Source organism: Gobius niger (assembly GCF_951799975.1).
Source record: "Gobius niger genome assembly, chromosome: 10".
Taxonomy (NCBI): Eukaryota; Metazoa; Chordata; class Actinopteri; order Gobiiformes; family Gobiidae; genus Gobius; species Gobius niger.
Genome location: NC_136861.1, coordinates 11,530,146 through 11,779,821, shown reverse-complemented (window position 1 = coordinate 11,779,821; position 249,676 = coordinate 11,530,146). Strand labels below are relative to the sequence as shown.

The following is a 249,676-nucleotide window of genomic DNA, read 5'->3' as shown; positions in this document are numbered from 1 at the left end:
ATAAACTGTAACAATCTTTGACCAAAAATCCAACCATACTCCTACAGACCCTGTTTCCTCTCTACACACATGAATGAGAGTTTGTATCTCTCTCCTTTTCGAGACGGCGTGTAAAAGGTGCCCGTGTAGCCTCACTCAAAGCGGGATGTAGGTTGAACAACAGGCAGGCAGATCGTGGCACTAGGATTTGCTTCTGTGCTTTTCAGGTTTCTAATCAGCTACTCTGTATTTGATGTAATTTGACCTCATATTCACAGAAAAAGATCAAAATTAGGAAATGGAAAAAAGCGGAGCTCTTTTGAAGCATATGATGCGAAGCGCGACATCGTAACGCGGAAATACTCAAAGTCATTGGCTTTTCTTTCACATGTGACAGTAACTGTAACAGATGCAACTTAAAACAGACTCTCAGATCCTCCAGAGGCTCCTGGTTAAAGTTCATGAACTTTGTGCAGCCTAGAGTGCGTTCTCTGCACAGTCCAGTCAGGACGAAGCTGCAGGCACTGAGCGCACAGCCCAGGGGCGAATCAGAGGAGGGGGCTGAGTGGGCAGGGCCCCCCATACAAACACACCCCAGCATTAAAAAAATAAAATAAATAATAATAATAATCTAATTCTGTCTCAGTCAGAGCAGAAAGCACAGAATTTCAGTTAATATACATGTATTTCAGTCCTGTTGAGAAGTAAAACCATTCAATCTAACACAATTATTTAAAAAAAAAAAGAAAAAGGCCAGGCATAAAGTTATAGTTTATTGTGATTAAATAAAATGGTCACATTCTATTTAATCACAATAAACTACCGCCCCGGAATCTCGCTAATGGTCGGTGCCTTTGTGGCTCTTCAGAGGATCAAGGTTGAAAATTTCGGCTCTTGGTCTCTGACTGGTTGGCCACCCCTGCTCTAAGCACTAACACTAGCAACTCAACCTTTCATGGGGTCAACTGTTAGATCTCTTTGCAGTTAGTGAACTGGAGCTTCAGCAGCATTTTGAACAATCCGTCCATCCTTATACAGTGCCTCTCGTAAGTATACACCTTGAGCTTTTGCACATTTTGTCATGTTTACAACCCTAAACATAAAGATTTTATTTTTATTTTTTTACTGAACGTTCACACACAAGTAACAGACAACTGTGAAGTGAAAGCGAAATGATACATGATTCTGTTATAAATTAAATATATATATATATATTAAATAGAAAAGTGAAAAGCGGGGCTTGCATAAGTATTCATACAGCATTTTCTGAGTGCATTAAATTGCCTTTATAACATTCCTCATGACTCCAGAATGTTCACACCTTGGCCTAACGGTTAAATAGAGGCACCTGTGTGTAATCTACTCTCAGTATAATTTCAGCTGTTCTTTTAGGCCCTCAGAGCTGTGGTCGGAGTGTGTTGGTCACTGAATAACATCATGAAGGTCAAGGAGCACCAGAGAGGTCAGGGATAAAGTTCTGGAGAAGTTTAAAGCAGCATTATGTTATACAAAGATTTCCCAAGATTTAAACATCTCCCAGAGCACTGTTCAATCCATCATTCGGAAACCACTGCAGACTTACCAAGACACGGCTGTTCACGTAAACTAACAAACCGAACAAGGAGAGCATTGGTGAGAAATATAACCAAGTGCCCCAAGATAACTCTGGAGGAGCTGTGAAGTGCTGCTGCTGAGCTGGGGGAAACTGTACATGGGACAACTATAAGTCGTATCTACACAAATCTGGCCTTCATGGACGAGTGGAAGAAGAAAGCCATTATTGAAAGGAGGCCATAAGAAATCCCGTTTGAAGTTTACGAGAAGTCATATGGAGGACACAGCTCCATGTGGAAGAAGGAGCTTTGGTCAGATGAGAGAAAAATTTAACTTTTTGGCCCAGATGCAAAACGTTATGTATGGAGCAAACCTGACACTGCTCATCGTCCTGAGTGCACCATCCCCAGTTTAAAATATACAGGGGGGGGCATCATGCTGTGGGGCTGCTATTCCTCAGCGGGGACTGGGGAGACTGTAAGAATAGTTGGGAAGATGGATGGAGCCAAATACAGAGACATTTTGGAGGAAAACCTGCTGCAGTCAGTAAGAGAACTGAGGCTGGGACGGAGATTCACCTTCAGCAGGACAACCCTAAACACAAAGATAAATCTTCAATGGAATGGTTAAAAAAAACATACATACAAACATATTAATGTGCTAGAATGGCCCAGTCAAAGTCCTGACCAAAATCCTATTGAAAATCTGTGGAATAATCTGAAAACTGCTGTTCACAAACACTCTCCTTCTAATGTGACAGAGCTTGAGTTGTTTTTTAAAGATGAATGGGCTAAAATGTCAGTCTCTACATGTGCAAATCTTGTAGAGTCAAACCCCAAAAGACTTGTGCTGTTACAGCAAAAGGGGGTTCCACAAAATATTCATGCATGCTGTATGAATACTTATGCACGCCCCACTTTTCGGTTTTCTATTTTTTGAAAAATAACAGAATCATGTATCATTTAGCTTTCACTTCACAGTTGTCTGTTACTTGTGTGTGAACGTTCAGTAAAAAAATCAAAATAAAATCTTGATGTTTAGGGTTGTAAACATGACAAAATGTGCAAAAGTTCAAGGTGTATGAATACTTTCGAGAGGCACTGTACAGGGGAAAAGGAAGTGACATCACCAACAGCTGATTTTCTTCTTCTTTAAAGTTATTGGCAGACTGCAGGCCAAACAAAAGTGCATGTCAACCCCCTACTGTATAGTGCCAAACAACATAGTGTCCAAACAAAGACATTTAAGGAGAAAAAAAAATCCAGTGGTTTATGGCGCAGTGGTTTATGGGATGGTACATAGCTCCTCATCACTGGTTCGTTAGCACCAGAGGTCCCTATGCTAAAGTGGCTATGATAGTTAGCATTGAGGCTCCTTTTCCTAACTACTTCCTAACTGACAGACCAATTCGGAGGCATCTTGTCATGGCGGACGCTGACGCAGAATCTGATGTCACGGGCACGTGGAGCACGGAAAGATCAAGCCGACTTGATCAGCCGCTGCATCTCTCCAAAGGCAACTGCAGCGGCTCCACGGCCCCGTGCATGACGGGAAAACGGCCACCTGTCCGCGGCACACGCTCAGGTGATTGGATACGAGTCTGCTGTGATCAGAAACGTGCTCCTCGCCCCCTCCTCTCTCCTCTTTAGATCTGAACAAATAAACTATGACTGAAACTATTAAAGTTAGGCTATGTATCGCCCCCTAAAATAGAGCTCATGTTTGATGCTCTTACAGAACAACTCATGATTTAAAAGGACGTATTTATCTCACAAACTTGAAAAAACAAACAAATGGGGAAGTTTTCTCTGATGAAGAATGATGTGACTGGAGTAAAGGAAACAGAGCGGGAGGTGAATTACTTTTATTTAGGATAAACTTTAAATGAACGTGATATCTGAATGAGACGCTGCGTGATCTGAGGCCACTCTCGCTGTATCTCTGGGAGTGTACAAGATCATCCCATCCCAGGTTTCTCCTACAGAGCTCTTGGAGTAGAAGCTTTACAGTAATTGTGAGCGGGGCAAGAAAACCCAGAAGATCATACAGTGAGCTCACCACTGACTGTATCCCTCTTCTTGTGTGTGACTGTTCTTGAAGTGAGGTTTTGAAGCCCCAGTGCTCGCTCCACTGGGAGCTTATCTCCATCCAAATCCATTTCCATTATTTCTTTTGATTTGTTGTCATCCGAAATTGTATGGAGCATTGCACAGCTGTTGCTGAGCCACGTTGACAGTGTATATCCACCTTTACAGCAGAGAGCTGTCAAATCATGCACCATCTTTATTACTCCTGCTCTCACCACGAAGTGGACCATTAATGACCCATCCAACTCTGGTCCGAACAGTGTAGGGCCCTTCATCCTGGCTGTTGATCAGCTCCCACGACTCCATTACTGTGGCTGCATCAGTGCCAATAAGTAATTCAACTTCAGCATCAATGTTGTGGAGTTTAACACTTTTCAAATATGGCCACTTTTCTATATCCTCTTGATGTGGAACATTACATTTGGAAACAGGCACAGTCTTTTGTGTCATGACATCTGGCAGCTCAATATAATCATCATTATCAAGTGCTGCAACTTCAAGTCCAGATATTATGTTTGTGTTCACAAAGTTTTTGTGTCCCATTGTTTGCTGCAGAACACTTTTGCCTTTAACGTTTAGTTTTCTTGACAGACTTTCTGTACAAAAGGTGCAGTGCTGCCAGGATCTAAAAATGCATATGTATTTACAGGTGAACTGCACTTTTGACTCTTGACTTGAACAGCTACAATAGACAGCACTGAATGATCTTCATCACCAGCCCCATTATGGTCACAGGTTTGGTGGATGTAGTTGAGGCGCTGGCTGGTTGTTGACTGTGCTTAGTGAACACTGTATTGCCATGTTCAATGAGTTGTCATGTACATGAAATGTGCCATACAAATAAACTTGCCTTGCCTTGCCTCCTAATCGCCGGTTAGTTAGCATCAGAGGTCTCTATGCTAAAGTGGCTATGATAGTTAGCCTGACAGACCAATTCGGAAGATTCTTAAAATGGCGGAGGCTAACGCACATCCGGTTTGGCGCAAGACCTCTTACCAATCTGCTCGTTTCGGAAGGGGCCACGGACACTACAGCGTAGATTTAGAACCTTATGGAATATAGGACTTTATGTTGTGGACAGAGTTTTATCATTAGCTTTTAGTAATCAGAAATCCCCCCCAAAATGAGTGAGCCTGCTGAGATTAACAAAAAGTAAGCAGTAGCCATTGCCTAATACAGCGGCATGAATGTGTAGTCCTGTATCAATGAGCTCAATCACTGTAGATCAACGACACAGTTTGGCTGGCCTAGGCTCTAGCATGTCACACACTGGCAGACTTAAGTGACTGGAGTGAACTGTTAGACTGGACTGTTCACACTGGATGAAACACTAAAATTGAAACAACGCAGAAGAGAACACAAGAGCTCAATAAAACGCCAGGACGAGGACAATATCTGGTAGTAGAGGCTGTCCTCAATCCTGACCGGACAAGAAGGTTTCTTAAAAATACAACTTTTTTCTCCTATATAAGCCTACATATGTTTTTTCAGTTTTCTAATTACCTTACAAAGATTGGGAGATTTTTTGTGATTGGACATTTTTTCCCCTGGTATTAAGGAGGCTACACATGTAAATCAGTTGCTATCTTGTTTGTGCTGATTATTAATCGCATGCTTAGATGATCTGCTCTTTTATTCCCAGATAAACTGCAAATTCATGTCTCCAAGTTTCTCCTCCAGAATTTGATCCACTCTTTCGCTTTGAGCCACAGTGAAGGTTTTCTTCCAGTCTCCAATGCGACCTGCCAGCAAAAAAAGGGGTTTTATTCATTTGTTACTAACCCCAAACCGGTCTTGTTTGGACCCCCCTTTGGGAGCGGACCGGTTCACTTTTGGCTGTCGAAACACCCTCAAACCACTCCGGTCCGTTCCGGTCTGGTCCTGTCGAAAAGCCCTATATCATCCACCCCACTCATTCTCACTGAGCTACTTTTTGATGAATTTGCTTCTAGGCCGAGGGCTACATGTTGTTACCTTTGCGCATGAAGTCTCCAATGAGCTTCTCTTCTGGTAAGAACTTATAGTTGGCTTTGGAGTCCTTTTTCATCGTCCCAAATGTTGATTTCTCTACAACTTTATCGATGTCTGCATCACTGAGATTTTTCCCTAAGAAACCACAGATTTTCACCACTGCTCCCCTCAGGTCCTGCAAAACAAAACTGTGATCATTACAAAAAAAGAATACTAGTACGCACACGGACTGAACTAACTTTGGAGTAACCGGGGCCCACAGCACTTCAAGGGCCCTTCGCAGGGACGGATTGGGCGCATTGTTCCGACTCAGTATGAAAATACTGCCGTCAGTCTACGAGCCTTAGCCGCTTTCCCGTGTAGAGGTTCGTTTTTCTGCGTGAAACCTAGCCTTTCCAGGCTATCCATGAGTTCTGAATAATGTGACTGATGATGCCTTATTATAGCTGTCAAGTGCCCCTCTTACCAGTCACTGTAGCCATGACATACAGTAGTGGCCATTTTCAAGGCCGAAAATGATAAAGACCAATGAGTGCCAGGAACAACTGAATGGATTGGACCAACTCTACAGTGAAAATAACTGAGGAAACTGGATTTCACCACAACAGTGAACAAGTTTGCTGAGCAGAAGAAACACAAAGTTCACTTGTGACGGGTGGGTGAAAGTTTTTTCTCCCCGCTTACTACCGCAGCTGATTGGCTTATCAAGTTGTGGCGACTGCTGTGCCATCATAGGCTATGTTTGCTTTTTGATGAGGCCATTGTTGTGCTGTAAGCTAACGTGGTGTGTTCAGTTGAATGGATTTATTTGCATTCTGTTTTTGATCGTAGGTTGTGTGCAGGTTACGCATATACCGTAGTCATTGTCCATGGCATTGCCTCTGTGGTCAAATTGATGTGTGTGTTGAGAGATGTAGGGATGATAACTGTCATTGTGCATGTGTCACTTGTTTTTGGCCCTAGGGCTGTAGAGGTAGGCTCAATGGGAAGTGGATGTATGCTTTTTGTCGCACACGGATGGGTCGAGATGCCGTGGGTTGGATGGAGAGGGGAGGGGGGGGGGGGCAGTGCCAGACTTGCACCGGGTCCTTGCACAACTACGCTACGCCACTGCCCTAGTCTTCATTTTGTGAAAGAGTCCTCACCAGAATCATGTCCTCATACGTCAGGTAGAGGATGTTGTACTGGTCACAGACTGAATGCCACGCTCTGATGTGGTCAAACCAGGATGAACCTCCCACTATGAAGGACATTGAAAAAAAAAATGAAAAAAAAACAATTATGCACCCGAGTAATTCAGGCGTAAGCTGTACAAGCCTGAGCATGCAAAAACTAACTACAGTTTCTTACCGTTTCCTGATAAATAGTTCTCCAGAAAATCTTCAAAACTATTAGGCTTCTCCAGGAAAGTGATAACTTTACTGAAGTGGTAATAAGACACAATGTTGTCCTTTGGATTCCGCATCACATAAACAATCTGGCAGGTCAGAAAAAATGCTGATTTATGAATTAGTTACACAATTGAAATCATGTATACGTCGGTCTGACCTTGGCTCTCTTGTCCTTGAGCCCCGCAGGCATGAGGGCAGGAGGAAGGTGGGTCGCGAACAGCCTTGGCGAGGGCCGCAGTGCGTAGTCCGGCCGCCCCTCCGTGTACTCCAGCCACGGCATCTGCTCCAGGTTGTTGGGATACTCATTTAACCCTCCGGCCAACTCACAGATGGAGATGAGGATTTGCTGCGTCCAGATAGTGCCTGGGTGGAGGGAAGCATTCATTTGAGGTCATTACCAAAAAGCAAAAGGTGTGGAAAATGAATGCCAAGTCTGAGGGGGGTTGAGAATAGTCAAAAGAGTAACATGAATAACAAATAATAGGCTTATGTTTAAGTAGTAGTGACAGAAAAATAAGTAATACCATGATGTGAAATTTTCCTCACAGTGGGATGGATAGTCAAATGTTTCACTGAAGAGTGTGATATTGACAAAAACCTTTATGAATACAGATAGTTCAAAGGTATATGACTCAAGAAGTAAAAAGTATCGTGTGATAAAACTACTCATAAAAGTTCAGGCACTCAGGGTCTGTACTCTACCTTACTTCCTTACCTTCCGTACCCAAATTCACAAACTAAAATTCTGTTAGGAATGCTCTTTTTTGCTGATACTGGTACTGGTATATGTTTAACCCTAGACTTCATTACAATAACTGAAATATGGAAGAATCATTGATGAATAAAGCATCTTTCACTAGCTACAATCAAACAAGTCTCTAACTTTATATGAAACACCAATACTTTTGCTGACCTTTCTTTTTACATAATCAGTATGAGCTTTCCAATTAAATTTTTCGTCTAAAACAACACCTAGGAACATAACTTCCTGGACCCCCCTTCCTGGACTATGTGTATAGTACACATTACTATACACATTACTGTAAAATGTAGTAATTTTACATTTTACAGCGTAAAATGACATACTGACACACTGTCAAGACAAACTGTATTTCAACTTCTCATCAAATGCTATTATATATTCAATGGATGAAATATTTTATTTGTACTCAAGGAAACGTTTAGTATTAACAGTGTAAAATCTTCTTTTCTAGATATTCCTGATGATGTGCCTCAAGGGTCAATACTTGGTCCGTTGTTATTCTCTTTGTATACCAGTTGTTTGTTTATGTTTGAATTTAAAATATTTGCTGATAACTCAATCATCTAGTACAAAGAGCATTCAAGAGGCTTCTATGATCCTGACCTCCACCCTGACCTCCCCATATATTAAATCTTGCCCGATTCTAAAATACCAAAAAACAACAACAACAACAGCGTTTGTATGATGTAAAGTGACGACAAACAATCTGGCATATTTTTAAGAGGAGAATTAGAAATTGCCTCGGAATTTAAGTGTGACCCTTAATGCTATAAGGGTAGAGTACAGGGATAACAGACTCACCTGATTTGGGGTAGGTGACCAGGAAGATATCACTGTCTCGAATCTGAAAACTGTGCAGTGAATCTAGATACTCTGGAGTCGCCCATCCAGTGGCAAAGGTATAGCCTTTGTATCGACATAATTGTTCCGAGATCTGCTCCATTTTCAAAGCAATGTGTTTTTCTGTCGTTCAAACATTATAGTAAGGGAAATGTCAACATCCCACAATGCACCGGGCAAGGTTGGACTTTGGATCTCATAACATCATGTTATATGGTTATTGCTGTTTCAAGTGACGTCAGTCAGTGATGTTAATGATCATTTTTGTAATTCATACATTTTCTTTTTATATACGACTCGTGAAAGTGTAATGCAGTTAATAGGAGCAACTTTTATACCTTTGCAAACAAACCATTTTCTTTAGTCTTTTGATTTTATTCCCCAAATCAAATAATTAATTCTGTAATGCTTTATATTAAGTGGTGCTGGTGATTTATTAATGTGGTATTAATAAGCGTTGGCTCCTTGTTCAAGAGGGAGGCCATGGATAATATGCTTGTAAAGATAGTAATGAGCTGCTTATTAGTTCTCTTTAACCAGAATCCTAATCCTAACTTCAACCATAATGCAGAAGATACTAATACCTAACAAGCACCTCCTCATATAAAGCAATAGCATTTAGAACAAAGAAGAAAATGTACGCCTGTACTTCTGACTATTCTTTTTCATTAAGGGGTTACATAAATCTTCCAGAGAATCATATATGCCCAAGTCCATCATCTAGATTTTCCAACTGTTGGGCAGCAGTAAACTCGCATTCATGCCATATTGGATTGGTTCCATTGTAACATTTGTACACAATGATGACCTCAACACAGTATGTAATCGCAAAAGGTATGACATAAAATAAGTCAGCAGTGCCCCCTACAGGATATGAATGGAGCCCTCCCAAATTGTCAATATTACAGATTCACTCAAAATCACAATCCAAAGCCAATGAGGAATACCCTCATCCATAACATGGCAATGATGTAAAGTTGCAATTGAAATTAATATGTTTTTAAGAGGGTATCGAGGGAAATGTGAGCCCTGGCGGGGAATAATAAAATAAAGTTCTGAAGAGAAGAAAGTGGTTATAAAATGTGGTCTGATCTTTATTAAAATCACAAGAATGAGTATACAGTGTCTGCTTATACTAATACCACCCAAACATTTACATGTTATCATATTTTTACTGGCCATAACATGTAAACATTCACAGGACAGGGAGGAATAAGTGAGTACACCTCCTGGCTAAGGATCCTCTAAGAGCTAATTAGACACATTTATACAGACATTTAGAGTCAGATGTGAGCCAATCTGAAGACCAATCACTGAGGTGTGGCTTAAAGTTGCCCTTGCCACTGAAAAACACAGACTAGTTAAGAATTGTCTCTTGTTGAGAAACATCGTCTGTCCTCACTCAAAAGAACTGTCTGAAGACCTATGATTAACATTAGTTGATTTGTGTACAGCTGGAAAAGTTAACAAAACCTGATGTTCATAAATCCACGGTGTACTCACTTTTTCCTCCCACTGTATGTTTAACCACAGACTGGACAGGAAGTTGCTTGAAAAGTCCACATACGACAAGGCTTACATATGTAATCATTCTTTAATGCATCTAACTTCGAAATCAAAAGCAGAATAAAAATCAAAAGCGAATATAAAATCAAAAGCATAGATCAGTATAAAGAAAATCAATATATATATATCAATATATAACGTCCTCATCTTCCTCATATTGTTTCATACGTTTGAGTTAAAATTAATCAATCAATGGTTTTGTTATACCCTAATATCACAATAGGAGTAGCCTCACAGGGCTAAATTGATTTGATTACATTTTTGAGTAATCTGTAAAACCTCTGATGGCAGCCATTTTAGGGATAGGTTTGCCTGAGTCCTCCTAGGAACGCCCCCACCTCCTGGAGACGCCTCCGAGCTTTCGTCACCAGCCGAGTAACCAACCATTAGGTGTGTTTAAGATGAAGTGCGCCTCGCCTCGATTCCAGACGAGACCAGGCGGTGGCGTCAAAGGGCGGAGAAAGGCGCCTCTAATCAAGGCAGACACATCTCAGCCCCGAGAACAGAGAGGAGCCTCAGATCACGCAGCGTCTCGCGTTTGTTAGAAAGAGTTTGGGAATAAAACTATTTTAAAAGTTTGTGAACACATTTCTGCTTCTCCCACACACCAGACAAATCGCCCCATCACTACAGCTAAAATAACAGACTCTCCTCTTACAGTTTAGGATTAGAATAATAAACCTATGCTTATTTAAATGAAGGCCACATGTTGAACACACGGGCACTTTCTGTCAAAAATGAAGACTCTGAAGCATTTCTGCAGATCAAAGTAGATCTCTGGTGAGAAAAATGAGGCAGGAGCTGCGGAGCGTCAGGGCAACACGTCTCCGATCTAAACACAACTCATATCCAATCATCTGTCAGTCCTCTGTCAGCGCACGTGTTTACGGCACTTCATTTCCCACAATCCCTTTGGCCTTTGTAGTTCAGCCAGCCAAGCGAGGCGGAGAAAAGCAACTTCGCTCGCCGACCCAAGGCGCTCCGGCCGCCTCGGTCTCACGAGAATACGGGCACCGTCGCACAGGTGGCGTCAGAGCGATTCTGACCGGCATGCACCGCTCGCCTGCAGCGCCTCGCTCATCTTAAACACACCTATTGCTCCTCAGCAGAAGCCCCTCCCCACTGATGCCACAGACAGCGTGTGGAGGGGCCGTGTCGGAAAGAGTCAGAGGTTCTTAAAGAGACAGAGGACTATTTCAAGACATTCACTACAGCCATTGCGAGAGAGCAATTTTATACAAGGCAGTTATTCTAATTTACTGCATTTACAGACCAACAGAAGGTTTGGTCATCATTGTAGTGTGCTATAGACTGGTGCTATGTGATTGAAAAAGGCATAATACCCCCTCTTTAAATCAAAAATATGAAGTGTGGCGTCTGTGCCTGTTTTTGTTGTCCTCTTACAGTGGTATTTTGTGTGTACAGATTTTTTGGTTTTAATTACTTTTCTGGAACAAGACGGGGGCCAAACGGATCCCTGTGGCACTGCAAAAACAATATAAAAAAAATGTTTAAACTGAACTTAAAGGAATAGGCCACCGTTTTTACATACTAAGATATGTTCTTAGCTCACTTTAGTCGAGTTAATATATCCCCGTCTGGTCTTTGTCCGTGCGCTCTGCCAGGCAAACGGAGCACATACGCAGCCTCTCCCACATGTCATATAGCTCCAAAAAAGCTCACGATAGAAGCTACCAAGCTCTTCCACGTGTTCCCTATTTAAATAAAGTTACGTGAAGTGTTTTCATGCGAAGTATATTTACACAGAAATGAAACATGTCGATTTTATAAGCGTAATGATACGAGGAGCACAACGTCCGCGCAGTAACTCCTAAAGACTTCCCCCGCTCACTTCCGTCAATAACCTTTAGGAGTTACTGCGCGGACGTTTTGCTCCTCGTATCATTACGCCTCACAATATAGTCCCCCTTTTTATTTGCTTATAAAATCGACATGTTACATTTCTGTGTAAATATACTTCGCATGAAAACACTTCACGTAACTTTATTTAAATAGGGAACACGTGGAAGAGCTTGGTAGCTTCTATCGTGAGCTTTTTCGGAGCTATGTGACATGTGGGAGAAGCTGCGTATGTGCTCCGTTTGCGTGACAGAGCGCACCGACAAAGACCAGACGGGGATATATTAACTCGACTAAAGTGAGGTAAGAACATATTTTAGTATGTAAAAACGGTGGCCTATTCCTTTAAAAGAGTTTGACAATACTGAGTGCTATTGCAAAACACATCTCTGTTCTTTCTGCGGTGGTTGGTCAGTCACTTCATCAGTCAGGCCTTCATTGTTCTCAGCCTCCGTCAGTGTCTCTTTTTCCCATATTATCTCCTTCTCTCTCGTGATTTCAATGTCTAGATAGAACTCGGTTTTGAGAATGGCTTGTTTTTCCAGGAAAGACACCTGCCCTTTCTCCAGAAGCTCGTAAATCTTCTTCCATGAGTCCATCTGCGAGCGCCACAGAGCAGATCGCGCCCGGAAGAACTTGGACACCTCGGTCTCGCTGCCTCGGGCCAAATTCATGCTGTCTTTGACGATGAAGTACACGTCCATTCCCAGGAAGAGGGCGTTTAAAGCGATGAATCCTCCCCTGGCTCCGCGGGACATGGCCAGAGGTCCTCGTGCCGCCGCCTGCCCCATGTCCGGCAGCTCGGAGGCCACTCGTGGTACGTTTCTCAAAGCTTTGCCTTCTTCAGCCACCACTTTACCAGCAGCAGAGGCAGCGTCAACAATTGAATCGATGCCTTTACTAACAACGCCTGAAATAAAAAATAAAAATCATATTGGGTCATGCTGCAAGATCATACCATCTCTTTTGTATAGGTATAACCATGGCTGTCAGAAAACTTATGTTTAGGCTCACAGATCAGTGTGACGTAAAATAGAGGTTACTTATCCCTCTTTATGTCGAAGAATAGTGAGACTTGAATGATGAGACAGTGGCTACGTTTACACGATCTCTGGACTTCTCTCCTTATTAAGAGTCATGTAAACAGCATGATCTGACATTAACTGATATTCATATCATTTGATTTCTTTCTGATCTTCCACAGGTGTGCCTAACTAACCAGGAAATTACAGCAAAAAGGCCAAAATCAAGTCAAAATGAAACAGATTAACCTCTTAACCCCCACCTTAAACGAGTGCATTTTCTCCAGTTTGGCTTTACCCAAATCTAAAAGCTTCTCAACTGGAGCCTACACCCACATTTGAGAGCTAAACCCTACAAAACTGATCTAAGCTTCTTCATTTCATCATTATGATTGTTGTTTTTGTTTTCATCAAGTTTTTGTTATTTCACATGTTTTGGTCACATTTTTGTGGCTTGATCACAGTTACATTACACTACAAAAAAGTGACAAAAGTGAGACAAAAATGTGTCAAAAAAGGTGACAAAAAAGCAATGAAAAGGCAACAAAAATGTGGCAAAAAGGCAATGAAAACGTCACAAAATCGCTACAAAAACATTATTCAAGTTATCCATTAAATAAAATCATGTTTGTAGGGTAAGTGTGCTGCTGACAGTCGAGTCCCTGCTCTGATTATTTACTGAATTGTCTCTCCATTCTCCTAACCCATACATTTTTAATAGAAGTTAAAGCACAGTTTGTGCTATTTGTGATTTATTTAATTACTTCAGAAAACAAAAAACAGAGAACCAGATTTGAACCTTAGATCTTTGTGTTACTAAACCTGTGCTGTATGTACCTGGTTACCGAGCACAAGAAGCTGCTGCTGCTGCCACATGGACAACAGTTTGACTCCAAGTCCAAATAGGGAGATGCACTCATTCTCCACCTGGTTACGCAGGTGGACCTGAAGAAATCTGCACTGGCTCATGGCTCACTGGCGCTGATTTTTCAGACCATGGAAACATAGCCAGTGTCTTCGTTCATGTCTCTGGGTCTTGCATTGGTAGTAATAAACTTCAGCAATCCTCTCTGTCTCTGACGTCTTTTTTGTCTTGAACAAGTACAAGAACAATTTTTTAAAAGGCTAGAGATTAGTGACCAGTGGCCTTCGTCAGGCAAAATCAGGTCGAAACGTTGCATTGGAACCGCCACCTTAAAGGAATAGGCCACCGTTTTTACATAAGAGATATGTTCTTACCTTAGCTTTGACGAGTTCTTTAGGACCTGTCTGGTCTTCACCCGTGCCTTCAGTCACGTAAACACAGCGCAGACGGCGTTAGCATTTAGCCTCTCCCCCTCTCCACTATAGCTCCAAAACAGGTCAAGATAGAATCTACCAAGCTCTTCCACGTTTTCCCTATTTAAATATGGTTACGTGAAGTGTTCCACTACAAAGTATAATTACACAAAATTAAACAATGTGGATTTTCTTGGTAGCTTCAATCTTGACCTGTTTTGCAGCTATAGAGGAGAGGGGGAGAGGCTAAATGCTAACGCCGTCTGCGCTGTGTTTACGTGACTGAAGGCACGGGTGAAGATCAGACAGGTCCTAAAAAACTCGTCAAAGCTAAGGTAAGAACATATCTCAGTATGTAAAAACGGTGGCCTATTCCTTTAACGTGGTGGAGGGGTTTGAGCACCCGAATGATCCTGGAGCTCTGTTGTCGGGGGCTTCGTGCCCCTGGTAGGGTCTCCCATGGCAAACAGGTCCAAGGTGACGGGTCAGACAAAGAGCGGTTCAGAAGCCCCTATGAGAGACCAACAGGCCCGGTTAGAACCACGAGGCCGTCCTTCCGTGGATCCACCACCTGCAGGAGGAGCCATAAGGGGCTGGTGCAATGTGATTTGGGCAGCTCCAACAGCTGCCCCCACGACCCAGCAACGGAAAAGTGGAAGAAAATGGATGGATGGAAGTACAAGAACACATTTTTAAAAGGCTAGAGATCTCTCGCACACTTTATTCAATGCAACGTTTCGGCCAGTGGCCTTCGTCAGGCAGAATCAGGCCGAAAAGTTGCATTGAATAAAGGAACACTGGTGTTGCAGGTAGTGTTGCAAGATATTTTCTGTTCTACATTTGGCCTATAAGTGCCTTCTCTTACACGCCTGTTCCAAATAAGAGTTGTGCGAAGTAAACCGTCTCTAAAAGACTAGAGATAAAATCTGTTATAGTTATAAAAGTTAAAAATAAAAACTATGCTCAACTAATGAATGATTCTTTGTGATCGCCTGAATGCAACCCGAACCTGACTGAATTTGTAGAAAGTACATCTCTCTTATTCAGTTGAGAACATTTCGGATCAAACGTACAAACATGTAAAAAGACTGAGCTGGGCTTTTTTGTGTGTGATTAGTTTTACTGCAGATGCCAAGATACGAATCTATGCTGGTGGTTGTTTACTTTTAGAGCTGTTTTGTTGGAAAACTGTACAGTTCAGTTTTATTTTAGGCAATGATACTAATGCAGCAGATTAGAACCTAATTTGTTGATCACATCAGGCTGATATGATTGTCTAGGAGCCTATTCACAAATCAACCTATAGATTCATCTCAAAATACAACTATGTACAATGTGCTTTACCTCCTTTGTGCAAGACCTTTGTGACGACCTCAGCGGCATTCACTTTGTCAGAGTTTTGTTGTGATGAAGTGATGTCTTCCAGGGAAACCTGGATGTTCTTCACGTCATCCATGAACTTCTGGAAGGTCTCGCTGGCCCTCTTCTGCTGAGAGCGGTTCACTCCTATCTCGGTGGCGGTGGTGACTGCACTGTTGACTCCGCTGGTGATTCCCAGGCCCACCCCCGTCATGGTGAGGACCAGAGAGGCTCCTGCGGTCACAGGGATCAGAGCTAAGCCGATGATGGACAGCACCCCTCCCACGGCCCCCACAGAGCTGCCCACCACACTGGAGATACGCGCCCCCATGTTCATCCGGTCCAGCTGAACTGCACTGTCCTCCAGCTCTGAAAGGAACTGCTGCATTCGGGGCTCGCTCTCACTGAAGTGCTCCATGAAGCTGCTGCAGTACTCCTCCTGGAACAGGAACGCCATCCTGAAGGCCTCGTCCTGCCTGAAAGAGCATCACAGACAATATCAGTGCTGCTTCTATGTAGTGATACATCAAGTCAAATGAATAATTAAGTCAAAATGATACAAAATTAGCTCACCGTAGTTCTTGAAGCAGATTAATGTTGTCCAGCATCTTTTGAACATCGTCCTCTGAGATTTGTTCATCAATGTCCACCAAAAGCTTGACAAAGGTGAACTCACTCACAGGCCTGTAAAATAAAAACATAAGTGCTGCTGACTCCATGAACACAACATATAGACTCTGTCCTTTTTTTCAAACAAACTTGCTCATTTTAAATTGTTAGTTGTACTTTTCCAATGATGACTTTTGTCAGCATCTTTTGTTGATTTCAGTCACCTTCTTTAGAAGCTGAAGGAGAAATGGCTGCAGTTCTGTTCCTGAAGTTCATCTGATAATCCACCAATCACATAACCTGGCTAACACCAGGCTGCTGTGTGCGCTCGAATTATTTCGAACTGCACAACAGCCTGGGGACCATGGCCAAATCTCCGGTGGATTTGGGAACCAATCACAGAGCGAGGAGGGACGATGACGCGCTATTCGATATATGGAAGCTTGTAGTTTATTTACGGATAATTTAAAAAAAAGTTTATTTACGGATCCAACATGACAGCAGCAGACACGATGGTATTTTTTGATCAAGCTTTAGACCTTGTTCTAAATAATTTAGCTCAAAAGTTTACAGCGGGTACGTCATACGTCATCTCATACGATGATATGATTGGCTGGGGCTACGTGCAGACGCACGAGACTTTTTTTTTTTTTTTTTCGTATCGCCCAATAAACGACTATGGACGATCGTGAACCACACCTCTCCTACGAGAAAATGAATTGGTGGCCCCCAGACTAAATATCACTTGTGATTTTAGTCTGGTGTTAGCCAGGCTACCAATCACACAGTCTCTCTTACATTCTTACAGGCTCCATGGCATGTGAAGAGCAACAACACTTTTAGTTTTTAGTTGTAAGTTTGTGGCATCTCTTTACCCTTTTCTCATGGTGCCACAGATCATCTGCACAGCCTTGATGTACTCGTCCAGCTGATAGGCCAGCACCTCCAAGTTCAGCAGTTTGGGGCTGAAGAACTCTGCGTTGTCTCGTTTGAACTCCACCAGATGGGTGCAGATGCCCTGAGCTGCAATGATGATGTCCTGCACTGTGTCCAGAGCGCCCTCTTCAGGCAGCAGCAGCACTGGGTTGTCCTCCTGAAACACGTGGACAGAGGTGACGGAAAGTCTCTCCACGGCGTCCAGGAACCGTCCCAGATCCTCCAGTCCCATCAGGGAGGTCTTCAAAGTGGCAGCCAGCTCCTCCTGTAGCTCCTCCCACTGACGCTCTACCACAGACGGGAAAAACTTACTCTTCATGTACTCCTTGAAGGCTTTTCTTTTTTCCTGCAAACAAATATAAAGTCTGAAGAAAAACTTGTTCATACATATTATTAGTATTATTTATATTTTTGGCAGACATTACTGACATTTCAATAAAACATTATTAACCTACATTGGCTAAAAAGGGTGAAATATAAAGAGCACCGACATTTTCACTAGCATGAAAAAGGTGAAGCATAACTATTGCTGTTTGTGTTGGAGTCGTTTAAAACATACCAAACTGCGTTCTGGGTTTGGCCCGTTTGAAATTCTAAAGCTCATTCCCAAATACACACAGTATATTTATAAAAGGCAGTCCCATCTTTACCTGGGACTGGGTCACGTGGCTCACACTCAGCTCGATACGGGCAGCTCTTTCTTTTATGTCGAGCAGGACGTTGAGCTCCGTCTCTCTCATCAGCATCCATTTGGAGAGTCCATCCAGGAAAACCTTCATCATTGTTATGTCAGAGAAAGTGTCCATGGCGTAGCTGGTCAATGCCTCCTTTAGCTCTGTCCTGCTCAACAGACATAAAACAAGACACAAATATCAGAAACTGGAGTGAGGGCAAATTAAGTGTCTTGCTCAATTACACAATGGCAGTGTTCACTGTCGCCTGACCAGAAGCATTAAAAATGTATCATTAACTCTAGGTCATCATTTGGTTGTGCTTGAATTTTGCTTTTAGTTTATCTTAATAGGCTATGGGGACTGAGGCCCCGCTTAGAACAAGGACGTCCCGTGGTGACCTCGAAAAGGCTTTTAACATGCTTATATCAGTGCAAGCATCGACTACTGGAACACACTCTATTTTGGTGTCAACCTCACTACATCGCCTTCAGCTGGGGCAAAATGCAGCTACCTGCCTTTTGACAAACAGATCCAGACATTTACACATAACCACAATGCTCTCCTCCCTCCACTGGCTCCCGGTACATTATCGAGTTGAGTCTCTTCATGGACACGTCCCCCATATCTGTCCGAGCTTTTGTCAATTCACCGCTAATGCAGAGCCCCTGCGTTCCTCCTCTCAGACGGTTTTGGGTGTGCCCAAGTGCCTCATTTATCAAACTGTGCACAAGACTCTGACTTTGAAAGTGCGTAGGAAAGTAACGCAAAATTCTGTACAAAGTTTATTTTCCAATTTATAAAACTCTGTGCCGGTGCGCACACCTGACCTCCATCTTTCCTTTCGCTGATGACACGTGGAGCAGATCACGACACGCCCTCAAAGACAACTAGAAATGCTGTGGAATTGCAGATGCAAATGCAGAAATCACTGAAACTGTCAAAATTGCATAAATTGGTTTATTTCCTTATAATAATGTGCATAAACCAATAAAATGCATAAACTGCTTTTTTTTTTACCTGTTCATGCAATCTTAAACATAAGATTGCACATTTTAAATTGTTTAAAATGTGTAAACTGGTTACATTTCATAAATTATTTATATTGCATAAACTTTTTAAATTCCATAAACTCTTCAAACTGTTGAAATCGCCTAAGTGCTGAAGCTGCAGAAGCTACACAAATGGCTGAAATTATATATTGAATTATTTTCCGAGTGGCGGAGCTATATGTGCCATTCGCCTCCGCCACTTGTGAGGGGGCGTCACGAGAGGAGGTGACTGCACTGATGGCACCTCTGACTTTCATTTGTTTACATTGCGCTGTCTTGCGTTCTTAAGCCTTCGGGTCTCACGCGTCAAAATAAAAACTTTATTTACCCCATCTGAGCTAAACAATATGTAGCAGAGTGAGGTTTTTTTTAACCTTAGCTTTAAGACACACAAAATGTTTTTCTTTCATTGCATTTCATAAGTATGCTTGATTTAAAACCTTTAGCACATATGTTTAGTCCATGAGATACAGATTTCACATTTAGGGTAAGAGTCCTCCAACAAGTCCCCACGACCGCTGGACAGGCCCAAATCAAGACATGAACATTTAGAGGGAAGACAAGACAGCGATGGGCAGTGCTGGTGCTATTGCCGGCGCCTATTAAAAAGGAATGCATATTATTAACAGTAACATATGTGTTGGCCTTTGGTACCCGCCGCTAGAGTTGAAAACATACCAGTTAGCGCAACCTTTTTTGCGCTGTACCAGGGAACATGCTCATCAACAGGACTATCGGGAACCGCACACCCAATCTACTGCGATGCTACAGCGTTGCGCCATGACGCGCTCCCGTGAAGGGACCCACAGCAACGCTAACACGAGGAAACACTAATCAGGGCGAGCGTAAAGGATGAATTTAAAATAAATGTTGCAGAGATATCTACCTGTCGGACAGAGCGTACCAGCGCCAGCACCGGGTACAACAGGCAGCAGGAGATACACAAGGTCAGAGGGCAAGCAACACTAACCCGAGGCCTTTTATAGTGCGCCTCTAGTGGCGCGCGCAGGAACACCACTACCACAAATTACTCACATCACCACAAATATATACGTGCACTGCTACTGAGCACAAAATGTCATGTCATCGTCTGCGTTCTGAGACACAATATTTCGGCCAATTGCGGAAAAACCATAAGAAGTCTAAAAAACGTAATAGAAGGATTCTCATTAATATGCGGAACGTTTTGATGCATAACTTGCAGAAAGCATGAAAGTGCTGAAAGCTGCTGAAAATCCGGAAAAAATACATAACAATTAAGAAACGGGATGCAATGATTGACTGCGGAAAGTTCCAATACAACTTTTCAAAACATGTTTAGAACATAAAGAAGAGCCTTAAAGGGACCAAAAGGAGTTTAAAAATGTTAAAATTAAGTATTTTCACCCCCCTACATGTTCCAGCCATGTCCTAATGTGTAGAATGAGCTCAGACCTGTTCACCACAACTGCCTCTAAAATCCTGTATGGTCACTCAAAAATGTGTCACTTCGGCCCGAATTGCCGTCATGCACGAGCTTAATATAGAAGGTGCAGTTACACATATGGCCTGAGGTGGCAGTAGTGAGTATAAAATGGCGAACTTGCTTCCAGCCCCTTTAAGTGTCGGCTGTATTTGCCAATAGCAAGGTTGGGGTTTGCCTATAAAAACATGACAATCTGTGGGGCATTTCATTCATCCAAACTCCAAATTGCACACTCTAGGCTACGTCAGGTCGGGTTCTGAAGGATAAAACAGCGGTTCTGTCCGGGGGGGTTGAGTGAGGAGAGGCCAGGGTGAGGAGCGGTCAGTATCCAAAGGAGGAGGGGTCAGTGTCCGGGCGGTGTCTGAAGAGGGAGCGGCCAGTGGAACATTTCTGCTTCCAGTTTAAAATGCGTCAGCGCCAGAGCGCATATGTCACAGGATGATAAATTTGCACGCAGCATTTTGCACATTTGGTTTTATTGTTTTTGTGTGCTTTTATTTTGAAGTGTTTTTATCGTGGTGCGTTGATGTGCTTTTTATTTCCTGCTTTTAATCACCTGGACCCTCACACCTGTGGCAGGCTGTTTTAACCTAGTTTTTATCCAATGAGCGTGGCGGCTGGTGCAGCAGCGGAGATCATCAGGCCCGTCATTTTCACGGAGGAGGGATTTATATGTATTTAATCAAGAGGGGGGTCCGGCCAAGATGGCGGTGCTTTAAGGCGGACTTTTGTCAAGCTCTCAGCACAACATTTAAAAATACTAGTTTTACCGTTCATGACTAAGTAAATTTTGAAGCTTACACCAGATACCATTTTCCTAAGCACACTTGGACAAGGTTTGTAACTTTACAACACTGAAGATGCCCAACAAGACGGAAAGAAGACGTTTCCCGGGCGAGGACGGTGCTAGCTCCTCCGCTAACGAACACGACTACAACAACGGCGCCTGCGGGATGGAGTGCTCGGTACCAGCAATGGCAAATGAGTTGGAATTCCCCCCACTGCCCGTTACACCGACTAAGCCTCCTCTTGCCAAGAAGCCTACCCTCACCAGATTCCATGATGCTAATGATAGCCTTTCTAACACTACTGCCCGCATGCTTGCCGATTTGATCAATTCAAGAAGTGATGCGCTTGAAGAAATGATTGGCGCCATTCGCACTGAGATGAAAGTAGTGAATGTAAAGATCGCCGCCATTGACACCCGTGTTGGCAAATGTGAGGATGCTACTCAGAAAAGCTGGGCCTGAGCAGCTGAGGTGGAGAGTTACGGGAGACGGTGGAACCTGAGGCTGCACGGGGTAACTGAAACCAGGGATGAAAATGTTCGTGAGAAGGTCATTGCTGTGTGTCAAGAAGTGCTTCCAACCATGAAGGACAAGATGCACGAGATAATTGATGTTGCTCATCGAGTGGGGAAAAAAGGCGCCGATGACCAGAGGCCTCGCAGTATCATCATAAAGTTCGTATGGAGACATCACAAGGAGGATCTGTGGAAGGCTGCCAAGACCTGCGCTTTTCTCCAAGCAAATGGCCTGCACTTCAGTCTGGATCTTTCAAAGGAGGACAAGGAAAACCGCGGGAAACTGTGGCCCAAAATCAAGAAGGCGCGAGAGGAGGGCAAGACGGCCTATTTCGTGGGTGGTAGAGGATTCGCCAATGGAGTTGAACTATTTCCATAAGCAGAATAAGCTCTTTGGCTATGGAAGCGTAGTTGGTGCTCAGTTTGCAGGTTCTTAAGCTCTAATAGTGTCAATGAATGTCTTTTTGTTGCACTAACTTGTGTTTACACATTTAAAAGACAAGGAAAAAATATATATAAAAAAAATAATAATCTGTTTTTGTTCAAGTGTAACCAGGTGGTTAAATATTGGTTTTACTGCTACGTGTTTACAAAGTTCCTATCTGCCCATGAACGCACCGCCACTCTCCGGCCGCACTGATTGCGCGATTACAAAAAGGTGCGCGCTTGAGTTGGTTAGTGTCGGGGCTGGTATGCTGGCGTGTGGGCGCCTTTCTCGTGAATAACGTTTCCAACTTGTGTTATTTTAAAGCTATTTGTTTGTGCACTGGTATAATTTGAACTGTTTGGTTAGGGTTTTTGTGGAGTTTGCTGGGCTGATGCTGCTCCTCAGAGGTGCCCTGAGCCCCCTGTTTGTGCTCCTCCTGTCTGCCTAAGGTAAATGTGTCCGTTATACAGCCTAGGTTCAGCTAATTGGCAGTGAACTTACGTTTTTCTATGTATTTCAGCTATGTCCACGCTGCTCAATTTAAGCTCCGAATTTGCCAAACAAACGAATTTTACCAACAAATAATCCTGTAACTTAAAGCACTACAGCACCTTAGCTGGTTTATGGGGGATTTGTTTGCGTTTGTTTCCTATTAACGTTTTTCTTTTGTTTGAGTTGGTTTATTAACATTTAGTTTGTTTTTGTGAATATTTTCTATTTGGTTTAAATTCCCCATTTACTTTAGCTATGTTTTAAGTGTTTGTTTTTGGTTATTCGAGGGTTATGTTTTAAGCAACTTTAATAACATTTAACTACAAATGTAAAATAAAAGAAATATATATTTTTACTACCTCTGCTTTGGTTCCTTTTGTTACCAGACTTACCTCGGGCATTGGGTTTGTTTAAATGGGGAACCCCTAGCCTAGCCCAGTGGTTACACAAGTAAAACAAATTTACATATTGTTGCTGATCTTGACAGCATGTGGTTTATCTAGTCTAAGGTTCTCTTAGAGGTTTATTGTCGTTTGCAATTGTTTGTTATTTTATTTTACTTTTGTTGAATCTGTCTTCTCTGTCTGTCTTATCTATTAATGCGCAAAGCTATATTTCTTTTTGCCAAACAATTTAAATCAGACTTTGTTTTTGTTCAAGAATCTCACTCTGTTGCTAATGACAACAATTTTTGGAAGTGTCAGTGGGGTAACACTATATGGTTGTCACATGGTACTGAACATTCAGCTGGAGTTGCTACATTAAAAGCCAAATTCAACGGAGAAGTGTTATCTACCAAATGTGATCCGGATGGTCACTATGTATTTCAAGTAATTAAAATTGTTGATAGGATATTCTTAACATGCAACATTTATGGATACAACGCAAAACAGGAGAATGATGATCTTATAATGTCTATTGAGAATATTTTTATTACCTGGTTAACAAAATTTCCCAATGCAACATTACTACTGGGAGGTGATTTCAACATAGCTATCGATAGTGCTATGGATAGATGGCCTCCTGGCATAACAAACAGAACAAATAGCAATTTTACAACATTTATGAATAAATTTAGTCTTCAAGATGTGTGGCGACTTAAAAACCCTGAAAGCAGGTCTTTTACCTGGAGCAATAAGACAGGGTCTTGCCAATCTAGAATTGATTTTTGGTTGGTGTCTAAGAGTTTTAAGGTAATATTGATGTCGACATATGCCCCACTCCCCTTACTGATCACAAGGCTATTAATATAAAGATTAATTTAGCAACCTCTCAAACAAATCTTCCTCGGCCTGTATACTGGAAGCTTAATAGCTCTCTGCTATCAAATGAAGCAGTTAAGAATAAGGTTACAGATCTGATAGCTCATTTTTGGTCTAAAGCCAAAGAAGAAACACAATTCTGCATCAATTGGGAACTTCTAAAGTTTGAGCTTGGGAAATTTTTTAGAAAATTTAGTAGTGACTTGGCCAAGTCAAAAAAAGTCAAAGAATTAAACATTGTGTCAAATATAACCCATCTATCCTCGAAAACACCTGATATGTTATCAGAAGAGGAGAAATTAGAGCTGATTAAACTGCAAATTGAATTAGATGACATATATAATCACAAAGCCAAAGGTGCCTTTATCAGATTTCGAGCCCGATGGCTTGAAGAAGGGGAGCAAAACTCTCACTACTTTTTTAATCTTGAAAAATATCACTCCTCTGTTAATATCAGTAAATTGAATATTGATGGGGTACTTACAGATGATTTTTCCCTAATATCTAACTACTAATTTTTATAAATTAATTTTTATACTAAACTGTACAGTTCGGGTTTTTGTCAAGCATCAGCTGAGACATTTTTGAACTCCTTAGTGGTTAAAACCATTACTGAAGATGAAATGTTGACGTGTGATTGTGCTGTTAGAATCGAAGAGGTTAAAGATGCCATCAATTCATTAAAAACTAACAAGTCACCTGGTACAGATGGTCTGAGCTCAGAATTTTACAAGTTATTCTCCACTGATCTTGCTCCATTCTTATATGAAGTCTTTGTAGAAAGTCTCTATAAGGAACAACTCTCAACTACTATGACTCAAGGTTTGACAACTTTGATCCCACAATCTAACAGACACCACTCTGATCGATAATTGGCGCCCGATATCCTTACTAAATAATGATTACAAGATTTTTGCCTCAATTGTTGCTAAAAGGCTGAAGAAGGTATTAAACTCAATCATTGAAGAAACTCAGTCAGGATTTATGACAAAAAGACATATAACAAATAATATTAGGCTGGTTAAGGATTTTCTTGATTATTCTGAAATGTTGGATGACAATGGTTTTATTTTGTTCCTTGACTTCTACAAGGCGTTCGACACAGTGGAGCATCAGTTTATTTTACAAGCGATGGGGAAATTTGGTTTTGGTAATTATTTTGTATCTGCCATAAAAAAAACCTGTACACAAATGGCAACAGTTCCATCAAACTCTCTGGTGGCACATCCCCAAGATTCAATCTAGCTCGTGGTACAAGGGTGCCCAACGAGCCCTTACCTCTTCTTAATTGTGGCACAGCTTTTGGCATATCACATCCGAGCCAAGGCTGTAGAGGGAATCTCTCTCATAGGTAAAGAAATACTCATAACACAATTAGCAGATGACACTACATTATTCTTGAAAAACGAGAGTCAAATTTCTGTAGCCATCAATGTAATTCAGGAGTTTTCAGAGGCGTCCGGTTTGTGCCTGAATTTAAAAAAATGTGAAATTATGGCAATTAAAGGATGCAAAAAATCTGAAATCTTTAACATCCCAGTTAAACGTGAAGTACAGTATTTGGGTATTTTAATCAGTAAGGACCAAAGCAAAAGAAGCACTTCTAATTTTAACCCAATCATACAAAAAACACAGAGAAAATTGAATCAGTGGCTCTTGAGGGATTTGTCGTTAAGAGGGAGAGTCCTCCTCACTAAGGCAGAGGGAATCTCGCGTCTAACATATGCAGCCTTGGCTCTTCATCTTAGTGACAAGACCCTCAAGGAAATTGATAAAATTCTATTTGACTTTGTATGGAAAGGTAAAACCCACTATATGAGAAAAGCAGTTGTTGTGAATCCTTATGAAAGTGGCGGGCTGAACTTCTTGGATTTTCAAACTCTAAATAACACATTTAAAATTAATTGGATAAAACAAATCTTTAAAAACCCAACTTCAGTATGGAATATTATTCCCTACCATTTATTATCCAAACTAGGTGGCATTAACTTTTTTCTTACTTGTAATTTCGATATTGATAAAATTCCTGTGAAGATGTCGGCTTTCCATCGTCAGGCTTTTCTTTCATGGTCTCTCATCTACAAACACAATTTTTCTCCTCACAACTACTTAATATGGAACAACAAAGACATTGTATACAAACGTAAATCTCTCTTTTTGGAATACTGGTTTCAAAACAACATCAACTGGGTTGATCAACTTTTTAATGTGGAGGGGTTATTGCTTACATATGATGAATTTCTTAGAAAATACACTATCCCTGTATCCCCAGGTGATTATGCAAAGGTTTTTGGAGCCATCCCTACCGGTGTATGCATGCTATTTAAGAGTCAGTACAGGATTGACTCTCAAAAACTATCTCTTCTATTACCTAAGGATACACTTGCAGGAAGGGTTTGCATAGCTAATAACCCTACCAATAACAATCATGCTATAAGATCCATGTTCCAAAGAGAAATAACAACAATACCCAGTGCCATTTCGCACTGGAATGTGTTTGTGGATGATATACCATGGAAGAAGGTCTGGCTTTTGTCCAATAGATATTTAGTAACAAACAAAGTAAAGGAAGTATCCTTCAAACTTATTCACAGGTTTTATCCTTCTAAATGTTACATTAAAAACAGATTTAAGAAAGAAATTGATATTGATTGTAGTTTTTGTAAAGTATATCCTGAAACCATTGTGCATCTTTTCTGGTACTGTCCAAGTGTTGTATTATTTTGGCAAAAATCCTGTGTCTTCATTCATGAAAACATTGAAAAGCATTTTGTTCTACATTGGAAGAGTGTATTTTTTGGTCTGTTTGAATCTAGCTTACAAAACAGTAACTCTATTTACTTAATTAATCTCTTATTATTGATGTCAAAGTATCATATTCACTCATGTAAATTTTCCGGGAAAAGGCCATGTTTCTCTGCCTTTTATAACGGCTTCAAACAATACATTCTCTCAATTAAATTTTCTGAAAAACAGAAGACAATTAAGACTGTTGAGTGCTGTACAGCTTTGAATGTCTTCATTTAAATACTGAAACCCCCTAGCGTTAGAATATGTTTTATTTTTTTTTCATTTATTTTTTTCATCATTATTTATTTATTTAACCTTTTTTTCCCTTTGCTTTCCTGTCCTCTCTTTCTTCTTACTGTTTGTTTTTTATGATCCTGCACTGGTCCAACAAAGCATTGTTTTAATCTCTAGAGATGATTTCCATGTGCAACTACTGTAAAATGTTGTGTATTATTGTTGTTTCAATGTTTTTACACTACTGTACTATACATTGCTTAATAAATGTTTATTACGGGAAAAAATAAAATATTTTTTTTTTTTTTTTTTTTATTTAATCAAGAAGGGTTGGGGGGTCTAAGCCGGGCTCAGACCAAGCGGCAAAAAAACGCTTTCCGTCGCTCAGTTTGCTCTACTTCCTTCGCCAGCCCCCTTTGTGCAGGAGCGCGTGGAGGTGGGTTTGAGACGCAGCTTTTGCGCATGAGCCAATTACGCACAGGTGTCTGTCAGATCTTGTTCTGTGGTTGGTGGCCGCCGCCGGAAATAGCTCTCTATTTGCATAGCGTTGAAATTTTTTCAACGCTAGTCTCTGCTCCGAACGCCCGTATCTCGCCGCTCTCCTGTGGATTTCCGGAGGCTTCTTTCCGGTTGCCAGGCAGCATAGGGAGTGAATGGAAGCTCGCCGCTCTCCTCTCTTCCACCGCTCTAGGTCTGAGCCCGGCGTAATGGGGGGTCAAGGCGTTTTTTGGGAGGGTCTTGAGACCCCCCAAGACCCCCCCTGGCGCCGCCGGTGCCTCGCTCCCGGTCGAGCTGCCACTGTTCAAGTCCAGACTAAAGACTCACTATTTAGACAGGCCTTCAGAAGACCCAACAGTGATTTATTTCTGTTTGTGTGCAGGTGTTTTTAGATTTAATGTCATTTCATACAGAATATTTTGTTCCATGTGTTTTTTTATGTAAAGCCCTTTGGTCTGCCAAGGGTTGTTGTGACGTGCTATAGAAATACACTTTTTAAATAAACGATTTTAAACATCAAATCACCTTTTACATCTTTCAAGGCTTAACAGGCAAAACCGAACAAACCGAAAGCAAATGAAAAGAGAAAGAGAAATTCAACAGCAGTTATTTTCGATTTGTTATGATTTTGCTTCATCCTTTGTTTAGCCACTACTTTGTGTCTATATATTATGGAGCTAATTTGAATCGTATTTTGCATTTCCTTTATTTGTTTTAAAGATTATACTAGAAAGTCAACTGGGAAAATACAGAAAGCGGTACTGATCCATAGAGGACAAGTAAATTACCAACATGTTATAACTTTACCTGATGTTCACGTCTTCCTCCTGCTGCGGTTCTGCGTGTGGTTTTGCTTCCTCTTCCATCGTGGGTCAGGTTAGGTCGTCTTGGTCGTTGTCTGGTTGATTGTGAAGAAAACTCTTGTCTGTGAAAAGAAATGTCCGGAAATGCTGAGGTAGCGGAATGAGACTGTTCCCTGAACAATGAGGTGCTTTCAGTTTCGTTTTCTCTTTATCAACAACAATTAAGTTTAACCACTCGAGCCGCACCCACAAGAACAACTTTGTCTGCAGGCGCGTTTCAAACGCCAAACACAGGGTATAAAAAAATAATAAAGAAACAATGAAGAAAGCTTTAGGCATAAAATAAACGTATGGTTTGCGTTGTACCAGCTGTACTTGGAGCAGTTTTATCACCCAGTACTATTTTATTGCATATGTTCATTTTAATATAGGCTTCTGTAGAACTCTTGAGTACTTTTTTGCAGCGGTGGGTATAGAGTAGTGTTACTTTCATAATAATAAAAAAAAAGTTAGAAAGAAGGAAATAACAAGTAGCCCAAATATTTACTTAAGTCGCCCATCCAGTGGCAAAAGTATAGCCTTTGTATCAACATATCAACATGCTCTGAGATCTGCTCCATTCTCAAAGCAGTATGTTTGTCTGTGATTCAAACATGGATACATTACATTAAGAGAAACATCAAGATCCCACAGTGCACAGGGCGGGCTTGGACTTTGGACATCATTACTTCATGTTATATAGCTATTACTTTTCTATATTTCCTAAGTTTTATACCTTTGCAAACTAACATTTTTTGAAGAAAAAAATGTAAAAAAGTGTAATTATTTATTTTTTGTATTTTACATTTTGTATTTTATTCCCCAAATCAAATAACTATTTTGGTAGGCTAATTCACTGTAACAAGTGAATTTCTCCTTTGTGAGATCAATAAAAGTTTATCTTATCTTATCTTATCTTATCTTATCTTATCTTATCTTATCTTATATTAAGTGGTGCTGGTGATTTATTAATATTGTATTAATAAGCGTTAGCTCCTCGTTCAAGAGGGAGGCCATGAATAATATGCTTGTAAAGATAGTAATAAGATGCTTATTAATATCTGTTGGAAAGACAGAAGGGTCTTGTTGCTCCCTTGTGGCAACTAGCGGTAAACGCACTTTCCAGGTGGGCCACGCCACAGCCTGAGTTTTACTTGTTCAGTTCAACACGAGGCTCAGATGCATCGGCAGCTCAAGTCGTGTGCGTTTTTAACCACAAGTAAGCCAACACAAGCCTTTGCTCGGTGGACAATTTACATGTGTTTTGTCAATTATGTTTATTTGTGTTCTTGGGTGCCGTGTTCTCTTAATTTGTGGAACTAAGTAGAATGCTAATGCTAGTGTCCTGCTAAGTTTACATTATTATTTAAAGACCCTTTGTTGTGTTATGTTTATTAGGGCAATTGTTGTAATTATTGTTTTATTATTATTTCTTTGTAGACCACACATTCACACCTGCTGCTGGATGTCAGAGCTTCATTAAATTCACCTGCATCCTATCCTTGTGTTCTGACCGACACCCCGAGGTGGATACAAATATCTGAGCTAACGCCTATGTATACAGTCCGAACACATTAAAACTATAGAGCTCTACAATATATCTTTTACCATACCAGTACTCCAATCCTAATCCTAACCTCAACCCAAACCCAGAAAATACTAATGCTTATTAATACTTTACAAGCACCTCCTCATATAAAGCAATACCATTTATACACCTATGCTGCAGACTGTTCTTTTTAATCTTTGTCACTAAGAGGCTCCAAACTCCGGTACATAAATCATGTTTGTTTGCCCAAATCCATCATCTAGATTTTCCAACTGTTGGGCAGCAGTAAACTCGCATATATGACATAATGGATTGGTCCCATTGTAACATGTGTACACAATGATGACCTCAACACACTATGTAATCGCAAAAGGTATGAGTCCTTATTACAATATTACAGATTCACTCAAAATCATAATCCAAAGCCAATGAGGAATACCCTTATCCATAACATGGCAATGATGCAAAGTTGCAATTGAAATTAATATGTTTTTAAGAGGGTATCGAGGGAAATGTAAGCTCTGGCGGGGAATAATAAAAGAAAGTTCTGAAGAGAAAGTGGTCATAAAATGTGGTCTGATCTTTATTAAAATCACAAGAATGAGTATACAGTGTCTGCTTATACTAATACCACCCAAACATTTACATGTTATCATATTTTTATTGGCCATAACATGTAAACATTCACAGGACAGGGAGGAATAAGTGAGTACACCTCCTGGCAAGGATTCTCTAAACCAGGGGTAGGCAACGTCAGGCCCGGCGGCCAAATTCGGCCCTCCAGCATAAAACCTTTGGCCCCCATGAGAATTTTTAAGAAACATGTATTCATAAATCAGAGACCAATTACGTGAAAAGGACTCAAAATGTGGAAAATACTGTCAATATTTTCACATTTCCCAGCAAAACACCCCATTAGGTCATATATTATGTGCAAAACTTATATTTGTTTTATACTTTGGGCTACAATAATGAGTTACGGCCCTTGGTGTTTTGGCATTAAAGAAAATCAGCCCTCCATGACACAAACTCGCCTACCCCTGCTCTAAGAGCTAATTAGACAAATTTATACAGACATATAGAGTCAGATGTGAGCCAATCTGAAGACCAATCACTGAGGTGTGGCTTAAAGCTGCCCTTGCCACTGGAAAAACACACTAAGAATTGTCTCTTGTTGAGAAACATTGTCTGTCCTCACTCAAAAGAACTGTCTGAAGACCTATGATTAACATTAGTTGATTTGTGTACAGCTGGAAAAGTCTTGATGTTCATAAACCCACGGTTTACTCACTTTTTCCTCCCACTGTATGTTTAACCACAGACAAGACAGGAAATGAGGTGAAAAGCCCCCATACAGCAAGACTTACATAATGTAATCATTCTTTAATGCATTTAACTTTATTAAAACTTTATTCATAAAATATTGTTTTAAATCAAATGCAGAATAAAAATCAAATGCGAATTTAAAATAAAAACTAGATCAGAATCAAGAAAATCAACATATTGCTACTCATATATCATAATAAACCTATAATAGACCCATAACTAGCATGCATGACCTTTCATGAGTCTACGGAGCAAATAACATTAAACATTAAAATACTGGCATATACAATATTGAAATACTGGTATAAAACACTGGTTATAGATACATGTAAAAGGGTGTATAAAAACATCAAAGGGTATAAAAATATGAAAGGGTGTATTGCTGGGTTGCAGGTTCTAGAATTTGATGATGTCATCGGACCCAGCGGGGGGCAAGAGCCCGTTTTTCCTATTAATAACATTACACTTTCACAAGTCGTAGCTAAAAAAAATACATATGAATTTAAAAAATGATCTTTAATATCAGTCACTAGGTCCAAGATCTCTCAGTACAAGACCAAAAATTTCCTCAAAAACAAAATAATTTTTCCTCTATATAATAGTATAGGCCTTTAGAATGCTGTGATGCCACCTGCAACCCAGCAATACAAATATGAAAGTGTATAAAAATATGAAAGAGTATATAAAAATATGAAATGGTGTATAAAATATGAAACGGTGTATAAAAATATTAAAGAGTATAAAAACATGCATATTTTTTTTTTTTTTACCAAAGGCAAATGTAACATCTGAAAATACAAAAGCACACTGTATTCATTTAAGCTTTAGCGAGCATAATAAGCCAAATGCCCGTCTCGTCGCCCGTTACATTATGGGTTATGGAATTTCTTTTGGCAACCAAAGAATATTGATAGTTCACCTAAAGCAACGAAGAAAGCTCTGATTTGGACCATTTTAAATGCTGGAAAGTTGATGATTTAAAGTGTTTTTGTCGTCGCCGTGGAGCTTGTTACAATGTTAGCATAAAGTCTATTTTTACAACCAGGGCTGCGTACGGAGATAGACAGAAACGGAAAGAACTGAACAACCGTTCATATGTAGAGATGCTTCAAAAGTGACGACCAGTCCTTGTTTACATAGTAACTAGTTCACATAGCATAACTATGTGAGAAAAACATTTCTGACCCTGAAACTGTGGCCTCATATCATCGATATTCAGAACATTTAAACTGGAATGAGAAATAAAAACATAGAATCCTTCTTTTTGTCAATAAGGAAGTGGAGTAAATGAAATATATTTTTTTAAATTGTGACCAGAAAGACCCCATACACATGTAGGCTATGCCATCTAAATTTACTTGTATTATTTTACGAGTGATCTAATGGTGAACAATATAGCTAATCGATCGCTAATGTGACGGAAATGTTCCCACTATGTTTAACATCAACACCATTTTGAAGCTTTTCCCTGTGATTCCAAGACAAATTTAAATGATTTAAAAAGTGGCAGTGTTTGTGTCGGGCTGATCCCAGGTCCTGTCGTCCCCCTGTTCACTATGATCCACTATGGTCCCCTTCTGCCCACGGAGCCGCCGTCCTGACTGTTCCCTCGCTTTCAAGATATTGACAACATAAATATTTATGAGAAATGTCGCTTGAGACTTATAGTCTTTAAATCAATGCCCGTAAGCCTCACAGTTCACGGTTATGGCTCAATACACTTCAGTGTTCACGCTCCGCTACTTGAACTCGCTCACACATTTCAATGGCGGAGTGGTTTGTTTGGTGATTGGCCTGATTGACCCACGCATGCGCAGTCGAGATGGGTACTAAGAGAAGATGGAACTTTATTGATTCCACAGTGGAGGAATTTACTTGGTATGGCAGCTCATAAAGAATAAAGGGCAGATTGCAAAAAAAAAAACACAACGGCATATGCAAACAAAGAATTGAGAAGCATAAAGGTATACGCAAGAAAAGAAAAAACGTCCTCATCTTCCTCATATTGTTTCATATCGTCTGAGTCAAAATTATTCAATCAATCAATGGTTTTGTATAGCAAATATCACAACAGGAGTTGGCTCACGGGGCTAAATTGAAATGCTATTGACATCATATCAGGAAGTGGTCTCAATTTAACTTAATCAGAGTCAGACTGATATTTTTCACAAATCAACAAGCTGCTGTGTCATTACTCAAACAACTTGCTGTAAGAGGTGATTCTTGGTGTGTGATTAATTCTGATAACTGGTTGGACAATAGGCCCTGAAAGCATTTTATTTTTAAATCAAAAATATGTAATGTGGCGTCTCCGCCTAGTTTTGTTGTCCTCTTACAGTGGTATTTTGTGTTTACAGATTTTTAGGTTTTAATTACTTTTCCGGAACAAGACGGGGGCCAAAATGGATCCCTGTGGCACTGCAACAATATTCTGAAAGAAAAAAAAAGCCTAATTAATGCATAATACGACCTTTAACAGAAATTGTACTTAAAAGAGTCTACAATACCGAGCGTTACTGCAACACTTCAACAGTCGGGCCTTCCTTGATCTCAGTCTCCGTCGGTGTCTCTTTTTCAGACATTATCTCCTCCTGTCCCGTGATTTCTATGTCTGGATTGAACTCGGTTTTGAGAATGGCTTGTTTTTTCTGGAAAGACACCTGCTCTTTCTCCAGAAGCTCGTAAATCTTCTTCCACGAGTCCATCTGCGAGCGCCACAGAGCAGATCGCGCCCGGATGAACTTGGACACCTCGGTCTCGCTGCCTTGGGCTAAATTCATGCTGTCTTTAACGATGAAGAACACGTCCATTCCCAGGAAGAGGGCGTTTAAAGCGATGAATCCTCCCCTGGCTCCGCGGGACATGGCCAGAGGTCCTCGTGCCACCGCCTGCCCCATGTCCGGCAGCTCAGAGGCCACTCTCGGTACGTTTCTCAAGGCTTTGCCTTCTTCAGCCACCACTTTACCAGCACTGGCCAGGACCTCCTCGCTCCGCAGCAGTTTGAAAGCAGAGACGCCATCAACAAGTGAGTCAATTCCTTTACCAACCGCACCTGAAATAAAAAATCATTTTGGGTCATGCTGCAAGATCCTACCATCTCTGTTGTATAGCTATAACTTTGGCTGTCAGACACCTTGGGCCCGATCTTGTGCATCAAAACGGAGACGATAGCGTGACATTTTGCGCTCAGTAGGAGCACTTTGTGATCTTGCCACTCCAGACTTAGCGCATTTACATGGGTGGAGACACAGACATTTTCCTCCAACCAGATCGACTCCGCGTCCAGGAGAGTGGTTGTGTGGGAGTGGGGGGTGAACATGTGCTTTTGTTTTGCTTCGCGTGCACGCTGAGCGCGGCCGATCCGCGCCACAGCGGACGCTGTAGCTCTTTTTCTCTGGGGACGTGAACATGGTTTAGCTCACGATGGGGTAAATAAAGTTTTTAGTTTGACCTGTGAGAGCCTGAGGCTTAAGAAAGAACGCAAGACAGCGCAATGTAAACAAGGAAGTGAATGTCAGCCGTGTTTCCATCAGTGCAGTCACCTCCTCTTGTGACGCCCCCTCACAGGTGGCGGAGGCGAATGGCACATATAGCGCCGCCACTCGGAAAATAATTCGCCAAGAGCCTGCGCCGCCCCGTGCGCCGCCACAAGATCTGGCCCCTGATGTTTAGGCTCACAGATCAGTGTGACGTATAATAGGGGTTACTTATCCCTCTTTTTGTCGTAGAATAGTGAGACTTGAATGATGACACAGTGGCTATGTTTACATGGAGACCAGAAATCTGATCATAATCTGATTTCTGGAGTTCTCAGATTATTAAGAGTCATGTAAACAGCATAATCTGATGTACATAACCTGGTATTCATATAATCTGATTTCACATGTGTGTACCTAAGCTAACCAGGAACATATAATGTCACAAAGACAAAGATTGAAAGATATAATAAAAATACTACAAGCCTTTTTTGTATAAAAAAAAAAACAAGCAAAATAAATCATCAGAAAAGTTATCCATGAAATGAATCTCAAATTAGTTCTTAAAGTAAGTGTGCTGCTGACTGTCAGGTGGTTTAGGCTGCACAGATGCAGGATGTTAGTAGTTCCAAACTGTTGTGAGTTCAAGTCCCCATTCTCATTATTTACTGAATTGTCTCTCTGTTCTTCTCACCACATATTTAATGGAAGTTAAAGCACAGTTTGTGCTATTTGTGTTTTAATTTCTTTAATTACTTCAGAAAACAAAAAACAGAGAACCAAATTTGAACCTTAGACCTTTGAGCTATTAAACCTGTGCTGTATCCACCTGGCTACCGAGTACAAGAAGCTGCTGCTGCTGCCACATGGACAACAGTTTGACTCCAAATCTAAATATGGAGACGCAATCATTCTCCACCTGGTTAAGCAGGTGGGCCGGAGACAAATCCAAATCTGCACTGGCTCATGGCTCACAGAATTTTTGGACCAATTAAACGTAGCCAGTGTCTTATGTCTCTGGGTCTCGCATTGGTAGTAATAAACTTCTCCTTCATACGATATCCAGACTCCTGCCTATTTTTCAGTAATCCTCTCGGACATCTTTTTTTTCTTGAACAAGTACAAGAACACATTTTAAAAGACTAGGGATAAAATCTGCTTAAGTTAGAACATTTAAAAACTATGCTCAACTAGGTCATGACACTTTGCCAGTGTTCGAAAGCTTTTGTTATTGATCTGAACTGAAAACTAAACATACTGTACATCTCTAGCTTTCTTGGCTTATTCTGTTGAGAAAATTTCAGATCAAACATGTAAACTTGTAAAAAGATTGGGCCAGCTGGGCTTTTTTTGTTTAATTTTAAAGCTGAAAATCTCTAAAGTACAGTTTTATCTAAGGCAATGATACTAATGCAGCAGATTAGAGCCTCAGTTGTTCGTCACATCAGCCTGATATGATTTCCAAGGAACCTATTCACAAATCAACCTGTAGATTTATCTCAAAATACTACTACAATATGTTCTACCTGCTTTGCCCATGACCTTTCCGACGGCCACAGCCACATCCAGAGAGTCAGAGTTTTGGGGTGGTGAACTGATGTTGTCCAGACAGTCCTGGATGTTCTTCACGTCCTCCATGAACATCTGGAAGGTCTCGCTGGCCCTCTTCTGCTGAGAGCGGTTCACTCCTATCTCGGTGGCGGTGGTGACTGCACTGTTGACTCCGCTGGTGATTCCCAGGCCCACCCCGGTCAGGGTGAGGGCCAGAGAGACTCCTGCGGTCACAGGGATCAGAGCCAAGCCGATGATGGACAGCACCCCTCCCACGGCCCCCACAGAGCTGCCCGCCACACTGGAGATACGCGCCCCCATGTTCATCCGGTCCAGCTGAACTGCACTGTCCTCCAGCTCTGAAAGGAACTGCTGCATTCGGGGCTCGCTCTCACTGAAGCGCTCCATGAAGCTGCTGCAGTACTCCTCCTGGAACAGGAACACCATCCTGAAGGCCTCGTCCTGCCTGAAAGAGCATTACAGACAATACTAGTACTTCTTTAATGCGGGATATTGACAGAGATCCTCATTAAAATCTGGGCCATATGATTTACTCGCAACTCAGACATTATTCAACAATGACATATCAACATCAAGTCCAAACAGAAACCTTGGATTACTGGTGAAGTCCTCAGGCTCTTGAGAGTCTGCCTTCAAATCTGGTGATAAAGAGGAACTACAGCTAGGGTCAACCTGTCCCGCGGCATCAAAAAAGCCAAGAAGCAGTACTCCAAAAAGATAACAGATCACTTCAGAGACACTCGGAGTCTGTGGGAGGGGATAAAGACCATCACAGACTATAGGGCTCCCCCACAAACCTGTGACAGTGACACTGCTCTGTTAAACACGCTGAATGAATTCTTTGCAGTAGCACTCACTCCAACTCTTATGAAGTGTTTCGAGCGGCTCGTCAAAGGACCACATCAAGTCTGTTCTCCCTCAATAATAGAAAGCTGCAGACCCGGAGCCAAGACAAATGTGAAAAGCGAATCCACCGTGATAGTGCGCCCTCTGCTGGTAAAGACAGATATACAACGGTATTTAGCTCATGTTTTACAGTTGTATCGTTGGATTATTTAGTGTAATTTAGAAAGTGTTGACATGTAACTTAGTTTAGGCTACATGTACTATCATTTGGGTTATTTTATGAAATTAAAACTGTATGTTTTACTCCTTTCATTGTATTTTGTAGGACAGAGCAAACAAAATCACATTTTTATTGTGGTAACGGCCATTGCTGTAATCAGTAAAGAAAGGAGAGAAATCAGGTTAATAATAACTTGCAGATGCAATAACATAGTAAAAAACATTTGTACCGTCAGGGTCTTCCCTGTTTTCTAAATTCAGCAGCATCTTTCTGTCAACTTCACTAAAAACAAAAGATCAACACTGACGTCATTAATGTGTAACAATCAAATGTTGTAATTCTGGGCTAATAATGATAATAATAATACTACGGTCAAAACTAGTCTGGAATGACATATACAGTGGGGAAAAGAAGTATTTGGCCAAAATCCATTAGAATGTCTATGTGAAACTGACCAATTAATTTTTTTCCCCACTGTACATGCAGCAATGCCATTAATAATGGTGCCATAACCTTTTTTTAAAAATTGTGTTTGTCCTTTATTTATCCAGGATAAAACTCGTTCCTCGAGTGTCCTGGCAAAGATTCTTTCAACTTAAAATATGCAATAATTTGCCACAAAAAGTAAAAAGCACCCGTAATACATAATTATGACTAAATTATAGCCTATATTTACTTTACAGCCTGCAAATGCATTTTTTGGGTATCATGTAATTGGGATTATTTATTGTTTTTACTCATTTACAACTAGGCAGAACATTAATGTGTCATCTTATCTTTATCAAACAACATTAATGTGTCATCTTATCTTTATCAAACAACAGAAGCATCTACGATTCCAAAATTGGTTCATAAGAAATCAAAAAATGAAATAACTCGGTTAAAGTCTCACGTTCGTTGAGTTAATCAAATCAATCTTCCCAAGACCTAATACCGTCGTGTATCCGTCTTTACCAGGAGAGGGCGCACTATGACTGTGGATTCGCTTCACGGTATTTCTGTCTCGGCTCCGGGTCTGCAGCTATCACCTACTCTTCTCCCTCCCACCCTGGACCCATACCAGCTTGCTTATCGGTCAAATCTCTCAACTGAAGATGCCATCTCCAGTGCGCTTCATACAGCCCTCACTTACCTTGAAACAAAGGATTCCTACGTTAGAATGCTGTTTTTAGACTTTAGCTCAGCATTCAAGAGACCACAGGCTGTACGTGTCGGCGGCAAGTCCTCCAGAACCATCACAATGAACACGGGGGCTCCCCAAGGCTGTGTGCTGAGCCCCCTCCTGTTCACTCTGCTGACCCACCATGACTGCACTCCAAAGTACGACTCAAACCTCTTCATCAAGTTTGCAGACGACACAACAGAGACGAGTCAAACTACAGGAGCGAGGTGAGCAGTCTGGCCATGTGGTGCACACAGAACAATCTCTCTCTAAATGTGGAGAAGACAAGAGAGATTGTTGTGGACTTTCGAAGAGCGCGGTTCCAGCATGCTCCTCTAACAATCAACGGTTCTGCAGTGGAGAGGTGACCAGCACTAAGTTCCTGGGTGTGCACATCACAGAGAAGCTCTCCTGGACCATGCACACTACATCACTGGTCAAGAAAAGTAATCAGCGTCTCTACTTTCCAAGTAGAGAAGAGCCAGAGTCCCAGCCTCCGTTATGTGCAACTTCTACAGAGGGGCGATAGAGCATCCTGACCAGCTCCATCACTGTGTGGCACGGCACCAGCACTGCCTCCTGCCGAAGGAGACTCCAGCACATCGTGAGAGCAGCTGGGAGGATCTGCGGAGCCGCTCTCCCCTCTAATAAGGACATGTACTCCACCCGTCTCACCCGCATCAAAATCGCCAGGGACCCTTCGCACCCATCCCATAGTCTCTTCAAGGTTTTGCCTTCAGGTCAATTCCAGTCGACTGAGGAACAGTTTCGTACACAGGGCCATCGGGAAGCTGAACTCCCTGCCCTCCTTCCCACCCCTCTTCCCCCTCCCCCCGCTCCCCAATCAAGGATGAGAGAAACATAATTTCAAACCATTCACATGGTTTGACAAATAAAAAAAGCTTGAATTTGCAAACATATAGAAAAAGTAATTTATGAGTAGGTCAAAATGTAACAAAATTAGCTCACCGTAGTTCTTGAAGCAGATTAATGCTACCCAGCATCTTCTGAACATTGTCCTCTGAGATTTGTTCATCAATTTCCACCCTAAGCTTAACAAAGTGGAACTCACTCACAGGCCTGTAAAATAAACACACAAGTTACATACATGTGCTACTGACTCCATGAACTCAAACTAGAGACATTGTCCTGTTTTCAAACAGACAAACTTGCTCATTTTAAACTGTTAGTTTTACTTAACTAACTATGGTAACTGTATCAGAATATTATATAAATATGTAAAATCCTGACTGAAAAAACAAGTACAGACAGGAAATGGACTTGACTTGACCATTCATTCACTCCTTTGTCAGGCTCTGGTTGTAGTGAGCCACTTCTTTAGAAGCTGAAGGAGAAATGGCTGCAGTTCTGTTCCTGAAGCTCATCTGATAATTCACCAATCACACAATGGGCTACATGACGTGCAACAAGCAATAACACTTTTCTTTTAGTTGGAGGTTTGTGGCATCTCTTTACCCTTTTTTCATGGTGCCACAGATCATCTGCACAGCCTTGATGTACTCGTCCAGCTGATAGGCCAGCACCTCCAAGTTCTGCAGTTTGGGGCTGAAGAACTCTGCGTTGTCTCGTTTGAACCCCACCAGATGGGGGCAGATGCCCTGAGCCGCAATGATGATGTCCTGCACTGTGTCCAGAGCGCCCTCTTCCGGCAGCAGCAGCACTGGGTTGTCCTCCTGAAACACGTGGATAGAGGTGACAGAAAGTCTCTCCACGGCGTCCAGGAACCGTCCCAGATCCTCCAGTCCCATCAGGGAGGTCTTCAGAGTGGCAGCCAGCTCCTTCTGTAGCTCCTCCCTCGGACCCTCTACCACAGACGGGACAAACATACTCTTCAGGTACTGCAGGAAGGCCGTTCCTTTATTCTGCAAACAGACAACATAAAGTCTGAACAAAAACTTGTTCATTATACATGTACATTATATTTTTGGCAGACATGACTGACATTTCAATAAAACATTAGTTTATTGTTCCACTCAATTGCCCCTGAATTGGATATAAAGGTGAAATACAAAGAGCACCAACATTTGCACTAGCATAAAAAAGGTAATGCATAACTATCGCTGTTTTGTTAGTTTTCAAAAGTGTTTAGGTGATGACAAACCTTTTTTTGAGGACTGGACTTTAAAACACCCTGGAACTTGGGTCGAAACGTTTGTCCGTATCTGGCCTAGATGGAAGATTTTTCTATGCGTGGTTTATATCACACCAGATCAACCGTAGGAAAACAAAAAAAAACATGCAAACTCCATGAAAAGGCCCAAACCAGGAATGGAACCTGAAGCCTTCTCTTCCTTGTTTGTAAGGCGCCAAACAGTCACCGTGTCACCCACTGTAGTGATACTGTATTGTATTTTCAGTTTATTATTTTTTATGAACATTTTGTGTGGCTCAGATTGTTGTAAATATGCTATAGAATCAAACCATTACCTGGATCATGTTTGAAATTCTAAAGTTACTTCCCAAATCCATCCATCCATCCATTTTCTTCCGCTTTATCCGGGGCCGGGTCGTGGGGACAGCAGTCTCAGCAGAGATGCCCAAACTTCCCGATCCACACACACCTCCTCCAGCTGTTCTGGGGGGACCCCGAGGCGACACCAGGCCAGCTCGGAGACATAGTCCCACCACCGTGTCCTGGGTCTTCCACGAGGCCTTGTCCCACTAGGACATGCCTGGAACACCTCCCGCGGGAGGCGACCAGGAGGCATCCGAAATAGATGCCCTAGCCACCTCAGCTGGCTCCTTTCGACGTGAAGGAGCAGCGACTCTACTCCGAGCTCCTCCCGGGTAACTGAGCTCCTCACCCGATCTTGGAGGGTGCGCCCAGCCACCCTGCGAAGGAAACTCATTTCGGCCGCCTGTATTCGCGATCTTGTCCTTTCGGTCATTACCCAAATCTCATGACCATAGGTGAGGGTGGGAACGTAGATCGATCGGTAAATCGAGAGCTTTGCCCCCCGACTCAGCTCCCTCTTCACCACGACAGACCGATACAGCGACCGCATCACTGCTGACACCGCACCGATCCGTCTATCGATCTCACGCTCCATCGGTCCCTCACTCGTGAACAAGACCCCGAGATACTTGAACTCCTCCACTTGAGGTAAGGACTCCCCACCGACCTGTAGAGGGGAAGCCACCTTTTTCCGGTGGAGAACCATGGCCTCGGATTTGGAGGTGCTGATCTTCATCCCGGCCGCTACACACTCGGCTGCAAACCGCCCCAGAGCGTGCTGGAGGTCCTGGTTCGTTGAAGCCATCAGAACAACATCATCTGCAAACAGCAGAGATGAGACTCTGAGGCTCCCAAACCGGACAACCTCCGGCCCCTGGCTGCGCCTAGAAATTCTGTCCATAAAAGTAATGAACAGAACCGGTGACAAAGGGCAGCCCTGGCGGAGACCAACACGCACCGGGAACAGGTCTGACTTACTACCGGCAATGCGAACCAAGCTCCTGCTGCGGTCATACAGGGAACGGACAGCCCTTAGCAGAGGGCCCCGGACCCCATACTCCCGGAGTACCCCCCACAGGGCACCACGAGGGACGCGGTCGAACGCTTTCTCCAGGCCACAAAACACATGTGGACTGGTTGGGCGAACTCCCATGAACTCTCAAGCACCCGACGGAGAGTATAGAGCTCGTCCAGTGTGCCACGACCAGGACGAAAACCGCATTGTTCCTCCTGGATCCGAGGTTCGACTATCGGCCGGATCCTCCTCTCCAGCACCCTGGAGTTGACCTTACCGGGGAGGCTAAGGAGGGTGATTCCTCTGTAATTGGAACACACCCTCCGATCCCCCTTCTTAAAGAGAGGGACCACCACCCCGGTCTGCCAATCCAGGGGCACTGTCCCCGACCGCCACGCGATGTTGCAGAGACGTGTCAGCCAAGACAGTCCTACAACATCCAGAGACTTAAGGTACTCAGGGCGAATCTCATCCACCCCCGGAGCCTTGCCACCGAGGAGCTTTCTCACCACCTCGGTGACTTCAGCCCCGGTGATGGGCGAGCCCACCTCCGAGTCCCCAGCCTCTGCTTCCTCATTGGAAGACGTGACGGTGGGATTGAGGAGGTCCTCGAAGTACTCCTTCCACCGCCCGACGACATCCCCAGTCGAGGTCAGCAGCCCCCCACCCGCACTGTAAACAGTGTTGGTGAAGCACCGCTTCCCCCTCCTGAGGCACCGGATGGTTTGCCAGAATCTCTTCGAGGCCGACCGAAAGTCCTCCTCCATGGCTTCTCCGAACTCCTCCCAGACCCGAGTTTTTGCCTCTGCGACCGCCCGAGCCGCAGCACGCTTGGCCTGCCGGTACCTCTCAGCTGCCTCAGGAGTCCCACAAGCCAACAAGGCCAGGTAGGACTCCTTCTTCAGCTTGACGGCATCCCTTATCACATCCCAAATACACACAGTATATTTATGAAAGGCTTTACCTGGGACTGAATCACACGGCTCATGCTCAGCTCGATACTGGCAGCTCTTTCTTTTATGTCGAGCAGGACGTTGAGCTCCGTCTCTCTCATCAGCATCCATTTGGAGAGTCCATCCAGGAAATCCTTCATCATTTCTATGAAGAGGAAAGTGCCCATGGCGTATCTGTAGAACGCCTCCTTTAGCTCTGTCCTGCTCAACAGACATAAAACAAGACATAAATATCAGAAACTGGAGTGAAGGCGAATGAAGTGTCTTGTCCACCCAACTAACTACTGTCGCTTAGATTAAGGACGTCCCGTGGTGACCTCGAAAAGGCTTTTAACATGCTTTTATCAGTGCAAGCATCGACTACTGGAACACACTCTATTTTGGTGTCAACCTCACTACATCGCCTTCAGCTGGGGCAAAATGCAGCTACCTGCCTTTTGACAAACAGATCCAGACATTTACACATAACCACAATGCTCTCCTCCCTCCACTGGCTCCCGGTACATTATCGAGTTGAGTCTCTTCATGGACACGTCCCCCATATCTGTCCGAGCTTTTGTCAATTCACCGCTAATGCAGAGCCCCTGCGTTCCTCCTCTCAGACGGTTTTGGGTGTGCCCAAGTGCCTCATTTATCAAACTGTGCGTGAGACTTTGACTTTAAAAGCGTGTAGGAAAGTAAAATTTTGTACATTGCAGACGCAAATGCAGAAATCACTGAAACCGTTACAATTGCAGAAACTGTCAAAATCGCACCAATGCGTTAATTTGCATAATCTAATTTGCATAGACCAATAAAATGCATACACTTAAAGGCACACTGCACAACATTTTGGATATTACTGTTGCGATCAAAACAAAACATGTTCATAATGAGCAGCTCGACACAGAAAAGTCTATTACTGCAGTGGGTAATCAAAGAATGGATTTGAACGAGAACCTAAACTATTTAAATCTCAAATTCTGCTGCCGTAATAATACCAGGAGTAGTTCGACATCCACGCAGTAATATCTCTAATATATCTCAGTAATATCTCTAATATCATTTTACTGTGCGGATGCCAAACTACTCCTGGTATTATTACGCCTTACAATATAGTAACACTTCACGTAATATTTAAATAGGGAAAACGCGGAAACGCTTGGTAGCTTCTATCTTGATCTGTTTTAGAGCTATAGTGGAGAGGGGGAGAGGCTAAATGCTAACGGCGACTGTGCTGTGTTTACGTGATTGAAGGCACGGGTGAAGAGCAGACAGGTACAAATGAACTCGTCTAAGCTAAGATAAGAACATATCTCAGTATGTAAAAATGGTGGTCTATTCCTTTAAGATTGCATAAACAGGTTAAATTGCATAAACTGGTAAAACGCGTTAATTGGTTATTTTGCATAATTGAATTTCCATAAACTGTCTAAACTGCATAAACTGGTAAAATGCATAAATTGGTTCATTTGATAAATTGTATAAATTGCAAAAACGGTTTAAAGTTCATAAATCCTAAATGGCATAAACTGTTGTGTTGCATAAACTGGTTAAATTCCATAAACTGCTCAAACTGTTCGCCAAAGTGCTGAAATTGCAGAAGCTGCACAAATGGCTGAAAGACCTGGAGTGCCTGAAATCCTATTAAAATGCATTGGCCGGATTCCACATACACACAAATGCAAACATGTCAAAATCCCCTAAGGAAAAACTGGAAAACTGCAGAAGGACGATTTTTTTCCTCAAAACCCACAAGTTGCAAAAGCTGAACATGAGCGAATTGCAGAAAATGCTGGGAAAAAATGCTGAAAGGCATGAATTAGCGGGAGCCCCATAAGTCATGGGAAAAATGTGCAATATTTCAGCCGATTGCGGAAAAACTGTAAGAAGTCTAAAAAGTAATAGCAGGATTCTCATTAACATGCAGAACGTTTTGATGCATAACTTGCGGAAATTGCAGAAATCGTGAAAGTGCTGAAAACTGCAGAAAAGCTGTAAAAAAAAAATTATATATATATATATATATATATATATATATATATATATATATATATATATATAATTTGAGCATACATTTTGCTCAAAAGGAGTGAGCCGAAGCAAGAAGCTTATGAGCAGAGTAGGCACTCTGCTTCTTTGATCACACGTATTGGCATCTTTCTATATATTCCATCAATACAACTTTTCAAAACACATGTTTAGAACATAAAGAAGAGCCTTTTTTGCTGTATTTGCCAATAGCAAGGTTGGGGTTTGCCTATAAAAACATGACAATCTGTGGGGCATTTCATTCATCCAAACTCCAAATTGCACACACTAGGCTACGTCAGGTCGGGTTCTGAAGGATAAAACAGCGGTTCTGTCCGGGAGTGTGAGTGAGGAGAGGCCAGGGTGAGGAGAGGAGAGTGTCCAAGCGAGGAGGGGCCAGTGTCCGGGTGGTGTCTGAGGAGGGAGCGGCCAGTGGAACATTCCTGCTTCCAACTTAAAATGCGTCAGCGCCAGTGCGCATACGTGCACGGGACGGGCACGAGCGTGCACGGGACGGGCACGAGCGTGCACGGGACGGGCACGAGCGTGCACGAGCGTCCACGTATATGCGCGCCAATGAAGACAACCACTAAGTACCTACACAAACAAGTCGTATATGTTTTTTCACAAATATCGTGATAAGTTGCTCTTTTCTCTTTGTCATTTCTGAAGAAAATGAAGTTCGAACTATTTCAAAAGTGACCAAACAGGATTTCCTCAAACTGACCTTCCCCCACCCTCGCAGCTTTCCTCGCCTCTCCTCGTCTCTCAGCAGTGTTTCTGAAAAGTGCGCACCTCTTGCGACAGCTATAAAGCGCAATGTTTCACATTCAGTTTCTTTTATAAATAAGCCTTCAAAGGCGTATTATTATTATTATTATTATTATTATTATTATTTTGGCAAAACCAAAATCAACCAAAACCAAATGAAAACAGAAAGAGAAATTCAACAGCAGTTATTTTGCTTCATCCTGTGTTTAGCCACTACTTTGTGTCTATATATTATGGAGCTAATTTGAATCGTATTTTGCATTTCCTTTGTTTTTTTTTAAAGATTATACTAGAAAGTCAACTGGGAAAATACAGAAAGCGGTACTGATCCATAGAGGACAAGTAAATTACCAACATGTTATAACTTTACCTGATGTTCACGTCTTCCTCCTGCTGCGGTTCTGCGTGTGGTTTTGCTTCCTCTTATCGTGGGTCAGGTTAGGTCGTCTTGGTCGTTGTCTGGTTGATTGTGAAGAAAACTCTTGTCCGTGAAAAGAAATGTCCGGAAAAGCTGTGGTAGCGGAATGAGACTGTTCCCTGAACAATGAGGTGAAGAAATGTGTGGCTGCTTTCAGTTTCGTTTTCTCTTTATCAACAACAATTAAGTTTAACCATAACAACAATTAAGTTTAACCACTCGAGCCGCACCCACAAGAACAACTTTGTCTGCAGGCGCGTTTCAAACGCCAAACACAGGGTATAAAAAATAATAAAGAAACAATGAAGAAAACTTTAGGCATAAAATAAACGTATGATTTGCGTTGTACCAGCTGTACTTGGAGCAGTTTTATCACCCAGTACTTTTTTATTGCATATGTTCATTTTGATAGGGGAGATGGACCTATATTGGACCCCCTAAGAACATATTCGTATATCCCCTTTCTAATTAAGTGCATCAAAAGCATTTGTGCCTCAGTGAATGAGTTACAATAAGTGCTTTATGCCTACAAGATATGAGCTTGTCAAATATTATATTATTGCAGTAAAATCCAAAAATCTTTTTTTTTAATTTGGTCCAATATGAGGACACATGGGGTCGTCCAATATCGGGCCGGCACCCACTTGAGTTCTCGGATATATATGTTAGCAACCGTGAACATATGACTCATCATTCCTAATTGTATTCATTAATTATATGTCAAACAACCCGCAGGCCATCCGAGCCAGTTCACCCAAAGTTTGCGGTCACACCACACTCCCAAAGATGATCTAAAATTTTTGTCACCATTTGCTCATTTTGATAATTTCCGCCGTCAATCATCTCAGGCAGACGTAATATGGAAAACGGAAAGGAGAACGAGTGGTGATCCAATTTCGGGACCGGTCCAATATCGGTCCATCTCCCCTATATCTGTAGGCTACTTTATTGCAGAGGTGGATAGAGTAGCGTTGCTCTCATAATAATAAAAAAACATATAACGGAAGGAAATAACAAGTAATGGAGTATAAGTAACTGTGCTATTAGGGGACCTTCCATCGTTTACAAAGACAAAACACATTTTATTCCATTTCAAAAAAAAAAAAAAAAGACCTTTTCAACAGGGGCGGATCTAGAGGGGTGGCACAGGGTGGCAGCTGCCTCCCCAAGTAAAGGTCTTGCCACCCCAGCTGCCATCCCATTGTCATGTGGTCATCTGCTCTAGAAGCTACTTGGGTGCTCTCAGTTAATACTTTTTTGACAGGACACAGAATTATAACAACTTTATAGCTAAATAAGAAGCAAGGTGCCAACTCCTGTTTATTTTTTTATTTTTTTTTTACAAAAGTTTAAATTTTACCTGAGTTAGAAACCCCCTACTTATATTATGTATAATGCTACTATTTGTCTATAATTTTGGGATTCTCTGCATCTAAACGGAAAAATTGCCTTGTGATCAAGCAAAACTTGCGTGCCCCCGCTATGAACATTGAACATTGTAAAATGTGTTGCCACCCCATAAAATAGCCCTGATCCTGCTTGCCACCCCGTGATTTTTTTTCTAGATCCGCCCCTGCTTTTAAATTGTTCAGGGGCGGAGTGGGACTAAAAGTGACCCTGGACTCTGACCAGCCCGGCCCAAGTTAGTGTAAACACACGCGTCCACAAAGACATATTTTGACATCAATTTATTCTAGGCCTGATTTTTGTTACGCGATTGCTGTGTCACCAATAAACAACAGAGCTGTTAAACAAATAGAATAGAGATTTTTGTTTTTTTTTGCTGCGTCACTGTGAAATTGCAAGGCCGGGTAGCAGCACCCCCTTGCAGGCTGGTGGCCCTCAAGCCAGCAGCCCTTCTGTGCTCCTCCAGAATGGACCTATGGCCTGTACGCCCCTGAAACTGTTCAATGGGGTAAAGGGGACGGGGATAATAGACTCACCTGATTTGGGGTAGGTGACCAGGAAGATATCACTGTCTGGAATCTGAAAACTGTGCAGTGAATCCAGATACTCTGGAGTCGCCCCTCCAGTGGCAAAAGTAAATCCTTTGTATCGACAGAATTGTTCCAAGATCGTCTCCATTTTCAAAGCAATAGGGCCTATGTATTTCTGGGATTCAAACATGGATCTATTATATTAAGCCTTTACTGAAGTAGGTCATTTTGATTCACTCGCCTGTAAAATTACGTCTCCAAATTAAAACCATTGCTGTTAATGTCCCTTATGAAATTTACATAAATATTTTGCATGTGAGTCTCAGTGGCGACTGGTCCCTTATGGGCGGTGGGGCGCCGCCCCTCCTATCTATTTTGCAAATAAAATAAAAAGTTTTAAGTTTAGCAAAATCATAACTTTCTTATGTACAGGTGTTTTACACACTGAGGGAGGGGGAGCGGAGGTGAAGGAAGTGTCATTTTGTCTGCCTGGTTCACCTTGTGCTGTAACCGCTGTAACAGCTTCATAAATGTGTAGTTTTGTGCTTGGGGCGGTGAGGAACAGCGCCCCAAACATCTAGCCAATGGCGCTCTGATATGGTATAAAAACGTCACTGTATATCGTTAATTCAACCAATCAAATGGATTGACACAATAATGCTACATTACATAAACTAGAATATGACTTTACACAGTTTAACCTCTTAACACCCGCCTGAACCGAGAGCATTTTATTCAGCTTTACCCAAATCCTGTAGGCCTCATTTGAACGCTAAGACTTGCATCTCATTTTCGGAACATTTTCATCGCTTTTTGTCACATTTTTATTACATTTTTGCTACACTTTTTTGTCATATTTTTTGTCACTTTTCTGTCACTGTTTTTGTCATGTTTTTCAAATTTTTTCGTCACTTTTTGGTAAAAATGTTGTCAATTTTTTCACTTTTTTGTCACATTTTCATCCTTGTTTTTGTCTCAGTTGTGTTGATATTTTCACTCAAACTTATGGATTGGGGTAAAGCCAAACGGGAGAAAATATGCTCTGTTCAGGTGGAAGTTAAGGGATTAAGTCAAATTATTAAGGTCAAGTCTCCTTTCCGCGCATAGATGTTACAAACGGCCATAATGGTCAAGGACAAAAGCTGCCACACGTACTTTACTGCACCACTACTTTAACAAACGCTGGATTACGGATGTATTTTCCACAAAATGGAGGTACAGAGACACAAACGGTGAGAAAGTGGTTCAAAAACCCTATGTTGACATGCTAAACGTAATGCTAACGTTAGCTTCCCGCCGCATGCTAACGGCTAGCTAGGCTCTTCACTTCTAATGGACACTCTGAGACCTGAAAACACCCATAAGGACCACATTTTTTGACTTTGCTTTATGACTGTGCGCTAAATATCCGTATACTCCGCCAGGAAATGTGTAAAAAGAGTTTGAAATGATTGAATGACAGAGTTACTTCCTTAGCTAGAACGGAATCCGCTTTTGGAACGGGTCGTCTCCCTGGCAACGGCAGGGGCGACCTCGTTGCTATGGCTCCTGCAGGTGAACGTTCTCCAGTGTTAGCTGAGGAGTTGTTTAACACACAGGCATTTTGTGGTTTGCAGAGAGAAAAGTCGTCGAAAGTCTTCTCAAATCCTCGTCAAAGATGTCCTTTTACACGTGGATCGAAAGCTTTTCAACGCGTAAGTATCGTCCTACAATGTATGTTCTTTTAATGTGTAAATGTGCCGAAAATCTGACAGTTCGGTCCTAAATGGTTTAGTTTTCGGTTCCAGTAGATGTTTTTTTAACGTCGTGTTCACTTATTTTGCTAGTAAAACAGAAATATAGTACACGGGTGTCTCAGAAAAAGCTGGGCCCTGTTTATAAACCCGTTTGGTGATGTTTGATCTGACTTTAAGCAGTGAACAAGGTTTCTTAGGGCTCCTTTCTGCTTGAAGCTCTGGGTAAACAGTCACATTTCCCTGTATATTGGTTTAAAATCACACTAGTTTGCTTTGAAAGGCACAAAATGTCAAGAATGTTGTTAGATTTGCTTAGCTGGTACAAAAGCAGTTTAAACGCTCTGTACAGTACAATAAAATCCCCAAATATCACTGAATACCTTCGACTAATGATTGCATTTTTCTGTTTGTCTTTTCCAGAGGTGCGTAGAAGCGTCCGCCTGCAGAAGATGGGCTATTACAGAGGCGAGGACTTCGACGAGTCCGAGCTCCAGCTGAGGAGTCGCTGTCTGCAAGAGCCGGTCATCTGCTACAAAGAGACCCCTTATAGGTAAGTTTCCACTTTAGACATGTTTTATATTCACAAATCGGCTTTGCGACACTGAACACGGCCACAACGTAACACAAACATCTCTGAATTCACATAAACGAACACGTGTGAGACCTTAAAATGTGCAAAAGCTCAGTTTTAGTTATGATAATCCTAGTTGTGACGTCCTAGCGTGCAGAAAGAGTGCGCTACGTCTGCTTGTAGTTCGCTAAACTCTGAGAATAATGTATCTCTGCGATAAAAAACAATAAAACTCAAGAGACACTAGAATATTTATGGATAGAAATGAGTCAGATGCGTTTTATTCCACACGGATTTCAGGAGAAGACACAATATCAATGCATTAGGCCCCTGTACGTGTGTGGACAGAAGTGCTCAGAGTTTCGTGGGTTGTGGGCAGGAGTGGACAGACACATCGCGGGATTGGGTGGTCAGAAATTCAGAGGGAGCAGGATGAAAAAAACAGTCCGGCGCAGTTCTCACAATGACTACATTAATCTTAGATGTGTGTTAACCTCTTAACTTCCGCCTGAACTGAGAGGATCTTTTTCCTCATGTCATCACATTTTTTTTCCCATCATTTTTTTGTTGGGTATTCAACTCATTTTGTAACTTTTTTTGTCATTTTTTTTGGCATTTTTCGTCAATTTTTGTATCAAATTTGTTTCCCACATTTTTGTCATTTTTTGTCACATTTTTGTAAATTTTTCGTCACTTTTTTGTCACATTTCCATCATTGTTTTCGTCTCAGTTTTGTTGCTATTTTCACAGCTTTTTTCCAGAAGCTTTTGGACTGGGGTAAAGCCAAACTGGAGAAAATGTGCTCAGTTCAGGTGGGAGTTAAGGGGTTAAACTGAAAGACATTTTCGGCCAAAGTCCAAAACTAAACTGCTCCTCACTTGCATTGACCGCATATGTTCCAGAAAGTGTGTGTTTTCTAAATATGACCGTTTCTTTCCCCTCTCTTGAAGGCCACGACGTCGCCAAAGACAGCAGCCTTTGCAGCCGGAGCCAATGAGGATGGATCGCGGGACTTCACCTCATCCATCGACCTTTCAGAGAGACTTTGGGACGTCACCAGATGTTTCTACGTCCAGGAGGGACCAAGCAACTTCACCAGATGTTTCTACGTCCAGGAGGGACCAAGCAACTTCACCAGATGTTTCTACGTCCAGGAGGGACCAAGCAACTTCACCAGATGTTTCTACGTCCAGGAGGGACCAAGCGACTTCATATGAGATGGATATCAATATCAAAGCAGATATTACATCCAGGAGAGTTCAAGGTAACTCTGCCCATGTCCGTCCAGTCCAGCCTAAGCGTCTGGAGGACAAGGGAACGCAAACCTATTGGCCTGAGGAAACGAGGTCAACCTGGAGCAGGATGATTCTGCGGATGCTTGCAGTTCTCCTGTGGACTATGGTCGTTTTCTACAGTAAGTATTTTCTTCCCTTAAGGCGAGACTGTTTAGCAGCTTGAAGCACGATTGTAACCAGTGTCTCTGTTTCTCTTAGTGTCTCAGCAGGCAGGAGTCCACAGGATCTTTGATGGAACCCAGAAGATCTTAAATGAAGACAAGACAGCCATAAATGGAGGCCAGATGTGGAGAAAAGACCAGAAGATCTTAAACGAAGACCAGAAAATCTTAAATGGAGATCAGACGTGGCTACAAGAAGACCAGAAGAGCTTGAATGAAGACGAGATCTTAAATGAGGACCAGACGATCTTGAAGGACGACCCAAAGATCTTGAATGAGGAAAAGAAGATCTTAAATGAGGACCAGACGATCTTGAAGGACGACCCAAAGATCTTGAATGAGGACAAGAAGATCTTAAATGAGGACCAGACGATCTTGAAGGACGACCCAAAGATCTTGAATGAGGAAAAGAAGATCTTAAATGAGGACCAGGCGATATTGCACGACACCATCAATGGCTGGAGGTTCTTTGTTGTGGGCAAGAAGGACAGCATCTACTTCAACCTCCCTCAGACTAAGGTCCCAACTCATCTGACGCTGGCACACATCGCAAAAGTGAAGGCGGCGAATGGAGCGCTGGCCACCGCGCCCCGGGATTTCTCTCTTTACGTAAGTACCTCCTGTTCCATGTCATTGTTCAACACACTTTAGGCTAACCATGTTTCATTGAAGAAAATCACAAACACAAAACAGTCTGTCTTTGTCCCGTACAGTGAACTAACAGCGGCTTTGTTTCTGTTTTTCCAGGGAATGAGAGACGGCGAGGAGCATCTCCTCGGACGCTTAACGTACAACGAGAACGGCGCGGCCGCCCAGACCTTCACTGTCCCGGGCCAGGAGGCCTACAGGACCCTGCGGCTGGCCATGGATTCCAACTGGGGCGACACAGCCTTCACCTGCTTCCACGTCTGGCTTCACGACGCCTGAGGCCCCCCTGGACCTCCGTATCCTTTAAACACACACACACACACACGCACGCACGCACGCACGCACGCACGCACGCACGCACGCACGCACGCACACACGCACACACACACACACACACACACACACACACACGGTTTTGTTTTCGCATCGTTTGGCTCGATAATCTCCCGCCCCTCATCCAGGAAAGCCTCCTCAGGTTCTGGTGCTGCGCAGACCAGAAAGCGAGAAGGTGTTTCCCGGCTGAGGGGAGGAGTCAGACGTGCAAAAAGCTCTCATCCGCCGTTCGCGATAAAAGCGGCGGAGGAGGGAAATGGCGGCGTGGTTTAGCGCTTCCTCCTGGGGCGTACTTAACGTTTTTCGTATCAGCGCGACTTCGGAATGTAGAGCTTTCTGGATTAGAGGTGGAAGATTAAGAATTTTCTCACTTTAAGTAGCTCCTACACTGCAAAAAGTATAATGGGTGGAGTCAGGTTTAAATGTATGGTTTTAGTTTGTTTTTATATTAGTTACAAAGGCTTGATCAAAGACTGGGATCTTCTTTAGTTTAGTCATTTTTTAGTGAAAAAATCTGTCAAAAAACTGCCTTGTTTTTTGAAATTCAAAGGTCAATAAACCAGGCAGGGAATTATATATTGAAAAATCCCTCTGAATTTGTTTTAAGAATATATTATATAAGATAATATATACTTATAATATAATAAATATAGCATATTATACAATATTATAATCAGGGTTTCCGTTTTGGCCGGTTTGCAAAGCAAATGGCCGGTAAAAATAATTTCCATCGGCCGGGTTTAGAGGCGCTTCCCTCAGTCAGTCTGCGCAGACGCCTCGGCTTAGTTACCGGTGTAGGAGCCGCTCAGAGAGTGGCTGGGTTTAGAGGCGCTTCCCTCGGTCGGCCTGCGCTGACGCCTCGGCTTAGTTACCGGTGTAGGAGCCGCTCAGAGAGTGGCCGGGTTTAGAGGCGCTTCCCTCGGTCGGCCTGCGCTGACGCCTCGGCTTAGTTACCGGTGTTAGAGCCGCTCAGAGAGTGGCCGGGTTTAGAGGCGCTTCCCTCAGTCAGTCTGCGCAGACGCCTCGGCTTAGTTACCGGTGTAGGAGCCGCTCAGAGAGTGGCCGGGTTTAGAGGCGCTTCCCTCGGTCAGTCTGCGCAGACGCCTCGGCTTAGTTACCGGTGTAGGAGCCGCTCAGAGAGTAGCCGGGTTTAGAGGCGCTTCCCTCGGTCGGCCTGCGCAGACGCCTCGGCTTAGTTACCGGTGTTGGAGCCGCTCAGAGAGTGGCCGGGTTTAGAGGCGCTTCCCTCGGTCAGTCTGCGCAGACGCCTTGGCTTAGTTACCGGTGTTGGAGCCGCTCAGAGAGTAGCCGGGTTTAGAGGCGCTTCCCTCGGTCGGTCTGCGCAGACGCCTTGGCTTAGTTACCGGTGTTGGAGCCGCTCAGAGAGTGGCCGGGTTTAGAGGCGCTTCCCTCATTTTACGACCCAGCCGGCCAGAGATGCCAACAAAAAAAAAAGTCTAGCGGAACCTCTGATTATAATATTAGTCCTAGACTGGAAAATTGGGTAACACTTTATAATAACTAGACCGTATAGCCTTAATAAATGATGCATTAACTCTTAATTCATCATGAACAATTCATTAGACTTAACTAATGAATTGTTCAAGATGAATTAAGAGTTTGCTCAATACTTCTCAAGGCAAAACAAGGTGTAGAAATTATAAGTCTAATTGAAAATGGTTATTGTGTAGGTGCTGCTAATGTGAAGATAGATAACAGTGTGAGAAAGATGATTTTTGAGAAAATGGCCCCTGAACGGACAATTTTCCAAACAAATCTATCTGGAAACATTAATCGTTGCAGTAATGAAGCATGTTATTGCAAAGATTAGGTGTTTTATTTGGTTTCCAGGTGAAGGTTTGTGTGTTCAGGGATTTTGTCTGTAGAGTCTCGCCTTAAACCAAAAATGCCCTGTGAGTTTTGAAAGCACTGGTGTAAAACCCTTGTGTGTGTGAGGGATAACGTGTCCCACCTCTGACCCGTCGTTTTCTGTTCCCAGAGAAAGAATCGCCTTCTGACCCAGGGATTGGTACCTGTATCGATACCACTACTTTAACGATACCTGCCTTCCGGTTTTCGCTTTGCGGCCAAACTGAAAACTCCAACTAATTCAGCAGCGTAAACAAACTCCACACTTCTAACATCACAGCACAACATCCCCTCACAACAATACACAAACATCTGCAAAAGAGACGCAAAAAATGTAATGTTTGAAGAATGTACGAAGCAGAAAACGAGCGGGGCCTGAAGAGCGCATTTATTAGTGCGATAGTTTTCCTTAAACTCTTCATCCCGTGTGCGTCCTGCTCCTCTCACAGCTCACGCGTGTTTTCGTTTTGCTCTTTAGACGAGTTAATCCTGGTCCTCTCTTGTAGTGTTGCGTGTGCCGTCCTGGGCTTCCTGTTTGTTTGGGCCGAGTGTTTGGCGGCACGGTGGCTCAGCGGTTAGTGCTCTCGCTTCACAGCTAGAAGGTCCTGGGTTCGATTCCCACCTGGACGGGGCCTTTCTGTGTGGAGTTTGCATGTTCTCCCCGTGTCTGTGTAGGTTTCCCCTACTACTAAAAACATGAACAATAGGCCAGGATGAATGATGTGTGAGTGAATGTATGGTGGTGTCAGAGGGTCCGTTGGCGCAGACGTGTGCAGTCGCGACAGCGCTTCTGTCAGTCTCCCCCAGGGGAAACTGAAGCTACAAACGTAGTTTACACCCCCGAGTATGGAGTGAATGTATAATTGTCTCATGTAAAGCGCTTTGTGACTATGTCTGTGAAAGGCGCTATATAAATAAAGATATTCTTCTTCTTCCCTGGGATTGACTTGACAGGTGCTGCAGGTGCTGCGCCGTCCATATGTTTTACCCAGACAGGACTGACCAATTCTCCTCGATTAAAACGCACCACGCGATTATCATGATCGACTTTTATTAAAATCACCATTAGATTAAAATTCGATTCATTGCCCAGCCCTACTCTACTGTACTTTTTCCAGTGCCTTTGTTACTCTTTGTCATTCAAAACGTGTATAAAATCGTTCAGAAAAAGACCTAAAACAGCGTAACAGAAGTGACACAGGCAACAGCGTCGCCTGGAACTTGTGACATGTTTTGAGCAGAATTTCCACTTAAAGGAACAGGCCACCGTTTATACTAGGGATGTCCCGATCACGTGATCGGAAATCGGGCCCGATCATAACACCTCCCGATCAGGACTCGGATATTTATGCGTGTCCATTCTCGTTACTTTTGATCAGATTTCGAGCTACCGCAAACCACTTTCTGTCCTCTCCCCCTGCCTAGGGTGTCCTGGTGCCACGTGCACTTGTGGACACCCTTGTGCTCGAACATGGTATTTGTTATGGACAAACTGTGACTAGCACAGAAGTCCAATAACAGAACACCACTCGGGTTCAGATCGGGGAGGCCGTTCCTCCCAATCACTCCCGTCCAGGTCTCACTGTCGTTACCCACGTGGGCGTTGAAGTCCCCCAGTAGAACAATGGAGTCCCCAGTCGGAGCACCATCTAGTACCCCTCCCAGGGACTCCAAGAAGGCCGGGTACTCTGCACCGATGTTGGGCCCGTAGGCCGAGACAACGGTGAGAGACCTGTCCCCGACCCGAAGGCGTCGGGACGCGACCCTCTCATTCACCGGGGTGAACTCCAACAGGTGACGGCTGAGCTGGGGGGCTATGAGCAAACCCGCCTCTCCCCGCAGGCAACTCCAGAAAAATGGAGAGTCCAGCCTCTCTCCAGGAGTTGGGATCCGGAACCCAAGCTGTGCGTGGAGGTGAGCCCGACTATATCCGGTATCTCTCAACCTCCCGCACAAGCTCAGGCTCCTTCCCCCCCAGCGAAGTGACGTTCCATGTCCCGAACGCCAGAAGCTGTGCATGTGGACCAGGTCGTCGAGGCACCCGGCCTCGACTGCCACCCAGTCCTCTCTGCACCCGACCCCTATGGATCCCTCTGAAAGTGGGGAGTCCACAGGAGGGCGGGCCCACGCCATCTCTTCGGGCTGTGCCCGGCCAGGCCCCGTGGGCAGAGGCCCGACCACCGGGCGATCGAGTTCGGGCCCCAACACCAGGCCTGGCTCCAGGGTGGGCCCCGGCTGCACCATGCCGGGCGACGTCACGGTCCTTGATATTTCACTGTCCATAGAAGTCTTGTGAGCTGCTCTTCGTCTGACCCGTCACCTCGGACCTGTTTGCCATGGGAGACCCTACCAGGGGCATAAAGCCCCAGACAACAGAGCTCCTCGGATCATTCGGGCACTCAAACAACCCCACCACGTTAAGGTAGCAGCTCACGGGGTTGAAGTTAAGATATGTTTTAGATAAGTTAAGATATTTGTTAGATAAGTAGTTGCAGTTAAGATAAGTTAAGATAAGTTAAGATATGTTTTAGATAAGTTAAGACATGTTTTAGATAAGTTAACTTAAGATAAGTTAAGATAAGTTAAGATATGCTTTAGATAAGTTAAGACATGTTTTAGATAAGTTAAGTTTTAGTTAAGATAAGTTAAGATATGTTTTAGATAAGTTAAGATAAGTTAAGTTGTAGTTGAGATAAGTTAAGATACGTTAAGTTGTAGTTAAGATATGTTTTAGATAAGTTAAGATAAGTTAAGTTGTAGTTGAGATAAGTTAAGATACGTTAAGTTGTAGTTAAGATATGTTTTAGATAAGTTAAGATATGTGTTAGAGAAGCAGTTGTAGTTAAGTTAAGATAAGTTAAGTTGTAGTTAAGATAAGTTAAGATATGTTTTAGATAAGTTAAGTTGCAGTTAAGATAAGTTAAAAGCATCACCTTCTGTCTGAAGAGGATGATTTTCTCTGCCTCTAAACCGTCCACTTTAGCGACACCTTGTGTCCACAAGAGGAATGGGGCTTTGACAGTAAAAGGTGCTGCCTTCAAGTGCTCTGGGAAAGATGTTCCAGTTGTGAAGTGGAAACTACAAGAGCGTTGTGTTCAAGTGCTTTTGTCAACGCAAAGTGATAAAATAAAACATTATCACATGAATGTATTTGTTTCTAGTGTATTAAGTCGTTTACAAACTACTGAACTACTATTACTTTGTATCTGCTTCGATCGAAAAGACAAAGTTTGTGGGTTTTTTGTTGAGAGTTTCATAAATACAACAAAAAACGATTTAATCTGAATTTCCTGCTGAAATAACAGCAGATAAACGGCCCGAAACTGTTTTACACCAAGTAATATATTTCTCCAGGAAAAATGTATTTGTTTTTATATTTAAAACAGGCCTTCATTGTGTATTTAAAAACACAATTTGATAATTAATGGCAGAAAAGCTTTACCAAAGAAAGTTAATGTAATATTTCTGTGTGATCAGATGTTTAAAAAGAGCCTTGTCGTCAGCTCTAGAGCCGACTAAAATCAGCAAAATCCTAATACAGTGAAAAGGGCTAAAGTTAAATAGGGGCTGCTCTGGTTTCTGGTCCTCATTGGGAACATGGGCTGTGATTGTGGAAAGTGCAGAGATGATGTTTCTCATATCAAGAGTTGATTCCAGAAAAAAGGATCATTTTACTTTTTGATTGGAGAATGGTCAAGAAAATCCACGACAATATAATTTAGCATAAATCAAAGTTTTATGTAAATGTGGTCGACTAAATCTCACATTAGTCAACAATACATATAGGGCAGGATTGTCCCATTCGCAGTGAATTTAAATGTTTAAATTAGTTCAAATAATTTTACAAATCATCCCTTTAATAAAATCCAGGGGAACATTTAAAGTTGCCATCAGGACTTTATTGGACTGAACAATTATCAAATAAAAAAATGAAACTATATACAGCATCCAAAAGGAGTCGTCTCACTTAGTCCATGTTTCCCCCCTTCTTAAAATAAACACATATCTGTAAAAGCAGTATTTGAATGAACAAAAGCGGGCTCACTCCGGTTTGTTCTGGTTCAGCAGCTCGGGGTCGTGGAAGTAACAGCATTTGTCTACGTACTGACACGAGCCCTGCAAGAAAGCAAGAAAACAGTTAAACACATTTTTATCCAGAATCACTGGTTTAAAGGCTGCCGGTTCACACGGCGCAGGAGTTAGTGAGCGTAACGCAGAGTTTTTCTAGAGGACGACTCGTCTGCCCCGTCTCACCTGCTCAGAGCAGCATCTACAGGGGCCAGGTTCACTGTAATCTGGCCAGGCCCAGGCAGTGGGCACTTATTTAGACAGGCCTTCCAGAAGACCTAAGTGATTTATTTCTGTTTGTGTGCAGGTGTTTTTAGATTTAATGTCATTTCATAAAGGATATATTTTCCCTGTGTTTTTTATGTAAAGCACTTTGGTCTGCCAAGTGTTGTTGTGAAGTGCTATGGAAATAAACTTTGATTGATTTTAAACATCAAATCACCTTTTACATCTTTCAAGGCTTAACAGGCAAAATCAAAACAAACCGAAAGCAAATGAGAATAGAAAGAGAAATTCAACAGCAGTTATTTTCGATTTGTTATGGTTTTGCTTCATCCTTTGTTTAGCCACTACTTTGTGTCTATGTTATGGAGCTAATTTGAATCGTATTTTGCATTTCCTTTATTTGTTTTCATGATTATAACTTGAAAACCTGATGTTCACGTCTTCCTCCTGCTGCGGTTCTGCGTGTGGTTTTGCTTCCTCTTCCATCGTGGGTCAGGTTAGGTCGTCTTGGTCGTTGTCTGGTTGATTGTGAAGAAACCTCTTGTCCGTGAAAAGAAATATCCGGAAAAGCTGTGGTAGCGGAATGAGACTGTTCCCTGAACAATGAGGTGAAGAAATGTGTGGCTGCTTTCAGTTTCGTTTTCTCTTTATCAACAACAAATAAGTTTAGCCACTCGAGCCGCACCCACAAGAACAACTTTGTCTGCAGGCGCGTGTCAAACGCCAAACACAAAAAATAATAAAGAAACAATGAAGAAAGCTTTAGGCATAATATAAACGTATGATTTGCATTGTACCAACTATGTTCATTTCTTGAGTACTTTATTGCAGCAGTGGGTAACTTTCATAATTAAAAAAAGTAAAAAGGAAGGAAATAACAAGTAGTGGCCCAAATATTTACTTAAAGCCACCTCGCGTAGAATTTTACCCAATAAATACAATTGTAACACAAGCATTTGTTTTATGAGAAATATTTTCATCATCAGAAAAATACCTCATAAATGTACTGCCTTTGCTGTGAGCAGCTCACCTCTCCTATAAGACATCAATCAATCAATCAATCAAAACTTTATTTATAAAGCGCTTTTCATACAAAGTTGTAACACAAAGTGCTTTACTGATTAAAAGCAGTTCCCGCCCACCCAACCACCCACTCTTCCAAACAGACAACACTGCTCTCCCCACCCCCCTCCCCATAGCCACATACACACACGCAGGCACACACACACACACAGCCACACGCACACACGCAGCCACACACATACACATACACGATGAGATAATGGACGTAATGCTGAGTCTGGGTACAGATGAACCAGGTAAGGAAATGCCATCAGAGGAGCCGTCTGCACCGGGAGCAGTACATCAGCCACAGCCACAGGGCACCACCACCGGACACCCAGCGGAGGTGCAGCAGAAGCACCACACCTCCATCCGGGCACCCAGAGGACAGCGCCCACACAGCCACAGCCGACCACCGCTCCCGGGGCAGAGGGCTCCCTCAGAGGAAACACTGGAAATTCTAAAAATGCAAAAATGCAATATACAAATATATACATAAAATAAATAAAAATAATAATAATAATAAATAAAATAAAATAAACATATATATAAAACTAACTAAAAACTAGTATAATAAGATAATTATAAACATAAATAATAATAAAAATAACTGAATAAATAAGTAAGTAGAAATCAGCTAAAAGCTAAGCTAAAAAGGTAGGTCTTGAGCCTGCTTTTAAAAACATGAACGTCTCTGCAGCCCTGAGCTCCTCCGGCAGGTGGTTCCAGAGGCGAGGGCCGTAATACTGGAAAGACGCCTCGCCATAAGTCTTTTTGTTGACTTTAGGAATAACAAGGAGACCTCTGGCAGAGGAGCGAAGGGGCCGTGAAGGTTCATAAGGTAAAAGCAGTTCTGAGAGATAAGAAGGACCAAGACCATTAAGACATTTAAAAAACATTAAAATAACTTTAAAATCAATCCTGAAATACACGGGGAGCCAATGCAGCGATTCTAAAACCGGTGTAATGTGGTCCCGCCTCCTGGTCTTCGTCAGGACACGAGCTGCTGAGTTTTGCAAAAGTTGCAAACCTGAGATCCTATTTTTGTGAAGACCAGAAAGCAGGGCATTACAGTAGTCGATACGACTGGTGATAAAAGCATGCATTAGCGTCTCCGTGTTGGCCCGAGAGAATGGGGCGGACTCTGGCTATGTTCTTTAGATGGTAAAAACCTATCTTTGTGATATTCTTAATGTGTGGAATAAAAGTCAGCTCAGAGTCAAAGATCACGCCCAGGTTTTTCACCTGTGAGGAAGGATTAAAAGACAATGACTGCAGTTTGGGTAAAAGTTTCTCTCTCTGGGCCTCAGGACCGATGACTAAAACTTCAGTCTTGACTGTAACTTTAGTGGGAGTGGGTACGTCTCCAGCTCGTCTCCATGGAGATGTGAGTAAAGTCAGTAGAATTTTAGATTTAAACAGGTTAGGTTCTCATCCAAATCCATTCTTTGGCTACCCATTTTCTGTGTTGAGCTGGTCAAAAGGAGCATGTTTTGTATTGATGGCAACAGTATAGTCCAAAATGTTACGCAGTGTGCCTTTAATTAAGAGTAAAAAGTACTTGGAGAAAACTTGAGTGCTGAGCAACTGCTATTAGGGGACCTTCCCTCGATTACAAAGACAAAACACATTTTATTCCACTTGTAGTAAAAAATCTAATGAAATACAGACCTTTTAAACTGTTTTAAACTCTGGAGTTGCCATCCAGTGGCAAAAGTAAAGCCTAACATAACTGTTCCGAGATCTGCTCCATTTTTAAAGCAATAAGGCCTATGTATTTCTGTGATTCAAACATGGATCTATGATAGTAAGGGAAACATCAAGATCCCACAGTGCTCAGGGCGAACTTGGACTTTGGACCTCATTACTTCATGTTATATAGTTATTGCTTTACTATATTTTCCAACTTTTATACCTTTGCAAACTAACAATTTTTGAAACAAATTTATTTGTATTTTGTATTTTATTATTATATTAAGTGGTGCTGGTTATTTATTAATATGGTATTAATATTTTTTCAAGAGGCCATAACTAATTTAATGTTTAATGGTTTTGTATAGCCCAACATCACAACAGAAGTTAGCTCACAGGGCTGAACCGAACATTAAGGCAATATAACAGAGCAATAAATATGACAATGTAAAGTTCAAACTAATATGTTAAGATGATTATCTTTTACCAACTCCCTAATCCTAAACTCAACCCTAACCCAGAAAATTGCTAATTCTTATTAATACAAGAAATCCCTACTATAAAGCAAAACCATTTAGAAGTAAGAAGAAAATGTACTACTACAGCCTATTTCAGACTATTCTTTTGAATCTTTTTCATTAAGAAGCTCCGACTGTCTTCCTAAGAATCATGTCACGCACATATGACTTATTGGGTTGCTCCCATTGTAACATGTGTACACAATGATGACCTCGACACAGAATGTAATCCCTGGTATGACATAAAATAAGTCAGCAGTGCCCCCTACAGGATATGAATGGAGTCCTCCCAAATTGTCACTATTACTGATTCACTCAAAAATAATAACACAAAGCCAAAGAGGAATCCCCTTATCCATAACATGGTAAGGATGCAAAGCTATAATTGAAAGGCGAGGTTATCGAGGGAAATGTAAGCCCTGGCGGGGAATTATATAAGAACATTTTGAAGGGAAATTGGTCATAAAATGTGGTCTGATCTTTTTTAAAATCACAAAAATGAGTGAACAGTGTCCGCTTATACTAATACCAAACATTTACATTTTATCATATTTCTATTGGCCATAACATGTAAACATTCACAGAACAGGGAGGAATAAGTGAGTACACCTCCTGGCTAAGGATCCTCTAAGAGCTAACTAGACAAATTTATAATATGACCTTTAACAGAAATTGAACTTAAAAGAGTTTGACAATACCGAGTGCTATTTTAAAACACATCTCTGTTCTTCTTTCTGCTGTGGTTGGTCATTCACTTTAACAGTCGGGCCTTCCTTGTTCTCAGTCTACGTCAGTGTCTCTTTTTCCCATATAATCTCCTCTCTCGTGATTTAAATGTCTGGATTGAACTTTGTTTTGAGAATGGCTTGTTTTTTCTGGAAAGCCACCTGCCCTTTATCCAGAAGCTCGTAAATCTTCTTCCACGAGTCAATCTGCGAGCGCCACAGAGCAGATCGTGCACGAATGAACTTGGACACCTCGGTCTCGCTGCCTCCGGCCAAATTCATGCTGTCTTTGACGATGAAGAACACGTCCATTCCCAGGAAGAGGGCGTTTAAAGCGATGAATCCCCCCCTGGCACCGCTGGACATGGCCAGAGGTCCTCGTGCCGCCGCCTGCCCCATGTCCGGCAGCTCGGAGGCCACTCGTGGTACGTTTCTCAAAGCTTTGCCTTCTTCAGCCACCACTTTACCAGAACTGGCCAGGACCTCCTCGCTCCGCAGCAGTTTGACAGCAGAGGCAAAGTCAACAAGCGAATCCATGCTTCTACTAAGAATGCCTGAAATAAATAAAAAAATAAATCTACTGGGTCATGTATCATCATCATCAGTATGACGCATAAAAGAGGTTTCTTATCCCTCTGTTTGTCGAAGAATAGTGAGACTTGAATGATGAGACAGTGGCTACGTTTACATGATATCTGGAGTTCTCTGCTTATTAAGAGTCATGTAAACAGCATGATCTGATATACATTAACTGATATTCATATCATTTGATTTCTTTCTGATCTTCCACAAGTGTGCCTAAACTAACCAGGCAAATACAGCAAAAAGGTCAAAATGAAAAAGATTAATCTCTTAACCCATACCTTAACCGAGTGCATTTTCTCCAGTTCGGCTTTACCCAAATCTAAAAGCTTCTCGACTGTAGCCTACAGCTACATTTGAGAGCTAAAACCTACAAAACTGATCTAAGCTTCTTCTTATGATTGTTGTTTTTGTTTTCATCACGTTTGTTACTTATTTGACATGTTTTGGTCACATTTTTGAGGCTTGATCACAGCTACATTGCACTACAAAAACGTGACGAAAAAGCCATGAAAAGGCAACAAAAATTTAGCATAAAGGCAATGAAAACACAAAAACATGACAAAAAAGCTACAAAAACATGATTAAAAACAAAACAAAAACAACCAAACTGTGACATAAAAGCTTAGCTCCGTTTTGTAGGTCTTAGCTTTCAAATAAGGCATTACACTGGCCTATAGGCTGTAAGCTCCACTGCAGAAGCTTTTATATTTGGGTAAAACTGCAGAAAATGTGCTTGGTTAAGGCAGGGCTTAAAGAGGTTAATAAAGATATAATAAAACTACTAAGTTATTATAACTAGTTATCTATGAAATATATCTCAAATTAGTTTGCAGAGTAACTGTGCTGCTGACAGTCAAGGGGTTTAGGCTGCTGCACATATGCAGAATGTTACCAACTCCGTCCTGCTGTGAGTTTGTTTGTATACTTTATTGTCCCCGTAGGGAAATTCGTCCTCTGCATTTAACCCATCCTTCGATGCCACTGGGGCGACCCGTAAGGAGCAGTGGTCGACGGCCGTGCCGCGCCCGGGGACCCATCTCCATGATGTGGAGCCAGAATCAGAATCACCTGGCTGGAGGATTCACCTATTGCACATGTTTTTAGTGGTAGGGGAAACCGGAGTACCCGGAGGAAACCTACGCAGACACGGGGAGAACATGCAAACTCCACACAGAAAGGCCCCGTCCTGGTGGGAATTGAACCCGGGACCTTCTAGCTGTGAAGCAGAGGCGCTAACCGCTGCGCTACCGTGCCGCCGAGTTCGAGTCCCTGCTCTGATTATTTACTGAATTGTCTCTCCATTCTCAAAAAAACAATAAACAGAGAACCAGATTTGAACCTTAAGCCTTTGAGTTACTAAACATGTGCTGAATGCACCCGGCAACCAAGCACAATCAATCAATCAATCAATCAATCAATCAATCAATCAATCAATCAATCAATCAATCAAACAAACAAACAAACTTTACTTATAAAGCTCTTTTCAAACCGAAAGGTATCACAAAGTGCTTTACAGATTACAACATTTAAAACAATACACCTGGCACAACCTTCCATACATATTATATATTAGGACTAAATAAATAGATTAGTCAGTTAAAAGCTAAGCCAAAAAGGTGGGTCTTGAGCTGCTCTTAAAAACATGAACGTTCTCTGCAGCCCTGAGCTCCTCCTCAGGTGGTTCCAGATATTGGAAAGACGCCTCACCATGAGTCTTTTTGTTGACTTTAGGAATAACTAGGAGACCCCTGCCGGAGGAGCGAAGGGGCCGTGAAGGTTCATAAGGTAAAAGCAGTTGTTAAAGATAAGAAGGACCAAGACCATTAAGACATTTAAAAACCATTAAAAGAACTTTAAAATCGATCCTGAAACACACGGGGAGCCAATGCAGCGATTCTAAAACCGGTGTAATGTGGTCCCGCCTCCTGGTCTTCGTCAGGACACGAGCTGCTGAATTTTGTAAAAGTTGTAAACCTGAGATACTATTTTTGTGAAGACCAGAAAGCAGGGCATTACAGTAGTCGACTGGTGATAAAGGCATGCATTAGTGTCTCGCGCCCGAGAGAGAATGGGGCGGACTCTGGCTATGTTCTTTAGATGGTAAAAACCTATCTTTATGATATTTTTAATGTATGGAATAAAAGTCAGCTCAGAGTCAAAAATCACACCCAGATTCTTTACCTGTTAGGAAGGATTAAAAGACCTGCTCACGAGAGCCCGAGGCTACACCACAATCACACCATGGCAAACAGACGGAAGAACAAGTGGTCAGAGGTCGAACACAGGTAGACTGCGCCTAGTAATACCAGGAGTAATTTGGCATCCGCACAGTAAAGTGAAGATTACTACGCGGTAAAGTGAAGATTACTGCGCGGATTTCGAACTACTCCTGGTATTATTATGCCTTACAATATAGTTCCCCCTTTTATCCGCTTATAAAATCCACATTGTTTAATTTTGTGTAATTATACTTTGTAGTGTGTAACCAGGTGGTTAAATATTGTTTTACTGTTACGAGTTTCAAAGTTCCTACCTGCCCATGAACGCACCGTCACTCCCCGGCTGCACTGATTGCGCGATTACAAAAAGGATGGCAGCTTGCGCCTCTGTGTGGACCATCGGCAACTAAATAAGAAAACCAGAAAAGATGCATTTCCACTGCCCCGAATTGAGGAGTCCCTGGACTCGTTGTCTGGAGCCCGGTGGTTTACCACCATGGACTTGGCCTGTGGCTACAATCAGGTACCAGTTGCAGAAGGCGACAAACAAAAGACTGCTTTCTGCACCCCCTTTGGGTTATTCGAATTCAACCGAATGCCCTTTGGGTTATGTAATGCGCCGGGAACTTTCCAGAGGCTCATGGAGCGACTGTTTGGTGCCCAGCACGGCCAGTCACTTTTACTTTATTTGGATGATATTGTTGTTTTCTCCTCAACTGTTGATGAACAGTTAATGCGTCTGGAGGTTGTGCTGAACCATCTGCAGCAAGAGGAACTCAAGGTGAAATTGGAGAAATGTGAGTTTTTCAAACAGGAGGTGCAATACTTGGGGCATCGCATTTCAGAAGAGGGAGTGTCCACTGATCCTGGGAAGGTTTCTGCCGTGTCCAACTGGCCCCGTCCTGAAACTGTCTCTGAGCTGCGGTCCTTCCTTGGCTTTTCCAGCTACTACCAAAGGTTCGTGGAGGGGTTTTCCAAGCTGGCCTCCCCCCTTCACCGGCTAGTTGCAGAGCTGTCTGGTCCCAACAACCGTAGAGGAAGAAGAACTCGCTTGCATGACGCCTGGTCGGAGGAATGTGAGGGGAGCTTCCAAGAGCTGAAGTCCCGCCTTGTGAGTGCGCCCACCTGCCATATTGGCTGTCGGCCATTTTGGATGAAAGCCCGCGAAGCGGGAATATGCCTCTATTTTTCACTTCGTACAAAATCTATCTCCTCCTAGACAGTTTATCGGAACAAGCTAATTTTGGGTGGAAAATCATCTTGAGAAGCAGAACTTTAAAAGTTATCCAAATTATTTTTCTAACTTTTACGGTTTTTATGCGGCAAAGTTTTTTGGTGTTAAAGTCACAGTCCTAAACACTCTCATTAGGCAAAATTCAAATGTGCCCTCTATAGGAATTATATGGTGAGTACAAATTTTAGTTTTACGAAAATTAAAATAATTTGGCGCAAAATTCTATTTGGTCGCTCCGATCAGAAAAGTCAATCACACCTATGTCATATTTTTCACGGTGTTGCCGTAGCGATGACCAGAATGTCCCATTTTATTCTGATGGAAAAATGTTAAACTCCATAATTCAGCAACATGTGCTTTTTCTATCTCCTCCGAGGAAAACCTGGTGAAGAAGATCTAGAGAAGTGAGGAACCAAAGGTTATCCAAAGTACTTGGATAAACTAAGTATTTTCAACCCTAAGTAAAATTTAAAAATATGCTTCAGTTTGCAGATATAGTGTGATACAAATTCATACACCACGCTCAAAATTATTATGCAAATTGTACTTCAGTATCAAAAAGGAAAAAAAAAAAAGTTTCAATGAAACTCATGGATGGTGACGTGTCTTGGGCTTTGAATCACTGACATTAATCTCAGAGACCTGGGATGACAGTGGCGCAGATGGTAGAGAGGGTGGTCTCATGATCGGAAGGTCGGGAGTTCGAATCCCACCTCCAGAAGGTGCACACTGTCGTTGTGTCCTTGGGCAAGACACTTCACCGACATTGCCCCCAGTGTCTGCGTACATTGGTGTATGAATGAGAGCATGAATGGGTGAGTGGATCCTTGCTGTAAAGCGCTTTGAGTGCCTAATGTAGGTGGAAAAGCGCTATATAAGTTGAGACCATTTACCATTTACCATGATTAGTTTTCAGGTTAAGGGAAAAACTACTGAAAAAGGACGTTCCACATTATTAAGCAGATCATCATTTTCAAGCAATATGGGAAAGGAAAAGGATCTCTTTGCTGATGAAAAGCGTGAAATAGTTGAATGTCTTGGTCTAGGAATGAAAACCTTTGATATTTCATGAAAGATGAAGCGTAATCATCGAACTGATCAGAGATTTGTGGATGATTCAGAGCACACTCCGTTTTGTGCAGATAAAGGCACAATGAGGACGGTTTCTGCCAGACAAATACATCAGATTAAGAGAACAGCTGCTACAAAGCGGCAGACAGGTATTTGAAGCTGCTGGTGCCTCTGGAGTCTCCTGAACATGAAGGTGTCGGACCATCCAGAGGCTACAGTTGTGCATAAACCTTCTCTCCGGCCTCCCCTAAACGGTTAATTGAAGCTGAAGCAGAAACGGCTGCAACGGGGTCAGAAATACATGAGGACTCATTTTCAAACAGTGTTGTTCACTGATGAGGCCGTGTGACCCTGGATGGTCAGATGGATGGAGTAGTGGATGGTTGGTGAATGGCCACCATGTCCCAACAAGGCTGTGACATCAGTAAGGAGGGGGCGGAGTCATGTTTTGGGCCAGAATCATGGGGAGAGAGCTGGTCGGGCCTTTTAGGATCCCTGAAGGTGTGAAAATGACCTCTTTCTGACTGACCACTGTCTTCTAAAAAAAGAAGAGCAGTGTTTTCCCGAACAAAATCATCGTCCTGCTGTAAAGAAAACCTCTGCATCACTGGCTGCTATGGGCAAAAAAGGAGAGAAACTCATGATGTGGACCCCCTCCTCCCCTGACCTCAGTCCTATTGAGAACCTTTGTAGCCTCAACAAGAAAAACTTCTATGAGGGCGGGAGGCAGTTTTCATCCAAACAGCAGCTCTGGGAGGTTGTCCCTTGTGTGGCCTTTGCGGGTCATTTGGACCCACTGTTACGTTCCAGGCATTTGGATGCAAGGTGACACAAGGGGGCGCCCTTCCAACCTTCTCAGTGTAAATGTGAGTTGACTTCCTTCAGAGTTAGACTTTAGGTCAGACACCATGAGTGACAGTGACATGACGCTAAATACAGTGAGGTCTTTGTTTCCAGTAAAAAAGCTGAGGCCTCATTGCTCTTCAGTCTCAGACTGAGAAGTGAAGAAGGAAGTCACGGAGCTTCTGCTTTAGACAGAACTTCAGACTTCTGCTGCATGTAAGAGTCATATCATATTCTGAAACTCAAATATGTAGTAAAAAGTTTTTTTCACATACAGCTGCCTGCAAAAATGATTCCTGCGTTCACGGAGAATGTGTGGAAACCATAAACAGCCATGAGTGTCAGTGCGATGAGGGCTTTTATGGAGAAAGGTGTGAGAATGGTAAGAAATTTCACTGGTATTTACTTGAACAAAATACATGTCAATAAATCTTCCTAATTGCCACTTTTGTCTGTCTGAGTGTATTCAGGTTGAAATAAACTTTATCCTATTATTATTTTTATTTGTGATTGACTTTCATGTTGTCATTTCTATTTGGCTCACAAGCTGTTTTTGTTTCGATATTCTAGCTGTCCAATGTAGTGCTCTACAAAACCCAGAACACGGCGTTATAGATTGTGGGGATAGTCCTGGGATGTTTAGTTATGAAACTACATGCAGCTTCACGTGTCTGCCTGGGTACGAGCTGGTGGGAGCATCAAAAGTCACTTGTACATCCGAGTCCAAGTAGAGTGACAGTCTGCCTCACTGTGCAGATATGAACACAGTCTCTCTTAACTCTCTTAACTGGTGGGTCGGGAGACAAAAGTAGGTTGCGGGACTCTTTTTAGTGGGTTGTGGATATATTGTCTTGATTGTTCTTGATAGTCCTACGTTTTATGATTCAACAGCGTACTGCATTGTTAGGAATAAAAATATACCAAACCGAGGTCAAACTGCATGGGTCCTGAAGCTACAGCAGTTGAGAAGCCCTAGTCTAGCATAACAACAAAACAAGATAGGCTTTCATGGAGAAAAACATTTCCAACATATTATTTCCCACGTCCTGGTCGCCTCCCGCGGGAGGTGTTCCAGGCATGTCCTAGTGGGACAAGGCCTCGTGGAAGGCCCAGGGTACGTTGGTGGGACTATGTCTCCGAGCTGGCCTGGTGTCGCTTCGGGGTCCCCCCAGAACAGCTGGAGGAGGTGTGTGTGGACCGGGAAGTTTGGGCATCTCTGCTGAGATGTAATGCCTTACATGCCTATAAGTTCTTCTCAAATGTTACAGAAATATGACTGTTCTCTTGTCTGTGTTGTTTTTCAGCTGTTCTTTGTCCATTTTTGGAGGCTCCGGAAAATGGCCACATCAACTGTTCATTCAAAGAGCCACTTTACGACTCCCAGTGCGCTTTCAGCTGTGATCAGGACTACACGCTCGACGGGCTCACCTTACTAACATGCGATCACTATGGCAGCTGGACAGGAGACATGCCTACCTGCCAACGTAAGATTTAGGGGAGATGGACCTGTATTGGACCCCCTAAGAACATATTCGTATATCCCCTTTCTAATTAAGTGCAACAAAAGCATTTGTGAATGAGTTACAATAAGTGCTTTATGCCTACAAGATATGAGCTTGTCAAATATTATATTATTGCAGTAAAATACAAAAAACTTTTTTTGGAAATTGGTCCAATTTGGGGACACGTGACCGATATTGGACCAGGTCGATCCCAATATTGGACCACATGTAAAACTGTGCATAACTAACTGTTTATGCCTTTTGTCTCCCTCAGTGTATGTGTTGTATGAATGCTTTGCTTCAAATGGCAATTACAATGAGTATGTACTTAATTTAATGATTTGTTTATCAATGAATCTATTTATTTATTAATTCATGCCATTATAGCCCTGAAATGTGATCAGATGTTTTAATCATGTTAATGTGTGGAGAGAGTCCATTGCATTACATTGGACCGAACTGGACCAATATGAGGACACATGGGGTGGTCCAATATGAGGACACATGGGGTGGTCCAATATGAGGACACGTGGGGTCGTCCAATATGAGGACACATGGGGTGGTCCAATATCGGGCCAGCACCCACTTGAGTTCTCGGATATATATGTTAGCAACCGTGAACATATGACTCATCATTCCTCATTGTATTCATTAATTATATGTCAAACAACCCGCACAGGCCATCCGAGCCAGTTCACCTAAAGTTTGCGGTCACACCACTTTCCCAAAGATGATCTAAAATTACAAAGAAATCAATCAATCATCTCAGGCAGACGTAATCTGGAAAACGGAAAAGAGAACGAGTGGTGATCCAATTTCGGGACCGGTCCAATATCGGTCCATCTCCCCTATATCTGTAGGCTACTTTATTGCAGAGGTGGATAGAGTAGCGTTACTCTCATAATAATAATAAAAACATATAACGGAAGGAAATAACAAGTAATGGAGTAGAGTAACTGTGCTATTAGGGGACCTTCCATCGTTTACAAAGACAAAACACATTTTATTCCACTTTAAAAAAAAAAAGACCTTTTCAACAGGCGCGGATCTAGAGGGGTGGCACAGGGTGGCAGCTGCCTCCCCAAATAAAGGTCTTGCCACCCCAGCTGCCATCCCATTGTCATGTGGTCATCTGCTCTAGAAGCTACTTGGGTGCTCTCAGTTAATACTTTTTTGACAGGACAAAGAATTATAACAACTTTATAGCTAAATAAGGAGCAAGGTGCCAACTCCTGTTTATTTTTTATTTTTTTACAAAAGTTTAAATTTTACCTGAGTTAGAAACCCCCTACTTATATTATGTATAATGCTACTATTTGTCTATAATTTTGGGATTCTCTGCATCTAAACGGAAAAATTGCCTTGTGATCAAGCAAAACCTGCGTGCCCCCGCTATGAACATTGAACATTGTAAAATGTGTTGCCACCCCATAAAATAGCCCTGATCCTGCTTGCCACCCCGTGATTTTTTTTCTAGATCCGCCCCTGCTTTTAAATTGTTCAGGGGCGGAGTGGGACTAAAAGTGACCCTGGACTCTGACCAGCCCGGCCCAAGTTAGTGTAAACACACGCATCCACAAAGACATATTTTGACATCAATTTATAATATGCCTGATTTTTGTTACGCGATTGCTGTGTCACCAATAAACAACAGAGCTGTTAAACAAATAGAATAGAGATTTTTTTTTTTTTTTGCTGCGTCACTGTGAAATTGCAAGGCCGGGTAGCAGCACCCCCTTGCAGGCTGGTGGCCCTCAAGCCAGCAGGCCTTCTGTGCTCCTCCAGAATGGACCTATGGCCTGTACGCCCCTGAAACTGTTCAATGGGGTAAAGGGGACGGGGATAATAGACTCACCTGATTTGGGGTAGGTGACCAGGAAGATATCACTGTCTGGAATCTGAAAACTGTGCAGTGAATCCAGATACTCTGGAGTCGCCCCTCCAGTGGCAAAAGTAAATCCTTTGTATCGACATAATTGTTCCGAGATCTGCTCCATTTTCAAAGCAATAGGGCCTATGTATTTCTGGGATTCAAACATGGATCTATTATATTAAGCTTTTACTGAAGTAGGTCATTTTGATTCACTCGCCTGTAAAATTACGTCTCCAAATTAAAACCATTGCTGTTAATGTCCCTTATGGAATTTACATAAATATTTTGCATGTGAGTCTCAGTGGCGACTGGTCCCTTATGGGCGGTGGGGCGCCGCCCCTCCTATCTATTTTGCAAATAAAATAAAAAGTTTTAAGTTTAGCAAAATCATAACTTTCTTATGTACAGGCGTTTTACACACTGAGGGAGGGGGAGCGGAGGTGAAGGAGCGTGTCATTTTGTCTGCCTGGTTCACCTTGTGCTGTAACTGCTGTAACAGCTTCATAAATGTGTAGTTTTGTGCTTGGGGCGGTGAGAAACAGCACCCCAAACATCTAGCCAATGGCGCTCTGATATGGTATAAAAACGTCACTGCATATTGTTAATTCAACCAATCAGATGGATTGACACAATAATGCTACATTACATAAACTAGAATATGACTTTACACAGTTTAACCTCTTAACACCCGCCTGAACCGAGAGCATTTTATTCAGCTTTACCCAAATCCTGTAGGCCTCATTTGAACGCTAAGATTTGCATCTCATTTTCGGCACATTTTCATCGCTTTTTGTCACATTTTTATCACATTTTTGCTACACTTTTTTGTCATATTTGTCACTTTTCTGTCACCGTTTTTGTCATGTTTTTTTAATTTTTTCGTTACTTTTTGGTCAAAATTTTGTCAATTCCTTTGTAACAATTTTTGTCACTTTTTTGTCAAATTTTTTCACTTTTTTGTCACATTTTCATCCTTGTTTTCGTCTCAGTTTTGTTGATATTTTCACTCAAACTTTTGAATTGGGGTAAAGCCAAACGGAAGAAAATATGCTCTGTTCAGGTGGAAGTTAAGGGATTAAGTCAAGTTGTTAAGGTCAAGTCTCCTTTCCGCGCATAGATGTTACAAACGGCCATAATGGTCACGGACAAAAGCTGCCACACGTACTTTACTGCACCACTACTTTAACAAACGCTGGATTACGGATGTATTTTCCACAAAATGGAGGTACAGAGACACAAAAGTGGTTCAAAAGCCCTGTGTTGACATGCTAAACGTAATGCTAACGTTAGCTTCCCGCCGCATGCTAACGGCTAGCTCGGCTCTTCACTTCTAATGGACACTCTGAGACCTGAAAACACCCATAAGGACCACATTTTTTGACTTTGCTTTATTACTGTGCGCTAAATATCCGTATACTCCGCCAGGAAATGTGTAAAAAGAGTTTGAAATGATTGAATGACAGAGTTACTTCCTTAGCTAGAACGGAATCCGCGTTTGGAACGGGACGTCTCCCTGGCAACGGCAGGGGCGACCTCGTTGCTATGGCTCCTGCAGGTGAACGTTCTCCAGTGTTAGCTGAGGAGTTGTTTAACACACAGGCATTTTGTGGTTTGCAGAGAGATAAGTCGTCGAAAGTCTTCTCAAATCCTCGTCAAAGATGTCTTTTTACACGTGGATCGAAAGCTTTGCAACGCGTAAGTATCGTCCTACAATGTATGTTCTTTTAATGTGTAAATGTGCCGAAAATCTGACAGTTCGGTCCTAAATGGTTTAGTTTTCGGTTCCAGTAGATGTTTTTTTTAACGTCGTGTTCATTTATTTTGCTAGTAAAACAGAAATATAGTACACGGGTGTCTCAGAAAAAGCTGGGCCCTGTTTATAAACCCGTTTGGTGATGTTTGATCTGAGTTTAAGCAGTGAACAAGGTTTCTTAGGGCTCCTTTCTGCTTGAAGCTCTGGGTAAACAGTCACATTTCCCTGTATATTGGTTTAAAATCACACTAGTTTGCTTTGAAAGGCACAAAATGTCAAGAATGTTGTTAGATTTGCTTGCTTAGCTGGTACAAAAGCAGTTTAAACGCTCTGTACAGTACAATAAAATCCCCAAATATCACTGAATACCTTCGACTAATGATTGCATTTTTCCGTTTGTCTTTTCCAGAGGTGCGTAGAAGCGTCCGCCTGCAGAAGATGGGCTATTACAGAGGCGAGGACTTCGACGAGTCCGAGCTCCAGCTGAGGAGTCGCTGTCTGCAAGAGCCGGTCATCAGCTACAAAGAGACCCCTTATAGGTAAGTTTCCACTTTAGACATGTTTTATATTCACAAATCGGCTTTGCGACACTGAACACGGCCACAACGTAACACAAACATCTCTGAATTCACATAAACGAACACGTGTGAGACCTTAAAATGTGCAAAAGCTCAGTTTTAGTTATGATAATCTTAGTTGTGACGTCCTAGCGTGCAGAAAGAGTGCACTACGTCTGCTTGTAGATAAGATAAGATGGTACTTTATTGATCTCACAGATGGAGAAATTGCATTCGATGAGAGAGCATCCGGCAGCAGCACCCATTCAGTGCGCACCACTCTTTTTTTTTTCTTTGGTGAAAGATCGTTGTGTCGCGGCCGCCATCTTCACTGTTTTGGTCACAGGAGGAGCACTGGTTGATGGGAAATCCGTAGATGATGACCACGGCGGTGGAGCTCTTGCGCTTGGCCACGATGTTCTTGGCCACGCAGGTGTAGTTGGCCGTGTCGGACAGACGTGCCTGCTTGATGATCAGGTTGTGGTCCACGGTGATGTAGAAGTTCCTGTCCTCGGCCGGGTCGATGATCTCGTTGTCCTTCAGCCACTCCACCCGCATGACCTTGGAGGATGGAGAAACTGTAGCTGCCCTCTGTCTCCTCTGATCATCTGAAACGGTGCACCGCCTCCTGGGCTTGTCCCCGTCTCAGAGCGTGGTGTCCTGCACTGGTCAGCTCCACCTCGTCCTTCCTCTTCCTCCTGCACAGCTCCCTCCACAGTCTATCACCATCTCCTCGTTGGTCCCTTTTGTTGTTTCCTGTAGCTCCTCTTGTGACGCCTCCTCCGTGCTGCAGGTGTGGGGGCTCTTGGTGCCTCTTCACTGTTCAGTGTCTCAGAAGAAGATGTTTGTAGAGCTCAAATGGGTTTAGCTGATAAGCTAGCAGTTTGTTTACCTTCAAAAAGCTGCTTTCTTCAGGACCATTTTGGACTCTCAAAGTAAACAAATCCACCAAACCTCCACAAAAACACGGTAAAGACGTACAAAAGTATCCAGAAAAACAACGTGGTTCGCTGAAAAAGGCAAACAATTCACTGAAAAAAGCAAACAATTCAGCTGCACCAGGAGAGAGGGAGGTCACTTCTTGTTTTCACGTCGCCATGGCGAGTATTGATATATGCATGATGTATGCATGAGTATTGAAGTATTGAATATGGGATCGGCGCATAAGCCAACTCCTTTTATTATTAACTCTTTTATTTTGAGCCATTTTTTGTATATTATATTAGCATATTTTGTAGTTCGCTAAACTCTGAGAATAATGTATCTCTGCGATAAAAAACAATAAAACTCAAGAGACACTAGAATATTTATGGATAGAAATGAGTCAGATGCGTTTTATTCCACACGGATTTCACATGGGAGAAGACACAATATCAATGCATTAGGCCCCTGCACGTGTGGACAGAAGTGCTCAGAGTTTCGTGGGTTGTGGGCAGGAGTGGACAGACACATCGCGGGATTGGGTGGTCAGAAATTCAGAGGGAGCAGGATGAAAAAAACAGTCCGGCGCAGTTCTCACAATGACTACATTAATCTTAGATATGTGTTAACCTCTTAACTCCCGCCTGAACTGAGAGGATCTTTTTCCTCATGTCATCACATTTTTTTTCCCATCATTTTTTTGTTGAGTATTCCACTCATTTTGTAACTTTTTTTGTCATTTTTTTTGGTCATTTTTCGTCAATTTTTGTATCACATTTTTTTCACATTTTTGTCAATTTTTCGTCACTTTTTTGTCACATTTCCATCATTGTTTTCGTCTCAGTTTTGTTGCTATTTTCACAGCTTTTTTCCAGAAGCTTTTGGACTGGGGTAAAGCCAAACTGGAGAATATGTGGTCAGTTCAGGTGGGAGTTAAGGGGTTAAAGTTTAGTTGATCAGAATTGAAGAGTTGTTTGGCTAAAGCTTGGCTGAAACTGAAAGACATTTTCGGCCAAAGTCCAAAACTAAACTGCTCCTCACTTGCATTGACCGCATATGTTCCAGAAAGTGTGTGTTTTCTAAATATGACCGTTTCTTTCCCCTCTCTTGAAGGCCACGACGTCGCCAAAGACAGCAGCCTTTGCAGCCGGAGCCAATGAGGATGGATCGCGGGACTTCACCTCATCCATCGACCTTTCAGAGAGACTTTGGGACGTCACCAGATGTTTCTACGTCCAGGAGGGACCAAGCAACTTCACCAGATGTTTCTACGTCCAGGAGGGACCAAGCAACTTCACCAGACGTTTCTACGTCCAGGAGGGACCAAGCGACTTCATATGAGATGGATATCAATATCAAAGCAGATATTACATCCAGGAGAGTTCAAGGTACCTCTGCCCATGTCCGTCCAGTCCAGCCTAAGCGTCTGGAGGACAAGGGAACGCAAACCTATTGGCCTGAGGAAACGAGGTCAACCTGGAGCAGGATGATTCTGCGAATGCTTGCAGTTCTCCTGTGGACTATGGTCGTTTTCTACAGTAAGTATTTTCTTCCCTTAAGGCGAGACTGTTTAGCAGCTTGAAGCACGATTGTAACCAGTGTCTCTGTTTCTCTTAGTGTCTCAGCAGGCAGGAGTCCACAGGATCTTTGATGGAACCCAGAAGATCTTAAATGAAGACAAGACAGCCTTAAATGGAGGCCAGATGTGGAGAAAAGACCAGAAGATCTTAAACGAAGACCAGAAAATCTTAAATGTAGATCAGACGTGGCTACAAGAAGACCAGAAGAGCTTTAATGAAGACAAGATCTTAAATGAGGACCAGACGATCTTGAAGGACGAGCAAAAGATCTTGAATGAGGACAAGAAGATCTTAAATGAGGACCAGACGATCTTGAAGGACGACCCAAAGATCTTGAATGAGGACAAGAAGATCTTAAATGAGGACCAGGCGATCTTGAAGGACGACCCAAAGATCTTGAATGAGGACAAGAAGATCTTAAATGAGGACCAGACGATCTTGAAGGACGACCCAAAGATCTTGAATGAGGACAAGAAGATCTTAAATGAGGACCAGGCGATCTTGAAGGACGACCCAAAGATCTTGAATGAGGAAAAGAAGATCTTAAATGAGGACCAGGCGATCTTGCACGACACCATCAATGGCTGGAGGTTCTTTGTTGTGGGCAAGAAGGACAGCATCTACTTCAACCTCCCTCAGACTAAGGTCCCAACTCATCTGACGCTGGGACACATCGCAAAAGTGAAGGCGGCGAATGGAGCGATGGCCACCGCGCCCCGGGATTTCTCTCTTTACGTAAGTACCTCCTGTTCCATGTCATTGTTCAACACACTTTAGGCTAACCATGTTTCATTGAAGAAAATCACAAACACAAAACAGTCTGTCTTTGTCCCGTACAGTGAACTAACAGCGGCTTTGTTTCTGTTTTTCCAGGGAATGAGAGACGGCGAGGAGCATCTCCTCGGACGCTTAACGTACAACGAGAACGGCGCGGCCGCCCAGACCTTCACTGTCCCGGGCCAGGAGGCCTACAGGACCCTGCGGCTGGCCATGGATTCCAACTGGGGCGACACAGCCTTCACCTGCTTCCACGTCTGGCTTCACGACGCCTGAGGCCCACCTGGACCTCCGTATCCTTTTGACACACACACACACACACACACACACACACACGCACACACACACACACACACACACACACACACACACACACACACACACATACACACACACGCACACACACACACACACACACACACACACGCACACACACACACGGGTTTGTTTTCGCATCGTTTGGCTCGATAATCTCCCGCCCCTCATCCAGGAAAGCCTCCTCAGGTTCTGGTGCTGCGCAGACCAGAAAGTGAGAAGGTGTTTCCCGGCTGAGGGGAGGAGTCAGACGTGCAAAAAGCTCTCATCCGCCGTTCGCGATAAAAGCGGCGGAGGAGGGAAATGGCGGCGTGGTTTAGCGCTTCCTCCTGGGGCGTACTTAACGTTTTTCGTATCAGCGCGACTTCGGAATGTAGAGCTTTCTGGATTAGAGGTGGAAGATTAAGAATTTTCTCACTTTAAGTAGCTCCTACACTGCAAAAAGTATAATGGGTGGAGTCAGGTTTAAATGTATGGTTTTAGTTTGTTTTTATATTAGTTACAAAGGCTTGATCAAAGACTGGGATCTTCTTTAGTTTAGTCATTTTTTAGTGAAAAAATCTGTCAAAAAACTGCCTTGTTTTTTGAAATTCAAAGGTCAATAAACCAGGCAGGGAATTATATATTGAAAAATCCCTCTGAATTTGTTTTAAGAATATATTATATAAGATAATATATACTTATAATATAATAAATATAGCATATTATACAATATTATAATCAGGGTTTCCGTTTTGGCCGGTTTGCAAAGCAAATGGCCGGTAAAAATAATTTCCATCGGCCGGGTTTAGAGGCGCTTCCCTCGGTCGGCCTGTGCAGACGCCTCGGCTTAGTTACCGGTGTAGGAGCCGCTCAGAGAGTGGCTGGGTTTAGAGGCGCTTCCCTCGGTCGGCCTGCGCAGACGCCTCGGCTTAGTTACCGGTGTAGGAGCCGCTCAGAGAGTGGCTGGGTTTAGAGGCGCTTCCCTCGGTCAGTCTGTGCAGACGCCTCGGCTTAGTTACCGGTGTAGGAGCCGCTCAGAGAGTGGCTGGGTTTAGAGGCGCTTCCCTCGGTCAGTCTGTGCAGACGCCTCGGCTTAGTTACCGGTGTAGGAGCCGCTCAGAGAGTGGCTGGGTTTAGAGGCGCTTCCCTCGGTCAGTCTGTGCAGACGCCTCGGCTTAGTTACCGGTGTTGGAGCCGCTCAGAGAGTGGCCGGGTTTAGAGGCGCTTCCCTCGGTCAGTCTGCGCAGACGCCTCGGCTTAGTTACCGGTGTTGGAGCCGCTCAGAGAGTGGCTGGGTTTAGAGGCGCTTCCCTCAGTCAGTCTGTGCAGACGCCTCGGCTTAGTTACCGGTGTAGGAGCCGCTCAGAGAGTAGCCGAGTTTAGAGGCGCTTCCCTCGGTCAGTCTGCGCAGACGCCTCGGCTTAGTTACCGGTGTTGGAGCCGGTCAGAGAGTGGTCGGGTTTAGAGGCGCTTCCCTCGGTCGGTCTGCGCAGACGCCTCGGCTTAGTTACCGGTGTTGGAGCCGGTCAGAGAGTAGCCAGGTTTAGAGGCGCTTCCCTCGGTCGGCCTGTGCAGACGCCTCGGCTTAGTTACCGGTGTTGGAGCCGCTCAGAGAGTAGCCGGGTTTAGAGGCGCTTCCCTCGGTCAGTCTGCGCAGACGCCTCGGCTTAGTTACCGGTGTAGGAGCAGCTCAGAGAGTAGCCGGGTTTAGAGGCGCTTCCCTCATTTTACGACCCAGCCGGCCAGAGAGGCCGACAAAAAAAAAGTCTAGCGGAACCTCTGATTATAATATTAGTCCTAGACTGGAAAATTGGGTAACACTTTATAATAACTACACCGTATAGCCTTAATAAATGATGCATTAACTCTTAATTCATCATGAACAATTCATTAGACTTAACTAATGAATTGTTCAAGATGAATTAAGAGTTTGCTCAATACTTCTCAAGGCAAAACAAGGTGTAGAAATTATAAGTCTTATTGAAAATGGTTATTGTGTAGGTGCTGCTAATGTGAAGATAGATAACAGTGTGAGAAAGATGATTTTTGAGAAAATGGCCCCTGAATGGACAATTTTCCAAACAAATCTATCTGGAAACATTAATCGTTGCAGTAATGAAGCATGTTATTGCAAAGATTAGGTGTTTTATTTTGTTTCCAGGTGAAGGTTTGTATGTTCAGGGATTTTGTCTGTACAGTCTCGCCTTAAACCAAAAATGCCCTGTGAGTTTTGAAAGCACTGGTGTAAAACCTTTGTGTGTGTGAGGGATAACGTGTCCCACCTCTGACCCGTCGTTTTCTGTTCCCAGAGAAAGAATCGCCTTCTGACCCAGGGATCGGTACCTGTATCGATGCCACTACTTTAACGATACCTGCCTTCCGGTTTTCGCTTTGCGGCCAAACTGAAAACTCCAACTATTTCAGCAGCGTAAACAAACTCCACACTTCTAACATCACAGCACAACATCCCCTCACAACAATACACAAACATCTGAAAAAGAGACGCAAAAAATGTAATGTTTGAATAATGTCCGCAGCAGAAAACGAGCGGGGCCTGAAGAGCGCATTTATTAGTGCGATCGTTTTCCTTAAACTCTTCATCCCGTGTGCGTCCTGCTCCTCTCACAGCTCACGCGTGTTTTCGTTTTGCTCTTTAGACGAGTTAATCCTGGTCCTCTCTTGTAGCGTTGCGTGTGCCGTCTTGGGCTTCCTGTTTGTTTGGACCGAGTGTTTGGCGGCACGGTGGCTCAGCGGTTAGTGCTCTCGCTTCACAGCTAGAAGGTCCTGGGTTCGATTCCCACCTGGACGGGGCCTTTCTGTGTGGAGTTTGCATGTTCTCCCCGTGTCTGTGTAGGTTTCCCCCGGGTACTCTGGTTTCCCCTACTACTAAAAACATGTACAATAGGCCGGGATGAATGATGTGTGTGAGTGAGTGTATGGTGGCGGTCAGAGGGTCCGTTGGCGCAGACGTGTGCAGTCGCGACAGCGCTTCTGTCAGTCTCCCCCAGGGGAAACTGAAGCTACAAACGTAGTTTACACCCCCGAGTATGGAGTGAATGTATAATTGTCTCATGTAAAGCGCTTTGTGACTATGTCTGCGAAAGGCGCTATATAAATAAAGATATTCTTCTTCTTCCCTGGGATTGACCTGACAGGTGCTGCAGCTGCGCCGTCCATATGTTTTCCCAGACAGGACTGACCAATTCTCCTCGATTAAAACGCACCACGCGATTATCATGATCGACTTTTATTAAAATCACCATTAGATTAAAATTCGATTCATTGCCCAGCCCTACTCAACTGTACTTTTTCCAGTGCCTTTGTTACTTTAATTCATTCAAAACGTGTATAAAATCGTTCAGAAAAAGACCTAAAACAGCGTAACAGAAGTGACACAGGCAGCAGCGTCGCCTGGAACTTGTGACATGTTTTGAGCAGAATTTCCACTTAAAGGAACAGGCCACCGTTTATACTAGGGATGTCCCGATCACGTGATCGGAAATCGGGCCCGATCACAACACCTCCCGATCAGGACTCGGATATTTATGCGTGTCCATTCTCATTACTTTTGATCAGATTTCGAGCTACCGCAAACCACTTTCTGTCCTCTCCCCCTGCCTAGGGTGTCCTGGTGCCACGTGCACTTGTGGACACCCTTGTGCTCGAACATGGTATTTGTTATGGACAAACTGTGACTAGCACAGAAGTCCAATAACAGAACACCACTCGGGTTCAGATCGGGGAGGCCGTTCTTCCCAATCACTCCCGTCCAGGTCTCACTGTCGTTACCCACGTGGGCGTTGAAGTCCCCCAGCAGAACAATGGAGTCCCCAGTCGGAGCACCATCTAGTACCCCTCCCAGGGACTCCAAGAAGGCCGGGTACTCTGCACCGATGTTGGGCCCGTAGGCCGAGACAACGGTGAGAGACCTGTCCCCAACCCGAAGGCGTCGGGACGCGACCCTCTCATTTACCGGGGTGAACTCCAACAGGTGACGGCTGAGCTGGGGGGCTATGAGCAAACCCGCCTCTCCCCGCGGGCAACTCCAGAAAAATGGAGAGTCCAGCCTCTCTCCAGGAGTTGGGATCCGGAACCCAAGCTGTGCGTGGAGGTGAGCCTGACTATATGTAGCCGGTATCTCTCAACCTCCCGCACAAGCTCAGGCTCCTTCCCCCCCAGCGAAGTGACGTTCCATGTCCCGAACGCCAGAAGCTGCGCATGTGGACGAGGTCGTCGAGGCACCCGGCCTCGACTGCCACCCAGTCCTCTCTGCACCCGACCCCTATGGATCCCTCTGCGGGTGGTGAGTCCACAGGAGGGCAGGCCCACGGCGTCTCTTCGGGCTGTGCCCGGCCAGGCCCCGTGGGCAGAGGCCCGACCACCGGGCGATCGAGTTCGGGCCCCAACACCAGGCCTGGCTCCAGGGTGGGCCCCGGCTGCGCCATGCCGGGCGACGTCACGGTCCTTGATATTTTACTGTCCATAGAAGTCTTGTGAGCTGCTCTTCGTCTGACCCGTCACCTCGGACCTGTTTGCCATGGGAGACCCTACCAGGGGCATAAAGCCCCAGACAACAGAGCTCCTCGGATCATTCGGGCGCTCAAACAACCCCACCACGTTAAGGTAGCAGCTCACGGGGTTGAAGTTAAGATATGTTTTAGATAAGTTAAGATATTTGTTAGATAAGTAGTTGTAGTTAAGATAAGTTAAGATATGTTTTAGATAAGTTAAGATATGTTTTAGATAAGTTAAGATATGTTTTAGATAAGTTCAGATATGTTTTAGATAAGTTCAGATATGTTTTAGATAAGTTCAGATATGTTTTAGATAAGTTCAGATATGTGTTAGAGAAGCAGTTGTAGTTAAGTTAAGATAAGTTAAGATACGTTAAGATACGTTAAGTTGTCGTTAAGATAAGTTAAGATATGTTTTAGATAAGTTAAGTTGCAGTTAAGATAAGTTAAAAGCATCACCTTCTGTCTGAAGAGGATGATTTTCTCTGCCTCTAAACCGTCCACTTTAGCGACACCTTGTGTCCACAAGAGGAATGGGGCTTTGACAGTAAAAGGTGCTGCCTTCAAGTGCTCTGGGAAAGATGTTCCAGTTGTGAAGTGGAAACTACAAGAGCGTTGTGTTCAAGTGCTTTTGTCGACGCAAAGTGATAAAATAAAACATTATCACATGAATGTATTTGTTTCTAGTGTATTAAGTCGTTTACAAACTACTGAACTACTATTACTTTGTATCTGCTTCGATCGAAAAGACAAAGTTTGTGGGTTTTTTGTTGAGAGTTTCATAAATACAACAAAAAACGATTTAATCTGAATCTCCTGCTGAAATAACAGCAGATAAACGGCCCGAAAATATATTTGTTTTTATATTTAAAACAGGCCTTCATTGTGTATTTAAAAACACAATTTGATAATTAATGGCAGAAAAGCTTTACCAAAGAAAGTTAATGTAATATTTCTGTGTGATCAGATGTTTAAAAAGAGCCTTGTCGTCAGCTCTAGAGCCGGCTAAAATCAGCAAAATCCCAATACAGTGAAAAGGGCTAAAGTTAAATAGGGGCTGCTCTGGTTTCTGGTCCTCATTGGGAACATGGGCTGTGATTGTGGAAAGTACAGAGATGATGTTTCTCATATCAAGAGTTGATTCCAGAAAAAAGGATCATTTTACTTTTTGATTGGAGAATGGTCAAGAAAACCCACGACAATATAATTTAGCATAAATCAAAGTTTTATGTAAATGTGGTCGACTAAATCTCACACTAGTCAACAATACATATAGGGCAGGATTGTCCCATTCGCAGTGAATTTAAATGATGTTTAAATTAGTTCAAATCATTTTACAAATCATCCCTTTAATAAAATCCAGGGGAACATTCAAAGTTGTCATCAGGACTTTATTGGACTGAACAATTATCAAATGAAAAAATGAAACTATATACAGCATCCAAAAGGAGGCGTCTCACTTAGTCCATGTTTCCCCCTTCTTAAAATAAACACATATCTGTAAAAGCAGTATTTTAATGAACAAAAGCGGGCTCACTCCGGTTTGTTCTGGTTCAGCAGCTCGGGGTCGTGGAAGTAACAGCATTTGTCTACGTACTGACACGAGCCCTGCAAGAAAGCAAGAAAACAGTTAATCACATTTTTATCCAGAATCACTGGTTTAAAGGCTGCCGGTTCACACGGCGCAGGAGTTAGTGAGCGTAACGCAGAGTTTTTCTAGAGGACGACTCGTCTGCCCCGTCTCACCTGCTCAGAGCAGCATCTACAGGGGCCAGGTTCACTGTAATCTGGCCAGGCCCAGGCAGTGGGCACTTATTTAGACAGGCCTTCCAGAAGACCTAAGTGATTTATTTCTGTTTGTGTGCAGGTGTTTTTAGATTTAATGTCATTTCATAAAGGATATATTTTCCCTGTGTTTTTTATGTAAAGCACTTTGGTCTGCCAAGTGTTGTTGTGAAGTGCTATGGAAATAAACTTTGATTGATTTTAAACATCAAATCACCTTTTACATCTTTCAAGGCTTAACAGGCAAAATCAAAACAAATGAGAATAGAAAGAGAAATTCAACTGCAGTTATTTTCGATTTGTTATGATTTTGCTTCATCCTTTGTTTAGCCACTACTTTGTGTCTATGTTATGGAGCTAATTTGAATCGTATTTTGCATTTCCTTTATTTGTTTTCATGATTATAACTTGAAAACCTGATGTTCACGTCTTCCTCCTGCTGCGGTTCTGCGTGTGGTTTTGCTTCCTCTTATCGTGGGTCAGGTTAGGTCGTCTTGGTCGTTGTCTGGTTGATTGTGAAGAAACCTCTTGTCTGTGAAAAGAAATATCCGGAAAAGCTGTGGTATCGGAATGAGACTGTTCCCTGAACAATGAGGTGAAGAAATGTGTGGCTGCTTTCAGTTTCGTTTTCTCTTCATCAACAACAAATAAGTTTAGCCACTCGAGCCGCACCCACAAGAACAACTTTGTCTGCAGGCGCGTGTCAAACGCCAAACACACAAAATAATAAAGAAACAATGAAGAAAGCTTTAGGCATAATATAAACGTATGATTTGCATTGTACCGACTATGTTCATTTCTTGAGTACTTTATTGCAGCAGTGGGTAACTTTCATAATTAAAAAAAGTAAAAAGGAAGAAAATAACAAGTAGTGGCCCAAATATTTACTTAAAGCCACCCCGCGTAGAATTTTACCCAATAAATACAATTGTAACACAAGCATTTGTTTTATGAGAAATATTTTCATCATCAGAAAAATACCTCATAAATGTACTGCCTTTGCTGTGAGCAGCTCACCTCTCCTATAAGACATGACTGTAACTTTAGTGGGAGTGGGTACGTCTCCAGCTCGTCTCCATGGAGATGTGAGTAAAGTCAGTAGAATTTTAGATTTAAACAGGTCAGTTTCTCATCCAAATCCATTCTTTGGCTACCCATTTTCTGTGTTGAGCTGGTCAATAGGAGCATGTTTTGTATTAATGGCAACAGCATAGTCCAAAATGTTACGCAGTGTGCCTTTAATTAAGAGTAAAAAAGTACTTGGAGAAAACTTGAGTGCTGAGCAACTGCTATTAGGGGACCTTCCCTCGATTACAAAGACAAAACACATTTTATTCCACTTGTAGTAAAAAATCTAATGAAATACAGACCTTTTAAACTGTTTTAAACTCTGGAGTTGCCACCCAGTGGCAAAAGTAAAGCCTAACATAACTGTTCCGAGATCTGCTCCATTTTTAAAGCAATAAGGCCTATGTATTTCTGTGATTCAAACATGGATCTATGATAGTAAGGGAAACATCAAGATCCCACAGTGCTCAGGGCGAACTTGGACTTTGGACCTCATTACTTCATGTTATATAGTTATTGCTTTACTATATTTTCCAACTTTTATACCTTTGCAAACTAACAATTTTTGAAACAAATTTATTTATATTTTGTATTTTATTATTATAGTAAGTGGTGCTGGTTATTTATTAATATGGTATTAATATTTTTTCAAGAGGCCATAACTAATTTAATGTTTAATGGTTTTGTATAGCCCAACATCACAACAGAAGTTAGCTCACAGGGCTGAACCGAACATTAAGGCAATATAACGGAGCAATAAATATGACAATGTAAAGTTCAAACTAATATGTTAAGATGATTATCTTTTACCAACTCCCTAATCCTAAACTCAACCCTAACCCAGAAAATGGCTAATTCTTATTAATACAAGCAATCCCTAATATAAAGCAAAACCATTTAGAAGTAAGAAGAAAATGTACTCCTATTTCAGACTATTCTTTTGAATCTTTTTCATTAAGAAGCTCCGACTGTCTTCCTAAGAATCATGTCACGCACATATGACTTATTGGGTTGCTCCCATTGTAACAAGTGTACACAATGATGACCTCGACACAGAATGTAATCCCTGGTATGACATAAAATAAGTCAGCAGTGCCCCCTACAGGATATGAATGGAGTCCTCCCAAATTGTCACTATTACAGATTCACTCAAAAATAATAACACAAAGCCAAAGAGGAATCCCCTTATCCATAACATGGTAAGGATGCAAAGCTATAATTGAAAGGCGATAGGGATGGGCGGATCGATACCAAAGTATCGATATATCGATACCAAACGGCTACTTTTTAAGTATCGATATTGGGCAAAAAGTATCGATACTAATTTGCATATGTAAAAGGAAGGCGGGGCAGCAATTGTCAACACAAAAGGATGATTTATTTCTTTGTTCTGACCCAAAACAGTTCACAACAGCAAAGGATTGAACTGAGCCAGGCTGATCATTCTGGTTTAGGTTCTGTTTGTCATTTAAGTATTAATTTTAAATGTTGTTTATGTATTTAATTTCACATTAACATTGTTTAATTAACCAGTTAAAGTTATATAATTTTAATTGACCAATTAATGTTATAAAACAACCAGTTTTATATTGATTGAAATACATTTACCCATATGAAATGACCAGTATCGGTATCGGTATCGGTATCGACAAAAAAGACCCCAAAAGTATCGGTATCGTATCGATTCCAAAAAATGTGGTATCGCCCATCCCTAAAAGGCGAGGTTATCGAGGGAAATGTAAGCCCTGGCGGGGAATTATATAAGAACATTTTGAAGGGAAATTGGTCATAAAATGTGGTCTGATCTTTTTTAAAATCACAAAAATGAGTGAACAGTGTCCGCTTATACTAATACCAAACATTTACATTTTATCATATTTCTATTGGCCATAACATGTAAACATTCACAGAACAGGGAGGAATAAGTGAGTACACCTCCTGGCTAAGGATCCTCTAAGAGCTAACTAGACAAATTTATAATATGACCTTTAACAGAAATTGAACTTAAAAGAGTTTGACAATACCGAGTGCTATTTTAAAACACATCTCTGTTCTTCTTTCTGCTGTGGTTGGTCGTTCACTTCAACAGTCGGGCCTTCCTTGTTCTCAGTCTACGTCAGTGTCTCTTTTTCCCATATTATCTCCTTCTCTCTCGTGATTTAAATGTCTGGATTGAACTCGGTTTTGAGAATGGCTTGTTTTTTCTGGAAAGACACCTGCCCTTTATCCAGAAGCTCGTAAATCTTCTTCCACGAGTCCATCTGCGAGCGCCACAGAGCAGATCGTGCACGAATGAACTTGGACACCGCGGTCTCGCTGCCTCGGGCCAAATTCATGCTGTCTTTGACGATGAAGAACACGTCCATTCCCAGGAAGAGGGCGTTTAAAGCAATGAATCCTCCCCTGGCTCCGCGGGACATGGCCAGAGGTCCTCGTGCCGCCGCCTGCCCCATGTCCGGCAGCTCGGAGGCCACTCGTGGTACGTTTCTCAAAGCTTTGCCTTCTTCAGCCACCACTTTACCAGCACTGGCCAGGACCTCCTCGCTCCGCAGCGGTTTGGCAGCAGAGGCAAAGTCAACAAGCGAATCCATGCTTCTACTAAGAATGCCTGAAATAAAAAAAAAATTAAATCTACTGGGTCATGTATCATCATCATCAGTATGACGCATAAAAGAGGTTTCTTATCCCTCTGTTTGTCGAAGAATAGTGAGACTTGAATGATGAGACAGTGGCTACGTTTACATGATATCTGGAGTTCTCTGCTTATTAAGAGTCATGTAAACAGCATGATCTGATATACATTAACTGATATTCATATAATTTGATTTCTTTCTGATCTTCCACAAGTGTGCCTAAACTAACCAGGCAAATACAGCAAAAAGGTCAAAATGAAAAAGATTAATCTCTTAACCCATACCTTAACCGAGTGCATTTTCTCCAGTTCGGCTTTACCCAAATCTAAAAGCTTCTCGACTGTAGCCTACAGCTACATTTGAGAGCTAAAACCTACAAAACTGATCTAAGCTTCTTCTTATGATTGTTGTTTTTGTTTTCATCACGTTTGTTACTTATTTGACATGTTTTGGTCACATTTTTGAGGCTTGATCACAGCTACATTGCACTACAAAAATGCGACGAAAAAGCCATGAAAAGGCAACAAAAATTTAGCATAAAGGCAATGAAAACACAAAAACATGACAAAAAAGCTACAAAAACATGATGAACATGATGAACATGAACAACCAAACTGTGACATAAAAGCTTAGCTCCGTTTTGTAGGTCTTAGCTTTCAAATAAGGCATTACACTGGCCTATAGGCTGTAAGCTCCACTGCAGAAGCTTTTATATTTGGGTAAAACTGCAGAAAATGTGCTTGGTTAAGGCAGGGCTTAAAAAGGTTAATAAAGACATAATAAAACTACTAAGTTATTATAACTAGTTATCTATGAAATATATCTCAAATTAGTTTGCAGAGTAACTGTGCTGCTGACAGTCAAGGGGTTTAGGCTGCTGCACATATGCAGAATGTTACCAACTCCGTCCTGCTGTGAGTTTGTTTGTATACTTTATTGTCCCCGTAGGGAAATTTGTCCTCTGCATTTAACCCATCCTTCGATGCCACTGGGGCAACCCGTAAGGAGCAGTGGTCGACGGCCGTGCCGCGCCCGGGGACCCATCTCCATGATGTGGAGCCAGGCTGATGGTCAGAATCACCTGGCTGGAGGATTCACCTATTGCACATGTTTTTAGTGGTAGGGGAAACCGGAGTACCCGGAGGAAACCTACGCAGACACGGGGAGAACATGCAAACTCCACACAGAAAGGCCCCGTCCTGGTGGGAATTGAACCCGGGACCTTCTAGCTGTGAAGCAGAGGCGCTAACCGCTGCGCTACCGTGCCGCCGAGTTCGAGTCCCTGCTCTGATTATTTACTGAATTGTCTCTCCATTCTCAAAAAAACAATAAACAGAGAACCAGATTTGAACCTTAGGCCTTTGAGTTACTAAACATGTGCTGAATGCACCCGGCAACCAAGCACAATCAATCAATCAATCAATCAATCAATCAATCAATCAATCAATCAATCAAACAAACAAACAAACTTTACTTATAAAGCTCTTTTCATACCGAAAGGTATCACAAAGTGCTTTACAGATTACAACATTCAAAACAATACACCTGGCACAACCTTCCATACATATTATATATTAGGTGTAGGGTATGAGGGTTTATTAATCAATTAATTTGTTTATTAATTAATTAATAAGTTGTAGATTAGCCTTAAAATGTAACGGGGCACCAGTTCGAAAGGCGAACAAAATAAAAGTAGAATAGGAGGCTAAACTACAGATTTATCTGAAGGAAATGAGGTCTTGGACGTACACATGGACCCTTATTCTGAAATAGTAAACACAGACATTACCAAAGCAAACTGTGGTTTATGGAGGTTTAATGATCAAAATCAATTAACAGACGGCATTAAATATTAAAGTGCAAACAGAATAACTTGGAACCCTAACAGGATGAATAATCAGATAAAATGTTCGAAAATTGTATCTGAAAGTCAGTAAGGTGGTTAGAGGTTATGTGAGTCTTATTGAGCCAGGTCTATGAGATGCGCTTACGACCGTGAGAGAAAGGCTTTCCACTCCAACTGTGGTCCGGCGGTCCAAAGTCCTGGTGTCGATGGCCTGTGGTTGTGGTTTCTCTCGGATGGCTATCTCAGCTGATGCAGACGCGGCCCTGTCTGCAGCTCCTCTGGCCTTGGGCGTCAAGCAAGACTCAAAATCAATGAAAGCTCAGCGATCAAAAATATTGTTGTCTGGTAGGAAAAATGCAAATGTTCTTAAAAGAAGTAACTGATAGTTACAAATTCACGTCAAATGACGGGCTCAAACTTAAAGTTCTTGTGGTCCATCTGAGACAAAGGAGAGGTCAGAGTTCAGCGGGGGATGTCATCCTGCCGTCTCTCCTTCTCCAACCCTCTCAGAAGCGCGTTTTAAAAAGAAGAGAGCAAGAGGAGCCTCTCTCCAGCTTTTATACCAGGCCGGCCCTCCACGGGACTCTTGGACCAATGATTCAGTCCGTAACCCGATATTATTAGGGCCCAAGTGGGGAGGGAGGAACCCTTATCTTGGCGAGAAATTCATGAAATACATTCCTATTGTGATAAACACATTAACAACTTCACAAACTTTCTAAATGCATTCCAACATTTCGAACAGTATGTATGTACATTGCATCTTTTTGACCTGGGGAAGAATTCATCATTAGAACAGATCGGTTGAGTTCATTCTCACTGTCCATGAATTAAAGAATTGGCTTATTACTCAAATCGGATGTTTGAGATTCAGTCTTTAGTCCAATTCGAAGGTCAATAGAGAGTTTTCATCTCTGGTTGTGAAGGTTAAAGGATGGATCGTCACAGTCTTAATTTTGTCCTGAACCGCCATTCACAAGACAGGAAGTGAAGACCATAAAATGGTCTGGGGTCTTGAAGTGGGGGGTTTTGGTTATCTCTGGAATGCGGTAACCATGGTGAAGAGGGCAATAGGTCACCCACATGCTACAGTCCCCCCTTCGTGGCAGGCTCCACCCTACGGCGGAGGTTGGCACGCCATTGCCGTGATGTGATGGCCGTTGACTGAAGACGATGCCCGATGTCCATTGACACAGAGTTGGCTCAGGAGTTTGCTAACCGTGTGGCAATATTAGGCTAAATGTGTGTAGCAATAGGCTAGTCTATTTACAGACTAGGTTTAGCCTTACGTGTTTGTTGCTGTGGCTACAATGTTAGCTAGAAGCTATATGTGTTGCATTGTGTGCAACTATGCACGACTTAAGTCCTAAGGGTTCAGGTTTGACACCTAAATTTGGAAAAGCGGTAGAAGCGCTAAATTTACTGAGGCGGTCCATTGGAAAACAAAGTCTCTAGAGTTGCTGATATCTAAGGCTGCGAGTTCACCAAGATTTTCTTTACAACAAAAGATTTTGCACAATGGATTGAAGAGTCTTAAGCAATACTTGAGCATTGACAACTGACTGCTGATTGAATGGTATTCTGTTGTCCAGAGTTTAACTGCAGTCAAACTGAAAACAAAGCCTCAATAGTTATGACAGCATGCATAGAGGATAGCAGAGGTTAGTGAAAAGTTTAAAGTAGCTCCCCCCTTTGGTTAGAGAAGGAATTGCTATTGAAAAACTTTAGTGATTGCTATTGACACTGAATAGACTGGCTAGTGTCTATTTACAAACAGGAGCTGTGTTTCCTGTTTAATTACAAGTGTGCATCTGGAGCACCAAGTTCATCTGTCCAGTGGACTAGATGTTTTGTTTCAGAGCTTGGAGGCAGTTGCGATAACTTACCTTGTTCCCTGATAACTTACCATGCCATACTGGTTTGGTAATGGCAGGTGTTAAGTGTCTCTGCTTTTGGAGATTGTTCTGTTTGTCTCCAAACATTTGGTTTGTGGGCTTTACCCATTTCTTCAGACCTGATGTCTGACATTGGCTGCAGGTTGACCTGTTAATCGTGCCTTTATCATATGCATTTGTACATGCATGTGGGCAGCAGGATTCCCTTTGCCTTATTTCTCGCATTGTCTGAGTGCCTTTGTGGGCCGACAGAGAGGATTTATGTGCTTGAGCCAGCGCTACCCCCCTGTGGTTCGGGTGCACCATGAGCATAAGAGAAGTGAGTGTGTCCGGGCCAGGCTGGACCCGTTGGCGGGACCAAAGGCCGAAAAAATGAGGTAAGGATCATTCACAAGAAGCGTCTGTGTTAGGGACGACATTGGAGAAGGCATCAGACCGAGGTGAGGCAAGGTCTAATAAGAATGAGCAGGGAAGCTCAGAAAGGGTGGAGGAGGGGGTTGAGGTGGCCAATGAGGCAGCGTGAGGGGCCACAATGGAAGATAGGGTGGGAAGGGTGGGAAAAGGCTGAACAGAACCTGGCTGGGTGAGCTGGGGTTCTAGGCTAGCCTTTACAGCGTTGTCATCAATGACTGCCTGCTTGGATAAGATCTTCAATGAACTTTGAAGTTCATTGTTTTGTCTGGGGTCACAAAGGTGACCTTGAGTCTTCTCTGGGTGCATTTGTGGACAGTTCAGCTCAGGTAGAGCTGTGTCCCTGCACAAGAAGTTGGTTTGGGGTCTCCAGAGGCTGTTCTGAGACTGAGTTGGGTCAGAACCTGACTTCTTGTGTTTGTAGTCCCTATGTTTTGGGACAGGTGTATGTGTTAGAGTGGCACACTGAAAGATCTCACCATAGTTTCCTGGATGTGAGAAAGGCCAAGGTTTCAGCACCTGTGCATAAAGTATTGCTTCTTTGAAATCAATAAGAGGCTCAAATCGGTTGAGGAGATCCTTTCCGATAAGGAGAGGCATCATATCAAGTGGAGACACAAAGAATGGATGGACCACTGTCATCGGTCCAATTGTCAAGCGAATGTACGCCATTTCTGTGAATGCAGTTTGAAGGTCTGCATATGGCTGGATTTCAAGGAAGCAAGAGTGAAGATTTATTTTTCTTCTTTTATGTTGTAGTGCTTCCTGAATTTCACTAAAAAGAGAGGTTGACATTATGCTGACGTCAGCACCTGTGTCAATGATTGCTTCCTCTTGGAGAGCATTCTCAATAGTGGTTGGCATGTAAAATTTTCCAGCCAAACCTTTTTCAGTGAGATTACACAGAAAACGTTTGAAAGGTTGTTTAATTGACATTTTATCACAGCTCTGATGGATTAAAGAGGCTAATGAGGATAGCTCAGCTTTACCATCATTGTCTGGAGTCTGTTCAATAAAAGTGTCATTTTCATCACTGAAGTGAGTCAGATCAGCTGAGCTGTCAAGTTCACTGACTTGGTTTTAGTTCATTTGAACTAAAGTAAGCATCACGCAGTCTGCAGTAATAAGCCTGTGGAGACTCTTGTCGAGTCTGCTTCACATTTAAGGCTGCAGTTAGGCCAGTAGTCAGGCAGTTTGAGAACTCTTTTGTGAGAGCTTGGCAAAGGCGACCATAGTCTGCCTTTGTGTGACGCGCCTGTCTACCAATGAAACTTCCCACATTTCTACTTGAAGTAAACCTGATTAGGTAAATTCTATCTTCTGCAGTAGAGTCTGGAAATCTACTCAGGTAAAAGTCAATGTCATTTAAGTAGGTGCTTGTGTCGTTAGCACCATCAGACTTGGGATCAAAGCGAATGACATGTCGTGCAATTCTGTTTAGATCTTTGATTGGAACACGATATCCACGCTCAAACTCACCAGTGGAGATCTTGACGGGATCGTTTGTTTCCTGTGAAGCATAACATTGATCAGGTGGCTCAGAGATGAGCCTGTCCAACCGCTGCAGGTGCGGTGGCTTGGGGTTCAATGTTAAAGCAGGTGGAGGAGAAAAGTCCCTTAAGAACTTATTTGTTTTCTCCTGAAGTGTTCCCAGGGGATACACTTGAGATCTCACCCCTTGTTCAGGAGGATCTTCTTGCTCTCTTTTAAAGCTCTTTTCTTCCTCACTGATCGTGCGCTGTAGCGTCGTGTGATCTATTTTAATCTGAGCTGCTGTAAGCTGGCTCTGAATGTGAGTTAGTTTTGTTTTGTCCTTTTCTTGGTTTTCTTGGAGAATCAAAATTTCAGATTTTAAATCTCTTACCTCTAGGGTGGCTTTATTGAGCAGGCACTCAGACCTGTTAAGGTTTTGAGTCGTCCTGTCTAGCTCAGCATGGGCTGTCACTAGCTCCTCCTCTCGTTCCGAGAGGGTTCTGCTAGTTTTGTCAAGTTCTGAATCTGCAAATTTCAGTTCTTGCTCTTGCTCGAAGAGTTTTTGTCCGACCTCTTGATGTTGGTTTTCTAGATGTTTAGTTTCCTTGTCATTCATAAGCTTTGCATTCTCTTCTTGGAGAGAGGCATTTTGTGATGTAAGTTCATCATTTTGTCTCCTTGTGTCAGTTAATGCTTCTCGTGTTTGTTTAAGTTGTAAATGCATTGCAACTGCCATTTTAGCTAACAATATCAGATTCTTCTCTTGTTTTCCTGTAAGTGATGTTATACTTACCAAAGATGTAATTATGGATTCAAGTTCAGAGGGATCTGTTCCCTGCATTTGGTCTACACAGTCAAGGACGTCTCCCTGGCCTGGTCTGTAGACGGCTGCTGTAGACAGGTTCTCTAGTTCTCTCGGAGGCATGTTGCTTTATCAAAAACTCAGACAACTTTAAAGTCTGACTTGACCTTCTGTGGGTCACAATGAAACAAACCAGTTTTAATTGTGCTTAACTACAACCAGGGTTGATAGATGGAATGAAGCAAGACATGAAAGGAGAATGGGACAAAATGAATGAGAAGAAAGGACATCGACATTTTGGAGAGTGATTATTGAATTAAAATAAAATTAATTAATTAAATTCAATATCAAAATTTGACTTAACTGATTGATGACTGTCCAGCAGTCAGTCAGTTAAAATTGATTTCAAGAGGTGGATGAAAATTCACTAAGTTTTACTTAGAGAGGGTAAATTTGAATTGAGCCCTTTAGCTTAAAAATTGTAAAATTTTATGCGTTACAATTTGAGATTGCAATTTAAATTGCAAGGCTGAGCATTGGTCTAGATAAAGGCTAATAAGAGCTTGTAGTGTGGCCACAAAACAAGTCATTAAGTTAGACCCAATCAGAAAAGACCAGTTAAAGCCGAAGACAAGTGTTAGTCTTGAGAAGGAAGAACAGTACAGTAGCTGTTAAAGATGGAAAAGGACAATGTTTTGGCTTTATTTTCAATAAAACAACAGTAAACTAAGGTACAACTGAATGTGTTTATAGTTTAAGTTTTCTTGTCTAAGTTACTCAAGTAAAGCTTACTTACTTGGAAGAGAGCGTTGTGATCAAAGCTCACTTAAAATCACTTCTGCCTCTGTCTCCTCCTTCACGGTAGGGGGCAGAGATAGTGGCACAGCCTTCGGTAGGCGGGCTCTAAGGAAGTGATGTCATTAAGACCGGCCCACTCTGGGGAATGATTGGCCGTTTCTCAATCTGTGTACTTGTGCGGACTTGTGTGCTCGTGGACTCGTGAAACGTCATCGCGCGTGGCCCAAGTCCTGTTCCAATTCAAAGTTCGCTTCTCAGCAAGTTCGCTGTAAATCCCCGGATGAGAACTTGCTCCGCCCGTTTCACCGAGGATGCATCAGAGGAGACTTGTGCGTTCTCCGCCAGCTATATAACCCGGCATGCATTTCGAACGACCGCCCATTCAAAAAAAACAATGGAGAATGAAAAGACGCACACCTGTAAGTACCCAAATTCACACCTTCCACACCTTCATTCCACAAGTAAAATACAAGCACCCTGCATATGTTGAAATGTAATCTAATGGCCATATGTATAATATTTTAATTCCAATGTTACAACTAAAGGGACAACAGAGGAAACAAATGCCCTCATTGAGTGGAGAGGGGCAAATGAGGACAAATTTACAGGCAAGCGCAACTCGGCGACTGTCGGATGGGAGTAAGAAAATCTATAGCCTATACATTTTTTCATTTGTGTTGCATTGTTTGTTTGGTTATATTGCTACTTGTCAATGGAATTCATGTTCCTGTCACACTTATTTTGCAGGAGTTTTGTGTCCACCTCTGGCCTGTCCATTTCAGCCAAACAGGCAAAGAAAAAGTGGAATGATCTAAAAGACCGATACAAGGTGGGTCTCCAAATACCAACTGTCATGGTCATTGACATGGGGCACTGTATTATCATTGTAGGCTCATTGTTCTTTACTGTCACACTTCAGGAGCTCCGTGACCCTTCCACAGGGAAGGGAAATGAAAAGGGGACATTAACGGCCGATACGTGGCCGTGGTACGGGCCCATGGATGCCGTCCTTCGCGGGCAGCACTCCATCAGCCCGCCTGTGGTCGTGGCAGCAAATATATCGGCCACAGGCGGTGGGGTGATCGTGTCAGACGCTGCCCCTGACACTGCTCCAGAGCCTGGGCCGTCTCGTGGACGAAAGCGTCCAGCAGCCACTGAGCTTCTCCACTTCTTCAAGGAGCAGGCGGAGAAGGAGGACGAAGCCATGCGTGAAGCACTGGCGAGGGAGGAAGAGAGGGAGCGGGCCTCCGCTGACAGGGCTGAGCGTTTTCTGGCCTTATTTGAAAAATTTGCAAATAAATAATTTTAGTGCGTTAAATGATTTTTCTTTTGTACATAGGTTTTCAGGCTCCTAATTTATTTTGCTGTATTATAAAAAAGTTTGTTTGCCCTCTTTCTATACAAACATTTTGTGGCCTGTATTTATTGCCTATATTTCTCAAAACAACCAACGCATATAATCAAGAGGCAGGATGTAGCATGCATAGTTTGAATTTATTCTTGTGAAACGTTTTGGGTGTGAGGTGCATCAAACAAGTGTACAAGATAAGCAAATAACAAAAGTTGTATGCATGCTAGTAAATAATAGGCACAGACAAAAACATACGAAGTAAGACATTACATATAATCGTGCTCTCTTAAACAATCGTGCAATTGTGCTGGGGCAGACGTCTCAGCAGCAAGACGGGCGCGCATTCTGTTGCCTGAGGTTTCGATGGCCGCTGGTTCAGCCTGCTCCTCATCTTCTCCATCGTCACCTTCCTCCGGTTCCTCCAGCACATCCTCCGAGGCCACGCAGATGTTGTGGAGGATGCAACAGGCCCCGACCACAAGTGGGGCAAATTTTGGCCGCACCTCTACTGCGCGTAAAAATATGGACCTCCAGCGCGTCTTCAGCATTCCAAAGGCGCGCTCGATGACATTGCGGCCTCTGGCGTGATGCCTGTTGTACCGGGCTTCCACTTGGCCGGCCAAAGGCTGTCGGTAGGGCGTCATGAGGCAGACAGGACGCTGCAGGCACGGGTATCCTCCGTCTCCCAACAAAAAATAACCAGCAGGGGGGTACAGACTCTCTTTATACATTGGACATCTCCTCAGCACAAGTGCGTCATGGACCGATCCTGGGTTCCCCACAAAGACATCTAAGAAAGCCCCTTGTGCGTCACAGATGGCCTGCAATATAATAGAAGGAAAAAGTTTCCTATTGATGTAGGATGCCCTCTGTGGCTCAGCTGGGGGCACTATTCGAATATGGCACCCGTCTATTGCCCCAGCTGCATATTTGAAGGCATCATGGCCAGCCATGCGTGCAAATCCCGCACCGAGGGCCTCCATTGCATCCTCTTTGGGGAAATGGATGACACTGTGTAGGATGGTCATCATTTTTTCCACAGTACTGTGTACAATCCTGCACACAGTGGAGAGTGGAATAGCACAGACATCCCCTGTTTGGCGGTATGAGGCACCACAGGCCAGCCAGTAAATGGTCACTAGCACCTCCATCTCATGGCTCCATCCATGGTGCTTCTTCCTGGGAAGCAGCTGGAGCACTCGAGTGATGCTTGTTCTCGTCAGGCGCATGGCAGGTTTAGGGTCTCCATTATTAAAGTACATGTCCAGCATGGGGACAATGTAGTTTGGCTGCACATATCTTGCAGTAGCCTGTTGTTCCTGCAAAATTAAATTACAGTGTTTACAAATCGGAATTGTTCCATTGCATTTAGTTATTTATTTATTTGCATAGGTGCACAGTAAAGTAGGCTGTGTGCCAAAAGTTTTATTATTTTTTTTATGAACTGCAGTGAACAGATTTTGAGCAGTAATGGTGAGTAGCATTTGTGAATGAAGTAGGGGTAGTGGGCAGGTACTTACCAAGCCTACTGCAATTGCCAGAGCGAGCCACCTCCTGCGTCTTTGCTTTTTGCGTATGGTTCTCAAGGCCGCAATTCTTCTCCTCAGTTTAGCTGCCTTCTCCTCGGCCTCCATGAACAAAAAAACGGCCGCAATAGCAAGTGCATTGTCCATGGCGATGGTCTCAGGTGTTTCCTCTCACAGATTAAACCACTTGGCACATGTGCCTTTTATGGGCGGGTATGCGGTGATGCGTAATTAGTGGCAACAATTACGCACTGCTTCAATTAGCCTACTGCAATGAGCCATTGTTGAGCCTTGCATTACGGTGTATTTAATTATCATGTTTGTGCTCATTACAAACAAAGATACAACAATACTAAGATTTTGCATTATTTCTTACTTAAATATTAAGTAATAGTGGTGCAATGATGATTAATCTAGCCTACATCACAAGAGGAATCCCACCTATGTCGCCTACACATTGAAATAGCATACTGTAGGCCAATGTATACATTGATTGCTGTGCACACATATCATACAGGCTGTATGAACATAATTTTGAAATTCCTTGATCGTCATATTTCCTCTCTTAAAGCTGCATGCCAATGAGACGGAACCATATAGCCTAAAAGTGTATCATTTAGGATACATAAATGAATTTATTTTAATGTTATGGCTTTTCAGACAATAGCTGTTACAAAGTGCTTGACATGCAGACAAAAACCTTCCGCAATTACAATACAAAGATACAAATGTCACACAATGTGGTATTTCAATACATTTGCGTTTATTGACGCTGTCGATGGTAGTGCACCGGGCGGCTGCGCTCTGGTGACGCCCTCCCCCTCCCCTCAAGTTCACATGTTCCAATGTTGTTAGGCGGAAGTCTGTGACTACGTTCTTCTCAAGTGCGTTCTCCGAGTCTGCTCCCGCAAGTCCGTTCCCCGGAGTTCACGAGTACTGAGTACGCATACTGGGGATTGAGAAACGGCCAGGGAGTGAATGGAAGCTCGCCGCTCTCCTCTCTTCCACCGCTCTAGGTCTGAGCCCGGCGTAATGGGGGGTCAAGGCGTTTTTTGGGAGGGTCTTGAGACCCCCCAAGACCCCCCCTGGCGCCGCCGGTGCCTCGCTCCCGGTCGAGCTGCCACTGTTCAAGTCCAGACTAAAGACTCACTATTTAGACAGGCCTTCAGAAGACCCAACAGTGATTTATTTCTGTTTGTGTGCAGGTGTTTTTAGATTTAATGTCATTTCATACAGAATATTTTGTTCCATGTGTTTTTTTATGTAAAGCCCTTTGGTCTGCCAAGCGTTGTTGTGAAGTGCTATAGAAATAAACTTTGATTTTAAACATCAAATCACCTTTTACATCTTTCAAGGCTTAACAGGCAAAACCGAACAAACCGAAAGCAAATGAAAAGAGAAAGAGAAATTCAACAGCAGTTATTTTCGATTTGTTATGATTTTGCTTCATCTTTTGTTTAGCCACTACTTTGTGTCTATATATTATGGAGCTAATTTGAATCGTATTTTGCATTTCCTTTATTTGTTTTAAAGATTATACTAGAAAGTCAACTGGGAAAATACAGAAAGCGGTACTGATCCATAGAGGACAAGTAAATTACCAACATGTTATAACTTTACCTGATGTTCACGTCTTCCTCCTGCTGCGGTTCTGCGTGTGGTTTTGCTTCCTCTTCCATCCTGGGTCAGGTTAGGTCGTCTTGGTCGTTGTCTGGTTGATTGTGAAGAAAACTCTTGTCCGTGAAAAGAAATGTCCGGAAATGCTGAGGTAGCGGAATGAGACTGTTTCCTGAACAATGAGGTAAAGAAATGTGTGGCTGCTTTCAGTTTCGTTTTCTCTTTATCAACAACAATTAAGTTTAACCACTCGAGCCGCACCCACAAGAACAACTTTGTCTGCAGGCGCGTGTCAAACGCCAAACACAGGGTATAAAAAAATAATAAAGAAACAATGAAGAAAGCTTTAGGCATAAAATAAACGTATGGTTTGCGTTGTACCAGCTGTACTTGGAGCAGTTTTATCACCCAGTACTATTTTATTGCATATGTTCATTTTAATATAGGCTTCTGTAGAACTCTTGAGTACTTTTTTGCAGCGGTGGGTATAGAGTAGTGTTACTTTCATAATAATAAAAAAAAAGTTAGAAAGAAGGAAATAACAAGTAGCCCAAATATTTACTTAAGTCGCCCATCCAGTGGCAAAAGTATAGCCTTTGTATCAACATATCAACATGCTCTGAGATCTGCTCCATTCTCAAAGCAGTATGTTTGTCTGTGATTCAAACATGGATACATTACAGTAAGAGAAACATCAAGATCCCACAGTGCACAGGGCGGGCTTGGACTTTGGACATCATTACTTCATGTTATATAGCTATTACTTTTCTATATTTCCTAAGTTTTATACCTTTGCAAACTAACATTTTTTGAAGAAAAAAATGTAAAAAAGTGTAATTATTTATTTTTTGTATTTTACATTTTGTATTTTATTCCCCAAATCAAATAACTATTTTGGTAGGCTAATTCACTGTAACAAGTGAATTTCTCCTTTGTGAGATCAATAAAAGTTTATCTTATCTTATCTTATCTTATCTTATCTTATCTTATCTTATCTTATCTTATCTTATCTTATCTTATCTTATCTTATCTTATCTTATCTTGTCTTGTCTTGTCTTGTCTTGTCTTGTCTTGTCTTGTCTTGTCTTGTCTTGTCTTGTCTTGTCTTATCTTAAGTGGTGCTGGTGATTTATTAATATTGTATTAATAAGCGTTAGCTCCTCGTTCAAGAGGGAGGCCATGAATAATATGCTTGTAAAGATAGTAATAAGATGCTTATTAATATCTGTTGGAAAGACAGAAGGGTCTTGTTGCTCCCTTGTGGCAACTAGCGGTAAACGCACTTTCCAGGTGGGCCACGCCACAGCCTGAGTTTTACTTGTTCAGTTCAACACGAGGCTCAGATGCATCGGCAGCTCAAGTCGTGTGCGTTTTTAACCACAAGTAAGCCAACACAAGCCTTTGCTCGGTGGACAATTTACATGTGTTTTGTCAATGATGTTTATTTGTGTTCTTGGGTGCCGTGTTCTCTTAATTTGTGGAACTAAGTAGAATGCTAATGCTAGTGTCCTGCTAAGTTTACATTATTATTTAAAGACCCTTTGTTGTGTTATGTTTATTAGGGCAATTGTTGTAATTATTGTTTTATTATTATTTCTTTGTAGACCACACATTCACACCTGCTGCTGGATGTCAGAGCTTCATTAAATTCACCTGCATCCTATCCTTGTGTTCTGACCGACACCCCGAGGTGGATACAAATATCTGAGCTAACGCCTATGTTTACAGTCCGAACACATTAAAACTATAGAGCTCTACAATATATCTTTTACCATACCAGTACTCCAATCCTAATCCTAACCTCAACCCAAACCCAGAAAATACTAATGCTTATTAATACTTTACAAGCACCTCCTCATATAAAGCAATACCATTTATACACCTATGCTGCAGACTGTTCTTTTTAATCTTTGTCACTAAGAGGCTCCAAACTCCGGTACATAAATCATGTTTGTTTGCCCAAATCCATCATCTAGATTTTCCAACTGTTGGGCAGCAGTAAACTCGCATATATGACATAATGGATTGGTCCCATTGTAACATGTGTACACAATGATGACCTCAACACACTATGTAATCGCAAAAGGTATGAGTCCTTATTACAATATTACAGATTCACTCAAAATCATAATCCAAAGCCAATGAGGAATACCCTTATCCATAACATGGCAATGATGCAAAGTTGCAATTGAAATTAATATGTTTTTAAGAGGGTATCGAGGGAAATGTAAGCTCTGGCGGGGAATAATAAAAGAAAGTTCTGAAGAGAAAGTGGTCATAAAATGTGGTCTGATCTTTATTAAAATCACAAGAATGAGTATACAGTGTCTGCTTATACTAATACCACCCAAACATTTACATGTTATCATATTTTTATTGGCCATAACATGTAAACATTCACAGGACAGGGAGGAATAAGTGAGTACACCTCCTGGCAAGGATTCTCTAAACCAGGGGTAGGCAACGTCAGGCCCGGCGGCCAAATTCGGCCCTCCAGCATAAAACCTTTGGCCCCCATGAGAATTTTTAAGAAACATGTATTCATAAATCAGAGACCAATTACGTGAAAAGGACTCAAAATGTGGAAAATACTGTCAATATTTTCACATTTCCCAGCAAAACACCCCATTAGGTCATATATTATGTGCAAAACTTATATTTGTTTTATACTTTGGGCTACAATAATGAGTTACGGCCCTTGGTGTTTTGGCATTAAAGAAAATCAGCCCTCCATGACACAAACTCGCCTACCCCTGCTCTAAGAGCTAATTAGACAAATTTATACAGACATATAGAGTCAGATGTGAGCCAATCTGAAGACCAATCACTGAGGTGTGGCTTAAAGCTGCCCTTGCCACTGGAAAAACACACTAAGAATTGTCTCTTGTTGAGAAACATTGTCTGTCCTCACTCAAAAGAACTGTCTGAAGACCTATGATTAACATTAGTTGATTTGTGTACAGCTGGAAAAGTCTTGATGTTCATAAACCCACGGTTTACTCACTTTTTCCTCCCACTGTAAGTTTAACCACAGACAAGACAGAAAATGACGTGAAAAGCCCCCATACAGCAAGACTTACATAATGTAATCATTCTTTAATGCATCTAACTTTATTAAAACTTTATTCATAAAATATTGTTTTAAATCAAATGCAGAATAAAAATCAAATGCGAATTTAAAATAAAAACTAGATCAGAATCAAGAAAATCAACATATTGCTACTCATATATCATAATAAACCTATAATAGACCCATAACTAGCATGCATGACCTTTCATGAGTCTACGGAGCAAATAACATTAAACATTAAAATACTGGCATATACAATATTGAAATACTGGTATAAAACACTGGTTATAGATACATGTAAAAGGGTGTATAAAAACATCAAAGGGTATAAAAATATGAAAGGGTGTATTGCTGGGTTGCAGGTTCTAGAATTTGATGATGTCATCGGACCCAGCGGGGGGCAAGAGCCCGTTTTTCCTATTAATAACATTACACTTTCACAAGTCGTAGCTAAAAAAAATACATATGAATTTAAAAAATGATCTTTAATATCAGTCACTAGGTCCAAGATCTCTCAGTACAAGACCAAAAATTTCCTCAAAAACAAAATAATTTTTCCTCTATATAATAGTATAGGCCTTTAGAATGCTGTGATGCCACCTGCAACCCAGCAATACAAATATGAAAGTGTATAAAAATATGAAAGAGTATATAAAAATATGAAATGGTGTATAAAATATGAAACGGTGTATAAAAATATTAAAGAGTATAAAAACATGCATATTTTTTTTTTTTTTACCAAAGGCAAATGTAACATCTGAAAATACAAAAGCACACTGTATTCATTTAAGCTTTAGCAAGCATAATAAGCCAAATGCCCGTCTCGTCGCCCGTTACATTATGGGTTATGGAATTTCTTTTGGCAACCAAAGAATATTGATAGTTCACCTAAAGCAACGAAGAAAGCTCTGATTTGGACCATTTTAAATGCTGGAAAGTTGATGATTTAAAGTGTTTTTGTCGTCGCCGTGGAGCTTGTTACAATGTTAGCATAAAGTCTATTTTTACAACCAGGGCTGCGTACGGAGATAGACAGAAACGGAAAGAACTGAACAACCGTTCATATGTAGAGATGCTTCAAAAGTGACGACCAGTCCTTGTTTACATAGTAACTAGTTCACATAGCATAACTATGTGAGAAAAACATTTCTGACCCTGAAACTGTGGCCTCATATCATCGATATTCAGAACATTTAAACTGGAATGAGAAATAAAAACATAGAATCCTTCTTTTTGTCAATAAGGAAGTGGAGTAAATGAAATATATTTTTTTAAATTGTGACCAGAAAGACCCCATACACATGTAGGCTATGCCATCTAAATTTACTTGTATTATTTTACGAGTGATCTAATGGTGAACAATATAGCTAATCGATCGCTAATGTAACGGAAATGTTCCCACTATGTTTAACATCAACACCATTTTGAAGCTTTTCCCTGTGATTCCAAGACAAATTTAAATGATTTAAAAAGTGGCAGTGTTTGTGTCGGGCTGATCCCAGGTCCTGTCGTCCCCCTGTTCACTATGATCCACTATGGTCCCCTTCTGCCCACGGAGCCGCCGTCCTGACTGTTCCCTCGCTTTCAAGATATTGACAACATAAATATTTATGAGAAATGTCGCTTGAGACTTATAGTCTTTAAACCAATGCCCGTAAGCCTCACAGTTCACGGTTATGGCTCAATACACTTCAGTGTTCACGCTCCGCTACTTGAACTCGCTCACACATTTCAATGGCGGAGTGGTTTGTTTGGTGATTGGCCTGATTGACCCACGCATGCGCAGTCGAGATGGGTACTAAGAGAAGATGGAACTTTATTGATTCCACAGTGGAGGAATTTACTTGGTATGGCAGCTCATAAAGAATAAAGGGCAGATTGCAAAAAAAAAAACACAACGGCATATGCAAACAAAGAATTGAGAAGCATAAAGGTATACGCAAGAAAAGAAAAAACGTCCTCATCTTCCTCATATTGTTTCATATCGTCTGAGTCAAAATTATTCAATCAATCAATGGTTTTGTATAGCAAATATCACAACAGGAGTTGGCTCACGGGGCTAAATTGAAATGCTATTGACATCATATCAGGAAGTGGTCTCAATTTAACTTAATCAGAGTCAGACTGATATTTTTCACAAATCAACAAGCTGCTGTGTCATTACTCAAACAACTTGCTGTAAGAGGTGATTCTTGGTGTGTGATTAATTCTGATAACTGGTTGGACAATAGGCCCTGAAAGCATTTTATTTTTAAATCAAAAATATGTAATGTGGCGTCTCCGCCTAGTTTTGTTGTCCTCTTACAGTGGTATTTTGTGTTTACAGATTTTTAGGTTTTAATTACTTTTCCGGAACAAGACGGGGGCCAAAATGGATCCCTGTGGCACTGCAACAATATTCTGAAAGAAAAAAAAAGCCTAATTAATGCATAATACGACCTTTAACAGAAATTGTACTTAAAAGAGTCTACAATACCGAGCGTTACTGCAACACTTCAACAGTCGGGCCTTCCTTGATCTCAGTCTCCGTCGGTGTCTCTTTTTCAGACATTATCTCCTCCTGTCCCGTGATTTCTATGTCTGGATTGAACTCGGTTTTGAGAATGGCTTGTTTTTTCTGGAAAGACACCTGCTCTTTCTCCAGAAGCTCGTAAATCTTCTTCCACGAGTCCATCTGCGAGCGCCACAGAGCAGATCGCGCCCGGATGAACTTGGACACCTCGGTCTCGCTGCCTTGGGCTAAATTCATGCTGTCTTTGACGATGAAGAACACGTCCATTCCCAGGAAGAGGGCGTTTAAAGCGATGAATCCTCCCCTGGCTCCGCGGGACATGGCCAGAGGTCCTCGTGCCGCCGCCTGCCCCATGTCCGGCAGCTCAGAGGCCACTCTCGGTACGTTTCTCAAAGCTTTGCCTTCTTCAGCCACCACTTTACCAGCACTGGCCAGGACCTCCTCGCTCCGCAGCAGTTTGAAAGCAGAGACGCCATCAACAAGTGAGTCAATTCCTTTACCAACCGCACCTGAAATAAAAAATCATTTTGGGTCATGCTGCAAGATCCTACCATCTCTGTTGTATAGGTATAACTTTGGCTGTCAGACACCTTGGGCCCGATCTTGTGCATCAAAACGGAGACGATAGCGTGACATTTTGCGCTCAGTAGGAGCACTTTGTGATCTTGCCACTCCAGACTTAGCGCATTTACATGGGTGGAGACACAGACATTTTCCTCCAACCAGATCGACTCCGCGTCCAGGAGAGTGGTTGTGTGGGAGTGGGGGGTGAACATGTGCTTTTGTTTTGCTTCGCGTGCACGCCGAGCGCGGCCGATCCGCGCCACAGCGGACGCTGTAGCTCTTTTTCTCTGGGGACGTGAACATGGTTTAGCTCACGATGGGGTAAATAAAGTTTTTAGTTTGACCTGTGAGAGCCTAAGGCTTAAGAAAGAACGCAAGACAGCGCAATGTAAACAAGGAAGTGAATGTCAGCCGTGTTTCCATCAGTGCAGTCACCTCCTCTTGTGACGCCCCCTCACAGGTGGCGGAGGCGAATGGCACATATAGCGCCGCCACTCGGAAAATAATTCGCCAAGAGCCTGCGCCGCCCCGTGCGCCGCCACAAGATCTGGCCCCTGATGTTTAGGCTCACAGATCAGTGTGACGTATAATAGGGGTTACTTATCCCTCTTTTTGTCGTAGAATAGTGAGACTTGAATGATGACACAGTGGCTATGTTTACATGGAGACCAGAAATCTGATCATAATCTGATTTCTGGAGTTCTCAGATTATTAAGAGTCATGTAAACAGCATAATCTGATGTACATAACCTGGTATTCATATAATCTGATTTCACATGTGTGTACCTAAGCTAACCAGGAACATATAATGTCACAAAGACAAAGATTGAAAGATATAATAAAAATACTACAAGCCTTTTTTGTATAAAAAAAAAAACAAGCAAAATAAATCATCAGAAAAGTTATCCATGAAATGAATCTCAAATTAGTTCTTAAAGTAAGTGTGCTGCTGACTGTCAGGTGGTTTAGGCTGCACAGATGCAGGATGTTAGTAGTTCCAAACTGTTGTGAGTTCAAGTCCCCATTCTCATTATTTACTGAATTGTCTCTCTGTTCTTCTCACCACATATTTAATGGAAGTTAAAGCACAGTTTGTGCTATTTGTGTTTTAATTTCTTTAATTACTTCAGAAAACAAAAAACAGAGAACCAAATTTGAACCTTAGACCTTTGAGCTATTAAACCTGTGCTGTATCCACCTGGCTACCGAGTACAAGAAGCTGCTGCTGCTGCCACATGGACAACAGTTTGACTCCAAATCTAAATATGGAGACGCAATCATTCTCCACCTGGTTAAGCAGGTGGGCCGGAGACAAATCCAAATCTGCACTGGCTCATGGCTCACAGAATTTTTGGACCAATTAAACGTAGCCAGTGTCTTATGTCTCTGGGTCTCGCATTGGTAGTAATAAACTTCTCCTTCATACGATATCCAGACTCCTGCCTATTTTTCAGTAATCCTCTCGGACATCTTTTTTTTCTTGAACAAGTACAAGAACACATTTTAAAAGACTAGGGATAAAATCTGCTTAAGTTAGAACATTTAAAAACTATGCTCAACTAGGTCATGACACTTTGCCAGTGTTCGAAAGCTTTTGTTATTGATCTGAACTGAAAACTAAACATACTGTACATCTCTAGCTTTCTTGGCTTATTCTGTTGAGAAAATTTCAGATCAAACATGTAAACTTGTAAAAAGATTGGGCCAGCTGGGCTTTTTTTGTTTAATTTTAAAGCTGAAAATCTCTAAAGTACAGTTTTATCTAAGGCAATGATACTAATGCAGCAGATTAGAGCCTCAGTTGTTCGTCACATCAGCCTGATATGATTTCCAAGGAACCTATTCACAAATCAACCTGTAGATTTATCTCAAAATACTACTACAATATGTTCTACCTGCTTTGCCCATGACCTTTCCGACGGCCACAGCCACATCCAGAGAGTCAGAGTTTTGGGGTGGTGAACTGATGTTGTCCAGACAGTCCTGGATGTTCTTCACGTCCTCCATGAACATCTGGAAGGTCTCGCTGGCCCTCTTCTGCTGAGAGCGGTTCACTCCTATCTCGGTGGCGGTGGTGACTGCACTGTTGACTCCGCTGGTGATTCCCAGGCCCACCCCGGTCAGGGTGAGGGCCAGAGAGACTCCTGCGGTCACAGGGATCAGAGCCAAGCCGATGATGGACAGCACCCCTCCCACGGCCCCCACAGAGCTGCCCGCCACACTGGAGATACGCGCCCCCATGTTCATCCGGTCCAGCTGAACTGCACTGTCCTCCAGCTCTGAAAGGAACTGCTGCATTCGGGGCTCGCTCTCACTGAAGCGCTCCATGAAGCTGCTGCAGTACTCCTCCTGGAACAGGAACACCATCCTGAAGGCCTCGTCCTGCCTGAAAGAGCATTACAGACAATACTAGTACTTCTTTAATGCGGGATATTGACAGAGATCCTCATTAAAATCTGGGCCATATGATTTACTCGCAACTCAGACATTATTCAACAATGACATATCAACATCAAGTCCAAACAGAAACCTTGGATTACTGGTGAAGTCCTCAGGCTCTTGAGAGTCTGCCTTCAAATCTGGTGATAAAGAGGAACTACAGCTAGGGTCAACCTGTCCCGCGGCATCAAAAAAGCCAAGAAGCAGTACTCCAAAAAGATAACAGATCACTTCAAAGACACTCGGAGTCTGTGGGAGGGGATAAAGACCATCACAGACTATAGGGCTCCCCCACAAACCTGTGACAGTGACACTGCTCTGTTAAACACGCTGAATGAATTCTTTGCAGTAGCACTCACTCCAACTCTTATGAAGTGTTTCGAGCGGCTCGTCAAAGGACCACATCAAGTCTGTTCTCCCTCAATAATAGAAAGCTGCAGACCCGGAGCCAAGACAAATGTGAAAAGCGAATCCACCGTGATAGTGCGCCCTCTGCTGGTAAAGACAGATATACAACGGTATTTAGCTCATGTTTTACAGTTGTATCGTTGGATTATTTAGTGTAATTTAGAAAGTGTTGACATGTAACTTAGTTTAGGCTACATGTACTATCATTTGGGTTATTTTATGAAATTAAAACTGTATGTTTTACTCCTTTCATTGTATTTTGTAGGACAGAGCAAACAAAATCACATTTTTATTGTGGTAACGGCCATTGCTGTAATCAGTAAAGAAAGGAGAGAAATCAGGTTAATAATAACTTGCAGATGCAATAACATAGTAAAAAACATTTGTACCGTCAGGGTCTTCCCTGTTTTCTAAATTCAGCAGCATCTTTCTGTCAACTTCACTAAAAACAAAAGATCAACACTGACGTCATTAATGTGTAACAATCAAATGTTGTAATTCTGGGCTAATAATGATAATAATAATACTACGGTCAAAACTAGTCTGGAATGACATATACAGTGGGGAAAAGAAGTATTTGGCCAAAATCCATTAGAATGTCTATGTGAAACTGACCAATTAATTTTTTTCCCCACTGTACATGCAGCAATGCCATTAATAATGGTGCCATAACCTTTTTTTAAAAATTGTGTTTGTCCTTTATTTATCCAGGATAAAACTCGTTCCTCAAGTGTCCTGGCAAAGATTCTTTCAACTTAAAATATGCAATAATTTGCCACAAAAAGTAAAAAGCACCCGTAATACATAATTATGACTAAATTATAGCCTATATTTACTTTACAGCCTGCAAATGCATTTTTTGGGTATCATGTAATTGGGATTATTTATTGTTTTTACTCATTTACAACTAGGCAGAACATTAATGTGTCATCTTATCTTTATCAAACAACATTAATGTGTCATCTTATCTTTATCAAACAACAGAAGCATCTACGATTCCAAAATTGGTTCATAAGAAATCAAAAAATGAAATAACTCGGTTAAAGTCTCACGTTCGTTGAGTTAATCAAATCAATCTTCCCAAGACCTAATACCGTCGTGTATCCGTCTTTACCAGGAGAGGGCGCACTATGACTGTGGATTCGCTTCACGGTATTTCTGTCTCGGCTCCGGGTCTGCAGCTATCACCTACTCTTCTCCCTCCCACCCTGGACCCATACCAGCTTGCTTATCGGTCAAATCTCTCAACTGAAGATGCCATCTCCAGTGCGCTTCATACAGCCCTCACTTACCTTGAAACAAAGGATTCCTACGTTAGAATGCTGTTTTTAGACTTTAGCTCAGCATTCAAGAGACCACAGGCTGTACGTGTCGGCGGCAAGTCCTCCAGAACCATCACAATGAACACGGGGGCTCCCCAAGGCTGTGTGCTGAGCCCCCTCCTGTTCACTCTGCTGACCCACCATGACTGCACTCCAAAGTACGACTCAAACCTCTTCATCAAGTTTGCAGACGACACAACAGAGACGAGTCAAACTACAGGAGCGAGGTGAGCAGTCTGGCCATGTGGTGCACACAGAACAATCTCTCTCTAAATGTGGAGAAGACAAGAGAGATTGTTGTGGACTTTCGAAGAGCGCGGTTCCAGCATGCTCCTCTAACAATCAACGGTTCTGCAGTGGAGAGGGTGACCAGCACTAAGTTCCTGGGTGTGCACATCACAGAGAAGCTCTCCTGGACCATGCACACTACATCACTGGTCAAGAAAAGTAATCAGCGTCTCTACTTTCCAAGTAGAGAAGAGCCAGAGTCCCAGCCTCCGTTATGTGCAACTTCTACAGAGGGGCGATAGAGCATCCTGACCAGCTCCATCACTGTGTGGCACGGCACCAGCACTGCCTCCTGCCGAAGGAGACTCCAGCACATCGTGAGAGCAGCTGGGAGGATCTGCGGAGCCGCTCTCCCCTCTAATAAGGACATGTACTCCACCCGTCTCACCCGCATCAAAATCGCCAGGGACCCTTCGCACCCATCCCATAGTCTCTTCAAGGTTTTGCCTTCAGGTCAATTCCAGTCGACTGAGGAACAGTTTCGTACACAGGGCCATCGGGAAGCTGAACTCCCTGCCCTCCTTCCCACCCCTCTTCCCCCTCCCCCCGCTCCCCAATCAAGGATGAGAGAAACATAATTTCAAACCATTCACATGGTTTGACAAATAAAAAAAGCTTGAATTTGCAAACATATAGAAAAAGTAATTTATGAGTAGGTCAAAATGTAACAAAATTAGCTCACCGTAGTTCTTGAAGCAGATTAATGCTACCCAGCATCTTCTGAACATTGTCCTCTGAGATTTGTTCATCAATTTCCACCCTAAGCTTAACAAAGTGGAACTCACTCACAGGCCTGTAAAATAAACACACAAGTTACATACATGTGCTACTGACTCCATGAACTCAAACTAGAGACATTGTCCTGTTTTCAAACAGACAAACTTGCTCATTTTAAACTGTTAGTTTTACTTAACTAACTATGGTAACTGTATCAGAATATTATATAAATATGTAAAATCCTGACTGAAAAAACAAGTACAGACAGGAAATGGACTTGACTTGACCATTCATTCACTCCTTTGTCAGGCTCTGGTTGTAGTGAGCCACTTCTTTAGAAGCTGAAGGAGAAATGGCTGCAGTTCTGTTCCTGAAGCTCATCTGATAATTCACCAATCACACAATGGGCTACATGACGTGCAACAAGCAATAACACTTTTCTTTTAGTTGGAGGTTTGTGGCATCTCTTTACCCTTTTTTCATGGTGCCACAGATCATCTGCACAGCCTTGATGTACTCGTCCAGCTGATAGGCCAGCACCTCCAAGTTCTGCAGTTTGGGGCTGAAGAACTCTGCGTTGTCTCGTTTGAACCCCACCAGATGGGGGCAGATGCCCTGAGCCGCAATGATGATGTCCTGCACTGTGTCCAGAGCGCCCTCTTCCGGCAGCAGCAGCACTGGGTTGTCCTCCTGAAACACGTGGATAGAGGTGACAGAAAGTCTCTCCACGGCGTCCAGGAACCGTCCCAGATCCTCCAGTCCCATCAGGGAGGTCTTCAGAGTGGCAGCCAGCTCCTTCTGTAGCTCCTCCCTCGGACCCTCTACCACAGACGGGACAAACATACTCTTCAGGTACTGCAGGAAGGCCGTTCCTTTATTCTGCAAACAGACAACATAAAGTCTGAACAAAAACTTGTTCATTATACATGTACATTATATTTTTGGCAGACATGACTGACATTTCAATAAAACATTAGTTTATTGTTCCACTCAATTGCCCCTGAATTGGATATAAAGGTGAAATACAAAGAGCACCAACATTTGCACTAGCATAAAAAAGGTAATGCATAACTATCGCTGTTTTGTTAGTTTTCAAAAGTGTTTAGGTGATGACAAACCTTTTTTTGAGGACTGGACTTTAAAACACCCTGGAACTTGGGTCGAAACATTTGTCCGTATCTGGCCTAGATGGAAGATTTTTCTATGCGTAGTTTATATCACACCAGATCAACCGTAGGAAAACAAAAAAAACATGCAAACTCCATGAAAAGGCCCAAACCAGGAATGGAACCTGAAGCCTTCTCTTCCTTGTTTGTAAGGCACCAAACAGTCACCGTGTCACCCACTGTAGTGATACTGTATTGTATTTTCAGTTTATTATTTTTTATGAACATTTTGTGTGGCTCAGATTGTTGTAAATATGCTATAGAATCAAACCATTACCTGGATCATGTTTGAAATTCTAAAGTTACTTCCCAAATCCATCCATCCATCCATTTTCTTCCGCTTTATCCGGGGCCGGGTCGTGGGGACAGCAGTCTCAGCAGAGATGCCCAAACTTCCCGATCCACACACACCTCCTCCAGCTGTTCTGGGGGGACCCCGAGGCGACACCAGGCCAGCTCGGAGACATAGTCCCACCACCGTGTCCTGGGTCTTCCACGAGGCCTTGTCCCACTAGGACATGCCTGGAACACCTCCCGCGGGAGGCGACCAGGAGGCATCCGAAATAGATGCCCTAGCCACCTCAGCTGGCTCCTTTCGACGTGAAGGAGCAGCGACTCTACTCCGAGCTCCTCCCGGGTAACTGAGCTCCTCACCCGATCTTGGAGGGTGCGCCCAGCCACCCTGCGAAGGAAACTCATTTCGGCCGCCTGTATTCGCGATCTTGTCCTTTCGGTCATTACCCAAATCTCATGACCATAGGTGAGGGTGGGAACGTAGATCGATCGGTAAATCGAGAGCTTTGCCCCCCGACTCAGCTCCCTCTTCACCACGACAGACCGATACAGCGACCGCATCACTGCTGACACCGCACCGATCCGTCTATCGATCTCACGCTCCATCGGTCCCTCACTCGTGAACAAGACCCCGAGATACTTGAACTCCTCCACTTGAGGTAAGGACTCCCCACCGACCTGTAGAGGGGAAGCCACCTTTTTCCGGTGGAGAACCATGGCCTCGGATTTGGAGGTGCTGATCCCCATCCCGGCCGCTACACACTCGGCTGCAAACCGCCCCAGAGCGTGCTGGAGGTCCTGGTTCGTTGAAGCCATCAGAACAACATCATCTGCAAACAGCAGAGATGAGACTCTGAGGCTCCCAAACCGGACAACCTCCGGCCCCTGGCTGCGCCTAGAAATTCTGTCCATAAAAGTAATGAACAGAACCGGTGACAAAGGGCAGCCCTGGCGGAGACCAACACGCACCGGGAACAGGTCTGACTTACTACCGGCAATGCGAACCAAGCTCCTGCTGCGGTCATACAGGGAACGGACAGCCCTTAGCAGAGGGCCCCGGACCCCATACTCCCGGAGTACCCCCCACAGGGCACCACGAGGGACGCGGTCGAACGCTTTCTCCAGGCCACAAAACACATGTGGACTGGTTGGGCGAACTCCCATGAACTCTCAAGCACCCGACGGAGAGTATAGAGCTCGTCCAGTGTGCCACGACCAGGACGAAAACCGCATTGTTCCTCCTGGATCCGAGGTTCGACTATCGGCCGGATCCTCCTCTCCAGCACCCTGGAGTAGACCTTACCGGGGAGGCTAAGGAGGGTGATTCCTCTGTAATTGGAACACACCCTCCGATCCCCCTTCTTAAAGAGAGGGACCACCACCCCGGTCTGCCAATCCAGGGGCACTGTCCCCGACCGCCACGCGATGTTGCAGAGACGTGTCAGCCAAGACAGTCCTACAACATCCAGAGACTTAAGGTACTCAGGGCGAATCTCATCCACCCCCGGAGCCTTGCCACCGAGGAGCTTTCTCACCACCTCGGTGACTTCAGCCCCGGTGATGGGCGAGCCCACCTCCGAGTCCCCAGCCTCTGCTTCCTCATTGGAAGACGTGACGGTGGGATTGAGGAGGTCCTCGAAGTACTCCTTCCACCGCCCGACGACATCCCCAGTCGAGGTCAGCAGCCCCCCACCCGCACTGTAAACAGTGTTGGTGAAGCACCGCTTCCCCCTCCTGAGGCACCGGATGGTTTGCCAGAATCTCTTCGAGGCCGACCGAAAGTCCTCCTCCATGGCTTCTCCGAACTCCTCCCAGACCCGAGTTTTTGCCTCTGCGACCGCCCGAGCCGCAGCACGCTTGGCCTGCCGGTACCTCTCAGCTGCCTCAGGAGTCCCACAAGCCAACAAGGCCAGGTAGGACTCCTTCTTCAGCTTGACGGCATCCCTTATCACATCCCAAATACACACAGTATATTTATGAAAGGCTTTACCTGGGACTGAATCACACGGCTCATGCTCAGCTCGATACTGGCAGCTCTTTCTTTTATGTCGAGCAGGACGTTGAGCTCCGTCTCTCTCATCAGCATCCATTTGGAGAGTCCATCCAGGAAATCCTTCATCATTTCTATGAAGAGGAAAGTGCCCATGGCGTATCTGTAGAACGCCTCCTTTAGCTCTGTCCTGCTCAACAGACATAAAACAAGACATAAATATCAGAAACTGGAGTGAAGGCGAATGAAGTGTCTTGTCCACCCAACTAACTACTGTCGCTTAGATTAAGGACGTCCCGTGGTGACCTCGAAAAGGCTTTTAACATGCTTTTATCAGTGCAAGCATCGACTACTGGAACACACTCTATTTTGGTGTCAACCTCACTACATCGCCTTCAGCTGGGGCAAAATGCAGCTACCTGCCTTTTGACAAACAGATCCAGACATTTACACATAACCACAATGCTCTCCTCCCTCCACTGGCTCCCGGTACATTATCGAGTTGAGTCTCTTCATGGACACGTCCCCCATATCTGTCCGAGCTTTTGTCAATTCACCGCTAATGCAGAGCCCCTGCGTTCCTCCTCTCAGACGGTTTTGGGTGTGCCCAAGTGCCTCATTTATCAAACTGTGCGTGAGACTTTGACTTTAAAAGCGTGTAGGAAAGTAAAATTTTGTACATTGCAGACGCAAATGCAGAAATCACTGAAACCGTTACAATTGCAGAAACTGTCAAAATCGCACCAATGCGTTAATTTGCATAATCTAATTTGCATAGACCAATAAAATGCATACACTTAAAGGCACACTGCACAACATTTTGGACTGTACTGTTGCGATCAAAACAAAACATGTTCATAATGAGCAGCTTGACACAGAAAAGTCTATTACTGCAGTGGGTAATCAAAGAATGGATTTGAACGAGAACCTAAACTATTTAAATCTCAAATTCTGCTGCCGTAATAATACCAGGAGTAGTTCGAAATCCACGCAGTAATATCTCTAATATATCTCAGTAATATCTCTAATATCATTTTACTGTGCGGATGCCAAACTACTCCTGGTATTATTACGCCTTACAATATAGTAACACTTCACGTAATATTTAAATAGGGAAAACGCGGAAACGCTTGGTAGCTTCTATCTTGATCTGTTTTAGACCTATAGAGGAGAGGGGGAGAGGCTAAATGCTAACGGCGACTGTGCTGTGTTTACGTGATTGAAGGCACGGGTGAAGAGCAGACAGGTACAAATGAACTCGTCTAAGCTAAGATAAGAACATATCTCAGTATGTAAAAATGGTGGTCTATTCCTTTAAGATTGCATAAACAGGTTAAATTGCATAAACTGGTAAAACACGTTAATTGGTTATTTTGCATAATTGAATTTCCATAAACTGTCTAAACTGCATAAACTGGTAAAATGCATAAATTGGTTCATTTGATAAATTGTATAAATTGCAAAAACGGTTTAAAGTTCATAAATCCTAAATGGCATAAACTGTTGTTTTGCATAAACTGGTTAAATTCCATAAACTGCTCAAACTGTTCGCCAAAGTGCTGAAATTGCAGAAGCTGCACAAATGGCTGAAAGACCTGGAGTGCCTGAAATCCTATTAAAATGCATTGGCCGGATTCCACATACACACGAATGCAAACATGTCAAAATCCCCTAAGGAAAAACTGGAAAACTGCAGAAGGACGATTTTTTTCCTCAAAACCCACAAGTTGCAAAAGCTGAACATGAGCGAATTGCAGAAAATGCTGGGAAAAAATGCTGAAAGGCATGAATTAGCGGGAGCCCCATAAGTCATGGGAAAAATGTGCAATATTTCAGCCGATTGCGGAAAAACTGTAAGAAGTCTAAAAAGTAATAGCAGGATTCTCATTAACATGCAGAATGTTTTGATGCATAACTTGCGGAAATTGCAGAAATCGTGAAAGTGCTGAAAACTGCAGAAAAGCCGTAAAATAAATAAATAAATAAATAAATATATATATATATATATATATATATATATATATATATATGTATATATGTATATATATATATAATTTGAGCATACATTTTGGTCAAAAGGAGTGGGCCAAAGCAAGAAGCTTATGAGCGCCTACTCTGCTTCTTTGATCACACTTATTGGCATCTTTCTATATATTCCATCAATACAACTTTTCAAAACACATGTTTAGAACATAAAGAAGAGCCTTTTTTGCTGTATTTGCCAATAGCAAGGTTGGGGTTTGCCTATAAAAACATGACAATCTGTGGGGCATTTCATTCATCCAAACTCCAAATTGCACACACTAGGCTGCGTCAGGTCGGGTTCTGAAGGATAAAACAGCGGTTCTGTCCGGGAGTGTGAGTGAGGAGAGGCCAGGGTGAGGAGAAGAGGGTGTCCAAGCGAGGAGGGGCCAGTGTCCGGGTGGTGTCTGAGGAGGGAGCGGCCAGTGGAACATTCCTGCTTCCAACTTAAAATGCGTCAGCGCCAGTGCGCATACGTGCACGGGACGGGCACGAGCGTGCACGGGACGGGCACGAGCGTCCACGTATATGCGCGCCAATGAAGACAACCACTAAGTACCTACACAAACAAGTCGTATATGTTTTTTCACAAATATCGTGATAAGTTGCTCTTTTCTCTTTGTCATTTCTGAAGAAAATGAAGTTCGAACTATTTCAAAAGTGACCAAACAGGATTTCCTCAAACTGACCTCCCCTCGCAGCTTTCCTCGCCTCTCCTCGTCTCTCAGCAGTGTTTCTGAAAAGTGCGCACCTCTTGCGACAGCTATAAAGCGCAATGTTTCACATTCAGTTTCTTTTATAAATAAGCCTTCAAAGGCGTATTATTATTATTATTATTATTATTATTATTATTATTATTATTATTATTATTATTATTATTATTATTATTATTATTATTATTATTATTATTATTATTATGGCAAAACCAAAATCAACCAAAACCAAATGAAAACAGAAAGAGAAATTCAACAGCAGTTATTTTGCTTCATCCTGTGTTTAGCCACTACTTTGTGTCTATATATTATGGAGCTAATTTGAATCGTATTTTGCATTTCCTTTGTTTTTTTTTAAAGATTATACTAGAAAGTCAACTGGGAAAATACAGAAAGCGGTACTGATCCATAGAGGACAAGTAAATTACCAATATGTTATAACTTTACCTGAAGTTCACGTCTTCCTCCTGCTGCGGTTCTGCGTGTGGTTTTGCTTCCTCTTCCATCGTGGGTCAGGTTAGGTCGTCTTGGTCGTTGTCTGGTTGATTGTGAAGAAAACTCTTGTCCGTGAAAAGAAATGTCCGGAAAAGCTGTGGTAGCGGAATGAGACTGTTCCCTGAACAATGAGGTGAAGAAATGTGTGGCTGCTTTCAGTTTCGTTTTCTCTTTATCAACAACAATTAAGTCTAACCACTCGAGCCGCACCCACAAGAACAACTTTGTCTGCAGGCGCGTTTCAAAGCCACGCCAAACACAGGGTAGGCCTATAAAAAATAATAAAGAAACAATGAAGAAAACTTTAGGCATAAAATAAACGCATGATTTGCGTTGTACCAGCTGTACTTGGAGCAGTTTTATCACCCAGTACTTTTTTATTGCATATGTTCATTTTGATAGGGGAGATGGACCTATATTGGACCCCCTAAGAACACATTCGTATATCCCCTTTCTAATTAAGTGCATCAAAAGCATTTGTGCCTCAGTGAATGAGTTACAATAAGTGCTTTATGCCTACAAGATATGAGCTTGTCAAATATTATATTATTGCAGTAAAATACAAAAATCTTTTTTTTGAAATTGGTCCAATTTGGAATCCGTGTACCTTTCGATCATTAGTTATTCCGTTTCAAAATAAAATCAGAAAAACAACATTTCCATTTGTTTTTTTGTTTTTTTCCCTTTCTAAACTTGAATTAGAAAAAGAAATCTTGTATACGTCAATGTCAATGTGTTTGTTTTGGTTCTAGTTGTTTTTAATTCCCTCCAAAATTATGACGTTACTATTATTTCGTTTTATTATTGTTTTCGACACCGGAAGTGAAGAGAGACCTCAGCTCAGAGCCGCTCCTACACTTGTTTGGAAAGTTTTATGCAGATACTTTTTAAAAATTGGGCAACACATGCAGAGATCAGAGATGATTTATATTACCACGGAGGGAAGGGTTGCTCAGAAATATCCGTGAGGAGATTCTGCTTGGAAAACGACCTTAAAAAGCTGGGCAGACACTGTGCGTCTCTGTCGTGCAGTGTACAGGGGGCTACGAGCCACAAAGAGCTGCTCACATGAACGCACGAGTGAAAATCGCACGGTCACAAGGTTTTCAAACATGTTTGATATTGTTTGCGAGTCGTGCGGTCGTGGCCCTGTGGCAGCGACACTGAAGCCGGCGGAAAGCAGCGCGAACACGGGGAAATGCAGCTGCAGGCGCCAGGAGGAGAGGACACACGCGTTATCAGTCACGTCGCCAGACGTCAGTCATGGGGGCATATGAAATCCACGGGAGGCACATTTACTATTAAATACATATTTTTCATATGGTATTCACGTAGCCCTGGCGCACACTGATCATTACATTAAACATAATCAACAGCAACTATGACCAGACCAACTACAGCTGCAACATGAGTCCCCCCCCACACCACCACACCTCCACCCCACCGTTTTTGGACCATGAATATGGCTCGGTCAGTGCTGTGGCCGCGTCCACTTTTCAGTCTCTCTCAGCCTTCACTAAAGCTCCAGTGTCTGAGTGTAAAACGCACACTTGGAACGCGGGGTCTTTTCCGTGGACTTCAGCGCTTTGTAGTAAAACACACGCGAGCTCCTGTCACTGCCTTTAAGAGCCTCTCACGAGCCGGGGAAATGAGCATAAAGAGGCGACATCGTGGACTCTCAGAGCGGAGGATGATCGTTAATGCTCCTCTATCATATCAGCTATATTTTATTTTGTGCCCAGACAATACGGGAGCCGTGCGCAATTACGCACGAGCGCAGCTTAGAGGGAACCGTGCCAGAGAAAGAGAGAGAGGGATGAAATGCCTCGGTGTCAGGAGAGGAAATAGTTACTTGTTGTGGAGTTTGGGCTGGTCTCTAATCAGGCAGAAAGCGCGACAGTAACAGTGATACGTAGCCTATCTTTGCCCAGTTTGTAGTGGCTTCTCGTGGTTATACGGCTTATACCTGCGTATCACGTAGACTACAACACATCTGTGTCTGGGGGGCACAAGCATCTTGGGGGACGGGCACGGCCCCCTATGGCCCGCCCATAGCGACGGGTATGCGCGTTATTATATATTTTTTTATTCCTCTTCGTCACTTTAGTTGTGCATGATTACTTTGCAAAACAAAAGTCACTGCTGAAGTGGGGGACGGAGAGAGGAGTGGCAGAGGGACAGTTTGGGAATGCACGACGGGAGAGGGTTTTAGAGCGCGGCTCTGGGGAAACAGAGAGAGAGAGCTCTCACGCACCAGCTCTCCCGGGCCATGGGAGAGAAAAAGGCGCGTGGAGTCCGTGAGTGAGGCGGGTGCAGGAGCCCCGACACTCACATCTTCCACCTGTTCGCTCAGCTCCGCTCTCGGCCGCCTCCGAAGCGACATCACCGCCCACTGCCTCCTCCTCCGCCCCGGTCACCTCGGCTGCTGCAGCTCCACGAGGAGCTCAAAGTGAGCAGCAACGAGTTTGAGAAATAAAAGTCCTAATGACATAATAAACAACGGTTACAGAGGAGATCGCGTTGAAGCTCGACCTCTTTTGCTTAATTTTGTTTCCCTCTTGCGCGAGGAGAGAGAGGCAGAGAAAAAGTTACTCATCAGTTCCAGTAGCAAATCAAACCGAAGCAGTAGTGAACAAAATAACGGAAGTTGTTTTAGCAGAGTTTGTTTCCACTGCAGAGCAAAGAAATGGGTCAATATTTTATTTAGAATTGTTTGCCTTTCCAATTTAATTTAGAAAATGGAAATACAATAAAACAACCACATAATTAGTTTTTCTGATTTTATTTTGAAACGGAATAACTAATGATCGAAAGGTACACGGATTATTTGGGGACACGGTGACCGATATTGGACCAGGTCGATCCCAATATTGGACCACATGTAAAACTGTGTATAATTTGGCCTAGACAAATAAAAATTGGATTAAATACTTTCGTTCTTACTCACAGCACACACATTCACAATCCTGACCTGTAACTTACTGTTTATGCCTTTTGTCTCCCTCAGTGTATGTGTTGTATGAATGCTTTGCTTCAAATGGCAATTACAATGAGTATGTACTTAATTTAATGATTTGTTTATCAATTAATCTATTTATTTATTAATTCATGCCATTATAGCCCTGAAATGTGTGCAGATGTTTTATCATGTTAATGTGTGGTCCAATATGAGGACACACGGGGTGGTCCAATATGAGGACACATGGGGTGGTCCAATATGAGGACACATGGGGTGGTCCAATATGAGGACACATGGGGTCGTCCAATATGAGGACACATGGGGTGGTCCAATATGAGGACACATGGGGTGGTCCAATATGAGGACACATGGGGTCGTCCAATATCGGGCCAGCACCCACTTGAGTTCTCGGATATATATGTTAGCAACCGTGAACATATGACTCATCATTCCTCATTGTATTCATTAATTATATGTCAAACAACCCGCAGGCCATCCGAGCCAGTTCACCTAAAGTTTGCGGTCACACCACACTCCCAAAGATGATCTAAAATTACAAAGAAATGTGTGAAAACACTTTTTTTGTCACCATTTGCTCATTTTGATAATTCCCGCCGTCAATCATCTCAGGCAGACGTAATATGGAAAACAGAAAGGAGAACGAGTGGTGATCCAATTTCGGGACCGGTCCAATATCGGTCCATCTCCCCTATATCTGTAGGCTACTTTATTGCAGAGGTGGATAGAGTAGCGTTACTCTCATAATAATAAAAAAATGTATAAAGGAAGGAAATAACAAGTAATGGAGTAGAGTAACTGCTATTAGGGGACCTTCCATCGTTTACAAAGACAAAACACATTTTATTCCACTTTAAAAAAAAAGAAAAAAAAAAAACCTTTTCAACAGGGGCGGATCTAGAGGGGTGGCACAGGGTTTTTAAGACCTTTCTAAGACCACAAAATCTAAAAAATAAGACCTGTTTTTGAACGCGCAATATATAAATGGACTAAATCACTGTCACAAAAATCCAAGTGTCAAACTGCATTTTAACAACCATTCAGGTTTTAACAACCTTATCCCATAATAAGAATATTGAGATCGAATAATTACTCACAATTATCGACTGAATGAAAGAAAACAACAGATATTTAGTTTTTGTATTTAAAATGCTTTGTAATACTTGAGCTGGTAAACATTCACTGTTTATAAAAATAAAAGCAGCTTTTCGACTCGTTTTCAAAGCACAAAACAATACACTGTCAACTTTACAACTAATTAATTATCATAATTATTTTTAAGGATATTATTATTATTAGGCCAGAATCTAGTCTAGGTTTTATGTTTTCTAAACTTGTTTGTCAGATGTTTTGATGAACAAACTGAGAAACGTGTTTCTAAAGTAACAGGACTTTCACTTTCCTTCTGTCCCTGAGCAGAGGAGCGTTAGCTTTGTGTTTCCCAGCATTTGGACAAACTTTATTGTGAATTATGCCGTTCATTACCTTGAGTTGGGCATTTACAGCGAAGGATTATCTCCACGTTGTTTCATATGAGCGGCACCGGGCGGCTCCTCATTGGTGCTTCTGTGCATTTATTTGTCTACTTTTTAAAGTAAATTGTGCGCCAATAATTGGGTCGTTGAACGTTAATTTTTAAGACCAGTTTACCGTAGATTTAAGACCAAATTTTAGACTTTTTAAGGCCTTAAATTTGGATTCTTGAATTTTAGACTTTTTAAGACCCCGCGGATACCCTGGTTGCTGTACGGAGGGGAATTCAGGCAGAGGCCCCGTCTGAAACGAACAGATTGGTAAGAGGTCTTGCGCCAAACCGGATGTGCGTCAGTGTCCGCCATGATAAGAAGCTTCCGAATTGGAGCCTCAATGCTAACTATCATAGCCACTTTAGCATAGGGACCTCTGATGCTAACTAACCAGTGACTATGTGCCATCCCATAAGCCACTCGTTCGGGCGCGCTCTCTCGCCGTTTCCCCGGAGCCGCGCTCTAAAACCCTTTCTCCGCAGGCCGCGCTCACGTCCCGCGGGTCGTGCATCTCTCTCCGTCCGCCCCACTCCAGCAGTGACTTTTGTTTTGCAAAATAAGCATGCACAACTTAAGTGACGCCCCTCCTCCGAAAAGGAATAAAATAATAATACAAAAAAAATTAGCCGTTCACCTCCACGAACCCGTTCATATCGTTCACTGTACAGACTTGTTCAGAGCCGGATCATTCACGACCGACACTTCACCAGAGCCGCCGACAGAGCCGTGGACAGGCACACAGACAAAATAAAGCGTCTGCAGCCGCTCACTGCAAAAAGAAAGGGATATTTTTTGGTTGAGCGTGTGATATGAGGAGTGTGGCGTGAGAGCGTGTGAAGGCACTCTAATGCGTGTGTCTCATGGTGAAAGCGTGAGAGTTGGCAGCCCTGGTCCTAAATATGTGCATTATGTGGCGTCAATGGCAGTGAATTAAAATGGATTGACACAATAATGCTACATTACATAAACTAGAATGACTTTACACAGTTTAACCTCTTAACACCCGCCTGAACCAAGAGCATTTTATTCAGCTTTACCCAAATCCTGTAGGCCTCATTTGAACGCTAAGACTTGCATCTCATTTTCGGAACATTTTCATCGCTTTTTGTCACATTTTTATTACATTTTTGCTACACTTTTTTGTCATATTTTTTGTCACTTTTCTGTCACTGTTTTTGTCATGTTTTTCAAATTTTTTCGTCACTTTTTGGTAAAAATGTTGTCAATTTTTTCACTTTTTTGTCACATTTTCATCCTTGTTTTTGTCTCAGTTGTGTTGATATTTTCACTCAAACTTATGGATTGGGGTAAAGCCAAACGGGAGAAAATATGCTCTGTTCAGGTGGAAGTTAAGGGATTAAGTCAAATTATTAAGGTCAAGTCTCCTTTCCGCGCATAGATGTTACAAACGGCCATAATGGTCAAGGACAAAAGCTGCCACACGTACTTTACTGCACCACTACTTTAACAAGCGCTGGATTACGGATGTATTTTCCACAAAATGGAGGTACAGAGACACAAACGGTGAGAAAGTGGTTCAAAAAGCCCTATGTTGACATGCTAAACGTAATGCTAACGTTAGCTTCCCGCCGCATGCTAACGGCTAGCTAGGCTCTTCACTTCTAATGGACACTCTGAGACCTGAAAACACCCATAAGGACCACATTTTTTGACTTTGCTTTATTACTGTGCGCTAAATATCCGTATACTCCGCCAGGAAATGTGTAAAAAGAGTTTGAAATGATTGAATGACAGAGTTACTTCCTTAGCTAGAACGGAATCCGCGTTTGGAACGGGACGTCTCCCTGGCAACGGCAGGGGCGACCTCGTTGCTATGGCTCCTGCAGGTGAACGTTCTCCAGTGTTAGCTGAGGAGTTGTTTAACACACAGGCATTTTGTGGCTTGCAGAGAGAAAAGTCGTCGAAAGTCTTCTCAAATCCTCGTCAAAGATGTCCTTTTACACGTGGATCGAAAGCTTTTCAACGCGTAAGTATCGTCCTACAATATATGTTCTTTTAGTGTGTAAATGTGCCGAAAATCTGACAGTTCGGTCCTAAATGGTTTAGTTTTCGGTTCCAGTAGATGTTTTTTTAACGTCGTGTTCATTTATTTTGCTAGTAAAACAGAAATATAGTACACGGGTGTCTCAGAAAAAGCTGGGCCCTGTTTATAAACCCGTTTGGTGATGTTTGATCTGAGTTTAAGCAGTGAACAAGGTTTCTTAGGGCTCCTTTCTGCTTGAAGCTCTGGGTAAACAGTCACATTTCCCTGTATATTGGTTTAAAATCACACTAGTTTGCTTTGAAAGGCACAAAATGTCAAGAATGTTGTTAGATTTGCTTGCTTAGCTGGTACAAAAGCAGTTTAAACGCTCTGTACAGTACAATAAAATCCCCAAATATCACTGAATACCTTCGACTAATGATTGCATTTTTCCGTTTGTCTTTTCCAGAGGTGCGTAGAAGCGTCCGCCTGCAGAAGATGGGCTATTACAGAGGCGAGGACTTCGACGAGTCCGAGCTCCAGCTGAGGAGTCGCTGTCTGCAAGAGCCGGTCATCTGCTACAAAGAGACCCCTTATAGGTAAGTTTCCACTTTAGTCATGTTTTATATTCACAAATCGGCTTTGCGGCACTGAACACGGCCACAACGTAACACAAACATCTCTGAATTCACATAAACGAACACGTGTGAGACCTTGAAATGTGCAAAAGCTCAGTTTTAGTTATGATAATCCTAGTTGTGACGTCCTAGCGTGCAGAAAGAGTGCGCTACGTCTGCTTGTAGTTCGCTAAACTCTGAGAACAATGTATCTCTGCGATAAAAAACAATAAAACTCAAGAGACACTAGAATATTTATGGATAGAAATGAGTCAGATCCGTTTTATTCCACACGGATTTCAGGAGAAGACACAATATCAGTGCATTAGGCCCCTGCACGTGTGTGGACAGAAGTGCTCAGAGTTTCGTGGGTTGTGGGCAGGAGTGGACAGACACATCGCGGGATTGGGTGGTCAGAAATTCAGAGGGAGCAGGATGAAAAAAACAGTCCGGCGCAGTTCTCACAATGACTACATTAATCTTAGATGTGTGTTAACCTCTTAACTTCCGCCTGAACTGAGAGGATCTTTTTCCTCATGTCATCACATTTTTTTTCCCATCATTTTTTTGTTGGGTACATTTTGTAACTTTTTTTGTCATTTTTTTTGGTCATTTTTCGTCAATTTTTGTATCAAATTTTCCCCCCACATTTTTGTCATTTTTTGTCACATTTTTGTAAATTTTTCGTCACTTTTTTGTCACATTTCCATCATTGTTTTCGTCTCAGTTTTGTTGCTATTTTCACAGCTTTTTTCCAGAAGCTTTTGGACTGGGGTAAAGCCAAACTGGAGAAAATGTGCTCAGTTCAGGTGGGAGTTAAGGGGTTAAACTGAAAGACATTTTCGGCCAAAGTCCAAAACTAAACTGCTCCTCACTTGCATTGACTGCATATGTTCCAGAAAGTGTGTGTTTTCTAAATATGACCGTTTCTTTCCCCTCTCTTGAAGGCCACGACGTCGCCAAAGACAGCAGCCTTTGCAGCCGGAGCCAATGAGGATGGATCGCGGGACTTCACCTCATCCATCGACCTTTCAGAGAGACTTTGGGACGTCACCAGATGTTTCTACGTCCAGGAGGGACCAAGCAACTTCACCAGATGTTTCTACGTCCAGGAGGGACCAAGCAACTTCACCAGACGTTTCTACGTCCAGGAGGGACCAAGCAACTTCACCAGACGTTTCTACGTCCAGGAGGGACCAAGCAACTTCACCAGATGTTTCTACGTCCAGGAGGGACCAAGCAACTTCACCAGATGTTTCTACGTCCAGGAGGGACCAAGCAACTTCACCAGATGTTTCTACGTCCAGGAGGGACCAAGCAACTTCACCAGATGTTTCTACGTCCAGGAGGGACCAAGCAACTTCACCAGACGTTTCTACGTCCAGGAGGGACCAAGCGACTTCACATGAGATGGATATCAATATCAAAGCAGATATTACATCCAGGAGAGTTCAAGGTACCTCTGCCCATGTCCGTCCAGTCCAGCCTAAGCGTCTGGAGGACAAGGGAACGCAAACCTATTGGCCTGAGGAAACGAGGTCAACCTGGAGCAGGATGATTCTGCGAATGCTTGCAGTTCTCCTGTGGACTATGGTCGTTTTCTACAGTAAGTATTTTCTTCCTTTAAGGCGAGACTGTTTAGCAGCTTGAAGCACGATTGTAACCAGTGTCTCTGTTTCTCTTAGTGTCTCAGCAGGCAGGAGTCCACAGGATCTTTGATGGAACCCAGAAGATCTTAAATGAAGACAAGACAGCCTTAAATGGAGGCCAGATGTGGAGAAAAGACCAGAAGATCTTAAACGAAGACCAGAAGATCTTAAATGGAGATCAGACGTGGCTACAAGAAGACCAGAAGAGCTTTAATGAAGACAAGATCTTAAATGAGGACCAGACGATCTTGAAGGACGAGCAAAAGATCTTGAATGAGGACAAGAAGATCTTAAATGAGGACCAGACGATCTTGAAGGACGACCCAAAGATCTTGAATGAGGAAAAGAAGATCTTAAATGAGGACCAGGCGATCTTGCACGACACCATCAATGGCTGGAGGTTCTTTGTTGTGGGCAAGAAGGACAGCATCTACTTCAACCTCCCTCAGACTAAGGTCCCAACTCATCTGACGCTGGGACACATCGCAAAAGTGAAGGCGGCGAATGGAGCGCTGGCCACCGCGCCCCGGGATTTCTCTCTTTACGTAAGTACCTCCTGTTCCATGTCATTGTTTAACACACTTTAGGCTAACCATGTTTCATTGAAGAAAATCACAAACACAGAACAGTCTGTCTTTGTCCCGTACAGTGAACTAACAGCGTCTTTGTTTCTGTTTTTCCAGGGAATGAGAGACGGCGAGGAGCATCTCCTCGGACGCTTAACGTACAACGAGAACGGCGCGGCCGCCCAGACCTTCACTGTCCCGGGCCAGGAGGCCTACAGGACCCTGCGGCTGGCCATGGATTCCAACTGGGGCGACACAGCCTTCACCTGCTTCCACGTCTGGCTTCACGACGCCTGAGGCCCACCTGGACCTCCGTATCCTTTTCACACACACACACACACACACACACACACACACACACACACACACACACACACACACACACACACACACACACACACACACACGCACACGGGTTTGTTTTCGCATCGTTTGGCTCGATAATCTCCCGCCCCTCATCCAGGAAAGCCTCCTCAGGTTCTGGTGCTGCGCAGACCAGAAAGCGAGAAGGTGTTTCCCGGCTGAGGGGAGGAGTCAGACGTGCAAAAAGCTCTCATCCGCCGTTCGCGATAAAAGCGGCGGAGGAGGGAAAGGGCGGCGTGGTTTAGCGCTTCCTCCTGGGGCGTACTTAACGTTTTCCGTATCAGCGCGACTTCGGAATGTAGAGCTTTCTGGATTAGAGGTGGAAGATTAAGAATTTTCTCACTTTAAGTAGCTCCTACACTGCAAAAAGTATAATGGGTGGAGTCAGGTTTAAATGTATGGTTTTAGTTTGTTTTTATATTAGTTACAATGGCTTGATCAAAGACTGGGATCTTCTTTAGTTTAGTCAAAAAACTGCCTTGTTTTTTGAAATTCAAAGGTCAATAAACCAGGCAGGGAATTATATATTGAAAAATCCCTCTGAATTTGTTTTAAGAATATATTATATAAGATAATATATACTTATAATATAATAAATATAGCATATTATACAATATTATAATCAGGGTTTCCGTTTTGGCCGGTTTGCAAAGCAAATGGCCGGTAAAAATAATTTCCATCGGCCGGGTTTAGAGGCGCTTCCCTCGGTCGGCCTGCGCAGACGCCTCGGCTTAGTTACCGGTGTTGGAGCCGCTCAGAGAGTGGCCGCGTTTAGAGGCGCTTCCCTCGGTCAGTCTGCGCAGACGCCTCGGCTTAGTTACCGGTGTTGGAGCCGCTCAGAGAGTGGCCGGGTTTAGAGGCGCTTCCCTCGGTCAGTCTGCGCAGACGCCTCGGCTTAGTTACCGGTGTAGGAGCCGCTCAGAGAGTGGCCGCGTTTAGAGGCGCTTCCCTCGGTCAGTCTGCGCAGACGCCTCGGCTTAGTTACCGGTGAAGGAGCCGCTCAGAGAGTGGCCGGGTTTAGAGGCGCTTCCCTCAGTCAGTCTGCGCAGACGCCTCGGCTTAGTTACCGGTGTTGGAGCCGCTCAGAGAGTGGCCGGGTTTAGAGGCGCTTCCCTCAGTCAGTCTGCGCAGACGCCTCGGCTTAGTTACCGGTGTTGGAGCCACTCAGAGAGTAGCCGGGTTTAGAGGCGCTTCCCTCGGTCGGCCTGCGCAGACGCCTCGGCTTAGTTACCGGTGTTGGAGCCGCTCAGAGAGTGGCCGCGTTTAGAGGCGCTTCCCTCGGTTGGCCTGCGCAGACGCCTCGGCTTAGTTACCGGTGAAGGAGCCGCTCAGAGAGTGGCCGGGTTTAGAGGCGCTTCCCTTGGTCGGCCTGCGCAGACGCCTCGGCTTAGTTACCGGTGTAGGAGCCGCTCAGAGAGTGGCCGGGTTTAGAGGCGCTTCCCTCAGTCGGCCTGCGCAGACGCCTCGGCTTAGTTACCGGTGTTGGAGCCGCTCAGAGAGTGGTCGGGTTTAGAGGCGCTTCCCTTGGTCAGTCTGCGCAGACGCCTCGGCTTAGTTACCGGTGTTGGAGCCGCTCAGAGAGTGGCCGGGTTTAGAGGCGCTTCCCTCGGTCGGCCTGCGCAGACGCCTCGGCTTAGTTACCGGTGTTGGAGCCGCTCAGAGAGTGGCCGGGTTTAGAGGCGCTTCCCTCAGTCGGCCTGCGCAGACGCCTCGGCTTAGTTACCGGTGTTGGAGCCGCTCAGAGAGTGGCCGCGTTTAGAGGCGCTTCCCTCGGTCGGTCTGCGCAGACGCCTCGGCTTAGTTACCGGTGAAGGAGCCGCTCAGAGAGTGGCCGGGTTTAGAGGCGCTTCCCTTGGTCGGCCTGCGCAGACGCCTCGGCTTAGTTACCGGTGTAGGAGCCGCTCAGAGAGTGGCCGGGTTTAGAGGCGCTTCCCTCAGTCGGCCTGCGCAGACGCCTCGGCTTAGTTACCGGTGTTGGAGCCGCTCAGAGAGTGGTCGGGTTTAGAGGCGCTTCCCTCGGTCGGCCTGCGCAGACGCCTCGGCTTAGTTACCGGTGTAGGAGCCGCTCAGAGAGTAGCCGGGTTTAGAGGCGCTTCCCTCGGTCGGCCTGCGCAGACGCCTCGGCTTAGTTACCGGTGTAGGAGCAGCTCAGAGAGTAGCCGGGTTTAGAGGCGCTTCCCTCATTGTACGACCCAGCCGGCCAGAGAGGCTGACAAAAAAAAAAGTCTAGCGGAACCTCTGATTATAATATTATATAATAAGTCCTAGACTGGAAAATTGGGTAACACTTTATAATAACTACACCGTATAGCCTTAATAAATGATGCATTAACTCTTAATTCATCATGAACAATTCATTAGACTTAACTAATGAATTGTTCAAGATGAATTAAGAGTTTGCTCAATACTTCTCAAGGCAAAACAAGGTGTAGAAATTATAAGTCTAATTGAAAATGGTTATTGTGTAGGTGCTGCTAATGTGAAGATAGATAACAGTGTGAGAAAGATGATTTTTGAGAAAATGGCCCCTGAAAGGACAATTTTCCAAACAAATCTATCTGGAAACATTAATCGTTGCAGTAATGAAGCATGTTATTGCAAAGATTAGGTGTTTTATTTTGTTTCCAGGTGAAGGTTTGTATGTTCAGGGATTTTGTCTGTAGAGTCTCGCCTTAAACCAAAAATGCCCTGTGAGTTTTGAAAGCACTGGTGTAAAATCCTTGTGTGTGTGAGGGATAACGTGTCCCACCTCTGACCCGTCGTTTTATGTTCCCAGAGAAAGAATCGCCTTCTGACCCAGGGATCGGTACCTGTATCGATACCACTACTTTAACGATACCTGCCTTCCGGTTTTCGCTTTGCGGCCAAACTGAAAACTCCAACTATTTCAGCAGCGTAAACAAACTCCACACTTCTAACATCACAGCACAACATCCCCTCACAACAACACACAAACATCTGCAAAAGAGACGCAAAAAATGTAATATTTGAATAATGTCCGCAGCAGAAAACGAGCGGGGCCTGAAGAGCGCATTTATTAGTGCGATCGTTTTCCTTAAACTCTTCATCCCGTGTGCGTCCTGCTCCTCTCACAGCTCACGCCTGTTTTCGTTTTGCTCTTTAGACGAGTTTATCCTGGTCCTCTCTTGTAGCGTTGCGTGTGCCGTCCTGGGCTTCCTGTTTGTTTGGGCCGAGTGTTTGGCGGCACGGTGGCTCAGCGGTTAGTGCTCTCGCTTCACAGCTAGAAGGTCCTGGGTTCGATTCCCACCTGGACGGGGCCTTTCTGTGTGGAGTTTGCATGTTTTCCCCGTGTCTGTGTAGGTTTCCCCCAGGTACTCTGGTTTCCCCTACTACTAAAAAAATGTACAATAGGCCAGGATGAATGATGTGTGTGAGTGAGTGTATGGTGGTGGTCAGAGGGTCCGTTGGCGCAGACGTGTGCAGTCGCGACAGCGCTTCTGTCAGTCTCCCCCAGGGGAAACTGAAGCTACAAACGTAGTTTACACCCCCGAGTATGGAGTGAATGTATAATTGTCTCATGTAAAGCGCTTTGTGACTATGTCTGTGAAAGGCGCTATTTAAATAAAGATATTCTTCTTCTTCCCTGGGATTGACCTGACAGGTGCTGCAGGTGCGCCGTCCATATGTTTTCCCAGACAGGACTGACCAATTCTCCTCGATTAAAACGCACCACGCGATTATCATGATCGACTTTTATTAAAATCACCATTAGATTAAAATTCGATTCATTGCCCAGCCCTACTCTACTGTACTTTTTCCAGTGCTTTTGTTACTTTAATTCATTCAAAACGTGTATAAAATCGTTCAGAAAAAGACCTAAAACAGCGTAACAGAAGTGACACAGGCAACAGCGTCGCCTGGAACTTGTGACATGTTTTGAGCAGAAATTCCACTTAAAGGAACAGGCCACCGTTTATACTAGGGATGTCCCGATCACGTGATCGGAAATTGGGCCCGATCACAACACCTCCCGATCAGGACTCGGATATTTATGCGTGTCCATTCTCGTTACTTTTGATCAGATTTCGAGCTACCGCAAACCACTTTCTGTCCTCTCCCCCTGCCTAGGGTGTCCTGGTGCCACGTGCACTTGTGGACACCCTTGTGCTCGAACATGGTATTTGTTATGGACAAACTGTGACTAGCACAGAAGTCCAATAACAGAACACCACTCGGGTTCAGATCGGGGAGGCCGTTCTTCCCAATCACTCCCGTCCAGGTCTCACTGTCGTTACCCACGTGGGCGTTGAAGTCCCCCAGTAGAACAATGGAGTCCCCAGTCGGAGCACCATCTAGTACCCCTCCCAGGGACTCCAAGAAGGCCGGGTACTCTGCACCGATGTTGGGCCCGTAGGCCCCGGCTGCGCCATGCCGGGCGAAGTCACGGTCCTTGATATTTCACTGTCCATAGAAGTCTTGTGAGCTGCTCTTCGTCTGACCCGTCACCTCGGACCTGTTTGCCATGGGAGACCCCACCAGGGGCATAAAGCCCCAGACAACAGAGCTCCTCGGATCATTCGGGCACTCAAACAACCCCACCACGTTAAGGTAGCAGCTCCCGGGGTGGAAGTTAAGATATTTGTTAGATAAGTTAAGATAAGTTAAGATAAGTTAAGATAAGTTAAGATAAGTTAAGATATGCTTTAGATAAGTTAAAGGGGGCCTATTATGCAAAATCGCCTTTTTCAAGCTTTACATCATGTTATTAAGTCATTCCCTCATTAAAACCATGCCTGAAGTGTTGCCTTGGCACATTCACGTATTTTCGAGTAATCTGTAAAAACTCTGATGGCGGCCATTTTAGGGATAAAACGCCTGATTCCTTCAGGAAACGCCCTCGACCTCCAGGATACGCCTCCGACCTTTCGTCACCAGCCGAGTAACCAACCACTGCTCCTCAGCAGAACCCCCTCCCCGCAGTGTCTAGCCCTAAGATGTAAACAGAGTCATCATGGAGGATTAGCTCCATGTGTTGTGAACCGGAGCCACAGCAGACTTTTACAAAGACACGCATCAGTGTTTCTGTCACCGAAACACCCAGGATTAAAACCGGGGATGTCAGGAGGAGAGGACACATTGCGCGGGGTAGTTTTAACTTTGATTTTGTATATGCGTTGTTTCTGCATGTTTTGTTTTCCTTACGGGATTTGAAGTGTTTTTAGTTTAACGCACCCCTGCCGAAATGGATTGATCCTCCCGCCCAGCCAATCAGACTGTTCCCCCAAACGGCGTAATCAGTGGACAGTGTTTTTAAACGAGGAAGTGGGACTGGAAGAGGAGAGAGTCACCGGTGGACGTGGGGACCGAGGGACAACTCGCCGCCGCCCTATCGCAGCAGGACCGTGGATCCAAGACCAGCAACAGCAGCAGCAGCAGCAGCAGCAGCAGCAGACAGCATATGATACGCCCTACAAGAGCTAAGTGAAGGGACGAACCCATGATTATCGCCGTGTGTGTCTGTGTGTGACGGGTTTTGACGAGCGGTTTCACTGACGGCTACTGTGTCGCTGTTTCCAGCTGTGCTTCGCCTGGTCGCACGGAGGGGTGTCGCGGACCTGCGAGGGGATCGAACCACGGGACGTATACGGAGCTCCACGCAGCGGAGGCGCAGCGCCTACCCGATGCCGGGACGGCTCCAGGCTGGTGACTCATACTACGGATTGTCATTCCCCGGAAATCGTTTTAACCTTTAGAGTTTTTAACGAACATTTTTATCAGAACAATTTTATCCAAAAGACTTTTATGAGAATAAACTTTCTAAAACTTTCATTTGTGTTGTGTTGTGTGGCCCGGGCTCAGAACGAGTATCAAACTGCGACAGGGACAAGAACACTTATTTCAGTGTCTGGTTCTGCGCTGGGCCTTGATGATGCACAGAGCCTCCGGAGAAAGCTAATGCTAAGCTAAACCTCGAGTCATCACGTGAAAACGAGAAATATGCACAAATAAAGTCAATAAAACCACCACACACATAAAGAACCGTTTAACAATGATCACACACGGAGCCTGGCTTGTTGATTTGGAAGTTTATTGCTCACATTTCATCTACAATGGGTCATAGCCGAGTGGTTTTCTCCCGGAGCTAACAAGCTAGCCGCGACAAGCTAACGGGAAAATTCACTGAATACAAGCATATTATGCATTGAAAACGTCACTAAAACAGGCAACTGCTTGAAGCAGCCTTTATGATGATCACACACTGAGCCGGGCTTGTTGATTGTGTAGTTTATTGCTCACATTTCATCTACAGTGAGTCGTAGCCGAGTGGTTTTCTCCCGGAGCTAACAAGCTAGCCGCGATAAGCTAACGGGAAAATTCACTGAATACAAGCAGCATATTATGCATTGAAAACGTCACTAAAACAGGCAACTGCTTGAAGCAGCCTTTATGATGATCACACACGGAGCCTGGCTTGTTGATTGTGTAGTTTATTGCTCACATTTCATCTACAGTGAGTCGTAGCCGAGTGGTTTTCTCCCGGAGCTAAGGCACTATTAGCCGTGACAAGCTAACAACCTTCACCTTCACAACATTCATTGAAAACAGGCAGCATATTATGCACAAATAACGTCAATAAAGCCGGCAACTACTCGAAGCAGCCTTTACGATGATCACACAATGAGCCTGGCTTTACACATTTGTGGTTTATTACAGACTTTTCATCAACAATGAGCTGTAGTCGATTATAACAAGCTAACGGGTAACCTCGAAAAACCATTGTCCACCTGCACAGATAATGTCCGTCTTTGAATCGTATGGGCTCCTGCAGATCCTGGTGTCTTCCATGGGGGTATAGTTAGAGATCCATAGGGCATGGCAGATGCAAAGAGAAGCCTCCAAACAGCAGTTATTTTTCAGGCAAGAGCCCCTTCCAAGCGGCCGGTGTGGAAGGTTCGTTTCCAAATAATATCCTGTGTGGCCATTGTTCACAAAGTGATAAACAGTAGCTCCTTTCCAACAATAAAAATTAAAATGCACCGATCGTAGTTTCAATACTGTTGAGACTGGTTGAGACACAACGAGCGCAGTGTTGTTGTGATGCCACAGACAGCGTGTGGAGGGGGCGTGTCGCAAAGGGTCAGAGGTTCTTAAAGAGACAGAGGCCTATTTCAAGCCATTTGCTACGCCATTTTGAAAGAGCAATTTTATACAAGGCAGTTATTCTAATTTACTGCATTGACAGACCAACAGAAGGTTTCGTCATCATTGTAGTGTCCTATAGACTGGTGCTATGTGGCTGAAAAAAGCATAATACCCCCTCTTTAAGACATGTTTTACATAAGTTAAGTTTTAGTTAAGATAAGTTAAGATATGCTTTAGATAAGTTAAGACATGTTTTAGATAAGTTAAGTTTTAGTTAAGATAAGTTAAGACATGTTTTAGATAAGTTAACTTAAGATAAGTTAAGATAAGTTAAGTTGTAGTCAAGATAAGTTAAGATACGTTAAATTGTAGTTAAGATATCCATCCATCCATCCATTTTCTTCCGCTTTATCCGGGGCCGGGTCGCGGGGGCAGCAGTCTCAGCAGAGATGCCCAAACTTCCCGATCCTCACACACCTCCTCCAGCTGTTCTGGGGGGACCCCGAGGCGACACCAGGCCAGCTCGGAGACATAGTCCCACCACCGTGTCCTGGGCCTTCCACGAGGCCTTGTCCCACTAGGACATGCCTGGAACACCTCCCGCGGGAGGCGACCAGGAGGCATCCGAAACAGATGCCCGAGCCACCTCAGCTGGCTCCTTTCGACGTGAAGGAGCAGCGACTCTACTCCGAGCTCCTCCCGGGTAACTGAGCTCCTCACCCGATCTCGGAGGGTGCGCCCAGCCACCCTGCGAAGGAAACTCATTTCGGCCGCTTGTATTCGCGATCTTGTCCTTTCGGTCATGACCCAAATCTCATGACCATAGGTGAGGGTGGGAACGCAGATCGATCGGTAAATCGAGAGCTTTGCCCTCCGACTCAGCTCCCTCTTCACCACGACAGACCGATACAGCGACCGCATCACTGCTGACGCCGCACCGATCCGTCTATCGATCTCACGCTCCATCCGTCCCCCACTCGTGAACAAGACCCCGAGATACTTGAACTCCTCCACTTGAGGCAAGGACTCCCCACCGACCTGAAGAGGGGAAGCCACCTTTTTCCGGTGGAGAACCATGGCCTCGGATTTGGAGGTGCTGATCCTCATCCCAGCCGCTACACACTCGGCTGCAAACCGCCCCAGAGCGCGCTGAAGGTCCTGGTTCGTTGAAGCCATCAGAACAACATCGTCCGCAAACAGCAGAGATGAGACTCTGAGGCTCCCAAACCGGACACCCTCCGGCCCCTGGCTGCGCCTAGAAATTCTGTCCATAAAAGTAATGAACAGAACCGGTGACAAAGGGCAGCCCTGGCGGAGACCAACACGCACCGGGAACAGGTCTGACTTACTGCCGGCAATGCGAACCAAGCTCCTGCTGCGGTCATACAGGGAACGGACAGCCCTTAGCAGAGGGCCCCGGACCCCATACTCCCGGAGCACCCCCCACAGGGCACCACGAGGGACGCGGTCGAACGCTTTCTCCAGATCCACAAAACACATGTGGACTGGTTGGGCGAACTCCCACGAACCCTCGAGTACCCGATGAAGGGTATAGAGTTGGTCCAGTGTGCCACGACCAGGACGAAAACCGCATTGTTCCTCCTGGATCCGAGGTTCAACTATCGGACGGATCCTCCTCTCCAGCACCCCGGAATAGACCTTACCGGGGAGGCTAAGGAGGGTGATTCCTCTGTAATTGGAACACACCCTCCGATCCCCCTTTTTAAAGAGAGGGACCACCACCCCGGTCTGCCAATCCAGGGGCACTGTCCCCGACCGCCACGCGATGTTGCAGAGACGTGTCAGCCAAGACAGTCCTACAACATCCAGAGACTTAAGGTACTCAGGGCGAATCTCATCCACCCCCGGAGCCTTGCCACCAAGGAGCTTTCTCACCACCCTGGTGACTTCAGCCCCGGTGATGGGCGAGCCCACCTCCGAGTCCTCAGCCTCTGCTTCCTCATTGGAAGACGTGACGACGGGATTGAGGAGGTCCTCGAAGTACTCCTTCCACCGCCCGACGACATCCCCAGTCGAGGTCAGCAGCCCCCCACCCGCACTGTAAACAGTGTTGGTGAAGCACTGCTTCCCCCTCCTGAGGCGCCGGATGGTTTGCCAGAATCTCTTCGAGGCCGACCGATAGTCTTCCTCCATGGCCTCCCCGAACTCCTCCCAGACCCGAGTTTTAGCCTCCGCGACCGCACGAGCTGCAGCACGCTTGGCCTGCCGGTACCTCTCAGCTGCCCCAGGAGTCCCACAAGCCAACAAGGCCAGGTAGGACTCCTTCTTCAGCTTGACGGCATCCCTTACTTCCGGGCGCCACCACCGGGTTCGGGGATTGCCGCCGCGACAGGCACCAGAGACCTTACGGCCACAACTACGAGCAGCCGCATCGACAATGGAGGAGGAGAACAGAGTCCACTCTGACTCCATGTCCCCCGCCTCCCCCGGAATCTGGGTGAAGCTCTTCCGGAGGTGGGAGTTGAAGACCCCACTGACAGAGGGATCCGCCAGTCGTTCCCAGCAGACCCTCACAACACGTTTGGGCCTGCCAGGTCTGACCGGCTTCCTCCCCTGCCAGCGGATCCAGCTCACCACCAGGTGGTGATCAGTTGACAGCTCCGCCCCTCTCTTCACCCGAGTGTCCGAGACACGCGGCCGGAGGTCAGACGACACAACTACAAAGTCGATCATTGACCTCCTGCCTAGGGTGTCCTGGTGCCACGTGCACTTATGGACACCCTTGTGCTCGAACATGGTGTTCGTTATGGACAAACTGTGACTAGCACAGAAGTCCAATAACAGAACACCACTCGGGTTCAGATCGGGGAGGCCGTTCTTCCCAATCACCCCCTCCCAGGTCTCACTGTCGTTACCCACGTGGGCGTTGAAGTCCCCCAGCAGAACAATGGAGTCCCCAGTCGGAGCACCATCTAGTACCCCTCCCAGGGACTCCAAGAAGGCCGGGTACTCTGCACCGATGTTGGGCCCGTAGGCCGAAACAACGGTGAGAGACCTGTCCCCGACCCTCTCGTCCACCGGGGTGAACTCCAACACGTGGCGGCTGAGCTGGGGGGATATGAGCAAACCCACCCCAGCCCGCCGCCTCTCCCCGCGGGCAATTCCAGAAAAATGGAGAGTCCAGCCTCTCTCCAGGAGTTGGGATCCGGAACCCAAGCTGTGCGTGGAGGTGAGCCCGACTATATCTAGTCGGTATCTCTCAACCTCCCGCACAAGCTCAGGCTCCTTCCCCCCCAGTGAGGTGACGTTCCATGTCCCGAACGCCAGAAGCTGTGCATGCGGACCAGGTCGTCGAGGCACCTGCCTCTGACTGCCACCCAGTCCTCTCCGCACCCGACCCCTACGGATCCCTCTGCGGGTGGTGGGTCCACAGGAGGGCGGGCCCACGTCGTCCCTTCGGGCTGGGCCCGGCCGGGCCCCGTGGGCAGAGACCCGGCCACCAGACGCTCGCGTTCGGGCCCCAACCCCAGGTCTGGCTCCAGGGTGGGGCCCCGGCTGCGCCATGCCGGGCGACGTCACGGTCCTTGAATATTGTACGTCCATATGGGTCTTTTGAACTGCTCTTCGTCTGACCCGTCACCTCGGACCTGTTTGCCATGGGAGACCCTACCAGGGGCATAAAGCCCCAGACAACATAGCTCCTCGGATCATTCGTAGTTAAGATATGTTTTAGATAAGTTAAGATATGTGTTAGAGAAGCAGTTGTAGTTAAGTTAAGATAAGTTAAGATAAGTTAAGTTGTAGTTAAGATAAGTTAAGATATGTTTTAGATAAGTTAAGTTGCAGTTAAGATAAGTTAAAAGCATCACCTTCTGTCTGAAGAGGATGATTTTCTCTGCCTCTAAACCGTCCACTTTAGCGACACCTTGTGTCCACAAGAGGAATGGGGCTTTGACAGTAAAAGGTGCTGCCTTCAAGTGCTCTGGGAAAGATGTTCCAGTTGTGAAGTGGAAACTACAAGAGCGTTGTGTTCAAGTGCTTTTGTCGACGCAAAGTGATAAAATAAAACATTATCACATGAATGTATTTGTTTCTAGTGTATTAAGTCGTTTACAAACTACTGAACTACTATTACTTTGTATCTGCTTCGATCGAAAAGACAAAGTTTGTGGGTTTTTGTTGAGAGTTTCATAAATACAACAAAAAACGATTTAATCTGAATTTCCTGCTGAAATAACAGCAGATAAACGGCCCGAAACTGTTTTACACCAAGTAATATATTTCTCCAGGAAAAATGTATTTGTTTTTATATTTAAAACAGGCCTTCATTGTGTATTTAAAAACACAATTTGATAATTAATGGCAGAAAAGCTTTACCAAAGAAAGTTAATGTAATATTTGTGTGTGATCAGATGTTTAAAAAGAGCCTTGTCGTCAGCTCTAGAGCCGGCTAAAATCAGCAAAATCCCAATACAGTGAAAAGGGCTAAAGTTAAATAGGGGCTGCTCTGGTTTCTGGTCCTCTTTGGGAACATGGGCTGTGATTGTGGAAAGTAGAGATGATGTTTCTCATATCAAGAGTTGATTCCAGAAAAAAGGATCATTTTACTTTTTGATTGGAGAATGGTCAAGAAAACCCAATATGATTTAGCATAAATCAAAGTTTTATGTAAATGTGGTCGCCTAAATCTCACACTAGTCAACAATACATATAGGGCAGGATTGTCCCATTCGCAGTGAATTTAAATTATGTTTAAATTAGTTCAAATCATTTTACAAATCATCACTTTAATAAAATCCAGGGGAACATTCAAAGTTGTCATCAGGACTTTATTGGACTGAACAATTATCAAATAAAAAAATGAAACTATATACAGCATCCAAAAGGAGGCGTCTCACTTAGTCCATGTTTCCCCCTTCTTAAAATAAACACATATCTGTAAAAGCAGTATTTGAATGAACAAAAGCGGGCTCACTCCGGTTTGTTCTGGTTCAGCAGCTCGGGGTCGTGGAAGTAACAGCATTTGTCTACGTACTGACACGAGCCCTGCAAGAAAGCAAGAAAACAGTTAAACACATTTTTATCCAGAATCACTGGTTTAAAGGCTGCCGGTTCACACGGCGCAGGAGTTAGTGAGCGTAACGCAGAGTTTTTCTAGAGGACGACTCGTCTGCCCCGTCTCACCTGCTCAGAGCAGCATCTACAGGGGCCAGGTTCACTGTAATCTGGTCAGGCCCAGGCAGTGGGCACTTATTTAGACAGGCCTTCCAGAAGACCTAAGTGATTTATTTCTGTTTGTGTGCAGGTGTTTTTAGATTTAATGTCATTTCATAAAGGATATATTTTCCCTGTGTTTTTTATGTAAAGCACTTTGGTCTGCCAAGTGTTGTTGTGAAGTGCTATGGAAATAAACTTTGATTGATTTTAAACATCAAATCACCTTTTACATCTTTCAAGGCTTAACAGGCAAAATCAAAACAAACCGAAAGCAAATGAGAATAGAAAGAGAAATTCAACAGCAGTTATTTTCGATTTGTTATGATTTTGCTTCATCCTTTGTTTAGCCACTACTTTGTGTCTATGTTATGGAGCTAATTTGAATCGTATTTTGCATTTCCTTTATTTGTTTTCATGATTATAACTTGAAAACCTGATGTTCACGTCTTCCTCCTGCTGCGGTTCTGCGTGTGGTTTTGCTTCCTCTTCCATCGTGGGTCAGGTTGGGTCGTCTTGGTCGTTGTCTGGTTGATTGTGAAGAAAACTCTTGTCCGTGAAAAGAAATGTCCGGAAAAGCTGTGCTATCGGAATGAGACTGTTCCCTGAACAATGAGGTGAAGAAATGTGTGGCTGCTTTCAGTTTCGTTTTCTCTTTATCAACAACAAATAAGTTTAGCCACTTGAGCCGCACCCACAAGAACAACTTTGTCTGCAGGCGCGTGTCAAACGCCAAACACACAAAATAATAAAGAAACAATGAAGAAAGCTTTAGGCATAATATAAACGTATGATTTGCATTGTACCGACTATGTTCATTTCTTGAGTACTTTATTGCAGCAGTGGGTAACTTTCATAATTTAAAAAAGTAAAAAGGAAGGAAATAACAAGTAGTGGCCCAAATATTTACTTAAAGCCACCTCGCGTAGAATTTTACCCAATAAATACAATTGTAACACAAGCATTTGTTTAATGAGAAATATTTTCATCATCAGAAAAATACCTCATAAATGTACTGCCTTTGCTGTGAGCAGCTCACCTCTCCTATAAGACATCAATCAATCAATCAATCAAAACTTTATTTATAAAGCGCTTTTCATACAAAGTTGTAACACAAAGTGCTTTACAGATTAAAAGCAGTTCCCGCCCACCCAACCACCCACTCTTCCAAACAGACAACACTGCTCTCCCCACCCCCCTCCCCATAGCCACATACACACACGCAGCCACACGCACACACGCAGCCACACACACACACATACACGATGAGATAATGGACGTAATGCTGAGTCTGGGTACAGATGAACCAGGTAAGGAAATGCCATCAGAGGAGCCGTCTGCACCGGGAGCAGTACATCAGCCACAGCCACAGGGCACCACCACCGGACACCCAGCGGAGGTGCAGCAGAAGCACCACACCTCCATCCGGGCACCCAGAGGACAGTGCCCACACAGCCACAGCCGACCACCGCTCCCGGGGCAGAGGGCTCCCTCAGAGGAAACACTGGAAATTCTAAAAATGCAAAAATGCAATATACAAATATATACATAAAATAAATAAAAATAATAATAATAATAAATAAAATAAAATAAACATATATATAAAACTAACTAAAAACTAGTATAATAAGATAATTATAAACATAAATAATAATAAAAATAACTGAATAAATAAGTAAGTAGAAATCAGCTAAAAGCTAAGCTAAAAAGGTGGGTCTTGAGCCTGCTCTTAAAAACATGAACGTTCTCTGCAGCCCTGAGCTCTTCCTCAGGTGGTTCCAGATATTGGAAAGAAGCCTCACCATGAGTCTTTTTGTTGACTTTAGGAATAACTAGGAGACCCCTGCCAGAGGAGCGAAGGGGCCGTGAAGGTTCATAGGGTAAAAGCAGTTCTTAAAGATAAGAAGGACCAAGACCATTAAGACATTTAAAAAACATTAAAATAACTTTAAAATCGATCCTGAAATACACGGGGAGCCAATGCAGCGATTCTAAAACCGGTGTAATGTGGTCCCGCCTCCTGGTCTTCGTCAGGACACGAGCTGCTGAGTTTTGCAAAAGTTGCAAACCTGAGATCCTATTTTTGTGAAGACCAGAAAGCAGGGCATTACAGTAGTCGATACGACTGGTGATAAAAGCATGCATTAGCGTCTCCGTGTTGGCCCGAGAGAATGGGGCGGACTCTGGCTATGTTCTTTAGATGGTAAAAACCTATCTTTGTGATATTCTTAATGTGTGGAATAAAAGTCAGCTCAGAGTCAAAGATCACGCCCAGGTTTTTCACCTGTGAGGAAGGATTAAAAGACAATGACTGCAGTTTGGGTAAAAGTTTCTCTCTCTGGGCCTCAGGACCGATGACTAAAACTTCAGTCTTGACTGTAACTTTAGTGGGAGTGGGTAAGTCTCCAGCTCGTCTCCATGGAGATGTGAGTAAAGTCAGTAGAATTTTAGATTTAAACAGGTTAGGTTCTCATCCAAATCCATTCTTTGGCTACCCATTTTCTGTGTTGAGCTGGTCAATAGGAGCATGTTTTGTATTGATGGCAACAGTATAGTCCAAAATGTTACGCAGTGTGCCTTTAATTAAGAGTAAAAAAGTACTGGGAGAAAACTTGAGTGCTGAGCAACTGCTATTAGGGGACCTTCCCTCGATTACAAAGACAAAACACATTTTATTCCACTTGTAGTAAAAAATCTAATGAAATACAGACCTTTTAAACTGTGTTAAACTCTGGAGTTGCCATCCAGTGGCAAAAGTAAAGCCTAACATAACTGTTCCGAGATCTGCTCCATTTTGAAAGCAATAAAGCCTATGTATTTCGGTGATTCAAACATGGATCTATGATAGTAAGGGAAACATCAAGATCCCACAGTGCTCAGGGCGAACTTGGACTTTGGACCTCATTACTTCATGTTATATAGTTATTGCTTTACTATATTTTCCAACTTTTATACCTTTGCAAACTAACAATTTTTGAAACAAATTTATTTATATTTTGTATTTTATTATTATATTAAGTGGTGCTGGTTATTTATTAATATGGTATTAATATTTTTTCAAGAGGCCATAACTAATTTAATGTTTAATGGTTTTGTATAGCCCAACATCACAACAGAAGTTAGCTCACAGGGCTGAACCGAACATTAAGGCAATATAACGGAGCAATAAATATGACAATGTAAAGTTCAAACTAATATGTTAAGATGATTATCTTTTACCAACTCCCTAATCCTAAACTCAACCCTAACCCAGAAAATTGCTAATTCTTATTAATACAAGCAATCCCTAATATAAAGCAAAACCATTTAGAAGTAAGAAGAAAATGTACTACTACAGCCTATTTCCGACTATTCTTTTGAATCTTTTTCATTAAGAAGCTCCGACTGTCTTCCTAAGAATCATGTCACGCACATATGACTTATTGGGTCGCTCCCATTGTAACATGTGTACACAATGATGACCTCGACACAGAATGTAATCCCTGGTATGACATAAAATAAGTCAGCAGTGCCCCCTACAGGATATGAATGGAGTCCTCCCAAATTGTCACTATTACAGATTCACTCAAAAATAATAACACAAAGCCAAAGAGGAATACCCTTATCCATAACATGGTAATGATGCAAAGTTATAATTGAAAGGCGAGGTTATCGAGGGAAATGTAAGCCCTGGCGCGGAATTATATAAGAACATTTTGAAGGGAAATTGGTCATAAAATGTGGTCTGATCTTTTTTAAAATCACAAAAATGAGTGAACAGTGTCCGCTTATACTAATACCAAACATTTACATTTTATCATATTTCTATTGGCCATAACATGTAAACATTCACAGAACAGGGAGGAATAAGTGAGTACACCTCTAAGAGCTAACTAGACAAATTTATAATATGACCTTTAACAGAAATTGAAGTTAAAAGAGTTTGACAATACCGAGTGCTATTTTAAAACACATCTCTGTTCTTCTTTCTGCTGTGGTTGGTCAGTCACTTCAACAGGCGGGCCTTCCTTGTTCTCAGTCTCCGTCAGTGTCTCTTTTTCCCATATTATCTCCTTCTCTCTCGTGATTTCTATGTCTGGATTGAACTCGGTTTTGAGAATGGCTTGTTTTTTCTGGAAAGACACCTGCCCTTTATCCAGAAGCTCGTAAATCTTCTTCCACGAGTCAATCTGCGAGCGCCACAGAGCAGATCGCGCCCGGATGAACTTGGACACCTCGGTCTCGCTGCCTCGGGCCAAATTCATGCTGTCTTTGACGATGAAGAACACGTCCATTCCCAGGAAGAGGGCGTTTAAAGCGATGAATCCCCCCCTGGCACCGCGGGACATGGCCAGAGGTCCTCGTGCCGCCGCCTGCCCCATGTCCGGCAGCTCGGAGGCCACTCGTGGTACGTTTCTCAAAGCTTTGCCTTCTTCAGCCACCACTTTACCAGCACTGGCCAGGACCTCCTCGCTCCGCAGCAGTTTGACAGCAGAGGCAAAGTCAACAAGCGAATCCATGCTTCTATTAAGAGTGCCTGAAATAAAATAAAAATTAAATCTACTGGGTCATGTATCATCATCATCAGTATGACGCATAAAAGAGGTTTCTTATCCCTCTGTTTGTCGAAGAATAGTGAGACTTGAATGATGAGACAGTGGCTACGTTTACATGATATCTGGAGTTCTCTGCTTATTAAGAGTCATGTAAACAGCATGATCTGATATACATTAACTGATATTCATATAATTTGATTTCTTTCTGATCTTCCACAAGTGTGCCTAAACTAACCAGGCAAATACAGCAAAAAGGTCAAAATGAAAAAGATTAATCTCTTAACCCATACCTTAACCGAGTGCATTTTCTCCAGTTCGGCTTTACCCAAATCTAAAAGCTTCTCGTCTGTAGCCTACAGCTACATTTGAGAGCTAAAACCTACAAAACTGATCTAAGCTTCTTCTTATGATTGTTGTTTTTGTTTTCATCACGTTTGTTACTTATTTGACATGTTTTGGTCACATTTTTGAGGCTTGATCACAGCTACATTGCACTACAAAAACGTGACGAAAAAGCCATGAAAAGGCAACAAAAATTTAGCATAAAGGCAATGAAAACACAAAAACATGACAAAAAAGCTACAAAAACATGATTAAAAACAAAACAAAAACAACCAAACTGTGACATAAAAGCTTAGCTCCGTTTTGTAGGTCTTAGCTTTCAAATAAGGCATTACACTGGCCTATAGGCTGTAAGCTCCACTGCAGAAGCTTTTATATTTGGGTAAAACTGCAGAAAATGTGCTTGGTTAAGGCAGGGCTTAAAGAGGTTAATAAAGATATAATAAAACTACTAAGTTATTATAACTAGTTATCTATGAAATATATCTCAAATTAGTTTGCAGAGTAACTGTGCTGCTGACAGTCAAGGGGTTTAGGCTGCTGCACATATGCAGAATGTTACCAACTCCGTCCTGCTGTGAGTTTGTTTGTTTACTTTATTGTCCCCGTAGGGAAATTTGTCCTCTGCATTTAACCCATCCTTCGATGCCACTGGGGCAACCCGTAAGGAGCAGTGGTCGACGGCCGTGCCGCGCCCGGGGACCCATCTCCATGATGTGGAGCCAGGCTGATGGTCAGAATCACCTGGCTGGAGGATTCACCTATTGCACATGTTTTTAGTGGTAGGGGAAACCGGATTACCCGGAGGAAACCTACGCAGACACGGGGAGAACATGCAAACTCCACACAGAAAGGCCCCGTCCTGGTGGGAATTGAACCCGGGACCTTCTAGCTGTGAAGCAGAGGCGCTAACCGCTGCGCTACCGTGCCGCCGAGTTCGAGTCCCTGCTCTGATTATTTACTGAATTGTCTCTCCATTCTCAAAAAAACAATAAACAGAGAACCAGATTTGAACCTTAGGCCTTTGAGTTACTAAACATGTGCTGAATGCACCCGGCAACCAAGCACAATCAATCAATCAATCAATCAATCAATCAATCAATCAATCAATCAATCAATCAATCAATCAATCAATCAAACAAACAAACAAACAAACAAACAAACTTTACTTATAAAGCTCTTTTCATACCGAAAGGTATCACAAAGTGCTTTACAGATTACAACATTTAAATCAATACACCTGGCACAACCTTCCATACATATTATATATTAGGACTAAATAAATAGATTAGTCAGTTAAAAGCTAAGCCAAAAAGGTGGGTCTTGAGCCTGCTCTTAAAAACATGAACGTTCTCTGCAGCCCTGAGCTCCTCCTCAGGTGGTTCCAGATATTGGAAAGACGCCTCACCATGAGTCTTTTTGTTGACTTTAGGAATAACTAGGAGACCCCTGCCGGAGAAGCGAAGGGGCCGTGAAGGTTCATAAGGTAAAAGCAGTTCTTAAAGATAAGAAGGACCAAGACCATTAAGACATTTAAAAAACATTAAAAGAACTTTAAAATCGATCCTGAAACACACGGGGAGCCAATGCAGCGATTCTAAAACCGGTGTAATGTGGTCCCGCCTCCTGGTCTTCGTCAGGACACGAGCTGCTGAATTTTGTAAAAGTTGTAAACCTGAGATCCTATTTTTGTGAAGACCAGAAAGCAGGGCATTACAGTAGTCGACTGGTGATAAAGGCATGCATTAGTGTCTCGCGCCCGAGAGAGAATGGGGCGGACTCTGGCTATGTTCTTTAGATGGTAAAAACCTATCTTTATGATATTTTTAATGTATGGAATAAAAGTCAGCTCAGAGTCAAAAATCACACCCAGATTCTTTACCTGTTAGGAAGGATTAAAAGACCTGCTCACGAGAGCCCGAGGCTACACCACAATCACACCATGGCAAACAGACGGAAGAACAAGTGGTCAGAGGTCGAACACAGGTAGACTGCGCCTAGTAATACCAGGAGTAATTTGGCATCCACACAGTAAAGTGAAGATTACTACGCGGTAAAGTGAAGATTACTGCGCGGTAAAGTGAAGATTACTGCGCGGATTTCGAACTACTCCTGGTATTATTATGCCTTACAATATAGTTCCCCCTTTTATCCGCTTATAAAATCCACATTGTTTAATTTTGTGTAATTATACTTTGTAGTGTGTAACCAGGTGGTTAAATATTGTTTTACTGTTACGAGTTTCAAAGTTCCTACCTGCCCATGAACGCACCGTCACTCCCCGGCCGCACTGATTGCGCGATTACAAAAAGGATGGCAGCTTGCGCCTCTGTGTGGACCATCGGCAACTAAATAAGAAAACCAGAAAAGATGCATTTCCAGTGGGGTGAAGTTCCCCCTTGGATTTTACCTCTGGCAAATGTGAATGTTAATCTGATTGAGAGAAGGAAGTGTTGGAGTGGGGCGGACGGGGGATCGCTTGCTGAAGAGTATGTAAGGAAAAGTTATTACAGCTACCTGAATGTATACACAAATGGGTCAAAAGATCCAAATACAGGGCATGTTGGAGCGGGGGTCTATATGCCGGAGTTTGATGTTGCAATTTCCAAGAGAATTTCGAATAACATGTCAGTGTTCACAGCTGAGATAACGGCCATTATTCTGGCGTTGCAGTGGGTAGAGGAAGTCAGACCTGAGAGAGTGGTTATTTGTTCAGATTCTGCGGCTGCACTGAAAAGTCTTCATGCTAAGGACACTTGCCGAGAGGACTTGATGCTCGAAGTTCGCCTTGCATTGTTAAGGGTACAGAGGTCTGGCCTGGTGGTGTGTTTTTGCTGGATTCCTGCCCATAGTGGTATAGCTGGCAACGAAGCAGCAGATGGCTTAGCAAAAAAGGCATTAAAGGAGCTATATCATGCTATTTTAGCCATTCCAAAGTTAAGTATAGGCATTTATATGAATGATTGTACCTCTACCACTTTTGAACACTCATTTTTGTGATAAATATAAGTGTTTTCTGGAGGTATTTTTCAAACCCGGAAGACACAACGCTTCGATTCAGTTAACTCCGCCCCCTCTCTCCGCACATACTTTACCGTAATATAAATAAACAGCAATAAGTGAAGATACATCACATTGCAGTTATAAGGAGTTGACATCGGCAACACAGCTTCATAAATGGCTAACACACATGCTAATATGCTAACACACAAGCTAACCCGCGTTTGGATTGACTCACCACTCTGCTCCATCGCTGTTTACATTATGGGACTCGCGTTGGTTATAAAAGTTAATCCACTTTGATTCTGGCGAAGGTTCATCAAACATCCATCAGTGACAGTCACAGAGAAACAATATTTTGGTGATAGTCGCTGAATCCAGGAGAAAAAAACAACTTCAAGTGGTCTCATCTTGAAAAAGGTTGAATAAACTCCTCGTCCTCGTAGCCAAACGCGCTTCTTTTTCTCTGTGACATTATCGTTAGGTAAGAATGAAGAACAGGTGTGTCCAGAGTAGGTAACGAGCTCCATCTTCACAGCTGCAGCGCAAACATGACTGATCTGTTCAGACGCTCAGGGGATGTGTTTGTTTTGGCCACAGCTGACCTGGAAGCACCTCGGGCACATTCCTTTTTTTTTTTTTTCCTTTTTTTTTTCTCTTTGTTTCTTTCTTACGACAGAAATAATGAAAAAGCTGTTTACAAATTAAAATCCGGCCGTAAGCATAGAATTAAGACATTGCATTACAGACGTCGAGCACTTCCGTTCCGTTGTTACGACACAACTGAACACTCAGTCGTTCACCAGGAGAGGGAGGAGCAGCTGCTCAGAGAGCAGGATTCAGGAGGATTACTGGGAGCTGCGTGAATGAAGCCACAAATCACTCTGGGGGTGTTTTTGATAAGGAAATAGCATAACAACATGGCTAAAAGCTCCAAAAAGTCGATTTTGCATGATATAGGACCTTTAAAGCTGCCTGATGAGGACATTATGAGGTTCCCAATGGGTAAAGGAGAGGCGAAGTCCTTGATTACTGAAGCAATTCGACGGGAGTGGCAGGCTAGATGGGACTCGGATGTGAAAGGGAGACATTTGTACGGTATTCAAAGAGCGGTTCGGATGGAAGGTGTGAAAGGGAAAGGTAGGAGGGAAGAGGTGGTGTATTCGAGATTGAGGTTAGGACACACCGGTCTGAGGAAAACGTTGTTTTTAATGGGAAAAGTAGAGTCTGAGAACTGTGATATATGTGATGTGGCAGAGAGTGTGGAACACGTGTTAATGGAATGTAGGAAGTATGAAAGGCAGAGAAGGATTTTGAGGGACAGGATGTATGAGTTGGAGAGGGCATGGAGCCTGCAGGGGATCTTGGGAAGAGGGGACAGTAAAAGTATGAGGGACCTGATGGGGTTCTTAAAAGGGGCAGAATTGTTTCACAAAGTATAGGTATACTAGGTGTACTTTAGGATTATTATAATGGTTTATTTTTATTTTTTGTTATTTTTTGTTATTTTTTGTTTATTTTATTTTATTTATTATTATTTATTTATTTTTATTTTTTTTTCCAAGCGGTAGACGACGCACAACAAGAATGTAACCTGAAATAATTAGCATCCTGAGACACACACGGCACAGTAGGTGGTGGTATGCACCTAAGCTGTTGGTTGCCGCCCGCCAATAAACGAAAGAAGAAGAAGAAGAAGAAGATGCATTTCCACTGCCCCGAATTGAGGAGTCCCTGGACTCGTTGTCTGGAGCCCGGTGGTTTACCACCATGGACTTGGCCTGTGGCTACAATCAGGTACCAGTTGCAGAAGGCGACCAACAAAAGACTGCTTTCTGCACCCCCTTTGGGTTATTCGAATTCAACCGAATGCCCTTTGGGTTATGCAATGCGCCGGGAACTTTCCAGAGGCTCATGGAGCGACTGTTTGGTGTCCAGCACGGCCAGTCACTTTTACTTTATTTGGATGATATTGTTGTTTTCTCCTCAACTGTTGATGAACACTTAATGCGTCTGGAGGTTGTGCTGAACCATCTGCAGCAAGAGGGACTCAAGGTGAAATTGGAGAAATGTGAGTTTTTCAAACAGGAGGTGCAATACTTGGGGCATCGCATTTCAGAAGAGGGAGTGTCCACTGATCCTGGGAAGGTTTCTGCCGTGTCCAACTGGCCCCGTCCTGAAACTGTCTCTGAGCTGCGGTCCTTCCTTGGCTTTTCCAGCTACTACCGAAGGTTCGTGGAGGGGTTTTCCAAGCTGGCCTCCCCCCTTCACCGGCTAGTTGCAGAGCTGTCTGGTCCCAACAACCGTAGAGGAAGAAGAACTCGCTTGCATGACCCCTGGTCGGAGGAATGTGAGGGGAGCTTCCAAGAGCTGAAGTCCCGCCTTGTGAGTGCGCCCACCTGCCATATTGGATGTCGGCCATTTTGGATGAAAGCCCGCGAAGCGGGAATATGCCTCTATTTTTCACTTCGTACAAAATCTATCTCCTCCTAGACCGTTTATCGGAACAAGCTAATTTTGGGTGGAAAATCATCTTGAGAAGCAGAACTTTAAAAGTTATCCAAATTATTTTTCTAACTTTTACGGTTTTTATGCGGCAAAGTTTTTTGGTGTTAAAGTCACAGTCCTAAACACTCTCATTAGGCAAAATTCAAATTTGCCCCCTATAGGAATTATATGGTGAGTAAAAATTTTAGTTTTACGAAAATTAAAATAATTTGGAGCAAAATTCTCAAAATTTGGTCGCTCCGATCAGAAAAGTCAATCACACCTATGTCATATTTTTCACGGTGTTGCCGTAGCGATGACCAGAATGTCCCATTTTATTCTGATGGAAAAATGTTAAACTCCATAATTCAGCAACATGTGATTTTTCTATCTCCTCCGAGGAAAACCTGGTGAAGAAGATCTAGAGAAGTGAGGAACCAAAGGTTATCCAAAGTACTTGGATAAACTAAGTATTTTCAACCCTAAGTAAAATTTAAAAATATGCTTCAGTTTGCAGATATAGTGTGATACAAATTCATACACCACACTCAAAATTATTATGCAAATTGTACTTCAGTATCAAAAAGGAAAAAAAAAAAGTTTCAATGAAACTCATGGATGGTGACGTGTCTTGGGCTTTGAATCACTGACATTAATCTCAGAGACCTGGGATGATTAGTTTTCAGGTTAAGGGAAAAACTACTGAAAAAGGACGTTCCACATTATTAAGCAGATCATCATTTTCAAGCAATATGGGAAAGGAAAAGGATCTCTTTGCTGATGAAAAGCGTGAAATAGTTGAATGTCTTGGTCTAGGAATGAAAACCTTTGATATTTCATGAAAGATGAAGCGTAATCATCGAACTGATCAGAGATTTGTGGATGATTCAGACACACTCCGTTTTGTGCAGATAAAGGCACAATGAGGACGGTTTCTGCCAGACAAATACATCAGATTAAGAGAACAGCTGCTACAAAGCGGCATACAGGTATTTGAAGCTGCTGGTGCCTCTGGAGTCTCCTGAACATGAAGGTGTCGGACTCTCCAGAGGCTACAGTTGTGCATAAACCTTCTCTCCGGCCTCCCCTAAACGGTTAATTGAAGCTGAAGCAGAAACGGCTGCAACGGGGTCAGAAATACATGAGGACTCATTTTCAAACAGTGTTGTTCACTGATGAGGCTGTGTGACCCTGGATGGTCAGATGGATGGAGTAGTGGATAGTTGGTGAATGGCCACAATGTCCCAACAAGGCTGTGACATCAGTAAGGAGGGGGCGGAGTCATGTTTTGGGCCAGAATCATGGGGAGAGCTGGTCGGGCCTTTTAGGATCCCTGAAGGTGTGAAAATGACCTCTTTCTGACTGACCACTGTCTTCTAAAAAAAGAAGAGTAGTGTTTTCCCGAACAAAATCATCGTCCTGCTGTAAAGAATACCTCTGCATCACTGGCTGCTATGGGCAAAAAAGGAGAGAAACTCATGATGTGGACCCCCTCCTCCCCTGACCTCAGTCCTATTGAGAACCTTTGTAGCCTCAACAAGAAAAACTTCTATGAGGGCGGGAGGCAGTTTTCATCCAAACAGCAGCTCTGAGAGGTTGTCCCTTGTGTGGCCTTTGCGGGTCATTTTGACCCACTGTTACGTTCCAGGCATTTGGATGCAAGGTGACACAAGGGGGCACCCTTCCAACCTTCTCAGTGTAAATGTGAGTTGACTTCCTTCAGAGTTAGACTTTAGGTCAGACACCATGAGTGACAGTGACATGACGCTAAATACAGTGAGGTCTTTGTTTCCAGTAAAAAAGCTGAGGCCTCATTGCTCTTCAGTCTCAGACTGAGAAGTGAAGAAGGAAGTCACGGAGCTTCTGCTTTAGACAGAACTTCAGACTTCTGCTGCATGTAAGAGTCATATCATATTCTGAAACTCAAATATGTAGTAAAAAGTTTTTTTCACATACAGCTGCCTGCAAAAATGATTCCTGCGTTCACGGAGAATGTGTGGAAACCATAAACAGCCATGAGTGTCAGTGCGATGAGGGCTTTTATGGAGAAAGGCGTGAGAATGGTAAGAAATTTCACTGGTATTTACTTGAACAAAATACATGTCAATAAATCTTCCTAATTGCTAGTCTAGCATAACAACAAAACAAGATAGGCTTTCATGGAGAAAAACATTTCCAACATATTATTTCCCACGTCCTGGTCGCCTCCCGCGGGAGGTGTTCCAGGCATGTCCTAGTGGGACAAGGCCTCGTGGAAGGCCCAGGGTACGTTGGTGGGACTATGTCTCCGAGCTGGCCTGGTGTCGCCTCGGGGTCCCCCCAGAACAGCTGGAGGAGGTGTGTGTGGATCGGGAAGTTTGGGCATCTCTGCTGAGATGTAATGCCTTACATGCCTATAAGTTCTTCTCAAATGTTACAGAAATATGACTGTTCTCTTGTCTGTGTTGTTTTTCAGCTGTTCTTTGTCCATTTTTGGAGGCTCCGGAAAATGGTCACATCAACTGTTCACTCAAAGAGCCACTTTACGACTCCCAGTGCGCTTTCAGCTGTGATCAGGACTACACGCTCGACGGGCTCACCTTACTAACATGCGATCACTATGGCAACTGGACAGGAGACATGCCTACCTGCCAACGTAAGATTTAGGGGAGATGGACCTATATTGGACCCCCTAAGAACATATTCATATATCCCCTTTCTGATTAAGTGCAACAAAAGCATTTGTGCCTCAGTGAATGAGTTACAATAAGTGCTTTATGCCTACAAGATATGAGCTTGTCAAATATTATATTATTATATTTTTGAAATTGGTCCAATTTGGGGACACGGTGACCGATATTGGACCAGGTCGATCCCAATATTGGACCACATGTAAAACTGTGTATAACTAACTGTTTATGCCTTTTGTCTCCCTCAGTGTATGTGTTGTATGAATGCTTTGCTTCAAATGGCAATTACAATGAGTATGTACTTAATTTAATGATTTGTTTATCAATTAATCTATTTATTTATTAATTCATGCCATTATAGCCCTGAAATGTGATCAGATGTTTTAATCATGTTAATGTGTGGAGAGAGTCCATTGCATTACATTGGACCGAACTGGACCAATATGAGGACACATGGGGTGGTCCAATATGAGGACACACGGGGTGGTCCAATATGAGGACACATGGGGTGGTCCAATATGAGGACACATGGGGTGGTCCAATATGAGGACACATGGGGTGGTCCAATATGAGGACACATGGGGCGGTCCAATATGAGGACACATGGGGTGGTCCAATATGAGGACACATGGGGTGGTCCAATATGAGGACACATGGAGTGGTCCAATATGAGGACACATGGAGTGGTCCAATATGAGGACACATGGGGTGGTCCAATATCGGGCCAGCACCCACTTGAGTTCTCGGATATATATGTTAGCAACCGTGAACATATGACTCATCATTCCTCATTGTATTCATTAATTATATGTCAAACAACCCGCACATGCCATCCGAGCCAGTTCACCTAAAGTTTGCGGTCACACCACACTCCCAAAGATGATCTAAAATTACAAAGAAATCAATCAATCATCTCAGGCAGACGTAATATGGAAAACGGAAAGGTGAACGAGTGGTGATCCAATTTCAGGACCGGTCCAATATCGGTCCATCTCCCCTATATCTGTAGGCTACTTTATTGCAGAGGTGGATAGAGTAGCGTTACTCTCATAATAATAATAAAAACATATAACGGAAGGAAATAACAAGTAATGGAGTAGAGTAACTGTGCTATTAGGGGACCTTCCATCGTTTACAAAGACAAAACACATTTTATTCCACTTAAAAAAAAAAAAAAATACCTTTTCAACAGGCGCGGATCTAGAGGGGTGGCACAGGGTGGCAGCTGCCTCCCCAAGTAAAGGTCTTGCCACCCCAGCTGCCATTCCATTGTCATGTGGTCATCTGCTCTAGAAGCTACTTGGGTGCTCTCAGTTAATACTTTTTTGACAGGACAACGAATTATAACAACTTTATAGCTAAATAAGGAGCAAGGTGCCAACTCCTGTTTATTTTTTTAATTCATTTTTTTTACAAAAGTTTAAATTTTACCTGAGTTAGAAACCCCCTACTTATATTATGTATAATGCTACTATTTGTCTATAATTTTGGGATTCTCTGCATCTAAACGGAAAAATTTCCTTGTGATCAAGCAAAACTTGCGTGCCCCCGCTATGAACATTGAACATTGTAAAATGTGTTGCTACCCCATAAAATAGCCCTGATCCTGCTTGCCACCCCGTGATTTTTTTTCTAGATCCGCCCCTGCTTTTAAATTGTTCAGGGGCGGAGTGGGACTAAAAGTGACCCTGGACTCTGACCAGCCCGGCCCAAGTTAGTGTAAACACACGCGTCCACAAAGACATATTTTGACTTCAATTTATAATAGGCCTGATTTTTGTTACGCGATTGCTGTGTCACCAATAAACAACAGAGCTGTTAAACAAATAGAATAGAGATTTTTTGTTTTTTTTGCTGCGTCACTGTGAAATTGCAAGGCCGGGTAGCAGCACCCCCTTGCAGGCTGGTGGCCCTCAAGCCAGCAGGCCTTCTGTGCTCCTCCAGAATGGACCTATGGCCTGTACGCCCCTGAAACTGTTCAATGGGGTAAAGGGGACGGGGATAATAGACTCACCTGATTTGGGGTAGGTGACCAGGAAGATATCACTGTCTGGAATCTGAAAACTGTGCAGTGAATCCAGATACTCTGGAGTCACCCCTCCAGTGGCAAAAGTAAATCCTTTGTATCGACATAATTGTTCCGAGATCTGCTCCATTTTCAAAGCAATAGGGCCAATGTATTTGTGGGATTCAAACATGGATCTATTATATTAAGCCTTTACTGAAGTAGGTCATTTTGATTCACTCGCCTGTAAAATTACGTCTCCAAATTAAAACCATTGCTGTTAATGTCCCTTATGGAATTTACATAAATATTTTGCATGTGAGTCTCAGTGGCGACTGGTCCCTTATGGGCGGTGGGGCGCCGCCCCTCCTATCTATTTTGCAAATAAAATAAAAAGTTTTAAGTTTAGCAAAATCATAACTTTCTTATGTACAGGTGTTTTACACACTGAGGGAGGGGGAGCGGAGGTGAAGGAGGTGTCATTTTGTCTGCCTGGTTCACCTTGTGCTGTAACCGCTGTAACAGCTTCATAAATGTGTAGTTTTGTGCTTGGGGCGGTGAGGAACAGCACCCCAAACATCTAGCCAATGGCGCTCTGATATGGTATAAAAACGTCACTGCATATCGTTAATTCAACCAATCAGATGGATTGACACAATAATGCTACATTACATAAACTAGAATATGACTTTACACAGTTTAACCTCTTAACACCCGCCTGAACCGAGAGCGTTTTATTCAGCTTTACCCAAATCCTGTAGGCCTCATTTGAACGCTAAGACTTGAATCTCATTTTCGGCACATTTTCATCGCTTTTTGTCACATTTTTATCACATTTTTGCTACACTTTTTTGTCATATTTTTTGTCACTTTTCTGTCACTGTTTTTGTCATGTTTATAATTGTTTTCGTCACTTTTTGGTCAAAATTTTGTCAATTTTTTGGTAACATTTTTTGTCACTTTTTTGTCCAATTTTTTTCACTTTTTTGTCACATTTTCATCCTTGTTTTCGTCTCAGTTTTGTTGATATTTTCACTCAAACTTTTGAATTGGGGTAAAGTCAAACGGGAGAAAATATGCTCTGTTCAGGTGGAAGTTAAGGGATTAAGTCAAATTATTAAGGTCAAGTCTCCTTTCCGCGCATAGATGTTACAAACGGCCATAATGGTCACGGACAAAAGCTGCCACACGTACTTTACTGCACCACTACTTTAACAAACGCTGGATTACGGATGTATTTTCCACAAAATGGAGGTACAGAGACACAAAAGTGGTTCAAAAGCCCTATGTTGACATGCTAAACGTAATGCTAACATTAGCTTCCCGCCGCATGCTAACGGCTAGCTAGGCTCTTCACTGCTAATGGACACTCTGAGACCTGAAAACACCCATAAGGACCACATTTTTTGACTTTGCTTTATTACTGTGCGCTAAATATCCGTATACTCCGCCAGGAAATGTGTAAAAAGAGTTTGAAATGATTGAATGACAGAGTTACTTCCTTAGCTAGAACGGAATCCGCGTTTGGAACGGGACGTCTCCATGGCAACGGCAGGGGCGACCTCGTTGCTATGGCTCCTGCAGGTGAACGTTCTCCAGTGTTAGCTGAGGAGTTGTTTAACACACAGGCATTTTGTGGTTTGCAGAGAGAAAAAGTCGTCGAAAGTCATCTCAAATCCTCGTCAAAGATGTCTTTTTACACGTGGATCGAAAGCTTTGCAACGCGTAAGTATCGTCCTACAATATGTGTTCTTTTAATGTGTAAATGTGCCGAAAATCTGACAGTTCGGTCCTAAATGATTTAGTTTTCGGTTCCAGTAGATGTTTTTTTAACGTCGTGTTCATTTATTTTGCTAGTAAAACAGAAATATTGTAACACGGGTGTCTCAGAAAAAGCTAGGCCCTGTTTATAAACCCGTTTGGTGATGTTTGATCTGAGTTTAAGCAGTGAACAAGGTTTCTTAGGGCTCCTTTCTGCTTGAAGCTCTGGGTAAACAGTCACATTTCCCTGTATATTGGTTTAAAATCACACCAGTTTGCTTTGAAAGGCACAAAATGTCAAGAATGTTGTTAGATTTGCTTGCTTAGCAGGTACAAAAGCAGTTTAAACGCTCTGTACAGTACAATAAAATCCCCAAATATCACTGAATACCTTCGACTAATGATTGCATTTTTCCGTTTGTCTTTTCCAGAGGTGCGTAGAAGCGTCCGCCTGCAGAAGATGGGCTATTACAGAGGCGAGGACTTCGACGAGTCCGAGCTCCAGCTGAGGAGTCGCTGTCTGCAAGAGCCGGTCATCTGCTACAAAGAGACCCCTTATAGGTAAGTTTCCACTTTAGACATGTTTTATATTCACAAATCGGCTTTGCGACACTGAACACGGCCACAACGTAACACAAACATCTCTGAATTCACATAAACGAACACGTGTGAGACCTTAAAATGTGCAAAAGCTCAGTTTTAGTTATGATAATCCTAGTTGTGACGTCCTAGCGTGCAGAAAAAGTGCGCTACGTCTGCTTGTAGTTCGCTAAACTCTGAGAATAATGTATCTCTGCGATAAAAAACAATAAAACTCAAGAGACACTAGAATATTTATGGATAGAAATGAGTCAGATGCGTTTTATTCCACACGGATTTCAGGAGAAGACACATTATCAATGCATTAGGCCCCTGAACGTGTGTGGACATAAGTGCTCAGAGTTTCGTGGGTTGTGGGCAGGAGTGGACAGACACATCGCGGGATTGGGTGGTCAGAAATTCAGAGGGAGCAGGATGAAAAAAAAACAGTCCGGCGCAGTTCTCACAATGACTACATTAATCTTAGATGTGTGTTAACCTCTTAACTTCCGCCTGAACTGAGAGGATCTTTTTCCTCATGTCATCACATTTTTTTTCCCATCATGTTTTTGTTGGGTATTCAACTCATTTTGTAACTTTTTTTGTCATTTTTTTTTTGTCATTTTTCGTCAATTTTTGTATCAATTTTTTTTCCCACATTTTTGTCATTTTTTGTCACATTTTTGTAAATTTTTCGTCACTTTTTTGTCACATTTCCATCATTGTTTTCGTCTCAGTTTTGTTGCTATTTTCACAGCTTTTTTCCAGAAGCTTTTGGACTGGGGTAAAGCCAAACAATGTGCTCAGTTCAGGTGGGAGTTAAGGGGTTAAAGTTTAGTTGATCAGAATTGAAGAGTTGTTTGGCTAAAGCTTGGCTGAAACTGAAAGACATTTTCGGCCAAAGTCCAAAACTAAACTGCTCCTCACTTGCATTGACCGCATATGTTCCAGAAAGTGTGTGTTTTCTAAATATGACCGTTTCTTTCCCCTCTCTTGAAGGCCACGACGTCGCCAAAGACAGCAGCCTTTGCAGCCGGAGCCAATGAGGATGGATCGCGGGACTTCACCTCATCCATCGACCTTTCAGAGAGACTTTGGGACGTCACCAGATGTTTCTACGTCCAGGAGGGACCAAGCAACTTCACCAGATGTTTCTACGTCCAGGAGGGACCAAGCAACTTCACCAGATGTTTCTACGTCCAGGAGGGACCAAGCGACTTCACCAGACGTTTCTACGTCCAGGAGGGACCAAGCAACTTCACCAGATGTTTCTACGTCAGGGGTCACCAACCTTATTTCAGCTGAGGGCTACTTTAAGAGCATTAAGTTGTTCGAGGGCTACCAGTTAAAAACAAATCCTAAAGACTTAAACGTACACTGTTCACTTATAGGATATTGACCCCATATTATATTAAAATTACTTTATTTTAAACTCATACCGAGTCACAAGAACCAAAATAACTGTAATTTTAAGAATTCGATTCAAGAAAATGAAGTGTTTTACACTTTAGAAAAAGTCCCAAGGGCTACTGGACATGCCCCAAAGGGCCCCTGGGTGCCTGCGGGCACCACGTTGGTGACCCCTGTTCTACGTCCAGGAGGGACCAAGCGACTTCACCAGACGTTTCTACGTCCAGGAGGGACCAAGCGACTTCACCAGACGTTTCTACGTCCAGGAGGGACCAAGCGACTTCATATGAGATGGATATCAATATCAAAGCAGATATTACATCCAGGAGAGTTCAAGGTACCTCTGCCCATGTCCGTCCAGTCCAGCCTAAGTGTCTGGAGGACAAGGGAACGCAAACCTATTGGCCTGAGGAAACGAGGTCAACCTGGAGCAGGATGATTCTGCGGATGCTTGCAGTTCTCCTGTGGACTATGGTCGTTTTCTACAGTAAGTATTTTCTTCCTTTAAGGCGAGACTGTTTAGCAGCTTGAAGCACGATTGTAACCAGTGTCTCTGTTACTCTTAGTGTCTCAGCAGGCAGGAGTCCACAGGATCTTTGATGGAACCCAGAAGATCTTAAATGAAGACAAGACAGCCTTAAATGGAGGCCAGATGTGGAGAAAAGACCAGAAGATCTTAAACGAAGACCAGAAAATCTTAAATGGAGATCAGACGTGGCTACAAGAAGACCAGAAGAGCTTTAATGAAGACAAGATCTTAAATGAGGACCAGACAATCTTGAAGGACGACCCAAAGATCTTGAATGAGGAAAAGAAGATCTTAAATGAGGACCAGACGATCTTGAAGGACAACCCAAAGATCTTGAATGAGGAAAAGAAGATCTTAAATGAGGACCAGGCGATCTTGCACGACACCATCAATGGCTGGAGGTTCTTTGTTGTGGGCAAGAAGGACAGCATCTACTTCAACCTCCCTCAGACTAAGGTCCCAACTCATCTGACGCTGGCACACATCGCAAAAGTGAAGGCGGCGAATGGAGCGATGGCCACCGCGCCCCGGGATTTCTCTCTTTACGTAAGTACCTCCTGTTCCATGTCATTGTTCAACACACTTTAGGCTAACCATGTTTCACTGAAGAAAATCACAAACACAAAACAGTCTGTCTTTGTCCCGTACAGTGAACTAACAGCGGCTTTGTTTCTGTTTTTCCAGGGAATGAGCGACGGCGAGGAGCATCTCCTCGGACGCTTAACGTACAACGAGAACGGCGCGGCCGCCCAGACCTTCACTGTCCCGGGCCAGGAGGCCTACAGGACCCTGCGGCTGGCCATGGATTCCAACTGGGGCGACACAGCCTTCACCTGCTTCCACGTCTGGCTTCACGACGCCTGAGGCCCCCCTGGACCTCCGTATCCTTTTCACACACACACACACACACACACACACACACACACACACACACACACACACACACACACACACACGGGTTTGTTTTCGCATCGTTTGGCTCGATAATCTCCCGCCCTTCATCCAGGAAAGCCTCCTCAGGTTCTGGTGCTGCGCAGACAAGAAAGCGAGAAGGTGTTTCCCGGCTGAGGGGAGGAGTCAGACGTGCAAAAAGCTCTCATCCGCCGTTCGCGATAAAAGCGGCGGAGGAGGGAAATGGCGGCGTGGTTTAGCGCTTCCTCCTGGGGCGTACTTAACGTTTTTCGTATCAGCGCGACTTCGGAATGTAGAGCTTTCTGGATTAGAGGTGGAAGATTAAGAATTTTCTCACTTTAAGTAGCTCCTACACTGCAAAAAGTATAATGGGTGGAGTCAGGTTTAAATGTATGGTTTTAGTTTGTTTTTATATTAGTTACAAAGGCTTGATCAAAGACTGGGATCTTCTTTAGTTTAGTCCTTTTTTAGTGAAAAAATCTGTCAAAAAAACTGCCTTGTTTTTTGAAATTCAAAGGTCAATAAAACAGGCAGGGAATTATATATTGAAAAATCCCTCTGAATTTGTTTTAAGAATATATTATATAAGATAATATATACTTATAATATAATAAATATAGCATATTATACAATATTATAATCAGGGTTTCCGTTTTGGCCGGTTTGCAAAGCAAATGGCCGGAAAAAATAATTTCCATCGGCCGGGTTTAGAGGCTTCCCTCAGGCGCTTCCCTTAGTCAGTCTGCGCAGACGCCTCAGCTTAGTTACCGGTGGAGCCGCTCAGAGAGTAGCCGGGTTTAGAGGCGCTTCCCTCGGTCGGCCTGCGCAGACGCCTCAGCTTAGTTACCGGTGGAGCCGCTCAGAGAGTAGCCGAGTTTAGAGGCGCTTCCCTCAGTCAGCCTGCGCAGACGCCTCGGCTTAGTTACCGGTGTTGGAGCCGCTCAGAGAGTAGCCGGGTTTAGAGGCGCTTCCCTCGGTCGGCCTGCGCAGACGCCTCGGCTTAGTTACCGATGTAGGAGCCGCTCAGAGAGTGGCCGGGTTTAGAGGCGCTTCCCTCGGTCGGTCTGCGCAGACGCCTCGGCTTAGTTACCGATGTAGGAGCCGCTCAGAGAGTAGCCGGGTTTAGAGGCGCTTCCCTCAGTCAGTCTGCGCAGACGCCTCGGCTTAGTTACCGGTGTTGGAGCTGCTCAGAGAGTAGCCGGGTTTAGAGGCGCTTCCCTCAGTCAGTCTGCGCAGACGCCTCGGCTTAGTTACCGGTGTTGGAGCCGCTCAGAGAGTAGCCGGGTTTAGAGGCGCTTCCCTCGGTCAGTCTGCGCAGACGCTTTGGCTTAGTTACCGGTGTTGGAGCCGCTCAGAGAGTGGCCGGGTTTAGAGGCGCTTCCCTCGGTCAGTCTGCGCAGACGCTTTGGCTTAGTTACCGGTGTTGGAGCCGCTCAGAGAGTGGCCGGGTTTAGAGGCGCTTCCCTCGGTCGGCCTGTGCAGACGCCTCGGCTTAGTTACCGGTTTAGGAGCCGCTCAGAGAGTGGCCGGGTTTAGAGGCGCTTCCCTCGGTCAGTCTGCGCAGACGCCTCGGCTTAGTTACCGGTGTTGGAGCCGCTCAGAGAGTAGCCGGGTTTAGAGGCGCTTCCCTCAGTCAGTCTGCGCAGACGCCTCGGCTTAGTTACCGGTGTTGGAGACGCTCAGAGAGTGGCCGAGTTTAGAGGCGCTTCCCTCGGTCGGTCTGCGCAGACGCCTCGGCTTAGTTACCGGTGTTGGAGCCGCTCAGAGAGTAGCCGGGTTTAGAGGCGCTTCCCTCGGTCGGTCTGCGCAGACGCCTCGGCTTAGTTACCGGTGTAGGAGCCGCTCAGAGAGTGGCCGGGTTTAGAGGCGCTTCCCTCATTTTACTACCCAGCCGGCCAGAGAGGCCGACAAAAAAAAAAGTCTAGCGGAACCTCTGATTATAATATTATATTATAAGTCCTAGACTGGAAAATTGGGTAACACTTTATAATAACTACACAGTATAGCCTTAATAAATGATGCATTAACTCTTAATTCATCATGAACAATTCATTAGACTTAACTAATGAATTGTTCAAGATGAATTAAGAGTTTGCTCAATACTTCTCAATGCAAAACAAGGCGTAGAAATTATAAGTCTTATTGAAAATGGTTATTGTGTAGGTGCTGCTAATGTGAAGATAGATAACAGTGTGAGAAAGATGATTTTTGAGAAAATGGCCCCTGAACGGACAATTTTCCAAACAAATCTATCAACATTAATCGTTGCAGTAATGAAGCATGTTATTGCAAAGATTAGGTGTTTTATTTTGTTTCCAGGGGAAGGTTTGTATGTTCAGGGATTTTGTCTGTAGAGTCTCGCCTTAAACCAAAAATGCCCTGTGAGTTTTGAAAGCACTGGTGTAAAACCCTTGTGTGTGTGAGGGATAACGTGTCCCACCTCTGACCCGTCGTTTTCTGTTCCCAGAGAAAGAATCGCCTTCTGACCCAGGGATCGGTACCTGTATCGATACCACTACTTTAACGATACCTGCCTTCCGGTTTTCGCTTTGCGGCCAAACTGAAAACTCCAACTATTTCAGCAGCGTAAACAAACTCCACACTTCTAACATCACAGCACAACATCCCCTCACAACAACACACAAACATCTGCAAAAGAGACGCAAAAAATGTAATGTTTGAAGAATGTCCGAAGCAGAAAACGAGCGGGGCCTGAAGAGCGCATTTATTAGTGCGATAGTTTTCCTTAAACTCTTCATCCCGTGTGCGTCCTGCTCCTCTCACAGCTCACGCGTGTTTTCGTTTTGCTCTTTAGACGAGTTAATCCTGGTCCTCTCTTGTAGCGTTGCGTGTGCCGTCTTGGGCTTCCTGTTTGTTTGGGCCGAGTGTTTGGCGGCACGGTGGCTCAGCGGTTAGTGCTCTCGCTTCACAGCTAGAAGGTCCTGGGTTCGATTCCCACCTGGACGGGGCCTTTCTGTGTGGAGTTTGCATGTTCTCCCCGTGTCTGTGTAGGTTTCCCCCGGGTACTCTGGTTTCCCCTACTACTAAAAACATGTACAATAGGCCAGGATGAATGATGTGTGTGAGTGAGTGTATGGTGGCGGTCAGAGGGTCCGTTGGCGCAGACGTGTGCAGTCGCGACAGCGCTTCTGTCAGTCTCCCCCAGGGGAAACTGAAGCTACAAACGTAGTTTACACCCCCGAGTATGGAGTGAAGGTATAATTGTCTCATGTAAAGCGCTTTGTGACTATGTCTGTGAAAGGCGCTATGTAAATAAAGATATTCTTCTTCTTCCCTGGGATTGACCTGACAGGTGCTGCAGCTGCGCCGTCCATATGTTTTCCCAGACAGGACTGACCAATTCTCCTCGATTAAAACGCACCACGCGATTATCATGATCGACTTTTATTAAAATCACCATTAGATTAAAATTCGATTCATTGCCCAGCCCTACTCTACTGTACTTTTTCCAGTGCCTTTGTTACTTTAATTCATTCAAAACGTGTATAAAATCGTTCAGAAAAAGACCTAAAACAGCGTAACAGAAGTGACACAGGCAGCAGCGTCGCCTGGAACTTGTGACATGTTTTGAGCAGAAATTCCACTTAAAGGAACAGGCCACCGTTTATACTAGGGATGTCCCGATCACGTGATCGGAAATCGGGCCCGATCACAACACCTCCCGATCAGGACTCGGATATTTATGCGTGTCCATTCTCGTTACTTTTGATCAGATTTCGAGCTACCGCAAACCACTTTCTGTCCTCTCCCCCTGCCTAGGGTGTCCTGGTGCCACGTGCACTTGTGGACACCCTTGTGCTCGAACATGGTATTTGTTATGGACAAACTGTGACTAGCACAGAAGTCCAATAACAGAACACCACTCGGGTTCAGATCGGGGAGGCCGTTCTTCCCAATCACTCCCGTCCAGGTCTCACTGTCGTTACCCACGTGGGCGTTGAAGTCCCCCAGCAGAACAATGGAGTCCCCAGTCGGAGCACCATCTAGTACCCCTCCCAGGGACTCCAAGAAGGCCGGGTATTCTGAACCGATGTTGGGCCCGTAGGCCGAGACAACGGTGAGAGACCTGTCCCCAACCCGAAGGCGTCGGGACGCGACCCTCTCATTTACCGGGGTGAACTCCAACAGGTGACGGCTGAGCTCGGGGGCTATGAGCAAACCCGCCTCTCCCCGCGGGCAACTCCAGAAAAATGGAGAGTCCAGCCTCTCTCCAGGAGTTGGGATCCGGAACCCAAGCTGTGCTTGGAGGTGAGCCCGACTATATCTAGTCGGTATCTCTCAACCTCCCGCACAAGCTCAGGCTCCTTCCCCCCCAGCGAGGTGACGTTCCATGTCCCGAACGCCAGAAGCTGCGCATGTGGACCAGGTCGTCGAAGCACCTGCCTCTGACTGCCACCCAGTCCTCTCTGCACCCGACCCCTATGAATCCCTCTGCGGGTGGTGAGTCCACAGGAGGGCGGGCCCACGCCGTCTCTTCGGGCTGTGCCCGGCCAGGCCCCGTGGGCAGAGGCCCGACCACCAGGCGATCGAGTTCGGGCCCCAACACCAGGCCTGGCTCCAGGGTGGGCCCCGGCTGCGCCATGCCGGGCGACGTCACGGTCCTTGATATTTCACTGTCCATAGAAGTCTTGTGAGCTGCTCTTCGTCTGACCCGTCACCTCGGACCTGTTTGCCATGGGAGACCCTACCAGGGGCATAAAGCCCCGGACAACAGAGCTCCTCGGATCATTCGGGCACTCAAACAACCCCACCACGTTAAGGTAGCAGCTCACGGGGTTGAAGTTAAGATATGTTTTAGATAAGTTAAGATATTTGTTAGATAAGTTAAGATATGTTTTAGATAAGTTAAGATATGTTTTAGATAAGTTAAGATATGTTTTAGATAAGTTAAGATATGTTTTAGATAAGTTAAGATATGTTTTAGATAAGTTAAGATATTTGTTAGATAAGTTAAGTTGTAGTTAAGATAAGTTAAGATATGTTTTAGATAAGTTAAGTTGTAGTTGAGATAAGTTAAGATACGTTAAGTTGTAGTTAAGATATGTTTTAGATAAGTTAAGATATGTGTTAGAGAAGCAGTTGTAGTTAAGTTAAGATAAGTTAAGAGAAGTTAAGTTGTACTTAAGATAAGTTAAGATATGTTTTAGATAAGTTAAGTTGCAGTTAAGATAAGTCAAAAGCATCACCTTCTGTCTGAAGAGGATGATTTTCTCTGCCTCTAAACCGTCCACTTTAGCGACACCTTGTGTCCACAAGAGGAATGGGGCTTTGACAGTAAAAGGTGCTGCCTTCAAGTGCTCTGGGAAAGATGTTCCAGTTGTGAAGTGGAAACTACGAGAGCGTTGTGTTCAAGTGCTTTTGTCGACGCAAAGTGATAAAATAAAACATTATCACATGAATGTATTTGTTTCTAGTGTATTAAGTCGTTTACAAACTACTGAACTACTATTACTTTGTATCTGCTTCGATCGAAAAGACAAAGTTTGTGGGTTTTTGTTGAGAGTTTCATAAATACAACAAAAAAACGATTTAATCTGAATTTCCTGCTGAAATAACAGCAGATAAACGGCCCAAAACGGTTTTACACCAAGTAATATATTTCTCCAGGAAAAATTTATTTGTTTTTATATTTAAAACAGGCCTTCATTGTGTATTTAAAAACACAATTTGATAATTAATGGCAGAAAAGCTTTACCAAAGAAAGTTAATGTAATATTTGTGTGTGATCAGATGTTTAAAAAGAGCCTTGTCGTCAGCTCTAGAGCCGGCTAAAATCAGCAAAATCCCAATACAGTGAAAAGGGCTAAAGTTAAATAGGGGCTGCTCTGGTTTCTGGTCCTCATTGGGAACATGGGCTGTGATTGTGGAAAGTACAGAGATGATGTTTCTCATATCAAGAGTTGATTCCAGAAAAAAGGATCATTTTACTTTTTGATTGGAGAATGGTCAAGAAAACCCACGACAATATAATTTAGCATAAATCAAAGTTTTATGTAAATGTGGTCGACTAAATCTCACACTAGTCAACAATACATATAGGGCAGGATTGTCCCATTCGCAGTGAATTTAAATGTTTAAATTAGTTCAAATAATTTTACAAATCATCCCTTTAATAAAATCCAGGGGCACATTTAAAGTTGCCATCAGGACTTTATTGGACTGAACAATTAGCACATAAAAAAATGAAACTATATACAGCATCCAAAAGGAGGCGTCTCACTTAGTCCATGTTTCCCCCCTTCTTAAAATAAACACATATCTGTAAAAGCAGTATTTGAATGAACAAAAGCGGGCTCACTCCGGTTTGTTCTGGTTCAGCAGCTCGGGGTCGTGGGAGTAACAGCATTTGTCTACGTACTGACACGAGCCCTGCAAGAAAGCAAAAAAACAGTTAATCACATTTTTATCCAGAATCACTGGTTTAAAGGCTGCAGGTTCACACGGCGCAGGAGTTAGTGAGCGTAACGCAGAGTTTTTCTAGAGGACGACTCGTCTGCCCCGTCTCACCTGCTCAGAGCAGCATCTACAGGGGCCAGGTTCACTGTAATCTGGTCAGGCCCAGGCAGTGGGCACTTATTTAGACAGGCCTTCCAGAAGACCTAAGTGATTTATTTCTGTTTGTGTGCAGGTGTTTTTAGATTTAATGTCATTTCATAAAGGATATATTTTCCCTGTGTTTTTTATGTAAAGCACTTTGATCTGCCAAGTGTTGTTGTGAAGTGCTATGGAAATAAACTTTGATTGATTTTAAACATCAAATCACCTTTTACATCTTTCAAGGCTTAACAGGCAAAATCAAAACAAACCGAAAGCAAATGAGAATAGAAAGAGAAATTCAACTGCAGTTATTTTCGATTTGTTATGATTTTGCTTCATCCTTTGTTTAGCCACTACTTTGTGTCTATGTTATGGAGCTAATTTGAATCGTATTTTGCATTTCCTTTATTTGTTTTCATGATTATAACTTGAAAACCTGATGTTCACGTCTTCCTCCTGCTGCGGTTCTGCGTGTGGTTTTCCTTCCTCTTCCATCGTGGGTCAGGTTGGGTCGTCTTGGTCGTTGTCTGGTTGATTGTGAAGAAACCTCTTGTCCGTGAAAAGAAATATCCGGAAAAGCTGTGGTAGCGGAATGAGACTGTTCCCTGAACAATGAGGTGAAGAAATGTGTGGCTGCTTTCAGTTTCGTTTTCTCTTTATCAACAACAAATAAGTTTAGCCACTCGAGCCGCACCCACAAGAACAACTTTGTCTGCAGGCGCGTGTCAAACGCCAAACACAAAAAATAATAAAGAAACAATGAAGAAAGCTTTAGGCATAATATAAACGTATGATTTACGTTGTACCGACTATGTTCATTTCTTGAGTACTTTATTGCAGCAGTGAGTAACTTTCATAATTAAAAAAAGTAAAAAGGAAGGAAATAACAAGTAGTGGCCCAAATATTTACTTAAAGCCACCCCGCGTAGAATTTTACCCAATAAATACAATTGTAACACAAGCATTTGTTTTATGAGAAATATTTTCATCATCAGAAAAATACCTCATAAATGTACTGCCTTTGCTGTGAGCAGCTCACCTCTCCTATAAGACATGACTGTAACTTTAGTGGGAGTGGGTACGTCTCCAGCTCGTCTCCATGGAGATGTGAGTAAAGTCAGTAGAATTTTAGATTTAAACAGGTTAGGTTCTCATCCAAATCCATTCTTTGGCTACCCATTTTCTGTGTTGAGCTGGTCAATAGGAGCATGTTTTGTATTGATGGCAACAGTATAGTCCAAAATGTTACGCAGTGTGCCTTTAATTAAGAGTAAAAAAGTACTTGGAGAAAACTTGAGTGCTGAGCAACTGCTATTAGGGGACCTTCCCTCGATTACAAAGACAAAACACATTTTATTCCACTTGTAGTAAAAAATCTAATGAAATACAGACCTTTTAAACTGTGTTAAACTCTGGAGTTGCCATCCAGTGGCAAAAGTAAAGCCTAACATAACTGTTCCGAGATCTGCTCCATTTTGAAAGCAATAAAGCCTATGTATTTCGGTGATTCAAACATGGATCTATGATAGTAAGGGAAACATCAAGATCCCACAGTGCTCAGGGCGAACTTGGACTTTGGACCTCATTACTTCATGTTATATAGTTATTGCTTTACTATATTTTCCAACTTTTATACCTTTGCAAACTAACAATTTTTGAAAGAAATTTATTTATATTTTGTATTTTATTATTATATTAAGTGGTGCTGGTTATTTATTAATATGGTATTAATATTTTTTTCAAGAGGCCATAACTACTTTAATGTTTAATGGTTTTGTTTTGCCCAACATCACAACAGAAGTTAGCTCACAGGGCTGAACCGAACATTAAGGCAATATAACAGAGCAATAAATATGACAATGTAAAGTTCGAACTAATATGTTAAGATGATTATCTTTTACCAACTCCCTAATCCTAAACTCAACCCTAACCCAGAAAATTGCTAATTCTTATTAATACAAGCAATCCCTAATATAAAGCAAAACCATTTAGAAGTAAGAAGAAAATGTACTACTACAGCCTATTTCAGACTATTCTTTTGAATCTTTTTCATTAAGAAGCTCCGACTGTCTTCCTAAGAATCATGTCACGCACATATGACTTATTGGGTTGCTCCCATTGTAACATGTGTACACAATGATGACCTCGACACAGAATGTAATCCCTGGTATGACATAAAATAAGTCAGCAGTGCCCCCTACAGGATATGAATGGAGTCCTCCCAAATTGTCACTATTACAGATTCACTCAAAAATAATAACACAAAGCCAAAGAGGAATACCCTTATCCATAACATGCTAATGATGCAAAGCTATAATTGAAAGGCGAGGTTATCGAGGGAAATGTAAGCCCTGGCGGGGAATTATATAAGAACATTTTGAAGGGAAATTGGTCATAAAATGTGGTCTGATCTTTTTTAAAATCACAAAAATGAGTGAACAGTGTCCGCTTATACTAATACCAAACATTTACATTTTATCATATTTCTATTGGCCATAACATGTAAACATTCACAGAACAGGGAGGAATAAGTGAGTACACCTCCTGGCTAAGGATCCTCTAAGAGCTAACTAGACAAATTTATAATATGACCTTTAACAGAAATTGAACTTAAAAGAGTTTGACAATACCGAGTGCTATTTTAAAACACATCTCTGTTCTTCTTTCAGCTGTGGTTGGTCGTTCACTTCAACAGTCGGGCCTTCCTTGTTCTCAGTCTCCGTCAGTGTCTCTTTTTCCCATATTATCTCCTTCTCTCTCGTGATTTCTATGTCTGGATTGAACTCGGTTTTGAGAATGGCTTGTTTTTTCTGGAAAGCCACCTGCCCTTTATCCAGAAGCTCGTAAATCTTCTTCCACGAGTCAATCTGCAAGCGCCACAGAGCAGATCGTGCACGAAGGAACTTGGACACCTCGGTCTCGCTGCCTCGGGCCAAATTCATGCTGTCTTTGATGATGAAGAACACGTCCATTCCCAGGAAGAGGGCGTTTAAAGCAATGAATCCTCCCCTGGCTCCGCGGGACATGGCCAGAGGTCCTCGTGCCGCCGCCTGCCCCATGTCCGGCAGCTCGGAGGCCACTCGTGGTACGTTTCTCAAAGCTTTGCCTTCTTCAGCCACCACTTTACCCGAACTGGCCAGGACCTCCTCGCTCCGCAGCAGTTTGACAGCAGAGGCAAAGTCAACAAGCGAATCCATGCTTCTACTAAGAGTGCCTGAAATAAAAAATAAATAAAATCTACTGAGTCATGTATCATCATCATCAGTATGACGCATAAAAGAGGTTTCTTATCCCTCTGTTTGTCGAAGAATAGTGAGACTTGAATGATGAGACAGTGGCTACGTTTACATGATATCTGGAGTTCTCTGCTTATTAAGAGTCATGTAAACAGCATGATCTGATATACATTAACTGATATTCATATCATTTGATTTCTTTCTGATCTTCCACAAGTGTGCCTAAACTAACCAGGCAAATACAGCAAAAAGGTCAAAATGAAAAAGATTAATCTCTTAACCCATACCTTAACCGAGTGCATTTTCTCCAGTTCGGCTTTACCCAAATCTAAAAGCTTCTCGTCTGTAGCCTACAGCTACATTTGAGAGCTAAAACCTACAAAACTGATCTAAGCTTCTTCTTATGATTGTTGTTTTTGTTTTCATCACGTTTGTTACTTATTTGACATGTTTTGGTCACATTTTTGAGGCTTGATCACAGCTACATTGCACTACAAAAACGTGACGAAAGTGAGACAAAAAGCCATGAAAAGGCAACAAAAATTTAGCATAAAGGCAATGAAAACACAAAAACATGACAAAAAAGCTACAAAAACATGATTAAAAACAAAACAAAAACAACCAAACTGTGACATAAAAGCTTAGCTCCGTTATGTAGGTCTTAGCTTTCAAATAAGGCATTACACTGGCCTATAGGCTGTAAGCTCCACTGCAGAAGCTTTTATATTTGGGTAAAACTGCAGAAAATGTGCTTGGTTAAGGCAGGGCTTAAAAAGGTTAATAAAGATATAATAAAACTACTAAGTTATTATAACTAGTTATCTATGAAATATATCTCAAATCAGTTTGCAGAGTAACTGTGCTGCTGACAGTCAAGGGGTTTAGGCTGCTGCTTCACCTGGCTGGAGGATTCACCTATTGCACATGTTTTTAGTGGTAGGGGAAACCGGAGTACCCGGAGGAAACCTACGCAGACACGGGGAGAACATGCAAACTCCACACAGAAAGGCCCCGTCCTGGTGGGAATTGAACCCGGGACCTTCTAGCTGTGAAGCAGAGGCGCTAACCGCTGCGCTACCGTCCCGCCGAGTTCGAGCCCCTGCTCTGATTATTTACTGAATTGTCTCTCCATTCTCAAAAATACAATAAACAGAGAACCAGATTTGAACCTTAGGCCTTTGAGTTACTAAACATGTGCTGAATGCACCCGGCAACCAAGCACAATCAATCAATCAATCAATCAATCAATCAATCAATCAATCAATCAATCAATCAATCAATCAATCAATCAATCAATCAATCAATCAATCAAAAAACAAACAAACAAACAAACTTTACTTATAAAGCTCTTTTCATACCGAAAGGTATCACAAAGTGCTTTACAGATTACAACATTTAAAACAATACACCTGGCACAACCTTCCATACATATTATATATTAGGACTAAATAAATAGATTAGTCAGTTAAAAGCTAAGCCAAAAAGGTGGGTCTTGAGCTGCTCTTAAAAACATGAACGTTCTCTGCAGCCCTGAGCTCCTCCTCAGGTGGTTCCAGATATTGGAAAGACGCCTCACCATGAGTCTTTTTGTTGACTTTAGGAATAACTAGGAGACCCCTGCCGGAGAAGCGAAGGGGCCGTGAAGGTTCATAAGGTAAAAGCAGTTCTTAAAGATAAGAAGGACCAAGACCATTAAGACATTTAAAAAACATTAAAAGAACTTTAAAATCGATCCTGAAACACACGGGGAGCCAATGCAGCGATTCTAAAACCGGTGTAATGTGGTCCCGCCTCCTGGTCTTCGTCAGGACACGAGCTGCTGAATTTTGTAAAAGTTGTAAACCTGAGATCCTATTTTTGTGAAGACCAGAAAGCAGGGCATTACAGTAGTCGACTGGTGATAAAGGCATGCATTAGTGTCTCGCGCCCGAGAGAGAATGGGGCGGACTCTGGCTATGTTCTTTAGATGGTAAAAACCTATCTTTATGATATTTTTAATGTATGGAATAAAAGTCAGCTCAGAGTCAAAAATCACACCCAGATTCTTTACCTGTTAGGAAGGATTAAAAGACCTGCTCACGAGAGCCCGAGGCTACACCACAATCACACCATGGCAAACAGACGGAAGAACAAGTGGTCAGAGGTCGAACACAGGTAGACTGCGCCTAGTAATACCAGGAGTAATTTGGCATCCACACAGTAAAGTGAAGATTACTACGCGGTAAAGTGAAGATTACTGCGCGGATTTCGAACTACTCCTGGTATTATTATGCCTTACAATATAGTTCCCCCTTTTATCCGCTTATAAAATCCACATTGTTTAATTTTGTGTAATTATACTTTGTAGTGTGTAACCAGGTGGTTAAATATTGTTTTACTGTTACGAGTTTCAAAGTTCCTACCTGCCCATGAACGCACCGTCACTCCCCGGCCGCACTGATTGCGCGATTACAAAAAGGATGGCAGCTTGCGCCTCTGTGTGGACCATCGGCAACTAAATAAGAAAACCAGAAAAGATGCATTTCCACTGCCCCGAATTGAGGAGTCCCTGGACTCGTTGTCTGGAGCCCGGTGGTTTACCACCATGGACTTGGCCTGTGGCTACAATCAGGTACCAGTTGCAGAAGGCGACAAACAAAAGACTGCTTTCTGCACCCCCTTTGGGTTATTCGAATTCAACCGAATGCCCTTTGGGTTATGTAATGCGCCGGGGACTTTCCAGAGGCTCATGGAGCGACTGTTTGGTGTCCAGCACGGCCAGTCACTTTTACTTTATTTGGATGATATTGTTGTTTTCTCCTCAACTGTTGATGAACACTTAATGCGTCTGGAGGTTGTGCTGAACCATCTGCAGCAAGAGGGACTCAAGGTGAAATTGGAGAAATGTGAGTTTTTCAAACAGGAGGTGCAATACTTGGGGCATCGCATTTCAGAAGAGGGAGTGTCCACTGATCCTGGGAAGGTTTCTGCCGTGTCCAACTGGCCCCGTCCTGAAACTGTCTCTGAGCTGCGGTCCTTCCTTGGCTTTTCCAGCTACTACCGAAGGTTCGTGGAGGGGTTTTCCAAGCTGGCCTCCCCCCTTCACCGGCTAGTTGCAGAGCTGTCTGGTCCCAACAACCGTAGCGGAAGAAGAACTCGCTTGCATGACGCCTGGTCGGAGGAATGTGAGGGGAGCTTGCCATATTGGATGTCGGCCATTTTGGATGAAAGCCCGCGAAGCGGGAATATGCCTCTATTTTTCACTTCGTACAAAATCTATCTCCTCCTAGACCGTTTATCGGAACAAGCTAATTTTGGGTGGAAAATCATCTTGAGAAGCAGAACTTTAAAAGTTATCCAAATTATTTTTCTAACTTTTACGTTTTTTATGCGGCAACGTTTTTTGGTGTTAAAGTCACAGTCCTAAACACTCTCATTAGGCAAAATTCAAATGTGCCCCCTATAGGAATTATATGGTGAGTACAAATTTTAGTTTTACGAAAATTAAAATAATTTGGCGCAAAATTCTATTTGGTCGCTCCGATCAGAAAAGTCAATCACACCTATGTCATATTTTTCACGGTGTTGCCGTAGCGATGACCAGAATGTCCCATTTTATTCTGATGGAAAAATGTTAAACTCCATAATTCAGCAACATGTGCTTTTTCTATCTCCTCCGAGGAAAACCTGGTGAAGAAGATCTAGAGAAGTGAGGAACCAAAGGTTATCCAAAGTACTTGGATAAACTAAGTATTTTCAACCCTAAGTCAAATTTAAAAATATGCTTCAGTTTGCAGATATAGTGTGATACAAATTCATACACCACGCTCAAAATTATTATGCAAATTGTACTTCAGTATCAAAAAGGAAAAAAAAAAAAGTTTCAATGAAACTCATGGATGGTGACGTGTCTTGGGCTTTGAATCACTGACATTAATCTCAGAGACCTGGGATGATTAGTTTTCAGGTTAAGGGAAAAACTACTGAAAAAGGACGTTCCACATTATTAAGCAGATCATAATTTTCAAGCAATAAGGGAAAGGAAAAGGATCTCTTTGCTGATGAAAAGCGTGAAATAGTTGAATGTCTTGGTCTAGGAATGAAAACCTTTGATATTTCATGAAAGATGAAGCGTAATCATCGAACTGATCAGAGATTTGTGGATGATTCAGACACACTCGGGTTTGTGCAGATAAAGGCACAATGAGGACGGTTTCTGCCAGACAAATACATCAGATTAAGAGAACAGCTGCTACAAAGCGGCATACAGGTATTTGAAGCTGCTGGTGCCTCTGGAGTCTCCTGAACATGAAGGTGTCGGACCCTCCAGAGGCTGCAGTTGTGCATAAACCTTCTCTCCGGCCTCCCCTAAACGGTTAATTGAAGCTGAAGCAGAAACGGCTGCAACGGGGTCAGAAATACATGAGGACTCATTTTCAAACAGTGTTGTTCACTGATGAGGCCGTGTGACCCTGGATGGTCAGATGGATGGAGTATTGGATGGTTGGTGAATGGCCACCATGTCCCAACAAGGCTGTGACATCAGTAAGGAGGGGGCGGAGTCATGTTTTGGGCCAGAATCATGGGGAGAGAGCTGGTCGGGCCTTTTAGGATCCCTGAAGGTGTGAAAATGACCTCTTTCTGACTGACCACTGTCTTCTAAAAAAAGAAGAGCAGTGTTTTCCCGAACAAAATCATCGTCCTGCTGTAAAGAATACCTCTGCATCACTGGCTGCTATGGGCAAAAAAGGAGAGAAACTCATGATGTGGACCCCCTCCTCCCCTGACCTCAGTCCTATTGAGAACCTTTGTAGCCTCAACAAGAAAAACTTCTATGAGGGCGGGAGGCAGTTTTCATCCAAACAGCAGCTCTGGGAGGTTGTCCCTTGTGTGGCCTTTGCGGGTCATTTTGACCCACTGTTACGTTCCAGGCATTTGGATGCAAGGTGACGCAAGGGGGCGCCCTTCCAACCTTCTCAGTGTAAATGTGAGTTGACTTCCTTCAGAGTTAGACTTTAGGTCAGACACCATGAGTGACAGTGACATGACGCTAAATACAGTGAGGTCTTTGTTTCCAGTAAAAAAGCTGAGGCCTCATTGCTCTTCAGTCTCAGACTGAGAAGTGAAGAAGGAAGTCACGGAGCTTCTGCTTTAGACAGAACTTCAGACTTCTGCTGCATGTAAGAGTCATATCATATTCTGAAACTCAAATATGTAGTAAAAAGTTTTTTTCACATACAGCTGCCTGCAAAAATTATTCCTGCGTTCACGGAGAATGTGTGGAAACCATAAACAGCCATGAGTGTCAGTGCGATGAAGCCGTCAAATCCACTGTTCGAACCACTTCAGTAAAACGGACATGATGTAGAGCAAGTGGACTCATTCAAATATTTGGGAACAATTTTGGACAATTCTTTCACATTTAACGAACATGTTGACTGTGTTTACAAGAAAGCTCAGCAAAGGCTTTTCCTGCTGCGTCAGCTGAGAGGTTTTGAAGTTAGTGACCACATCTTATCAAGGGTTTATCAGTGTTTAATTGAGAGCGTACTGATATTTAACATAGTCTCTTGGTTCGGTCATTTAACTGTCAAAAACAAAGCTAAACTTGGCAGAGTTGTTAAACAGGGCAGTAAAATAACAGGCCAAGAACAAACCAGTTTATCTCAGCATTATAGTAAAGCAGTGCGTCGTGTCTGTATTAAGATCACAGATGACGATAGCCACCCATTGTCCCATCACTTTGAGCTCCTTCCATCAGGGCAGAGATACAGACTTCCTTGTGCCAAGAAAAATGTGTACAGGAATTCCTTTGTTCCCTTTGCCATCAAGGAGCTGAATAAGTTGTAAGTACTAATGTCGTTGAGTCAGTCTGTTCCTTTTCGTAATGTAGTGAACCTGCTGCTGCTGTGTCTGCAGTGAACCGATTTTATAATGAACTGATTTTAAATGTATTGGAATGTATGAGTGGAATGTATGAGCGAGCCAAAGACACATTTCTGCCATCATTGTGCATGGTGGACAATAAAGTTTTTCTATTCTATTCTATTCTATTCTATGAGGGCTTTTATGGAGAAAGGTGTGAGAATGGTAAGAAATTTCACTGGTATTTACTTGAACAAAATACATGTCAATAAATCTTCCTAATTGCCGCTTTTGTCTGTCTGAGTGTATTCAGGTTGAAATACACTTTATCCTATTATTATTTTTATTTGTGATTGACTTTCATGTTGTCATTTCTATTTGGCTCACAAGCTGTTTTTGTTTCGATATTCTAGCTGTCCAATGTAGTGCTCTACAAAACCCAGAACACGGCGTTATAGATTGTGGGGATAGTCCTGGGATGTTTAGTTATGAAACTACATGCAGCTTCACGTGTCTGCCTGGGTACGAGCTGGTGGGAGCATCAAAAGTCACTTGTACATCCGAGTCCAAGTAGAGTGACAGTCTGCCTCACTGTGCAGATATGAACACAGTCTCTCTTAACTCTCTTAACTGGTGGGTCGGGAGACAAAAGTAGGTTGCGGGACTCTTTTTAGTGGGTTGTGGATATATTGTCTTGATTGTTCTTGATAGTCCTACGTTTTATGATTCAACAGCGTACTGCATTGTTAGGAATAAAAATATACCAAACCGGGGTCAAACTGCATGGGTCCTGAAGCTACAGCAGTTGAGAAGCCCTAGTCTAGCATAACAACAAAACAAGATAGGCTTTCATGGAGAAAAACATTTCCAACATATTATTTCCCACGTCCTGGTCGCCTCCCGCGGGAGGTGTTCCAGGCATGTCCTAGTGGGACAAGGCCTCGTGGAAGGCCCAGGGTACGTTGGTGGGACTATGTCTCCGAGCTGGCCTGGTGTCGCCTCGGGGTCCCCCCAGAACAGCTGGAGGAGGTGTGTGTGGACCGGGAAGTTTGGGCATCTCTGCTGAGATGTAATGCCTTACATGCCTATAAGTTCTTCTCAAATGTTACAGAAATATGACTGTTCTCTTGTCTGTGTTGTTTTTCAGCTGTTCTTTGTCCATTTTTGGAGGCTCCGGAAAATGGCCACATCAACTGTTCATTCAAAGAGCCACTTTACGACTCCCAGTGCGCTTTCAGCTGTGATCAGGACTACACGCTCGACGGGCTCACCTTACTAACATGTGATCACTATGGCAACTGGACAGGAGACATGCCTACCTGCCAACGTAAGATTTAGGGGAGATGGACCTATATTGGACCCCCTAAGAACATATTCGTATATCCCCTTTCTAATTAAGTGCAACAAAAGCATTTGTGCCTCAGTGAATGAGTTACAATAAGTGCTTTATGCCTACAAGATATGAGCTTGTCAAATATTATATTATTGCAGTAAAATACAAAAAACTTTTTTTTGAAATTGGTCCAATTTGGGGACACAGTGACCGATATTGGACCAGGTCGATCCCAATATTGGACCACATGTAAAACTGTGCATAACTAACTGTTTATGCCTTTTGTCTCCCTCAGTGTATGTGTTGTATGAATGCTTTGCTTCAAATGGCAATTACAATGAGTATGTACTTAATTTAATGATTTGTTTATCAATGAATCTATTTATTTATTAATTCATGCCATTATAGCCCTGAAATGTGATCAGATGTTTTAATCATGTTAATGTGTGGAGAGAGTCCATTGCATTACATTGGACCGAACTGGACCAATATGAGGACACATGGGGTGGTCCAATATGAGGACACGTGGGGTGGTCCAATATGAGGACACATGGGGTGGTCCAATATGAGGACACATGGGGTGGTCCAATATGAGGACACATGGGGTGGTCCAATATGAGGACACACGGGGTGGTCCAATATGAGGACACATGGGGTGGTCCAATATGAGGACACATGGGGTGGTCCAATATGAGGACACATGGGGTGGTCCAATATGAGGACACATGGGGTGGTCCAATATGAGGACACATGGGGTGGTCCAATATGAGGACACATGGGGTGGTCCAATATGAGGACACATGGGGTGGTCCAATATCGGGCCAGCACCCACTTGAGTTCTCGGATATATATGTTAGCAACCGTGAACATATGACTCATCATTCCTCATTGTATTCATTAATTATATGTCAAACAACCCGCACAGGCCATCCGAGCCAGTTCACCTAAAGTTTGCGGTCACACCACTTTCCCAAAGATGATCTAAAATTACAAAGAAATCAATCAATCATCTCAGGCAGACGTAATATGGAAAACGGAAAGGTGAACGAGTGGTGATCCAATTTCGGGACCGGTCCAATATCGGTCCATCTCCCCTATATCTGTAGGCTACTTTATTGCAGAGGTGGATAGAGTAGCGTTGCTCTCATAATAATAATAAAAACATATAACGGAAGGAAATAACAAGTAATGGAGTAGAGTAACTGTGCTATTAGGGGACCTTCCATCGTTTACAAAGACAAAACACATTTTATTCCACTTTAAAAAAAAAAGACCTTTTCAACAGGTGCGGATCTAGAGGGGTGGCACAGGGTGGCAGCTGCCTCCCCAAATAAAGGTCTTGCCACCCCAGCTGCCATCCCATTGTCATGTGGTCATCTGCTCTAGAAGCTACTTGGGTGCTCTCAGTTAATACTTTTTTGACAGGACAAAGAATTATAACAACTTTATAGCTAAATAAGGAGCAAGGTGCCAACTCCTGTTTATTTATTTTTTTATTTTTTACAAAAGTTTAAATTTTACCTGAGTTAGAAACCCCCTGCTTATATTATGTATAATGCTACTATTTGTCTATAATTTTGGGATTCTCTGCATCTAAACGGAAAAATTGCCTTGTGATCAAGCAAAACTTGCGTGCCCCCGCTATGAACATTGAACATTGTAAAATGTGTTGCCACCACATAAAATAGGCCTGATCCTGCTTGCCACCCCGTGATTTTTTTTCTAGATCCGCCCCTGCTTTTAAATTGTTCAGGGGCGGAGTGGGACTAAAAGTGACCCTGGACTCTGACCAGCCCGGCCCAAGTTAGTGTAAACACACGCGTCCACAAAGACATATTTTGACTTCAATTTATAATAGGCCTGATTTTTGTTACGCGATTGCTGTGTCACCAATAAACAACAGAGCTGTTAAACAAATAGAATAGAGATTTTTTGTTTTTTTTGCTGCTTCACTGTGAAATTGCAAGGCCGGGTAGCAGCACCCCCTTGCAGGCTGGTGGCCCTCAAGCCAGCAGGCCTTCTGTGCTCCTCCAGAATGGACCTATGGCCTGTACGCCCCTGAAACTGTTCAATGGGGTAAAGGGGACGGGGATAATAGACTCACCTGATTTGGGGTAGGTGACCAGGAAGATATCACTGTCTGGAATCTGAAAACTGTGCAGTGAATCCAGATACTCTGGAGTCACCCCTCCAGTGGCAAAAGTAAATCCTTTGTATCGACAGAATTGTTCCAAGATCGTCTCCATTTTCAAAGCAATAGGGCCTATGTATTTCTGGGATTCAAACATGGATCTATTATATTAAGCCTTTACTGAAGTAGGTCATTTTGATTCACTCGCCTTTAAAATTACGTCTCCAAACTAGAAATGCAATGGCTGCGCCATTGCGATTGACTGCGGAATTGCGGGAAGCGAATGCAGAAATTGCAAAAACTGTTCAAATTGCATAAATTGCTTAATTTGCATAATCTAATTTCCATAAACTGGTAAAATGCATAAAATGTCATGTTGCATAAACTGTATAAACTGCATAAAGTGGTAAAATGCATGAATGGGTTAATTTGCATAAATTATGTAAATTGAATAAACTCTTTAAAATTCATAAATCCTAAATGGCATAAACTCTTAAGTTGCATAAACGGTTTAAAATGCATAAAGTGGCAAATCCCATAAAGTGGTTAATTTGCATAAATTATTAATGTTGCATAAACGTTTATATTCCATAAACTGGTCAAACTGTTGAAATGGCCTCAGTGCTTGATTGGCAGAAGCTGCACAAATGGCTGAAAGGCCTGGAGTCTCCCCATTGGCTGGATTCCCCCATACACACCAATGCAAAAATTTCACACTCTTGTATAAAAAAACTGGAAAACTGCAGAAGGTCAATTTTTTCTCAAAACCCACAAGTTGCAGAAGCTGAACATGCACAAAGTGCAGAAATTGCATAAAATGCAGAAAAAAGTGCAGAAAAGCATGGATTTGCGGCAGCCCCATTATAAGTCAATGGGAAAAATCTCCGACATTTCGGCCGATTGCGGAAAAACCGTAAGTTGCAGAAGTCCCAAAAGTAATAGCACCCTTCTCCTCAACATGCGGAACATTTTGATGCATAACTTGCATAAATTGCACAAAGCATGAAGGTGCTGAAAGCTCTAGAAAATCGGGAAAAAGATGGAAGAGGAATAATAATAAAGAACATGAAAACCAATAATTGACTGCGGAAGAATTCCGCAGTCAATCAATTAAAACCATTGCTGTTAATGTCCCTTATGGAATTTACATAAATATTTTGCATGTGAGTCTCAGTGGCGACTGGTCCCTTATGGGCAGTGGGGCGCTGCCCCTCCTATCTATTTTGCAAATTAAAAAAAAGTTTTAAGTTTAGCAAAATCATAACTTTCTTATGTACAGGTGTTTTACACACTGAGGGAGGGGGAGCGGAGGTGAAGGAAGTGTCATTTTGTCTGCCTGGTTCACCTTGTGCTGTAACCGCTGTAACAGCTTCATAAATGTGTAGTTTTGTGCTTGGGGCGGTGAGGAACAGCACCCCAAACATCTAGCCAATGGCGCTCTGATATGGTATAAAAACGTCACTGCATATCGTTAATTCAACCAATCAGATGGATTGACACAATAATGCTACATTACATAAACTAGAATATGACTTTACACAGTTTAACCTCTTAACACCCGCCTGAACCGAGAGCATTTTATTCAGCTTTACCCAAATCCTGTAGGCCTCATTTGAACGCTAAGATTTGCATCCCATTTTCGGCACATTTTCATCGCTTTTTGTCACATTTTTATCACATTTTTGCTACACTTTTTTGTCATATTTGTCACTTTTCTGTCACCGTTTTTGTCATGTTTTTTAAACTTTTTCGTCACTTTTTGGTCAAAATTTTGTCAATTCTTTTGTAACAATTTTTGTCACTTTTTTGTCCAATTTTTTTCACTTTTTTGTCACATTTTCATCCTTGTTTTCGTCTCAGTTGTGTTGATATTTTCACTCAAACTTATGGATTGGGGTAAAGCCAAACGGGAGAAAATATGCTCTGTTCAGGTGGAAGTTAAGGGATTAAGTCAAATTATTAAGGTCAAGTCTCCTTTCCGCGCATAGATGTTACAAACGGCCATAATGGTCACGGACAAAAGCTGCCACACGTACTTTACTGCACCACTACTTTAACAAACGCTGGATTACGGATGTATTTTCCACAAAATGGAGGTACAGAGACACAAAAGTGGTTCAAAAGCCCTGTGTTGACATGCTAAACGTAATGCTAACGTTAGCTTCCCGCCGCATGCTAACGGCTAGCTCGGCTCTTCACTTCTAATGGACACTCTGAGACCTGAAAACACCCATAAGGACCACATTTTTTGACTTTGCTTTATTACTGTGCGCTAAATATCCGTATACTCCGCCAGGAAATGTGTAAAAAGAGTTTGAAATGATTGAATGACAGAGTTACTTCCTTAGCTAGAACGGAATCCGCGTTTGGAACGGGACGTCTCCCTGGCAACGGCAGGGGCGACCTCGTTGCTATGGCTCCTGCAGGTGAACGTTCTCCAGTGTTAGCTGAGGAGTTGTTTAACACACAGGCATTTTGTGGTTTGCAGAGAGATAAGTCGTCGAAAGTCTTCTCAAATCCTCGTCAAAGATGTCCTTTTACACGTGGATCGAAAGCTTTTCAACGCGTAAGTATCGTCCTACAATATGTGTTCTTTTAATGTGTAAATGTGCCGAAAATCTGACAGTTCGGTCCTAAATGGTTTAGTTTTCGGTTCCAGTAGATGTTTTTTTAACGTCGTGTTCATTTATTTTGCTAGTAAAACAGAAATATAGTACACGGGTGTCTCAGAAAAAGCTAGGCCCTGTTTATAAACCCGTTTGGTGATGTTTGATCTGAGTTTAAGCAGTGAACAAGGTTTCTTAGGGCTCCTTTCTGCTTGAAGCTCTGGGTAAACAGTCACATTTCCCTGTATATTGGTTTAAAATCACACTAGTTTGCTTTGAAAGGCACAAAATGTCAAGAATGTTGTTAGATTTGCTTGCTTAGCTGGTACAAAAGCAGTTTAAACGCTCTGTACAGTACAATAAAATCCCCAAATATCACTGAACACCTTCGACTAATGATTGCATTTTTCCGTTTGTCTTTTCCAGAGGTGCGTAGAAGCGTCCGCCTGCAGAAGATGGGCTATTACAGAGGCGAGGACTTCGACGAGTCCGAGCTCCAGCTGAGGAGTCGCTGTCTGCAAGAGCCGGTCATCTGCTACAAAGAGACCCCTTATAGGTAAGTTTCCACTTTAGACATGTTTTATATTCACAAATCGGCTTTGCGACACTGAACACGGCCACAACGTAACACAAACATCTCTGAATTCACATAAACGAACACGTGTGAGACCTTAAAATGTGCAAAAGCTCAGTTTTAGTTATGATAATCCTAGTTGTGACGTCCCAGCGTGCAGAAAGAGTGCGCTACGTCTGCTTGTAGTTCGCTAAACTCTGAGAATAATGTATCTCTGTGATAAAAAACAATAAAACTCAAGAGACACTAGAATATTTATGGATTGAAATGAGTCAGATGCGTTTTATTCCACACGGATTTCAGGAGAAGACACAATATCAATGCATTAGGCCCCTGCACGTGTGTGGACAGAAGTGCTCAGAGTTTCGTGGGTTAGGGGCAGGAGTGGACAGACACATCGCGGGATTGGGTGGTCAGAAATTCAGAGGGACCAGGATGAAAAAAACAGTCCGGCGCAGTTCTCACAATGACTACATTAATCTTAGATGTGTGTTAACCTCTTAACTCCCGCCTGAACTGAGAGGATCTTTTTCCTCATGTCATCCCATTTTTTTTCCCATCATTTTTTTGTTGGGTATTCAACTCATTTTGTAACTTTTTTTGTCTTTTTTTTGGTCATTTTTCGTCAATTTTTGTTTCCACATTTTTGTCATTTTTTATCACATTTTTGTAAATTTTTCGTCACTTTTTTGTCACATTTCCATCATTGTTTTCGTCTCAGTTTTGTTGCTATTTTCACAGCTTTTTTCCAGAAGCTTTTCGACTGGGGTAAAGCCAAACTGGAGAAAATGTGCTCAGTTCAGGTGGGAATTAAGGGGTTAAACTGAAAGACATTTTCGGCCAAAGTCCAAAACTAAACTGCTCCTCACTTGCATTGACCGCATATGTTCCAGAAAGTGTGTGTTTTCTAAATATGACCGTTTCTTTCCCCTCTCTTGAAGGCCACGACGTCGCCAAAGACAGCAGCCTTTGCAGCCGGAGCCAATGAGGATGGATCGCGGGACTTCACCTCATCCATCGACCTTTCAGAGAGACTTTGGGACGTCACCAGATGTTTCTACGTCCAGGAGGGACCAAGCAACTTCACCAGATGTTTCTACGTCCAGGAGGGACCAAGCAACTTCACCAGATGTTTCTACGTCCAGGAGGGACCAAGCAACTTCACCAGATGTTTCTACGTCCAGGAGGGACCAAGCAACTTCACCAGACGTTTCTACGTCCAGGAGGGACCAAGCAACTTCATATGAGATGGATATCAATATCAAAGCAGATATTACATCCAGGAGAGTTCAAGGTACCTCTGCCCATGTCCGTCCAGTCCAGCCTAAGCGTCTGGAGGACAAGGGAACGCAAACCTATTGGCCTGAGGAAACGAGGTCAACCTGGAGCAGGATGATTCTGCGAATGCTTGCAGTTCTCCTGTGGACTATGGTCGTTTTCTACAGTAAGTATTTTCTTCCTTTAAGGCGAGACTGTTTAGCAGCTTGAAGCACGATTGTAACCAGTGTCTCTGTTTCTCTTAGTGTCTCAGCAGGCAGGAGTCCACAGGATCTTTGATGGAACCCAGAAGATCTTAAATGAAGACAAGACAGCCTTAAATGGAGGCCAGATGTGGAGAAAAGACCAGAAGATCTTAAACGAAGACCAGAAAATCTTAAATGGAGATCAGACGTGGCTACAAGAAGACCAGAAGAGCTTTAATGAAGACAAGATCTTAAATGAGGACCAGACGATCTTGAAGGACGAGCAAAAGATCTTGAATGAGGACAAGAAGATCTTAAATGAGGACCAGACGATCTTGAAGAACGACCCAAAGATCTTGAATGAGGACAAGAAGATCTTAAATGAGGACCAGGCGATCTTGCACGACACCATCAATGGCTGGAGGTTCTTTGTTGTGGGCAAGAAGGACAGCATCTACTTCAACCTCCCTCAGACTAAGGTCCCAACTCATCTGACGCTGGGACACATCGCAAAAGTGAAGGCGGCGAATGGAGCGCTGGCCACCGCGCCCCGGGATTTCTCTCTTTACGTAAGTACCTCCTGTTCCATGTCATTGTTCAACACACTTTAGGCTAACCATGTTTCATTGAAGAAAATCACAAACACAGAACAGTCTGTCTTTGTCCCGTACAGTGAACTAACAGCGGCTTTGTTTCTGTTTTTCCAGGGAATGAGAGACGGCGAGGAGCATCTCCTCGGACGCTTAACGTACAACGAGAACGGCGCGGCCGCCCAGACCTTCACTGTCCCGGGCCAGGAGGCCTACAGGACCCTGCGGCTGGCCATGGATTCCAACTGGGGCGACACAGCCTTCACCTGCTTCCACGTCTGGCTTCACGACGCCTGAGGCCCACCTGGACCTCCGTATCCTTTTGACACACACACACACACACACACACACACACACACACACACACACACACACACACACACACACACACACACACACACACACACACACACACACACACACACACACACACACACACACACACACACACACACACACACACACACACACACACACACACACACACACACGGGTTTGTTTTCGCATCGTTTGGCTCGATAATCTCCCGCCCCTCATCCAGGAAAGCCTCCTCAGGTTCTGGTGCTGCGCAGACCAGAAAGCGAGAAGGTGTTTCCCGGCTGAGGGGAGGAGTCAGACGTGCAAAAAGCTCTCATCCGCCGTTCGCGATAAAAGCGGCGGAGGAGGGAAATGGCGGCGTGGTTTAGCGCTTCCTCCTGGGGCGTACTTAACGTTTTTCGTATCAGCGCGACTTCGGAATGTAGAGCTTTCTGGATTAGAGGTGGAAGATTAAGAATTTTCTCACTTTAACTAGCTCCTACACTGCAAAAAGTATAATGGGTGGAGTCAGGTTTAAATGTATGGTTTTAGTTTGTTTTTATATTAGTTACAAAGGCTTGATCAAAGACTGGGATCTTCTTTAGTTTAGTCATTTTTAAGTAAAACAATCTGTCAAAAAAACTGCCTTGTTTTTTGAAGGTCAATAAACCAGGCAGGGAATTATATATTGAAAAATCCCTCTGAATTTGTTTTAAGAATATATTATATAAGATAATATATACTTATAATATAATAAATATAGCATATTATACAATATTATAATCAGGGTTTCCGTTTTGGCCAGTTTGCAAAGCAAATGGCCGGTAAAAATAATTTCCATCGGCCGGGTTTAGAGGCGCTTCCCTCGGTCAGTCTGCGCAGACGCCTCGGCTTAGTTACCGGTGTAGGAGCCGCTCAGAGAGTAGCCGGGTTTAGAGGCGCTTCCCTCGGTCGGCCTGCGCAGACGCCTCGGCTTAGTTACCGGTGAAGGAGCCGCTCAGAGAGTAGCCGGGTTTAGAGGCGCTTCCCTCGGTCGGTCTGCGCAGACGCCTCGGCTTAGTTACCGGTGTAGGAGCCGCTCAGAGAGTAGCCGGGTTTAGAGGCGCTTCCCTCGGTCAGTCTGCGCAGACGCCTCGGCTTAGTTACCGGTGTTGGAGCCGCTCAGAGAGTAGCCGGGTTTAGAGGCGCTTCCCTCGGTCGGTCTGCGCAGACGCCTCGGCTTAGTTACCGGTGAAGGAGCCGCTCAGAGAGTGGCTGGGTTTAGAGGCGCTTCCCTCGGTCGGCCTGCGCAGACGCCTCGGCTAAGTTACCGGTGTAGGAGCCGCTCAGAGAGTAGCCGGGTTTAGAGGCGCTTCCCTCGGTCGGCCTGTGCAGACGCCTCGGCTCAGTTACCGGTGTTGGAGCCGCTCAGAGAGTAGCCGAGTTTAGAGGCGCTTCCCTCGGTCAGTCTGCGCAGACGCCTCGGCTTAGTTACCGGTGTTGGAGCCGCTCAGAGAGTAGCCGGGTTTAGAGGCGCTTCCCTCGGTCAGTCTGCGCAGACGCCTCGGCTCAGTGACCGGTGTTGGAGCCGCTCAGAGAGTGGCCGGGTTTAGAGGCGCTTCCCTCGGTCAGTCTGCGCAGACGCCTCGGCTTAGTTACCGGTGTTGGAGCCGCTCAGAGAGTAGCCGGGTTTAGAGGCGCTTCCCTCGGTCAGTCTGCGCAGACGCCTCGGCTTAGTTACCGGTGTAGGAGCCGCTCAGAGAGTGGCCGGGTTTAGAGGCGCTTCCCTCGGTCAGTCTGCGCAGACGCCTCGGCTTAGTTACCGGTGTAGGAGCCGCTCAGAGAGTGGCCGGGTTTAGAGGCGCTTCCCTCGGTCGGCCTGTGCAGACGCCTCGGCTCAGTTACCGGTGTTGGAGCCGCTCAGAGAGTAGCCGGGTTTAGAGGCGCTTCCCTCGGTCAGTCTGCGCAGACGCCTCGGCTTAGTTACCGGTGTTGGAGCCGCTCAGAGAGTAGCCGGGTTTAGAGGCGCTTCCCTCGGTCGGCCTGCGCAGACGCCTCGGCTTAGTTACCGGTGTTGGAGCCGCTCAGAGAGTGGCCGGGTTTAGAGGCGCTTCCCTCATTTTACGACCCAGCCGGCCAGAGAGGCCGACAAAAAAAAAAGTCTAGCGGAACCTCTTATTATAATATTAGTCCTAGACTGGAAAATTGGATAACACTTTATAATAACTACACCGTATAGCCTTAATAAATGATGCATTAACTCTTAATTCATCATGAACAATTCATTAGACTTAACTAATGAATTGTTCAAGATGAATTAAGAGTTTGCTCAATACTTCTCAAGGCAAAACAAGGTGTAGAAATTATAAGTCTAATTGAAAATGGTTATTGTGTAGGTGCTGCTAATGTGAAGATAGATAACAGTGTGAGAAAGATGATTTTTGAGAAAATGGCCCCTGAAAGGACAATTTTCCAAACAAATCTATCTGGAAACATTAATCGTTGCAGTAATGAAGCATGTTATTGCAAAGATTAGGTGTTTTATTTTGTTTCCAGGTGAAGGTTTGTATGTTCAGGGATTTTGTCTGTAGAGTCTCGCCTTAAACCAAAAATGCCCTGTGAGTTTTGAAAGCACTGGTGTAAAACCCTTGTGTGTGTGAGGGATAACGTGTCCCACCTCTGACCCGTCGTTTTCTGTTCCCAGAGAAAGAATCGCCTTCTGACCCAGGGATCGGTACCTGTATCGATACCACTACTTTAACGATACCTGCCTTCCGGTTTTCGCTTTGCGGCCAAACTGAAAACTCCAACTAATTCAGCAGCGTAAACAAACTCCACACTTCTAACATCACAGCACAACATCCCCTCACAACAATACACAAACATCTGCAAAAGAGACGCAAAAAATGTAATGTTTGAATAATGTCCGAAGCAGAAAACGAGCGGGGCCTGAAGAGCGCATTTATTAGTGCGATAGTTTTCCTTAAACTCTTCATCCCGTGTGCGTCCTGCTCCTCTCACAGCTCACGCGTGTTTTCGTTTTGCTCTTTAGACGAGTTAATCCTCTTCCTCTCTTGTAGCGTTGCGTGTGCCGTCCTGGGCTTCCTGTTTGTTTGGGCCGAGTGTTTGGCGGCACGGTGGCTCAGCGGTTAGTGCTCTCGCTTCACAGCTAGAAGGTCCTGGGTTCGATTCCCACCTGGACGGGGCCTTTTTGTGTGGAGTTTGCATGTTCTCCCCGTGTCTGTGTAGGTTTCCCCCGGGTACTCTGGTTTCCCCTACTACTAAAAACATGTACAGGATGAATGATGTGTGTGAGTTAGTGATGCGCGGGTTGCGGGTTCCACCGCGGACCCCGCGGCCTGACCGCGGTTTGGGTCGTGAAATTCTCCTTTGATCGCGGGGCGGGTTGGGGCGGGTCAAAAAAATGCTGGTCGCGGGCACTCTATGCCTCCGTACGCGCATTCATTAAATTTGTTCATTTCAGTGTCCATATTAAACAGCACATTACCGTCTACAACATAGACAAACGGACGACCCTGGCGATACAGGCGTAGAAGAAGAGGAGGTGTGTAACGCTGACAGGACCCTAAGACTGGGAAATCTATATTAGAACACATACAGATGCGTGGGCAGATGTAGCTATGAGGCCATTGACCTACCAGGGCGACGATGCATGGCACTCCCCAAACACATTACTTGTCCAGCTATGCAGTAGCCTTTGGCCGGAGCGCCAGCATGCTGAAAACACGATAGCATGGTAGCATAAGGGCTAGTGAGCCTATAGTCTGCATGAATATAAACTGGTCAACACGCTTACCAGCGAGACAGTTGTGTGTGCATCTAGTTGCTGGCTTGACGCCTCGTGAACGACCACAAACAACTCGCAACTTCACCAACCTTCACGCTGTGCCCCGCTACAGCAGCAGCGTGTGACGTCAGAGGGGGGAGAGGTCATGCCAGGTGCATAACCCCCCGTATTTATAATGCGCACACGCGATCTGATTGGCTCAATGTAAGGACAATATAGGCTACCCCACCACATTAAGATAAGTTAAGATATGCTTTAGATAAGTTAAGTTGTAGTTAAGATAAGTTAAGATACGTTAAGTTGTACTTAAGATAAGTTAAGATATGTGTTAGAGAAGTAGTTGTAGTTAAGTTAAGGTAAGTTAAGATAAGTTAAGTTGTAGTTAAGATAAGTTAAGATATGTTTTAGATAAGTTAAGATATGTTTTAGATAAGTTAAGTTTTAGTTAAGATAAGTTAAGATATGTGTCAGATAATTAGTTGTAGTTAAGATAAGTTAAGATATGTTTTAGATAAGCTAAGTTGTAGTTAAGATAAGTTAAGATATGTTTTAGATAAGTTAAGATATGTTTTAGATAAGTAAAGTTTTAGTTAAGATAAGTTAAGATATGTGTCAGATAATTAGTTGTAGTTACGATAAGTTAAGATATGTTTTAGATAAGTTAGGTTTTAGTTACGATAAGTTAAGATATGTTTTAGATCAGCTAAGTTGTAGTTAAGATAAGTTAAGATATGTTTTAGATAAGTTAAGTTGTAGTTAAGATAAGTTAAGATATGTTTTAGATAAGTTACGTTTTAGTCACGATAAGTTAAGATATGTTTTGGATAAGTTACGTTTTAGTTAAGTTAAGTTAAAGGGGGGGTATTATGCAAAATCGACTTTTTCAAGCTTTACATCATGTTATTAAGTCATTCCCTCATTAAAAACATGCCTGAAGTGTTGCCTTGGCACATTCACGTATTTTCGAGTAGTCTGTAAAAACTCTGATGGCGGCCATTTTAGGGATAAAACGCCCTCGACCTCCAGGATACGCCCTCGACCTCCAGGATACGCCTCCAACCTTTCGTCACCAGCCGAGTAACCAACCACTGCTCCTCAGCAGAACCCCCTCCCCGCAGTGTCTAGCCCTAAGATGTAAACAGAGTCATCATGGAGGTTTAGCTTCATGTGTTGTGAACCGGAGCCACAGCAGACTTTTACAAAGACACACATCAGTGTTTCTGTTACCGAAACACCCAGGATTAAAACCGGTGACAAGAACACTTATTTCAGTGTCTGGTTCTGCGCTGGGCCTTGATGATGCACAGAGCCTCCGGAGAAAGCTAATGCTAAGCTAAACCTCGAGTCATCACGTGAAAACGAGAAATATGCACAAATAAAGTCAATAAAACCACCACACACATAAAGAACCGTTTAACAATGATCACACACGGAGCCAGGCTTGTTCATTTGGAAGTTTATTGCTCACATTTCATCTACAGTGAGTCGTAGCCGAGTGGCTTTCTCCCGGAGCTAACAAGCTAGCCGCGATAAGCTAACGGAAAATTCACTGAATACAAGCAGCACATTATGCACTAAAAACACCATTAAAACAGGCAACTGCTTGGAGCAGCCTTTATGATGATCACACACGGAGCCGGGCTTGTTGATTGTGTAGTTTATTGCTCACATTTCATCTACAGTGAGTCGTAGCCGACTGGTTTCTCCCGGAGCTAAGGCACTATTAGCCGCGACAAGCTAACAACCTTCACCTTCACAACATTCATTGAAAACAGGCAGCATATTATGCACAAATAACGTCAATAAAGCAGCAACTACTTGAAGCAGCCTTTACGATGATCACACAATGAGCCTGGCTTTACACATTTGTGGTTTATTGCAGACTTTTCATCAACAATGAGCTGTAGTCGATTATAACAAGCTAACGGGGTAACCTCGAAAAACCATTGTCCACCTGCACAGATAATGTCCGTCTTTTGAATGGTATGGGCTCCTGCAGATCCTGGTGTCGTCCATGGGGGTATAGTTAGAGATCCATAGGGCATGGCAGATGCAAAGAGACAGCCTCCAAACAGCAGTTATTTTTCAGGCAAGAGCCCCTTCCAAGCGTCCGGTGTGGAAGGTTCGTCTCCAAATCATATCCTGTGTGGCCATTGTTCACAAAGTGATAAACAGTAGCTCCTTTCCAACAATAAAAAATAAAATGCACCGATCATAGTTTCAATACTGTTGAGACAACGAGCGGAGTGTTGTGATGCCACAGACAGCGTGTGGAGGGGGCGTGTCGGAAAGGGTCAGAGGTTCTTAAAGAGACAGAGGCCTATTTCAAGTCATTTGCTACCGCCATTTTGAAAGAGCAATTTTATACAAGGCAGTTATTCTAATTTACTGCATTGACAGACCAACAGAAGGTTTGGTCATCATTGTAGTGTGCTATAGACTGGTGCTATGTGGCTGAAAAAAGCATAATACCCCCTCTTTAAGATATGTTTTAGATAAGTTAAGTTTTAGTTAAGATAAGTTAAGATATGTTTTAGATAAGTTAAGTTGTAGTTAAGATAAGCTAAGATATGTTTTAGATAAGTTAAGTTTTAGTTAAGATAAGTTAAGATATGTTTTAGATAAGTTAAGATATGTTTTAGATAAGTTAAGTTGTAGTTAAGATAAGTTAAGACATGTTTTAGATAAGTTAAGATATGTTAAGTTGTAGTTAAGATAAGTTAAGATATGTTTTAGATAAGTTAAGTTGCAGTTAAGATAAGTTAAGACATGTTTTAGATAAGTTAAGATATGTTAAGTTGTAGTTAAGATAAGTTAAGATATGTTTTAGATAAGTTAAGATATGTTTTAGATAAGTTAAGATATGTTAAGTTGTAGTTAAGATAAGTTAAGATATGTTTTAGATAAGTTAAGATATATTTTAGATAAGTTAAGTTGCAGTTAAGATAAGTTAAAAGCATCACCTTCTGTCTGAAGAGGATGATTTTCTCTGCCTCTAAACCGTCCACTTTAGCGACACCTTGTGTCCACAAGAGGAATGGGGCTTTGACAGTAAAAGGTGCTGCCTTCAAGTGCTCTGGGAAAGATGTTCCAGTTGTGAAGTGGAAACTACGAGAGCGTTGTGTTCAAGTGCTTTTGTCAACGCAAAGTGATAAAATAAAACATTATCACATGAATGTATTTGTTTCTAGTGTATTAAGTCGTTTACAAACTACTGAACTACTATTACTTTGTATCTGCTTCGATCGAAAAGACAAAGTTTGTGGGTTTTTTGTTGAGAGTTTCATAAATACAACAAAAAAACGATTTAATCTGAATTTCCTGCTGAAATAACAGCAGATAAACGGCCCAAAACGGTTTTACACCAAGTAATATATTTCTCCAGGAAAAATCTATTTGTTTTTATATTTAAAACAGGCCTTCATTGTGTATTTAAAAACACAATTTGATAATTAATGGCAGAAAAGCTTTACCAAAGAAAGTTAATGTAATATTTCTGTGTGATCAGATGTTTAAAAAGAGCCTTGTCGTCAGCTCTAGAGCCGGCTAAAATCAGCAAAATCCCAATACAGTGAAAAGGGCTAAAGTTAAATAGGGGCTGCTCTGGTTTCTGGTCCTCATTGGGAACATGGGCTGTGATTGTGGAAAGTACAGAGATGATGTTTCTCATATCAAGAGTTGATTCCAGAAAAAAGGATCATTTTACTTTTTGATTGGAGAATGGTCAAGAAAATCCACGACAATATAATTTAGCATAAATCAAAGTTTTATGTAAATGTGGTCGACTAAATCTCACACTAGTCAACAATACATATAGGGCAGGATTGTCCCTTTCGCAGTGAATTTAAATGATATTTAAATTAGTTCAAATCATTTTACAAATCATCACTTTAATAAAATCCAGGGGCACATTTAAAGTTGCCATCAGGACTTTATTGGACTGAACAATTAGCACATAAAAAAATGAAACTATATACAGCATCCAAAAGGAGGCGTCTCACTTAGTCCATGTTTCCCCCCTTCTTAAAATAAACACATATCTGTAAAAGCAGTATTTGAATGAACAAAAGCGGGCTCACTCCGGTTTGTTCTGGTTCAGCAGCTCGGGGTCGTGGGAGTAACAGCATTTGTCTACGTACTGACGCGAGCCCTGCAAGAAAGCAAGAAAACAGTTAATCACATTTTTATCCAGAATCACTGGTTTAAAGGCTGCAGGTTCACACGGCGCAGGAGTTAGTGAGCGTAACGCAGAGTTTTTCTAGAGGACGACTCGTCTGCCCCGTCTCACCTGCTCAGAGCAGCATCTACAGGGGCCAGGTTCACTGTAATCTGGTCAGGCCCAGGCAGTGGGCACTTATTTAGACAGGCCTTCCAGAAGACCTAAGTGATTTATTTCTGTTTGTGTGCAGGTGTTTTTAGATTTAATGTCATTTCATAAAGGATATATTTTCCCTGTGTTTTTTATGTAAAGCACTTTGATCTGCCAAGTGTTGTTGTGAAGTGCTATGGAAATAAACTTTGATTGATTTTAAACATCAAATCACCTTTTACATCTTTCAAGGCTTAACAGGCAAAATCAAAACAAACCGAAAGCAAATGAGAATAGAAAGAGAAATTCAACTGCAGTTATTTTCGATTTGTTATGATTTTGCTTCATCCTTTGTTTAGCCACTACTTTGTGTCTATGTTATGGAGCTAATTTGAATCGTATTTTGCATTTCCTTTATTTGTTTTCATGATTATAACTTGAAAACCTGATCTTCACGTCTTCCTCCTGCTGCGGTTCTGCGAGTGGTTTTGCTTCCTCTTCCATCCTGGATCAGGTTGGGTCGTCTTGGTCGTTGTCTGGTTGATTGTGAAGAAACCTCTTGTCCGTGAAAAGAAATATCCGGAAAAGCTGTGGTATCGGAATGAGACTGTTCCCTGAACAATGAGGTGAAGAAATGTGTGGCTGCTTTCAGTTTCGTTTTCTCTTCATCAACAACAAATAAGTTTAGCCACTCGAGCCGCACCCACAAGAACAACTTTGTCTGCAGGCGCGTGTCAAACGCCAAACACACAAAATAATAAAGAAACAATGAAGAAAGCTTTAGGCATAATATAAACGTATGATTTGCATTGTACCGACTATGTTCATTTCTTGAGTACTTTATTGCAGCAGTGGGTAACTTTCATAATTAAAAAAAGTAAAAAGGAAGGAAATAACAAGTAGTGGCCCAAATATTTACTTAAAGCCACCCCGCGTAGAATTTTACCCAATAAATACAATTGTAACACAAGCATTTGTTTTATGAGAAATATTTTCATCATCAGAAAAATACCTCATAAATGTACTGCCTTTGCTGTGAGCAGCTCACCTCTCCTATAAGACATGACTGTAACTTTAGTGGGAGTGGGTAAGTCTCCAGCTCGTCTCCATGGAGATGTGAGTAAAGTCAGTAGAATTTTAGATTTAAACAGGTTAGGTTCTCATCCAAATCCATTCTTTGGCTACCCATTTTCTGTGTTGAGCTGGTCAATAGGAGCATGTTTTGTATTGATGGCAACAGCATAGTCCAAAATGTTACGCAGTATGCCTTTAATTAAGAGTAAAAAAGTACTTGGAGAAAACTTGAGTGCTGAGCAACTGCTATTAGGGGACCTTCCCTCGATTACAAAGACAAAACACATTTTATTCCACTTGTAGTAAAAAATCTAATGAAATACAGACCTTTTAAACTGTTTTAAACTCTGGAGTTGCCACCCAGTGGCAAAAGTAAAGCCTAACATAACTGTTCCGAGATCTGCTCCATTTTTAAAGCAATAAGGCCTATGTATTTCTGTGATTCAAACATGGATCTATGATAGTAAGGGAAACATCAAGATCCCACAGTGCTCAGGGCGAACTTGGACTTTGGACCTCATTACTTCATGTTATATAGTTATTGCTTTACTATATTTTCCAACTTTTATACCTTTGCAAACTAACAATTTTTGAAACAAATTTATTTATATTTTGTATTTTATTATTATAGTAAGTGGTGCTGGTTATTTATTAATATGGTATTAATATTTTTTCAAGAGGCCATAACTAATTTAATGTTTAATGGTTTTGTATAGCCCAACATCACAACAGAAGTTAGCTCACAGGGCTGAACCGAACATTAAGGCAATATAACGGAGCAATAAATATGACAATGTAAAGTTCAAACTAATATGTTAAGATGATTATCTTTTACCAACTCCCTAATCCTAAACTCAACCCTAACCCAGAAAATGGCTAATTCTTATTAATACAAGCAATCCCTAATATAAAGCAAAACCATTTAGAAGTAAGAAGAAAATGTACTCCTATTTCAGACTATTCTTTTGAATCTTTTTCATTAAGAAGCTCCGACTGTCTTCCTAAGAATCATGTCACGCACATATGACTTATTGGGTTGCTCCCATTGTAACATGTGTACACAATGATGACCTCGACACAGAATGTAATCCCTGGTATGACATAAAATAAGTCAGCAGTGCCCCCTACAGGATATGAATGGAGTCCTCCCAAATTGTCACTATTACAGATTCACTCAAAAATAATAACACAAAGCCAAAGAGGAATACCCTTATCCATAACATGGTAATGATGCAAAGCTATAATTAAAAGGCGAGGTTATCGAGGGAAATGTAAGCCCTGGCGGGGAATTATATAAGAACATTTTGAAGGGAAATTGGTCATAAAATGTGGTCTGATCTTTTTTAAAATCACAAAAATGAGTGAACAGTGTCCGCTTATACTAATACCAAACATTTACATTTTATCATATTTCTATTGGCCATAACATGTAAACATTCACAGAACAGGGAGGAATAAGTGAGTACACCTCCTGGCTAAGGATCCTCTAAGAGCTAACTAGACAAATTTATAATATGACCTTTAACAGAAATTGAACTTAAAAGAGTTTGACAATACCGAGTGCTATTTTAAAACACATCTCTGTTCTTCTTTCTGCTGTGGTTGGTCAGTCACTTCAACAGTCGGGCCTTCCTTGTTCTCAGTCTACGTCAGTGTCTCTTTTTTCCATATTATCTCCTTCTCTCTCGTGATTTCTATGTCTGGATTGAACTCGGTTTTGAGAATGGCTTGTTTTTTCTGGAAAGACACCTGCCCTTTCTCCAGAAGCTCGTAAATCTTCTTCCACGAGTCAATCTGCGAGCGCCACAGAGCAGATCGTGCACGAATGAACTTGGACACCTCGGTCTCGCTGCCTCGGGCCAAATTCATGCTGTCTTTGACGATGAAGAACACGTCCATTCCCAGGAAGAGGGCGTTTAAAGCGATGAATCCTCCCCTGGCTCCGCGGGACATGGCCAGAGGTCCTCGTGCCGCCGCCTGCCCCATGTCCGGCAGCTCGGAGGCCACTCGTGGTACGTTTCTCAAAGCTTTGCCTTCTTCAGCCACCACTTTACCAGCACTGGCCAGGACCTCCTCGCTCTGCAGCAGTTTGACAGCAGAGGCAAAGTCAACAAGCGAATCCATGCTTCTACTAAGAGTGCCTGAAATAAAAAAAAAATTAAATCTACTGGGTCATGTATCATCATCATCAGTATGACGCATAAAGGAGGTTTCTTATCCCTCTGTTTGTCGAAGAATAGTGAGACTTGAATGATGAGACAGTGGCTACGTTTACATGATATCTGGAGTTCTCTGCTTATTAAGAGTCATGTAAACAGCATGATCTGATATACATTAACTGATATTCATATAATTTGATTTCTTTCTGATCTTCCACAAGTGTGCCTAAACTAACCAGACAAATACAGCAAAAAGGTCAAAATGAAAAAGATTAATCTCTTAACCCATACCTTAACCGAGTGCATTTTCTCCAGTTCGGCTTCACCCAAATCTAAAAGCTTCTCGACTGTAGCCTACAGCTACATTTGAGAGCTAAAACCTACAAAACTGATCTAAGCTTCTTCTTATGATTGTTGTTTTTGTTTTCATCACGTTTGTTACTTATTTGACATGTTTTGGTCACATTTTTGAGGCTTGATCACAGCTACATTGCACTACAAAAACGTGACGAAAAAGCCATGAAAAGGCAACAAAAATTTAGCATAAAGGCAATGAAAACACAAAAACATGACAAAAAAGCTACACAAACATGATTAAAAACAAAACAAAAACAACCAAACTGTGACATAAAAGCTTAGCTCCGTTTTGTAGGTCTTAGCTTTCAAATAAGGCATTACACTGGCCTATAGGCTGTAAGCTCCACTGCAGAAGCTTTTATATTTGGGTAAAACTGCAGAAAATGTGCTTGGTTAAGGCAGGGCTTAAAAAGGTTAATAAAGATATAATAAAACTACTAAGTTATTATAACTAGTTATCTATGAAATATATCTCAAATTAGTTTGCAGAGTAACTGTGCTGCTGACAGTCCAGGGGTTTAGGCTGCTGCACATATGCAGAATGTTACCAACTCCGTCCTGCTGTGAGTTTGTTTGTTTACTTTATTGTCCCCGTAGGGAAATTTGTCCTCTGCATTTAACCCATCCTTCGATGCCACTGGGGCAACCCGTAAGGAGCAGTGGTCGACGGCCGTGCCGCGCCCGGGGACCCATCTCCATGATGTGGAGCCAGGCTGATGGTCAGAATCACCTGGCTGGAGGATTCACCTATTGCACATGTTTTTAGTGGTAGGGGAAACCGGATTACCCGGAGGAAACCTACGCAGACACGGGGAGAACATGCAAACTCCACACAGAAAGGCCCCGTCCTGGTGGGAATTGAACCCGGGACCTTCTAGCTGTGAAGCAGAGGCGCTAACCGCTGCACTACCGTGCCGCCGAGTTCGAGTCCCTGCTCTGATTATTTACTGAATTGTCTCTCCATTCTCAAAAAAACAATAAACAGAGAACCAGATTTGAACCTTAGGCCTTTGAGTTACTAAACATGTGCTGAATGTACCCGGCAACCAAGCACAATCAATCAATCAATCAATCAATCAATCAATCAATCAATCAATCAATCAATCAATCAATCAATCAATCAATCAATCAATCAATCAATCAATCAATCAATCAATCAATCAATCAATCAATCAATCAATCAATCAAACAAACAAACAAACTTTACTTATAAAGCTCTTTTCATACCGAAAGGTATCACAAAGTGCTTTACAGATTACAACATTCAAAACAATACACCTGGCACAACCTTCCATACATATTATATATTAGGACTAAATAAATAGATTAGTCAGTTAAAAGCTAAGCCAAAAAGGTGGGTCTTGAGCCTGCTCTTAAAAACATGAACGTTCTCTGCAGCCCTGAGCTCCTCCTCAGGTGGTTCCAGATATTGGAAAGACGCCTCACCATGAGTCTTTTTGTTGACTATAGGAATAACTAGGAGACCCCTGCCGGAGAAGCGAAGGGGCCGTGAAGGTTCATAAGGTAAAAGCACGGGGAGCCAATGCAGCGATTCTAAAACCGGTGTAATGTGGTCCCGCCTCCTGGTCTTCGTCAGGACACGAGCTGCTGAATTTTGTAAAAGTTGTAAACCTGAGATCCTATTTTTGTGAAGACCAGAAAGCAGGGCATTACAGTAGTCGACTGGTGATAAAGGCATGCATTAGTGTCTCGCGCCCGAGAGAGAATGGGGCGGACTCTGGCTATGTTCTTTAGATGGTAAAAACCTATCTTTATGATATTTTTAATGTATGGAATAAAAGTCAGCTCAGAGTCAAAAATCACACCCAGATTCTTTACCTGTTAGGAAGGATTAAAAGACCTGCTCACGAGAGCCCGAGGCTACACCACAATCACACCATGGCAAACAGACGGAAGAACAAGTGGTCAGAGGTCGAACACAGGTAGACTGCGCCTAGTAATACCAGGAGTAATTTGGCATCCACACAGTAAAGTGAAGATTACTACGCGGATTTCGAACTACTCCTGGTATTATTACGCCTTACAATATAGTTCCCCCTTTTATCCGCTTAGAAAATCCACATTGTTTAATTTTGTGTAATTATACTTTGTAGTGTAACACTTCACGTAACCATATTTAAATAGGGAAAACGTGGAAGAGCTTGGTAGCTTCAATCTTGACCTGTTTTGGAGCTAACGCCGTCTGCGCTGTGTTTACGTGACTGACGGCACGGGTGAAGACCAGACAGGTCCTAAAGAACTCGTCAAAGCTAAGGTAAGAACAGATCTCAGTATGTAAAAACGGTGGCCTATTCCTTTAAAAACGAACGTGAGCCCTAAGGTTTAAAGGTCCTATATCATGCAAAATCGACTTTTTGGAGCTTTTAGCCATGTTGTTATGCTATTTCCTTATCAAAAACACCCCCAGAGTGGTTTGCAGCTTCATTCACGCAGCTCTCAGTAATCCTCCTGAATCCTGCTCTCTGAGCAGCTGCTCCGCCCTCTCCTGGTGAACGGCTGAGTGTTCAGTTGTGTCGTAACAACGGAACGGAAGTGCTCGACTTCTGTAATGTAATGTCTTAATTCTGTGCTTACGGCCTGATTTTAATTTGTAAAACAGCGTTTTCATTATTTCTGTCGTAAGAGAGAAACAAAGAGTAAAAAATGAAAAAAAACACCAAAATGGTGTTTTTCTGTGATTGTCACTGATGGATGTTTGGGGAACCTTCGCCAGAATCAAAGTGGATTAACTTTTATAACCAACGCGAGTCCCATAATGTAAACAACGATGGAGCAGAGGGTGAGTCAATCCAAACGCGGGTTAGCTTGTGTGTTAGCATATTAGCATGTGTGTTAGCCATTTATGAAGCTGTGTTGCAGATGTCAACTCCGTATAACTGCATCGTGAAGTAACTTCACTTATTGTTGTTTATTTATATTACGGTAAAGTTGTATGCGCGGAGAGAGGGGGCGGAGTTAACTGAATCGAAGCGTTGTGTCTTCCGGGTTTGAAAAATACCTCCAGAAAACACTTATATTTATCACAAAAATGAGTGCTCCATAATGGTAGAGGTACAATATATCATATAAATGCCTATACTTAACTTTGGAATGGCTAAAATAGCATGATATAGCTCCTTTAAGGGCGCACTCACACTTGACATCCGAACCGTACCACTCTCCAGCTCGTTTGAGGAAAGGCCTGGATGCCCCGAACGGCTCGCGCTCACACTTACACAAACGAACCGAGCCGTGGCCGAACACGAGGAGTTGTTTACAAGTGTACGTGAGCAGCAGCAGCTCAAAATAATGCGGAAGAAAAAAAAAAACCTATAGCAGCTGCGTGAAATAATGTCTACTATGAGCCCTGTCAAATCTCTTCACTCCACTTTTCTTTGCATTTTACTACAGTTTAACAAAAAGGGCTATGGTGAATATAACAGTCGATTTTAATAAAGCAGAGAAATAGAGAAGTACGCGTCCCTCTGTCCCGCTCAGCTGAGGCGGGGGTGGAGCAGCACCTGCCGCTCTGAGCCTTTCTTTGGAGTCACATACAGCCTTCAAAAAAGGCTAGAGAACAGAAGATCTGACGCTTAGTTTATGTCATTCATTGCTGCTTCGGCCACTGGTTAAACAGCTTTATGTTGGTGAACTCCTGGAAGTATAGACTATACTTCGTATACGCTACATTGCGACAAAGCACTTAACACGAACACGCACCGAAGTCACAAGCGATAAATGCACCCGCAGGTTTTATCTGTCCCGCTAAAGCCTACGGCCAAACCAGGTACAGCAGCAGAGAAGCTCGGACACAGGGCGGGAGATGCGCAGCCGCTCCCGTAAAGTCAGCCCGAGACGTGCGTGAAGCGGCCAGGGCGTCAGGAGTGAGCAGTCGGGGAGACGAGTGGTTTGTGGCCGGGGGTCCGGGGAGCCGCCCGGGAGCGAAGCGGTCGGGGGCCGGGGAGACGAGAGCGAGGCAGCCGCTGCTCTGTTTGATAAATACAGCCTTTTCTCACTGTTTTACGTGACAAATGCAACCACCCACACAACCGCCGCTTGTATCCGTGCGTGTGCGCAAACACGAGAAACCAGGCCGCGCTCTGGCCCCCCTCCTCCAAGCGGGCCAAAGTCCGGAACCGAGTCCGACTCAGGCATGGTTTGATTGTACTCACACTACACAAACGAACCGCGCAGAAGGGGCTTCCAGCGCTTGGGCGCGGTTCGGATGGACAAGTGTGAGTGCGCCCTAAGAGGAAGTTTTGTTTGACAGCTAAAACTGCATTTCTTTAAGAGTTCGTCTGAGCTAGCAATGAAAACGCCGACACATGCACACATGTCAAACCGGAAGTAAAGAAGCTGCTGCCACATGGACAACAGTTTGAGTCCAAGTCCAAGACACATTCTCCACCCGGTTACGCAGGTGAGCCTGAAGAGAGAGGTGGAGACAATTCAATTGCTCTAAAAATCCAAATCTGCACTGGCTCATAGCTCACTGGCACTGATTTTTCCTCTCGGACATCTTTCTTTTATTCTTGAACAAGTACAGGAACACATTTTTAAAAGAATGCAACACCAGTGTTCCATTATTCAATGCAATGTGTTGGCCAGTGGCCTTCGTCAGGCAAAATCAGAAATGTTGTATTGAATAAAGGAACACTGGTGTTGCAAGTAGTGTTTCGAGAGATTTTTTCTGTTCTACGTTTGGCCTTTATGTGCCTTCTCTTACTCACCTGTTCCAAACAAGAGATGTGAGAAGGAAACCGTCTTTAAAAGACTAGAGATGAAATTTGTTTAAGTTAGAAAAGTTAAAATGAAAACTATGCTCAACAAAGTTATGATTGAGCTGCAAAGAATGTTCATGTTTTTAAGAGCAGGCTCAAGATCCACCTTTTTAGCTTAGCTTTTAACTGACTAATCTATTTATTTAATCCTAATATAAAAATTATATATATGGGAGGTTGTGCCAGGCGTATTGTTTTAAATGCTGTAATCTGTAAAGCACTTTGTGATTTCGGTATGAAAAGCGCTTTATGAACTAGAAATGCAATAGGTGCGCCATTGCAATTGACTGCGGAATTGCGGGAAGCGAATGCAGAAATTGCATAAACTGTTCAAATAGCATAAATTGGTTAATTTGCATAAACTGTCATGTTGCATAAACTTAAGATTGCATATACTGTATAAACTGCATAAACTGGTATTATGAATGAATTTGTTAATTTGCATAAATTATGTAAAATGCTTAAATAAACTCTTTAAAATTCATAAATTCTAAATGGCATAAACTCTTAAGTTGCATAAACGCTTTAAAATGCATGAACTGGTTAAATTCCATAAAGTGGTTAATTTGCATAAATTATTAATACTGCATAAATCTTTTAAATTCCATAAACTGGTCAAACTGTTGAAATGGCCTAATTGCTGCACAAATGGCTGAAAGGCCTGGAGTCTCCCCATTGGCTGGATTCCCCCATACACACTAATGGGCCAGGTCCACATACACACCAATGCAAAAATTTAAACTCCGGTATAAAAAAACTGGAAACTGCAGAAGGCCGATTATTTTCTCAAAACCCACAAGTTGCAGAAGCTGAACATGCACAAAGTGCAGAAATTGCAAATTTTTTTGGGAAAAGCATAAATTTGCGGAAGCTCCATTTTAAGTCAATGGGAAAAATCGCCAATATTACGGCCGATTGTAAAAAAAAAAAGTAAATTGCAGAAGTCCCAAAAGTCATAGCAGGATTCTCCTCAACGTGCGGAATGTTTTGATGCATAACTTGCATAAATTGCACAAAGCATGAAAGTGCTGAAAGCCGCAGAATATCCGGAAAAAGATGGAAGAAGATGAAAAAAAAAAATAAAGAGCATGAAAACCATTGATTGACTGCGGAAAAATTCCGCAGTCAATCAATTATTGTTATAATTATTTAATAATAATATTAAAGAACATTTATTGAACAATTATTGTCTGCGGAAGGATTCAAGGATTCAAGGAATCAATAAAGTTTGATTGATTGATTGATTCTTTGTGACTGTCTGAATGCCTGAACCTGACTGAATTCGTAGAAAGTACATCTCTGTTATTCTGTTGAGAACATTTCGGATCAAACGTACAAACTTGTAAAAATACTGAGCCAGCTGGGCTTTTTTGTGCGTGTTTATTTTTACTACATACAGTGGGGAAAAAAGTATTTGGCCAAAATCCAATAGAATGTCTATGTGAAACTGACCAAATACTTTTTTTCCCCACTGTATACCAAGATACAAATCTATGCTGGTGGTTGTTTAATTTTAGAGCTGTTTTGTTGGAAATCTCTACAGTACATTATTTTTAGGCAATAATGCTAATGCAGCAGATTAGAACCTAATTTGTTGATCACATCAGGCTGATATGATTGTCTAGGAGCCTATTAACAGGTCAACCTATAGATTAATCTCAAAATACAATTATGTACAATATGTTCTACCTGCTTTGCCCAAGACCTTTCCGACGGCCACAGCCACATCGAGAGAGTCAGAGTTTTGGGGTGGTGAACTGATGTTGTCCAGACAGTCCTGGATGTTCTTCACGTCCTCCATGAACATCTGGAAGGTCTCGTTGGCCCTCTTCTGCTGAGAGCGGTTCACTCCTATCTCGGTGGCGGTGGTGACTGCACTGTTGACTCCGCTGATGATGCCCAGGCCCATCCCCGTCATGGTGAGGACCAGAGAGACTCCTGCGGTCACAGGGATCAGAGCCAAGCCGATGATGGACAGCACCCCTCCCATGGCCCCCACAGAGCTGCCCGCCACACTGGAGATACGCGCCCTTATGTTCATCCGGTCCACCTGAACTGCACTGCCCTCCAGCTCTGAAAGGAACTGCTGCATTCGGGGCTCGCTCTCACTGAAGCGCTCCATGAAGCTGCTGCAGTACTCCTCCTGGAACAGGAACGCCATCCTGAAGGCCTCGTCCTGCCTGAAAGAGCATCACATACATTATCAGTGGTGCTGCATCTATGTAATGATCGTTCAGTATTTTTTATTTATTTATTTAATAAAATATGCTGCTTTGTTGTAAATAAAGCAGCTTTTTCCTGGGGTCTTAACCATTTTAAACAAATATTAACATCAAGGCAGTGCAACAATGAAGACAAATACAGAAGTGCGCACACGCACGCACACACACACACAAAATTAGGGCTGCAACTAATGACCATCCTGATAGTCAATCAATCCATCTACACAACCAATCGTTTGGCTGTGAATAGTGTATGGAAATGGTGAATGTTTTTTAGTAGCAAACATATAGAAAAGCCAAATTAGTAATTCAGTCAAAATGATACAAAATTAGCTCACCGTAGTTCTTGAAGCAGATTAATGCTACCCAGCATCTTCTGAACATTGTCCTCTGAGATTTGTTCATCAATTTCCACCCTAAGCTTAACAAAGGTGAACTCACTCACAGGCCTGTAAAATAAACACACAAGTTACATACATGTGCTGCTGACTCCATGAACTCAAACTAGAGACATTGTCCTGTTTTCAAACAGACAAACTTGCTCGTTTTAAACTGTTAGTTTTACTTAACTAACTATGGTAACTTTATCAGAATATTATATAAATATGTAAAATCCTGACTGAAATAACAAGTACAGACAGGAAATTGACTTGACTTGACCGTTCAGTCACTCCTTTGTCAGGCTCTGGTTGTAGTGAGCCACTTCTTTAGAAGCTGAAGGAGAAATGGCTGCAGTTCTGTTCCTGAAGCTCATTTGATAATCCACCAATCACACAGTCACTCTTACATTCTTACAGGCTCCATGGCATGTGAAGAGCAACAACACCTTTTCTTTTAGTTGTAAGTTTGTGGCATCTCCTTACCCTTTTTTCATGGTGCCACAGATCATCTCCACAGCCTTGATGTACTCGTCCAGCTGATAGGCCAGCACCTCCACGTTCTGCTGTTTGGGGCTGAAGAACTCTGCGTTGTCTCGTTTGAACTCCACCAGATGGGTGCAGATGCCCTGAGCTGCAATGATGATGTCCTGCACTGTGTCCAGAGCGCCCTCTTCAGGCAGCAGCCGCACTGGGTTGTCCTCCTGAAACACGTGGACAGAGGTGACGGAAAGTCTCTCCACGGCGTCCAGGAACCGTCCCAGAGCCTCCAGTCCCATCAGGGAGGTCTTCAGAGTGTCAGCCAGCTCTTTCTGTAGCTCCTCTCTCGGACGCTTTACCACAGACGGGACAAACTTAGTCTTCATGTGCTCCAGGAAGGCCTTTACTTCATCCTGCAAACAAATATAAAATCTGAAGTAAAACATATACATATATTACATATTAATATTATTATTTATATTTTTGGTAGACATTACTGACATTTCAATAAAACATTATAAACCTACAGAATGGTTAAGTTAATCAAGTTCCACTCAATCCCTACTTTGGCTAAAAAGTGTGAAATATAAAGAGCACCAACATTTTCACTAGCACAGGGGTGTCCAAAGTGCGGCCCGAAGGCCAAATGCAGCCCGCATACCGATTTTGGGTGGCCCTCAGCCTTCTTGTTTTATTGCCACACATTGCCAGAGAAGGTCATTTTACTCCAATTTTAATAATTCCACGCAATTAAAACCTCAAAAATGAACATTTATTGTGGGACTGAGCTGGCATTATGCTTCTAAGCCTAAATAAAAGTGTGTGGAACGGTTTAAACTTCTCTTAAACACATGCAGTTGATCGTTTGAATGCATTGACCACTGATCTGTGGCCCTCCATGCCTTATACATGTCAGTATACGGCCCTCGGTGAAAAAAGTTTGGACACCCCTGCACTAGCATGAAAAAGGTGAAGGAAACTATTGCTGTTTGTGTTTATGTGATTTTTTTTTTAAGGATTGGAGTCGTTTAAAACATACCAAACTGCGCTCTGGGTTAGGCCCCTGTTTGACATTCTAAAACTCATTCCCAAATACACACAGTATATTTATAAAAGGCAGTCCCATCTTTACCTGAAACTGGGTCACGTGGCTCACGCTCAGCTCGATACTGGCAGCTCTTTCTTTTATGTCGAGCAGGACGTTGAGCTCCGTCTCTCTCATCAGCATCCATTCGGAGAGTCCATCCAGGAAATCCTTCATCGTTGTTATGTCAGAGAAAGTGTCCATGGCGTAGCTGGACAACACCTCCTCCAGCTCTGTCCTGCTCAACAGACATAAAACAAGAAGTCAATATCAGAAACTGGAGAGAGGGCGAATGAAGTGTCTTCCTCAATTACACAATGGCAGTGTCCACCCTACTAACTACTGTTGCCTGACCAGATGCAGTAAAAAAGTAATCATTAACTGTTGGTCATCATTTGGTTGTGCTTGAATTTTGCTTTTAGCTCATCTTGAAGGAATAGGCCACCGTTTTTTCATACTGAGATATGTTCTTACCTTATCTTTGAAAAGTTCATTTGCACCTGTCTGATCTTCACGTGTGCCTTCAATCACGTAAACACAGCACAGACGGCGTTAGCATTTAGCCTCTCCCCCTCTCCTCTATAGCTCTAAAACAGGTCAATATAGAAGCTACCAAGCTCTTCCACGTTTTCCCTATTTAAATATGGTTACGTGAATTGTTAGTGGAATCCGCGCAGTAATATCTTCACTTTACTGTGCGGATGCCAAACTACTCCTAGTATTATTACACCTTGCAATATAGTTCCCCCTTTTATCCGTTTAGAATATCCACATTGTTTAATTTTGTGTAATCATATTTTGTAGTGTAACACTTCACTGTAACACACTTCACATAAACATATTTAAACAGGGAAAACGTGGAAGAGCTTGGTAGCTTCTATCTTGACTTGTTTTGGAGCTACACTGTGTTCCAAATTATTATGCAAATTGTATTTTTGTGTCAAAAACGTAAAAAAAAAAAAAAAAAAAAAAGAAACTCATGGATGATATCGTGTCTTGGGGCTCTATGAATCACTGACATTAATCTCAAAGACCTGGGATGATTAGTTTTCAGGTTGAGCCCTGTTAAGGGAAAAACTACTGAAAAAGGATGTTCAACTTTATTAAGCAGATCATCATTTTCAAGCAATAAGGGAAAGAAAAAGGGTCTTTCTGCTGATGAAAAGCGTGAAATAGTTGAATGCCTTGGTCTAGGTATGAAAACATTTGATATTTCATGAAAGATTAAGCATAATCATCATACGGATAAGAGATCTGTGGATGATTCAGTGCACACTTGGGTTTGTGCAGATAAAGGTACAATATGGACGGTTTCTGCCGGACAAACACATCAGATTAAGAGAACAGATGCTACAAAGCAGCATACCTGTATTTGAAGCTGCTGGTGCCTCTAGAGTCTCCCGAACATCAAAGTGTAGGACCCTCCAGAGGCTACAGTTGTGCATAAACCTTCTCTCCGGGCCTCCCCTAAACTGTTCATTGAAGCTGATGAACAGAAACGGCTGCAGTGGCTCAGAAATACATGAGGACTCATTTTCAAAAAGTCTTGTTCACTGATGAGTGCTGTGTAGCCCTGGATGGTCAAATCAATGGAGTAGTGGATAGTTGGTGAACGGCCACAATGTCCCAACAAGGCTGTGATGTCAGTAAAGAGGTGGCGGAGTCATGTTTTGGGCCAGAATCATGGTGAGAGCTGGTCGGTCCCTTTAGGCCCTTTTAGGCTCCCTGAAGGTGTGAAAATGACCTTTGAAAAATATGTGGAGTTTCTGACTGACCACTGTCTTCTATGGTACAAAAAGAAGAGCTGTGCTTTCCCGAACAAAATCATCTTCATGCATGAAAACGCACCATGTCCTGCTGTAAAGAATACCTCTGCATCACTGGCTGCTATGGGCATAAAAGGAGAGAAACTCATGATGTGGACCCCCTCCTCCCCTGACCTCAACCCTACTGAGAACCTTTGCAGTCTCAACAAAAAGGCTATTCTAACATCCTGCAAATAAACCCAAGCAGAAACTCTCCAAAAACTCACAAGTTAAGTTAATTAGTTTAAGAATTTTGAAGCTGCTATCACACAAAGGCTCCTATGGTAAATTATAATTTGACCTGTTAAGATTTTTTTTTTATTGAAATAGCTTTTGATTTCAGTAAATATGACCTCATAATGCTACAAATTCAACAAATGACAATTTTCAATTAATTACAAGCTTTAAAATGTATTGAAACGATGAGTTGCATAATAATTTTTATTATATTTATTTTTGAAAAAAATACTGTTATCACATTTAAATGATCCTCTACCAGTTAAAGACTTTTATGAGAAAATTATACTGACTCTCATTTGAGTTGACAATTTAGAAAATCTTAGAAAAATGTTATTTGCATAATAATTTGGGACGTAGTGTACATCTGATAGAAGAAAGGGACAACACCAAAGAGCAAAATGTGGCACAGAAAATGAAACACTTCAAAATGACACAAAAGAAACAATATCTGACAACTGAAGATTTGGCTAAAGCGGACCAGTGCATAATTCAGTTTGAGCAACGTCACAGGTTTGAATCTGAGATTTCTTTACTCAGAGCCACAAAGAACATCTCAAAGGAGAGCAAGCTCTATAAGTTGGATCCGTGGAGTACTCAGAGTTGGTAGCCGTCCTGTCATCCTGTGTAAAGACCTGCATGTGGCTACATTAATTCTACGCCATATTCATCATCAACTTGGCCATGCAGGAAGAAACCACATGGTGTCCAGGTTGAGGCAAAAAATACTGGATAATTAATGCAAACTCTGCTGCCAGAAGAATTCTATCTGAATGTGTCACCTGTCGAAGAAACAGAGGAAAGTTAATTGAACAAATGGAGAGAGTGAGACCAGATAATGCTCCATTCACAGACGTTGGAGTAGACTATTGTGACCCGTTTAATGTTGAAGTTGAAAAGATATGGTGTCATTTTCACTTGTGTGACCAGCCGTGCAGTCCATATGGAAGTGGCGTAGACACTGGATGCTGATTCTTGCATCAATGCAATTAGAAGATTTGTGTGCAGACGTGGCCCAGTCTCCTCCATCAGATCAGACAATGGCACAAATTTTGTGGGAGCCAACAGAGAGCTCAAAGAAAGCCTTGTTGCGTTTAATCAGGAAAAAATTCAAGGCGCTATGGCCAGGGATGGCATTACCTGGCACTTTAACACCCCTTCAGCTTCACATCAAGGTGGCGTCTGGGAGCGCCTGATTCGTTCAGTCAGGAATATTCTCACCTCTGTCCTCAAGCTGCAGATTGTGGATGATGAGTGCCTCCAAACTGTGCCTTGTGAAGCTGAGGCCATTTTAAACGACAGACCTCTCACGCCAGTCTCTAATGACCCAGATGATTTTGAAGCCCTCACGCCAAATTACATTCTAACATTAAAGGGCAAACATGTCATGCCACCTGGACTTTAAAAAAAAACATGATTCATACCTGAGGAAAAGGTGGAGACAGGTACAATACATGGCTGAAATATTCTGGAAAAGATGGATCGAAGAATACTTGTCCATCATGCAGGAGAGACAGAAGTGGATAAGGCCGAGAAGAAACATCTGTCCTGGAGACATAGTGCTGCGTGCAGACGCCACTGCCCCCAGAGGACGTTGGCAGATGGGGAGAGTCTTGGCCATTAACACTGATGCTCGTAGCCTGGTCCGCTCGGTGCAGCTGAAGACTAAAACCAGTGTACTAGACAGGCCTGTGACCAAGCTATGCCTGCTGCTGGAAGCTGCTATGGAGTAAAACTCTATCTGTCTCACCATCCACTGCTCTATCCTGTCATCACTGTATATTTTTGCAGTAAGAAGAAAAAGAAGGAAAAAAAAATCACCTAAGGATACTGCATCTCACATAGAATATGACTGACATGGACGTTAGAATAGCTCCTTTTGTTTATGGAGCTAGTAATTGTGATTGAATGCACAATTAGGGGCCGGAGTGTAGGACCTATTTGTCAGTTTTATGGTTTACATTTAAAATTAAGTTCACTTCTTGTTTATTAGTTACACATTTTGAATTGTGTATTTTGTAGTAATTGTTTACATTATTTTTCGTTTCTTAAGTATGTTTTCTTTTTGCAATATATTCTTCTATCTATATTCCGTGGCCTTTTTGTCTCAAAGAGGAGTTGAATCCACATTCTTACGAGCACAGTAACTTACAGTAACTCTAGTTCTCTGAATGTGCACAGTCTACAACAAGTTGGGTTACTCTCAGGCTAATTCTCAGTGGTAAGACAAAAATAACCGTCAGGTGCAGGTTTTAGTTAGTTTTAAATCAGCGGTTCCCAAACTGTGGGTCAGGGCCAGAAGTGAGAGAATAGGCCCATTTGCCATTTTAAAAAGTAGGGGAAATAGACTAGTAGTTGTCCTAAATCCCAGTTGGACAATGGCTTAGTGGTTAGTGGTTCTCACACAGAGGTGCAGGGCCTTTGTTGACAAATAATCACTACAGGCATCTTTCTGTAGATTCCATCAATACAACTTTTGAAAACACATGTTTAGAACATAAACTCTTAAAGCGCAGTAACTCTTAAAGACTTCCCCCGCTCACTTCCGTCAATAACCTTTAGGAGTTACTGCGCGGACGTTTTACTCCTCGTATCATTACGCCTCACAATATAGTTCCCCTTTTTATCTGCTTGTAAAATCGACATGCTACATTTCTGTGTAAATATACTTCGCATGAAAACACTTCACATAACTTTATTTAAATAGGGAACACGTGGAAGAGCTTGGTAGCTTCTATCGTGAGCTTTTTTGGAGCTATATGACATGTGGGAGAGGCTGCGTATGTGCTCCGTTTGCGTGGCAGAGCGCACGGACAAAGACCAGACGGGGATATATTAACACGTCTAAAGTGAGGTAAGAGCATATCTCAGTATGTAAAAACGGTGGCCTATTCCTTTAAGTGTCGGCTGTATTTGCCAATAGCGAGATTTGGGTGTGCCTTTAAAAACTTTAGAAACTGTGGGGCTTTTCATTCATCCAAACTCCAAATTGCACACACTAGGCTACATCAGGTCGGGTTCTGTGAAGGACGAAGCAGCGGTTCTGTCCGGGTGGTGTGAGTGAGGAGAGGCCAGGGTGAGGAGCGGTCAGTGTCCGCGGGAGGAGTTGTCTGAAGCGGCCAGTGGAGCATTCCTGTTTCCCGTTTTGAAAATGCGTCAGCGCCAGTGCGCATACTTGCAGGAGTACGAGCGTGCACGTCTAATGCGCACCAAAGGCAACAAGTCGCATATGTTTTTCACTAATAGGTGAATCGTATTTTGCATTTCCTTTATTTGTTTCGAAGATTATACTAGAAAGTCAACTGGGGAAAAGCGTGCCTGCGGTACTGATCCATAGTGGACAAGATAATTACCAACATAACTTTACCTGATGTTTACGTCTTCCTCCTCTGCGTGTGGTTTTCCTTCCTCTTCCATCGTATATCAGGTTAGGTCGTCTTGGTCGTTGTATGGTTGATTGTGAAGAAAACTCTTGCCCGGAAAAGCTGTGGTATCAGAATGAGACTGTTCCCTGAACAATGAGATGAAGAAATGTGTTGCTGCTTTCAGTTTCGTTTTCACTTCTTCAACAACTCGAGCCTCACCCACAAGGACAACTTTGTCTGCAGGCGTGTTTCAAAGCTAGGCTAAACACATACAAAAAATATGATAGCCTACTGTTTCATGCTGTTCCGTTTACCCAGTCTTAAACCATACAGAATGGACGTAATCGTTTGTAAGTTCAACTTTATTTGTAGACATGCTGGAACACATGTACATGCAACTTGCTCTTAACCCAGTGTCACACTCAAAGTGGTCCCCCTAGGAAAATAACAATAACATTGCTATTGACACATCCTTTCTTCTTCTTTTTTTCTCTTCTTTTTTTTTTTTTTTATAATTTGCTTACCCAACCAAAATAAACATTTTCTTTTTTAGGGCATCTTCTCAGTGCAGCATGTGTAAACAAGAACACTTCAGAAAACATCTTGGTATGCCTAGGCTAAAAAAAAAGGCTCTCTGGTAGCATCCTAGGTGCATTTTTTCTTTTCTTTTTCTTTGTTATTTCAAGCAATAAATTCCCAAGTCCTTCACACTTCATCTTCATTCTTTTATTTTTGTTTCAATTTTTAATTTTTTTTTTTAGAATAAATCACAGTACAACAGCAGTCTGTAATCAAACAACCTTCACTTACAATAGTCTTTCAGATATGCAGGTGTTTTAACCTGACGACCCGACCTAGTAACCGTGGCATCACCAGTTTTCTCAATGGTTATGTAGCCCATCTATTTTATCTATTGGTAAAACAAATGTAATTTCATTGTTATTTATTATTGGTAGAAAGTGTAAATTATTCACTATACGATCACATGTACCGCAATGGGTGGAGTCCAGGAGTGGGGCTCATTCACAAAAGTGAGTTGCCCACGCCCACTGGGGAGTAGTGAGTGATGCCTGGTGTGTGCGCTATGGTGACGCTGGTCCAAGCGTGCCTCAACATGTACAACGAACTGGACTAAATAAAGTTGCAAACCATCCAAGTTTACGCCTGTTCTGTTGGAGAGTGCAACATAAATCTTGGCGCCGTGACCCGGATTGGAGATCGCAAATGGACAGCGGCTATTTGACCAACAGCTGATCGGAGTTGTAGCTACAAGCCAACAGCTGATAGCCCACTACGGCGGCGCACGGCTACCTACTCACAAACTGTACTCTTTCACCAAACGAGCTAAGGTAAAAGCATTAACGGTGAATCGTGACTATTGCCATTTGGAAAATGTCTGTCATCTGGGAAAGTACGCTGGAACAGATCGAGGGGAAACTATTGACTTTACCTGCTATGGAGCTGTCTAATTTATGCACAATGCTGGAGCTACCTGTAAGCGAAGAGGACAAAAACCTACCTCGCAAAATGAGACGGATTATCCTACAACATTTGGAAGGAGAAGACGTGATTTCGCTGGAGGACGAAGGAATGTCTCTGTTGCTGAAGGTCGGAGATCGCATTGATGAATTGACGCGTTCTATAACACCAGACCTCCATCTGCTGGAAAGATCAGGTACTGCACCCAGCAATGAAAATGTGCCCAGCGCACCCGTGTCTGCTGCTAATATTCCTGTCTATAATGCCAGTCCTGCATTTGTTCATCAGTTATATCGAAAAGACTTTAAAATTGTTGGACAAATTGGTGAACCACAGCAAAAAGACAAACTTGGATATACAAGCTTAGAGAGACAGATTGAAAAAGCCCTGAAGAAAGGATACAGTGAAGCTGATATTGTGGAGGCTGTAATCCAAGCTATTGTTCCGGGAATAAAATTAAAAAGTTACCTTGAGAGCAGACTGGACCTTTCTCTTCAGGCATTGAGGCAAATTTTGAGAACCCATTTTATTGAAAAGGATGCAACAGAACTGTACTACTGTCTCACTAGAGCAGCACAAGACTCAAGGGAGACACCCATACAGTTTGTAATGAGAGCTATGGACTTGAGACAGCAAATTTTGTTTGCATCTGAAAGGGCTGAGTTTGGATTAAAGTATAGCTCTGAACTGATCCAAAACCAGTTTCTTCAGACAGTGCTTACTGGTTTGATTGATGACACTGTCCGGGCTGATTTAAAGCCATACTTACGTGACCCAAAGGTGGCGGATGAGGTTCTCCTGGAGAAAGTCACTGATGCATATACTCTAGAAGTGGAAAGGAAAAACAAGTTTGCCTCCATGTCAAAATCACGAGGGGCAAGAGTAGCAGCAGTGGGGGAGGATTATACTTACAGCAGAGAGAGCAACACCCTGATGTCCACCACCGATGCCGCCAAGCCCAGCGAACCACCCAAACGTGAGACGCTCCTGGATAAAGTGGACCATGGCAATAAAGCCATCTGTGAGGCTATACAACACCTCACAAACCAGCTCTCTACCCTCCATCAAGCTCCAGCTCCGGGACCACCACGCCTTGAGGGACCTAGCAGACATTTCAACAAGAGGTTCAGGCCACAACAGCGACCGCATACGACCGGGAGGTGTCAACGCTGCCAGGACACCAACCCCCACGGCAAGTGTGACCACTGTTATAAATGTGGGAGTGCTGACCACTGGGCCATTGGCTGTCGCAAGGGCACCAATGTCTCAGCCTCGTCAAATAAGATTGAGACTAAGGTACATCTTGGTAAGACCGACGCCCAGTTCAGCCAGACAACACCTCTCTCTAGTAAGCAAAGACAGACAGCTAAACTAGTGGGGCGAAGATGCCTGGTTCGAGCCTTCCTCAATAATGTGGATACAACTGTATTATGGGACAGTGGCTCACAGGTGTCGATTGTTGGAGTGGACTGGAAAAATAAATACTTACCAGATGTCCTGGTGAGGCCTGTAGCAGAGCTCCTAGAGGATGGGGAATTTAGCCTGTCTGCAGCTAATGGAACAGAGATTCCCTACAAAGGATGGATGGAGGTGGAGTTCTCTCTCTCTCACGAGGCTGTCCCAGGGATGAGTGAGCAGTCCGTGCTTGTACCTGTCCTGGTGGCCAGCAGTGACTTGGAGCGTCCAATTATAGGCTTCAATGTCATAGAGGAACTCGCCCTGACCAGTGACAATTCAGAGAACTGCAATCCGGTTGGTCACATGGCCCAGAGACTTTCCTCAGCACTAGAGGTAGGCCGCAGAACGGCTCATGCTGTCCTGTCTGTGTTGAAGCAGCATAAGCCTGAGGACAGCCCCCACATCGCTCGCCTCAGCCGACGCCCGGTGACAATTCTCAAAAACAGTATCCAGAACGTGTCTTGTGGACTGGTCCATGGGGGTGGATCCTATGCTGTGCTGGAACCAAACCCCGAGTTTCCATGGCCAAATGGATTAAAAGTGAGAGAGCAGCTCATAGTTATCCCCCAAGGCAGTGCACGTGTCACTGTGGCTGTGGAGAATAATACTGACAGAGACATTGCATTGTGTGGTCGCACCACCCTTGGTTGGCTGCATAGTGTTAATAGTGTGTGTCCCCTGGAGCATAAGCAATCACTATCTCCAGAAGAGGGCAGCACCACACTTGAAGAAGGGCAGTCGACTCAAGTGCTGCTGAATGAGCTGTGGGATCCTCCTGTGGACCTGAGCCATCTCTCTCCAGAACAACAACAGAAGGTACGCCAAATGCTGAGGGAAGAGAGTCAAGTATTTGCTAAGGATGAGTGGGATACGGGATGTATTAAAGGACTGGAAATGAATATTCAGCTCAAAGATGATACCCCAGTGCAAAGGACTTACAATTCAATCCCACGTCATCTTTATCAGGAAGTGAAAACACACATCCAAGATCTGCTGAGTAGGGGATGGATCCAGAAATCCTACTCCTCATATTCCTCACCTATTGTCTGCGTCAGGAAAAAAGATGGGAGCCTTCGTCTTTGTGTGGACTACCGGCTGTTGAACCAAAAGACTTTGCCCGATCGCCACCCCATCCCTCGTATTCAGGAAATTCTGGAGAATCTGGGAGGCAACGCGTGGTTCACGGTCCTGGATCAAGGAAAGGCATACCATCAGGGCTTTGTGAGTGAGAGGAGTCGCCCATCTACAGCCTTTATTACACCCTGGGGCCTGTATGAATGGGTACGGATCCCATTTGGACTTGCAAATGCTCCTGCTACATTCCAGCGCTACATGGAGAGCTGTCTTGGGGATTTAAGAGATGAAGTGTGCGTCCCTTACCTTGACGATGTCCTGGTCTTCAGCAAAAGTTTTGATCAGCATGTACAAAATGTGAGGCAAGTGCTGCAAAGACAAAAACAAGCTGGTATTAAACTGAGACCAACAAAGTGTGATTTCTTCAAACCGGAGGTGTGTTATGTGGGGCGGATCATCTCAGCTGAGGGCTACAAGATGAATCCCAAGGAAATGGAAGCGGTCCAAGCCCTCCAACATGAGACTCCCTCTACTGTCAGAGAAGTGAGGAAGTTGATGGGATTCCTCACCTACTACAGGTCCTACATTCAAGACTTCTCGAGGACAGCAAAGCCCCTGTACGACCTGCTCTCTAAGCCCAAAGTTGCAGAGAAAAGCCCGCCGAAGAAGGTCTCAAGTCGTCAGTCAGCTCAGCTTGCTCCATCTCACCCAGTGCAATGGACTGTGATTCACCAAGAGGCACTGCAGAAGTTGGTACATCAGCTGACTAACCCTCCAGTGATGGCCTATCCCGACCTAGAGAAGCCCTTCATTCTGCACGTGGATGCTTCAGAAGAGGGACTGGGTGCTGTCCTCTATCAAAGGCAAGAGGGAGCCCTCAGAGTTATTGGGTATGGCTCCAGGACCCTTTCCGCCACTGAGAAGAACTACAAACTCCACTCTGGAAAACTGGAGTTTTTGGCTCTAAAATGGGCAATTACTGAGCGTTTTCGGGACTATCTCTTCCATGCACCTCACTTTACAGTGTACAGTGACAACAATCCACTGACCTATGTCACCAAATCTGCCAAGCTGAATGCGACGGGACACCGGTGGATAGCAGAGTTGGCTGATTACCGGTTTACCATCAAGTACCGGCCCGGGACTGCTAATAGGGATGCCGATTTCCTGTCAAGATACAAGCCTATTCACAACATCATCAGGGAGTGCACTGAAGAGTTCCATCAAGAGGATATTGAAGGCATTGGCATATGCATGCGGGAGGAAAGCAGAGGCGAAATCAATTGGATCTCAGCAGTTACCTGTAACATTGATGCTCTTCCACAAGAGGTCAGCATTGCTCCATCTGTACAGCCCTTAGCAGCCAAAGATATCAGTGCAGCTCAAGGAGCAGATCCAGCCATCTCCAGAGTCCTGTTCCTGAAACAAAAATATACTCACCTGAAGTACAAAGAAAGAGTGACAGAGAGTGCACCAGTGCGGAGGCTCCTCAGAGAGTGGTCTCGCTTGCAGACGGATGAAGATGGGATCCTCTGGAGGGAAACATCCTGTAGAACACAGTTGGTCGTCCCAGAGCCCATGAAAGCTCTCATCTACAAGCACCTTCATGAAGATATGGGACACTTGGGAACAGAACGAGTTATAGCTCTGGCACGTGAGCGCTTTTTCTGGCCCAAGATGAGACAAGAAATTGAGCATTATGTCACTTCTGTCTGCAGCTGCCTCAAGAGGAAGAAGCCAAATAGAGTCACTCGAACGCCAATTCAGAGTATTAAGACATCAGCTCCGTTTGAGTTGATCTCTATTGACTTTGTGCACCTGGAGAAGAGCAGTGGAGGAGAGGAGTACATCCTTGTATTGGTGGATCACTTCACCAAATATGCACAGGCATATGCCACAAGGGATAAGTCTGGGAAGACGGTGGCCAGAAAGCTATTTGATGATTTCATTCTGCGTTTTGGCTTCCCTGCCAGAATCCATCATGACCAGGGACGGGAGTTTGAAAATCAGCTCTTCCGCAAACTAGAGAGCTATTCTGGTGTACGACACTCCCGCACTTCACCCTACCATCCACAGTCAAACCCTGCAGAGCGCTTCAACCGGACTTTGCTCGGGATGCTGAGGACCCTGGCAGAAACTGAGAAGTCACGCTGGAAGGAACATCTCGGTAAAGTCGTCCATGCCTATAACTCCACAGTCCATGAAGCGACAGGGTATTCTCCGTTTTTCCTCCTCTTCGGCCGTGAACCTACTCTACCCGTTGATCTGCTCATCCCTCGAAAAAAACATGAAGAAGAGCGCCAGTCTCTAGTAGGTTATGCAGAGAAATGGAGAGAAGCTATGCAGCAGGCCTATGCTATAGCCATGGAGAACATGTGGAAGTCGGCCAGAAGAGGGCAGAAGTGCTACAACCAACGTGCATGGAGCTCAACGCTACAACCTGGTGACCACGTCCTGGTACGGAATCTAACCCCCAGAGGTGGTCCAGGGAAGCTGCGGAGCTATTGGGAGGAAACCATCTATGTGGTGAGAGAGAGGAGAGGCCCTGACAGTCCAGTGTACACAGTGGAGCCACTGCAAGGTACAGGGAGGAGAAGAGTGTTACACCGCAACCTGTTGTTGCCCTGCCCTTACCTGGTAGAAGAGCCCCCCAGGGACATTCCTCAGTCCGGTTTAAACCACCCCCCACCTCAGACCAGGGGAAGACACCAAAGAGGTCGGCGAGAGCTGCGACCAGTGGAGACAGGAAGTTCCAGTGAGGAGGAGTTTGGCCTCTGGACAGCTGGGAAGCCACTGCATCCACTCACCACAGCACCTGTCAGAAGGCCCATGCAAGTGGAGAGACGGGAAGAGAATGCGGTGCAGCCTCAAGTGGTAGCTCCTGGGAGTCCTGAAGGCGAGCCTGAAAATCAAGAGGGTTCACCAGCCTCCGCCAGTGAGTCGGAAGAGGAACAGAGGGAAGCTGCAGTTCCACCACGGAGGCCAGTCAGAGCAAAACAGCCTCGTCGTCTGTACACCTATGACCAGCTGGGTGAACCAACAGTGAGAGAGCTGCAGACCTGTCCCATTCGTGCTAGCGGTGCAGATGAGGTCCACACCGACGACGGACCCATTATGTATCCTTTTTCGCATTATTAGTCTTATAGGCTATTGTAAATAGTGAAAGATGGGTTATTTGACTCCTAAAACGTTATGTAGTGGGTAGAGTAAATGGTTTAAGTGGCACACAAATTTGATACTATTCTAAAGAGTATTAGTTGTAACGTATCTGATCTAAAGTTAACTAAAGTGAAATGGTATAGTCATGTGATAACATGCTTTTGGGTGAAGCAAGTATTTTCCTTGTCCCATGATGGAAGATTGGGGGGCCCACCGATACTTCCCTGGACGATGCACCCGCTGATGCATATGGACTTAATGACGAGTCGTGTGTTGTTGCCATAAAAAAATGGACTTTGATAAAAAGACGTTTTATAACAAGTTAAAATTGTAAACAATGTGAAATGCCAAACCTGTTGCTCTTGAAATGTAATGCCTAATTTGTATAGTCTTTTACACGTGGGTATAAAAGGGAAAATGGAAAAAAAAAAAGAGACTATGGGGAGCACTTCTCTTTTCAGTGGGGAAGGGTGTAGCCCATCTATTTTATCTATTGGTAAAACAAATGTAATTTCATTGTTATTTATTATTGGTAGAAAGTGTAAATTATTCACTATACGATCACATGTACCGCAATGGGTGGAGTCCAGGAGTGGGGCTCATTCACAAAAGTGAGTTGCCCACGCCCACTGGGGAGTAGTGAGTGATGCCTGGTGTGTGCGCTATGGTGACGCTGGTCCAAGCGTGCCTCAACATGTACAACGAACTGGACTAAATAAAGTTGCAAACCATCCAAGTTTACGCCTGTTCTGTTGGAGAGTGCAACAGTTACAATCTGTGCTTTCGTCAAAGTCTGTGTTTGTTGTCGATAAGTCCTTGTTTGTTGTTAGTCACTTCTGGCTCCAACAGTGACTCCTTTGTAGGCAGAAGGGTCCGGGTCCTCCTACTCAAAAGTCTCTGGGCTGGGCTAGTGTCCAGACCTTGGCTTGGAGTATTTCGATGATCCAGTATAGCCAAGTATGGGTCTTGTCCTGCAGCTGCAGCTTTCTGCATGAGCCGTTTTGCTGTCTTGACTGCAGACTCAGCTTTTCCGTTGCTTTGTGGATATCCCGGTGAAGATGTTCGGTGCTCGAATTCCCACTTTTGACTGAACTTCTTAAACTCCTGTGACGAATACTGCGGTCCATTATCGGAAATCAGCACATCCGGTATTCCTTGACGAGCGAAATGTGCTTTCAGCTTGTGTATCACTGTGGTTCTCTTGGTGTCTGGTAGATAGTCGACTTCACAGAAGTTTGAATAATAGTCCACAGTTACCATGTAGTCCTTGTTATGCCATGAAAACAGATCACTTCCTACTTTGGACCAAGGTCTGTAGGCAACATCATGGGGCTGTCTCTTTTTGTTGTTTGGGGTCAACTGACCTGCAGATGTCACATTTGGATGTAAAAGTCTTTATCTGTTCACTCATGCCCTGCCAGTGCACACTCTCACGTGCCCGTCTGAGGCATCCTTGAACTCCCAGGTGTGATGAGTGTATACGGCAGGTGAGGTCGGCTCTGAGCGTGTCAGGGATAACTGCTCTTTCTCCCCGGCACACAATGCCGTCCTGGAAGCTCAGCTCGTCCTGAAATGCAAAATAGTGTTGAATGTCCAGAGTAAAGTCTCTTTTGTGCTTAGGCCAACCTTTTCTGATAAGCTCCATCACTCTTTGTAACTTTGAGTCCCCTTTTGTCGCATCTCCGATTGCGGACAGTCTCTCTGCAGATATCGGTAGGTAGGTTAGCATGTTAACAGTCTCTGGGCCAGATCTTGTGGCGGCGCACGGGGCGGCGCTGGCTCTTGGCGAATTATTTTCCGAGTGGCGGCGCTATATGTGCCATTCGCCTCCGCCACCTGTGAGGGGGCGTCACAAGAGGAGGTGACTGCACTGATGGAAACACGGCTGACATTCACTTCCTCATTTACATTGCGCTGGCTTGCGTTCTTTCTTAAGCCTTAGGCTCTCACAGGTCAAACTAAAAACTTTATTTACCCCATCGTGAGCTAAACCATGTTCACGTCTCGAGAGAAAAAGAGCTACAGCGTCCGCTGTGGCGCAGATCGGCAGCGCTTAGCGTGAACGCGAAGCAAAACAAAAGCACATGTTCACCCCCCACTCCCACACAACCACTCTCCTGGACGCGGAGTCGATCTGGTTGGAGGAAAATGTGTGTCTCCACCCACTTAAATGCGCCAAGTCTGGAGTGGCAAGATCACAAAGTGCGCTCCTACTGAGCGCAAAATGTCACGCTATCGTCTCCGTTTTGATGCACAAGATCGGGCCCTCTAGTTCTGACTCTGTGTCGCCCTGCATACTGTCAGATAAGTATGCTCTGCTCAACGTGTCAGCCAACAGCATGTCTCTACCTGGTACGCAAGTCACATCAATGTCATATTTCTGCAGCCTGCTCTTAACCTTATTAAGTGGTGCGGATTATTTATTAATATGGTATTAATAAGCTTTAGCTCCTTGTTCAAGACGGAGGCCATAACTAATATGCTTGTTATTATCTTTTATCAGTACCCTAATCCTAAACTCAACCCTAACCCATAAAATTGCTAATTCTTATTTATACAAGCAACCCCTAATATAAAGCAAAACCATTTAGGGGCAGATCTAGAGGGATGGCACTGGGTGCCAACCCTAGTAAAGGTCTTACCACCGCAGCTGCCACCCCACGATCTCAGCCAGGTTTTGTCCTCGTCTGGAATTGTCTAAATTATAGTGTAGTCATTAACCTGGCACTTTATAAATGTTTTGTTTTGTTTTGTTTCAAGAACTAGTTGCAGTCCAGATTCCCAAGATTAATTTTCTTTCTTTCTTTCTCTTTCTTTCTTTCTTTTTTTACAAAGAAGAAAGAAATCCCATAGTTGTATTATGGACAATGTTGCTATCTTTACTAACGGAAGAATTGCCCTGGTATCAAGCAAAACGTGCATGCCCCCTCTATAAACATTCAACACTGTAAAATGTGTTGCCACCCCAGAAATAATCCCTGACCCCAGTTGCCACCCCGTGATTTTTTTCCAGATACGCCCCTGCAAGGGGTGCGGCTTTGCTAACTTTCTTTTTTTTTCATCAAGGAAAATTGTGGCCATCACTGCAAATACATTTTATGGGAAGAAGAAAAGTACATACAACTTTTTGTTGAGTAAATTTTGGATTGAAATGTTGATGACATATTTTATATGTCTCTTAACACAATAGTGCATTATATGACTTATTTTAGCATAGTCAAGTGGTTAAAAAATGTCCTCTGCAGTGGACATTTGTCCTTCAATTTGATGGAGGAAGTAACTGCATGGATAGAAGAAGATGGCTACACTCCCTCACGTCAAAAGTGGAAACTTCAACTGTATTTTCTTGGGACTAACTTTGCCATCAAGTTTCAGTTTCACACACATTCTGACATCATAAAAATAAACCTTTTTTTTCTCCCCCTAATACATGCATATCATTTTTTCAGACATCTAATTACCGTACCGTACCTTACGTAAGTTTGGAGGATTTGAAAAGAAAGTGATTGACAGTGAAGTGACATTTTTCCCTAGTAGTAAGGAGGCTACACATATAAATCCGTTTCTATCTTGTTTGTGCTGATTATTAATCACATGCTTAGATGATCTGCTCTTTTATTCCCAGATAAACTGCAAATTCATGTCTCCAAGTTTCTCCTCCAGAATTCGATCCACTCTTTTGCTTTGAGCGTCAGTGAAGGTGTTCTTCCAGTCTCCAATACGACCTGCCAACAAAAACAGAGGTTTAATTTATTTGTTACTGAGTGACAACCATCCACCCCACTCACTCTCACTGAGCTACTTATTGATGAATTTGCTTCTAGGCCGAGGGTTACATGTTTTTACCTTTGCGCATGAAATCTCCACTGAGCTTCTCTTTTGGTGCAAACTTATAGTTGGCTTTGGAGTCCTTTTTCATCGTCCCAAATGTTGATTTCTCTGCAACTTTATCGATATCTGCATCACTGAGATTTTTACCTAAGAAACCACAGATTTTCACCACTGCTCCCCTCAGGTCCTGCAAAACAAAACTGTGATAGTTACAAATAAAGAATCCTAGTTTAGGTCTTAGTTTTCAAAGAGTCCTCACCAGAATCATGTCCTCATACGTCAGGTAGAGGATGTTGTACTGGTCACAGACTGAATGCCACGCTCTGATGTGGTCAAACCAGGATGAACCTCCCACTATAAAGGACATAGAAAAAAGGATTTCTTTTTTTATAAGGGCCCGAGTAATTGAGGCATGAGCTTTACAAGACTAAACATGTAAAAATGAAGTGAAGTTTCTTACCGTTTCCTGATAAATAGTTCTCCAGAAACTCTTCAAAACTGTTAGGACTCTCCAGCAAAAAGAAAACTTTACTGAAGTGGTAATAAGACACAACGTTGTCCTTTGGATTCCGCATCACATAAACAATCTGGGAAGTCAGAAGAAACGCTGATTCACAAATGAATTACACTTTAGTTTCATGGACAATTGAAATACTGTATACGTCTGACCTTGGCTCTCTTGTCCTTGAGCCCCGCAGGCATGAGGGCAGGAGGAAGGTGGGTCGCGAAAAGCCTTGGCGAGGGCCGCAGTGCGTAGTCCGGCCGCCCCTCCGTGTACTCCAGCCACGGCATCTGCTCCTTGTTGTTGGGATACTCATTTAACCCTCCAGCCAGCTCACAGATAGAGATGAGGATTTGCTGCGTCCAGATAGTGCCTGGGTGGAGGGAAGCATCAAGCATACTTGCAAAAACTGCATTTCTCCCATAGAGCTGCATTGGCCCTGCCCTCCATCTGACATTATGACATCATCACACTGTGGTCTGTAGTCTGCTTAACAACAAAACAGAGTTAATTCCACTTCTAAAAAAAAAACGGACCCTTTGAACTGCTCTATGGGGGAAGGGGACGGGGATAAATGACTCACCTGATTTGGGGTAGGTGACCAGGAAGATATCGCTGTCTCGAATCTGAAAACTGTGCAGTGAATCCAGATACTCTGGAGTCGCCCATCCAGTGGCAAAAGTAAAGCCTTTGTATCGACATAAGTACTCCGAGATCTGCTCCATTTTCAAAGCAATGTGTTTGTCTGTGATTCCAACATGGATCCATTATAGGCAAACGTCAAGCTCCCACAGTGTACCTGGACATTGGACCTCATTATTTCATGTTACTTATTACTTTTCGAAGTTTTCTAACTTTTATACCTTTGCAAACTAACCATTTTTGAAACAACTTAGTACTTATCTTCACTGTTTTTATGATTTTATTCACTAGTTAAATAATTATTATGTTACTGCTTTATATTAAGTGGTGCTGATTATTAATTAATATGGTAATGATACGCATTAGCTTAGAGGGAGGCCATGAATAATATACTTATAAAGATAGTAATAAGCTGTTTATTATACTATTATCTATTACCATACCAGGCAGTACCCTAATCCTAACCTCAACCCTAACCCAGAGAATTAATGCTTATCAACACCTAACAAGCACCTCGTCATATAAAGCAATACCATTTAGAACAAAGAAGAAAATGTATGCGTATGCTTCAGACTATTCTTTTAAGCCTTTGTCATTAAGAGGTTCCAAACTCTGCTACATAAATCTTCCGGAGAATCATATTTGCCTAAACCCATCATTTAGATTTTCAAACTGTTGGGCAAAACAGCAGAAGTCAAACTCACATATAGCTATATTGGTCCCATTGTAACATGTGTACACAGTGATGACCTCAACACAGTAGGTAATCCCGACTGGTATGACATAAAATAAGTCAGCAGTGCCCCCTACAGGATATGAATGGAGTTCCCCAAATTGTCAATATTACAGATTCACTCAAAAATAATAATCCAAAGCCAATACGAGTGAACGCTGTTATTGTTTACTTCCGCAATTTTCGCACCGATGTTTTGGTGAATGGTCTCTAACCTGGTTTTATAAAATGATAGATCTGTTACAGCGCAAGAGAAGCAATGCTCTGTTTATGGACATTGCTTTTTTTGCCGATCATAGGATTTTAATAAAATGTTTATCAAATATGAAAACTTAAAATGCCTACCACGGCCAACGGATGTGACGACATCGCGATTGCTCGTAGTCCGCCCCGCCCACTTTTGCCTCTTTTTGGTTTGTCTTGGCACTTCCGGTCGAGCGCGAAGCCCGTTCATTAAGCGGAGAACGAGGGGAAAGTTCACCTCTCAAATCTGATGTTTAGTAGATTGACTTGTGTAAAATGTCCAATGTTCATTTGCACCAACATGTCAACACTGCACCGTTTCTCTGCACCGCTTGACAACGACTTTGTTTTCGTGTAGTAACTGATTTTATCTGAACTTCTCCAGCCCCATGTTAACAGATAGGAGAAAAGGGGCGGGAACAATTCATGGCGGCGCCACGCGAGCCTCCGGAACAAGGTGAATACTCTTATCCATAACATGACAATGATGCAAAATTGAAATTACTATGTTTATTCAAAGGAGCTTTGAAGAGGTTATAGCGGGAAAAGTAAACCCCTGGTGAGAACTACCACAAGAACATTCTGAAGAAAATAATAATATTCATAAATTATACACATACCATAAATAATACAAGGTGTGTAATAATATGAATGTCTGCTGAATATGAACATGCATGATCCAAGTTTATGCTTTGATTAAAATAAACCTTATATCCCCCATAAACATCATGTTATCAAAAGCACAAACACACTAACAATTAATTTCATTCTTGGAACAAAGGAATGAGCACTAGTCATCTTTAAAGATCATTTAATTTTTTTTTATTGAAGCTTTCCCCATAAACTCCCAATAGGCTGTATGCATAGTTTTACCACGTGACGTCTTCCTGGACAGTCAGCCAGACGCTGTACTTCCTGTCGCCGATCGTTTACATTCACAACTAACAGGGTCCCACACAAACATAGAGATAGCTCAGGATTATAACTCGAGTTACTTATGGACAGTCACAGAAACGTGTTACAAACATCATGTTCACTGTGAATCCAGCCCCAAAGGAAACGCCTGCTGTTGTAAGGGGCAGAGCTTTTATCTTAGAGCTAAAGGCTAGTGTTAAAAAAATTATAATATAACATGTAAACAAGTAAATATTATTTAAACTACTAACGGGACGATTCTTTTTTGCGCAGTCTCGTTCAAAACTTTGCGCTAGATTTGTTTTTTATTTTGTGTTAGCCGCGTTAGCCTCAAGACAAAAACATCCACCGTTATGAACACGGAGGTTTCCTCCAGTGAAGTCGTTAAGTCTCACGTAATATTTTTTAACCTGCTCCGTCACATCTGAACTTTTACTCGCTGTCCTTTACCAAATCTTGAGCTATTGCTTCATTTCTGTGGGACCTGCTAATTTTTAATGGGAAGAGATGACAGACAGGAAGGACAGCCTCTGGCTGATTTCAGGCGGAAATCACGTGGGGTCACTGTGCATATAGCCCATAGAAGATGGGACTTTATTGATTCCACGGTGGAGGAATTTACTTGGTATGGCAGCTTATAAAGAATAAAGTGCAGATTGCAAAAAAAGATTAAAAAAGAATTAAGAAAGCATACAGGTATATGCAAGAAAGGAAAAAAAGTTCCTCCTCTTCCTCATATTGTTTCATACAGTCAGCTATTGACAGAACAGGAAGTGGTCTCAATATAACTTAATCAGACTGACTTTTTCACAATACAAAACAAGTTGCTGCGTTGTTACTCAAAACAACTTAAGAGGTTGCTGTATGCGTGATTTTGGTGTATTATTCGGGATGTAACGATGCACTCAAGCCCCTTGTTTTGATTGGATTTTTGATTTTAAGTTCTCAATTTTGATTTTTTCCCCCTTTTTTTTTAAGACATTGAATATGACTTATTTTATAACCAAAAGATGTTTCTTGTGTTTTAGCATCTGCATTTTTGAACAAATCATTAACTAAGCACATGCTACACCGATGATGGATTCAATATGACACAAAAATTAATCTTGTGTGCAACACACATTCATCAGCACAAATAAGATGTGTAGCAATGTGAACATTTTGAGACTTAGGTCTCTGTGTGTGTTATTTTGCTTGGGGCCCCAGAAGGGCCAGCACCGGCTCTGATGCAACCATTCCAGGCTGGCAAAATGGGATCATTTGCCATTTACCATTTTCAAAAAGTGGGGGAAATAGACTAGTAGTAGTCCTAGATCCCAGTCTCAGTGGCTTAGTGGTTCCCGCACAGAGGGGCAGGGCCTGAATTGATGTCATTATGTTCCCCTTCTGCCCTGCACTGCTGCACAGTGGAACTGTTGACCGTAAATTGATTCGTTCTTAGTCGAATAGCCATGGGACGTGTACTGTAGGGCCCCCTGTGGATTTTTGCTTAGGGCCCCAGAAGGGCCAGCACTGGCTCTGATGCAACCGTTCCGGGCTGGCAAAATGGAGGATCTGACAGTGGCTTTAACATCGATTCACATTTGAAGCAGTTTAAAATCGTTTTAAATTGATTTTTGTTGAATCGTTACATCCCTATGTATGATTAATTCTGATAAGATAAACCGGTTTGGACAATAGGCGCTGGCGGCATCTTATTTTTTAATCAAAAATAGTTACCGTGGCGTCTCCGCCTGTTTTTGTTGTCCTCTTACAGCGGTATTTTGTGTGTACACTACACATTTTTCGGTTTTATTCACTTTTTCAGAAGAGGGGAGCCAAAATGGATCCCTGTGGCACCCCAAAAATATTCTGATAACAAAAAGCTGAATTAAGGCATAATACAGCCTTTAGCAGAAATTGCACTTAAAAAGAGTTTGACAATACCGAGTGCTATTGTAAAATACATCCCTGCTCTTCTTTCTGCTGTGGTTGGTCGTTCACTTCAACAGTCGGGCCTTCATTGTTCTCAGTCTCTGTCAGTGTCTCTTTTTCCCATATCATCTCCTTCTCTCTCATGATTTCAATGTCTGGATAGAACTCTGTTTTGAGAATGGCTTGTTTTTTCAGGAAAGACACCTGCCCTTTATCCAGAAGCTCGTAAATCTTCTTCCACGAGTCCATCTGCGAGCGCCACAGAGCAGATCGCGCCCGGATGAACTTCGACACCGCGGTCTCGCTGCCTCGGGCCAAATTCATGCTGTCTTTGACGATGAAGAACACGTCCATTCCCAGGAAGAGGGCGTTTAAAGCGATGAATCCTCCCCTGGCACCGCGGGACATGGCCAGAGGTCCTCGTGCCGCCGCCTGCCCCATGTCCGGTAGCTCGGAGGCCACTCTCGGTACGTTTCTCAAAGCTTTGCCTTCTTCAGCCACCACTTTACCAGCACTGGCCAGGACCTCCTCGCTCCGCAGCAGTTTGGCAGCAGAGGCAAAGTCAACAAGTGAGTCAATTCCTTTACCAACCGTGCCTAAAATAACAAAGAAAGAAAGATACATTTGTATTGAAAGTATTAGTTGTAATAGTTTGTAGAGAGGCAAAGAAATCTCTCGAGTACAATATTATCTTAGGCCTCAATGCAGAGTTGAACCTCATGTATCCGTTACATCAGTTGGGCGGTTGGCCAAATCTTTAAAGCTCCCACTGTCTAATCACAAATCATCTCAAAATAAAACTATACGAAACTTCATATTATATACAATATGCTTTACCTGCTTTGCTCAAGACCTTTCCGACGACCACGGCCACATCCACATAGTCAGAGTCAGAGTTTTGATAAGTGATTTCGTCCAGACATTCCTGGATGTTCTTCACGTCCTCCATGAATTTCTCAAAGGTCTCGCTGGCCCTCTTCTGCTGAGAGCGGTTCACTCCTATCTCGGTGGCGGTGGTGACTGCACTGTTGACTCCGCTGGTGATGCCCAGGCCCACCCCCGTCATGGTGAGGACCAGAGAGGCTCCTGCGGTCACAGGGATCAGAGCCAAGCCGATGATGGACAGCACCCCTCCCACGGCCCCCACAGAGCTGCCCGCCACACTGGAGATACGCGCCCCCATGTTCATCCGGTCCAGCTGAACTGCACTGTCCTCCAGCTCTGAAAGGAACTGCTGCATTCGGGGCTCGCTCTCACTGAAGCGCTCCATGAAGCTGCTGCAGTACTCCTCCTGGAACAGGAACGCCATCCTGAAGGCCTCGTCCTGCCTGAAAGAGCATTACGGACAATATCAGTGCTGCTTCTATGTAGTGATACATCAAGTCAAATGAATAATTAAGACAAAATGATTCATAATTAGCTCACCGTAGTTCTTGAAGCAGATTAATGTTGTCCAGCATCTTTTGAACATCGTCCTCTGAGATTTGTTCATCAATGTCCACCATAAGCTTGACAAAGTCGAACTCACTCACAGGCCTGTAAAATAAACACAAGTTACATACATGTGCTACTGACTCCATGAACTCAACTTATGGGCTCTGTCCTTTTTTTCAAACAAAAGAACTTGCTCATTTTAAATGGTTAGTTGTACTTTCCTAATGATGACTTTATAAGCATGTTTCAGTTGTCAGATTTCAGTCACCTGAAAAATCCTGACTGAAATAACAAGTACAGACAGGAAATTGACTTGACTTGACCGTTCAGTCACTCCTTTGTCGGGCTCTGGTGGTAGTGAGCCACTTCTTTAGAAGCTGAAGGAGAAATGGCTGCAGTTCTGTTCCTGAGGCTCATCTGATAATCCACCAATCACACAGTCTCTCTTACATTCTTACAGGCTAAATGGCATGTGAAGAGCAACAACACTTTTCTTTTAGTTGTAAGTTTGTGGCATCTCTTTACCCTTTTTTCATGGTGCCACAGATCATCTGCACAGCCTTGATGTACTCGTCCAGCTGATAGGCCAGCACCTCCACGTTCTGCAGTTTGGGGCTGAAGAACTCTGCATTGTCTCGTTTGAACTCCACCAGATGGGGGCAGATGCCCTGAGCTGCAATGATGACGTGCTGCACTGTGTCCAGAGCGCCCTCTTCAGGCAGCAGCAGCACTGGGTTGTCCTCCTGAAACACGTGGACAGAGGTGACGGAAAGTCTCTCCACGGCGTCCAGGAACCGTCCCAGAGCCTCCAGTCCCATCAGGGAGGTCTTCAAAGTGGCAGCCAGCTCCTTCTGTAGCTCCTCCCTCTGACCCTCTACCACAGATGGAACAAACTTACTCTTCATGTACTCCAGGAAGGCCTTTCCTTTATCCTGCAAAACAGACAACACAAAGTCTGAACAAAAACTGTTACAGACATGAAATGACAAAAACATTAGACTATAGAATATTAATGTCCACTTAATGGTCCCTGTAGAGAAACGTGTCCTCTGCATTTGGTACATACTGCTGCAGCAACTTGTCAAGAACAGTGGGGGCCTGACACATCCCCAAATCTTAAACCTGAGGTCTTGGTCGGGAGAGCCTACATATGAGTTGGGTAAACTAAGATCCAGGCAAGGTCCAGGGGTCAAACACCGCCAAACTAAAATACATTGGCTAAAAATGGTGATGTAAAAAGAGTACCAACATTTTCTCTAAAAACTGCTATTCTGTTGATTCTTCATTAAGAAGGCCCAGCAGAGGATGTTCATCCTGTGGCAGCTAGGGAAACTTAAGCTGCCGACCAAGATGCTGGTGCAGTTACACGGTCATCATCGAAATCCAACCTCACCTCCAACTACGACTGGGAGCCCACGACAGACACCCCACACAGAAAACAATGGCAATAAATGCAACCGTAGGAAAACATGCAAACTCCATGAAAAGGCACAACCCAAGAATGAAACCTGGGGTCTTCTCTTCATGTTGCAAGGCGCTAATCTAGGGGTCTACAACCTTTTTTTACAACCTTTTGAAACTGTCTATTTATTTACAACACTTTGGGTGACTGGGATTGTAAATATTCTATATAAACAAAGCTGACCTTGACCTGGATCATGGTTGAAATACTGAAGTTAATTCCCAAATACACACAGTATATTTAAAAAAGGCAGTCCCATCTTTACCTGAGACTGGGTCACGTGGCTGACGCTCAGCTCGATACGGGCAGCTCTTTCTTTTATGTCGAGCAGGACGTTGAGCTCCGTCTCTCTCATCAGCATCCATTTGGAGAGTCCATCCAGGAAATCCTTCATCATTTCTATGTAGGAGAAAGTGTCCATGGCGTAGCTGGTCAACGCCTCCTCCAGCTCTGTCCTGCTCAACAGACATTGAAAACACATATCAGAAACTGGAGAGAAGGCGAATGAAGTGTCTTGCGCAATTACACAATGGCAGTGTTCACTGTCGCCTGACAAGAAGCAGTAAAAATTAATCATGAACTCTTGGTCATCATGTGGTTGTGCTTGTGTTTTGCTTTTAGCTTATCTGAACAGGATATGGTGACTAGAGCCTCTCCTAGCAGTTCAAACAAAGAGGGCACACATGGAGATAAGTATTTATATTTATCTGAGGTTCGAGAGCAGGACCACACCTCCCGTACGCCTCTTCGGGCCACCGGCCTATTTAAGCCCCCGTCTACTAACCTCATCCTCTCGTTCGAGGTTTCCAGCCCCACCCTCCCTCCCTTTAACTAAATTTCTTCTGCTTTTCCTTCAGGTATGGGGACGCGAGCCCGTGAGCTTCCCTCCTCGAAGCCCCAGAACAACATTTATCACGTGTTTACCAATAAACGTTTGTGTACATCGTATCTGAGGTTGTGGTCCTTGTGAGCGAATCTCTGATAGTTGATCATGGAGCTATAACACACCTAAACTTTCACAACTTAAGTATTAACTATTAGAGAGACGTATCCATGCATTTGTCTCCAGCAGGTTAGGCTACTGTAACGGCTGCTCACTGTCAGCTGCAGTACATCCAGAACACTGCTGCTCGAGTCCTGACAAGAACCAGGAAGTACGAACATATTAGTCCAGTGCTCCGGTCTCTGCACTAGCTTCCTGTCGCTCAGAGAATAGAATTTAAAACAGCTCTGCTTGTTATAAGTCTTTTCATGGTTTAGCGCCGAAGTCCATCTCTGACATGTCACAGCCGTATGAACCATCTCGGGCCCTGAGAACTTCGGGGAGGGGTCTCCTGGTGGTTCCCAGAGTCAGGACTCAACACGGTGAAGCTGTGTTTCAGGTTCATGCAGCTAAAATCTGGAACAGTCTTCATGAGGATGTGAGACAGGCCTCAACTCCGACAATGTTCAAATCCAGGCTGAAAACAGTTCTTTTTACTTGTGCATATGACAACTGAAAGTATTTTATCTGCACTCTTGCCTTTTACTTTTAGTTAGTTTAGTTTATTAGTTTATTTGAGCAGTTAAAATTGTGCTCAAAAGGAGTGGGCTGAAGCAAAAGCTTATAAGCGCCGCCCACCGCCGAAATCATTGCAGTAAAACATGTAATCGCATCACAGTAGTACAGGGAGCATATTACAAAGTACAAGATACAAGAGCTTGGGAACACAGCATGCACACCTACACACAATGCATGGTATTGATTGGCCTCATTGGCAAAAGAGAACCTATTACACATCAGAGCGGCTGATTTAACACGGAACGCACTTACAAAGCACCGTTTGAAATGTTCAGATAAAATAACAGTATTTAACAGAACGGAAAGGAAACACAACTACTTTTATGTTGATGTTCTTTTGATTTAATCTGTTTTCTTGTAATATTATTGTGTATGAATTGTGCTCTACAAATAAACTTGCCTTGCCGGTCTTAAAGAGGTTTGCGATAGATTCGCTTGAGTAAAACTGCGATTAGAGGAGCACAACCTTTCATTTAAACAGAATAAGCAAGAATGTCATAAGGGAAATTTATTTTAGTACAACAGCCAATTTTGGTCCAGGTCAACTTTATTTCTATAGCGCATTTTGCCCTGGGGTTAACTTGCCAAACAATGCGTTGTATTATTTTGAATTCAAATTTCCTTCACTAACCTATTTCCTTTGTTGGCGTTAACTTGCTGTTGCACCACACAAGTTTAACCAGCAGATGTCACCATGAGAGACAGATGATGAGGAGATAAACCTTTGCATTGTACAGTATTTTTAAGTATTCGTGCCTAAATCTTAACATCAAGCCATTACTTACATGTTTGAAGGCTTAAGCAACCCTATACAGACAAACCTTAACAAACCTAAAGCAAATGGAAAGCGAAATTCAACAGCACTATGTTTTTGTTAAGTTTGTTATGATTTTGCTTTATCCTTTGTTTAACCTCTTAACTCCCACCTGAAGCGAGAGCATTTCCTCCAGTTCAGCTTTACCCAAATCCTGTAGGTCGGACGAAAGAGTGTAACACCGCATTTGAAATCTAAGATCTACAAAACTCATAAATGGATCTTTTTCCTCACGCCATCTTTTTTTTGCAGGTATTCAACTCATTTTTGGAACTTTTATGTCATTTTTTTGGTCATTTTTTGTCTTTTTTTTGTCTTTTTTTGTCACATTTTTTGTCTTTTTTTTTGTCATTTTTTGTGACATTTTTGTAATATTTTTGGTCAATTTGTTGTCATTTTTTTGTCACATTTTTAGTCATTTTGTTTGTCTTTTTTTGGTCATTTTTTCTTCACTTTTTTGTCACATTTTTTGTCACATTTTTGCCATTTTTCGTCACTTTTTTTGTCAAAGTTTTCTCACTTTTTTGTCACATCATCATTGCTTTTGCCTCAGTTCTGTCGCTATTTTCACACCCTTTTTCCCCCAGAAGCTTTTGGATTGAGGTAAAGCCAAACTGGAGCAAATGTGCTCGGTTCAGGTGGGAGTTAAGGGGTTAACCCACCATTTGTGTCTATGTTATGGAGATGATTTGAATCGCATTTTGCATTTCCCTGTTTGTTTTTTTAAGATTATACAATAGGAAGTCAGCTGGGGAAGAAAGCAATCACATGTTTAGCCTGATTGTAAACAGGCTGTAGGAAGAGTGTTTACCAACATATAGCGTTACCTGATGTCGACGTCGTCCTCCTGCTGCGCTTTTGCGTCCTCTTCCATCGTGGATTAGGCCTCGGTTGTTGCCCGGTTGGTTGGTCCGTGAAAGGAAATAGTCTATCCAGCAAAGCCGTGGTGCGTGACTGAGACTGAACCGTGAGCGAGTGAACTTAAAGCGTGTGGCCGCGATAGGTTTCGTTTTCTCTTCATCATCAACCCGTTTCACCCGCTCGAGCCGCACCCACGAGAACAACTTTGTCTGCAGGCATTCAGTCAGGCGCGTTTCGAAACTGGGGCAGATAGAGACACAGGGTTTACAAAATAAAAGGAACAACAAAAAGCGCTTTAGGGAACATAAAGTATTTACTGCCTGTTTGGATCAGTTTATCGCACAATACTTTTTACTTTTCCTTAGTTCAACCGCTTAGCCCCCGCTGCCTGAACCGAGCGCTTTTTCTCTATTTCGGCTTCACCCAAATCTAAAAGCGTCTTGACTGGAGCAACAGTGCCTCGTTTGAAAGACCAACAGAAGTGATAACGTTGCTTTTTTTGTTACGTGTTCCCCGCATTTTTGAAGCGTTTTAGTCATGATTTCGGCTCTCTTTCGCCACGTGCTTTTATTGCACGTTTTTGCGTCACTTTTTTGTTGCGTTTTTGTCGTATTTTTTCCTTTCGTACTCTTCCCTGAGTACTTTTCTATAGAGGTGGGTGAAGTAGTAACATTATAAGTAAGAGAAGCGTTACTTTGATAATAAAAAGTATAAAGGAAGGAAATGAAAAGCAGTGGTCCAAATATTTACTAAAGTAAGAGTAAAAAAGTACAAGCTACTGGGGTGAAAACCTTGAGAACTGTTTCAGTCCTGATAAATTGGGAAACAAAACATGAAATGAAGTGACAATTGTAAAAAAAAAACAAAGGCTATATAAAAATAAATTGTTGTGAAGAACTCAGTGACAGAGTAAAGTTGTTGTAAACAGTCTGTTTTGCACAAACTCTTTCCTTGTCACGTACTAATGCTAACAACATCTAGTTTGCAAGTTACATTCAATATAATGCTATTCTCTACTTGCACATGACCCATAATGCTTTGCGCCTTGGGGGAGAGCTACCATAGACTGTAAAAAGTGTAGAAAACTACTCCTTACTCCTCCACAATGACCACATTTGAGGGGGAAATCATGGCTGATTTACTGACTCCTCCTCCCCAGCTCTGAAGCCTGTTCCTAAAAAGGGCATAAGGGCGGGATCTTCACTGTAGACTCGGCCCTTGCATGAGTGACGTGTAGTCTAACTTTTATACCTTTGCAAACACATTTTTTTTAACCTGTTACCTGCTGTCCCCCCTGATCGGGAGCTAGGGTTAAGATTAGTTAATCTTAAAATTAGTTAATCTTAACCTGGATGTCATTAGGGTCAAGAACGGAAAATGTAACACAAGTTGTTTTCACTCACACAGATCTCACACATAACTTTAGAAATTAGAAGGTTTTGGCTTTCAAATTAGGTATCACTCTGACTTATAGGTTGTAAACTCTCCAGTCAATACGCTTTGAGATTTGGATGTAAATGATTGTTAACCCTAATCCTAACCCTAAAGTCAGTTAATTGGTTAAACACATCTTCATTCATCTCCAATCTTATGATAATTTTATTCCCTAAGTCAAATAGCGGGAAATGTAAGCCCCTGGTGAGAAGAACTAAAACAAGAACACATACAATGTGTATTTTTTGATCATTAATATTCATAAATTATACACTTCATATCTTATAATATTACAAGGTATGTAATAATAGGAATTTATACTGAAAAAGCATAATCCACATTTATGCTTTGCATTTTATTTCTAGATTATATTTCTTTTATTTTTTCAAAAATGCAAACATAGCACAAACACAAAGTGACCAAATAAAGAATATTTAATTAATTTCATTCTTAGACCAAGTAATGAGTAAAGTTTTAATGTTATTTAGAAGAAGTAGAGAAGATGGAACTTTGTTGATTCCACAGAGGAGGAATTTACTTGGTATGGCAGCTCATAAACAATAAAGTGCAGATTACAAAAAAATAAAAGCATATATGATATGCATATCAAATAAAGAATTGAGAAGCATAAAGGTAAACATAAGAAAAGTGTTTCTCATCTTCCACATTATTGCTTCATACAGTCATACAGTCAAAATGAAAGTGCTATTGACATCACAACAGGAAGGGGTCTCAATATAACTTAGTTAGAGTCAGACTGGCCTTTTCACAATACAAATCAACAAGTGCTGTGTCATTACTCAAAACAACTTGCTGTAAGAGGTGATTCTTGGCGTATGATTCATTCTGATAAGAAGAATGTCACACCATTAAAGGTGAAACTGGTTTGGACAATAGGCACTGATGCCATCTTTTTTTTAAATCAAAAATATTTACCCTGGCGTCTCTGCCTGTTTTTGTTGTCCTCTTGCAGTGGTATTTTGTGTGTACATATTATAGGTTTTAAAGGAATAGGCCACCGTTTTTACATACTGAGATATGTTCTTACCTTAGCTTTGACGAGTTCTTGAGGACCTGTCTGATCTTCACCCGTGCCTTCAGTCACGTAAACACAGCGCAGACGGCGTTAGCATTTAGCCTCTCCCTCTCTCCACTATAGCTCCAAAACAATATGGTTACGTGAAGTGTTCCACTACAAAGTATAATTACACAAAATTAAACAATGTGGATTTTCTAAGCGGATAAAAGGGGGAACTATATTGTAAGGCGTAATAATACCAGGAGTAATTTGGCATCCGCACAGTAAAGTGAAGATATTGCTGCGCGGATTTCGAACTACTCCTGGTATTATTACGCCTTACAATATAGTTCCCCCTTTTATCCGCTTAGAAAATCCACATTGTTTAATTTGGTGTAATTATACTTTGTAGTGTAACACTTCACATAACCATATTTAAATAGGGAAAACGTGGAAGAGCTTGGTAACTTCTATCTTGACCTGTTTTGGAGCTATAGAGGAGAGAGGGAGAGGCTAAATGCTAATGCCGTCTGCGCTGTGTTTACGTGATTGAAGGCACGGGTGAAGACCAGACAGGTCCTAAAGAACTCGTCAAAGCTAAGGTAAGAACATATCTCAGTATGTAAAAACTGTGGCCTATTCCTTTAATTACTTTTCCGTAACAAAAGGGGGGGGGGGGGCAAAATGGATCCCTGAGGCACCCCAAAAATATTCTGAAAAAAGGCCTAAATAATGCATAAAATGACCTTTAACAGATATTGCACTTCAAAGTGTCTTACAATACCGAGTGTTATTGTAAAACATATCCCTGCTCTTCTTCCTGCGGTCAGTGTCAACTTTATTTATCAAGCACATTTAAAAACATCTACATCTGTCCAAAGTGCTGCTCAGCAAACATCAGCTGTGGTTGGTCGTTCACTTCAACAGTCGGGCCTTCCTTGTTCTCAGTCTCCGTCAGTGTCTCTTTTTCCCATATTATCTCCTTCTCTCTCGTGATTTCTATGTCTGGATTGAACTCGGTTTTGAGAATGGCTTGTTTTTTCAGGAAAGCCACCTGCCCTTTCTCCAGAAGCTCGTAAATCTTCTTCCACGAGTCCATCTGCGAGCGCCACAGAGCAGATCGGGCCCGGATGAACTTGGACACCTCGGTCTCGCTGCCTCCGGCCAAATTCATGCTGTCTTTGACGATGAAGAACATGTCCATTCCCAGGAAGAGGGCGTTTAAAGCGATGAATCCTCCCCTGGCACCGCGGGACAAGGCCAGGGGTCCTCGTGCCGCCGCCTGCCCCATGTCCGGCAGCTCAGAGGCCACTCGTGGTACGTTTCTCAAAGATTTGCCTTCTTCAGCCACCACTTTACCAGCACTGGCCAGGACCTCCTCGCTCCGCAGCAGTTTGGCAATAGAGGCGCCATCAACAAGTGAGTCAATTCCTTTACCAACCGTGCCTAAAATTTAAAAAAAAAGGTCAGTTTTTGTTTTACTACTCATGCACATTATGACCCACTCACTTTTGCTATTGCTTTACACATGCCCTGATATATTGTACCTACCAAATATAGTACAATGTGCTATGTAACAATAGGTAATAACTTGTACCTATGGGTTATATACACAATGGAATAATACATATCAGTTATGGAAGTACATGACGTAATCATCTCAGTTGTATAACGTTGGCTCTCAGATCAGTATGACGCATAATAGAGGTTACTTATCCTTCTTGTGAGAAAAGTGAGACTTGAATGATGACAATATCTTAGTTCATGTTTCTGGGTCTGGCACGGATAATAATAAATCTCTCCTTCATAAGATATCCAGACTCCTGCCTATAATCCTCTCGGACATCTTCTTTTTTCCTCGAACTGTTATTATTCTTGCCACTTTTCGAAAGTATGTATAAATGGAGTGACTGGGGGGGAAGAAATAAGAGGGAAAAGCATGCAGAATTTTTTGTTTGGGTTAAATGTGTTAAGTATACATAATTGTGGTTGTTCCAAAAATGAACAGAATCCCCAAATTTAAAAAGCCTTTATTACATGATGGCTGGGGGAAATTAAAATGGACCAACACGTTGCGGCTTGGCAGTGCCCTTTGTCAGGATGCAAAAAAAAAAAAAAAAAAAAAACAGGGGTAGGGAAAAGCGCTTTTGGTACTGATCTGGAGCAAGCTACAGTTGGGACAAGCATGTTGACACATACTATATCTCTAGCTTTCTTAGCTTATTCGGTCGACAACATCTGTCAAACATGCAAATGTGCAAAAACATTGGGCCCATGTGTCAAGCTGGGATTTGTGTGTGTGTTTATACTTGTGATGGCCCAGCCACACAGAGGTAGCAATTCATATGAGATTGGAACTGATGTTGTTCTCTGTCCCTTTAAGAACTGAGCAGTGGCGAGGGGCGGGCCTGGAGAGAGCTGGAGGCGGCCTTATGTGGACCAGACCACTGCAGAAGGGGACTGGGGCTAAGGGGGCTTTGTTTGTCCCTTACTTTTGTTTTTGTTTCTCCCCTGTGTTTATTATGTTTTGGTGTGGTCCAAGCTGTATATAAGTTGCCTTTTGTCTAATTTGAGGAGGTCAGTTTTTAGTTTCCTTTGCACATTCTATTTTTGTAAAGTTACATTAAGTTGACCTCTTTTATCGCCCCATGTTTGTTGTGGCCAATAAAGTGCATTTTTTGAGATTTGAAGCCTTTGTCTCATTGTCTCACTGCTTGGTCCCTAACAATACTGCATATGCCAAGATACGAATCTATACTGGCGGTTGTTTAATTTGAGAGCCGTTTTGCTGGAAATCTCGACAGTACAGTTGTATTTTAGGCAATGATACTAATGCAGCAGATAAGAAGCTCATTTGTTTGTCACATCAAGCTGATAATATTGTCTAGGAACCTAATCACAAATCAGGCAATAGATTTATCTCAAAATACATGTACAATATGCTTTACCTGTTGTACACAAGACCTTTGTGATGACCACAGCCACATCCACAGAGTCCGAGTTTTGGGGTGGTGAAATGATTTCGTCCAGACAGTCCTGGATGTTCTTCACGTCCTCCATGAATTTCTCAAAGGTCTCGCTGGCCCTCTTCTGGTGAGAGCGGTTCACTCCTGTCTCGGTGGCAGCTGTGACTGCACCGTTGACTCCGCTGGTGACGCCCAGGCCCACCCCGGTCATGGTGAGCACCAGAGAGACTCCTGCGGTCACAGGGATCAGAGCCAAGCCGATGATGGACAGCACCCCTCCCACGGCCCCCACAGAGCTGCCCGCCACACTGGAGATACGCGCCCCCATGTTCATCCGGTCCAGCTGAACTGCACTGTCCTCCAGCTCTGAAAGGAACTGCTGCATTCGGGGCTCGCTCTCACTGAAGCGCTCCATGAAGCTGCTGCAGTACTCCTCCTGGAACAGGAACGCCATCCTGAAGGCCTCGTTCTGCCTGAAAGAGCATAACAGACAATATCAGTGCTGCTTCTATGTAATGATGATGAATGTAATGAGCAGCAAACTTAAAAGCCAAGTTACTAATTAAGACAAAATGATTCAAAATTAGCTCACCGTAGTTCTTGAAGCAGATTAATGTTGACCAGCATCTTTTGAACATCGTCCTCTGAGATTTGTTCATCAATGTCCACCATAGGCTTGACAAAGTCGAACTCACTCACAGGCCTGTAAAATAAACACACAAGTTACATACAGGAGGCTCTGTCCTTTTTTCAGACAAACTTGCTCATTTTAAATTATTTGTACTTTCCCAATGAGAAGTTTAGCATAAAATCCTTAATGATACTAACCTTATCGATACAATTAGATATTATATATGGGATGTAAAATACAAAGTATAAACCAAAATGTAAAATAAATATTTCTAGCAAGTGAAGGATTATTTGCAGGTGCTAAATAGCGGGTGCAAGCTGAAAAATAATATAATATAATTTATCATTTGATGTTGTATTACAATATTAGGGCCCCAAATCTGATTTGTAAATAACATAATGCTGCGTGAGTAAAAAATGCATAAATTACTCTTTTGTTGAGCCACTGTTGCACATGAGCCCTTAAGTGTGTTGTTTTTCGCAGGCTGTTTGTTAGATTTGGCTGCAGGCTGTGGGGACAGAAGGAAAACTTGGGGGGCCAATATTGGACATCGGAAGATAGTCAAACCCCCAATATCGGTATCGATATCGGAAGCAAAATGCTGGATTGGTGTATATCTAGCTAAATATTTACATAAAGTTATAGTTCTACCAAATACCAGTATAAGAAACTCTTTTAGTTTGGGTATTTGTGTGTATTTGAATGGAGGGAAAAGTCTGTTCAATACAATGACCACAGTTCTTTTAGTTTTCTGTTTCACTTTCTCAAGCTTTTTAAAGCAGGTTAGTGGGAAAAGCTCATCTGTTTATCCTCTAATCACACAGTCACATTACATTTACATTGCATTCTTGATGACGTGTGAAGAGTAACCGGCTCGGTAGCGCAGTGGTTAGTGCTCATTGCTTCACAGCTAGAACGTCCCTGGTTCGATGTCAACCTGGAAGGATCCTCCGGGTACTTCGCTTTCCCCTATCACTAAAACATGTGCAATTGGTGATTCTGACCATCAGCCCGGCTCCACATCTGGAGATGGGGCCCCGGACGCGGTACTGCCGCTGCCACCGCTCATTAAGGGTCGTCCCAATGGCGTAAAAGGATGGATCAAATGCCGAGGACAAATTTCGTTGTACAGTACAATGTCAAATAAAGCCCCTTAACACTTTGCTTTTAGTTGTATGTTTGTGGCATCTCTTTACCCTTTTTTCATGGTGCCACAGATCATCTCCACAGCCTTGATGTACTCGTCCAGCTGATAGGCCAGCACCTCCACGTTCTGCAGTTTGGGGCTGAAGAACTCTGCGTTGTCTCGTTTGAACTCCACCAGCAGGGGGCAGATGCCCTGAGCCGCAATGATGACGTGCTGCACTGTGTCCAGAGCGCCCTCTTCAGGCAGCAGCAGCACTGGGTTGTCCTCCTGAAACACGTTCACAGCTGTGACTGAAAGTCTCTCCACGGCGTCCAGGAACCGTCCCAGAGCCTCCAGTCCCATCAGGGAGGTCTTCAGAGTGGCAGCCAGCTCCTCCTGTAGCTCCTCCCTCTGACGCTTTACCACAGACGGGACAAACTTAGTCTTCATGTACTTCAGGATGGCTTTTCCTTTATCCTGCAAACAGACAGCATAAAGTCTGACCAAAACTGCTACATACATGATATTACATCTCAGCAAAACATTAGACCATAGAACGTCCACTTAGGCAACTAAGTGGATTCATTTCAATACTGCTGCAGCAACTTGTCAAGAACAGTGGGGGCCTGACTTGATAGATGATAGATGATGGAAGAGCTACAATTGTAGCCATAGCTGCCCTGGGGTTGCTGTGGAAGCGAGGCAACCAGTCTGCACCATTGGCCCCTCTGATCACCACCAACCACTCACGCACCATATTCGCTAGGTTTCCTGGTGTTCCCAAAGGGTCTCCCATCCTAGTCCTGCCAGGCCCTTCCCTGCTTAGCTTCCAAGGTCTGACGGGATTGGGCAGAGCAAAGGCGTTATGGCCACAATTACTTGACACATAATGCCTTATTTATTTATAATGTGAAATTGTGTTTTTATTTACAGCAAAAGTTTGTAATTGATGTCTTTAAAAACATCTTTCTACATTGCCTGCAGTGTTTCCCCCCTTTAATTTCTTATGAGGTTATCTAATTTTATCTTATTCATGAGCTACTTCCTGTGATGTCATGGAGTTCACTCGTTCCAAACACTGAAAAAGCAAAGTCCACACTCGTGAACTCCTCAAACCCATGCTCCGAGTCTGCACCCACAAGTCTGTTACCTGGAGTACGGAGTGTGCACACAGTATATTTACAAAAGGTCCCATCTTTACCTGGGACTGAGTCACGTGGCTCACGCTCAGCTCGATACCAACAGCTCTTTCTTTTATGTCGAGCAGGACGTTGAGCTCCGTCTCTCTCATCAGCATCCATTCGGAGAGTCCATCCAGAAAATCCTTCATCGTTTTTATGTAGGAGAAAGTGTCCATGGCGTAGCTGGACAAGGCCTCCTCCAGCTCTGTCCTGCTCAACAGACATGAAAAAGAAGTCTATATCAAAAACTGGACAGAGGAGCGAGGGAAGTGTCTTGCTCAATTACACAATGGCAGTGTCCACCCTACTTGCTGAGCTACTGTCGCCTGATCAGAAGCAGTAAAAATGAATCATTAACTCTTGGTCATCATGTGTTTTGCTTTTAGTTTATCTGAACAGATTATGGCGACTGGAGCCTCTCCCAGCTGTTCAAACAAAGAGGGCATGAGGCCATAACACACTTACACAACTTCAGTATCAACTACCTAGTCTCACCCTTTTAACGCCCACCCAAATCCAAAAGCTTTTGATAAAAATGGTCAAAATAGCAACAAAAATAAGACAAAAAAAAAAAGGATGAAAATGCAACAAAAGAGCGAAAAAAATGTGACAAAACTAAATTCAGAGCCGTTTTTCCCTATAGGCAAACTGTGCAAGTTGCTTAGGGCCCCCGCAGCTACAAGGGCCCCGCATGTCTGGCAAACTACGGCGTTGTTTCGCTGATTAATCAAGGCGTTGTTACGGCAAAGAGGAGTTGAATAACTCTGGTTCTTTGAATGTACACAGTCTAAAACGAATTGCGCGACTCACAGGCTAATTCTCAGTGGTCAGACAGAAAAAAGGTGCAGGTGTTTGTTTTAAATCAGCGTTTCCCAAACTGTGGGTCAGGGATCAGAGGTGAGAGAATGTGTCCATTTGCCATTTACCATTTTCAAAAGTTGGGAAATAGACTATAGTCGTCCTAAATCCCAGTCTCACAGTGGCTTAGTGGTTAGTGGTTCTCGCACAGGGGGCGGGGCCTGAATTGAGGTCATTATTTTCCCCTTTTGCCCTGCACTACTGCACAGTGGAACCGTTGTTGACCGTAAATGGGTTCTGCTCTTTGTGAAGTAACCATGGGATGCTACTGTAGGGCCCCCGTGTGGATTTTTGCTTAGGGCCCCAGAAGGGCCAGCACCGGCTCTGATTACAAGTAAAGTGCTGTATCTTTACCTGATGTCTACGTCTTCCTCCTCCTGTGGTTTTGCTTCCTCTTCCATCGTGGATTAGGTCGCCTTGGTTGTTGTCTGTTTGATTGTGAAGACGTCGAAGATCTTATCCGTGAAAAGAAATATCCAGAAAAGCTGTGGTGTGTGAGACTGCACCGTGTACAATTGAACTGAAGGCATGTGGCCGGGTCAGTTTTCGTTTTGCTTTCATGATCAACTAGTTTATCCACTCGAGCCGCACCCTCGAGAACAACTTTGTCTGCTGGCATTCAGCCAGGCACGTTTCAAAACTAGGCCCAATGGAGACCCACGGTTTACAAAATAAAACAAACAATAAAGAGCGCTTTAGGCAACATAAAAGCAAATTATACTTCACTTATTGAACTACCAACTGTACTTGGAGCAGTTTTATCACACAGTACTACTACAGAGGTGGGTAAAGTTTACAACATACGTACTTGAGTAAGAGTAGCGTTACTTCAATAAAAAAGTCAGAAGGAAGGGAACAAAAAGTATTGGCCCATATATTTACAAAAGTAAGAGTATACTTGAGTACTGTGAGTAACTGAGCGTAAAAGTTGGATTCATGTTTAAAAATAAAGTGAAAATTGTAAAAACCTAAAAATAAATTGTTCATCTATTTTCTGAGGATTTGTCACTTTAAGATTCACTCACAGTGGCATCAGTTACTATTTATGTTTACTCAATTAGGAATACAGATACTTAATTTTAAAGTCAAGTAGAACAGACAGCAGGTAGTGAGGATCGGCCATCACATCTCCTCCCCCCTGACCCTCAACACTGGTGTCCCCCAAGGGTGTGTTTTAAGTCCTCTGCTCTATTCACTTCAGAGTCTCCCGTTATTGTCAAGTTAGTGGATGACACAGCTATCATTGGTCTGATCCATTGACAGTGTAATCCACTGTCAATGGTCTGATCTCTGGCGATGATGAGACAGCCCATCACTCGGAGATGGACTATTTGATAGACTGGTGTCAACGCAACAACCTGGAACTCAACATCAACAAAACAAAGGAGCTCATAGTGGAGCTAGAGCAAGCCGGAACACGACCATCAACATCGAGGTACCACCAGTGGAGACAGAGAGTGGACAGTTTTGAATATCTGGGGCTGCACATATCCCAGGACCTGAGCTGGACATCATATACTTAAAGCCACACTGCGTAACATTATAGCCAATAAACAAAATTTAAATACAAGCAATTATTATATTACAGATATTTTTATCATTGAAAAATACCTCATAAATGCACAAACAAACATGTGCCCTTGCTGTGAGTGGCTCAGCTTTCCTAAAACACGACTGTAACATCACCGGGAGTGGGTGCGTCTCCAGCTCGTCACCATGGAGATGTGACCACAGTCAGTAGAATTTGAGATTTAAACAGGTTAGGTTGATCACCCACTGCAGTAACAGCATTTTCTGTATCAAGCTGGTCATTAGGAGCATGCTTTGTTCTCATGGCAACAGTAGTCCAAAATGTTTCGCAGTGTCCCTTTAATTTTTAGTAAAAAGGCTTGCCAACACGCCAACTGAGAGACTTTAGACTCTCACCAAAGGTGGTGAAAAACCTTTACTACTGCACCACTGAGAGCGTCCTGACCTGGCGGCATCACAGTGTGGATGGTGGACTGCACTGAGCAGAAAGTGGTCCGCTCGGCAGGGAGGATCCCGGAGATCAGTCTTCCCTTGGATGACCTTTACACTCAGAGATGCAGACGGAGGGCCGAGAAGATTGTGAAGGACACCAGCCATTTTGATAATAACCTGCTCTCCCTGCTCCCATCAGGTGTCATACCGCCTCCTCAAGACTACGATCTGTTATAGTATATTGTGTGTTGTTGTTGTTGTTGTTTTGTTGCTGCTGCTGCTGCTGCTGGACGGTACAAAAGAAAACTTCACTGCATGCTATACTGCATTTATATTACCATATATAGAGGCAAAAAGAACTGGATGAAATCTATTTAGTCAGGGACCCAAACTCTCAAAACTGGGTTTAACCTGACACCGTCTGATATATGCTTTATTTGTGTTTTTTCGGTTAACTTTGACCCTAAGGACCAATAATTTGAGGGTCTGCTCTGCTGGAAATATCGCGAAAAAAAATTGTGGCCATTTTAGTGCATGCACCCTGTATTTTTATCAGAAAAATGTGAAAAACGACTTTTTTCCCCCAAATCCTCAGTGGGTTGAGTAGGCTGTCAATAAATGCATTCCAGATACACAGAACACATGTGCTGAGAACATCCACTGAAAAAATCGCTCTAAAAACACATTTCTACACATTTTTGCATCAATTTAATACAAAAAAATGTGTTGTTTTCTCACTTTTTTCCAATATTTGTATCTTTACTTCATTGGCAATCAACTATTCCACCCAGATATGGCATCAGTCAATATGCCGATATTTTAAACAGACACATGTAGACACATTCCACAGAAAAAATGATCAAAATCCAACCAACATTATTGGATCTGTGATGATTTAAAGACCAATAAGTGACCGACAGACTCAGAACCTCAGAACTGTCAAAAGTCACTTTTGACACTGGTCCATATTTTGATTTAGGCCATTTCCAGCCCATTAGATAATGATTTACACCAATGTATTTGATATCATTGGAAAGAAGACATTGTCATGTATCATTTGAGCCCAAAGGTTCTACTCTGTAACAATTACTGTGGTAACCATAGCTCCTCAGACTCAAATGTGAGAACATTTTTTCACAATTTTCACAAAAATTTTTTTTACTACGTTTAACGCTGTTTCTTCCAGGAACATCACAGACACAAATCTCTGATACTGGGCAACTCTCTAGACTCTGAGGATTCAGGAAATGTATAACATGTCAGAACTTTCTCAGCTTAAGGCCTCACTGTGAGCCATGAAGTAAAAGAATGTCCACCTCATATGAGCCTCTCCCATAGAAATAAGCCTATATCTGCCAGGTTGGAACAGCTGGTGAGACTTTCTGACCAGGACAGGCCCAACGTAGCTTGAAATTACATTTATAAAAATTATAATTATTCTGTATCATATAAGCTGTATCTTAAATTGTAAAAGAAAAAATATATATCCGTATTCTGTAGCCTTTAACAGTACAGGTGAAACTCGGAAAATTAGAATATCGTTCAAAAGTTCATTTATTTCTGTAATTCAAGTTAAAATGTGAAACTAATATATGATATAGACTCATGACATGCAAAGTTGCATATGTCAAGCTTTTGTTTGTTGTCATGATTATGGCATTTTCAAAATATTCTAATTTTAGGATTTTTAATTTGTGTTTTTTACAAGCTGGGCCATAATCATCCAAAGTATAATGAATAAAGGCCATACATGTCTCACTTTGCATGTAATGAGTCTATCATATATTAGTTTCACAGTTTACCGTGTGTTTCGCCCCATTAGGCGCACCTGATTATAAGGCGCGTTATCACTGATAATGTTTATTTTCATAAATAAGGCGCACTAATTAATGCTGGTTTACCTGTAAACCTGTAGGTGTGTAAACACAGACAGAAGTTGATACAAAGAGCGCACCAGGACATAAGGCGCACTGTTAAAATTAAAGGCTTTCATGTGCGCCTTATAGTGCGAAAAATACAGTAAGTTGAAAAACAGAAATGAATGCACTTTTTAACGTTGTTCTTAAAGAAGCTACACTCCACAGGACGTAAGTAAGTGCTTTGTCAGTGTATAATTGTACACTGACATTGTGTTCAGGTGTTGGGTTAGCAGAGCCGGTGCTGGCCCTTCTGGGGCCCTAAGCAAAAATCCACATGGGGGCCCTACAGTAGCATCCCATGGTTATTCGGCAAAGGGTGGACCTATTTAGGGCCAAAAACAGTTCCACTGTACAGTAAAGCAGGGCAGAAGTGGAAAATAATGACCGCAATTCAATCAATCAGAATCACTAACCACTAAGCCATTGTCCAACTGGGATTTAGGACGACTACTGGTCTACAGGTCCTTCTAAAAAAAATAGCATATTGTGATAAAGTTCATTCTTTTCCATAATGTAATGATAAAAGTTAAACTTTCATATTTCAGGTCTTTTATTGTTTTAAAACTGATGATCTTGGCATACAGCTCATGAAAACCCCAAAATTCCTATCTCAAAAAATTTGCATAATTCATCCGACCAATAAAAGAAAAGTGTTTTTAATACAAAAAAAGTCAACCTTCAAATAATTATGTTCAGTTATGCACTCAATACTTGGTCGGGAATCCTTTTGCAGAAATGACTGCTTCAATGTGGCGTGGCATGGAGGTGATCAGCCTGTGGCACTGCTGAGGTGTTATGGAGGCCCATAAAGCTTTTCAGCAGATGGAAGCATGAAGTGCTCCAAAATCTCCTAATAGTTAGCTGCATTGATAAAACACAGTGGACCAACACCAGCAGCTGACATGGCAGCCCAGACCATCACTGACTGTGGGTACTTGACACTGGACTTCAGGCATTTTGGCATTTCCTTCTCCCCAGTCTTCCTCCAGACTCTGGCACCTTGATTTCCGAATGACATGCAAAATTTGCTTTCATCCGAAAAAAGTAGCAGGCCTTATAGACTGTGCACATTCAGAGAACCAGAGTTACTGTAAGTTACTGTGCTCGTGAGAACCGTGTGGATTCAACTCCTCTTTGAGACAAAAAGGCCACAGACACGGCTTTACTCTCATCTATCCATCAAACTACTCTTGACACAACAAGAAAAGAGTTTAAATGAGTGTTTTAGCCGATGCCCCGAGTCCGCGCAGAGAAAACATGAGAGCAGCGCCCGGGACACGGGGACATGATGCAGCCGCGGAGGAGCCGCGCATGAGGCGAAGCGAGAACCGGGAGACAGACGGCCGAGCGGGACACGAGCGGAGAAGCACTCGCGCTTTGGAAGAGACAGGGGGAAGGCGGTCGGTCTCTCCTGATCATCCACTTGCAGACTGCTCCGTTTTGATGTTATATGTGGCGAAGTAGGCAGAGAGTGAGTGCGCGCTGTCAGAGCCTGTCCCCGTAACAACGCGTTGATTAATCAGTGAAACAACACGGTAGTTTGACTGAGATGCGGGGCCCTTGCAGCCGCGGGGGCCCTACGCACCTTGCGTAGTCTGCGTATAGGAAGAACCGGCTCTGTGGGTTAGCCCTGAGTCACTGCGACTGAGCGTGCTGCCTGACCAGCATGTTTTTGGAGATCAGGAGTACCCAGAGGAAACCTGGCTGCCTGCTCTCAGTGCTGTTCTGAAAACAGTGCAGCGCCTCCTGGGTTTGTCCCTGTGTCAGAGCATGGTGTCCTGCACTGGTCAGCTCCTCTTCCTCCTGTATTAATATATTCAGGCCAGTGCTAACAAACTTCGTGCAACTCAGAAACATCCATAGTGACCTTCCTGGGGGTACTTTGGGTCTTTCTACATCATACTCTCATATCCAGACGACCCAGTCGAGGTGATCAAGTCCTGCCTTGTGTGGTTCAAATTTTCAGCCTCACTTGATCCACAACTTTTTACAATGTCTGAAATGTTCTTGATGGCATTTGTCTTTATAATAATAATATTTAATAATAATATTTTCAATGCTCTTTGGAGTCCAGTTTAGTATTTAATGTATTCATAGACTCCCAGATTTACCCTCTGCATTTGACTCATCCTTTAAGCTTCAGAGAAACCTGCAGGAGCAGAGCCATCACGCTGCCTGTGGAGCTATCTCTAGATTTTGAGCCAGAAGCTAGGTTGGAAGTACTGAGGTGTTTTAGAGTACTGGAACTGGATTCTACTGGATTCTCGTCTGTGCAAAGCCCTTTGACCCAGGTTTGCACCCATCCATCCATTTTCTTACAATTTACCCACGGTCTGGTCATGGATGCAGCAGTCAAAGCTGAGATTCCCAGATATCACTCTTCACAAACACTAACTCCAGCCCTTCTGAAGGAATCCCGAGGCATTCGCTGGCCACAGAGAGATATAATCCATCCAATGTGTCCCCAAGCCACCTCATCTGGCCGCTCCTGACAGGAAGGAGCAGTGGTTCTACTCTGAGCTCCTCCCAAGTAACTGCCTTACCCCAAGCCATCTTGTGAAGGTAACTAATTTCGTCCGCTTCACACTCGGCTGCAAACCAGAGCAGCTGAAGGTCCAACAGAACAACATCATCTGCAAACAGCAGAGATGAGATCAAACCAGCAACCCTCCGGCCCCTGGCTGCGCCTAGAGATTCTGGTCATAAAAGTTACTTTTTATTTAATCATTCATAAAGCACATTTCTTGTGGGTAGTACAGATTCAATGTGCCAGCGAATAAAATAAATAAATTACACAACATTAAAGGGGCTATATCATGCAAAATCGACTTTGTTGTGCTATTTCCTAATCAAAAACACCCCCAGAGTGTTTTTTGGCTTCATTCTCACAGTTCTCAGCAATCCTCCTGAATAATAATTAATTTTAAGAAAAGAAAGAAAAGGAAGTGCCTGACACGTCCGCGCTGCCCCTGCGGAGAAAACAAACGCACCCCCTGAGCGTCTGAACAGACGTCATGTTTGCACTGAAGGATGTGAAAAAGGAACTCTTTCTAACCTACTCTGGACACGCCTGTTCTTTTTTCTTACCTAACGATAATGTCAGGCAGATGTCAACTCCTTATAACTGCATTATGAAGTAACTTCACTTATTGCTGTGATATTTATATTTATTTTACTGCTAATGTTGCATGAGCGCAGAGAGGGGGCGGAGTTAATTGAGCGCAAGTGTCTTGTCTTCCGGGTTGGAATTATAACCCCAGAAAATACTTATATTTCTCACAAATAGAGATACAATATATCATATAAATGTTTATAGTTTACTTTGGAATGAGTAAAATAGCATGATGCAGGTCCTTTATAACCAAAACTGAAATACATGAATATATTTTTTTTTTAAAAGTGTGACAATTTTAACATGTACAAAGAACTTAAAACAACTTCAGAAAAGCGAAGAGAAATGGTTTAATCCAGTATGGACTGTTTTGCTCAGACGACTGCCTCTGTGATTTAGTCCTGGACGAGCCCTAAGCTTTAGTTTTGTGCCGTGCATTAGTGATGTAATAAACCAACTTTAGTGAACGGACTACATCAAATTATTTACTTTATTAATTTACTAAACAGTAAAAAGGCTGTTGTTCATTGTAAACATGTGGTTTATGGAAAATCCAGCTTCAGAGCAGTTTTCCTCAGCAAATACATTACCAACCACATTACTATCTAATGTATAACAAATGTGTAGTATTTTAGGCATAACCATGTGGTGTCTACAAAGACACACTGTTGGAATTATCTTGGATTCTTGAGGATTTTTTTTTACAGATTTA

The 249,676-nt window shown here is 43.1% G+C and overlaps 8 protein-coding genes across 8 annotated transcripts; all 8 read right to left on the bottom strand.

Annotated features, from left to right (window-relative positions):
* Positions 1–5,252: 5,252 nt before the first annotated feature.
* On the bottom strand, positions 5,253–8,688 carry LOC306968982 (amine sulfotransferase-like; the record flags this gene model as incomplete). The annotated part of the gene is made up of 6 exons (XM_079564586.1): positions 5,253–5,362; positions 5,595–5,766; positions 6,737–6,831; positions 6,942–7,068; positions 7,140–7,345; positions 8,547–8,688. 6 exons carry the CDS (start codon positions 8,686–8,688, stop codon positions 5,253–5,255), a joined length of 852 nt encoding a protein of 283 aa, XP_079420712.1.
* Positions 8,689–33,433: 24,745 nt separating this feature from the next.
* Positions 33,434–34,052, bottom strand: LOC306969027 (uncharacterized protein). The gene is made up of 2 exons (XM_079564637.1): positions 33,634–34,052; positions 33,434–33,557 (listed from the first exon to the last, which is right to left on the bottom strand). Exon 1 carries the CDS (start codon positions 34,021–34,023, stop codon positions 33,640–33,642), a length of 384 nt encoding a protein of 127 aa, XP_079420763.1. The 5' UTR covers positions 34,024–34,052; the 3' UTR covers positions 33,434–33,557; positions 33,634–33,639.
* Positions 34,053–96,939: 62,887 nt separating this feature from the next.
* LOC306969199 (putative nuclease HARBI1) lies at positions 96,940–98,346 on the bottom strand (the record flags this gene model as incomplete). Its single annotated transcript, XM_079564799.1, has 2 exons — positions 96,940–97,992; positions 98,194–98,346. 2 exons carry the CDS (start codon positions 98,344–98,346, stop codon positions 96,940–96,942), a joined length of 1,206 nt encoding a protein of 401 aa, XP_079420925.1.
* A 6,816-nt stretch (positions 98,347–105,162) lies between these two features.
* Positions 105,163–210,727, bottom strand: LOC306969197 (uncharacterized protein; the record flags this gene model as incomplete). Its single annotated transcript, XM_079564797.1, has 7 exons — positions 105,163–105,286; positions 105,363–105,907; positions 107,858–108,348; positions 111,102–111,212; positions 111,609–112,015; positions 205,317–205,506; positions 210,678–210,727. The coding sequence occupies 6 exons, from the start codon at positions 210,725–210,727 to the stop codon at positions 105,369–105,371; spliced, it is 1,788 nt and encodes a 595-aa protein (XP_079420923.1). The 3' UTR covers positions 105,163–105,286; positions 105,363–105,368.
* Positions 195,373–203,049, bottom strand: LOC306968990 (uncharacterized protein). The gene is made up of 2 exons (XM_079564596.1): positions 202,795–203,049; positions 195,373–195,949 (listed from the first exon to the last, which is right to left on the bottom strand). Exons 1-2 carry the CDS (start codon positions 203,021–203,023, stop codon positions 195,453–195,455), a joined length of 726 nt encoding a protein of 241 aa, XP_079420722.1. The 5' UTR covers positions 203,024–203,049; the 3' UTR covers positions 195,373–195,452.
* Positions 210,728–221,460: 10,733 nt separating the features above from the next.
* Positions 221,461–222,903, bottom strand: LOC306968981 (amine sulfotransferase-like; the record flags this gene model as incomplete). Its single annotated transcript, XM_079564585.1, has 6 exons — positions 221,461–221,570; positions 221,692–221,863; positions 221,936–222,030; positions 222,137–222,263; positions 222,346–222,551; positions 222,762–222,903. 6 exons carry the CDS (start codon positions 222,901–222,903, stop codon positions 221,461–221,463), a joined length of 852 nt encoding a protein of 283 aa, XP_079420711.1.
* A 3,475-nt stretch (positions 222,904–226,378) lies between these two features.
* LOC306968886 (uncharacterized protein) lies at positions 226,379–232,793 on the bottom strand. The gene is made up of 6 exons (XM_079564452.1): positions 232,724–232,793; positions 229,787–229,976; positions 228,585–228,991; positions 228,051–228,161; positions 227,463–227,953; positions 226,379–227,221 (listed from the first exon to the last, which is right to left on the bottom strand). The coding sequence occupies exons 1-6, from the start codon at positions 232,768–232,770 to the stop codon at positions 226,644–226,646; spliced, it is 1,824 nt and encodes a 607-aa protein (XP_079420578.1). The 5' UTR covers positions 232,771–232,793; the 3' UTR covers positions 226,379–226,643.
* Positions 232,794–235,938: 3,145 nt separating this feature from the next.
* On the bottom strand, positions 235,939–242,417 carry LOC306968881 (uncharacterized protein). The gene is made up of 6 exons (XM_079564444.1): positions 242,326–242,417; positions 241,134–241,323; positions 240,003–240,409; positions 238,768–238,878; positions 238,158–238,648; positions 235,939–236,655 (listed from the first exon to the last, which is right to left on the bottom strand). Exons 1-6 carry the CDS (start codon positions 242,370–242,372, stop codon positions 236,075–236,077), a joined length of 1,827 nt encoding a protein of 608 aa, XP_079420570.1. The 5' UTR covers positions 242,373–242,417; the 3' UTR covers positions 235,939–236,074.
* Positions 242,418–249,676: the final 7,259 nt, after the last annotated feature.

What these genes read in the sequence shown, in the direction of transcription:
- LOC306969027 (XM_079564637.1), bottom strand. Translation starts at nt 34,023, where the DNA reads ATGGGGCAGGCGGTGGCACGAGGACCTCTGGCCATGTCCCGCGGAGCC.
- LOC306968990 (XM_079564596.1), bottom strand. Translation starts at nt 203,023, where the DNA reads ATGACGGGGATGGGCCTGGGCATCATCAGCGGAGTCAACAGTGCAGTC. An exon ending in AAAGGTCTTGGGCAAAGCAG is followed by an intron (nt 195,950 to 202,794) that starts GTAGAACATATT and finishes TTTTTATTTCAG; the next exon opens with GCACTCTTAGTAGAAGCATG.
- LOC306968886 (XM_079564452.1), bottom strand. Translation starts at nt 232,770, where the DNA reads ATGGAAGAGGACGCAAAAGCGCAGCAGGAGGACGACGTCGACATCAG. An exon ending in GCCACGTGACCCAGTCTCAG is followed by an intron (nt 228,992 to 229,786) that starts GTAAAGATGGGA and finishes TCTGTTTTGCAG; the next exon opens with GATAAAGGAAAGGCCTTCCT. An exon ending in AATCTGCTTCAAGAACTACG is followed by an intron (nt 227,954 to 228,050) that starts GTGAGCTAATTA and finishes ATGCTCTTTCAG; the next exon opens with GCAGGACGAGGCCTTCAGGA.
- LOC306968881 (XM_079564444.1), bottom strand. Translation starts at nt 242,372, where the DNA reads ATGGAAGAGGAAGCAAAACCACAGGAGGAGGAAGACGTAGACATCAG. An exon ending in GAGGAAGACGTAGACATCAG is followed by an intron (nt 241,324 to 242,325) that starts GTAAAGATACAG and finishes TCTGTTGAGCAG; the next exon opens with GACAGAGCTGGAGGAGGCCT. An exon ending in GCCACGTGACTCAGTCCCAG is followed by an intron (nt 240,410 to 241,133) that starts GTAAAGATGGGA and finishes GTCTGTTTGCAG; the next exon opens with GATAAAGGAAAAGCCATCCT.